This window comes from Oncorhynchus nerka, linkage group LG24, assembly GCF_034236695.1.
Source record: "Oncorhynchus nerka isolate Pitt River linkage group LG24, Oner_Uvic_2.0, whole genome shotgun sequence".
Lineage (NCBI taxonomy): Eukaryota > Metazoa > Chordata > Actinopteri > Salmoniformes > Salmonidae > Oncorhynchus > Oncorhynchus nerka.
The window spans coordinates 15,080,211-15,368,568 of NC_088419.1; the positions used below are offsets into that span (position 1 = coordinate 15,080,211).

The following is a 288,358-nucleotide window of genomic DNA, read 5'->3' on the forward strand; positions in this document are numbered from 1 at the left end:
TTTTTAATGATTATTTTAATGTTCTCTGCTTCAGTGCTATATTTTGTAACAAAATACACTCTCTGATGTGTCACGAGGCACTCCCATTCGCAACAAGTTCTCTCTGTCAAGTAATCCAGCCCTTATACCTGCATCTTTCAGGACCTGAACGCTGTAGCCTCGATTCAAGAAGCAGATTTGACACTGTAGTCTGTTTCCTGATCTCAAATTCTGCGGACTCTTTGGAATTGGCCATATGGAATGTTCTCTTTTAGCCTTTTGGGGTGAAAGCTGTCTGCCCTCAGAATGGTATTCCCATCTGTAGGCTTGCACACATCTAAGATTGATGTGTGCAAACAACCTTTGTCATTTTTACTAATGTCGAGGTCCAAAAAATGAATGTTATCCTTGCTGTACTCCATAGTTAGTTTGATGTTAGGGTTAATGTTGTTAAGGTATTGGTGGAAGGAAATAAGTTAATCTTCTGAGTTGGACCAGAACAGGGAAACATCATCAATATAGCATCCCCACCATATAATCCAGTCAAAGAAATGGTTATTAGAAGGATCCAAAATGAAGTCATTTACACAAGTACAAACCAGCGTAGGAAGGGCTGTAGCTCCCATGGCACATCCTTTAACCTGTTTAATACGGTCCTGAAAGATAAAGATGTTATGATTAACTTCTTGGTGACAGGAGGCAGTATTTTCACATCCAGATGAAATGCATGCCCAAATTCAACTGCCTGCTACTCATCTCCAGAAGATAAGATATGCATATTACTAGTATAATTTGATAGAAAACACTCTGAAGTTTCTAAACCTATTTGAATCATGTCTGTGAGTATAACATAACTTATTTAGCAGGCGAAACCATTCAGATTTCTTTTTAGGTCACTCTTTTCAATGGGTTTTCATTGGGAATCCAGATTTCTAAGGGACCTTCTTGCAGTTCCTATCGCTTCCACTGGATGTCAGTCTTTAGAGATTGGTTGAGGTTATTCCTTTGTGTGATGAAGAAGCACCACTTTTGTCTGCTTTTTCGTTCATTTTAGGACAATGATTCGGTTGTGTTTCGGAGGACACTTGGCTTTCGACCTTAGTCTCTCCCGAGCCCGTACGAGATGAGACAAGATAGTAACTACTAACAATTGGATATCACGAAAAATATATAAATTGTCGTGTTTGGTTGGAGTCAACAGATTCTTAAACAGATTCTCCACATTAAAATTCACTTTTTGGCAAATGTATTCAGTGTGGCATTCTGGATGATGGGACAAAAAGTGGATTTAGGCTTAAAAGGTGTTTTTGAGGGAACAAACTGCCTGACCTGAGACACTGGCGTCTGTAGTTGGAGAGATGTTTTGCTTGTACCAGGCCAATTCCTGTAGAAAGGAAATAGGTCAATTCATTAGTTGAATATGTGGCAAAGGACAGTCCTTTAGACAATACCCTTATACAATCATCAGAAAGGGGTTCTCCAGAAATGTTGATCACAGCCTTGTTCTGGTCCTGCTCCGTGTGGTTGGATAGTCTTGATTTCTTCCTCCCCCTCCGTGTTGGCCTCTTCCGCGTCCTCTCCTTCTCTTGTTGAGGAACCTCTTCCTGAACTAAAAAATATTGGGAGGAGCCTCTAAATGTCTGGGGTGATCCTCATCGTCACTGCTTGTAAAGTTGAAAGAAACAGATCTAGATCTTCTTCTCTGGGGATGTGATTCTGAATTCTTGCGTGTTGGTTTTCTCCAGGCAAAGACCTTGCCATCTCTAGAGTCTACTTCATCTCTTCTAAATGTTCTTAGCTTGTCTTGCTTCAATGTCAGAGTGAATGTGTCTACTTTTTCTTTCAAGATCTCATCACATTGTGCTTTGTTAGAATTGTCACTTTGTTCTGTGATTTTACTTTTTACTTCAATTTCTGTTTGGACTACTTGTCTGTCCTTTTTAGATTATTCTATTAGAAGTAGCATTAGGTCAAAAGAACACTTGTTGAGAATAGCCTCCCATTTATCTCTACATTTAGTTTTACCTTGTGCTCCATTAGCTGGAAACTTCATAATACTGAGTCCTCTGAGATTAGGCCTTTCCTCCAATAGTCAGACAAGGTGATAGAATTGAGGTCAAGTTTGGTATCTTCCTCCATAAGGTGTTACAAGCCTCTGTAAGCCTTGTTTAAGTCCATTCCAGTATTCTCTGTGGATGTCATCTCATCTAGCAATGTGGTAGGGGTAATAATCCTTTGGCTTTCTTCATGGGAATAGGAACATCTTCTAGCCTCTTGGGTAAAATCCATAGTTTGAGTTGTAAAATGTCCTAAAATAAAATGACTGTGGAGCTGCTTCCTCTAAGCACCACCCAAGTGCTGTGATTAATTAGTAGAAAGAGGAGGAAGGGAAGCGCTACTAAGGTACACAATAGTACATTTTGATAGACAGAAGGGGCTCTTTGGTAAAAGGGGTAAATTGGTCATCAAAAAGAATGGAGGACTAAGGCACTGTTCATATAATGAATTAAAATGTATTGATCATATTCCGGCCTCTATTAGAAAAGGGGACCGTCTTAAACAGTTAACCTCTCTGGGATATGTGCTAGCGTCCCACCAGGCCAAAAGCCAGGGAAAATGCAGAGTGCCAAATTCAATAAATTACTATAAAAATCAAACTTTCATTAAATCACACATGCAAGATAGCAAATTAAAGCTAAGCTTGTTGTGAATCCAACCAACATTCAAAAAGGCTTTTCGGCAAAAGCAAACGATGCTATTATCTGAGGATAGCACCTCCGTAAACAAAAGAGACAAGCATATTTCAACCCTGCAGGCGTGACACACAACGCAGAAATAAAAATGTAATTCATGTCTTACCTTTGACGAGCTTCTTCTGTTGGCACTCCAATATGTCCCATAAACATCACAAATTGTCCTTTTGTTCCATTAATTCCGTCGATATATATATCCACAATGTCCATTTATTTGGCGCGTTTGATCCAGAAAAACACCGGTTCCAACTTGCTCAACGTGACTACAAAATATCTCAAAAGTTACCTGTATACTTTGCCAAAACATTTCAAACTTTTTTAAAAATGTAAATAATCAATAATGTGGCTGGAGTGTCAGCAGTTCCTGCAAGAGGAAGGGATTGATGCTATGGACTGGCCCGTCCGTTCCCCAGACCTGAATCCAATTGAGCACATCTGGGACATCATGTCTCGCTCCATCCACCAACGCCACGTTGCACCACAGACTGTCCAGGAGTTGGCGGATGCTTTAGTCCAGGTCTGGGAGGAGATCCCTCAGGAGACCACCTCATCAGGAGCATGCCCAGGCGTTGTAGGGAGGTCATACAGGCACGTGGATGCCACACACACTACTGAGCCTCATTTTGACTTGTTTTAAGGACATTACATCAAAGTTGGATCAGCCTGTAGTGTGGTTTTCCACTTTAATTTTGAGTGTGACTCCAAATCCAGACCTCCATGGGTTGATAAATTTGATTTCCATTGATCATTTTTGTGTGATTTTGTTGTCAGCACATTCAACTATGTAAAGAAAAAAGTATTTAATAAGAATATTTAATTCATTCAGATCTAGGATGTGTTATTTTAGTGTTCCCTTTATTTTTTTGAGCAGTGTATATATATATATATATATATGTATAAATATAGAAACTGCTGGGTAGTGACAATAGTTTCTGGCATTTCAAAGGGATTTATGGCCTTTGTTATGCTGCCATCTAGTGGAGGAAAGAGCACATGTACAGAAATCAAGGAATCCTGAATAAGGCCCCAATAATCTCCACCTCAGCACCAGTGGTGGAAAAAGTACCCAATTGTCATACTTGCGTAAAAGTAAAGGTACGTTAATAGAAAATGACTCAAGTAAAAGTGAAAGTCACCCAGTAAAATACTACTTGAGTGAAAGTTTAAAAGTATTTGTTTTGAAATATATTGAAGTATCAAAAATAAAACTATAAATCATTTCAAATTCCTTATGAAGCAAACCAGACAACACCATTTTCTTGTTTTTAAAATGTATGGATAGCCAGGGGAGCACTCAGACATCATTTACAAACAAAGCATTTGTGTTTAGTGAGTCTACCAGATCAGAGGCAGTAGGGATGACCAGGGATGTTCTCTTGATAAGTGCATGAATTGGACCCAATTTCCTGTCCTGCTAAGCATTCAAAATGTATGGATTAAAAAGTACATTATTTCCTTTTAGGAATGTAGTGAAGTAAAAGTAGTCAAAAAGACAAGCAGTAAAATACAGACCCCAAAAATGAAGTAGTACTTTAAAGTACTAAAGTATTACTTAAAATATTGTTACTTAAGTACCGCTGCTCAGCCCATAGCACTGGGTTGATGTCAGGAAATTGCTTTTATTCTTTTGGTTAACACTTTACATAAAGCTGACTGGTAGACATTATTACATCTTATAAGAGTGTATGGGGCTTTATGATGTCTAATAATGTCTTGTTGGACTAGTAACCGAATGGTTGTTCTTAACTGACTTGCCTAGTTAAATAAAGGTCAAATAAATAGCTAAATAATAATTAGGCTTGTAATATGTCACGTCTCTCAATGTAACACATTTTCATCTGATGTTTAGTCAAGATGACTGACGATAATAACAGATGAAGCCTAATGACAAGACTTGCTGTGTATTATAGCTCCATCGTAACACATTATACCTGTTGACTCCTATTAAAGCAGTATCCAATTATGACTTAATTCTTATGAGTCATTGAATGTTGTTTACATACTAGTAGCAAATTGGGTGACACCGTTTTATGTCCTTTACCTGTTCCTCCTCCTCTCATCCTTTTCTCTCCATTCCACTCCCACTGTCCTCTGTCCAGCTGTTATAACTGTGGAGGTCTGGACCACCATGCCAAGGAGTGTGGCCTGCCCCCCCAGCCAAAGAAATGCCACTACTGCCAGAGCATCAGGCACATGGTGGCCCAGTGTCCCCACAAGGTGCTGGCGGCCCCCACAGGCTTTCAGGACCCCCTGCACCCCTCTACCTCGACCCACCTGTACCCCGCCGACGAGGAGAAGCGCTCGGGCTCGTCCCCCCTTGAGGGCCCCTCGCCCTCCCCAGAGGAGCTACCCCAGTCACACCGCGTTGGCCCCCAGAGGGGGAGGAAATAGGGGGAGAGCTGTACCTCCCGACCCCTGACTCTCCTCACCTAAGGAACCCCCCTTAACCCCCACCCCTAATCTACCTCGCACTTGTGGAAATAATAGGTCTATTTTTGGCAGGACCAGCGCAGCTATGGCAACGATCGTCAGGGGTACGGATGTATGTGACTGACTGGCTGTGGCAGCTATGACAACCATTGCTGGGGATATGGATGCATGTGAATGACTGTCTCTTTGTGTGTGACTGGTCTCAATCAGTGCAGCTCAAGAGACGATATGGTCTTAAAGAGAAACAAGGTTGGCGGTGAATCTAATGACTCTCTGGGTTAGATGATGTCATCCATAACTCTTTCTGTGGCAATTTCTGAATAGGACTCGCTTCTCTTTTAGATTTTGGTCCACCTGGTTCATATTTATATTATATAACCGTTCCAAAGGTCATGATGCGGCGATCCAGCAGAGTTAATTTTAAGCATTAAGGATTTTAAATAAGGCCTTGATGTAGGCCAGTGCTTCTTAATCCTGTGAATTTTAGTTGTATCCTTCGCATCTACACACTAGATTCAACTAATCAACTCACCACCAACTTGTTCTACTTTTTTTCTAAGAGTGTGGGATCAGGATTGATAGGCCCTGTATCAAAACAATGGAACCTCAACCAATCAGAAGCAAAATTATTCTTTAATGTGGCCTATCCAATCAGTGTAGAGGAGATTACCATGGATACTAGAGTGAATGTCATACCTACCAGTAGCCTAACTGTCACTCCTGAACCACAGAATATTTTCTAGTTCAGTGGTACTGACAATTGACTGCAGAGTGCATAGCATTGAATCCAGGCATGTGTGCATACTTGCTTGTGTGTGTGAGTGGGGTTGTGAGTGGAGTTGTGTGTGTGTGTGGGCTTTTGTATGTGGGTGCGAGAGACGTTGACCCTTTCACAAAACAACAGTGGCAGACGAGAAGTTTCATCTTTCAGATTAGGGGCCAACCTCTAGCTGGACTTGCTATTAACAATAATATTTCATATAATCCTACACATGCCTCATAAGAAACCATATAATCAATATCCACCGATAGGTTTGTTTCAAAACAGAAAAAAATACCATTATTTAATTGGACTAGATCTAGAGTTGGGTTGCTGGCTAATTAGTTGAACAGTTTATAAACTCACAATATATGTCAGTAATATATGTATGAAAGAATAGCATATTATTAAAATGTAAGTAATATTCTAACATAGTTTAAGAAAGCTCTGTATTGTGCGTAGGATTCTTTGTCAAGTTAACACAGCGTTATGTTAAAGCACCATCACACCCCTCTCTCCCTTGACCTGTGTGACATCACTATCTCCTTCACTCTACCCCTCTATCACAAGCTATCCCCTCTCCTCCTTTGACCTGTGTGACATCACTATCTCCTTCACTCTACCCCTCTATCACAAGCTATCCCCTCTCCTCCTTTGACCTGTGTGACATCACTATCTCCTTCACTCTACCCCTCTATCACAAGCTATCCCCTCTCCTCCTTTGACCTGTGTGACATCACTATCTCCTTCACTCTACCCCTCTATCACAAGCTATCCCCTCTCCTCCTTTGACCTGTGTGACATCACTATCTCCTTCACTCTACCCCTCTATCACAAGCTATCCCCTCTCCTTTGACCTGTGTGACATCACTATCTCCTTCACTCTACCCCTCTATCACAAGCTATCCCCTCTCCTCCTTTGACCTGTGTGACATCACTATCTCCTTCACTCTACCCCTCTATCACAAGCTATCCCCTCTCCTCCTTTGACCTGTGTGACATCACTATCTCCTTCACTCTACCCCTCTATCACAAGCTATCCCCTCTCCTCCTTTGACCTGTGTGACATCACTATCCTTCACTCTACCCCTCTATCACAAGCTATCCCCTCTCCTCCTTTGACCTGTGTGACATCACTATCTCCTTCACTCTACCCCTCTATCACAAGCTATCCCCTCTCCTCCTTTGACCTGTGTGACATCACTATCTCCTTCACTCTACCCCTCTATCAAAAGCTATCCCCTCTCCTCCTTTGACCTGTGTGACATCACTATCCTTCACTCTACCCCTCTATCACAAGCTATCCCCTCTCCTCCTTTGACCTGTGTGACATCACTATCTCCTTCACTCTACCCCTCTATCACAAGCTATCCCCTCTCCTCCTTTGACCTGTGTGACATCACTATCTCCTTCACTCTACCCCTCTATCAAAAGCTATCCCCTCTCCTCCTTTGACCTGTGTGACATCACTATCTCCTTCACTCTACCCCTCTATCACAAGCTATCCCCTCTCCTCCTTTGACCTGTGTGACATCACTATCTCCTTCACTCTACCCCTCTATCACAAGCTATCCCCTCTCCTCCTTTGACCTGTGTGACATCACTATCTCCTTCACTCTACCCCTCTATCACAAGCTATCCCCTCTCCTCCTTTGCCATCAAGTGCCTAGGGCCTGGAGGTTCTCCCTGACTTAATTAGGTAAACCTCAGAATCCTAGATAAAGGCCCAGTAACAGTCAAGTCTACATACCCTCTAGGTCTGTGTGATGTCACAATCCCCCTCAAAACAGGATTCCAAAACACCGCTGCCGTGTTCCAAATAGTCCAGAGATTTACTAAGACAGGAAGGAGGGAGGCAGAAAAAACTCAAATGCTGGTTTTCGTATGACGTGAATCCTCTGCGACTTTCCAGTAGCGCGTATCCTAATGAAACGTGACAACTCTTCTCTGACCATATTGAATGTGAAAATAACTTCTCTGAAGTGGCACTCCACCCAAAAGTTAATGTGGCTCACTTTGGAAATGTATCTTAATGTGCTGACAAATCAAATGACTTTGTATGATGATATCAAACTAGCTTGTGTTTTCTAAAGCTCTAAAACAAACTATGTAGGTAACCAACTGTTTTTGGTATACATTTCTGTACCAAAGAGTATGGCTTCATTTGAAGGCATTTTAAAAGTAGGAATTGTCGCTTTGATGTTCCTGCTCCTTTGGAATTTCTAGGGACGATTGCTGAAAGTTCAACACTGAGGTTGTTTATGTACAGCTTTTTGAATGTGTGACATGCATCGAAATAAATCCAACAAGTGCACAACAACAGAGAGGAAGAGAATGACCAAACCACACAACGAGCACAGACCAAGGAGCACTCACCTGGATAGTATTCCATTTTTGGTACAATGTTTATTTTTTATTTTTTTTACCCACAATTCCTCTCAGGATGATAAACTGTTCTCAGGGAATAAAAAAAATAATATTTTATTCTTTTGGGAATCATCCACCAAGTTTTAATGTTTCTGTACCTCATGTACTGATATTAGTTAACTACCTCTTGAGTTATGCATATTTGTGCATTTCTTTCATATGTTTTGTATTATTGATCTTGTATGAATAACTGTAGGACTATATTGTACTGAGGCTTTGTGAGTTTTTGAAGGGCCCTTTGTGTTGCCACAGATTTTTATCAGTCATTTCAACAAAAATATATATATTTTTTGTTTGTTTCCAGCAAAATCCTACCTCATTTCCTGTGTTTCCTCCTGGCCCCTCCTACCGCCTCTGTGCAGTTTTTTGTTACAATCCGGCGCTGTTGGCACAGGAGTCACAATGCCATTTCAATCAATCACATAACTGAAATAGTAGATCGGTTGTGACTATAACAATTGTTTTCACATCAAAGACAGTTTTTTAGGCCTTTTACTTGGGTTTGAAATGGGAGTGTTAATCACCACATCCAGGGTGAATTCTCTCTGCCAGCTAAGTCTGTGTGTGTGTGTCAGCTTTTCCGAGCATAAAATACTGTTTGCTTAGCTGCAGACAACAACCAGTGAGGAATCCTCCGTTTTAGGCCAGCTATATAGGCATGTCGTTGGTCAAGTGTTTATACACCATTTTTATACTAACCTCATTTTAAAAGGATTTGACTTTGTTGTAAAATAAAAAAACTTTTGTCATTGTTTGTAACCACTTGATAATGACCGGCATGAGGTGGACACGAATAAGATTGTACTGCGTATATGCACAAGGAGATTGTGCCTATCAATGTTTTGTCTGAGTAGTCCCACCGCATTACCAAATAGCTATTTTTCTCTTTGGGTTCGTCAGTAAGTGACCTAAATGTCAGCCATTTTGACAACCTCCAAAAATCACAAGTTGTGTTGGCTCAAGGTCATTTCTTTTTGTAAACAACACTATCTAGTTATGAGTGGCATTAATAATACTTAACACGAAATATGTAGATTTTTATAGTAATAGTGACCTTGCATATGTAGAGATCCTTTTTTTTTCATGAATATTCTTATTTTTGGACTGAAAAACCAACTACTCTGAGATGAAAAGGAGTTTTTGGGTGAAGGCTGCAGTATTACAGTATAAACTCACCTCCTAGTCTTACAGTTTGCAGTACATGGTCGACTAGTTTATGCCGAAATATGAACAAAAAGTACCAGTTTCTTCAAATCATTGGAACTACTGATTTGATTATTGTCTCATCTTGCTATCCTGTTCAGTATTTAACAGTCAGGTAGGGAATTATGTTGTGTGAATTGCGAAACTCTCATAGGCTCTGTTCAAATGCACGTACTAGCACTCCACTTTCAATACATGTCCAGTATGGTTGGAAATTGGAATAAGTCCCATTTATAAAACACAACTGGAGACACCGCATCATTTTTGGAGGAATCTGTGACACAAAGGTGTTACGGTAGCTAGTAAAAGAGCTTTTAGGAGCGGTCGGGGACTAACTGGAAATATTAACTTTAGCTAGCTAGGCAACTGTTGGCCGATTTGACTTATTTGTAGTTAGTTTGCTACAGCACTGCTTTTTGAGAGCAAACCTAACGCTGCCTCCAAAACTGACAGGGTGTAAACCACTACATCTCGATGTTTAACGTCCCCACTTTCTTAGCGTGTACATGCCCAATACATCGGTTCATACTAGGTGGGATCAAGGTGCTAGTGTGGTAAAAGAATGCTGTCTCTAAGGTGGTTGTGTTCAGATTAGCTTTCTGTTGTGGACTGAGGCACCATATGATTTACTTGTCTAATAGGCTGCATTCAGGCGCATTGAGTCGAATGTTTCACACACTTGTGTTTGATGTACTTGACTCCCATCTTCACTGTCAGCTGCCAAACCAGGTTGACACTTGATTGCCACATGCTTGAGAGTAGAGAGACCTAAATCAACAGTGACACGTTATTCCAGGTTCATAGGGTCTTTTCCTTCGATCCCGTTCAAGACCAAACCAGTTTGAAACATTATGATGCTGAATGCACCTGTTCTGTGTTATTTTAACCTTATGTGAACCAAAACCACTGCTTTCAGCTCTTGAGTTTCAGGCCTCGGGTCTATCTCTCGTGATTACTCTACTGGTGATGCCCCCCAAATTCAGACTTTTACTTGATCAGATTAAGCCTAGTGGAGGGAGATTAATTCCAAATCGACCCCTTGTCCTTCATCCTTAGCCACTCCTAGGAGAATTGTATAGATGGATATTTGGCAACATTGCCACCTAGCTATTCTGAAAGTAAAATGAAGAGATCACCAGGGGTTGGAACCAAAAACGTTTTACAATCGTTTCGTTGTGAACAGAACCATACATTTTTTTGTTCGGTTCCACTGTTCCGACTGCAAAATAAAGTTCTGAACATGTTCGAACCCCCCAAAAAGTACTGGTTTATATTGTTCCTTTCCATTCCTTTTTAAACCTCTGAAATCAACTTTTTATTTTTTTTACATTAAATAATTTCACCAATCAGTGTGGATAGAGCAGCTTGCTGTGGAGTGGGCAAGCGACACTTGTTTAAGCCTAGATAGTGCATGGGCGCTATCGGCTGCCTAGGCTATAGTTGTTTACATGCACAACCAAGTGTAGGGCAAGAGATGCTACTGAAATTTAGCAGAGAATTATACCTACGGAGCAGCGGCTTCTACAGAACAACTTTGAATCTTTGAACTTCTAGCTAACAAGCTTGTGTGTGCAGAGCGGAACCAGAATTAAAAACACGTCTTACCTTTTTGTAGTTAGTAAATTCAATGTTAAACGTGAACTACTGTATCTGTAACTAGCATTGAAACAATTAATCCATTCTTCTCGAATTAAAAAATCTCTCCCTAATTTCTGAATCATCACGCTTGTAACGTCAGTAGGCTACATTAGCCTCGTGGGCACTTTGCCTACACACTCAGTGATGCCAATTTAGCCATTTTGTTGCTAGAATGAGCAACTTTTCAGACTACCCTGGCAACTTTTTTTTTTCCAAACAGCACCTAGCAACAAATTTAGCTCCTTTTAAAAATGTATTTGGAACTTTAAGCAACTTATGAAAAGTGACTCAAACACTAAAATGCACGCATGTTCCCTCTAAATGACACAAAAACGTTTTTTTCTGTGTCACACTCAGTCACAACACACGTGCCTGGCTGCAAAAGTGCATTGTGAGTGACGTCAGCAGCAAGCGCTCAGCTCGTGCACAGGCAGCAGCAGGCCTGCAGCAATTTCAACAAATTGCAAATCATTGTTGGCTGACTGCAGCTGCAGTAGTACGGGTTTGACAAGCCAAACCCAATGAATATAGTTGGTCACGAATGTTTGATCTTGAACAGAACTATCAACATGTCTCAATAAGAATTGTACAGCCAGACACTTTCGTTCCCTTTTATGATTTTGACCCTCAAATAATGTCTGTATTTTCCATTTGTCTGTTCTGATTCCTGAACAGGTTCCAACCCTTGGTTTCCACATATCCAATCCTTTGAAATCTACCGGAGTACCTAGGGTGTAGGGACTAGGGTCGATTTGTAATTCAGCATTACTCTGGTTGTAATCCAGTATTGAGTCAGTTCTAGAGATCTGTAAAGGCTTCAGAAACAATACTTATCCATGTTGTGATGCTAAGAGGGGGACACTAAAGCACACAATGCCTGTTAGTGGGTGAATTAGGAAATGACTGACAATGACGGAAATTCACATACCTCAATAGCCATGGTGGCTGCTCTGTTCTTGGCCTGTTTTTGGGAACATTAATGTTTACTCATCCTTATATTATGTTTTGATTCACAGAATGTCTATACACAATAAAACCATACTGGAATAATGTGGATCAATGAGGAAATAGATAACACAATGCTTTAAACCTTAATGTTGTCAATATAAACCAATACCTTATTGTATTTCCAAGACAACAAAATGCTTTAGAGATCGGTTTTAAAGGGGTATATATATATATATATATATATATATACCAATATCTCCTTGTATTTCCAAGACAACCCAATGCTTTAAACCTTATGTTCCAGTAGCAGATACCTCTTTGCATTTAGGTACAAGTACAGGTTTAGCTCTTGATTGAATTAACTTGACTTTTCTCTTGTTGGAGTTGTTCATTTTTGTTGTTGTTTTGTTTTCTCTGCCCTTAGTGGCTGAAGGGGTTCTCACCCCTGTCCCCTCGCTTGTGTAAGTTGAGAACCCAAGCACTGATTGATTTTATTGATACAAAAGTTGCATTTTATGTGCATATCACTTAGTATTATAGCCTCAATATAAACATAATGCCTTTTTTTTTACCTCTGTGAATCTTGGATTTAAAAAAATATATATATGTCTTGAATGTTTTACTTGATTTGAAAATAAACCTATTATGATGGCATTAAACTCAATTGTGGGTTGGTTCTTTATAGTGAAGAACAGGTTTGTTACAGGTCTAGGTAAAGAGACTTAATGAAGCTGATCCTATTGGTTCATGTCTTATCAGGGGTATTAGTCAGATTCCATTGCAAAATGTTTTGCACGAGAGTTTCTATTGGACAAATTCAGGTAGGTCCCTCCCTGGACTGGGTGGATTTCTGCCATTTTGCGTACACCTATCCAATCCCTTTTCAGATCTAGGAGTAACTAGGGAGACGGTCTACCTTCCTATACAGTGTTAGCTAATGTTCGCTTAGCTACAGTGATGTAGTAGTGGAAAGAAAATGTTAGTCAACAGAGCGCTGTAAGTAAAATAGGCTAATGCTTCGTATACTGTCTGCATTTTTCTGCATAAGGTGGGTGTGAGACCCAGTGAGAGGATTTTACAGTGAGGAGGAAACTATACAGAACCAATTTTTTTTGCCAAGAGTGAGGCTTTTTATTATCAAACGTGAAGATATAGCCATCAACATGTAGAAGTATTTACAAAAAGAATAAACTGGGATCAAATAGAGCTCTTCAAAACCAAATCTAGCAGCGTGCCAACCTTACACCATCTCTGTTCCACAAAACAGTGAGAGAACAGGCTTATAGTAATACCCATGAAGCAACTGACCAATGGGAAACCCTTTCACATATCTTGTCAGTTAACATTCAACGGACATGAAATACCATGCATGTCCAAATAGTACTCTTAAGCCTATACTAGCACACATATCAATAACTGTGCTTAACCCATGCGTAAGAGAATACATACGACTATGCGCTCCAGCGCGCCACATTTGCCCGTCAATTCTCTGAACAGGAAATGAACAGAACCCTCTTCAATAAACAACGAAATACAAGGTAAACTAATAATACACATTTCTGACGATCTACTTTCACGTTTTAATTAGTAAACAGAATTAATTACCAGAAATAACCTATATTATTGGGAGACTCACAACGAAAGGTTCCGGCATCAAACCAATTGCCAGTGCTCCCAACTCAAACTCTTAACACACAATTCTCTTTTTCAGGTGATCAACAACAATCAAGAGGAAATCTCTAACCCACATTATTATCAAGAAATACATGTGCTTCTCATTAACAACTATAGTAATAATAATAAAAGGCCTTAGATGATGTGATGAAGGACAATCTTCATAGTGGGTAACATTTGTGAAAATAAGAAAGGTGATTTATCAACTCTAAACTATAATTTCCAAAACAATATCTTACCTTGGTCATATTGATGCAAATATGGCTGTAGTGTGATGTATTTCAAAACATTTCTTTCAAGCACACTGGCCAGTGGCAATCTTGACATTTTAAAGTTGTTTTGGTGTTGGTACCTTTTACGCTTCGAAAACGCACCGACAGCGTCATTGCATTTTGGTACACCAGAATTACATTCCTTTCCAATGACACGCTACGTTTGCCTTGCAGCATTGCGTTGTAGAGGCAGTTGTAGTGCGCTCTGTGTGGTGCATAAGTTGGATTTATTATGCATCAAACTGAATGTGTAGACGGCTGGACAGAAATGGTAGCAGAAGGTGAGTGTTGAACTTTTGTTGCACACACATCCAGATGATGATGCATATTATTTTTCGCAGATTTAAACACTGCTGGTGTGTTCTATGCGTTACAGTTTTGTCACTACAGCTGGCAGCAGAAGATGAACCATTTCTAAAGATGTGCTTGGCTTTCAGCAAGCACACCTAATAAAATGACATTGTCCATGTGAAAGCTTAATTGATGGTGAGAATCCTTTACCAAGTTCAGCTGGTTCAATAAGCTTGCCATGTTGTGGCTTTCAGGGAGGGCACAAGTATGAATATGTTAAACTTGTTACACAGGGTTTTTCTCTTTCTCCCTTCATATCAAATGGCAGGTGAAGATTAGCCTGGCTACCCAACCACATCGCTCTGGCCAAATGCCATGCCCACTAAAGTTTCTTATCCACGATAAGTCAGGATTTGTTCTTCACTCCAACTTTCTCAAATGCGAACACATTCAAACCGTTCTGATTGGTCCCAGAAACGGATACGCTGGGCCAGAGCCACTTCGGTAAAGCGGTGTTTCGGAAATAGTCATTAGCTTTGACACGCTGATTGTTTAGAGAATCGATCCAATCGATGACGACTTGTTTTGTCCAACATCTTTCAGTTTGGAGAAAGGACTTCTAGGTAGCGGCCTTCACAGGTCCAAAACGTTGGACCCGTTCCGAATTGGACAGTTCCCATCGGGATGCGATATGCATAAATAAATACAAATGTAATATAGAGACGCGCTCCGTGTGAGGGAAGCCGTAGGATATATATTTTATTAACTGGAGCTGATAAAGCTTTAGGGAGTGCAGGGAGGAAGTGGTGATGCTCTAGCAGGGGCCGTGCTGTGTGTGTAGGCTATTGTGAGTGACACTGGGTGCAGGGAGGAAGTAAGGGAAGGAGAGACATCAACCAACCAAGCCAACTTTTTTATTTTATTTATTTTATTTCACCTTTATTTAACCAGGTAGGCTAGTTGAGAACACGTTCTCATTTGCAACTGCGACCTGGCCAAGATAAAGCATAGCAGTGTGAACAGACAACACAGAGTTACACATGGAGTAAACAATTAACAAGTCAATAACACAGTAGAAAAAAAGGGGAGTCTATATACATTGTGTGCAAAAGGCATGAGGAGGTAGGCGAATAATTACAATTTTGCAGATTAACACTGGAGTGATAAATGATCAGATGGTCACGTACAGGTAGAGATATTGGTGTGCAAAAGAGCAGAAAAGTAAATAAATAAAAACAGTATGGGGATGAGGTAGGTGAAAATGGGTGGGCTATTTACCAATAGACTATGTACAGCTGCAGCGATCGGTTAGCTGCTCAGATAGCAGATGTTTGAAGTTGGTGAGGGAGATAAAAGTCTCCAACTTCAGCGATTTTTGCAATTCGTTCCAGTCACAGGCAGCAGAGTACTGGAACGAAAGGCGGCCAAATGAGGTGTTGGCTTTAGGGATGATCAGTGAGATACACCTGCTGGAGCGCGTGCTACGGATGTGTGTTGCCATCGTGACCAGTGAACTGAGATAAGGCGGAGCTTTACCTAGCATGGACTTGTAGATGACCTGGAGCCAGTGGGTCTGGCGACGAATATGTAGCGAGGGCCAGCCGACTAGAGCATACAAGTCGCAGTGGTGGGTGGTATAAGGTGCTTTAGTGACAAAACGGATGGCACTGTGATAAACTGCATCCAGTTTGCTGAGTAGAGTGTTGGAAGCAATCTTGTAGATGACATCGCCAAAGTCGAGGATCGGTAGGATAGTCAGTTTTACTAGGGTAAGTTGATATATACAGAGAAAAGAGTCGGCCCGAGAATTGAACCCTGTGGCACCCCCATAGAGACTGCCAGAGGACCGGACAGCATGCCCTCCGATTTGATACACTGAACTCTGTCTGCAAAGTAATTGGTGAACAGGCAAGGCAGTCATCCGAAAAACCGAGGCTACTGAGTCTGCCGATAAGAATATGGTGATTGACAGAGTCGAAAGCCTTGGTAAGGTCGATGAAGACGGCTGCACAGTACTGTCTTTTATCGATGGCGGTTATGATATTGTTTAGTACCTTGAGTGTGGCTGAGGTGCACCCGTGACCGGCTCGGAAACCAGATTGCACAGCGGAGAAGGTACGGTGGGATTCGAGATGGTCAGTGACCTGTTTGTTGACTTGGCTTTCGAAGACCTTAGATAGGCAGGGCAGGATGGATATAGGTCTGTAACAGTTTGGGTCCAGGGTGTCTCCCCCTTTGAAGAGGGGGATGACTGCGGCAGCTTTCCAATCCTTGGGGATCTCAGACGATATGAAAGAGAGGTTGAACAGGCTGGTAATAGGGGTTGCGACAATGGCGGCGGATAGTTTCAGAAATAGAGGGTCCAGATTGTCAAGCCCAGCTGATTTGTACGGGTCCAGGTTTTGCAGCTCTTTCAGAACATCTGCTATCTGGATTTGGGTAAAGGAGAACCTGGAGAGGCTTGGGCGAGTAGCTGCGGGGGGGTGCTGTTGGCCGAGGTTGGAGTAGCCAGGCGGAAGGCATGGCCAGCCGTTGAGAAATGCTTGTTGAAGTTTTCGATAATCATGGATTTATCGGTGGTGACCGTGTTACCTAGCCTCAGTGCAGTGGGCAGCTGGGAGGAGGTGCTCTTGTTCTCCATGGACTTCACAGTGTCCCAGAACTTTTTGGAGTTGGAGCTACAGGATGCAAACTTCTGCCTGAAGAAGCAGGCCTTAGCTTTCCTGACTGACTGCGTGTATTGGTTCCTGACTTCCCTGAACAGTTGCATATCGCGGGGACTATTCGATGCTATTGCGTCCGCCACAGGATGTTTTTGTGCTGGTCGAGGGCAGTCAGGTCTGGAGTGAACCAAGGGCTGTATCTGTTCTTAGTTCTGCATTTTTTGAACGAAGCATGCTTATCTAAAATGGTGAGGAAGTTACTTTTAAAGAAGGACCAGGCATCTTCAACTGACGGGATGAGGTCAATGTCCTTCCAGGATACCCGGGCCAGGTCGATTAGAAAGGCCTGCTCACAGAAGTGTTTTAGGGAGCGTTTGACAGTGATGAGGGGTGGTCGTTTGACTGCGGCTCCGTAGCGGACACAGGCAATGAGGCAGTGATCGCTGAGATCCTGGTTGAAGACAGCGGAGGTGTATTTGGAGGGCCAGTTGGTCAGGATGACGTCTATGAGGGTGCCCTTGTTTACAGAGTTAGGGTTGTACCTGGTGGGTTCCTTGATGATTTGTGTGAGATTGAGGGCATCTAGCTTAGATTGTAGGACTGCCGGGGTGTTAAGCATATCCCAGTTTAGGTCACCTAACAGAACAAACTCTGAGGCTAGATGGGGGGCGATCAATTCACAAATGGTGTTCAGGGCACAGCTGGGAGCTGAGGGGGGTCGGTAGCAGGCGGCAACAGTGAGAGACTTATTTCAGGAGAGAGTAATTTTCAAAATTAGTAGTTCGAACTGTTTGGGTATGGACCTGGAAAGTAAGACATTACTTTGCAGGCTATCTCTGCAGTAGACTGCAACTCCTCCCCCTTTGGTAGTTCTATCTTGACGGAAGATGTTATAGTTGGGTATGGAAATCTCAGAATTTTTGGTGGCCTTCCTGAGCCAGGATTCAGACACGGCAAGGACATCAGGGTTAGCAGAGTGTGCTAAAGCAGTGAGTAAAACAAATTTAGGGAGGAGGCTTCTGATGTTGACATGCATGAAACCAAGGCTTTTTCGATCACAGAAGTCAACAAATGAGGGTGCCTGGGGACATGCAGGGCCTGGGTTTACCTCCACATCACCCGCGGAACAGAGAAGGAGTAGTTTGAGGGTGCGGCTAAAGGCTATCAAAACTGGTCGCCTAGAGCGTTGGGGACAGAGAATAAGAGGAGCAGGTTTCTGGGCATGGTAGAATATATTCAGGGCATAATGTGCAGACAGGGGTATGGTGGGGTGCGGGTACAGCGGAGGTAAGCCCAGGCACTGGGTGATGATGAGAGAGGTTGTATCTCTGGACATGCTGGTTGTAATGGGTGAGGTCACCGCATGTGTGGGAGGTGGGACAAAGGAGGTATCAGGGGTATGAAGAGTGGAACTAGGGGCTCCATTGTGAACTAAAACAATGATAACTAACCTGAACAACAGTATACAAGGCATATTGACATTTGAGAGAGACATACAGCGAGGCATACAGTAATCACAGGTGTTGAATTGGGAGAGCTAGCTAAAACAGTAGGTGAGACAACAACAGCTAATCAGCTAGCACAACAACAGCCGGTAAAATGGCGTTGACTAGGTAACGGGGCCGACAGATAAAACACAAACAAGCAGAATGGGGTACCGTGATTAATGGATAGTCCAGCGTGCATCAGCTATGTAGCCAAGTGATCAGTGTCCAGGGGGCAGCGGTGGATGGGGCAGGGAAGCTGGACTGGCGAGTGTTATCCAGGTTAAAAAACACTAACAATGACTAAATAGCTTGTAGCTAGTTAGCTGGTTAGCTTCTGGAGGTTCTTGAGTGTCTTCTAAAAATAAAAAATAATAGCGATTCCGTATCACATTGGGTGAGGCAGGTTACCGGAAGGTATAAACAAATAAAAAATCGAAAAGAGATAGAAAGTAAATATGGGTCCAGTGAGTGTTTGGGACGCGGCGATTCAGCCGGTTAGCAGGCCTGTGCTAACAAGCTAACAGTTAGTAGGCCGGGGCTAAACAAGGTAGCAGTTAGCGGACCGGGGCTAAACAAGCTAGCAGTTAGCAGGCCGAGTTAGCAAGCAAAGGAGATAGCAAGGGCTGGAGAGTTAGCCTTTGGGGGACGTCGCGATGGGGTGAGTCTGTTTATTCCTCTTCATGCGGTGACATCGATAGACCGGTCGTGGGTCCGGGTATTGTAGCCCAGGAGTATGCTACGGTGGTAGCACAGGGGCTCTGGCCAGGCTAGCTTTAAGCTAAGTGGGTGGAAACGCTAGCCAGGAGTAATCATCCGGGGTTGCGGTTTAGCTAGATAGCTAGTTGTGAAGATCCAGCTGAAAAATGTTCCGTTTGCGGTGGGAATCCGGGGATAAAAAAATAAATAGGTCCGTTATGCTCTGGTTAGTCGCGTTGTTCGAACTGGCGAGAGCTTTCCGAGCTAAAGGTTAGCTGATGACCGGTTAGCTGAAGACCGCTAGCATAGCTGGTAGTTAGCTGGCTAGCTTCAGTAGAGGGGTTCCGAGATCCGAAGTAAATATAAATACTTTAGGAAAAATAGCTACATTGGGTGAGGCAGGTTGCAGGAGAGTATTTAGAAGCTGAGGTTTAGCAAAAATTTTTAAAAGATATGCAAAGAAAAATATGTAAAAACGAAAAAAAATATATATAAAAAAAATATAAAAAAATATTTAAAAAACAATATATACAAGGGACACGACACGACAGGACACGACAGGACGTCTTACTGCTACGCCATCTTGGTTCAACACTCACACAATAGTAGACTAATACCTGCCGTAGCTCGGTCATTTATGACCTGTTGGCTCTTGGTCGTTGTAGCCTATCCTTCTCCTTTAACTTTTAATTCCATCTTTAACATCTTTCATTGATTAGTTCTCCTAACTTTTGCCACTTTGATGACTTAAGTTTGGCCAACAACAAGCTACATGCTCCACCAGGGCCGGATTAAGAAATCATAGGCCCTGGGGCTTCGTTTTTTGTATTTAATAGACCCCCCCTCTCTCCCCCTTCCCGGCACACCATAATTTTCTGTAAACAAATCAGTGCACCAAGATGCAATTTGATGGTCAATTTACTGTTGAAGAAGAAGGCCATCTATAATAAAGCACTAATGACATTTTCGATGTGGTGCAGGTTACAGTCGAGCAGAGCTGACTGGTCTTGAATTCAAACCAACAGTAGCCCAGGCCAATGAAGCCACATTATTGTGGGTTACAGTCGAGCAGAGCTGACAAACTGAGATCAATCTGGACTTGAATTCAAACCAACAGTAGCCCAGGCCAATGAAGCCACATTATTATAGGTTACAGTCGAGCAGAGCTGACAAACTGAGATCAATCTGGACTTGAATTCAAACCAACAGTAGCCCAGGCCAATGAAGCCACATTATTATAGGTTACAGTCGAGCAGAGCTGACAAACTGAGATCAATCTGGTCTTGAATTCAAACCAACAGTAGCCCAGGCCAATGAAGCCACATTATTATAGGCTACAGTAGGCTACTAAATGCAATTTCCAGTGGGACACTGACTCACCTAATGATGAATATGAAGCCATAGGCTACTACTCCCGGTGATGGCTGATGCGCTCCTCTTGGCAATGCCCTAACTCAGCATGAGCTACTAAAAATTGTGTGTGGTTGAGAAATTATTTTCTTCTATTGGTTCTACAGACTGATTAGTCTTCTGTTTTTCAGCAGTAGGCATTTGCCTTCCAAACTGTATGTTTTTCCCGCGATTGCATTTTGAAATGCACAAGGCAAACAGAAAGCCTCAACCAACCATAGAAATATAATCCATAAATGGCAATTCCAATTCAAGTCAAGACTGGTAGCCATTGCTAGTTTATCCATTAGATTAAAACTCAAATTGTCAGGGTAAGAGGTTCCAAAACCTTTCTATGGATTATATGTCTATGGCCCACAATGCAACAAGCTGTATATTTGGCGTGCATGCTGCCCAAACTGCGACATTCCCGACTAGGTTACCGGTAACTGATCAAATAAAGGAAACACTTGGTAAAGGAGGGATATGAAGTTTATGTTTATGTGGTGTGCAGGGTTTTCACAAGGATAGAAGAAAACAAAAACACACACACGCTCATGAGCTCCCGAGTGGAGCAGCGGCCTAAGGCACTGCATCTTCAGTGTAAGAGGCGTCACTATAGTCCCTGGGTCGAATCCAGGTTGAATCACATCCGGCAGTGATTGGGAGTCCCATAGGGTGGCGCACAATTGGCCCAGTGTCGGTACAGGTTTGGCCGGGGTAGGCCGTCATAGTAAATAAGAATTTGTTCTTAACTGACTTGCCTAGTTAAATAAAGGTTCAATTAAAAACACACACACACTGTTCTGCTGTTCCTGCACTAGAGGGCAATAGAGTGCTGTTGTTACATTCTCTCTCTCACTCTGAAGGACACAGTAGCCAAGCCAAAGTGATCACCCAGACTCACCATAGACACTTCTGTTTCTTCGTAGAGCGTTTCTATGGTCAGCTTCCATTTAATAGGTGACCTGCTTTGTCTATTTCTGCAGTCCTCAACTATGTCCCTGCTTGGTCTGAGGGCTGCTTGGTCTGAGGAGGGGAAAGGAGAGGAGGGAAGCAGATTACTGCAACCTCTCTCTAACCCCCTCTCGCTCTATCTCTCTCTCTCGCTCTATCTCTCTAACCCTCTCTCTCTCGCTCTATCTCTCTCTAACCCCCTCTCTCTCTCGCTCTCTCTCGCTCTATCTCTCTAACCCTCTCTCTCTCGCTCTATCTCTCTCTAACCACCTCTCTCTCTATCACTCTCTCTCTCTCTAACCCCCTCTCTCTCTCTCGCTCTATCTCTCTAACCCCCCTCTCTCTCGCGCTCTCTCTCGCTCTCTCTATCTCTCTAACCCTCTCTCTCGCGCTCTCTCTCGCTCTATCTCTCTCTAACCCCCCCTCTCTCTCTCTTTCTCTCTCGCTCTATCTCTCTAACCCTCTCTCTCTCGCTCTATCTCTCTCTAACCACCTCTCTCTCTATCACTCTCTCTCTCTCTAACCCCTCTCTCTCTCTCGCTCTATCTCTCTAACCCCCTCTCTCTCGCGCTCTCTCTCGCTCTCTCTATCTCTCTAACCCTCTCTCTCGCGCTCTCTCTCGCTCTATCTCTCTCTAACCCCCCCTCTCTCTCTCTTTCTCTCTCCTCTATCTCTCTAACCTCGCTCTCTCTATCTCTCTCTCGCTCTATCTCTCTTACCCCCCTCTCTCGCTCTCTCTCTCTCTCGCTCTATCTCTCTCTCTCTCGCTCTATCTATCTCTCTCTCTCTCTCTCTCTCTCTCTCGCTCTCTCTCTCGCTCTCATAACGCTATCCCTCAGTCCTAAGCAGCATGTTGCCCTTTGTAGTTATGGCTACAGGCTGTATGTTTTAACCTTTCCAGTGAGGTACCGGGAGCCCGCTCACAGGGAATACAAGATAAATTGCATTTATCAGTGACTCTACCTCATGCGCGTAGCTACATCTGGCAGCACACTAGCCTCTTATTTTTAGAAGTCCACCTTGAATAATATATGCGTCATTAGTCTCCACTTTGAATAATCATAATAATCATATTCAGGAGTGTGTTCCCTGTCCATGTTTCCTCTTTCATCCGAACATAAAGGTTGTTAAGGAGTCATTTGATGGACAATTTCGACATAAAAACCCAGGCTCCGAAAGGAAAGAAAAACTAATTTGTGCTAGATTCCATGTTGAAAGAAGGATGAAAGAGGCAGACTAAAAGAGGAGAGAAAGGCAAGGTTCTACATCTTCTCTTCATTTGGATCCCTCTGAGTAGAGGGAAATTACTTTAAAGCAGAGGACAGGATGAAAGAGTGGAGCTTCGACTAGGCCTAATGCATTCCTCTAACGCTGGGATGGATAGAATAGTGTGTGAGTGAATCACAAAGGAGGGAGAATTCAAAAAAAAAAAATGGGGGGGGTGGGTATTGGCTAATAAAGAATCCAATGCAACCTCTTGCATCTTGTAACCCCCCCGGTTCGATTCCAGGCTGTAACAGAACCGGCTGTGATTGAGAGTCCCGTAGGGCGGTGCACAATTGGCCCAGTGTCGTCTGGGTTAGGCCGTCATTGTAAATAAGAATTTGTTATTAAAATATAATACTTTAGCAGACACTTTTAATGCATAGTAAACATTTTACATTTTAGTTGAAGTGCGGGAATCGAACCCAAACATGTGCATGTGCCTCTCTCTTCCCAACTGAGCCATCAGGCAGTAGCAGTGCACTGATAACTTTGCTATTTGAAAGTAAGTTTTTTAATTCAATTTAAATAAAATCAGTTAACTACTTGAGGATCAGGCTTCTGTGGTATAGATATTTAGGCAGAGTGTGGGGGGGTCAGGCTTCTGTGGTATAGATATTTAGGCAGAGTGTGGGGGGGAGATCAGGCTTCTGTGGTATAGATATTTAGGCAGAGTGAGTTGGGGGGGATCAGGCTTCTGTGGTATGGATATTTAGGCAGAGTGTGGGGGGTCAGGCTTCTGTGGTATAGATATTTAGGCAGAGTGTGGGGGGAGATCAGGCTTCTGTGGTATAGATATTTAGGCAGAGTGAGTTGGGGGGGGGGGGATCAGGCTTCTGTGGTATGGATATTTAGGCAGAGTGTGTGTGTGTGCAGGCTTCTGTGGAATAGATATTTAGGCAGAGTGGGGGGGGCAGGCTTCTGTGGGATAGATATGTAGGCAGAGTGTGGGGGGATCAGGCTTCTGTGGTATAGATATTTAGGCAGAGTGTGGGGGGGATCAGGCTTCTGTGGTATAGATATTTAGGCAGAGTGTGGGGGGTCAGGCTTCTGTGGTATAGATATTTAGGCAGAGTGTGGGGGGTCAGGCTTCTGTGGTATAGATATTTAGGCAGAGTGTGGGGGGTCAGGCTTCTGTGGTATAGATATTTAGGCAGAGTGTGGGGGGGTCAGGCTTCTGTGGTATAGATATTTAGGCAGAGTGTGTTGGGGGGGTCAGGCTTCTGTGGTATGGATATTTAGGCAGAGTGTGTGGGGGGCGGGATCAGGCTTCTGTGGTATAGATATTTAGGCAGAGTGTGTGTGGGGGGATCAGGCTTCTGTGGTATAGATATTTAGGCAGAGTGTGTGGGGGGAGGGATCAGGCTTCTGTGGTATAGATATTTAGGCAGAGTGTGGGGGGGGGATCAGGCTTCTGTGGAATAGATATTTAGGCAGAGTGTGTGTGTGGGGGGGATCAGGCTTCTGTGGAATAGATATTTAGGCAGAGTGTGGGGGGCTCAGGCTTCTGTGGTATAGATATTTAGGCAGAGTGTGGGGGGCTCAGGCTTCTATGGTATAGATATTTAGGCAGAGTGTGTGTGGGGGGTCAGGCTTCTGTGGAATAGATATGTAGGCAGAGTGTGGGGGAAGCAGGCTTCTGTGGGATAGATATTTAGGCAGAGTGTGGGGGGAAGCAAGCTTCTGTGGTATAGATATTTAGGCAGAGTGTGGTGGGGGGGGTCAGGCTTCTGTGGTATAGATATTTAGGCAGGGTGTGGGGGAGGGGTGGATCAGGCTTCTGTGGTATAGATATGTAGGCAGAGTGTGGGGGGATCAGGCTTCTGTGGTATAGATATTTAGGCAGAGTGTGGGGGGTCAGGCTTCTGTGGTATAGATATTTAGGCAGAGTGTGGGGGGTCAGGCTTCTGTGGTATAGATATTTAGGCAGAGTGTGGGGGGTCAGGCTTCTGTGGTATAGATATTTAGGCAGAGTGTGGGGGGGTCAGGCTTCTGTGGTATAGATATTTAGGCAGAGTGTGTAGGGGGGGATCAGGCTTCTGTGGTATGGATATTTAGGCAGAGTGTGTGGGGGAGGGATCAGGCTTCTGTGGTATAGATATTTAGGCAGAGTGTGTGTGTGTGGGGGGGGTCAGGCTTCTGTGGTTTAGATATTTAGGCAGAGTGTGTGGGGGGAGGGATCAGGCTTCTGTGGTATAGATATTTAGGCAGTGTGTGGGGGGTCAGGCTTCTGTGGTATAGATATTTAGGCAGAGTGTGGGGGGGGTCAGGCTTCTGTGGTATAGATATTTAGGCAGAGTGTGGGGGGTCAGGCTTCTGTGGTATAGATATTTAGGCAGAGTGTGTAGGGGGGATCAGGCTTCTGTGGTATGGATATTTAGGCAGAGTGTGGGGGGGGATCAGGCTTCTGTGGTATAGATATTTAGGCAGAGTGTGGGGGGTCAGGCTTCTGTGGTATAGATATTTAGGCAGAGTGTGGGGGGGTCAGGCTTCTGTGGTATAGATATTTAGGCAGAGTGTGGGGGGTCAGGCTTCTGTGGTATAGATATTTAGGCAGAGTGTGTAGGGGGGGGATCAGGCTTCTGTGGTATGGATATTTAGGCAGAGTGTGTGGGGGAGGGATCAGGCTTCTGTGGTATAGATATTTAGGCAGAGTGTGTGTGTGTGTGGGGGGTCAGGCTTCTGTGGTTTAGATATTTAGGCAGAGTGTGTGGGGGAGGGATCAGGCTTCTGTGGTATAGATATTTAGGCAGTGTGTGCGGGGGGGGTCAGACTTCTGTGGAATAGATATTTAGGCAGAGTGTGCGTGGGGGGGATCAGACTTCTGTGGAATAGATATTTAGGCAGAGTGTGCGTGGGGGGGGGGTCAGGCTTCTGTGGTATAGGACAGATGGCGGACAGATGGAGCCGACAGAGATGGTTGCCTCGCCTCGGGTTCTTAGGAAACTATGCAGTATTTTTTTTTTTTTTATATATTATTTATTCCACTGTTACTGCAGGAAATCATTGGATATAAGAGCAATGTCAACTTACCAGCATTACGACCAGGAATACGACTGGTCTGTTTGGACCACCACCCAGGACAATGGATTGGATGACAGTAGGCGACCCAAAACAACGGCGCTGCAGAAGGGGCAGACGGAGCGGTCTTCTGGTCAGGCACCGTAGTTCGGGCACATTGCTCACCGCTCTCCACATACTACTCGCCAATGTCCAGTCTCTTGACAATAAGGTAGACGAAATTCGAGCAAGGGTTGCCTTCCAGAGAGATATCAGAGATTGTAACATTCTCTGTTTCATAGAAACATGGCTCCCTCGGGATACATTATCAGAGTTGGTACAGCCACCTGGTTTCTTCACGCATCGCGCCAACAGAAACAAACATCTCTCTGGTAAGAAAAGGGGCGGGGGTGTATGCCTTATGATCAACGAGTTGTGGTGTAATCATAACAACATACAGGAACTCAAGTCCTTTTGTTCACCTGACCTAGAATTCCTTACAATCAAATGTCGACCGCATTATCTACCAAGAGAATTCTCTTTCGATTATAATCACAGCCATGTATATCCCCTCCAAGCAGACATCTCGACGGCGATGAAAGGACTTCATTGGACTCTATGTAAATTGGAAACCACATATCCTGAAGCTGCATTTATTGTAGCTGGGGATTTTAACAAAACTAATCTGAAAACAAAGGCTCCCTAAATTGTGTCAGTATATCGAATGCACGACCTGAGCTGGCAGCATTCTGGATCATTGTTACTCTAACTTCCGCGACACATACAAAGCCCTCCCTCACCCTCCTTTCAGCAAATCTGACCACGACTCCATTTTGTTGCTCAGCCTATAGACAGAAACTAAAACAGGAAATGCCCGTGCTCAGGTCTGTTCAACGCTAATCTGACCAATCTGATTCCACGCTTCAAGATTGCTTCGATCACATGGACTGGGATATGTTCCGGATAGCCTCAGACAACAACATTGATGTATACGCTGATCCTGTGAGTGAGTTTATTAGCAAGTGCATCGGTGATGTTGTACCCACGGTGACTTTTAAAACCTTCCCCAACCAGAAACCGTAGATTGAGGGCAGCCTTCGCGCAAAACTGAAAGCGTGAATCACTGCTTTTAATCATGGCAAGGCGACCGGAAACATGACCGAATACAAACAGTGTAGCTATTCCCTCCGCAAGGCAATCAAACAAGCTAAGCGTCAGTATAGAGACAAAGTAGATTTGCAATTCAACAGCTCAGACACCAGACGTATGTGGCAGGGTGTACAGACAATCACAGATTAAAAAAAGAAAACCAGCCCCATCGCGGGCACCGGCGTCTTGCTCGCAGACAAACTAAACTTCTTTGCTCACTTTGAGGACAATACAGTGCCACTGACACGGCCCGCTACCAAAACCTGCAGACTCTCCTTCGCCGCAGCCGACGTGAGTAAAACATTTAAACGTGTTAACCCTCGCAAGGCTGCAGACCCAGACGGCATCCCCAGCCGCGTCCTCAGAGCATGTGCAGACCAGCTGGCTGGTATGTTTACGGACATATTCAATCAATCCCTATCTCAGTCTGCTGTTCCCACATGCTTCAAGAGGGCCACCATTATTCCTGTTCCCAAGAAAGCTAAGGTAACTGAACTAAACGACTTTCGCCCCGTATCACTCACTTCCGTCATCATGAAGTGCTTTGAGAGACAATCAAGGATCATATCACCTCCAACTTATCTGTCACCCAAAACCCACTCCAATTTGCTTACCGCCCAAATAGGTCCACAGACGAAGCAATGACAATCACACTGCACACTGCCCTAACCCATCTGGAGAAGAGGAATACCGATGTAAGAATGCTGTTCATTGATTACAGCTCAGCATTTAACACCATAGTACCCTCCAAACTCGTCATTAATCTCGAGACCCTGGGTCTCGACCCCGCCCTGTGCAACTGGGTCCTGGACTTTCTGAAGGGCCACCCCCAGGTGGTGAGGGTAGGAAACAACATCTCCACCCCGCTGATCGTCAACACTGGGGGCCCACAAGGGTGCATTCTCAGCCCTCTCCTGTACTCCCTGTTCACCCATGACTGCGTGGCCATGCATGCCTCCAACTCAATCATCAAGTTTGCAGACGACACTACAGTGGTAGGCTTGATTACCAACAAACACGAGACGGCCTACAAGAAGGAGGTGAGGGCCCTCAGAGTGTGGTGCCAGGAAAATAATCTCACACTCAACGTCAACAAAAAAAAGGAGATAATCGTGGACTTCAGGAAACAGCAGAGAGAGCACCCACATTTACAGGACAGTAGTGGAGAAGGTGGAAAGTTTTAAGTTCCTAGGCGTACACATCACGGACAAACTGACACAGACAGCGTGGTGAAAAATCTGCAACAGCGCCTCTTCAACCTCAGGAGGCTGAAGAAATTTGGCTTGTCACTAAAAACACTCACAAACTTTTACAGATGCACAATCGAGAGCATCCTGTTGGGCTGTCCCACCGCCTGGTACAGCAACTGCTCCGCCCACAGCTGTAAGGCTCTCCAGAGGGTAGTGAGGTCTGCACAACACATCACCGTGGGCAAACTACCTGCCCTCCAGGACACCTACACCACCCGATGTCACAGGAAGGCCAAAAAGATAATCAAGGACAACAACCACCTGAGCCACTGCCTGTTCACCCCGCTATCATCCAGAAGGCGAGGTCAGTACAGGTGCATCAAAGCTGGGACCGAGAGACTGCAAAAACTGCTTCTATTTCAAGGCCATCAGACTGTTAAACAGCCATCACTAATATTGAGTGGCTGCTGCCAACATACAGACTCAAATCTCTAGCCACTTTGATAATTAAAAATTGGATATAATAAATGTCTCTAGTCACTTTAAACAATGCCACTTTAGATACTATTTACATACCCTACATTACTCATCTCATATGTATATACTGTACTCTATACCATCTACTGCATCTTGCCTATGCCGTTCGGCCAGCACTCATTCATATATTTATATGTACATATTCTTATTCATTCCTTTACACTTGTGTGTATGAGGTAGTTGTTGTGAAATTGTTAGATATTACTGCACGGTCGGAACTAGAAGCACTCGCATTAACATCTGCTAACCATGTGTATGTGACCAATAAAATTTGATTTGATTTGATATTTAGGCAGAGTGTGTGGGGGGGATCAGGCTTCTGTGGTATAGATATTTAGGCAGAGTGTGTGTGTGGGGGGAGCAGGCTTCTGTGGTATAGCAATTTAGGCTGAGTGTGGGAGGGTCAGGCTTCTGTGGTATAGATATTTAGGCAGAGTGTTGGAGGGTCAGGCTTCTGTGGTATAGATATTTAGGCAGAGTGTGGGAGGGTCAGGCTTCTGTGGTATAGATATTTAGGCAGAGTGTGGGGTCTCTATTGGGTGCACACGTATGCGAGTCTAATAATAAAGACATCATTTTACAATCTTTTAAAATGAAAAGTTAAAAGTAAAAATGTATTACCCTTAAATGTGGCATGAACACAACCAGTCATGATGCTTCATCTGATTGTCAAACAAATCACTTCAAAAAGTAGGCTACCTGTGCATGTTCGTCCACTCCAAAATAATCCAAACACCATTTGGTGAATGGAAATAAACTTCTGTTTATAAAACACCAACAGTGTGCCTAATGACATTCAGCGATCGCCATTGATTAGGCCTACATTGATTAGGCCTAGATCGATTAGGCCTACATTAATTGATGCGCCTTGCTGACAAATTCATATTTTTGTAGCCTGAAATGTCGGGACTCCTGAAATGTGTCTGAAACTGTCCCGGGAAAAACGGGATGGTCACCAACACACAGGTCAATTTACTTGACTAAGCTACGATGTTTAGGCCTGTTACCATCAACATCAAATAGGCCTCCCGGTAGCCAGTGATGTAGTGTTAACAACAAAATAGGTGAGTAAACTGATGGCCAGCTGCAGTGAAAGAAGTTACGCTCGCTATACTTTCAATGCATTTTTCTGAAAAAGGTGGGTTAACCGTATTTAAGTTAGCGTTTATCCTCCGCTAGGCCTACTCCAGCGCAGGTCATTTTACAAACATGAACACACACAGAACAGGTAGCCTACATTCAATACCATACACGAGTTGAATCAAAACATGTTTACACCCTAGTTCATGAGTTGAATGCTTTGTCTTCACAGATCGTGTGACATAAAACACTACCTTTCTTTCATTACATGAATTACATTTATGACAGTGTTAATTCTTAATAATTTTACAATTGAATTAGAAAAATGTAATTTACTGCAGTAGACTAAATCAGGGTCACTCAGTGTTTCGTGTTAGTATTAAACAAATCTACTTTGAAACAAAAGTATATACATCACACGCATGGTTGTGGGCTTAGAAAAAGAAGACACCTGTACCATGTCAGATATAGAGTTGACATGTATTACATTTTGAGTTTGCATCCCAATAATACACTTTATATACGTCACAGAAGACAAATAACAAAACCGGTTGACATAGAAACACAGGATATTAATAATGAAATAATGAAAAATTAACATTCCACAAATAAGCCCACTAGAGGGTGACTTGATAATCTGACTGCAGGAAAGGCCTACACCCTGAATGATTCCTAGATTTTGGAGATCTCAGATAATGCAATGTAACTACTGTAAGCCTACATAACAGGCCATTATGTTTCTCCGTGAAAACAGTTCTCATGGGCACACAAAGAGTGTAGGCCTATGCCAGTACAAAATCAAATGCTTTTAACTGAAAGAGTCAACTATAGTCTTAGCTCTACTCTCATTAATGTTGGATGGAATCGTCTAGCTTTAGACACCAATACGTACCTACTTGTCAGGATCCTACCCATATAATAATATATGTCATTTAGCTGGCGCTTTTATCCAAAGAGACTTATAGTCATAAACGCATCATTATTTTACATATGAGTGGTCCCGGGAATTGAACCCACGCTCCTGCTATTGCAAGTGCCGTGCTCTAGCAACTGATCTACACGGGCATCGTATGTCAGTCTGACTGTCTAAGGAGTGACTGTGGACTGTCCATTCACCCTAATCACTGTTCGTTCGGATGACTCGCTTCCTGTTCCCTCCATAGACATGAATGGTTCCAGATGGGTCCTAGTCTATTCTATGCGATCATCAGAGAGAATCGGCGAACTCAGCTGTGTGAGAGACACGAAGCATTGTGGATCATCGATCATTCGTGGTTGACTGTATAGGGAATAGAAGGCTGCTATTTCTGATGTATTTTTGCTTTCCCTAAATTGCAGTAGTAGTTGAGAAATGAGGCAAAATAAATCCCCAAGAAAAGTTGAACCAGGTAATCTGCGTAGTCTTATGCACATAGTGTTGAGTGTGCAGGGCTCTAAACTAACATTATTAAATGGTCACACTTTAGTTTGGTCAGAAGTAACCACCGATCCCCCCCCCAGCAGATGAAACCAATCACGTGATGACAAAGCGGGATCAATTGAACGTGTAACAACATTATGATATAAACCGTGTGAGACCTACCCACTGCACTCCCTGGTTGACTTCTTGACCTCTGGGTGTAGGTCAGACTCATCAGACTGACCAAGAGATTCATGAATGATACTTACGTTCCATTGACAGACACAGTGATGATGTAAAACAGTACTCCATCAGTTTCAATTGATCAACACAATAAGACACCACTCCTCGGTCAAATATATGTCAGATATGTATTGATTCAATTTGGAGTTAGCACTTTTGAGACAATTCCATTGGTTCAAGGAGCACAGCTGAAGTATACCGAACAAAAATATAAACACAACATGCAACAATGTCAAAGGTTTTGCTGAGTTACAGTTCATATGAGGAAATCAGTCAATTGAAATAAATAAATGAGGCCCTAAATCTATGGATTTCACATGACTGGGCACACATGACTCCAGGCCCCGCCGAACAGAATTTGTTTTTCCCCACAAAAGGGCTTTATTTCAGACAGAAATACTCCTCAGGATAAAAATGCTCACTAACAGGGATATAAAAAATATTTGTGCACAACATTTGAGAGAAATAATCTTTTTGTACATATGGACAATTTCTGGGATCTTTTATTTCAGCTCATGAAACAAAAAGAGTTGCTCATAAAGTTTGCCCATGCAGCGTTTCGCATTGACCACCTGTTTAACTTAGCCAGTCAAAATAAACAACTAAATCCAGATTCCTAGAAACAAAACGTTCACATTATCTACTAACCCCCTCCCTCCCCTGGCTGTCAAGGAAACAGACATATCTAACAAGCTGGTCTCAGATGCAAGATGGAGTTGTCAAGGTGGCTGGCGCACATTACATTTTTTTCACATAACACACACTCAATGAAAACATTGCCAATGAAAGACTCCATTGGGGCAATGTGGAGAAGCGCTAGTAGCTAGCGTGAATCATTTAGCAAGATGTGTTCTCCCACTCTGCAGCTGTCATATACCACATTTAAAACAACAATGCTTGCCTTGCTCAGCTAGCTGGTGCAGGGATTCCCCTTGTTATTGTATTTCCCCGGAATTTCATTTTGAAAATGCTGAATGCAGGAAAAGCATGTTTGCAGAGGTGTACAAAATAATAATATATAAAATGACTGAGAAAGGTGTTGTCATGCATGCATTAGTTTGAGACTGACTTGGAAATCTATCTCAATCTTTCCCAGTCTATCCCAATCTATCTCAATCTTTTCCAATCTATCTCAATCTATCCCAATCTATCTCAATCTTTCCCAGTCTATCCCAACCTATCTCAATCTTTCCCAGTATATCCCAATCTATCTTAATCTATCCTAATCTATCCCGAACTACCTCAATCTTTCCTAATCTTTCCCAATCTATCCCAATCTATCTCAATCTATCCCAGTGAGGTATTCAATGCTTATCAGGGGTTGGAACATATTGGAGCTGCGTCACTTGTGTCCTTCCAACCTACCAAGACACATCAAAAGACAGTTGAGGCCATTTGTCCTGGTTTTTAGAATTATATATATCCCTGGACTCTGAGTACTCAGAGTGCCATAGCTAAATGGAGAAATTGCAGTGTTTTTCTTTGACCTTTTCATTTTCTCCTGGGCCACGGATGGTTGGTAGCCTAAGCAATTGGAACAAACATTATGAAACAAAAGATGTTTACGGCACTTGAACTTCTCCAACACCAACATATCATTCTCCTTCCTGTTTGTGTGTAACATCCAAGACCTTGTACAAGGAGGATACTTTCCCAATAGAAGCCATACACCATGGAGAAGCCATAATGTGATGGAAATAAGTGTGACAGACTAACTCCCTCCCTACTGAATGCACTGGCACATTCCCTGCCCTTCCCTGTCACTGTGGAGGGCAGAGCGGGTGGTTTCGCTCCTGTTGTTGTGCCTTGGAAAACGCTATTAATCATTACTTTCAGAATGTACGCTGTCAGAAAAATCCTGAACCTCTCCCCATTTGCGCGAGAAGTAACAGCCTTCAAGAACGGCACTTGTCAGATTACACTTACCTCTGTGGCTACACGGACAGACAGACGGAAGGACAGACAAGCAGAAAGGCAGACAGACATATGTAAAGACGGGCAGAGATGTAAACACACAGACAGACAGACTATTTTCCCTAGAACTTCACCGGCCTCATGCTAAATATCCTCATATATTCTACCTGATTTCCCTTCACCCGATTCCAGACATTTTTTCTCAGTCCTCTCAGACAGTCATAATATGTGACATCCATAGTGATGATGATAGAACACTTAGATAAAACAGTAATCCCGTTGGTTGTAAAAAGAAAAGTTTAAAAAATGGTTGGATATCTGTAAATGGATGATCGTCCTTCTGGCTGATACATCAAAGAACTGAAAATATCAAAAAGTCAAATTCACTCTAATATTCTAGGATTTCCTTTTCTCTTTTGCTAATTGTCCTGGGCAACATCCTGGGTGGATTGTGAAACACCTGTGGGCTCAGTGACCGCTGAGTGGATAAGACACGATGACACGCATCCCACAGTGCATTCTGGCAGACGTATTTAAGGCTCCCGTAACCAAAGCCATCATAGTTGTTATCCTGTCCTGACTCCACCACCCATTGGGCTCTGTTTATTTTCATTCTATTTGGGCCATCTTTCAGGTAAGATGAGGACGATGAAGCCTATTGTAATGTGTAATGTAATATTAGATATGATAATACCATTTCTCCTTTTCTGTCAAAACTATTGCTGGTGAAAAAGAATGACACCCACATAATAAGTAGGAAAACTTAACTAATGAGCTGAACTAGACTAAACACAGAATGAGTTTACCTGTATGCTTAAAGGGACAGTTCAGTTCACTCACCTTTTTTGGGATCTCCAAACATTCTTTAGACGTTGATTTTGTCTTGTCTCATTAGCGACTCAGTGAGACCAGGAAACTTTTTGTCTCGTCTCATTAGCGACTCAGTGAGACCAGGAAACTTTTTGTCTCATCTCATTAGCGACTCAGTGAGACCAGGAAACTTCTTGTGGGTAGTGCTCCCGAGTGGCGCAGTGGTCTAAGGCACTGCATCTCAGTGCTAGAGGCGTCACTACAGACACTGGTTTGATCCCGGGCTGTATCACAACCGGCTGTGATTGGGAGTCCTATAGGGAGGAGTACAATTGGCCCAGCGTCATCCAGGTATTGGGAGGGTTTGGCCGGGGTAGGCCGTCATTGTAAAATAAGAATGTGTTCTTAACTAACTTTCCTAGTTAAATAAAGGTTCAATTAAAAAAAGCCTGGGGCCCCCAGATATCACAAGAACACGCCATAAACCATAGCAAAATGTTTAGAATTACAGGAAATTAGCTTTAAAACTGCAACATTTTCTCAGCCTCATGGCAATATGTGTAGAATAGCATGAGATTAGCTATGAAACTGCAAAACATTCTCTCTGCCCCATGGCAAAATGTCTAGAAATGCAGGAAATTAGTTTTAAAACAGCAACATTTTCGCTCAGCCTCATGGCAAAATGTGTTGAATTGCAAGAATTTAGGCTTTCTACCCCCACAACAACAACAAAAATCATCCAGCCAGAGGGGAGGTATGTATGTGCTTATTTGGCAGCACCTATGACAGAAAAATTACATATTTACCTCATTTGTTGGATATTTAACAATTATTTACTTAACCAACAGTAAGATATCTCTGTCCTACTAATGCTGTGTTTTATGGTCTCCACTCTAGCGCCCTGCAGCTAATCTGGGCATATGATTTTACTAGAGATAGCTTGAGCTGACAAATGATTGATGTCTTGGTGATAAAAACCAACAGCCACATTCCATTCTATGATTAGTGGTGCATGCGAGGGAGATGTCTCCGGTCGGACTGAGCATTCCATAGACAAGATGTGGTGTGTGTCACCGAGATAGAGAGAGCCTGGAGGAACAGAACAAAGGCCTCAGTATTCCTAATAATCCTGGCATCTGGGAAACTAAGACAAGGTGGGGTTAAAAACAACACCAGAGGCAGATGACCAGGAGATGAACCCAGAGTGGATTATGATGCCCCTTGGTCTGCATGGGAGGGGTGGAACCAGCCATGATTAAGCATTTTTAGGTATACTATATAAGGGCGGAAGGTCGTTAGAGCGTTGGGCGTTGAGCCAGTAACCGGAAGGTTGCGGGATCGAATCCCTGAACTGACAAGGTAAAAAATCTGAACAAGGCAGTTATGTGGATGTTGATGAAGGCAGCCCCCTGCACCTCCTCTGATTCAGAGGAGTTGGGTTAAATGTGGAAGACACATTTCAATTGGACAACTGATTATGTATCCCCTTTTCCTTATTAAAAACAACGCTGCATTTCTGTAAATGTTAAGCTCTCAGCAACACACACTTCAGAGTGTGGCGGTCGACGGCTTCATTATTGCAATGATTAATCTATGTTAAATAAAGATGATTGCTTGAATAATTGTCTAAGTCTCACTCAGTATTGACATTTCCACGACACACCTAACTTGAAGGTTACCTACCTAAGAGCTTCATAACATATTCAGAGCTCATACACGTTGCATCCAAAGCAGTGCATGAGCTATAAAACACATCAAACAACTGCAATATATGACCAACAGTATAAACCAGTGGTCACCAAACTACGGCCCGCGGGCCGGATACGGCCCGTCAGCACATTTGGCCCGGCCCTCTGAACAATACCAGAGACGCTATCGAATTTTTTTCCTATTTGGCCTCCAGAAAAAAAATCCTAGGCCCGGCCCTGTCAAAGAGAGAACGGAATAATGGCGAAAAGGTTAGGTAAGAGAAAAATTGATTCAGAATGCAGGGTATTTAACCTGCAGTGGACAAACAATTTTTTTTTTGTTCAATGCAAAGAAAAGGCTGTTTGTCTCATCTGTCAAGAGACGGTGGCGGTATTCAAAGAATACAATCTTCGCCGACACTATGAATCCCGTCACAAAGACAAGTACGATAGCTTGCAAGGCCAAATACGAGCAGACAAACTCTCAAAGCTAAAAAGTGGACTACTATCTCAGCAGAATACATTTGTACGCCAAGCTCAGCTGAACCAGGCATCCGTTCGGGCCAGCTTTCGGGTTGCTAAACTGATAGCAAGAAGCGGTAAGCCTTTCACTGACGGAGAGTTTGTTAAGAAATGTATGGATGCTGTCGCGGAGGAGGTGTGTCCCGAGAAGAAAGATGCATTTAATGCCGTAAGTCTGTCGGCGAGTACAATCACCAGACGCGTTGAAGAAATCGGGAGTAATGTATATGCCCAGCTGCAGCAGAAGACGAAAGAATTTGACTTTTTTCATTAGCACTGGATGAGAGCACGGACGTGCAAGACACAGCGCAACTGCTCATTTTTATTCGTGGAGTTAGCGCAAACTTTGAGATATGCGAGGAGCTGGCAGCCCTCCAAAGTCTCAAAGGGACTACAACGGGAGAGGATATTTTTGACAAAGTGTGCCAAACCATGGAGAAGTTGGACCTGGACTGGTCAAAGCTAGCTAGCATCACGACTGACGGGGCTCCTAGCATGGTGGGCGAAACTCGCGGTCTAATAGGACGCATGAACCGGGAGTTGGAAAAAAGGGGTCTCACCGCCCCGCTACGAGTCCACTGCCTAATTCACCAGCAAGCACTGTGCTGCAAAGTGTTGAAGTGGGATTCTGTAATGAAGGTTGTGGTGTCGTGCATAAACTTCATCAGAGCAAAGGGACTTAAACACAGGCAGTTCCAAGAATTCCTGTCTGAACTGGAGTCTACGCACGGAGATGTGCTGTACTACACAGAGGTCCGATGGCTGAGCCGGGGCAGAGTTTTGAGGCGTTTTTACGAGCTGCTACCCGAAATTAACGCATTTCTTTATTTAAAAGACAAAACGGTCCCAGAGCTGATCGACCCAGAATGGAAATGGCACCTCGCATTTTTAACAGACGTGACAGAAATACTTAACAGCCTTAACTTGCAGCTACAAGGCGAGGGGAACTCATTTGCGACATGTATTCACACATAAAAGCATTTGAGGTGAAATTAGCGCTGCTTTTGGAACAAGTGAAAAAGCGCAACTTCGTCCATCTTCCTGCTACCCAAAACCTGTCGACAGAGAACCCAGCGGTCCCGTTCCCAGCTGAAAAGTGCGTGGAAGCACTGGAAATGCTGAAGGCGGAGTTCGGTGTGCGATTCAGTGAACTACATGTTCATGCAAAAGAAATCCGTCTTTTTCAGAACCCCTTTGTTGCCGACATTGATGAAGCCCAGCCTTCATATCAGTTTGAGTTGGCTGAGTTACAGAACTGTGATGTTCTGAAAGACGCATTCAAGCCCAACAGTCTCATTGACTTCTATGCCGCCCTCCCAAACGACACATATCCAAACATCAAAAAACACGCAATGAAAATGTCCACAGTTTTTGGCAGCACGTATATCTGCGAGAAAACCTTTTCTCGCATGAAACTGCTGAAAACCCCGATGAGATCAAGATTGACAGATGAACATTTGCATCAGTGCTTGAGACTGGCTGTAACTAGAATGGAACCTGATATTCAACTTCTCACCAGCCAGATGCAGGCCCACAGTTCACACTGATGAACATACATAGGTAAGCTCACTTTTCTGACTTGAATGAGTCATTCTGAGCATAAACAAATATAATCATAATAAAATCTACTGGGATAAAATCCATCTTTACAACCATACTGGTAGTGAAATGTATTGTGCTGTGTAGGTGCTGTATCACTTAGTTCAGTTTCTCAACCTGCTTCTTTTGTGGTTTTCACAGGGAAGTTGATGAGAGAGAGCTGCAAACAGCGGTGTCTACAAGCCTACTGGAACCTACAAAAGGATTATAAGGAAGGAACACAAGAACTTTAAGAGACTGCTCATATGTGTCAGAGAGATTCTGCTCTGACAACTGAGCTGAACTTTTATCTGTTAAGATTGTGCATGGCACGACAGAAAGTTAATGTTCCATGGCTTTTTTTTCTATGAAGAACCCAGAGAGAGTTATTTAGTTATTATTTATTTCCTGTTTTTTCTGTGAAGAACTCAGAGAGGGTTATTTAGTTATTATGTATTTCATTAATAGTGTTATTATTTGTTTCCTGACTTTTTTTCTGTAAAGAACCTGGAAATGGTTATTTGGTTATGTGTGGCTTTCTGGAAAACAATAAATTTTTTAAGCTCCCCTACGATCGTCACACTTTTTCTGTTACAAACGGACACCGGCCCCCCATCAGAGAAGGGAAAAGTTATGGGGGAAAGTTATGGGGGTTATACAGGAAAAAGTTTGGGGACCCCTGGTATAAACAGTTGTGGACATATGACATTTTTATGTACTGTTTGTGAATGCAGTATGTTCGGGTTTTGAATATGTTATGTGTTATAGGTCCTTATATAAGTATCAGGTACCCTAATATAGGAGGTACCCGATAACTAACTGACCCATGATGTTTTTCCCAACCGGTGGCGATCCACTGTAAGGCTGGTGTGGGCAGAACAGGCACCTTCCTGGCCTGTTACCTGGACCTGAAGGGGCCTCAGTGGGGACAAAGCCATGGCCCTGCGCTGACACACCAAGGAGGGCTCCGTGGAGACCCATGGACAGGAACGCTTTATCAAGGAGTTCTATACGCATGCTCGCACTCACACACACACACACACACACACACACACACACACACACACACACACAAACACACACACACACACACAGTGGGGACCCATGGACAGGAACGCTTTATCAAGGAGTTCTATACGCACACACGCACACACACACACACACACACACACACACACACACACACACACACACACACACACACAGTGGGGACCCATGGACAGGAAAGCATTATCAAGGAGTTCTATACGCACACACGCAAAACAGACAGTGGGGACCTATGAGAGAATACACAGACATGTTCTTGTTATTCATGCATCAGAATGACTTCATTGTGTGGACTTAGTTGAACATCAGACAATGTGTAGATTTGATCTTGCACGGACGCCCACACACTCACACACACTCGCACACACACACACACACACACACACACACACACACACACACACACACACACACACACACACACACACACACACACACACACACACACACACATACGCACACACACACACACACACACACAGCAACAATAAAGGTTAAACAGTTTACAAAGATAAATATAGTATCAAAAACAAATGAATAGTTATGAGTTTTATTTATTATATATTTTTTTGTAAAACCTTGCATCAATGTCAAATAAAATCTATTACCTCATTTTTGGGGGGAAAATACAATTGGATATTTTCTGATAAATCTTCCAAATGATTATTCAACCATTACACGTTGTACCACTGAATCTAGCAGGTAGAAAATGACAAGCAATACTGGTAGAACAAAAACAACACATGGAACCCCCTCTATTGTTCCTAAATGGTTTCTTGAAATTACTCACAAATCCTACTTTCATTCATTCTTGTACAGCACAAATATTTTCAGAAACATCAACCTTTGTATTTTGCATTTTATTTTCTGGGGATGGAACCTTTTAGGAATGAGACGCTCCGGGGTGAAGTTTCTCCTCCCCAATCCTAACCTCAAAGGGCAACTGAACGCAAAAAAACAACTTCTCTGTGCGGCATCAATATTAGTCAGAAACATTTATTCCAGTGCCACTTGATTAAAAAGTGTAAGTAGAATAATTTGGGTCAGTATATTCCAAAACTGAATTTTGTGAGATTTGTGTAACTGAGGTTGTCACAAATTACAACAGTGTTTGGTTTGGATTACATGCCCACTTTCCCACTAACACAGGATGGTAACACCTAGAGAGAATGCACGGAGAAGCAGCTGCGCTGATTGCACTCTATCATAGCAGTGAACCTCCAGACAGTGAGACAACTCTGTCCATTATGCAGAGCCTTGGACTCGGACTGGTTCACATAAGACAAGACATCAGCAATGTTACGTTGAAAGAAGACTTGGCCCCAAAGCCCTTTAAAGAGTGGCTGTTTTCTGATGTGTTTCATAGTGTCTGCAAGTGTTTTATTGAAAAAAGAAATTGAGATGATGCGCACTTGCATCTCAACTGCCACTTGTCAATATTAAAACCCATTCTCGAGAGTCTTGTGTCCAGCTGCGACCTGTTTTGTAATGTGATTCCCTATGAAACACTGCCAGATAAACAGACTGCCAGACCCACACTGTGGTAATAGATAGTGAGAAAGTTGTAAAAAACTAAACGGCACCGAAGCACGTCACCACTCACCAGTGGCTTGATAAGCTGATTTAGCTATCGTGGCCTGCCGGCTCTATGCGCCTGCTTGCTACTACTAACGAGCTTCATTGACATACACAGAGATGGAACTTATCTAGCTAGTGATTTGGGGCACTGATAAACACTGTGTAGCAGCTTGTGCTTTACTTACGATAGCTCAACAGCTTGCTGATGAGTTGTAGACGTGTTCTCAGAAATCAGTCCTGAGCGCAGACAGCAGCAGCTGTCTCAATACTGTCTGCAGTCCACTGACTTTTTCATGCACATCTTTTAACTTTTGAAATACTGCACCAAAACCTTAGAAAGATACAAGAAAATAAATCCTTGGCAAAAACGTCAAAATTCATGACACATTTCGTGATTTATCTTAGATTAATTCGGACTATTTTGAGGAAGTGCTAGTGGCTATATTGTTGCTATCGTGACTCAAGAGGGACAAACAACAGTAACTGCAAGGGTACGATAAAGTGAACATAACACACCCACATCGAACAACAACCCCAACACTCAAATCTCGTTTTTCTTAATTAGCAGCAGAGAAACATATGAAATTGGTGAGTTCAGCCGCTCTTTAACCATTAGTGGGAAAATGCAAAAGTGACCCACAATCAGCATCTAGGGGCAACTTCATCCTACTCTGAACGAGCATACCCTTCATCTTTCATGACCATTGATAGATAAAAGACTGGATAGGTTTTTACCATATTGCTTCCACCTGTCAAGTCCTACCAGATCAGTGGTCATAGAGAAAAGGAGTTCAAATTATTGAGACAACCACTGTGTAGCTATGTAAGCCAGGTTTAGTAGGGAGATGGGGAGGCAGCTGTAGAACGGCCCCATGGAGCAGACAGTGTGGCCCTATGACAGAGGAGGAGAGAAGGGCCCTACACGGCACAGTGAGGAGGCCCTAGACCGGGGGAGGGCCCTACACGGCACAGTGAGGAGGCCCACCCAAGTTGGCACCTGCTACATACACTATGTGAAGTCCACAGAGAATGCTACTCTATGTGAAGTCCACAGAGAATGCTACTCTATGTGAAGTCCACAGAGAATGCTACTCTGATAGAAAGTACTACAAAACTTTGTCTGCATACAAAAAGAACCATTTTTTTGTTGTTGTAGAAATCCTGCCTTTAAACAGTGGATATTGACACCAAATGGCAGACTGTAATGTTATTTTTGACACTGTACAGCATGTTTGTGGAGGCATTGAATGTAATATGTCAGTTCTTTATGATGGCCGAACTTTGTCACAATGAAGGCATTACAGAAGATAAACAATGAGTATTAGGGAGATCAATCAACATTAATGATTTAAAATGAAATAAATAGATATTTTAGAAACTGGCTATCCTCTCTATTTTCTTTATACAGTTCTTATTCAACATTTGGCACTTTGTAACATTCCATATCATAATCACCTGTAGTGAGATCCATTTTGATCGACTGGACACACACACAAATTTGACAATAGTGTAAATGACATCAACAGAAAAACAACAACTCATTTCTTGGGATGTTATGGTCTCAAGGTGTAGTGTGATGCTCTGAACAGGTGTGTGTGTCGAGTCACTGACTGTGAAGACAGCCTCAACAGACCTGCATTTTGACTTCCCTTTTAATCCCCACTGAAATCCATCTCAAAGATCCATCCACCTCACAATCCTTTAACTTGTCCCCACAATCCTCCAAAAAGTATCTTTCACAAAGCGTCGGTCACAGTGAGGTGACAGTCTACATTTCCACAGGAAACATCTCTACCATACTACCAAAGCTGGGGGCAAATGCAATATAGTTTCGGGTTACGTTAATATTGCGTCAACATTCATTCAACCCCTCCAGATCATCTGGCTGTGTATTTGACCTTGACGGGTGTTTTTGACCTTCCCTTGACCTTTTACCCCCCATCACGCCATGGTCTCCTTGCCCGGCAGTCTTCTGTCATTCAACGTGTGCATGTTGATGACCTCCTCGGTCTTAACAATGACCGGTGGCTGAGGCTTCTGTTTGAGGCGCCGTTGGCACTTCAGGGAACCACGCAACTCATCCACCATGACACTACAGAAGGAGCGCTGGAGAGGGGGACAGGGGAGAGGAGGGGAGAGGGAGGAAGAGGGTTGAGGGTAAAATACGTACAGAACTGGCAACATTAACTGACACACAATCAGTCTATGTAGTCCATGCAGGAATCAAACCCACACTGGAGCTTGTCAGTACCATGGTCTAACCCACTGATACATTGAGACTACCCTGGTAGGGGGTGATAGTAAGAGAGGGAGGGAGAGGAGGAGGATGGGGGAAGAAGGGGAGGGGAGAGTTGTAGAGAGGTTGAGGCAGAGGAGAGAAGATGAGGTAGCGAGAGGACGGGGTAGAGGGAGATGAAGAGTGAGAGGACGGGGATGAGGGAGGTGAATAGTGAGAGGATAGGGAAGAGGGAGGTGAATAGTGAGAGGACGGGGAAGAGGGAGGTGAATAGTGAGAGGATAGGGAAGAGGGAGGTGAATAGTGAGAGGACGGGGAAGAGGGAGGTGAATAGTGAGAGGACGGGATGAGGGAGGTGAATAGTGAGAGGACGGGATGAGGGAGGTGAATAGTGAGAGGACGGGATGAGGGAGGTGAATAGTGAGAGGACGGGGTAGAGGGAGGTGAATAGTGAGAGGACGGGGAAGAGGGAGGTGAATAGTGAGAGGACGGGAAAGAGGGAGGTGAATAGTGAGAGGACGGGGAAGAGGGAGGTGAATAGTGAGAGGACAGGGTAGAGGAGGATGAATAGTGAGAGGATGGGAGAGGGAGGTGAATAGTGAGAGGACGGGGAAGAGGGAGGTGAATAGTGAGAGGACGGGGAAGAGAGAGATGAATAGTGAGAGGATGGGAGAGAGGGAGGTGAATAGTGAGAGGACGGGGTAGAGGAGGATGAATAGTGAGAGGATGGGAGAGGGAGGTGAATAGTGAGAGGACAGGGTAGAGGGAGGTGAATAGTGAGAGGACGGGGTAGAGGGAGATGAATAGTGAGAGGACAGGAAAGAGGGAGGTGAATAGTGAGAGGACGGGGTAGAGGGAGATGAATAGTGAGAGGACGGGAGAGAGGGAGGTGATTAGTGAGATGACGGGAAAGAGAGAGATGAATAGTGAGAAGACAGGCAATAGGGAGGTGAATAGTGAGAGGACGGGGTAGAGGGAGGTGATTAGTGAGATGACGGGAAAGAGAGAGATGAATAGTGAGAGGACGGGGAAGAGGGAGATGAATAGTGAGAGGACGGGGAAGAGGGAGGTGAATAGTGAGAGGACGGGGAAGAGGGAGATGAATAGTGAGAGGACGGGGAAGAGGGAGATGAATAGTGAGAGGACGGGGAAGAGGGAGATGAATAGTGAGAGGACGGGGAAGAGGGAGATGAATAGTGAGAGGACGGGAAAGAGGGAGGTGAATAGTGAGAGGACGGGGTAGAGAGAGATGAATAGTGAGAGGACATGAGAGAAAAGAGGGTGAAAGAACATGAGAAAAGAGGGTGAAACAACATGAGAAAAGAGGGTGAAACAACATGAGAAAAGAGGGTGAGAGAACATGAGAAAAGAGGGTGAGAGAACATGAGAAAAGAGGGTGAGAGAACATGAGAAAAGAGGGTGAGAGAACATGAGAAAAGAGGGTGAAAGAACATGAGAAAAGTGTGCTTTTTACCACCACCTTGGTGGTCTGGAGGACATAACATTTCTTATAACATTGTAACCTTATAACATCATAACCTCATAACATCATAACCTTATAACACCGTAACCTCATAACATCGTAACCTTATAACATAACACCGTAACCTCATAACACCGTAACCTCATAATATAACACCGTAACCTCATAATATAACACCGTAACCTCATAACACCGTAACCTCATAACACCGTAACCTCATAATATAACACCGTAACCTCATAACATCGTAACCTCATAACATAACACCGTAACCTCATAATATAACACCGTAACCTCATAATATAACACCGTAACCTCATAACACCGTAACCTCATAACACCGTAACCTCATAACACCGTAACCTCATAATATAACACCGTAACCTCATAACATAACACCGTAACCTCATAATATAACACCGTAACCTCATAACACCGTAACCTCATAACACCGTAACCTCATAATATAACACCGTAACCTCATAACACCGTAACCTCATAATATAACACCGTAACCTCATAACATAACACCGTAACCTCATAATATAACACCGTAACCTCATAACATTGTAACCTCATAACATAACACCGTAACCTCATAACACCGTAACCTCATAATATAACACCGTAACCTCATAATATAACACCGTAACCTCATAACACCGTAACCTCATAACATAACACCGTAACCTCATAATATAACACCGTAACCTCATAATATAACACCGTAACATAATATCGTAACCTATAACATAACACCGTAACCTCATAATATAACACCTAACCTCATAATATAACACCGTAACCTCATAACATAACACCGTAACCTCATAATATAACACTGTAACCTCATAATATAACACCGTAACCTCATAACATCGTAACCTCATAACATAACACCGTAACCTCATAACACCGTAACCTCATAACACCGTAACCTCATAATATAACACCGTAACCTCATAATATAACACCGTAACCTCATAATATAACACCGTAACCTCATAATATAACACCGTAACCTCATAATATAACACCGTAACCTCATAATATAACACCGTAACCTCTCATAACCTCATAACACATAACGTAACCTCATAATATAACACCGTAACCTCATAATATAACACCGTAACCTCATAATATAACACTCATAATATAACATAATATAACACCGTAACCTCATAATATAACACCGTAACCTCATAACCTCATAATATAACACCGTAACCTCATAACACCGTAACCTCATAACATAACCTCATAACATCGTAACCTCATAACATAACACCGTAACCTCATAACACCATAACCTCATAACACCGTAACCTCATAATATAACACCGTAACCTCATAATATAACACCGTAACCTCATAACATTGTAACCTCATAACTTAACACCGTAACCTCATAATATAACACCGTAATCTCATAACACCGTAACCTCATAACACCGTAACCTCATAATATAACACCGTAACCTCATAACATAACACCGTAACCTCATAACACCGTAACCTCATAACACCGTAACCTCATAACACCGTAACCTCATAATATAACACCGTAACCTCATAACATAACACCGTAACCTCATAATATAACACCGTAACCTCATAATATAACACCGTAACCTCATAACACCGTAACCTCATAATATAACACCGTAACCTCATAATATAACACCGTAACCTCATAACATTGTAACCTCATAATATAACACCGTAACCTCATAACATAACACCGTAACCTCATAATATAACACCGTAACCTCATAACATCGTAACCTCATAACATAACACCGTAACCTCATAATATAACACCGTAACCTCATAATATAACACCGTAACCTCATAACATTGTAACCTTATAACTTAACACCGTAACCTCATAACACCGTAACCTCATAACACCGTAACCTCATAATATAACACCGTAACCTCATAACATAACACCGTAACCTCATAATATAACACCGTAACCTCATAATATAACACCGTAACCTCATAACATTGTAACATCATAATATAACACTGTAACCTCATAACATTGTAACCTCATAACATAACACCGTAACCTCATAATATAACACCGTAACCTCATAACACCGTAACCTCATAACATCGTAACCTCATAATATAACACCGTAACCTCATAACATAACACCGTAACCTCATAATATAACACCGTAACCTCATAACATCGTAACCTCATAATATAACACCGTAACCTCATAATATAACACCGTAACCTCATAATATAACACCGTAACCTCATAACACCGTAACCTCATAACATCGTAACCTCATAATATAACATCGTAACCTCATAACACCGTAACCTCATAACATCGTAACCTCATAACACCGTAACCTCATAACATCGTAACCTCATAACATAACACCGTAACCTCATAATATAACACCGTAACCTCATAACACCGTAACCTCATAACACCGTAACCTCATAACATAACACCGTAACCTCATAATATAACACCGTAACCTCATAACACCGTAACCTCATAACACCGTAACCTCATAACATCGTAACCTCATAATATAACACCGTAACCTCATAACACCGTAACCTCATAACATAACACCGTAACCTCATAATATAACACCGTAACCTCATAACACCGTAACCTCATAATATAACACCGTAACCTCATAACACCGTAACCTCATAATATAACACCGTAACCTCATAACACCGTAACCTCATAACATAACACCGTACCCTCATAATATAACACCATAACCTCATAACACCGTAACCTCATAATATAACACTGTAACCTCATAACACCGTAACCTCATAATATAACACCGTAACCTCATAACACCGTAACCTCATAACATCGTAACCTAATAACATCGTAACCTTATAACATAACATCGTAACCTCATAACTTCGCAACCTTATAACATCGTAACCTTATAACATCATAACCTTATAACATCATAACCTCATAACCTTATAACATCATAACCTTATAACATCATAACCTTATAGCATCATAACCTTATAGCATCATAACCTTATAACATCATAACCTTATAACATCATAACCTCATAACCTTATAACATCATAACCTTATAACATTGTAACCTCATAACATCATAACCTTATAACATCATAACCTTATAACATCATAACCTTATAACATCGTAACCTCATAACATCATAACCTTATAACATCATAACGTCATAACATCATAACCTTATAACTGTTGTAACTTTAATGTGTTAGAGTTAATGTTTAAGTTTATTCTTTGAGCTATATCTGTAAAGATATTTCTTTAGATTTATTTGCATATGTAATTGTATTGGGTTGTGTTGAATTACGCTTTTTGACTGCAAGTCCCAGAGTGCCTTGCGAGATGAATGAGTGATAACGCGCCAATTATGTGCAGGTGCGAGTGATTGTGGCTGACTTTCCGACAGCATCTTACCTGCATTGCTCTGTACCAAAACACTTGTTGTTAAATGTAACGTAAACAAGTATTCTTACTAAAAGAAGCTTTCGTATCAAACCCGACGTCCCGAGTCATTAATTTGAAGTTAGTTAATCTAAAAATAACATCATAACCTTATAACGTTGTGTTAGCTAATCCAAGTTTATACTTTTTTGTTGTTCTGATTAAAGAAGCAATAAAACTGGCCTTCTTTAGACTAGTTGAGTATCTGGAGCATCTGCATTTGAGGGTTCGATTACAGGCTCAAAATGGCCAGAAACAAACAACTTTCTTCTGAAACTCATCAGTCTATTCTTGTTCTGAGGAAATGAAGGCTATTCCATGCGAGAAATTGCCAAGAAACTGAAGATCTCGTACAATGCTGTGTACTACTCCTTTCACAGAACAGTGCAAACTGACTCTAACCAGAATAGATAGAGGAATGGGAGGCCCCGGTGTACAACTGAACAAGAGGGCAAGTACATTAGAATCTCTAGTTTGAGAAACAGATGCATCACAAGTCCTCAACTGGCAGTTTCATGAAATAGTATCCGCAAAACACCAGTCTCAACATCAACAGTGAAGAGGTGACTCCGGGATGCTGGCCTTCTAGGCAGAGTTCCTCTGTCCAGTGTCTGTGTTCTTTTGCCCATCTGAATCTTTTATTTTTATTGGCCAGTCTGGCTTTTTCTTTGCAAATCTGCCCAGAACAACAGTTTTCAGCTGTGCTAACATAATTGCAAAAGGGTTTGCTGATGATCAATTAGCCTTTTAAAATGATAAACTTGGATTAGCTAACACAACGTGCCATTGGAACACAGGAGTGATGGTTGCTGATAATGGGCCCCTGTACGCCTATGTAGATATTCCATTAAAAATCAGCCTTTTCCAGCTGCAATAGTCATTTACAACATTAACAATGTCTACACTGTATTTCTGATCAATTTGATGTTATTTTAATGGACAAAAATGTGTCAAAAACAAGGACATTTGTAAGTGACCCCAAACGTTTGAATGGTAGTGTACACTACACTACACTACACTACACTACACTACACTATTCATGGGTTGCATGTTTCGTCAGAATAATGTTTTGAACGTTCGTTTTGGACTAATGCCCAACTGTGCATTCTACTCAATGCATCGAGCGCTGATGAAGTTTTTATCAAGAGGTCATTACAGTGGCTTGGAAATACAATGCATTCAAAAGGAGGCAAATAATTAGTAGGAAAAACTTTTGCCATCATTTTGATAATGCCAGATTGACTTTAAATGCAGTGTAACGTTAGATAGTTAGCTGAGATTGAGGGGAGGACACTCGTTAGCAATGCTATCTATTTAAAAAAAAACTTTGCTGGCTAATGACAACATTACCTTGTCTAAAGTAAATTTGATGACATGATAATGCTGGCAAAGTTGTTTCCTGCTAAACATTTGATTATTTTAGCAGTGTCATCGTATTTCCAGGCACTATAGTGTACTTTAGACTAAACAATCGTTAGCTGCCGTCCATAATGACTGGACTTATCAAGACCTTAGGGCACCACATGGCACCGCCGGGTAGAGGGCGGCTTGAGAACATTCATAACAATGGCATGGTGATGCGAACGAGTGACGGAGGTGCAACATGTGAATACTATGCTATATCACACTACACTATACTATACTACTTCACGGTATTATACTACTACACTACATTATACAGTTCACTATACTATAATACGCTATACTACACTATATTATACACTACACTATACTATACTATACTACTACTACTACACTACGCAATGCTACACTATACTATACACTACACTATACTACTGCGCTATACTATACTATGCTATACCACACTATATTATACACTACAATATACTATACTACACTATACTGTACTATACACCACAATATACTATACTACTACACTATACTATACACCACACTACAATACTTTGTTATACTATACTACCACACTATACTATACTACGCTATACTGTACACTATGCTATACACTACACAACTCATTCACAAGCAAATGCCATGCTATTTTATAAAGGGCTGTGAACCAGCTGGGAATACCTTTTATATCAGCCTTTACGTAGTCTGGTATGATTTAGCTTGTACATGGTTTTGGAGGCATCTACAGTGGTTTCAGAAAGTATTCACACCTCTTGACTTTTTCCACATTTTGTTGTGTTACAGCCTGAATTTAAAATGTATTAAATTGCACACAAAAAATTGGGACACTGGCCTACACACAATGTCCCATAATGTCAGAGTGGAATTATGTTATTTGAAATGTTTATGAATGAATTAAAACTAAAAAGCTGGAATGTCGTTATTGAATAAGTATTCAACCCCTTTGTTATGTAAACATCTTCAGGAGTAAAAATGTGCCTACCAAGTCACATAATAAGTTGCATGGACTCACTGTGTGTGCAACAACTGTGTTTAATTAACATCTCTGTACCCCACACATACAATTATATCTAAGGTCCCTCAGTTGAGCTGTGAATTTCAAACACAGATTCAACCATAAAGACCAGGAAGGTGCCTTGCAATGCCTCCCAAAGAAAGCCATCCGATTATCCCTTTGAGCATGGTGAAGTTATTCATTAGGCTTTGGATGGTGTATCAATACACCCAGTCACTACAAAGATACAGGCGTCCTTCCTAACTCAGTTGCCGGAGAGGAAGGAAACCGCTCAGGGATTTCACCTTGAGGCTAATTGTGACTTTAAAACAGTTACAGAGATTAATGGCTGCGATAGGAGAAAACTGAGGATGGCTCAACAACCTTGTAGTTACTTCATAATACTAACCTAATTGACAGAGTGAAAAGAAGGAATCCTGTACAGCAAAACAAAGCTATTAACATTTTGTACTGAATGTTTGGGGCAAATCCAATTCAACACATAGTACCACTATCCATATTGTCAAGCATAGCGGTGGTGGCATCATGTTATGGGTATGCTGGTAATCGTTAAAGACTGGGGAGTGTTTCAGGATAAAAAAAAAATGGAACAGAGCTAAACACAGGCAAAATCCTAAAGGAAAACCTGCTTCAGTCTGCTTTCCACCAGACACTGGGAGATGAATTCACCTTTCAGCTGGACAATAACACAAAACACAAGGCCAAATCTACACTGGAGTTGCTTCCAAGAAGACAGTGAATGTTCCTGAGTGGCCGATTTAGTTTTGACTTAAATCTTTTTTTTGGCTTAAATCTATGGCAAGACTTGAAAATGTTGTCTAGCAATGATCAACAACCAATTTGACAGAGTTTGAAGAATTTTGAAAATAATAATGTGCAAATATTGTACAATCCAGGTGTGCAAAGCTCTTAGAGACTTACCCAGAAAGACTCACAGCTGTAATCACTGCCAAATGTGATTGTAACATTTCTTGACTAAGGGGTGTGAATACTTATGTAAATGAGATATTTACGTATTTTATTTTCAATAAATTTGCTTACATTTCTGAAAATATGTTTTCCCTTTGTCATTATGGGGTGTGTAGATGGGTGAGAAATAAATATATTGAATCCATTTTGAATTCAGGCTGTAACAAAAACTAAAGGTGGAATAAGTAAAGGGGTATGAATACTTTCTGGCACAGTGCAGTTTTTAAGAAGATCTTATAAATGTTCTATGACACCTACACTGTAAAAGAAAATCATGTTTTTACGGTAACTTACTGGCAGCCTGTTACCTGTAAGTTACTGTTACCGTAAATTCCAAATAAACTTTGGTTTAACAGTACATTCGTTTAAAGTGATATAATGCTCTACGAAGCCTATAAATCTCACCTTCTCCAGTTCAGCGTTCTGTTTAGACTTGTACAGGACCTCTCCGACGGCCACAAACACAGACAGCACCAGCCCTGCAGCCAGCACGATGAAGATACCCCCGATGTTCTGCACCCCCAGAGCGCTAGCCTCCTTATTTTTCTCATCCTCCGGACAACCGTTCCCCCTCCACCACTTCTCCTTCATCATGTGCAACTTCCCTTCTTCCTGCAGCTGCAGGATCGCTATGGTGATCTTGTCCCGGTACGGAGAGCCTGGAGGGGACAAAAAAGACAGAAGATCTGAGAAACTATATAAATAAATAAAACCGCAAAGTGAATTAATTAGTTTTGAAATGAATTAATTTAAAGACTAGGTATTGTTCAGTGCCTATATATTACATAGTATGCTTTGCGATGGTGATTTTGTTCGAAAAATGTTAGATCAGATTTCATTTTTCAAGAAAAAGGGCATCAGATTGGCTTGTTAAATGAATGAATAATGGTTGTTGTGTCTGTTTCAGCTGTATTGGTATTGTATTTGTATGTTTTAATATTGCAGACACATTTCCTGCATGGCGATCAATAACATTTTAATCCTATTTGATCTTATTTAATCTCATTTTAATTCAAAGGCTAGTCAATGTTCAGTGGCTACACTGTAAAAGGGTTACCGTGAATTTACAGGCTCGGTGAGGAGCAAAATTCTGTATTTAATATTACAGTACATCTACTGTAAAATAAATATGATAGTGTAATGACACACAGTACAATACAGTAAAATTATTATACTGTAAAAAACAAAGTCAATGCTACCGTAATCGGAAGTAATGAATTAATGAATGGATGAATGAAATTAATTGAGGAGAGGGGTTTGTATTTCATAGTATTTTACTGTAATTACAATGGGTTGGTGCAAGCAGGCTGGCAGTGTTTAGACATGACAGAATATTAATGAACGTTTGGTGTTTTATTTCACTTGCACTTCTAGAGGCCTTGATAAAGGCTTCCAGACTGGCAGTGACTAAAGGAGAAACAGACCAAAGGACAAGGCAAAATGCTCAACCATTTAAGGTTTAAGACTTGCTGCCACTCCAATCTGTCCCCTAAACGTTTTAAATGAATAAGGCACTATAACCACTCCCTCACGGGTGCAACAACTGTAGTAGCCTCAAAATATGTTAATGAACCAGAAACAACAATACCATGCCTCCACTAATGGTCAAAAGGTGTGTTTGGGTTCCAAAGATGTGGTGCGGTATTCTGTATTCTACAGTACCATTAGAAATACAGCCATTTTAACACAATGCACCACCCTTTACAGTATGCTGCAGTAAAACATTTCAGAGTTTTTTAATGTTGATAATACCAAAAAATGTGCGTATAAATGACAGTTTTCCATTACAGTGTAGTTTTAACAAGCAATGGTGGGAACAGGGCTCAACTTGTGGGCCTGCTTATCTTATGAGCATAACCTGTCATGGTGTTTTCATGGAAACACCCCTCCTTCATCCTATTAATTGCTAATCCTCACAGTATCTGGAAGACAGGCTATAGAATTAGCATCTTGTTCTCTAGCATTACAACGCCGCAAGGCGTTGGCGACACAGGGCTTTGTGTTCCGGAGTGGCAGGGCCACAGGGCTTTGTGTTCTGGAGTAGCAGGGCCACAGGGCTTTGTGTTCCGGAGTAGCAGGGCCACAGGGCTTTGTGTTCCGGAGTGGCAGGGCCACAGGGCTTCGTGTTACGGAGTGGCAGGGCCACAGGGCTTTGTGTCCCGGAGTAGCAGGGCCACAGGGCTTTGTGTCCCGGAGTAGCAGGGCCACAGGACTTTGTGTCCCAGAGTAGCAGGGCCACAGGGATTTGTGTTCTGGAGTAGCAGGGCTCCCGTTGATCCTGATAAATTACCAGAGTGTGTGTGTGTGTGTGTGAGATAGAGTGAGTGTGTTAGTGTGTGTGTGTGTGTGTGTGTGTGTGTGTGTGTGTGTGTGTGTGTGTGTGTGTGTGTGTGTGTGTGTGTGTGTGATAGAGTGAGAGAGTGTGTTAGAGTGTGTGTGTGTGTGTGAGAGATAGAGTGAGAGAGAGTGTGTTAGAGTGTGTGTGTGTGTGTGTGAGAGAGATAGAGTGAGAGAGAGTGTGTGCGTGTGTGTGTGTGTGCGCACTTATGCACGTGTCCATATCCATGTGCCAAGATGAGCACAACTCCCCAAATCCGCAGACAGTGGGAGAATGCTGGAATTATCGCAGCGTATTAAGACACAGCGGGAGCCTCAGTGATCAAAGGAAGAGTAATCGCTCCAGATTTCCAGAGTAGAACTGCTGTGTCCCCGCCTCTCCCCTTCTATCCCACAGCACCACACTGCTGTGTCCCCCCCTCCTCCCTTCCTATCCCACAGCACGACACTGCTGTGTCCCCCCCTCTCCCCTTCTATCCCACAGCACGACACTGCTGTGTCCCCCCCTCCCTTCCTATCCCACAGCACGACACTGCTGTGTCCCCCCCTCCCTTCCTATTCCACAGCACGACACTGCTGTGTCCCCCCTCCCTTCCTATCCCACAGCACGACACTGCTGTGTCCCCCCCCTCCCTTCCTATCCCACAGCACGACACTGCTGTGTCCCCCCCTCCCTTCCTATCCCACAGCATGACACTGCTGTGTCCCCGCCTCTCCCTTCCTATCCCACAGCACGACACTGCTGTGTCCCCCCTCCCTTCCTATCCCACAGCACGAAACTGCTGTGTCCCCCCTCCCTTCATATCCCACAGCACGACACTGCTGTGTCCCCCTCTCTCCTTCCTATCCCACAGCACGAAACTGCTGTGTCCCCCCTCTCCCCTTCTATCCCACAGCACGACACTGCTGTGTCCCCCCACTCCTTCCTATCCCACAGCACGACACTGCTGTGTCCCCCTCTCCTTCCTATCCCACAGCACGACACTGCTGTGTCCCCGCCTCTCCCCTTCTATTCCACAGCACGACACTGCTGTGTCCCCCCTCCCTTCCTATCCCACAGCATGACACTGCTGTGTCCCCGCCTCTCCTTCCTATCCCACAGCACGACACTGCTGTGTCCCCGCCCTCCCTTCCTATCCCACAGCACGACACTGCTGTGTCCCCGCCTCTCCCCTTCTATCCCACAGCACGACACTGCTGTGTCCCCGCCTCTCCCCTTCTATCCCACAGCACGACACTGCTGTGTCCCCCCTCCCTTCTATCCCACAGCACGACACTGCTGTGTCCCCGCCTCTCCCCTTCTATCCCACAGCACGACACTGCTGTGTCCCCCCCCTCCCTTCCTATCCCACAGCACGACACTGCTGTGTCCCCAACTCTCCCCTCCTATCCCACAGCACCACACTGCTGTGTCCCCCTCTCCCTTCCACATCCCACAGCACCACTATCCCACAGCACTGCTGTGTCCCCAACTCTCCTCCTATCCCACAGCACCACACTGCTGTGTCCCAGCAACACTGCTGTGTCCCCCCTCTCCCCTCCTATCTCACAGCACGACACTGCTGTGTCCCCAACTCTCCCTCCTATCCCACAGCACCACACTGCTGTGTCCCCAACTCTCCTTCCTATCTCACAGCACGATACTGCTGTGTCCCCCCTCTCCTCCTATCCCACAGCACGATACTGCTGTGTCCCCCCCTCTCCCCTCCTATCCCACAGCACGACACTGCTGTGTCCCCAACTCTCCCTTCCTATCTCACAGCACCACACTGCTGTGTCCCCCTCCCCTTCCTATCCCACAGCACCACACTGCTGTGTCCCCAACTCTCCCTTCCTATCCCACAGCACCACACTGCTGTGTCCCCGCCTCTCCCTTCCTATCTCACAGCACGATACTACAAGGGCCTAGGCAGCTACCACACATACACACACACACACACACACACACACACACACACACACACACACACACACACACACACACACACACACACACACACACACACACACAAGATGAATGCTTACTGGGTGTTTTATTTCTATGTTTCGTTAATGAAAAACAACTTGAAACCATGTTAGTGTTTTCATAATCTGATTATTTAAAGGAGGTAGGGGAAAAAAAGGAGCTCTGCGCTGTCGTGCTAAGTTTGTGTGTGTGTGTGTGTGTGTGTGTGTGTGTGTGTGTGTGTGTGTGTGTGTGTGTGTGTGTGTGTGTGTGTGTGTGTGTGTGTGTGTACAATCGTGGCCAAAAGTTTTGAGAATGACACAAATATTAATTTTCACAAGTCTGCTGCCTCAGTTTGTATGATGGAAGTTTGTATATACTCCAGAATGGTATGAAGAGTGATCAGATGAATTGCAATTTATTGCCATGCAAATTATCTGAATCCCCCAAAAACATTTCCACTGCATTTCAGCCCTGCCACAAAAGGACCAGCTGACATCATGTCAGGGATTCTCTCGTTAACACAGGTGTGTGTTGACGAGGACAAGGCTGGAGATCACTCTGTCATGCTGATTGAGTTCGAATAACAGATTGGAAGCTTCAAAAGGATGGTGGTGCTTGGAATCATTGTTCTTCCTCTGTCAATCATGGTTACCTGCAAGGAAACACATGCCGTCATCATTGCTTTGCACAAAAAGGGCTTCACAGGCAAGGATATTGCTGCCAGTAAGATTGTACCTAAATCAACCATTTATCGGATCATCAAGAACTTCAAGGAGAGCGGTTCAATTGTTGTGAAGAAGGCTTCAGGGCGCCCAAGAAAGTCCAGCAAGCGCCAGGACCGTCTCCTAAAGTTGATTCAGCTGCGGGATCGGGGCACCACCAGTACAGAGCTTGCTCAGGAATGGCAGCAGGTAGGTGTGTGTGCATCTGCACGCAAAGACTTTTGGAGGATGGCCTGGTGTCAAGAAGGGCAGCAAAGAAGCCACTTCTCTCCAGGAAAACATCAGGGGCAAATGGCTATTCTGCAAAAGGTACAGGGATTGGACTGCTGAGGACTGGGGTAAAGTCATTGTCTCTGATGAATTCCCTTTCCGATTGTTTGGGGCATCCGGAAAAAAGCTTGTCCGGAGAAGACAAGGTGAGCGCTACCATCAGTCCTGTGTCATGTCAACAGTAAAGCATCCTGAGACCATTCATGTGGGGGGTTGCTTCTCAGCCAAAGGAGTGGGCTCACTCACAATTTTGCCTAAGAACACAGCCATGAATAAAGAATGGTACCAACACATCCTCTGAGAGCAACTTCTCCCAACCATCCAGGAACAGTTTGGTGACGAACAATGCCTTTTCCAGCATGATGGAGCACCTTGCCATATGGCAAAAGTGATAACTAAGTGGCTCGGGGAACAAAACATTGATATTTTGGGTCCATGACCAGGAAACTCCCCAGACCTTAATCCCTTGAGAACTTGTGGTCAATCCTCAAGAGGCGGGTGGACAAACAAAAACCCACCAGTTCTGACAAACACCAAGCATTGATTATGCAAGAATGGGCTGCCATCAGGCCCAGAAGTTAATTGAAAGTATGCCAGGGCAGATTGCAGAGGTCTTGAAAAAGAAGGGTCAACACTGCAAATATTGACTCTTTGCATCAACTTCCTGTATTGTCAATAAAAGCCTTTGACACTTATGAAATGCTTGTAATTATACTTCAGTATTCCATAGTAACATCTGACAAAAATATCTAAAGCTGCAAACTTTGTGGAAATTAATATTTGTGTGATTCTCAAAACTTTTGGCCACGACTGTATTCCCTTGCATGTGTGTGTGAATAACCCACACCCAAGTATTCATCAAGAGTCCTCTAATTCTCCCCCAGCTCACATTTCAAATGATTCAGAGCCACTTTAATAGGATGGATTCTTGGAGAGGCAGACTATGGAACCAAGGCTGAATGGCGGAGCGAGCTAATGCTACTGTTGACGCACTCTGCATACGCAACTAACTGACAGACGCTACCGTTGACGCGACACTCATACGCAACTAACTGACAGATGTTCAACATATGAGGACATCACTCACTCCGCTGCTGTCGGGCCTCAAATATGAATGTGATCACAGTTTAGGTCAGTAGGGGTGACGGAGGGGCGATGGAGGGATGGCGTAGGGGAGCGTGGGGAATAGGAGGCGTGGATTGAATGGCAAGCTTTTAAATGGCGGCCTGCTGTTACCGTACCAGAAGAGGGTAAAGTGGTGCTAAATTTGGCCTTGGAGGTTTTTGAAGGTTAAGTCGGCTACAGGAAAAATAAATGATTGAGAATGAAGATGAACTGTTGGTAATCTTCCCCTTGTTGGGAAGGTATATACTGTACATGTATTTACAGTGCATTCGTAAAGTATTCAGACCCCTTCCCTTTTTACACATTTTGTTACGTTACAGCCTTATTCTAAAATGGATTAAATTTTAAAAATCCTCATCAATCTACGCATAATAACCCATAATAACAAAGAGAAAAACAGAAATACCTTAGTTACATAAGTATTCAGACCCTTTGCTATGAGACTCGAAATTGAGCTCAGGTGCATCCTGTTTCCATTGGTCATCCTTGAGATGTTTCTGCAACTTGATTAGAGTTCACCTTCGGTAAATTCAATTGATTGAACATGATCTGAAAGCCATACACCTGTCTATCTAATGTCCCACAGTTGACAGTGCATGTCAGAGCAAAAACCAAGCCATAAGGTCAAATGAATAGTCCGTAGAAGTCCGAGACATGATTGTATCAAGGCACAGATCTGGGGAAGGGTACTAAAATATTTCTGCAGCATTGAAGGTCCCCAAGAACACAGTGGCCTCCATCATTCTTAAATGGAAGATGTTTGGAACCACCAAGACTCTTCTTAGAGCTGCCACCAAACTGAGCATGGCGGGGAGGTTACCAAGAACCCGATGGTCACTCTGACAGATGTTCCTGAGTTCCTCTGTGGAGATGGGAGAACCTTCCAGAAGGAAAACCATCTCTGCAGCACTCCACCAATCAGGCCTTTATGGTATAGTGGCCAGACTGAAGCCACTCCTCATTAAAAGGCACATGGAGTTTGTTAAAAGGCACCTAAAGACTCTCAGACCATAAGAACCCAGATTCTCTGGTCTGATGAAACCAAGATTGAACTTTTTGGCCTGAATGCCAAGCATCACATCTGGAGGAATCCTGGCACCATCCCCACGGTGAAGCATGGTGGTGGCAGCATCATGCTGTGGGGATGTTTTCAGCAGCAGAGACTGGGAAACTAGTCAGGATCGAGGGGAAGATGATCAGAGCAAAGTACAGAGAGATCCTTGATGAAAACCTGCTCCAGAGCTCTCAGGACCTCAGACTGGGGCGAAGGTTCACCTTCCCTAAGCACAGAGCCAAGATAACGCAGGAGTGGCTTCAGGACAAGTCTCTGAATGTCCTTGAGTGGCCCAGCCAGAGCCCGGACTTGAACCCGATCGAACATCACTAGAGAGACCTGAAAATAGCTGTGCAGTGATGCTCCCCATTCAACCTGACAGACCTTGAGAGGATCTGCAGAGAAGATTGGGAGAAACTCCCCAAATACAGGGTCTGAAGCTTGTAGCGTCATACCCAGGAAGAGTTGAGGTTGTAATCACTGCCAAAGGTGCTTCAACAAAGTACAGAGTAAAGGGTCTGAACTCTTATGTAAATGTCCTATTTAATTATTATGATTATTTTTAAATACATTTGCAACCATTTCTAAAAACCTGTTTTTGCTTCGTCATTATGGGGGGGAGGGGTTGTGTGTATATTGATGAGGGGGGAAAAACAATTTAATCAATTTTAGAACAAGGCTGTAAGATAACAAAATGAGAAAAAAGTAAAGGGGTCTGAATAGTTTCTGAATGCAATGTATATATACACTACCGGTCAAAAGTAGTAGAACACCTACTCAATCAAGGGTTTTTCTTTTTTCTTTATTTTAACAAAATAATATTTCTGAGGCTGGTAACTTATCCTCTGTAGCAGAGGTAACTCTGGGTCTTCCTTTCCTGTGGCGGTCCTCATGAGGGCCAGTTTCATCATAGCGCTTGATGGTTTTTGCGACTGCACTTGAAGATACTCTCAGAGTTCTTGAAATGTTCTGCATTGACTGATCTTCATGTCTTAAAGTAATGATGGACTGCTGTTTCTCTTTGCTTATTTCAGCTGTTCGTTCTTGCCATAATATGGACTTGATGTTTTACTAAATAAGGCTATCTTCTGTATACCCCTCAACACAACTGATTGCCTTAAACGCATTAAGAAGGAAGAAGATTCCACAAATTAACTTTTAAGAAGACACACCTGTTAATCGAATCAAATCAAATGTTATTGGTCACGTACACATGGTTAGCAGATGTTAATGCGAGTGTAGCGAAATGCTTGTGCTTCTAGTAAGTAATATCTAACAAGTAATCTAACTCTTTCCCAACAACTACCTTACACACACAAGTGTAAAGGAATGAATAAGAACATGCACATATAAATACAGTTGAAGTTGTAGGTTTACATACACCTTAGACAAATTGTCACAACCTGACCTTAGTTATCTTTGTTTTCTTTATTATTTTGGTTAGGTCAGGGTGTGACAAGGGTGGTTTGTTTAGTTTTTGGATTGTCTTGGGTTTTTGTTTGTCTATGTGTTTATATGTTTATGGTTGCCGAGATTGGTTCTCAATCAGAGGCAGCTGTTTATCGTTGTCTCTGATTGGGGACCATATTTAGGCAGCCATATTCCTTGGGTAGTTTGTGGGTTCTTATTCTATGTTTAGTTGCCTGTCTGCACTAGCCATATTAGCTTCACGGTTCGGTTTGTTGTTTTGAATAGTTTGTTCAGTGTTTATTCTTCATTAAAAGAAGTATGTATTCATATCACGCTGCGCCTTGGTCTTCTCGTTATGACGACCGTGACACAAATACATTAACTCAGTTTTTCACAATTCCTGACATGTAATCCTAGTAAATGTCTTAGGTCAGTTAGGATCACCACTTTATTTTAAGAATGTGAAATGTATAATAATAATAGTAGAGAATTATTTCTTTCAGCTTTTATTTCTTTCATCACATTCCCAGTGGGTCAGAAGTTTACATACACTCAATTAGTATTTGGTAGCCTTGCCTTTAAATTGTTTAACTTGGGTCTAATGTTTCCGGAATCCTTCCACAAGCTTCCCACAATAAGTTGGATGAATTTTTGCCCATTCCTCCTGACAGAGCTGGTGTCACTTTCGTTCCAGTTCTCTGCTGCCTGTGACTGGAACGAATTGCAAAAATCGCTGAAGTTGGAGACTTTTATCTCCCTCACCAACTTCAAACATCTGCTATCTGAGCAGCTAACCGATCGCTGCAGCTGTACATAGTCTATCGGTAAATAGCCCACCCATTTTTACCTACCTCATCCCCATACTGTTTTTATTTATTTACTTTTCTGCTCTTTTGCACACCAATATCTCTACCTGTACATGACCATCTGATCATTTATCACTCCAGTGTTAATCTGCAAAATTGTAATTATTCGCCTACCTCATGCCTTTTGCACACAATGTATATAGACTTTTTTTTCCTACTGTGTTATTGACTTGTTAATTGTTTACTCCATGTGTAACTCTGTGTTGTCTGTTCACACTGCTATGCTTTATCTTGGCCAGGTCGCAGTTGCAAATGAGAACTTGTTCTCAACTAGCCTACCTGGTTAAATAAAGGTGAAAAATAAAAAAAAAAAAAACTGTGTCAGGTTTGTAGGCCTCCTTGCTCGCACACACTTTTCAGTTCTGCCCACAAATGTTCTAATGGATTGAGGCCAGGGCTTGTCGTGGAATTATCAGAATTTGTTGGTAACATTTGTAAGCTGTTTAATATTCATCAAATGTGTGTTACTTCTCATCAGAATGGTATTTTTGTATAATACTGTGGTGAGGTTGCAGTTATCTGTTCTATGTCAAAACTAAGTTGCATGGGCCGCTGAGAGAGGGGAGAGGTCAAACTGTCATCATGTGTAAACATATCTTTTACTCCCTACTTTTCTCATGGGGGAGAAAGGAGGGTGGAATCATTCTATGCTCCCTCTTTGTTGACCTGTAGGGTCACTCTCCTCTCCGTGAGTTTGTCCAGGAGTTTGTGTTTAGAGTGGGTTGTATATAAATGACAATTTGATATATGCCTGTTGATATGGAGGATTTGGTTTATGAAAGGAGACAAAGCTGAACAATGAATTATGTCTATGCTGTCTGACTATGGGTGTCTTTGCTATTAAAGGAACTCAGTTGCATTGTAAGGGGACTCTCAGAGAATTCACTGGGAGACACTGAATTATCTGAGAGTCACAGGATTGTGATAAGAGCTCATATAATTAAAGATGGACTTTTATAACTAACTCTGACGTGTGTGTGTGGTTTGCTCCCATGATTAGGTAAATAGAGGAAATGTCCACGACAGGCTTTGTGATGGCCACTCCAATACCTTGACTTTGTTGTCCTTAAGCCATTTTGCCACAATGTTGGAAATATGATTGGGTTCATTGTCCATTTGGAAGACCCATTTACAACCAAGCTTTTTTCCCATTTTTTTTCACCTTTATTTAACCAGTTAGGCCAGTTGAGAACAAGTTCTCATTTACAACTGCGACCTGGCCAAGATAAAGCAAAGCAGTGTGACACAAACAACAACAAAGATATGGAATAAACAAACGTACAGTCAATAACGTTAACTTCCTGACTGATGTTGCTTCAAGATCTCCACATATTTTCCCCTCCTTTTCCCATTTGCCATCTATTTTGTAAAGTGCACCAGTGTGCTGTTGCGCCTTCTTCACTACGCTGTCTGTGTGGGTGGATCATTTCAGTTTGTCTGTGATGTGTACCCCGAGGAACTTAAAACTTTCTACCTTCTCCACTACTGTCCTGTCGATGTGGATTGGGGGGGGGGGTGCTCCCTCTGCTATTTCCTGAAGTCCACGATCATTTCCTTTGTTTTGTTGACGTTGCGTGTGAGGTTATTTTCCTGACACCACACTCCGAGGTCCCTCACCTCCTCCCTGTAGGCCGTCTTGTCATTGTTGGTAATCAAGCCTACCACTGTAGTGTCATCTGCAAACTTGATGATTGAGTTTGAGGCGTGCATGGCCACGCAGTCATGGTTGAACAGGGAGTACAGGAGAAGGCTGAGAATGCACCCTTGTGGGGCCCCAGTGTTGAGGATCAATGTTGTTTGTTTCCTACCCTCACCACCTGGGGGAGGCTCGTAAGACGGTCCAGGACCCAGTTGCACAGAGCGGTGTCGAGACCCAGGGTCTTGAGCTTAATGACGAGTTTGGAGGGTACTATGGTGTTAAATGCTGAGCTGTAATCGATGAACAGCATTCTTACATAGGTATTCCTCTTCTTCAGATGGGTTAGGGCAGTGTGCAGTGTGATTTCCATTGCGTCGTCTGTGGACGTATTGGGGCGGTAGGAGAATTGGAATGGGTCTAGGGTGTCAGGTAGGGTGGAAATGATATGATCCTTGACTTGTCTCTCAAAGCACTTCATGATGACGGAAGTGAGTGCTACGGGACGATAGTCATTTAGCTCAGTTACCTTAGCTTTCTTGGGTACAGGAACAATGGTGGCCCTCTTGAAGCATGTGGGCACAGCAGACTGGGTTAGGGATTGATTGAATATGTCCGTAAACACACCAGCCAGCTGGTCTGCGCATGCTCTGAGGACGCGGCTAGGGATGCTGTCTGGACCAGCAGCCTTGCGAGGGTTAACACGTTTAAATGTTTTACTCACGTTGGCCACTGTGAAGAAGAGCCCACAGATTTTGATTTCGGGCTGTGTCATTGGCACTGTATTGTCCTCAAAGCGAGCAGAGAAGTTGTTTAGTTTGTCTGGGAGCAAGACGTCGGTGTCTGCGACGGGGCTGGTTTTCTTTTTGTAATCTGTGAATGACTGTAGACCCTGCCACGTACGACTCATGTTTGAGCCATTGAATTGTGACTTTACTTTGTCTCTATACTGACGCTTAGCTTGGTTGATTGCCTTGCGGAGGAAATAGCTACACTTTTTGTATTCGATCATGTTTCCGGTCACCTTCATCAATCCACGTTTTCTAGTTAGGGAAGGTTTTAGTCACCATGGGTACAACATCACAGATGCACTTGCTAATAAACTCGCTCACCGAGTCAGCGTATACATCAATGTTGTTGTCTGAGGCTATTCCGGAACATATCCCAGTCCACGTGATCGAAGCAATCTTGAATCGTGGAATCCGATTTGTCGGATCAGCATTGGACAGACCTGAGCATGGGCGTTTCCTGTTTTAGTTTCTGTCTATAGGCTGGGAGCAACAAAATGGAGTCGTGGTCAGATTTGCAGAAAGGAGGGCGAGGAAGGGCTTTGTATGTGTCACGGAAGTTAGAGTAACAACGACCCAGAATGCTGCCAGCTCGAGCCGCGCATTTTATATGCTGTTCAAATTTAGGGAGCTTGTTTTCAGATTAGTTTTGTTAGAAAGCTACAATGAATGCAGCTTCAGGATATATAGTTTCCAGTTTAAATAGAGTCCAGTGAAGTTCTTTCATGGCCGTCGAGGTATCTGTTTTGGGGGGTATCCACGGCTGTGATTATAATCAAAGAGAATTCTCTTGGTAGATAATGTGGTCCGCATTTGATTGTAAGGAATTCTAGGTCAGTTGAACAGAAGGACCTGAGTTCCTGTATGTTGTTATGATCACACCACAAGTCATTAATCATAAGGCTGTACCGATTCTGATAACATATCCCGAGTGAGCCATGTTTCCGTGAAACAGAGAATGTTACAATATCTGATGTCTCTCTGGAAGGAAACCCTTGCTTGAATTTCATCTACCTTGTTGTCAAGAGACTGGACATTGGCGAGTGGTATACTCGGGAGCGGTGAGCGATGTGCCCAAACTATGGTGCCTGACCAGAAGATCGCTCCGTCTGCCCCTTCTGTGGCGCCGTTGTTTTGGGTCTCCTACTGGGATCAGACCCATTGTCCTGGGTGGTGGTCCAAATAGAGGATCCGCTTCGGGAAAGTTCTATTCCTGGTTGTAATGTTGTTAAGTTGACGTTGCTCTTATATCCAATATTTCTTCCCGGCTGTATGTAATAATACTTAATATTTCCTGGGGTAACAATGTAAGAAATAAAACATAAAAACAAAATACTGGATAGTTTCCTAAGAACGTGAAGCAAGGCCTCCATCTGTGTCGGTGCCAACTTGCTCATTTAAATGAATTCCAGATGACTTCCTCATGGAGCTGGTTGAGTGGCCAGTTTATTTGCTAGGTACACCCATTTAATACTGCGTCAGTGCCCCCTTATCCCCCAGAACAGCCTGAATTCTTCGGTGCATGGAAATGTTGCTCAATTGAAATCAAGGGACCTAACCTGTGCCAGGACACCTAACCTGTGCCAGGACAACATTCCCAACACCATGGGGCCATGGACTCATGCTGCTTACGCCAAGTCCTATCTCTGTCATCAACATGAAGCAACAGGAACCTGGATTCGTCAGACCGAGCTGTTTTCGCCCACAAGACTGCCGCTGACTGGATGTTTTTTGTTTGTCCCACCATTCTATGTAAACCCTTAGACACTGTCGTGCGTGAAATACCCAGGAGGGCGGACATTTCTGAGATACTGGAACCGGCGCTCCTGCCACCAAAAACAGCAGAGTCATATCAGCAACACACAGTATCCCTGCAGACCCATAACCACCAATACTAACCAACAGTGGACAGGTTCAGATGTTTTGATGGCGTTCATAATGTTGGTGATGGATGAGGCCATTATGGGATAGGGGCAGTTATCTGCAGCCTCATCACTAACCATAGAATTATAAACCACTAGCAGCAGCGTTCCTCCTGTTTCCTCTGGAGTCCATGAGATGTGACCTGCACACATACAGCATACAGTATGGGCCGTATCAAGCGTTTCAGAGTAGGCATGCTGATCTAGAATATAGGTACCGCCTTTACATGAGATGTGACCTGCACACATACAGCATACAGTATGGGCCGTATCAAGCGTTTCAGAGTAGGCATGCTGATCTAGAATATAGGTACCGCCTTTACATGAGATGTGACCTGCACACATACAGCATACAGTATGGGCCGTATCAAGCGTTTCAGAGTAGGCATGCTGATCTAGAATATAGGTACCGCCTTTACATGAGATGTGACCTGCACACATACAGCATACAGTATGGGCCGTATCAAGCGTTTCAGAGTAGGCATGCTGATCTAGAATATAGGTACGCCTTTACATGAGATGTGACCTGCACACATACAGCATACAGTATGGGCCGTATCAAGCGTTTCAGAGTAGGCATGCTGATCTAGAATATAGGTACTGCCTTTACATGAGATGTGACCTGCACACATACAGCATACAGTATGGGCCGTATCAAGCGTTTCAGAGTAGGCATGCTGATCTAGAATATATACCGCCTTTACATGAGATGTGACCTGCACACATACAGCATACAGTATGGGCCGTATCAAGCGTTTCAGAGTAGGCATGCTGATCTAGAATATATACCGCCTTTACATGAGATGTGACCTGCACACATACAGCATACAGTATGGGCCGTATCAAGCGTTTCAGAGTAGGCATGCTGATCTAGAATATAGGTACCGCCTTTACATGAGATGTGACCTGCACACATACAGCATACAGTATGGGCGTATCAAGCGTTTCAGAGTAGGCATGCTGATCTAGAATATAGGTACCGCCTTTACATGAGATGTGACCTGCACACATACAGCATACAGTATGGGCCGTATCAAGCGTTTCAGAGTAGGCATGCTGATCTAGAATATAGGTACCGCCTTTACATGAGATGTGACCTGCACACATACAGCATACAGTATGGGCCGTATCAAGCGTTTCAGAGTAGGCATGCTGATCTAGAATATAGGTACCGCCTTTACATGAGATGTGACCTGCACACATACAGCATACAGTATGGGCCGTATCAGCGTTTCAGAGTAGGCATGCTGATCTAGAATATAGGTACCGCCTTTACATGAGATGTGACCTGCACACATACAGCATACAGTATGGGCCGTATCAAGCGTTTCAGAGTAGGCATGCTGATCTAGAATATAGGTACCGCCTTTACATGAGATGTGACCTGCACACATACAGCATACAGTATGGGCCGTATCAAGCGTTTCAGAGTAGGCATGCTGATCTAGAATATAGGTACGCCTTTACATGAGATGTGACCTGCACACATACAGCATACAGTATGGGCCGTATCAAGCGTTTCAGAGTAGGCATGCTGATCTAGAATATAGGTACCGCCTTTACATGAGATGTGACCTGCACACATACAGCATACAGTATGGGCCGTATCAAGCGTTTCAGAGTAGGCATGCTGCTAGAATATGTACCGCCTTTACTGAGATGTGACCTGCACACATACAGCATACAGTATGGGGTATCAAGCGTTTCAGAGTAGGCATGCTGATCTAGAATATAGGTACCGCCTTTACATGAGATGTGACCTGCACACATACAGCATACAGTATGGGCCGTATCAAGCGTTTCAGAGTAGGCATGCTGATCTAGAATATAGGTACCGCCTTTACATGAGATGTGACCTGCACACATACAGCATACAGTATGGGCCGTATCAAGCGTTTCAGAGTAGGCATGCTGATCTAGAATATAGGTACTGCCTTTACATGAGATGTGACCTGCACACATACAGCATACAGTATGGGCCGTATCAAGCGTTTCAGAGTAGGCATGCTGATCTAGAATATAGGTACCGCCTTTACATGAGATGTGACCTGCACACATACAGCATACAGTATGGGCCGTATCAAGCGTTTCAGAGTAGGCATGCTGATCTAGAATATAGGTACCGCCTTTACATGAGATGTGACCTGCACACATACAGCATACAGTATGGGCCGTATCAAGCGTTTCAGAGTAGGCATGCTGATCTAGAATATAGGTACCGCCTTTACATGAGATGTGACCTGCACACATACAGCATACAGTATGGGCCGTATCAAGCGTTTCAGAGTAGGCATGCTGATCTAGAATATAGGTACTGCCTTTACATGAGATGTGACCTGCACACATACAGCATACAGTATGGGCCGTATCAAGCGTTTCAGAGTAGGCATGCTGATCTAGAATATAGGTACCGCCTTTACATGAGATGTGACCTGCACACATACAGCATACAGTATGGGCCGTATCAAGCGTTTCAGAGTAGGCATGCTGATCTAGAATATAGGTACCGCCTTTACATGAGATGTGACCTGCACACATACAGCATACAGTATGGGCCGTATCAAGCGTTTCAGAGTAGGCATGCTGATCTAGAATATAGGTACCGCCTTTACATGAGATGTGACCTGCACACATACAGCATACAGTATGGGCCGTATCAAGCGTTTCAGAGTAGGCATGCTGATCTAGAATATATACCGCCTTTACATGAGATGTGACCTGCACACATACAGCATACAGTATGGGCCGTATCAAGCGTTTCAGAGTAGGCATGCTGATCTAGAATATAGGTACCGCCTTTACATGACATTTTGTTCATTATTATCTGAAAGATGATATGTTTCAGGAAAACAGGCTCAGCACCTTCTCTGTTGTACAGAATCTTTACAGGCCAAGGAAAAAAGTTGTCCCAACAGAAAAAGCAGGTTATGTGAGGTGGATTATCATATACCGTATGTGTCAAGTGGAACAGTGTTAACACTGAAATGCCAGAGTTAAATCTGTTACTTCGTGATCCTGTCGGGCATGGTATTTTCACATTTCAAGCTGTACAAATCAAAAATAAGTTTATTATAAGTACATGTGTAGAGAAATCCTAGATACTGTGATACTAGATACTGTGTGAAATTCCTACATTTTTCTTATTGTCCATTTCCATTTCCCCTTCACTTTAACCCTTACCCCCTGACCTCATTCATAACGCTTCCTTGTTCAGCCCTTTCAGTTATGCATACAGTGCGTTATCACTCTCTGTCTCCAACAACCCAAACTCCAACCTTCATTTATCAGCTTACTCTGATATTTATTTTTATTTGACCTTTATTTAACTAGGCAAGTCAGTTAAGAACAAATTCTTATTTTCAATGACAGCCTAGGTACAGTGGGTTAACTGCCTTGTTCAGAGGCAGAACGACAGATTTTTACCTTGTCAGCTTGGGGATTTGATCTTGCAACCTTCCGGATACTAGTCCAACGCTCTATCCACTAGGCTACCTGCCGCCCCAGTAACATACATTGCCATTGACAGGTAGAAGGGAATATAGGAGATATAAGCAATTTAGCCAATATGGATGATAGACTATATAGACAACAAGGACAATAGACCTTACCCATGGGTGTCCCCACTCCGTAGGCCTTGGAGTCGATGAGGCCTCCTATCTGGGTGAGGTTGCAGTTGCGCTGGGTGACGAACTCGATGGTGGTGGACTCCATGAGGAAGGCGTAGTCTGAGGTGAGCACGCGCTGGATTCCTGCGTCTATGTCTTTCACCATCACTGACGATCGCCGGCTGTTCATGAACTCCCACATCTTATCGTAGGTGGAGATCTTAGTCTTCTGAGAAACGACCAGAGGAAGAAAATGTGACAGATGAATTCCAACTGTTCTAATGATAGTAATGAATCAATTATTGGATGTACAGTACATAGCGCTGGCCTTTTCCAGTACATAGAGCTGGCCTTTTCTAGTACATAGAGCTGGCCTTTTCCAGTACATAGAGCTGGCATTTTCCAGTACATAGCGCTGACCTTTTCCAGTACATAGAGCTGGCCTTTTCCAGTACATAGAGCTGGCCTTTTCCAGTACATAGAGCTGGCCTTTTCCAGTACATAGCGCTGGCCTTTTCCAGTACATAGCGCTGGCCTTTTCCAGTACATAGAGCTGGCCTTTTCCAGTTGCTCAAAGTGCTTGACATAGTATGTGGAAATTACCTTATCAAATCAAATCCAATGTTATTGGTCACATACACGTGTTTAGCAGATGTTATTGCGGGTGTAGCGAAATGCTTGTGATCATCGCCAATCAGAGTCTAGTTGCTCTAAAGCAGGGTTGAGTCCAACCCTTCTTCTATAGATCTGCTGTCCTGCAAGCTTTCGCTACAACACAAATATAGCATACCTGATTCTACTAAATGGCTCCTCATCAGAACCTTAACCAGCTGAATCAGGTGTGTTACATTTGAGTTGGAGCAGATGCCCTTTTCCACAGCAGACACCTATTAAAATGAATAGCACTTTCCATGTCAATGTGACCTTGTCAAATAAAGTGTTACCATGCTTGATTAAACGGCATTGCAAGAAGTACGATGTAAAGAACAACAAAATAACTTGTGTGAAAAATATCAATATTTTCAGCAGCATAAGAAAACACAGTTTGAACTGGTTTCTCCACAACCACAACGCCTCAGAAGGCCACTTGTCGCATACAGCCCAATGGTTCGCCCAACTAGCTACCTTAAAGAAGGTCATGGTTGATCCGTCCTCCACCACTCCGTACAGGATCTTGGTCTGTTTGGCCAGGTCGTCTGCTGAGTCGATGGGCGACTCCATGCGCTCCACGGTGAGGAAGGCAGCCAGGTTGGCCGTGTAGGAGGAGATGATGATCAGGGTGAAGAACCACCAGATGCCTCCCACAATCCTGGTGGACAGGGCCTTGGGCATGAGCTCTGAGCCTGGGTTAGAAGGTGAGGAAAGGGGGGTAGGAAGTAGAGACAGATAAAAAAGACTTCCAGAATATGCAGCTGGGAGAAGATAGTATCTCCATGGAGAAGATATCCACACACTGTAGTGGGTAGCATCTACAAAGATCTGTGGGAGTTGTTTGGGCTGTATATTGAGTTGTTTGGGCTGTATATTGAGTTGTTTGGGGTGTATATTGAGTTGTTTGGGCTGTATATTGAGTTGTTTGGGGTGTATATTGAGTTGTTTGGGGTGTATATTGAGTTGTTTGGGCTGTATATTGAGTTGTTTGGGGTGTATATTGAGTTGTTTGGGGTGTATATTGAGTTGTTTGGGCTGTATATTGAGTTGTTTGGGGTGTATATTGAGTTGTTTGGGGTGTATATTGAGTTGTTTGGGGTGTATATTGAGTTGTTTGGGCTGTATATTGAGTTGTTTGGGGTGTATATTGAGTTGTTTGGGGTGTATATTGAGTTGTTTGGGATGTATATTGAGTTGTTTGGGGTGTATATTGAGTTGTTTGGGGTGTATATTGAGTTGTTTGGGGTGTATATTGAGTTGTTTGGGCTGTATATTGAGTTGTTTGGGGTGTATATTGAGTTGTTTGGGCTGTATATTGAGTTGTTTGGGGTGTATATTGAGTTGTTTGGGCTGTATATTGAGTTGTTTGGGGTGTATATTGAGTTGTTTGGGGTGTATATTGAGTTGTTTGGGGTGTATATTGAGTTGTTTGGGGTGTATATTGAGTTGTTTGGGGTGTATATTGAGTTGTTTGGGGTGTATATTGAGTTGTTTGGGGTGTATATTGAGTTGTTTGGGGTGTATATTGAGTTGTTTGGGGTGTATATTGAGTTGTTTGGGGTGTATATTGAGTTGTTTGGGGTGTATATTGAGTTGTTTGGGGTGTATATTGAGTTGTTTGGGTGTATATTGAGTTGTTTGGGCTGTATATTGAGTTGTTTGGGGTGTATATTGAGTTGTTTGGGGTGTATATTGAGTTGTTTGGGCTGTATATTGAGTTGTTTGGGGTGTATATTGAGTTGTTTGGGGTGTATATTGAGTTGTTTGGGGTGTATATTGAGTTGTTTGGGGTGTATATTGAGTTGTTTGGGGTGTATATTGAGTTGTTTGGGGTGTATATTGTGCACTGTGGATCACCCGGAAGTAGGCCGAATCCAGGCACCTGAGACAGTCCGTCTGAGACCAAGAATGGTTGATAGGTGTTATACTAAAGCTAGGACTTGGGTAATAAGGGTCTGGTTTCCCAGACCAGATTAAGCTCACTCCTGGACTAAAAAGCATATTGAATGAAGAATATCCATTGACAGAGAATTTTTATTCTAATATAGGCTTCACCTGGTCCAAGGTGTACTTGGAAAGGTGTACTCATTCAACTTACCATCAGTGATCACACATGAGTCACATCTTTGAATTTACATGTTAACATTTTACAATAAGCAACTTTTGTGGAAACAGACAAACTGGATGGGTCTGACTGTCATGTACCCAAGATAACCTCACATCCTGACCCCATGTCCCACTACTCTCTGGGTGCTGATTGGCTGTGGGCAATGGGAGAGTACTCTGTGTAGTGGCACATGACACCAACCTGTCATTGTTTTTTTTGTTTTTTTTGATGGGGTGGATCAGCTTCAACATTGCAACATTGCAGGTAGCGGCTTCTATTAACGTCATTTTCTACATCATTTCCAATCCCCCATATATATTTTTTATAAATATATATATTTTTATATACACACTACCGGTCAAAAGTTTTAGAACACCTACTTATTCAAGGCTTAAAAAAAAAACGATTTTATACATTGTAGAATAATAGTGAAGACATCAAAACTATGAAATAACACATATGGAATCATGTAGTAACCAAACAAGTATTCTTCAAAGTAGCCACCCTTTGCCTTGATGACAGCTTTGCACACTCTTGGCAATCTCTCAACCAGCTTCATGAGGAATGCATTTCCCACAGTCTTGAAGGAGTTCCCACATATGCTGAGTACTTGTTGGTTTCTTTTCCTTCACTCTGCAGTTCAACTCATCCCAAACCATCTCAATTGGACTGAGGTCATCTGATGCAACACTCCATCACTCCCCTTCTTGGTTAAACAGCCCTTACACAGCCTGGAGGTGTGTTTTGGGTCATTGTCCTGTTGAAAAACAAATGATAGTCCCACTAAACGCAAGCCAGATGGGATGGCGTATCGCTGCAGAATGCTGCAGTAGCCATGCTGGTTAAGTGTGCCTTGAATTCTAAATAAATCACAGACTGTGTCACCAGCAAAGCACACCATCACACCTCCTCCTCCATGCTTCATGGTGGGAACCACACGCAGATCTTCCGTCTCACAAAGACATGGAGGTTGGAAACAAAAATCTCAAATTCCACTCAGACGTTTATATTTATTTATTTATTTTCCTTTATTATTTTACCCTACCCCTACCACCCCTCCCCTAATTGGAGTAAACTAATGGACAACAACACTTAGGCTTCTACTTCCAGCTTATACACATACTATGTACATTTTATGTACACAGTATATTTTACATTAGTTATCGTTTGTTTTTTGCCCCATCCTTCATATACTATCCTTCATATACATATACTTCATATACTTAATTGAGCTGCATCTTTTAAGGCTAAACTAAGCCTATTATAAGTCCTTTATAAAGCATGTATAGATGCCCCGTAACTCTTTTTTTCTTTCCACCTACACTATTAAGAAAAAACCGTTCCAAAATTGTTCTTCGGCTGTCCCCATATGAGAACCATTTTTGGTTCCATGTAGAACCCTCTGTGGAAAGGGGTCTACCTGGAACCAAAAAGGGTTCACCTATGTAAACAGTCAAAGAATCCTTTTCAGTTTCCGATAGCACTTCTTTTTCTAAGAGTGTAGCAGCACACACCCAGAGACCCCTGTGTGTACCCCGGAGCCTGGCCTAAAACCTTGGCCCTTGGCCCCCAGAGAGAGTAGGACACAGAGATAGCCACAGCACCAGCAGGCTGAGGCAACTACCTTGCTGCATGAGAGCCCCGACGCCGAACCAGAAACTATTGAGCAGTGTAAAATTGTTTTCCACCACGTCCGAGTCTGGGTTGCACGGATGGGGGTTGTACCACTCGTACGGGCTGAACCTGTGGTTGGAGAGAACACACAGACAGTTCAGTCAAACAGAATAACATTAGTGGCCTCTACAATCTTTTCTCTATCCAGTTAAACACACAACATTCCTTTACTTAAAAAAAAGAACATCGCTTGAGGTCGATTTCCTAAAAATAGATACATGTACTGTATATCTGGAGTCATATTCCTGTTAGGCTGAGAGAGGATCTCATGTCAGATGATTTGGATCTAATATGGCTACAGGATCATCTACCTCACCTAAAGCCTATTCTTGTAGGGTTAGGGTTCTATAGACCAACAAGTGCTAAAAGTCTGTATTTGGACTATAATGTATGTGTGAAATGTTGGATAATGTATGTGATATCAATAGAGTTGATGACTGGTTGTCATCAAGCTGCCTATTCAAAAAGAAGCTCCAAGCTGTAAACCAGTGCTTGCAATCTGGTTCAAGTTATCAGTCAACCTACCTGGGTATTTACAAACAAAACATGAACTAAATCATCCACATGTATTGATCACATCTTTACTAATATTGCAGAAATCTTCTCTAAAACAGTATCCACACATGCACCAATCAAGAAACGGACTGTTAGATGACGAATTGAACAACGATATGGCTGAGAGGGATGAGGCAAAGGGAATAGCAAAAAAGTCTGACAACACAGCAGACTGGCAAATGTACAGTCAACTGAGAAATCAAGTAAATAAACTAAACAAAAAGAAGAAGAAAAAAGAATGAAAGAATGATAATAAACAGCTCTGTAGTACTTTAAATGAAATTCTAGGCAAAAAAAGCAATCTAGGTTCCATCCTTCATTGAGGCAGATGGCTTGTTCATAACTAAACCCTTTGATATTGTCAACCACTTTAGTAACTTTTTTGTTGACAAGACAAGCGAACTTAGGTAAGTCATGCAAACAACAAATGCTGAGCCTTCATAGTCATGCATAATGGATTAAATAATGAAAGACAAGCACTGTAGTTTTGAATTCCACAAAGGGGGTGTGGAAGAGGTGATATTTTTTTTTGCAATCTATAAATAAGGCCAAACCCTCAGGAACCGACAACCTGGATGGTAAATTGCGGAGGTTGGTAGCGTAGTACATTGTGACTCCTGTTTGACACATCTTCCATTTAAGCCTAGAGTACAGTGTGGGCCCTCAGACATGGAGGGAGGCAAAGGTCATTCCGCTACCCAAGAATAGCAGAGTACCCGTTAATGCTTTTAACAGCCGACCAATCAGCCTGTAGAAAGTGCTTAGTAAACGTTAAGAAAAAAATGTGTCTGATCAAATACAAAGTTATTTTCCAGAAAACAAACTAACAACAGAGTTTCAGGGAAGGGCACTCAACATGCTCGGCACTGACACAAATAACAGATGATTGGCTGAAAGAAATGGATAGAAACTGTCTCTGCCTAGCCTCTGTCTCTGCCTCCCCTGTCTCCACTGGGATTCTCTGCCTCAGCCTCCAGTATCTATGCTGCAATAGTCTATGTGCCAGCGGGCAAGGGTCAGTCTGTTATATCTGGTATAATTCTCCTGTCTTACCTGGTGTCCTGTGTGAATTTAAGTATGCTCCCTCTAATTCTCTCTGTCTTCCGGAGGACCTGAGCACCTGGACCATACCTCAGGACTACCTGGCCTGATATCTCCTGGCTGTCCCCAGTCCACCTGGTCAACTGCTCTGCCCCCGGCTAAGGAACACTGACCTGTTCACCGGACGTGCTACCATGTCCCGGACCCGCTGTTTTTGACTCTCTTTCTCTACCGCACCTGCTGTCTTGACCTCTGAATGCTCGGCTATGAAAAGCCAACTTCCATTTACTCCTGAGGTGCTGACCTATTGCACCCTCTACAACCTCTGTGATTATTATTTGACCCTGCTGGTTGTCTATGAACGTTTGAACATCTTGAAGAACAAACTGGCCTTAATGGCCATGTACTCTTATAATCTCCACCTGGCACAGCCTGAAGAGGACTGGCCACCCCTCAAAGCCTGGTTCCTCTCTAGGTTTCTTCCTAGGTTCCTGCCTTTCTAGGGAGTTTTTCCTAGCCACCGTGCTTCTACATCTGTATTGCTTGTTGTTTGGGGTTTTAGGCTGGGTCTCTGTATAGCACTTGGTGACAATTCATTTGATTGTGGGAGCTTTTTTGTTAGACTTCAGTGCAGCTTTTGATGTCATTGATCATAACCTATTGCTGAAAAAACGTAGGTGTTATGGATTTGCATCCTCTGCCTTATTATGGATTGACAGTTAGCTATCTAATAGAACACAGAGGGTTTTCGTTAATGGAAGCCTCTCTCATGAAAATTCAGTTGAGTGTGGTGTACCTCAGGGCAGCCGGCTAGGGCCAATATTGTTTTCTAATTTTACAAATGCCCTTCCACTGACCTTGAATAAAGCCTCTGTACGCTGATGACAGTATACACTTCAGCTGCAACAGTAAAATAAATAACTGAGACACTTAACATAGAATAGGTAACTAGCAATAGGCTGGTGCAAAATATCTAAATAACTGAAAGCATATTTTTTTGTGACAAATCACTTGCTCAATGCTGAACCTCCTTTAGAGCTATTATTGATTAATGTGGCTATTGAGCAAGTTTAGGAGACTAAACTGCTGGGTGTCACCCTAGATAGCAAGCTGTCATGGTCAAAACATATAGACTCAATGGTTGCTAAAATGGGAAGAAGTCTGTCCACGATAAGGAGTTGCTCTGCCTTCTTGACATCTCAGTCGACCAGACAAGTCCTACAGGCCCTAGTTTTGTCACACCTGGGCTAATTCCCAGTTGTGTGGTCATGTGCGGCAAAGAAGGACATACTGTAGGTAAATTGCAGTTGGTCCAGAACAAAGCAGCATGTATCGCACTTAGATGTACACAGAGAGAAAGTGTCAGTAACATTCATGTCAGGCCTTCATTGGAGAACCTATAGGCCTTCAGTGGTGAACCTATAGGCCTTCAGTGGTGAACCTATAGGCCTTCAGTGGAGAACCTATAGGCCTTCAGTGTGTGACAGGTTAGTACAATGGTGAACCTACTGTATATGCCTTCAGTGGTGAACCTAGTGTGTAGGCCTTCAGTGGTGAACCTAGTGTATAGGCCTTCAGTTGTGAACCTAGTGTATAGGCCTTCAGTGGTGAACCTAGTGTATAGGCCTTCAGTGGTGAACCTAGTGTATAGGCCTTCAGTGGTGAACCTTGTGTATAGGCCTTCAGTGGTGAACCTAGTGTATAGGCCTTCAGTGGTGAACCTACTGTATAGACCTTCAGTGGTAAACCTAGTGTATAGGCCTTCAGTGGTGAACCTAGTGTATAGGCCTCCAGTGGTGAACCTAGTGTGTAGGCCTTCAGTGGTGAACCTAGTGTATAGGCCTTCAGTGGTGAACCTACTGTATAGGCCTTCAGTGGTGACCCTAGTGTATAGGCCTTCGGTGGTGAACCTAGTGTATAGGCCTTCAGTGGTGAACCTAGTGTATAGGCCTTCAGTGGTGAACCTACTGTATAGGCCTTCAGTGGTGAACCTAGTGTATAGGCCTTCAGTGGTGACCCTAGTGTATAGGCCTTCGGTGGTGAACCTAGTGTATAGGCCTTCAGTGGTGAACCTAGTGTATAGGCCTTCAGTGGTGACCCTAGTGTATAGGCCTTCAGTGGTGAACCTAGTGTATAGGCCTTCAGTGGTGACCCTAGTGTATAGGCCTTCGGTGGTGAACCTAGTGTATAGGCCTTCAGTGGTGAACCTACTGTATAGGCCTTCAGTGGTGAACCTAGTGTATAGGCCTTCAGTGGTGACCCTAGTGTATAGGCCTTCAGTGGTGAACCTAGTGTATAGGCCTTCAGTGGTGAACCTAGTGTATAGGCCTTCAGTGGTGAACCTAGTGTATAGGCCTTCAGTGGTGAACCTAGTGTATAGGCCTTCAGTGGTGAACCTAGTGTATAGGCCTTCAGTGGTGAACCTAGTGTATAGGCCTTCAGTGGTGAACCTAGTGTATAGGCCTTCAGTGGTGAACCTACTGTATAGGCCTTCAGTGGTGAACCTACTGTATAGGCCTTCAGTGGTGAACCTAGTGTATAGGCCTTCAGTGGTGAACCTACTGTATAGGCCTTCAGTGGTGAACCTGGTGTATAGGCCTTCAGTGGTGAACCTAGTGTATAGGCCTTCAGTGGTGACCCTAGTGTATAGGCCTCCAGTGGTGAACCTACTGTATAGGCCTTCAGTGGTGAACCTACTGTATAGGCCTTCAGTGGTGAACCTAGTGTATAGGCCTTCAGTGGTGAACCTAGTGTATAGGCCTTCAGTGGTGAACCTAGTGTATAGGCCTTCAGTGGTGAACCTAGTGTATAGGCCTTCAGTGGTGAACCTAGTGTATAGGCCTTCAGTGGTGAACCTAGTGTATAGGCCTTCAGTGGTGAACCTAGTGTATAGGCCTTCAGTGGTGAACCTACTGTATAGGCCTTCAGTGGTGAACCTACTGTATAGGCCTTCAGTGGTGAACCTAGTGTATAGGCCTTCAGTGGTGAACCTACTGTATAGGCCTTCAGTGGTGAACCTAGTGTATAGGCCTTCAGTGGTGAACCTAGTGTATAGGCCTTCAGTGGTGACCCTAGTGTATAGGCTTTCAGTGGTGAACCTACTGTATAGGCCTTCAGTGGTGAACCTAGTGTATAGGCCTTCAGTGGTGAACCTAGTGTATAGGCCTTCAGTGGTGAACCTAGTGTATAGGCCTTCAGTGGTGACCCTAGTGTATAGGCCTTCGGTGGTGAACCTAGTGTATAGGCCTTCAGTGGTGAACCTAGTGTATAGGCCTTCAGTGGTGAACCTAGTGTATAGGCCTTCAGTGGTGACCCTAGTGTATAGGCCTAGTGTATATAGGCCTTCGGTGGTGAACCTAGTGTATAGGCCTTCAGTGGTGAACCTAGTGTATAGGCCTTCAGTGGTGAACCTAGTGTATAGGCCTTCAGTGGTGAACCTAGTGTATAGGCCTTCAGTGGTGAACCTAGTGTATAGGCCTTCAGTGGTGAACCTAGTGTATAGGCCTTCAGTGGTGAACCTAGTGTATAGGCCTTCAGTGGTGAACCTAGTGTATAGGCCTTCAGTGGTGAACCTAGTGTATAGGCCTTCAGTGGTGAACCTAGTGTATAGGCCTTCAGTGGTGAACCTACTGTATAGGCCTTCAGTGGTGACCCTAGTGTATAGGCCTTCAGTGGTGAACCTAGTGTATAGGCCTTCAGTGGTGAACCTAGTGTATAGGCCTTCAGTGGTGAACCTAGTGTATAGGCCTTCAGTGTTGAACCTACTGTATAGGCCTTCAGTGGTGAACCTACTGTATAGGCCTTCAGTGGTGAACCTAGTGTACAGGCCTTCAGTGGTGAACCTAGTGTATAGGCCTTTAGTGGTGAACCTACTGTATAGGCCTTCAGTGGTGAACCTAGTGTATAGGCCTTCAGTGGTGAACCTAGTGTATAGGCCTTCAGTGGTGAACCCAGTGTGTGACAGGTTGGTGATTCTGAAAGGACAGAAACGGTAATACCAGCACACTCATGTAAAACACAAAGGGTCAGTGGTGCAGTCGAGGGTTTACACAGGTATGAGCTGTATACCCTCAGTGGGCATTGCTTATACTCACTGTTTAATCCCTATTTATGCATATCAAAGTAGTGTAGTGGAGGTATACGACTTATCCATCATGTAGTACAATACAGAAATCATGCACAAAGTAGCCTACACAATTGCAAAGCAGGTGAAATATATTCACATATGCGCCCGCACACACAGCCTAGTTTCAGCATAATTTCGTCTGCAGGCAGTAAGTGTGCAGCTCTCAACTTGTTTTGTCATGGAGCAGCTCACAGAAGAATGACATCGGTATCCAGTAGGGTAGGAAAGATGTTTCAATTTATCTGCCAGTAAATGCTAACTAAGGCAACAATGGGTATGCAAACCAGGTATTGAAATAGTCAGAAGTGTTGGTTCGTAGGCTATTTGTGATGTACAATTGTCATCATGTGATGTTTGCATCAGGGGCATAGACATGGATGGGCCTGGGTGGACAGAGGCCCACCCACTGGGGAGCCAGGCCTTCACAGGCCCACCCACTGGGGAGCCAGGCCCTCACAGGCCCACCCACTGGGGAGCCAGGCCCACCCACTGGGGAGCCAGGCCCACCCACTGGGGAGTCAGGCCCTCACAGGCCCACTCAATCACATTGATTTGGTTTAAGCATTGTTGTGGACTTAGACCTTCACATTTGTGAGTGGTGAACCTTTAAAAGAAAAAAGGTGTGATTTTGAGAGTGAAAATCTGAATAATCTATAGGAGAAAAAAACAGGGGCCTTTCCTTTGCTGGGGGGCCGTTTGGGAACATTGTGGCAAAATTAGACTATACCCACTTCTCCAGGCAAGACAGCAGTCACACACAGCATGATGTTGAAGCACCACTACACCCCTGCATAGAGCAGATGGAAAGACAGCAGTCACACACAGCGTGATGTTAAAGCACCACTACACCCCTGCATAGAGCAGATGGAAAGACAGCAGTCACACACAGCGTGATGTTAAAGCACCACTACACCCCTGCATAGAGCAGATGGGAAGACAGCAGTCACACACAGCGTGATGTTAAAGCACCACTACACCCCTGCATAGAGCAGATGGAAAGACAGCAGTCACACACAGCGTGATGTTAAAGCACCACTACACCCCTGCATAGAGCAGATGGGAAGACAGCAGTCACACACAGCGTGATGTTAAAGCACCACTACACCCCTGCATAGAGCAGATGGGAAGACAGCAGTCACACACAGCGTGATGTTAAGCAGCACCATAGAGCAGATACACCCCGTGATGTTGCATAGAGCAGATGGAAAGACAGCAGTCACACACAGCGTGATGTTAAAGCACCGCTAATCCCCTGCATAGAGCAGATGGGAAGACAGCAGTCACACACAGCGTGATGTTAAAGCACCACTACACCCCTGCATAGAGCAGATGGAAAGACAGCAGTCACACACAGCGTGATGTTAAAGCACCACTACACCCCCTGCATAGAGCAGATGGGGAGACAGCAGTCACACACAGCGCACCACTGCACCCCTGTAGAGCCGATGGGAAGACAGCAGTCACACACAGCGTGATGTTAAAGCACCACTACACCCCTGCATAGAGCAGATGGGAAGACAGCAGTCACACACAGCGTGATGTTAAAGCACCACTACACCCCTGCAGATAGAGCAGATGGAAAGACATAGAGCAGATGGGAAGACAGCAGTCACACACAGCGTGATGTTAAAGCACCACTACACCCCCCCTGCATAGAGCAGATAGGGATGGGAAGACAGCAGTCACACACAGCGTGATGTAGAGCAGATAAAGCACCACAGCGTGATGTTGCACCACTACACCCCTGCATAGAGCAGATGGGAAGACAGCAGTCACACACAGCGTGATGTTAAAGCACCACTACACACCCCTGCGTGATAGAGCAGATGGGAAGACAGCAGTCACACACAGCGTGATGTTAAAGCACCACTACACCCCTGCATAGAGCAGATGGAAAGACAGCAGTCACACACAGCGTGATGTTAAAGCAGATGAGCAGAAGACAGCAGTCACACACAGCGTGATGTTAAAGCACCACTACACCCCTGCATAGAGCAGAGAAGCAGATGGGAAGACTGCATAGAGCAGATGGGAAGACAGTCACACACAGCGTGATGTTAAAGCACCACTACACCCCTGCATAGAGCAGATGGGAAGACAGCAGTCACACACAGCGTGATGTTAAAGCACCACTACACCCTGCATAGAGCAGATGGGAAGACAGCAGTCACACACAGCGTGATGTTAAAGCACCACTACACCCCTGCATAGAGCAGATGGGAAGACAGCAGTCACACACAGCGTGATGTTAAAGCACCACTACACCCCTGCATAGAGCAGATGGGAAGACAGCAGTCACACACAGCGTGATGTTAAAGCACCACTACACCCCTGCATAGAGCAGATGGGAAGACAAGTCACACACAGCGTGATGTTAAAGCACCACTACACCCCTGCATAGAGCAGATGGGAAGACAGCAGTCACACACAGCGTGATGTTGCACCACTACACCCCTGCATAGAGCAGATGGGAAGACAGCAGTCACACACAGCGTGATGTTAAAGCACCACACCCCTGCATAGAGCAGATGGAAAGACACACCCCAGTCACACCCCTGCATAGAGCAGATGGGAAGACAGCAGCGTGATGTTAAAGCACCACTACACCCCTGCATAGAGCAGATGGGAAGACAGCAGTCACACACAGCGTGATGTTAAAGCACCACTACACCCCTGCATAGAGCCGATGGGAAGACAGCAGTCACACACAGCATGATGTTAAAGCACCACTACACCCCTGCATAGAGCAGATGGGAAGACAGCAGTCACACACAGCGTGATGTTAAAGCACCACTACACCCCTGCATAGAGCAGATGGAAAGACAGCAGTCACACACAGCGTGATGTTAAAGCACCACTACACCCCTGCATAGAGCAGATGGGAAGACAGCAGTCACACACAGCATGATGTTAAAGGATAAGCAGTCCATAAACTCTGACATAATAAGCCAGTAGGTCCCAACCATAAGAATACAAAAACACAACCAATCTAAACGTACATCTAAGCATTTCCCAATCTAAATTTACACCTTTTGCAAAAAATATTTCACATTTAGCACACAAAGTAACCTGTGACCTAAAGTTTAAAGTGGAACTGACAGCGTTTTAACTACTTTGCAGATATGAAACAAACAGACAATCATAATATCAGTCAAAAATGTTAAATTCCCAGTTTATGCTACAAAAGCAACTTTATAAGAGGTTTTAAAAATAGGTTCTACTTGACTCAACGTTCCATGACGTACACTAAGTTATTTTGGGCAGAATAGATGGATGCAGTTCAATGCATGATTCATATAATTCACCAATACATTTCTTGTTAGTCCAAAACATATTGCTATCAGGTTGTAAATCCCAGCTGGCCTGATACATTGTTTGCTTCCTCCATTGGGGATGCACTGTTTCAGATTCAGTGACTCAAAATTCTGGACAAAAACAAAAACAATGTAACTAAGGCTGGGAATGTCAATACAATCAAACTATCTAGGGCAATGATCACAAGTCAGTCATAATGTGGCTAATAGGCTAGTGTAACTGTAGCAAGCTAAAAACATGGAGCCTAACAGCTAGCTTCTTGGAGGATGTCAGGTCATCCCATTGGAGGAGTGGGTGAGTGACTGAGTTTTTCCCCTCATATCGTTTTTTTGGTGGCTATACACAGCTAGAGATGCAGGCGTCATTGGGTTAGCTAGAAAGAACTTAAACGACTGTTATGCAGTTAGCATATCTCCTGCATTCACAAATTCACTCTGGCTATTTACCCCGATTTCAGAGCACTCTCGTCTGAGTGTGCCAAAGTGCAGAACAACTGATGAATTTACAAACGCGCAACACCTGCTGAATATGACCAGTGTCAGTAAACGCAGGCAAAGAAAGTCATAGTTAGTCACAAAGCTCTAGATAACATGTAAACAGCCTAACCAGCTCTGCTAGAGCAAGTAGGGCATTTTCCGGTCACAACTTGCAGACTTGTTTACGTGCTGCTGTGCATTTTGTTGCTCACCTTACTTTTCTACCTGACAACTTTACGGTTTTTACTTTTTAATTACCATTTATATTTTTAGTTTTTTCCTCGCTCTATTTTTTTTCATTCAACTTTGGGTTTCCAAAGCCAAAAGGCTTCGGAGCCATCATCGACTCAGTGGGTTTTGTCCAACATGTCTCCGGACCTACTCACTGCCACAGTCATACTCTGGACCTAGTTTTGTCCCATGGAATAAATGTTGTGGATCTTAATGTTTTTCCTCATAATCCTGGACTATAGTACCACAATTTTATTACGTTTACAATCGCAACAAATAATCTGCTCAGACCCTAACCAAGGATCATCAAGTCGTTCTATAAATTCTCAGACAACACAAAGATTCCTTGATGCCCTTCCAGACTCCCTCCGCCTACCCAAGGATGTCAGAGTACAAATTAACCACCTAATTTCATGAGAAACTAGCTCTCTGGTATACAGAAAATACCCGAGCTCTGAAGCAAGCTTCCAGAAAATTGGAACGGAAATGACACCACACCAAACTGGAAGTCTTCTGACTAGCTTGGTAAGACAGTACTGCAGTTTCAAAGAGTTTCAAAGAGCAGTTTCAAAGAGCCCTCACTGCTGCTCAATCATCCTATTTTTCCAACTTAATTGAGGAAAATAAGAACAATCCAAAATGTATTTTTGATACTGTCGCAAAGCTAACTAAAAAGCAGCATTCCCCAAGAGAGGATTGCTTTCACTCCTCTTTAAATCTGCGTATTCCTCCAAAGCTCAGTTTTCCTGAGTCTACACAACTCTGCCAGGACCTAGGATCAAGGGAGACACTCAAGTGTTTTAGTACTATATCTCTTGACACAATGATGAAAATAATCATGGCCTCTAAACCTTCCAGCTGCATACTGGACCCTATTCCAACTAAACTACTGAAAGTGCTGCTTCCTGTGCATGGCCCTTCTATGTTGAACATAATAAACGGCTCTCTATCCACCGGATGTGTACCAAACTCACTAAAAGTGGCAGTAATAAAGCCTCTCTTGAAAAAGCCAAACATTGGCCCAGAAAATATAAAAAACTATTGGCCAATATCGAGTCTCCCATTCCTCGCATTTTTTTGTTGAAAAAACTGTTGCTCAGCAACTCACTGCTTTCCTGAAGACAAATAATGTATACGAAACGCTTCAATCTGGCTTTAGACCCCATCATAGAACTGAGACTGCACTTGTGAAGGTGGTAAATTATCTTTTAATGGCGTCAGACCAAGGCTCTGCATATGTCCTCGTGCTCCTAGACCTTAGTGCTGCTTTTGATACCATCGATCACCACATTCTTTTAGAGACTGGAAACCTAAATTGGTCTACACGGACAAGTTCTGGCCTGGATTAGATCTTATCTGTCAGAAAGATAGCAGTTTGTCTCTGTGGATGGTTTGTCCTCTGACAAATCAACTGTACATTTCGGGTGTTCCTCAAGGTTCCGTTTTAGGACCACTATTGTTTTCACTATATATTTTACCTCTTGGTGATGTCATTCGGAATCATAATGTTAAACTTTCACTGCTATGCAGTACACTTCAATGAAACATGGTGAAGCCCATTATATTAGTAGTGCTTGTCACTTATATCTAAGTGGTCGCTTGTCAAAATGTAAAAAAAAAAAAATCTTTCTGGGGGTATATGTGAACAGATTTTAATAACATTTAATTTAGCTAAAATGCTGTCAGTTCCACTTTAAATGCAACAATGTTTCACACGCATAATCAATTTTCAAAGACATTGCTAACAACAGCAAGCATGCTGCAATAAAAACCAGATGATGATCATTTGAAACTTAACTTCTTGTTGAAAGTTATCTTTGAAAAGGGAGAAGCTAAAACATTTGCAAAAACATCCTCTTTGATAACACCTGTTGCAGCCGCTGCAAACTAGCCGACAACAAAAGCTAGCTAGCTAGACCTTGGGAAAACTACTGCTCGCTATTAGCCTTCAAGAAGGCACTTTCCATACGTTTTTGTAAAAACGGTCCCACTCATTAAGTCAAAATGTGATTGGTTGATTCCACTGCCACTCCAAAATGTTGACCTATGTTGAGTGACAGATGCCTTTATCTAGCTTCTGATGGCCTAGCCAATGGCTGACTTAGCAAGCAACTGTAGCTTTACCTCCCCAGAGACCCCCCCAAAAAAAACAGATTGGATATTTTTTTCTCTTCAGTGTTAACCCTTTCCAATAAAAAATTAAGAGATTAAATCAGAAAATCATTAAAAATAATAAAATAATAATATTTTTACCATTATTATTCTATTATTCTAATAATTATTTTATAAATCCTTAGAACTTTTCTGAAGGCATAGAAGGCCAATTGTTCCCCACTGTGTTTGGGTTAGTAATAACTCAATTTGACCTCAGCATGCGTTTTTTCACAATAATGAATGTCTAAGGAATCCATATGTTGTTCTGAAATATAAACACAGAAATACCGGACATTTTGAACTCTTATTATTTGGTGATTTGACAAAACTACAATAATGGTCTTAAATTGGACTAGCTTTTTTCTGGTCCTGGTCTTGACTTGGTCTCGGTCTTGACTCGGTCTCCCCCCCAGTCTTGGTCTTGTCTCGGACTCGAATTGACGCTCTTACAAGCTTTTACTATGGCCTTAGATTCCTATTCTCCACTGGAGACCAAACACAAATAATTTACCCTTTCCCCTAGATCAACATATTGACGTATTCAAATGCCTTCAGTTTATTGTGAGGCCCGATCGATGGAGTGGAATAACACTGTCACTGGAGATAACGTCCCCATCCCTGATCATCTATGGAGCTCATTGAGATTCATCGACTCCCCCTCTCCCTCGACTCCCCCTTCCTCTCTACCTTCTTCCTTCCTGATGCCTCCATGCCCTCCCTCGGGATATTCCTCCTTTATTATGGGAGCCCTTAACTGCAGTCAAATGACATAGTGGCTTCATGGGTGTAATGTTATTAATACTTTTAATAATTTCATAATTAATACACTTTTTTTATACGCAGAAAGTCAGGTCAATGTCAAACGGTTTTGTTACATTTCAGTCTTCTGTTCTTTATATGAAGTGTAATATTGGGATGCAAACTCAAAACATAATACATTTCAACTCTATATCTGCCATGGTATATGTATATTCTTTGTTTAAGCCCATAACCATGTGTGTGAGGTGTATACTTTTGGTTCAAATTAGATTTGTTTAAGTCTACCAAGAAACACTTTGTGACCCTGATTTAGCCCACTGCAGTAAAAGCTTATTAAGTGAGAGTGGCATCAAATTAGCAGTGTGATTGGATTAGCATTGGGCATCAGAACCTGAGAGTGTGATTTGGTTAGTATTAGGCATCAGAACCTGAGAGTGTGATTTGGTTAGTATTAGGCATCAGGACCTGAGAGTGTGATTGGATTAGCATTAGGCATCAGAACCTGAGAGTGGGATTGGGTTAGCATTAGGCATCAGGACCTGTGTGTGTGATTGGGTTAGCATTAGGCATCAGGACCTGAGAGTGTGATTTGGTTAGCATTAGGCATCAGAACCTGTGTGTGTGATTGGGTTAGCATTAGGCATCAGGACCTGAGAGTGGGATTGGGTTAGCATTAGGCATCAGGACCTTAGAGTGGGATTGGGTTAGCATTAGGCATCAGGACCTGAGAGTGGGATTGGGTTAGCTTTAGGCATCAGGACCTGCGAGTGGGATTGGGTTAGCATTAGGCATCAGGACCTGAGAGTGGGATTGGGTTAGTATTAGGCATCAGGATCTGAGAGTGGGATTGGGTTAGCATTAGGCATCAGGACCTTAGAGTGGGATTGGGTTAGCATTAGGCATCAGGACCTTAGAGTGGGATTGGGTTAGCATTAGGCATGAGGACCTGAGAGTGGGATTGGGTTAGCATGAGGCATCAGGACCTGAGAGTGGGATTGGGTTAGCATTAGGAATTGCCTAATATGGGCATGTCTGATCACCTATATAACATCCAATATGAAGTGATGTGAAGTACTTAAGTAAAAATACTTTAAAGTACTACTTAAGTAGTTTTTGTGGGTATTTGTACTTCACAATTTCTATTTTTGATAACTGTTAACTTTTACTTCACTACATTCCTAAAGAAAATTCTGTACTTTTTACTCCATACATTTTCCCTGACACCCAAAAATACTCTACACATTTTGAATCTTCAGTTTCTTAGCAATTTCTTGCATGGATTAGCCTTAATTTCCTAGAACAAGAATAGACTGACAAGTTTCAGAAGAAAGGTCTTTGTTTCTGGCCATTTTGATCCTGTAATCGAACCCACAAATGCTGATGCTCCAGATACTCAACGAGTCTAAAAAAGGCCAGTTTTATTGCTTCTTTAATCAGAACAACAGTTTTCAGCGGTGCTAACATAATTGCAAAAGGGTTTTCTAATGATAAATGAGCCTTTTAAAATGATAAACTTGGATTAGCTAACAACAGTTTTCAGCGGTGCTAACATAATTGCAAAAGGGTTTTCTAATGATAAATGAGCCTTTTAAAATGATAAACTTGGATTAGCTAACAACAGTGCCATTGGAACACAGGAATCCTCTGTACGCCTATGTAGATATTCCATAAAAAATCATCTGTTTCCAGCTACAATAGTCATTTACAACATTAACAATGTTTACACTGTATTCCTGATTCATTTGATGTTATTTTAATGGACGAAAAATGTGCTTTTTTTTTTCCAAAATCAGGTCATTACTAAGTAACTCCAAACTTCTGAACGGGAGTGTAAGTGCTTATGAATGGGATATGGTATTAGGTGCCAGGCGCACCGGTTTGAGTGTCAAGAATGGCAAAACTGCTGGGTTTTTCACGCTCAACAGTTTTCTGTGTGTATCAAGAATGGTCCACCACTCAAAGGACATCCAGCCAACTTGACACAACTGTGGGAGATATTAGTGGGAGATATTAGAGTCAACACGGGCCAGCATCCCTGTGGAACGCTTTCAACACCTTGTAGAGTCCATGCCCTGACGAATTGAAGCTGTTCTGAGGACCAAAGCAGGAGCAAATCAATATTAGGAAGGTATTCTTAATGTTTTGTACACTCAGTGTATACTTCTCACATGAATAGCACCAGCAGAGGGTAAACGCTGTTTTACACACATTGTCATTTATGAAATAAAGTTAGCGTTGTTGTTCATTTACCAACCTTTGTGTTTACCACTACATCCCACTGTAAACTGTAACCACATTTCATCAGTATGACTTTGCTTAGTGTTTATGGTTCTCTGTAATAAAGGGACGTTTATTCCACAAACATGATGAATTGTGGGCCATTAAACTTCCTGCCAGCCCCATCCGACCGCCTGACAGGCCAGAATGTCAATGAGCTCCGTCTCCTTGTAACCGCTGGCGACCGTGCACCACCGCTCAATGTCCCCTGTGGCATCATGTGGTTTGTGACATTGTGTGACAGTGTGAAACGCATTGTGTGTGTGTGTGTGAGAGAGGTTTTGCTGTGCGTTCCACTCCTGTATTCCTCTGGGTTGTGTTCTGCACACTGATTCCCGCAATAGAGAAGTGTCACCCTGCGCACACATGCACATGCACACTCACACACACACACATACACACTCACGTACACGTACATGCACACACACAGATGGCATACACACAAACACAGATGGCACACACACAGACACACAGACAGAGCGCAGACAGGGGACATGCAGAGTCCCACACAGAATAACAAAAGGACTCCTCCTCTCATCCTTCTCTCCTCTCATCTTTCTCTCCTCCTCACCTCTCATCCTCCTCTCCTCCTCTCCTCTCAACCTTCTCCTCTCCTCTCATCCTTCTCTCCTATCCTCTCATCCTCCTCTCCTCCTTCTCCTCTCCTCATCCTTCTCTCCTCCTTCTCCTCTCCTCTCATCCTTCTCTCCTATCCTCTCATCCTCCTCTCCTCCTTCTCCTCTCCTCATCCTTCTCTCCTCTTATCCTCCTCTCCTCTCATCCTTCTCTCCTCCTCTCCTCTCCACTCTTCCTCCTCTCCTCTCATCTCACACTCCTCCTCTCATCCTCTCCTCTCATCCTCCTCTCCTCCCATCCTCCTCTCCTCTTCTCTCCTCCTATCCACAGCCATAAAAACTCATCAGGCACCCTCCTATTAGCTGTCTGCTGGACTCAATCACTCTAGCCGGTTTTATAGATCTGTTTCCCTTCTTGTCTCAGGGCATCTGAGGAGAGGTGTGTGTAGGTGTGTGTGTGTGTCTGTGCATGTGTGTATATGTATGTGTGAGAGAATGTGTTTGAGTGTGTGTGTGTGTGTGTGTGTGTGTGTGTGTGTGTGTGTGTGTGTGTGTGTGTGTGTGTGTGTGTGTGTGTGTGTGTGTGTGTGTGTGTGTGTGTGTGTGAAGGAAAGAGCCTAACACTGTGATTTGTGCTTATATAGTGTGTTAGCCAGAATGAGGAACAACTCTATATGTACATGCAATGACAGGGACCTTATTGTGTATGGTGGCCCATGCATTGTCCGAGGTCTCTGAGATATTTTTCGCGACTCCAATACGTAGGTGTTCTATGGTTGTGAACACCGTCTGAGGGAATTTCAACAAATTTCTTTCTCAATAAAGGAAGAGCATTTAAAGAACTACATTTCGTTAGGAACTGAATAAAACTAAAATGTTGTAGAACGTAGGAAAATCCTTCCTTTTAGTCCTTTGGATGTGGGTCAATTAGCTTTCAATTCGTTAGAGTTCTATTTGTAGGGGATTAAAGAAAACAATATCCTTGACATAAAGGGACTCAACCAATCAATATGTTTTAATCAATACTTCAATTATGAGAGAGCTCAGCTCAGCAAGTTGACGCCTGGGGGAAAATAGCATATAGCAGGCTTTGAGCTATTACACATCAACACCCCTATGGAAGACATAGAACGAGTTATCTGATAATGAACACAATGATGTAGAGGCAATCGCCATTGCACTGTTTTAGCCTGCTGAGCTAAAGCCTCCTAAGACCATGTCTTCACGTTTCGGGCAAGGTTATTCACCAGGAGAGCAGCGTGGTTCACAGAACCATTTCCATTTCCATTATGTTGGCACACAGTTCAAGGAAGTGGATGTGTTATAATAAGCACAATGTCAAACACACATCATGCAGAAACACACAAACATGCTTGCAGCTATATCTGGGTTCATTTCACTGTGTAAACGTAGGACCATGGAAAGGCTACATTGAAAATATAGAGAAACTTACCCAACATACATTCGAAAAAGATTGCAATAAAATAAGTGCATATTCTGAACCAACTTAGGTGACAGTTGTTGCCTTCCTCTCAGCTGATCATAATGCCAGTAACATTTGGAATAAGTGCATTAACCACAAAACTCTTGGGGTTAAACCAAAGAACACGTAACAGCTGGCACCCCAGAGTTCTGGGGTTAGTTAACACTTTTCTACATAGGATTACGTAGCAATGCTTTGGTCAGGGGAATTCTACTACCCAGCGGTGATAATTTGTAATGGGACTTCCCAATAACATCATATTCTGTGTGTGAACTGGTTTTCTGGATCCAGATAACCAGATTACAACCATCTAAAGACGTATTTTTCTGGTTGTGAAAAGGGTGTCTTAAAAACATCATTTTACAACCAGCATACAATACTACTTCATAATTATGTCATTGCAACCAGTTTTGCCTACTAAGATACTACTACACTTATAATAGCTAAATAAACATACTGTTTTCAATGCCTAACACTGAGCACACCAATATATAACCAAAGGTCAGACAAGGCCTCACACTGATTGTTTCATATTTTCCTCAGTCTGGAGCCAGGGCATGTCCGCAATACTTTACATAAGATATCTTTATCATTTTAATCATTTTAGTCAATTAGATTCTTGCTACGTAAGCTTAACTTTCTGAACATTCGAGACGTGTAGTCCACTTGTCATTCCAATCTCCTCTGCATTAGCGTAGCCTCTTCTCTAGCCTGTCAACTATGTGTCTGTCTATCCCTGTTCTCTCCTCTCTGCACAGACCATACAAACGCTCCACACTGCATGGCCGCAGCCACCCTAATCTGGTGGTCCCAGCGCGCACGACCCAGTGGAGTTCCAGGTCTCCGGTAGCCTCTGGAACTGCCGATCTGCGGCCAACAAGGCAGAGTTCATCTCAGCCTATGTCTCCCTCCAGTCCCTCGACTTCTTGGCTCTGACGGAAACATGGATCACCACAGACAACACCGCTACTCCTACTGCTCTCTCTTCGTCCGCCCACGTGCTCTCGCACACCCCGAGAGCTTCTGGTCAGCGGGGTGGTGGCACCGGGATCCTCATCTCTCCCAAGTGGTCATTCTCTCTTTCTCCCCTTACCCATCTGTCTATCGCCTCCTTTGAATTCCATGCTGTCACAGTTACCAGCCCTTTCAAGCTTAACATCCTTATCATTTATCGCCCTCCAGGTTCCCTCGGAGAGTTCATCAATGAGCTTGATGCCTTGATAAGCTCCTTTCCTGAGGACGGCTCACCTCTCACAGTTCTGGGCGACTTTAACCTCCCCACGTCTACCTTTGACTCATTCCTCTCTGCCTCCTTCTTTCCACTCCTCTCCTCTTTTGACCTCACCCTCTCACCTTCCCCCTACTCACAAGGCAGGCAATACGCTCGACCTCATCTTTACTAGATGCTGTTCCTCCACTAACCTCACTGCAACTCCCTCCAAGTCTCCGACCACTACCTTGTATCCTTTTCCCTCTCGCTCTCATCCAACACTTCCCACACTGCCCCTACTCGGATGGTATCGCGCCGTCCCAACCTTCGCTCTCTCTCCCCGCTACTCTCTCCTCTTCCATCCTATCATCTCTTCCCTCTGCTCAAACCTTCTCCAACCTATCTCCTGATTCTGCCTCCTCAACCCTCCTCTCCTCCCTTTCTGCATCCTTTGACTCTCTATGTCCCCTATCCTCCAGGCCGGCTCGGTCCTCCCCTCCCGCTCCGTGGCTCGACGACTCATTGCGAGCTCACAGAACAGGGCTCCGGGCAGCCGAGCGGAAATGGAGGAAAACTCGCCTCCCTGCAGACCTGGCATCCTTTCACTCCCTCCTCTCTACATTTTCCTCCTCTGTCTCTGCTGCTAAAGCCACTTTCTACCACTCTAAATTCCAAGCATCTGCCTCTAACCCTAGGAAGCTCTTTGCCACCTTCTCCTCCCTCTTGAATCCTCCTCCCCCTCCCCCTCCTCCCTCTCTGCAGATGACTTCGTCAACCATTTTGAAAAGAAGGTCGACGACATCCGATCCTCGTTTGCTAAGTCAAACGACACCGCTGGTTCTGCTCACACTGCCCTACCCTGTGCTCTGACCTCTTTCTCCCCTCTCTCTCCAGATGACATCTCACGTCTTGTGACGGCCGGCCGCCCAACAACCTGCCCGCTTGACCCTATCCCCTCCTCTCTTCTCCAGACCATCTCCGGTGACCTTCTCCCTTACCTCACCTCGCTCATCAACTCATCCCTGACCGCTGGCTACGTCCCTCCCGTCTTCAAGAGAGCGAGAGTTGCACCCCTTCTGAAAAAACCTACACTCGATCCCTCCGATGTCAACAACTACAGACCAGTATCCCTTCTTTCTTTTCTCTCCAAAACTCTTGAACGTGCCGTCCTTGGCCAGCTCTCCCGCTATCTCTCTCAGAATGACCTTCTTGATCCAAATCAGTCAGGTTTCAAGACTAGTCATTCAACTGAGACTGCTCTTCTCTGTATCACGGAGGCGCTCCGCACTGCTAAAGCTAACTCTCTCTCCTCTGCTCTCATCCTTCTAGACCTATCGGCTGCCTTCGATACTGTGAACCATCAGATCCTCCTCTCCACCCTCTCCGAGTTGGGCATCTCCCGGCGCGGCCCACGCTTGGATTGCGTCCTACCTGACAGGTCGCTCCTACCAGGTGGCGTGGCGAGAATCCGTCTCCTCACCACGCGCTCTCACCACTGGTGTCCCCCAGGGCTCTGTTCTAGGCCCTCTCCTATTCTCGCTATACACCAAGTCACTTGGCTCTGTCATAACCTCACATGGTCTCTCCTATCATTGCTATGCAGACGACACACAATTAATCTTCTCCTTTCCCCCTTCTGACGACCAGGTGGCGAATCGCATCTCTGCATGTCTGGCAGACATATCAGTGTGGATGACGGATCATCACCTCAAGCTGAACCTCGGCAAGACGGAGCTGCTCTTCCTCCCGGGAAGGACTGCCCGTTCCATGATCTCGCCATCACGGTTGACAACTCCATTGTGTCCTCGTCCCAGAGCGCTAAGAACCTTGGCGTGATCCTGGACAACACCCTGTCGTTCTCAAATAACATCAAGGCGGTGGCCCGTTCCTGTAGGTTCATGCTCTACAACATCCGCAGAGTACGACCCTGCCTCACACAGGAAGCGGCGCAGGTCCTAATCCAGGCACTTGTCATCTCCCGTCTGGATTACTGCAACTCGCTGTTGGCTGGGCTCCCTGCCTGTGCCATTAAACCCCTACAACTCATCCAGAACGCCGCAGCCCGTCTGGTGTTCAACCTTCCCAAGTTCTCTCACGTCACCCCGCTCCTCCGCTCTCTCCACTGGCTTCCAGTTGAAGCTCGCATCCGCTACAAGACCATGGTGCTTGCCTACGGAGCTGTGAGGGGAACGGCACCTCACTACCTCCAGGCTCTGATCAGGCCCTACACCCAAACAAGGGCACTGCGTTCATCCACCTCTGGCCTGCTCGCCTCCCTACCACTGAGGAAGTACAGTTCCCGCTCAGCCCAGTCAAAACTGTTCGCTGCTCTGGCCCCCAATGGTGGAACAAACTCCCTCACGACGCCAGGACAGCGGAGTCAATCACCACCTTCCGGAGACACCTGAAACCCCACCTCTTTAAGGAATACCTAGGATAGGATAAAGTAATCCTTCTCCCCCCCCCTTAAAAGACCTAGATGCACTATTGTAAAGTGGCTGTTCCACTGGATGTCATAAGGTGAAAGCACCAATTTGTAAGTCGCTCTGGATAAGAGCGTCTGCTAAATGACTTAAATGTAAATGTAAATGTTTACATGAGCTTAAGGGCATATACACAGTCTGTCAGACTGTCCCACTTCACTGTAAAAGCTTTCCTTTAAGGCATAGAGTTGACATTTTAGAGGTAGAATAACACCACATTCTGGTTTTAGTATCATGAGTTGCAGAGAAAAGCCACTGTCTGGTTTGTGAAAGCGAGGGGCTGGCATGTTACCTGGCTATGACAAACAGCACACAACTGACACCCAAGTAAGCCAGCAGAATATACATCCAGATATCGGGTGAGAGGGGGTTGAGGAAGGAGAAGACGCCCGGGTTGGTTCCGTTGGGCTTGCGGTAGAGGATACTTATCCCCAGGGTCATGAAGGGCTTGGAGAAGTCGATGACCTTCTCCCTCACGTAGGTGATGGCCAACGGAGCCACTGCTAGGTCTGCTTTCTGCGAAGAGAGATGGGGAAGATAGCCTGGTCCCAGATCTGTTTGTGCCATCTTGATAACATGTTTGACGTGACCCTGGCTATAGGACAAGACATCAAACAGATCTGGGGCCAGGCTGGTTCACCCCAGCCTGGCCCCAGATCTGTTTGATGTCTTGTTGGAGTTCACCAATCAGGGGATTTGGTATCACATTAAAAAAGCTGAGATAGACAAGGGACTAGGTTGTTTTATTTGAAATATAACTTACCTTGCTAAATGAAGGTGTAATGTAGTTAGTGGGAACTGGGAAGTCAAAGAACTGAAAAGCGTCCCTATTATAATTTGTGCACCACCCAAAACAGACCCCATTATACTGTAGATATAACCTCTGAACCCATCTGAAGACCATTTATTTATTTTTATTTAACTTTTATTTAAACAGGAAGTCACACTGTTTTGGGTGGAAAGCCCTGTATACATTACAATAAAAACAGAATAATGAAACTAGAGGTCGACCGATTAATCGGCATGGCCGATTTCAAGGTTTCATAACAATCGGTAATCTGCATTTTTGGATGCCGATTATGGCCAATAACATTGCACTCCACGAGGAGACTGTGTGGCAGACCACCTGTTACACAGGTGCAGCAAGGAGCCAAGGTAAGTTGCTAGCTAGCATTAAACTAAAAACAATCAATCTTAATGAACATAATCACTAGGTAACTACACATGGTTGATGATATTACTAGTTTAACTAGCTTGTCCTGCGTTGCAAATAATCAATGCAGTGCCTGTTAATTTATCATCGAATCAAAGCCTACTTCGCCAAATGGGTGATGATTTAACAAGCGCATTCGTGAAATGTCGTTGCACCAATGTACCTAAACATAAACATCAAAGCCTTTCTTAAAATCAATACACAAGTATATATTTTTAAACCTGCATATTTAGTTAAAAGAAATTCATGCTAGCAGGCAATATTAACTAAGAAAATTGTGTCACTTTTCTTGCGTTCTGTGCAAGCAGAGTCAGGGTATATGGAGCAGTTTGGGACGCCTGGCTCGTTGCGAACTGTGTGAAGACCATTTCTTCCTAACAAAGACCGTAATTAATTTGCCAGAATTTTACATAATTATGACATAACATTGACGGTTGTGCAATGTAACAGCAATATTTAGACTTAGGGATGCCACCCGTTAGATAAAATACGGAACGGTTCCGTATTTCACTGAAAGGATAAACGTTTGTTTTTCGAAATGATAGTTTCCGGATTTGACCATATTAATGACCTAAGGCTCGTATTTCTGTGTGTTTATTATATTATAATTAAGTCTATGATTTGATATTTGATAGAGCAGTCTGACTGAGTGGTGGTAGGCCGCAGCAGGTTCGTAAGCAGTGATTCAAGCAGCACCTTCCTGCATTTGCCAACAGCTCGTCGCAATGCTTGAAGCACAGCGCTGTTTATGACTTCAAGCCTATCAACTCCCGAGATTAGGCTGGCAATACTATAGTGCCTATAAGAACATCCAATAGTCAAAGGTACATGAAATCCAAATATTATAGAGAGAAATAGTACTATAATTCCTATAATAACGACAACCTAAAACTTCTTAACTGGGAATATTGAAGACTCATGTTAAAAGGAACCACCAGCTTTCATATGTTCTCATGTTCTGAGCAAGGAACTTAAAAGTTAGCTTTTTTACATGGTACATACTGCACTTTTACTTTCTTCTCCAGCACTGTGTTTTTGCATTATTTAAACCAAATTGAACATGTTTCATTATTTATTTGAGACTAAATTGATTTTTATTTCTGTATTACAGTGCCTTGCGAAAGTATTCGGCCCCCTCGAACTTTGCGACCTTTTGCCACATTTCAGGCTTCAAACATAAAGATATAAAACTGTATTTTTTTGTGAAGAATCAACAACAAGTGGGACACAATCATGAAGTGGAACAACATTTATTGGATATTTCAAACATTTTTAACAAATCAAATACTGAAAAATTGGGCGTGCAAAATTATTCAGCCCCCTTAAGTTAATACTTTGTAGCGCCACCTTTTGCTGCGATTACAGCTGTAAGTCGCTTGGGGTATGTCTCTATCAGTTTTGCACATCGAGAGACTGACATTTTTTCCCATTCCTCCTTGCAAAACAGCTCGAGCTCAGTGAGGTTGGATGGAGAGCATTTGTGAACAGCAGTTTTCAGTTCTTTCCACAGATTCTCGATTGGATTCAGGTCTGGACTTTGACTTGGCCATTCTAACACCTGGATATGTTTATTTTTGAACCATTCCATTGTAGATTTTGCTTTATGTTTTGGATCATTGTCTTGTTGGAAGACAAATCTCCGTCCCAGTCTCAGGTCTTTTGCAGACTCCATCAGGTTTTCTTCCAGAATGGTCCTGTATTTGGTTCCATCCATCTTCCCATCCATTTTAACCATCTTCCCTGTCCCTGCTGAAGAAAAGCAGGCCCAAACCATGATGCTGCCACCACCATGTTTGACAGTGGAGATGGTGTGTTCAGGGTGATGAGCTGTGTTGCTTTTACGCCAAACATAACGTTTTGCATTGTTGCCAAAAAATTCAATTTTGGTTTCATCTGACCAGAGCACCTTCTTCCACATGTTTGGTGTGTCTCCCAGGTGGCTTGTGGCAAACTTTAAACTACACTTTTTATGGATATCTTTAAGAAATGGCTTTCTTCTTGCCACTCTTCCATAAAGGCCAGATTTGTGTAATATACGACTGATTGTTGTCCTATGGACAGAGTCTCCCACCTCAGCTGTAGATCTCTGCAGTTCATCCAGAGTGATCATGGGCCTCTTGGCTGCATCTCTGATCAGTCTTCTCCTTGTATGAGCTGAAAGTTTAGAGGGATGGCCAGGTCTTGGTAGATTTGCAGTGGTCTGATACTCCTTCCATTTCAATATTATCGTTTGCACAGTGCTCCTTGGGATGTTTAAAGCTTGGGAAATCTTTTTGTATACAAATCCGGCTTTAAACTTCTTCACAACAGTATCTCGGACCTGCCTGGTGTGTTCCTTGTTCTTCATGATGCTCTCTGCGCTTTTAACGGACCTCTGAGACTATCACAGTGCAGGTGCATTTATACGGAGACTTGATTACACACAGGTGGATTGTATTTATCATCATTAGTCATTAGGTCAACATTGGATCATTCAGAGATCCTCACTGAACATCTGGAGAGAGTTTGCTGCACTGAAAGTAAAGGGGCTGAATAATTTTGCACGCCTTATTTTTCAGTTTTTGATTTGTTAAAAAAGTTTGAAATATCCAATTAATGTCGTTCCACTTCATGATTGTGTCCCACTTGTTGTTGATTCTTCACAAAAAATATAGTTTTATATCTTTATGTTTGAAGCCTGAAATGTGGCAAAAGTTCGCAAAGTTCAAGGGGGCCGAATACTTTCGCAAGGCACTGTATGTTAAGTTAAAATAAAAGTGTCCATTCATTATTGTTGTAATTATTACAAGTATGTATATAAAAACCGTCCGATTAAGACCACGAAACTCAGCTTTTTTTGGTCCTCCAAGAATCGTCATCGGTATCAGCGTTGAAAGATCATAATCGGTCGACCTCTAAATAAAACATACACATGTATGTGTTTTAAAACAATATAATTCAGAACACAATCAACCAAAATAAACATATTTAATAAATTCAATCACATTCAACTACATAAAAGTCGTCAATCAGTAATTAAACTGCCTGAGTGACACCGTGACACCAGCACATCTAACTGCAGTGAACTCGGCAGATTGTTCAACAAATTAGGGGCAAAAAAACTCAATGCAGATTTTCCCAAATCTGTGGAGATTGCAGGGATCTCTAGTGTTATCCATTCCTGAGAACGGATTTAGATAACTTATGACTCTTAACTTAATTCATGACGTTACATATGGAGGGAGATTCTGTCAGATTGCTATGGAAATAAATGAAAGAGAATGCAGCTCTCTTCTTACAGACAGAGAGGTCCATCCCACATTTTATACAGACTACAATGATGAGTCCTAACATGCTGTGATAAAACGTACCGTGGAATGGTAGACTGTGTCCTAGGGTTTCAAAACAGCAGGTAAACAATATCACCAAAATCCAATACAGGGAGAAACGTTATTTGACAATCTTTCTCCTATTTTCAATACTGAAGCATGATTTATTTCAATATATAAAAACAATCTTGGATCTTAGCATCTTAGTCAGATTTTAATTGTGTTATGAAGGACAACTTGTCATCAATCCAACCCAGGTACTTATATTGAGAAACAAGCTCAATTTCGGCTCCATTTGTAGGACAAATATGCAGGTCCTCAGGGTCAACCATGAAGCTACATTATAGACATAACCTTTGAACCTATCTGAAGACCATTAAACTCCATTATAGACATAACTTCTGAACCTATCTGAAGACCATGAAACTCCATTATAGACATAACCTCTGAACCTATCTGAAGACCATGAAACTCCATTATAGACATAACCTCTGAACCTATCTGAAGCCCATGAAGCTCCATTGTATCCATGATCCAACCAACCGTAACCTCGTTAACACGGCAACCCACCAATAACCACTCTGGTAACCATGACAACAGTCCACTTCTCCTCCCCCTACTCACATGGTCCATGAGCTCCCTGACCATGCCGCTCCACTGGCCCGTGCTCTCCTCCAGCGCCCCGTACTTCCCGTCCTCCACCAGGCGCACCTATTAATGAGAATAAGAATGACTACAGCAACAACTATTAATATTAATATTAACTATATATGTAATTTAGTAGAAACTTGTAGTAGTACACACATTCATTTTCATACCATTGTGATTGATCCCAGAACCCTGGTGTTACAAGCACCATGCTACGCCAACTGAGACACATGGGAAGCCACTCACCTCATAGCGGAAGCCCAGGATCGCTGAGAGCTCGCGGAGAAGGTCGATGCAGTAGCCTTCAAAGCGGTCGTTGCCATACAGCGGCTTGTCTGACTTCTTGAACATCACGTAGGGCTCCACCTGTTAAGGAAAAATGGGGGAGGGGGGAGGAAATGGAAGGAGAAGAAGAAAGGAGAAAGAGGCAGAGAAGGGGCAAAAGACAAAGGTAGTTTGGTATTTGTTGGCGTTTTATTAGGATCTCCAGTAGCTGTTGAGGAAGCAGCAGCTTCTCTTCCTGGGATCCACACAAAACATGAAACATGACATACAGTGGGAAGAAAACGTATGTGAACCCTTTAGAATTACCTGAATTTCTACCAAAATTTGTCGTAAAATGTTATCAGATCTTCATCTAAGTCACAACAATAGACAAACTTAAACTAATAACACACAAACAATTATACGTTTTCATGTCTTCACTGAACACACCATGTAATCATTCATAGTGCAGGTTGGAAAAAGTATGTGAACCCTTGGATTTAATAACAGGTTGACCCTCCTTTGGCAGCAATAACCTCAACCAAACGTTTTCTGTAATTGCGGATCAGACCTGCACAACAGTCAGGAGGAATTTTGGATCGTTTCTCTTTACAAAATTGTTTCAGTTCCACAATGTTCTTGGGATGTCTGGTGTGAACTGCTCTTTAGAGGTCATGACACAGCATCTCAATCGGCTTGAGGTCAGGACTGACTGGGCCACTCCAGAAGGCGTATTTTCAAGCCATTCTGTTATTGATTTACTTCTGTGTTTTGGAATGTTGTTCTGTTGCATCACCTAACTTCTGTTGAGCTTCAATTGGCAGCCTTACATTCTCCTGCAAAATGTCTTGATAAACTTGGGAATTCATTTTTCTATCAATGATAGCAAGCTGTCCAGGCCCTGAGACATCAAAGCAGCCCCAAACCATGATGCTCCCTCGACCGTAGTTTATAGTTGAGATGAGTTTTTGATGTTGGTGTGCGGTGCCTTTTTTTCTCCACACATAGTGTTGTGTGTTCCTTCTAAACAACACAACTTCAGTTTAATCTGTCCACAGAATATTTTGCCATTAGCACTGTGGAACATCCAGGTGCTCTTTTGCGAACTTCAGACAGCTTCAGTGCAGCAAGGTTTTTTTTTTGGACAGCAGTGGCTTCTTCCATGATATCCTCCCATGAACACCATTCTTGTTTAGTGTTTTACGTATTGTAGACTTGTCAACAGAGATTTTAGAATCTTCCAGAGATTCTGACACTCTAGGATTCTTCTTAACCTCATTGAGCATTCTGTGCATTCAGCGCATCTATGGAAGACGGCCACTCTTAGGAAGAGTAGCAACAGTGCTGAAATTTCTCCATTTATAGACAATTTGTCTTACCATGGACTGACTTTTAGAGATAGTTTTCTAATCTTTTCCAGAATTTATGCAAGGCAACAATTCTTAATCTTAGGTCTTCTGAGATCTCTTTTGTTCCGAGGCATGGACACATCAGGCAATGCTTCTTGTGAATAGCAAACTCACATTTTGTGAAGAGTTTTTTATGGGGCAGGGCAGCTCTAACCAACATCTCCAATCTTGTCTCATTGATTGGACTCCAGGTTAGCTGACTCCTGACTCCAATTAGCTTTTGGAGAAGTCATTAGCCTAATGGTTCACATACTTTTCCCAAGCTACACTGTGAATGTTTAAATGATGTATTCAATATAGACAAGAAACATACAATAATGTGTGTGATATTAGTTAAAGCACACTGTGTTTGTCCATTTTTGTGACTCTTATGAAGGTCGGATCAAATTTTATGTCAAATTTATGCAGAAATCCAGGTAATTCCAAAGGGTTCACATACTTTTTCTTGCCACTGTAATACTGAACATTAATAGACAAGAACAGCTCAAGGACAGAACTACATCAATTTAAAAAAGGCACACAAGCCTACATATCAATACACACAAACATACACACAAACTATCTAGGTCAAATAGGGGAGAGGCATTGTGCCGTAAGGTGTTGCTTTATCTGCTTTTTGAAACCAGGTTTGTTGTTCATTTGAGCAATGTGAGATGGAACTGTACGCTTTCTTGCATTTGTTCTGGATTTGGGGACTGTGAAAAGACCCCTGGTGGCATGTCTGGTGGGGTAAGTGTGTGTCTCAGAGCTGTGTGTAAGTTCACTATGCAAACAATTTGGGATTTTCAACACATTAATGATTCTTAGAAAAATAAGAAGTGATGCAGTCAATCTCTCCTCAACTCTTAGACATGCATAGTATTTATATTAGTCCTCTGATTACAATAAATAGCAAGACGTGCCGCTTTGTTCTAGTTCAAATGCAACTTAACTAGGTCTGTCCTTGAGCACTCGACCACACGACTGGGCAATCATCAAGATAAGACTAAACTAGAGCCTGCAGGACTTGCTTTTTGGAGTGTAGTGTCAGAAAAGCAGAGCATCTCTTTGTTACTGACAGACCTCTCCCCATGACAGTTTTTTACCTAGAGAGCTGCCCTGCGGTACACCTCACTTTACATGTTTGACATTAGAGAAGCTTCTATTAAAGAAAACCCTCTGAGTTCTATTAGATAGATATATATGAATCCACAATATGGCAGAAGTTGAAAAGGCATAACACATACGCTTTCTCAACGACAGGTTATGGTCAATAATATCAAAGGCTGCACTGAAATCTAACAGTACAGCTCCCACAATCGTGTTATTAGCAATTTCTTTCAACCAATCATCAGTCATTTGTGTCAGTGCAGTACATGTTGAGTGCCCTTCTCTATAAGCATGCTGAAAGTCTGTTGTTAATTTGTTTACAGAGAAATAGCATTATATTTGGTCAAACACCATTTTCCTCAACAGTTTGTTAAGAGCTGGCAGCAAGCTGATTGGTCTGCTGTTAGAACCAGTATAGGCTGCTTTACCACTCTTGGGTAGCGGAATGACTTTGGCTTCCCTCCAGGCCTGAGGACAAAGACTTTCCTCAAGGATCAGATTAAAGATATGACAGATAGGAGTGGCTATAGAGTCAGCTACCATCCTCAGTAGCTTTCCATCTAAGTTGTCAATGCCAGGATGTTTGTCATTATTGATCGATAACAATTTTTCCGCCTCTCCCACACTAACTTGACAAAATTCTAACTTGCAATGCTTTTCTTTCATTATTTGTTCTTTAATGTATGAGTACGATGGCTCACTGTTAATTGTTGGAATTTCCTGTCTACGTTTTCCCACTTTGCCTATGAAGTAACCATTAAAATATTTGGCAACATCAAATAAGGGAGGGGGAGACAGGGGAGAGCGAGGTGGAGAAAGGTAAGAGTGGAAATATGGAGAAGAGAGAGCAGAGAAAGACGGCAACAAAGAGTGTCAAAAAAGGAACGAGTAAGAGAATGATGAGAAAAGAGAGAAAAAACCATCATACTCCATCCATGTCTGGTCTAGTAGTGTATGTTAGACTATGAAGTCTTATCCTTGATAGTACCGAAGGGTTAAATCTGTGCTGTCAGTCGTTGTGACTTCAGTGATGGAGACAGAGACCTAGCCCTTCAGTGATGATGCTGTGAGGCTACAGACAGACAGAAACCTAGCCCTTCAGTGATGCTGCTGTGTGCCTGTATGGGGCTACAGACATACAGAGACCTAGCCAGATGTGTGTTTACCAGTATGGTGGAGACACGGAGGGATTTGTTAGCCAGAGAGTCTGTGATGTTGGTTGTCTTGCTCTTGTGGTTGTCCGTCATGTTCAGGCCACTGGGAGGGTCCCACGTTCCTATCTGTGGGTGACACATTTCTCATGTGATAAAATGGTAATTAGTGAAGCACGATATGACATTTTTGGCCGATACCGATATCCGATATTTTTCTTGCCAAAAAAATCCCGATACCGATAACCGTTACCGATAACCGATATTTAAAAGGACTTTAAGCATTCTACTACAGTTAAAGAGTTAACACACACACATGGACACAGCGGTCTAAGGCACAGCATCTCAGTGCAAGAGGCGTCACTACAGTTCCTGGTTCGAATCCAGGCTGTATCACATCTGGTCATGATTGGGAGTCCCATAGGGTGGCACACAATTGGCCCAGCATCGTCTGGGTTTAGCTGGGGTAGGCCGTCATTGTAAATAAGAATTTGTTCTTAACTGACTTGTTTAGTTAAATAAAGGTTACACACACACACACACACACACACACACACACACACACACACACACACACTTACCAACTTATTTTGTTGGCATTTACGCATGTCCCCATTACCAGTAAAACATAATCAAAACCTATTTCTTTCATTTACTTGCTGTGCTGTTTCTTTGTTCATTTGTTCAGTTGTTTCATTCTCAACCAGGGTTTATATGGAACCCCGTTTGGGTCTTTGCTATGGAACGCCGTTTTGGTCTTTGCTATGGAACCACGTTTGGGTCTTTGCTATGGAACGCCGTTTTGGTCTTTGCTATGGAACCACGTTTGGGTCTTTGCTATGGAACGCCGTTTTGGTCTTTGCTATGGAACCACGTTTGGGTCTTTGCTATAGAACCCCGTTTGGGTCTTTGCTATGGAACCCCGTTTGGGTCTTTGCTATGGAATGCCGTTTGGGTCTTTGCTATGGAATGCCGTTTGGGTCTTTGCTATGGAACCCCGTTTGGGTCTTTGCTATGGAATGCCGTTTGGGTCTTTGCTATAGAACGCCGTTTTGGTCTTTGCGTGTCAAAAAATAAAACAATGACCAGTAGATAACACTATTTGACGTGTCAAATAACCTTGTTGACCAATCAGAACCTGAATATGACTGCACATCACAATAATTTAACACGTGCATACATTTTTGACCTAGTTATTGCACATTGATTACACTATCACTTGCATTTCATGTCACAACGATTCACCGTTACGTATGCTATGATAAAGTTGTGTTGCGCACCTACAGTGCTGGTCATAAAAAAATGGATGCAAACAATTTTCTTCCCCAAAAACAGCAAAATGACATGATCTGTTTCAGTAGCTATAGCTAGCTAGCTAACTATATAGCTAGGTGTCATCATCTAAAATAACCCTAATTTATAAGACAGTTTTTATTTGATTAATGGTGGTCGGACCCATCTATGTGAAGCTAGCCACAAGAAGGATTAGCCGCAATAGTGGACTTTGAGGTTAGCCTTCAAAATAAAAGTATGGCATAACTCAACTATTTGAATGAATTTGCATCACTGCCAATGACATACTTTTATTTTGTGCTTATTCCTTATTGTGGCTAGCTTCACAACACATAACCCGGTCCGGTCAAGCCTCACTAACCAGATGAAGCCAGTTGGCTGCTTCTGATGATAGCTTTGGGCAACAGGGTTAAGTAGCTGGCTAACTATTTATTTTCATGAACTGAAGGACAATTTCAAGAGGCGAACAACCACTGGCAACCTAGCTAATACTTACTCACAAGGATTCCTAAATCATTGCCAAGAATAATGAAAATGACTGCAGTTTCTACTGGTCATTGCTTTTAGGCTGGTTGTATTGGTGCTAGCTAGGTACCAAGCTAAAGCTAGCTACCCCAGAAATTGTGGTCGAACAAATGATGCTTTATTACCAACGTGGTATTGCAAACTCATCGTTCGTGTCCGGTGTTTGCTTGTTTGCAGACTTTTTTGTACAGCTTTTGACAGTATCTTTTTTGACACGCAAAGACCCAAACAGCATTCCATAGTATGTATGTCGAGAAGCTAATAGCAGTGACACTATTACTGTGTAGGGCAACATCTGAAAAATAGCGCACTTGATTGTGTGTACCGGTGCTCGACCAGTCGGTGAAGGCCAACATCACCCACGACAGAGAACGGTTGATTGTCAAGGGCAATAAATTCCATTATCTTGGCTTTAATGGATTTCGCCCTTCGAGTTGTCTCGTTGAAATGTTTTTATTCTTTCAAATGACTGCTCGACTTGTGGACTGTTGATCCACATAGCAGACATTGTGGGGTAGTTTAGGGATGCTGTGTTGCACGTGTAGCACAACATTTTGCATGGTGTCATTACGTCATGTACCTACGTTATGTAGATATGCATGTCAGCTTTGACATCGGTTTTGCCCATCGGTGTTAAACTAAACATCGGCGGAATCAGCTGTTGGCATTTTTAGCTAATATCCTCCGATTCCGATATGTTCACCGATATATCATTCATTCCTAATGGTAATTTATGTACACAGCACAGTGCCATCCTAAGACAGAACACCCCTTTCCTTAAGAACAATATGGTCATTAGAAGAAAAATATTCTCAATTATGTCATTATACTTGAACAATATGAACCAATCAGAAATAATCATGACGAGAAACCAGGAAATAGAGTAATGTAATTACTCAAGAAACCAGGGCAAAAAGGTACATTGGTAAGCAAACAGTCAAAGTATTGTATACAGTGGTGAAAATACTCCTACCAAAATAGAGGACAGTAGAACAATATATACCATATACATTTAGTTTATTTTAGTATTTTTGGGCTGAAAAGTCAAAAACAAAGGAAACATTTATTTAATGATATGTGCTGTGTATGTATTTTGTTGTGATAATTATGTTTTTAAATCAAATACATTGCAAAAACTTCAGTCTGTGTGATTGACAGGAGTGATGATCAGAGGGGCAGAGTTTTTACCATCATTAAGACAGGGGCAGAAGTATGGATAGATTTTCTCAGTGAAGGTGCAGCCAGTGAAAGAGTAGATATGACACCTGGCCTCCACATCGTAAAAGGAGACCTGACCCTCCTCATAATCCCCAAACACCCCCACCTTCTGGGGCTTCTCTCTAAGGAGGAAGTTGACAGCTGGGTCATCATTAGCTGCATAAACATTTGTGTTCCTCAGCCATATGGTCCTGTAGCCATTCTCAGAACCCAGGAAAATGTAATTCTTCCTGTTGATGGACTCTTTGGCCACTCCTAAATCCCATTTAGTCTTTCTCATTGACTTGCACCTCATAGTATAATCTCCCAGAGAAGCCATCTTTTCACAGGACACTGGCACCCTTTGAAAACCTCTTTGGCTTGTCAGCGAGATTCTGTTCTCTAATTCCATATCTGACTTGTTTTCTGTCCTTAGAGAGGATGAGAGAGGGGTGGGCTGTATCAGGGTCCAGAGTGACATCCACTGACCACTGCTGCATCCACTTCAGTTCAGCATCACACAACTTCTTCATTTCACTCCTTATTGTCTCATGCAGCTGAGACACAGCTCTCCTCATTGTCTCCACACTCAGACTGCGGTGAACACTGATCTCAGACCAGTCCTTATTAGGTGGAAGGCTGCAGAGGGATGGGGAGCTCTGAAGGAGGTGGAGGTGGTCCTCAGCGTGTGACAGCTGCTTCAGCTCACTGTGTCTCCTACGTAGATCAGTGTTTTCCTGCTCCAGATCTATAATGAGCCCTTCAGCCCGCCTCTCGGTTGCTTTCTGCTTCTCCTCAACTACCTCAATGTGCTCAACCTGGCTTCTCTCAATGGAGCTCACCAGAGCAGTGAAGACCTGCACGCTGTCTGCTATCTCTCTCTCTGCTTCTCTCTTGCTGATCTCTACTGAGTGTTTCATTTCCTGAACCTTCTGCAGTCACTCCTGGATCATCTGCTGCATTTCTGCCTCTGTCTGCCCCAGCTGAGCAGTCTTTTTCCATACTCTTCTTCTAGAGCGACAGTGTAGTTAGTCTTGTGGTCTGTTTTCTTGCACTGGACACAAACACAACACAAACACACAGTCCTACAGAACAGGTCCAGATGTTTGTCATGTTCCTTACACATCCTGTCTTCCAGGTTCTTTACTGGGTCAATCAGCTCATGTCTCTTCAGGGCTGGGGCTATCTGATGAGGCTGCAGGTGAGTCTCACAGTAAGACTAGGCATGACTTCAGAGCCTTCAGCTTTGTCCCAGTGCACACGTCACAGGCCACTCTCCCAAGCTCGGCAAAGTTTTGGTCTGGGCTGCGGCTAGCTCTCAGTTGAACTGACTTCCGGAACTGAGCAGCCATCTCAGAAATGAAAGCAGTGATGCAAATCTCAGGTCTCCTGTCGAATTTCTTCCTACAGATTGGACACTGGCACAGGTCATCACTGTCCCAGTACTTTCTGATGCAGGCCATGCAGAAGTTGTGGTTACTGGCTCAGTGAACACATCCAGACAGATAGAGCACAGGAAGTTCTCTTCAGACAGGGACTGTTGCATAACGCCATATCTAGACAGAGACCAAAAGTGAAACCATTGAGCAATTCCTTGAATCTCTCAGCTGTCGTAGTTGATAATTCATTAAGTGTATTTGAGTGTAAATTAAAAACTAGTTGTAAAAATGTCATTATGATACAAGTTAATCTTGATAAATGGTTTCACCATAGAGATTGGAAATCGTCCTAAATGAGTCGTAAAACAGGTAAAGACATGAACACGGTAGTTAGTCAGTCATCTCCTCTCACCTGCGTGTGTCTGTTCTTTCTTTTTGTGAAAGAGGTCTGGAGAAAGTTAGTTCAGAGAGATTAGTAGGTCTAAAGAGTCTGTGAAACGTTCTCTGAGAAACGTTCTCTGAGAAACGTTCTCTGTGAAACCTTCTCTGAGAAACCTTCTTTAGTTTCACTTCAGCAGAATGACTTTAAAATGTTCCTCCCCATCCGATACTGCTATTGGCTACAGCCCTGAATCATAGAGCCTTTCCCAAATGTACCACAAGTTTGGTTAGAGTTTTGGTTTCTTTTGTTTTCAAAGATATCTTGGTATGTTTAAAACACAACGTAACCTTATGGAAAAGTAAGTTACAGGTATTTGGAAAGAGTAAAGGAAAATCCAAAGAAATGTTGAAAACACACACACACACCTTTTCCAGTCCGTCCTCCTTAAGACTGATCACGTCCAGGTCGAAGTCTGTCCTCAGTCCGTTGGTTCTGTTGAAGAGGATTCGTCCAGTCAAGCCATCCCAATGGGCCTATAGAGAGAGAGACACAGACACAGACACGCACACGCACACGCACACGCGCACACACACACACACACACACACACACACACACACACACACACACACACACACACACACACACACACACCACCCAATTCAACTAAAAAACGAATCCAAAGTGTCCAAATTGTATCCCTCAATTACCCATAATCCTACATGCTCTTTCATTGTATTTCAATCCAAAACCATAGCCCCACAATGTTTCCATTTCAATTAGCTAGCCGTTCCGTCTGGCTCTCTCCACACTGTCTGCATTTCACAACAACAGACAACAGAGAGGAGGCTTGTTTGACAGGTATAAGAGGTCATTACGCTGTGAAGTTGGTTAGTGGTGCTTGAAGTTTCACTTCAAAGTGATTGGAGGATCAGAGAGACAGCGTGGGGAGAGATGAGAGATGGAGCGGAGAGGAGGGAGGGAGGAGGGGAGGAGGGAGAGAGGAAGTGAAGAAAGTACAATGGTTCATTCTGTAAATGACCTACAATAACACCACACACACAATGAAAGCGCTGTCGTCTGCAAAGCGAATGGCTGACCTTAGTGACCTTAGTGACTGGCGTTCGAGAGATGTAACAGGGCTTTGATATAGACACACGCCGAGATATGGTTTTGCAGACAGGTAGAGATGTCTTCCTTATCTCTGTCTCTATTATGCGTGATAGGACCCCCCCCACACACACACACACACACACACACACACACACACACACACACACACACACACACAGTGTCCTCTGTAATTATTGGGACAGTAAAAATGTTTTCTTCTTTTGGCTCTGTACTTTGGATTTGAAATCAAACAATGACTATGAGGTTTAAGTGCAGATTCCAAAATGACACAATACATTATTTAAACACTATTTCTTTTTACTACTTTAACACACACAAGTGAATTTGTCCCAATACCTTTGATTCTCTAAAATGTGGGGACATATATTTTTGATTTGTTTTGTTATACAAAGTTGTATTTATTACAAACAAACCAAACTATAATACAGACCTAAATGGGTTCACAAGCAATAGTCATCACCTCCCAGTCATAGAAACAACACGACAAATCAAATGTGTCCAGATTCTACAATTGTTGTTTCTACCAGTGATCCTAGAAAGCATTTGTCATGCGATGCTACCTCCAACATTGAATCTATCCACGGTTTCAAAGTAGGAGTGGCATAACCCTTCCTAATTCTGAGGATTACTCTAGCTGCTGTAACCATACCAACAGTGATCAGTGGTGGAAAAAGTAGACAATTCTCATAATTGAGTAAATGTAAAGATACCTTAATAGAAAATGACTCAAGTAAAATTGAATGTCACCCAGTAAAATACTACTTGAGTAAAAGTCAAAAAAAAAAAGTGGGATATATTCTTAAGTATCAAAGTAAAAGTATAAATCATTTCAAATTCCTTATATTAATCAAACCAGACGGCACAATTTTTTAAATGTTATTTTACAGATAGCCAGGGGCACACTCCAACACTCATACATAATTTACAAATGGAGCATTTGTGTTTAGTATGTCCGCCAGATCAGAGGCAGTAGGGAGGACCAGGGATGTTCTCTTGATAAGTGTGTGAATTGGACCATTTTCCTGTCCTCTTAATGAACCTTTACAGGATGGGTGTCCCTAAACCGGGACGGTTGTTGCTAGCGTGCACTAATGTGACAAAAATGACGTTGTATACAACAGCCAACTTTCTGGGACATCGACATGTCTTATATGGGCAGAAAGCTTAAATTGTTGTTAATCTAACTGTAGTGTCTAATTAACAGTAGCTATCACAGTGAAAAATACCATGCTATTGTTTGAGGAGAGTGCACAACAACAAAAAACGTTTATCATGGCAACTGGTTTGATACATTCTCCTCTGAAGGGAAATAATGTACTTACATTCAGTAATCTTGCTCTGATTTGCATAGCATAGTTTTGTTTGATAAACCCCCTGGCCATCTGGATGTGTGAAAGTTAGTGTATCTGCTAGTGATCCATCATGTATGACATTCCTGGGAGTGTGTAAATTGACATTTTCTTATTACCATAGCATTTTTGTATGTTCTCTGTAGGTATGTACTTGAAAATGTATCAATTGACCAATTCGACACATTTGGGCAAATTCCTGGCAGACTTGATACAAAATATTGTGCAGTAATGTAATTCTTCACTGGATCAGTCTGAAACTTTGCACACACACTGCTGCCATCTGGTGGTCAAAATCTAAATTTCACCTAGATTCCTATCTGAAAGTATTTGCATTTTAGAGATGATGGAACAAAAATAAAAAATAAAAACGCATGTTCATTTGTTTGTATCTTTTTTCAGATCTAATGTGTTGTATTCTCCTACATTAATTTCACATTTTCACAAACTTCAAAGTGTTTTCTTTCAAATGGTATCAATAATATGCCTATTCTTGCTTCAGGTCCTGAGCTACAGGCAGTTAGATTTGGGTATGTCATTTTAGGCGATCCTAAAATCCTTTTTAAATGTAATGAGTACTTTTGGGTGTCGGGGAAAATGTATGGAGTAAAAAGTACATTATTTTCTTTAGGAATGTAGTGAAGTAAAAGTTGTCAAAAATATAAATAGTAAAGTACAGTACAGATACCCCAAAAACTACTTAGGTAGTACTTTTTTACTTAAGTACTTTACACAAAATCCAACTTTGTTACATTAGTTAACTCTGTTCTAATGCCCAGGAGGCATATTCTTGGGGAAACTAGAATTGTTAACCACAACCATTCCTTCAGATATTTCAAAACATCCTTCCAGAAAGGTAGCAATAATGTACATTCCCATACTGTGTGTTAAAATGTCCCAGTGTCTTTTTGGCATTTCCAACACAGAGAATTGTTGGCCAGACCCATTTTATGAAGCCTTGTTGGGGTCCAATAAAACCTATGTAGAATCTTATATTGAGTAAGTCTCCTCCTGGCTTCCCTTATGTTCCTCCCTGAGCTGGACAAGATATTCTACCAGGTATCATCCTCAATTTCACACTTAAGGTCAGTTTGCCATATTGTTCAAAAGGTTTTACAGTCTTTACTCTGCAGATGGCTAAATATTGAGTAAAAGAATTCTGCTTTAAGTTTGGGTCATTCCAAATACTCCGCTATTGGGTTATTTCCTGGATTTTGTTGATAGCCGGTTAACAAACATTCAAACTCATATTTCCAGAAATGTCCCTTGTCTCCCACATCATATTGTTGTACCAAATCTGAGTACGACATTGAAACCTCTTCGTTGTACAGATCACCTATAGTACGAATTCCTTTCATTAGCCATCGTTTTCAGTACACAGACTTCCCTCCTATCTGTAGCCTAGGATTGTGCCACAGTGATGAGTATCCTTTAAGATGTGAAATTCCACATATCTTGTGTAATGTTTTCCACGCCTCTTTTGAGTGTAACAAAATTGGGTTAGGAGTTTCAACAGACTTCTCCCCTGTAAAGTGCTGATATTTCTAAACGGTTCATCCGATATGGATGAAAATCCCCTCAAGTTAAGCTGACAGTCAGCATTTTAACCTCATAGTCATTGTTTGATTTCAAATCTAAACTGTTGAAGTATAGAGCCAAAAGAAGAAAAATAGCTTCACTGTCCCAATAATTAGGGAGGGCACTGGATAGTAACACACACACCTGCATCTACACTCACAGATATGTCGTCACATACACAAAAAGGATAACACAGCCTCAGATTCACACGGTGCATATATTACCCACTGAAGGTGAAAAGGGGGTGTGTTCAGCAGAAGATGTGGGGGGGGGTCTGCTCCATTAACCCAGGGGGTGATTAGAAAAGGCCCAGTGTGTCACCTGAATTGACTGATTTTAAATGGAACTGTCCCCTGGTTTCCTGTCTGAGAGTTCAGGGTTTGTTGGGTCAAACAGGGATGCTGCTGGTAGCTGGGTGGTCCAGTCGGTTTGTGCTTTAGCTAACTCCTCTCAGTGTTCATTCATTGTCATGCCAAACATGTACAATACAATGTGTTGACAATGCTACAGCGCAGCAGAATGAATAATATGTGTACACAGTGCTTTACAGGTAAAGCTGTCTCAAAGGGCATGGGATTCAAATGAATAGAAGAGACTCGGAGGAATATATGAAAGATACTCCGTATATTTGACGTTGTATATGCTACTACAGCACACAGTATGGCTTGATTGCATGAAGTCATAGTCACTAAATTCATCATATACTGTATGTCAATGAAGCTTGAACATTTGGCACTACGGTACCTCTTTGATGAGGCTGATGAAACGCCCCCCGAAGCGCCAGGGTTTGTGGCGGTTGCACTGCAGCGAGCTGACGGTGATCTGCTGCGACTGCTGCACCGCCACAGCCACAACGTGCACCGCGTCGAACATCAGCGCTGCGTCCGTCTGCACAGAGGTAGTTGTCAGAGCGTTATTACATCATGAGACAAAAGGTCTCTCTTGCAAAAGAGATTTGATTAAATCTCCATGAGACAACCTGTGTAAAAGGTTACATCAAAATAAAGAGCATTGTTATGTCAGAGCATGATTACATCATATGAGGCATTATGACATCTGATCATTATTAAGAGCTGTGCAGATACAGAGCTATGGGCTATGGATGTTCGCTGAGTACCCACTTGTCCCTCTAGTCAAAGTGGCTAGTGCCTTCACACACAAGGGCGACAGTCGACGATGACCATAGCAACTAAATAAACAAACATTATCGATGTGCGTAAAGTGAATCGCTATAACATCATAAACATGCATAAAAAATTATTTATATCCAACACAAATCATAAACCCAAAAAATAGATTAGAAAACAAGGATTTGCTAGAGTGGCAAGTTAGCTGGTCCTGCTCAACAAAGATGGCACCGCTTCAAAAAATAGAGCAGAATCCTATTTCCTTGCCTCGGCTGAGCAGCTTCCAAGGGCCCGAGCACCTCCAACCTCTCTTTCTGGATAGAATTGGCTTCATGGAAAATGAATGGGCCACCACGCCTGTCACTTCTGTCTGCAAGTGCCTGTAGGCCTACTTCATCGAGGCCATTATGATGTCCGAATATTTATACTTCATAAAAGCCAATAATTGATGGGCTCCCTTGGTATTGTGATGTAGCTGGAACATTATGACATCTTGAAGCATCCCTCAAGAAACATAATGACATACTTATTCCGTCAGCAAATGATTCCATTACATTCACTGAATCATGCATCTATTTAAGTGAGAGGGACATGAGCAAATGGCATCGTCAAATAAACTGCATCGTAATGAATGTACTGTATTCTTGTGCTTCCAGCCACATGTCTATGTGGGCAATCTGGATTATTTAAATAAGTTGTAGGACTGCACAGGCTATGTACTGTATACAGTTAACTGCAATTCAGTTCTTAGCTGCAAATGTGTAACATGAGTAAACAAGAAGAAAACAAAGAGCGGCTGAATCATCCACTTCCCTCTGCATGTCTTTAGGAGGACTATCTCTCAGTGTAAGAGAGAGTAGAGACTAGAGAAGATTATCCAGCCAACGACAGCCTTTAGAATAGCCCAGTCGGTGTCGCATCCAATGAGAGAAGCTCTCTTTGGCCGGTCAGCCTGTAACTGTAGAGACTAATGGCTCCTGATAGCTGTGCCCACTCCCTGGAGAGCGAGGGCAGAGCGGGCGCTGCTGCAGATGGCACACGGGCTACAGTGTCAGTCAGCTCCACTCCAAAACGACACACTAAATAGATGCAATGTGGGCACGCTATCATGTTCCCTCTCTGAGTAATACTTTGTCCATGTATCCTCCTAGATGGGGAGATACACTACAGAGGTAAATTATGTGCTATTGCAAATATGATCTTGTCTGATTGTGGGACCAAATCAGGATGATTGTTTCTGATTTCATCTTGATATTTAAAGTGACAACATGACACTTCAAAATTATAGTTTCTCAATCCAGCTGTACGCCTCAATCTAAAATGAATGGAAGAGAGAAGCACCATGTGATTTCCAGATTTGTGGCACGTATCTTTTTAGGGCTGAAGTAGACGTTGTAACCAACAACCCACTGGGCAAAAACAGATTGGATTTCCATGTAATAAGGCTTCCCGGGTGGCGCAGTGGTTAAGGGTGCTGTACTGTAGTGCCAGCTGTGCCATCAGAGACTCTGGGTTCACGCCCAGCACAATTGGACACCATGAAATTGGGGAGAATTTTTTTTTTTTTGTCATTCTAAAATGTAATTTCAACAACAAAAATGATGTGGAAAACTGATTGGATTTTCAAAAAGTCATCAACGTAAGGGAATATCTTATTTTTTTCCACCCAACTTTTAACTTAAATCCAAAGACATGGTTCAAATGTTTGTTGATTTTACGTTGAATTGACTGCAACTCAACTAGATGTTGAAATTACGTCTGTGCCCAGTCGGAAGCTGTTATGGTTACTTGTTATGAGTACACGTTGTGAGTTCCAACACAGGCACTCCATAGCCACATCCATATTCACTTCCTGGTTTGAGTGGAAGGAAGCCATCTTGTCTACAGGTTGTAGTCAGACAGTTTCGTAACTAGGAAACTGTTTATACAGTGTAAACCCCAATGTGCTGTCATTACTCAAAACTTCTGAGGAAACCCATTGCACTTACTATATCTGAGTACAGTTACTTCTTAAAGTGATTTTGTATTCAGTAATCAAACCGATAGAGTCACTGTGATCTTGCAGGGCAGGGTTGTCAAACTCATTCCATGGAGGGCCTATGTCTGCAGGTTTTTGTTATTTCCTTTCAATTAAGACCTAGAAAACCAGGTGAACGGAGTTCCTTACTAATTAATTAGTCAATCTTAATTCATCAATCCAGTATGGAGGGCGGAGCGAAAACCAACAGACACTCTGCCCTCTGTGAAATTAGTTTGACACCTGTGCTTGTAGGGGGTCCAGATTTGAGTTGTGTCAGCATAAACATTTTGAGTCCCCCCCCCCCCCCCCCCCACTAAGCCACGCCTCCAATATAATTTCCAAGTGTGCCTTGCCTTTCTGAGTGACTTGTAGAGTTACCACCCATGACTGTATTTGTTTTCAGTCCTGTGGCCTTCACCAAGAGTTCCTAGGCGAATGTTATCATTACAGTTACACCCTTTATGACAGTACATTAAAGATCTCATAAGGCCTTATTTTGAGGCCTAGCTTTAACCTAATACAGTGGCCATGAAACTCATGGTTTACAGGCATCAGGCTTGCAAGTTGGGTTGCAAACTTCTTTCCAATTGGGATTTCTAGAAAATCAGGGACATTTTCCAGAATTGTGCAACCCTACCTGCAAGTTACATTATAATGGCTTCCAAAATGATGTGTAATTCCTGTTGGAATCCAGCCAGAGTTAAGATATTCAACCGTTTCTATTCACCCGCAACCTGCTTTCATACTGACTGCCAGGTTTACGAACAGTGTGAGGAGACTACCTACGTCATTTAAACTGGAACAACCATTTCAGTAACGGGTGAATAAAATCAAATGAAATTACTGGATTAGTTATGTTTAAAATTTATTTTATTTCATCTTTGTGTAGCATAAGATAAATCAATCAATCACTGAATGTACATGCAAAAATACAGATATTCAAAGCAATTCCAAAAATCTACCTGCGGTAGAGCACACTGCATTTGAGTTAAAATTGACTTGGGGTTCACAGTGTATTAAAAAAAAAGCTTGGGGTTTACTGTATAGTTAAAAAAGACTTGGGGTTTACTGTATAGTTAAAAATGACTTGGAGTTTACTGTATAGTTAAAAAAGACTTGTGGTTTACTGTATAGTTAAAAAAGACTTGTGGTTTACTGTATAGTTAAAAAAGACTTGTGGTTTACTGTATAGTTAAAAAAGACTTGTGGTTTACTGTATAGTTAAACAAGCCTTGGGGTTTACTGTATAGTTAAAAATGACTTGTGGTTTACTGTATAGTTAAAAAAGACTTGTGGTTTACTGTATAGTTAAAAAAGACTTGTGGTTTACTGTATAGTTAAAAATACTTGTGGTTTACTGTATAGTTAAAAAAGACTTGTGGTTTACTGTATAGTTAAAAATACTTGTGGTTTACTGTATAGTTAAAAAAGACTTGTGGTTTACTGTATAGTTAAAAAGACTTGTGGTTTACTGTATAGTTAAAAAAGACTTGTGGTTTACTGTATAGTTAAAAAAGACTTGGAGTTTACTGTATAGTTAAAAATGACTTGTGGTTTACTGTATAGTTAAAAAATACTTGGGGTTTACTGTATAGTTAAAAAAGCTTGGGGTTTACAGTGTATTTTTTTTAAAGCCTTGGGGTCAACGGTGTATTTTAAGAAAGTCTTGAGATTTACTGTATAGTTAAAAAAGACTTGTGGTTTACTGTATAGTTAAAAAAGACTTGGGGTTTACTGTATAGTTAAAAAAGACTTGGGGTTTACTGTATAGTTAAAAAAGACTTGGGGTTTACTGTATAGTTAAAAATGACTTGGAGTTTACTGTATAGTTAAAAAAGACTTGTGGTTTACTGTATAGTTCAAAAAGACTTGTGGTTTACTGTATAGTTAAAAAAGACTTGTGGTTTACTGTATAGTTAAAGACTTGTGGTTTACTGTATAGTTAAAAAGACTTGTGGTTTACTGTATAGTTAAAAAAGACTTGGAGTTTACTGTATAGTTAAAAATGACTTGGAGTTTACTGTATAGTTAAAAAAGACTTGTGGTTTACTGTATAGTTAAAAAATACTTGGGGTTTACTGTATAGTTAAAAAAGCTTGGGGTTTACAGTGTATATTTTTTTTAAAGCCTTGGGGTCAACGGTGTAGTTTAAGAAAGCCTTGAGATTTACTGTATAGTTAAAAAAGACTTGTGGTTTACTGTATAGTTAAAAAAGACCTGTGGTTTACTGTATAGTTAAAAAAGACTTGTGGTTTACTGTATAGTTAAAAAAGACTTGGAGTTTACTGTATAGTTAAAAATGACTTGGAGTTTACTGTATAGTTAAAAATGACTTGGAGTTTACTGTATAGTTAAAAAAGACTTGTGGTTTACTGTATAGTTAAAAAAGAATTGTGGTTTACTGTATAGTTAAAAAAGACTTGTGGTTTACTGTATAGTTAAAAAAGACCTGTGGTTTACTGTATAGTTAAAAAAGACTTGTGGTTTACTGTATAGTTAAAAAAGACTTGGAGTTTACTGTATAGTTAAAAAGACTTGGAGTTTACTGTATAGTTAAAAATGACTTGGAGTTTACTGTATAGTTAAAAAAGACTTGTGGTTTACTGTATAGTTAAAAAAGACTTGTGGTTTACTGTATAGTTAAAAAAGACTTGTGGTTTACTGTATAGTTAAAAAAGACTTGTGGTTTACTGTATAGTTAAACAAGCCTTGGGGTTTACTGTATAGTTAAAAATGACTTGTGGTTTACTGTATAGTTAAAAAAGACTTGTGGTTTACTGTATAGTTAAAAAAGACTTGTGGTTTACTGTATAGTTAAAAATACTTGTGGTTTACTGTATAGTTAAAAAAGACTTGTGGTTTACTGTATAGTTAAAAAGACTTGTGGTTTACTGTATAGTTAAAAAGACTTGTGGTTTACTGTATAGTTAAAAAAGACTTGGAGTTTACTGTATAGTTAAAAATGACTTGTGGTTTACTGTATAGTTAAAAAATACTTGGGGTTTACTGTATAGTTAAAAAAGCTTGGGGTTTACAGTGTTTTTTTTTTAAAGCCTTGGGGTCAACGGTGTATTTTAAGAAAGTCTTGAGATTTACTGTATAGTTAAAAAAGACTTGTGGTTTACTGTATAGTTAAAAAAGACTTGTGGTTTACTGTATAGTTAAAAAAGACTTGGGGTTTACTGTATAGTTAAAAATGACTTGGAGTTTACTGTATAGTTAAAAAGACTTGTGGTTTACTGTATAGTTAAAAAAGACTTGTGGTTTACTGTATAGTTAAAAATACTTGGGGTTTACTGTATAGTTAAAAAAGCTTGGGGTTTACAGTGTATATTTTTTTAAAGCCTTGGGGTCAACGGTGTATTTTAAGAAAGTCTTGAGATTTACTGTATAGTTAAAAAAGACTTGTGGTTTACTGTATAGTTAAAAAAGACTTGGAGTTTACTGTATAGTTAAAAATGACTTGGAGTTTACTGTATAGTTAAAAATGACTTGGAGTTTACTGTATAGTTAAAAAAGACTTGTGGTTTACTGTATAGTTAAAAAAGACTTGTGGTTTACTGTATAGTTAAAAAAGACTTGTGGTTTACTGTATAGTTAAAAAAGACTTGTGGTTTACTGTATAGTTAAAAAGACTTGGGGTTTACTGTATAGTTAAAAATGACTTGTGGTTTACTGTATAGTTAAAAAGACTTGTGGTTTACTGTATAGTTAAAAAAGACTTGTGGTTTACTGTATAGTTAAAAATACTTGTGGTTTACTGTATAGTTAAAAAAGACTTGTGGTTTACTGTATAGTTAAAAAGACTTGTGGTTTACTGTATAGTTAAAAAAGACTTGTGGTTTACTGTATAGTTAAAAAAGACTTGGAGTTTACTGTATAGTTAAAAATGACTTGTGGTTTACTGTATAGTTAAAAAATACTTGGGGTTTACTGTATAGTTAAAAAAGCTTGGGGTTTACAGTGTTTTTTTTTAAAGCCTTGGGGTCAACGGTGTATTTTAAGAAAGTCTTGAGATTTACTGTATAGTTAAAAAAGACTTGTGGTTTACTGTATAGTTAAAAAAGACTTGGGGTTTACTGTATAGTTAAAAAAGACTTGGGGTTTACTGTATAGTTAAAAAAGACTTGTGGTTTACTGTATAGTTCAAAAAGACTTGTGGTTTACTGTATAGTTAAAAAAGACTTGTGGTTTACTGTATAGTTAAAGACTTGTGGTTTACTGTATAGTTAAAAAGACTTGTGGTTTACTGTATAGTTAAAAAAGACTTGTGGTTTACTGTATAGTTAAAGACTTGTGGTTTACTGTATAGTTAAAAAGACTTGTGGTTTACTGTATAGTTAAAAAAGACTTGGAGTTTACTGTATAGTTAAAAATGACTTGGAGTTTACTGTATAGTTAAAAAAGACTTGTGGTTTACTGTATAGTTAAAAAATACTTGGGGTTTACTGTATAGTTAAAAAAGCTTGGGGTTTACAGTGTATATTTTTTTTAAAGCCTTGGGGTCAACGGTGTAGTTTAAGAAAGCCTTGAGATTTACTGTATAGTTAAAAAAGACTTGTGGTTTACTGTATAGTTAAAAAAGACCTGTGGTTTACTGTATAGTTAAAAAGACTTGTGGTTTACTGTATAGTTAAAAAAGACTTGGAGTTTACTGTATAGTTAAAAATGACTTGGAGTTTACTGTATAGTTAAAAATGACTTGGAGTTTACTGTATAGTTAAAAAAGACTTGTGGTTTACTGTATAGTTAAAAAAGAATTGTGGTTTACTGTATAGTTAAAAAAGACCTGTGGTTTACTGTATAGTTAAAAAAGACTTGTGGTTTACTGTATAGTTAAAAAAGACTTGGAGTTTACTGTATAGTTAAAAATGACTTGGAGTTTACTGTATAGTTAAAAATGACTTGGAGTTTACTGTATAGTTAAAAAAGACTTGTGGTTTACTGTATAGTTAAAAAAGAATTGTGGTTTACTGTATAGTTAAAAAAGACTTGTGGTTTACTGTATAGTTAAAAAAGACTTGTGGTTTACTGTATAGTTAAAAAAGACTTGTGGTTTACTGTATAGTTAAAAATGACTTGGAGTTTACTGTATAGTTAAAAAAGACTTGTGGTTTACTGTATAGTTAAAAAAGACTTGTGGTTTACTGTATAGTTAAAAAAGACTTGTGGTTTACTGTATAGTTAAAAAAGACTTGTGGTTTACTGTATAGTTAAACAAGCCTTGGGGTTTACTGTATAGTTAAAAATGACTTGTGGTTTACTGTATAGTTAAAAAAGACTTGTGGTTTACTGTATAGTTAAAAAAGACTTGTGGTTTACTGTATAGTTAAAAATACTTGTGGTTTACTGTATAGTTAAAAAAGACTTGTGGTTTACTGTATAGTTAAAAAGACTTGTGGTTTACTGTATAGTTAAAAAGACTTGTGGTTTACTGTATAGTTAAAAAAGACTTGGAGTTTACTGTATAGTTAAAAATGACTTATAGTTGTGGTTTACTGTATAGTTAAAAAATACTTGGGGTTTACTGTATAGTTAAAAAAGCTTGGGGTTTACAGTGTATTTTTTTAAAGCCTTGGGGTCAACGGTGTATTTTAAGAAAGTCTTGAGATTTACTGTATAGTTAAAAAGACTTGTGGTTTACTGTATAGTTAAAAAGACTTGGGGTTTACTGTATAGTTAAAAAGACTGGGGTTTACTGTATAGTTAAAAATGACTTGGAGTTTACTGTATAGTTAAAAAAGACTTGTGGTTTACTGTATAGTTCAAAAAGACTTGTGGTTTACTGTATAGTTAAAAAATACTTGGGGTTTACTGTATAGTTAAAAAAGCTTGGGGTTTACAGTGTATATTTTTTTTAAAGCCTTGGGGTCAACGGTGTATTTTAAGAAAGTCTTGAGATTTACTGTATAGTTAAAAAATACTTGTGGTTTACTGTATAGTTAAAAAAGACTTGGAGTTTACTGTATAGTTAAAAATGACTTGGAGTTTACTGTATAGTTAAAAATGACTTGGAGTTTACTGTATAGTTAAAAAAGACTTGTGGTTTACTGTATAGTTAAAAAAGACTTGGGGTTTACTGTATAGTTAAAAAAGACTTGGGGTTTACTGTATAGTTAAAAAAGACTTGTGGTTTACTGTATAGTTCAAAAAGACTTGTGGTTTACTGTATAGTTAAAAAAGACTTGTGGTTTACTGTATAGTTAAAGACTTGTGGTTTACTGTATAGTTAAAAAAGACTTGTGGTTTACTGTATAGTTAAAAAAGATCTGTGGTTTACTGTATAGTTAAAAAAGACTTGTGGTTTACTGTATAGTTAAAAAAGACTTGGAGTTTACTGTATAGTTAAAAATGACTTGGAGTTTACTGTATAGTTAAAAATGACTTGGAGTTTACTGTATAGTTAAAAAGACTTGTGGTTTACTGTATAGTTAAAAAAGAATTGTGGTTTACTGTATAGTTAAAAAGACTTGTGGTTTACTGTATAGTTAAAAAAGACTGTATAGTTAAAAGACTGTGGTTTACTGTATAGTTAAAAAGACTTGTGGTTTACTGTATAGTTAAAAAAGACTTGGAGTTTACTGTATAGTTAAAAATGACTTGGAGTTTACTGTATAGTTAAAAATGACTTGGAGTTTACTGTATAGTTAAAAAAGACTTGTGGTTTACTGTATAGTTAAAAAAGACTTGTGGTTTACTGTATAGTTAAAAAAGACTTGTGGTTTACTGTATAGTTAAAAAAGACTTGTGGTTTACTGTATAGTTAAACAAGCCTTGGGGTTTACTGTATAGTTAAAAATGACTTGTGGTTTACTGTATAGTTAAAAAAGACTTGTGGTTTACTGTATAGTTAAAAAAGACTTGTGGTTTACTGTATAGTTAAAAATACTTGTGGTTTACTGTATAGTTAAAAAAGACTTGTGGTTTACTGTATAGTTAAAAAGACTTGTGGTTTACTGTATAGTTAAAAAAGACTTGTGGTTTACTGTATAGTTAAAAAAGACTTGGAGTTTACTGTATAGTTAAAAATGACTTGTGGTTTACTGTATAGTTAAAAAATACTTGGGGTTTACTGTATAGTTAAAAAAGCTTGGGGTTTACAGTGTATTTTTTTTTAAAGCCTTGGGGTCAACGGTGTATTTTAAGAAAGTCTTGAGATTTACTGTATAGTTAAAAAAGACTTGTGGTTTACTGTATAGTTAAAAAAGACTTGGGGTTTACTGTATAGTTAAAAATGACTTGGAGTTTACTGTATAGTTAAAAAAGACTTGTGGTTTACTGTATAGTTCAAAAAGACTTGTGGTTTACTGTATAGTTAAAAAATACTTGGGGTTTACTGTATAGTTAAAAAAGCTTGGGGTTTACAGTGTATATTTTTTTTAAAGCCTTGGGGTCAACGGTGTAGTTTAAGAAAGCCTTGAGATTTACTGTATAGTTAAAAAAGACTTGTGGTTTACTGTATAGTTAAAAAAGACTTGGAGTTTACTGTATAGTTAAAAATTACTTGGAGTTTACTGTATAGTTAAAAATGACTTGGAGTTTACTGTATAGTTAAAAAAGACTTGTGGTTTACTGTATAGTTAAAAAAGACTTGTGGTTTACTGTATAGTTAAAAAAGACTTGTGGTTTACTGTATAGTTAAACAAGCCTTGGGGTTTACTGTATAGTTAAAAATGACTTGTGGTTTACTGTATAGTTAAAAAAGACTTGTGGTTTACTGTATAGTTAAAAAAGACTTGTGGTTTACTGTATAGTTAAAAATACTTGTGGTTTACTGTATAGTTAAAAAAGACTTGTGGTTTACTGTATAGTTAAAAAGACTTGTGGTTTACTGTATAGTTAAAAAAGACTTGTGGTTTACTGTATAGTTAAAAAATACTTGGGGTTTACTGTATAGTTAAAAAAGCTTGGGGTTTACAGTGTATATTTTTTTAAAGCCTTGGGGTCAACGGTGTATTTTAAGAAAGTCTTGAGATTTACTGTATAGTTAAAAAAGACTTGTGGTTTACTGTATAGTTAAAAAAGACTTGGGGTTTACTGTATAGTTAAAAATGACTTGGAGTTTACTGTATAGTTAAAAAAGACTTGTGGTTTACTGTATAGTTCAAAAAGACTTGGGGTTTACTGTATAGTTAAAAAAGCTTGGGGGTTACAGTGTATATTTTTTTTAAAGCCTTGGGGTCAACGGTGTAGTTTAAGAAAGCCTTGAGATTTACTGTATAGTTAAAAAAGACTTGTGGTTTACTGTATAGTTAAAAAAGACCTGTGGTTTACTGTATAGTTAAAAAGACTTGTGGTTTACTGTATAGTTCAAAAAAAGACTTGGAGTTTACTGTATAGTTAAAAAATGACTTGGAGTTTACTGTATAGTTAAAAAGACTTGTGGTTTACTGTATAGTTAAAAAGACTTGTGGTTTACTGTATAGTTAAAAAAGACTTGGGGTTTACTGTATAGTTAAAAAGCTTGGGGTTTACAGTGTATATTTTTTTAAAGCCTTGGGGTCAACGGTGTAGTTTAAGAAAGCCTTGAGATTTACTGTATAGTTAAAAAGACTTGTGGTTTACTGTATAGTTAAAAAAGACCTGTGGTTTACTGTATAGTTAAAAAGACTTGTGGTTTACTGTATAGTTAAAAAACTTGGGGTTTACTGTATGGAGTTTACTGTATAGTTAAAAATGACTTGGAGTTTACTGTATAGTTAAAAAGACTTGGAGTTTACTGTATAGTTAAAAAGACTTGTGGTTTACTGTATAGTTAAAAAGACTTGTGGTTTACTGTATAGTTAAAAAGACTTGTGGTTTACTGTATAGTTAAAAAGACTTGTGGTTTACTGTATAGTTAAAAAGACTTGAGTTTACTGTATAGTTAAAAATGACTTGGAGTTTACTGTATAGTTAAAAAGACTTAGTTTACTGTATAGTTAAAAAAAGTTTACTGTTAGTTAAAAAGACTTGTGGTTTACTGTATAGTTAAAAAGACTTGTGGTTTACTGTATAGTTAAAAAGACTTGTGGTTTACTGTATAGTTAAAAAAGCCTTGGGGTTTACTGTATAGTTAAAAATGACTTGTGGTTTACTGTATAGTTACTTGTGGTTTACTGTATAGTTAAAAAGACTTGTGGTTTACTGTATAGTTAAAAAGACTTGTGGTTTACTGTATAGTTAAAAAGACTTGTGGTTTACTGTATAGTTAAAAAGACTTGTGGTTTACTGTATAGTTAAAAAAGACTTGTGGTTTACTGTATAGTTAAAAAGACTTGAGTTTACTGTATAGTTAAAAATGACTTGTGGTTTACTGTATAGTTAAAAATACTTGGGGTTTACTGTATAGTTAAAAAAGCTTGGTGTATTTTTTTAAACTGTACGGTGTATTTTAAAAAGACTTGAGATTTACTGTATAGTTAAAAAAGACTTGTGGTTTACTGTATAGTTAAAAAAGACTTGGGGTTTACTGTATAGTTAAAAAAGACTTGTGGTTTACTGTATAGTTAAAAAAGACTTGTGGTTTACTGTATAGTTCAAAAAGACTTGTGGTTTACTGTATAGTTAAAAAAGACTTGTGGTTTACTGTATAGTTAAAGACTTGTGGTTTACTGTATAGTTAAAAAGACTTGTGGTTTACTGTATAGTTAAAAAAGACTTGGAGTTTACTGTATAGTTAAAAATGACTTGGAGTTTACTGTATAGTTAAAAAAGACTTGTGGTTTACTGTATAGTTAAAAAATACTTGGGGTTTACTGTATAGTTAAAAAAGCTTGGGGTTTACAGTGTATATTTTTTTTAAAGCCTTGGGGTCAACGGTGTAGTTTAAGAAAGCCTTGAGATTTACTGTATAGTTAAAAAAGACTTGTGGTTTACTGTATAGTTAAAAAAGACTTGTGGTTTACTGTATAGTTAAAAAGACTTGTGAGTTTACTGTATAGTTAAAAAAGACTTGGAGTTTACTGTATAGTTAAAAATGACTTGGAGTTTACTGTATAGTTAAAAAGACTTGGGTTTACTGTATAGTTAAAAAAGACTTGTGGTTTACTGTAGTTTATAGTTAAAAAAGAACTGTATAGTTAAAAAGACTTGGGTTTACTGTATAGTTAAAAAGACTTGTGGTTTACTGTATAGTTAAAAAAGACTTGTGGTTTACTGTATAGTTAAAAAGACTTGTGGTTTACTGTATAGTTAAAAAGACTTGTGGTTTACTGTATAGTTAAAAAGACTTGGGTTTACTGTATAGTTAAAAATGACTTGGAGTTTACTGTATAGTTAAAAATGACTTGGAGTTTACTGTATAGTTAAAAAGACTGTATAGTTTGTGGTTTACTGTATAGTTAAAAAAGACTTGTGGTTTACTGTATAGTTAAAAAGAGTTTACTGTATAGTTAAACAAGCCTTGGGGTTTACTGTATAGTTAAAAATGACTTGTGGTTTACTGTATAGTTAAAAAGACTTGTGGTTTACTGTATAGTTAAAAAAGACTTGGAGTTTACTGTATAGTTAAAAATGACTTGGAGTTTACTGTATAGTTAAAAAAGACTTGTGGTTTACTGTATAGTTAAAAAATACTTGGGGTTTACTGTATAGTTAAAAAAGCTTGGGGTTTACAGTGTATATTTTTTTTAAAGCCTTGGGGTCAACGGTGTAGTTTAAGAAAGCCTTGAGATTTACTGTATAGTTAAAAAAGACTTGTGGTTTACTGTATAGTTAAAAAAGACCTGTGGTTTACTGTATAGTTAAAAAAGACTTGTGGTTTACTGTATAGTTAAAAAAGACTTGGAGTTTACTGTATAGTTAAAAATGACTTGTGGTTTACTGTATAGTTAAAAATGACTTGGAGTTTACTGTATAGTTAAAAAAGACTTGTGGTTTACTGTATAGTTAAAAAAGACTTGTGGTTTACTGTATAGTTAAAAAAGACCTGTGGTTTACTGTATAGTTAAAAAAGACTTGTGGTTTACTGTATAGTTAAAAAAGACTTGTGGTTTACTGTATAGTTAAAAAGACTTGTGGTTTACTGTATAGTTAAAAAAGACTTGTGGTTTACTGTATAGTTAAAAAAGACTTGGAGTTTACTGTATAGTTAAAAATGACTTGGAGTTTACTGTATAGTTAAAAATGACCTGTGGTTTACTGTATAGTTAAAAAAGACTTGTGGTTTACTGTATAGTTAAAAAAGACTTGTGGTTTACTGTATAGTTAAAGACTTGTGGTTTACTGTATAGTTAAAAAGACTTGTGGGTATTTACTGTATAGTTAAAAAACTTGTGGTTTAATTTAAAAGTTAAAAACTTGTGGTTTACTGTATAGTTAAAAAGACTTGTGGTTTACTGTATAGTTAAAAAGACTTGTGGTTTACTGTATAGTTAAGACTTGTATAGTTAAAAAGACTTGTGGTTTACTGTATAGTTAAAAAGACTTGTGGTTTACTGTATAGTTAAAAAGACTTGTGGTTTACTGTATAGTTAAAAAGACTTGTGGTTTACTGTATAGTTAAAAAGACTTGTGGTTTACTGTATAGTTAAAAAAGACTTGGAGTTTACTGTATAGTTAAAAATGACTTGTGGTTTACTGTATAGTTAAAAAATACTTGGGGTTTACTGTATAGTTAAAAAAGCTTGGGGTTTACAGTGTATTTTTTTTTAAAGCCTTGGGGTCAACGGTGTATTTTAAGAAAGTCTTGAGATTTACTGTATAGTTAAAAAAGACTTGTGGTTTACTGTATAGTTAAAAAAGACTTGGGGTTTACTGTATAGTTAAAAAAGACTTGGGGTTTACTGTATAGTTAAAAAAGACTTGTGGTTTACTGTATAGTTCAAAAAGACTTGTGGTTTACTGTATAGTTAAAAAAGACTTGTGGTTTACTGTATAGTTAAAAAGACTTGTGGTTTACTGTATAGTTAAAAAGACTTGTGGTTTACTGTATAGTTAAAAAGACTTGTGGTTTACTGTATAGTTAAAAAAGACTTGGAGTTTACTGTATAGTTAAAAAGACTTGGAGTTTACTGTATAGTTAAAAAAAGTTTACTGTATAGTTAAAAATGAGTTTACTGTATAGTTAAAAAGACTTGTGGTTTACTGTATAGTTAAAAAAGATTGTGTTTACTGTATTTACTGTATAGTTAAAAAGACTTGTGGTTTACTGTATAGTTAAAAAGACTTGTGGTTTACTGTATAGTTAAAAAGACTTGTGGTTTACTGTATAGTTAAAAAGACTTGTGAGTTTACTGTATAGTTAAAAAGACTTGTGGTTTACTGTATAGTTAAAAATGACTTGGAGTTTACTGTATAGTTAAAAAAGACTTGTGGTTTACTGTATAGTTAAAAAAGACTTGTGGTTTACTGTATAGTTAAAAAAGACTTGTGGTTTACTGTATAGTTAAAAATGACTTGTGGTTTACTGTATAGTTAAAAAAGACTTGTGGTTTACTGTATAGTTAAAAAGACTTGTGGTTTACTGTATAGTTAAAAAAGACTTGTGGTTTACTGTATTTAAAAAGACTTGTGGTTTACTGTATAGTTAAAAAGACTTGTGGTTTACTGTATAGTTAAAAAAGACTTGTGGTTTACTGTATAGTTAAAAAAGACTTGGAGTTTACTGTATAGTTAAAAATGACTTGTGGTTTACTGTATAGTTAAAAAATACTTGGGGTTTACTGTATAGTTAAAAAGCTTGGGGTTTACAGTGTATTTTTTTTAAAAACGGTGTATTTTAAGAAAGTCTTGAGATTTACTGTATAGTTAAAAAGACTTGTGGTTTACTGTATAGTTAAAAAGACTTGTGGTTTACTGTATAGTTAAAAAGACTTGGGGTTTACTGTATAGTTAAAAAAGACTTGTGGTTTACTGTATAGTTAAAAAGACTTGGGGTTTAAAGTTAAAAAGACTTGTGGTTTACTGTATAGTTAAAAAAAACTTGGGGTTTACAGTGTATAGTTAAAAAAGCCTTGGGGTTTACTGTATAGTTAAAAAGACTTGTGGTTTTGAGTTTACTGTATAGTTAAAAAGACTTGTGGTTTACTGTATAGTTAAAAAAGACTTGTGGTTTACTGTATAGTTAAAAACTTATAGTTTGGAGTTTACTGTATAGTTAAAAATGACTTGGAGTTTACTGTATAGTTAAAAAAGACTTGTGGTTTACTGTATAGTTAAAAAAGACTTGTGGTTTACTGTATAGTTAAAAAAGACTTGTGGTTTACTGTATAGTTAAAAAAGACTTGGGGTTTACTGTATAGTTAAAAAGACTTGTGGTTTACTGTATAGTTAAAAAAGACTTGTGGTTTACTGTATAGTTAAAAAGACTTGTGGTTTACTGTATAGTTAAAAAGACTTGTGGTTTACTGTATAGTTAAAAAAGACTTGTGGTTTACTGTATAGTTAAAAAAGACTTGTGGTTTACTGTATAGTTAAAAAAGACTTGTGGTTTACTGTATAGTTAAAAAAGACTTGTGGTTTACTGTATAGTTAAAAAAGACTTGGGGTTTACAGTGTATATTTTTTAAAGCCTTGGGGTCAACGGTGTATTTTAAGAAAGTCTTGAGATTTACTGTATAGTTAAAAAAGACTTGTGGTTTACTGTATAGTTAAAAAGACTTGGGGTTTACTGTATAGTTAAAAATGACTTGGAGTTTACTGTATAGTTAAAAAGACTTGTGGTTTACTGTATAGTTAAAAAGACTTGGGGTTTACTGTATAGTTAAAAAGACTTGGGGTTTACAGTGTATATTTTTTTAAAGCCTTGGGGTCAACGGTGTAGTTTAAGAAAGCCTTGAGATTTACTGTTTACTTGTGGTTTACTGTATAGTTAAAAAGACTTGTGAGTTTACTGTATAGTTAAAAAGACTTGTGGTTTACTGTATAGTTAAAAAGACTTGTGGTTTACTGTATAGTTAAAAAAGACTTGGGTTTACTGTATAGTTAAAAATGACTTGTGGTTTACTGTATAGTTAAAAAAGACTTGTGGTTTACTGTATAGTTAAAAAGACTTGTGGTTTACTGTATAGTTAAAAAGACTTGTGGTTTACTGTATAGTTAAAAAGACTTGTGGTTTACTGTATAGTTAAAAAAGACTTGGAGTTTACTGTATAGTTAAAAATGACTTGGAGTTTACTGTATAGTTAAAAAAGACTTGTGGTTTACTGTATAGTTAAAAAATACTTGGGGTTTACTGTATAGTTAAAAAAGCTTGGGGTTTACAGTGTATATTTTTTTAAAGCCTTGGGGTTTACTGTATAGTTAAAAAGACTTGAGATTTACTGTATAGTTAAAAAGACTTGTGGTTTACTGTATAGTTAAAAAGACCTGTGGTTTACTGTATAGTTAAAAAGACTTGTGGTTTACTGTATAGTTAAAAAGACTTGGAGTTTACTGTATAGTTAAAAATGACTTGGAGTTTACTGTATAGTTAAAAATGACTTGTGGTTTACTGTATAGTTAAAAAGACTTGTGGTTTACTGTATAGTTAAAAAGAATTGTGGTTTACTGTATAGTTAAAAAAGACTTGTGGTTTACTGTATAGTTAAAAAAGACTTGTGGTTTACTGTATAGTTAAAAAAGACTTGGACTGTTTACTGTATAGTTAAAAATGACTTGTGGTTTACTGTATAGTTAAAAAAGACTTGTGAGTTTACTGTATAGTTAAAAAGACTTGTGGTTTACTGTTTAAAAAAGACTTGTGGTTTAGTTAAAAAGACTTGTGGTTTACTGTATAGTTAAAAAGCCTTGGGGTTTACTGTATAGTTAAAAATGACTTGTGGTTTACTGTATAGTTAAAAAAGACTTGTGGTTTACTGTATAGTTAAAAAAGACTTGTGGTTTACTGTATAGTTAAAAATACTTGTGGTTTACTGTATAGTTAAAAAAGACTTGTGGTTTACTGTATAGTTAAAAAGACTTGTGGTTTACTGTATAGTTAAAAAAGACTTGTGGTTTACTGTATAGTTAAAAAAGACTTGGAGTTTACTGTATAGTTAAAAATGACTTGTGGTTTACTGTATAGTTAAAAAATACTTGGGGTTTACTGTATAGTTAAAAAAGCTTGGGGTTTACAGTGTATTTTTTTTAAAGCCTTGGGGTCAACGGTGTATTTTAAGAAAGTCTTGAGATTTACTGTATAGTTAAAAAAGACTTGTGGTTTACTGTATAGTTAAAAAAGACTTGGGGTTTACTGTATAGTTAAAAAGACTTGTGGTTTACTGTATAGTTAAAAAGACTTGTGGTTTACTGTAGTTACCTGGGGTTTTAAAAAGACTTGTGGTTTACTGTATAGTTAAAAAGACTTGTGGTTTACTGTAGTTAAAAAGAGTTTACTGTATAGTTAAAAAGACTTGTGGTTTACTGTATAGTTAAAAAGACTTGTGGTTTACTGTATAGTTAAAAATGACTTGGGTTTACTGTATAGTTAAAAAGACTTGTGGTTTACTGTATAGTTAAAAAAACTTGGGTTTACTGTATAGTTAAAAAAAGCTTGGGGTTTACAGTGTATATTTTTTTAAAGCCTTTAAAGTTTAAGAAAGCCTTGAGATTTACTGTATAGTTAAAAAGACTTGTGGTTTACTGTATAGTTAAAAAGACTTGTGGTTTACTGTATAGTTAAAAATGACTTGGAGTTTACTGTATAGTTAAAAAGACTTGTGGTTTACTGTATAGTTAAAAAGACTTGTGGTTTACTGTATAGTTAAAAAAGACTTGTGGTTTACTGTATAGTTAAAAAGACTTGTGGTTTACTGTATAGTTAAACAAGACTTGTGGTTTACTGTATAGTTAAAAATGACTTGTGGTTTACTGTATAGTTAAAAAGACTTGTGGTTTACTGTATAGTTAAAAAGACTTGTGGTTTACTGTATAGTTAAAAATGACTTGGGGTTTACTGTATAGTTAAAAAGACTTGTGGTTTACTGTATAGTTAAAAAACTTGGGGTTTACTGTATAGTTAAAAAAGCTTGGGGTTTACTGTATATTTTAAAAAAGACTTGGGGTCAACGGTGTAGTTTAAGAAAGCCTTGAGATTTACTGTATAGTTAAAAAGACTTGTGGTTTACTGTATAGTTAAAAAAAGACTTGTGGTTTACTGTATAGTTAAAAAGACTTGTGGTTTACTGTATAGTTAAAAAGACTTAGTTAAAAATGACTTGTGGTTTACTGTATAGTTAAAAATGACTTGGAGTTTACTGTATAGTTAAAAAGACTTGGAGTTTACTGTATAGTTAAAAAAGAATTGTGGTTTACTGTATAGTTAAAAAAGACCTGTGGTTTACTGTATAGTTAAAAAAGACTTGTGGTTTACTGTATAGTTAAAAAAGACTTGTGGTTTACTGTATAGTTAAAAAGACTTGTGGTTTACTGTATAGTTAAAAAAGACTTGTGGTTTACTGTATAGTTAAAAAAGACTTGGAGTTTACTGTATAGTTAAAAATGACTTGTGGTTTACTGTATAGTTAAAAAATACTTGGGGTTTACTGTATAGTTAAAAAAGACTTGGGTTTACTGTATAGTTAAAAAGCCTTGGGGTTTACTGTATTTTAAAAAAGTCTTGAGATTTACTGTATAGTTAAAAAGACTTGTGGTTTACTGTATAGTTAAAAAAGACTTGGGGTTTACTGTATAGTTAAAAAAGACTTGGGGTTTACTGTATAGTTAAAAATGACTTGGAGTTTACTGTATAGTTAAAAAAGACTTGTGGTTTACTGTATAGTTCAAAAAGACTTGTGGTTTACTGTATAGTTAAAAAATACTTGGGGTTTACTGTATAGTTAAAAAAGCTTGGGGTTTACAGTGTATATTTTTTTAAAGCCTTGGGGTCAACTGTGTAGTTTAAGAAAGACTTGAGATTTACTGTATAGTTAAAAAGACTTGTGGTTTACTGTATAGTTAAAAAAGACTTGTGGTTTACTGTATAGTTAAAAAGACTTGTGGTTTACTGTATAGTTAAAAAAGACTTGACTTGAGTTTACTGTATAGTTAAAAATGACTTGGAGTTTACTGTATAGTTAAAAATGACTTGGAGTTTACTGTATAGTTAAAAAGACTTGTGGTTTACTGTATAGTTAAAAAGACTTGTGGTTTACTGTATAGTTAAAAAGACTTGTGGTTTACTGTATAGTTAAAAAGACTTGGGGTTTACTGTATAGTTAAAAAATGACTTGTGGTTTACTGTATAGTTAAAAAGACTTGTGGTTTACTGTATAGTTAAAAAGACTTGTGGTTTACTGTATAGTTAAAAAGACTTGGGTTTACTGTATAGTTAAAAAGACTTGTTTATAGTATAGTTAAAAATGACTTGTGGTTTACTGTATAGTTAAAAAATACTTGGGGTTTACTGTATAGTTAAAAAAAAGCTTGGGGTTTACAGTGTATTTTTTTAAAGCCTTGGGGTCAACGGTGTATTTTAAGAAAGTCTTGAGATTTACTGTATAGTTAAAAAGACTTGTGGTTTACTGTATAGTTAAAAAAGACTTGTGGTTTACTGTATAGTTAAAAAGACTTGGGGTTTACTGTATAGTTAAAAAGACTTGTGGTTTACTGTATAGTTAAAAAGACTTGTGGTTTACTGTATAGTTAAAAAGACTTGTGGTTTACTGTATAGTTAAAAAAAGACTTGTGGTTTACTGTATAGTTAAAAAACTTGTGGTTTACTGTATAGTTAAAAAGACTTGTGGTTTACTGTATAGTTAAAAAGACTTGGTTTACTGTATAGTTTACTGTATAGTTAAAAAGACTTGTGGTTTACTGTATAGTTAAAAAAGACTTGAGTTTACTGTATAGTTATAGTTTAAAAATGACTTGTGGTTTACTGTATAGTTAAAAAGACTTGTGGTTTACTGTATAGTTAAAAAGACTTGGGGTTTAAGTGTATTTTTTTAAAGACTTGTGGTTTACTGTATAGTTAAAAAGACTTGGGGTTTACTGTATAGTTAAAAAGACTTGTGGTTTACTGTATAGTTAAAAAGACTTGTGGTTTACTGTATAGTTAAAAAGACTTGTGGTTTACTGTATAGTTAAAAAAAGACTTGGGTTTACTGTATAGTTAAAAAGACTTGTTAAAAAAGGTTTACTGTATAGTTAAAAAAGACTTGTGGTTTACTGTATAGTTAAAAAGACTTGTGGTTTACTGTATAGTTAAAAATGAAAAAGACTTGGGGTTTACTGTATTTTTAGTTAAAAAGAAAGTTTACTGTATAGTTAAAAAACTTGTGGTTTACTTAGTTAAAAAGAGTTTACTGTATAGTTAAAAAGACTTGTGGTTTACTGTATAGTTAAAAAGACTTGTGGTTTACTGTATAGTTAAAAAAGACTTGTGGTTTACTGTATAGTTAAAAAGACTTGTGGTTTACTGTATAGTTAAAAAGACTTGTGGTTTACTGTATAGTTAAAAAAGACTTGTGGTTTACTGTATAGTTAAAAAAGACTTGTGGTTTACTGTATAGTTAAAAAGACTTGTGGTTTACTGTATAGTTAAAAAGACTTGTGGTTTACTGTATAGTTAAAAAAGACTTGGGTTTACTGTATAGTTAAAAAGACTTGGAGTTTACTGTATAGTTAAAAATGACTTGTGAGTTTACTGTATAGTTAAAAAAGACTTGGGGTTTACTGTATAGTTAAAAAGACTTGTGGTTTACTGTATAGTTAAAAAGACTTGTGGTTTTGTGGTTTACTGTATAGTTAAAAAGACTTGTGGTTTACTGTATAGTTAAAAAGTTTACCTGTGGTTTACTGTATAGTTAAAAAAGACTTGTGGTTTACTGTATAGTTAAAAAGACTTGTGGTTTACTGTATAGTTAAAAAAGACTTGTGAGTTTACTGTATAGTTAAAAATGACTTGGAGTTTACTGTATAGTTAAAAAGACTTGTGGTTTACTGTATAGTTAAAAAAGACTTGTGGTTTACTGTATAGTTAAAAAAGACTTGTGGTTTACTGTATAGTTTTTAAAAAGACTTGTGGTTTACTGTATAGTTAAAAAAGACTTGGGGTTTACTGTATAGTTAAAAAGACTTGTGGTTTACTGTATAGTTAAAAAAAGACTTGTGGTTTACTGTATAGTTAAAAATACTTGTGGTTTACTGTATAGTTAAAAAAGACTTGTGGTTTACTGTATAGTTAAAAAGACTTGTGGTTTACTGTATAGTTAAAAAAGACTTGTGGTTTACTGTATAGTTAAAAAAGACTTGTGGTTTACTGTATAGTTAAAAAGACTTGTTTACTGAGTTTACTGTATAGTTAAAAATGACTTGTGGTTTACTGTATAGTTAAAAATACTTGGGGTTTACTGTATAGTTAAAAAGCTTGGGGTTTACAGTGTTTATGGTTTTTTTAAAGCCTTGGGGTCAACTGTATTTTAAGAAAGTCTTGAGATTTACTGTATAGTTAAAAAAGACTTGTGGTTTACTGTATAGTTAAAAAGACTTGGGGTTTACTGTATAGTTAAAAAAGACTTGTGGTTTAAAAATAAAAGACTTGGTTAAAAATGTTTACTGTATAGTTAAAAAGACTTGTGGTTTACTGTATAGTTAAAAAACTTGGGTTTAGTACTTAAAAAGTGGTTTACTGTATAGTTAAAAAAGACTTGTGGTTTAAAAAGCCTTGGGGTTTACTGTATAGTTAAAAAGACTTGTGGTTTACTGTATAGTTAAAAAAGACTTGTGGTTTACTGTATAGTTAAAAAAGACTTGTGGTTTACTGTATAGTTAAAAAGACTTGAGTTTACTGTATAGTTAAAAAGACTTGTGGTTTACTGTATAGTTAAAAAAGACTTGTGGTTTACTGTATAGTTAAAAAGACTTGTGGTTTACTGTATAGTTAAAAAGACTTGTGGTTTACTGTATAGTTAAAAAGACTTGTGGTTTACTGTATAGTTAGTTAAAAAAGACTTGGGGTTTACTGTATAGTTAAAAATGACTTGTGGTTTACTGTATAGTTAAAAAAAGACTTGGGGTTTACTGTTAAAATAGTTAAAAAACTTGGGGTTTACTGTATTTTTTTAAAGCCTTGGGGTCAACTTGTATTTTAAGAAAGTCTTGAGATTTACTGTATAGTTAAAAAGACTTGTGGTTTACTGTATAGTTAAAAAGACTTGTGGTTTACTGTATAGTTAAAAAGACTTGGGTTTACTGTATAGTTAAAAATGACTTGTGAGTTTACTGTATAGTTAAAAAGACTTGTGGTTTACTGTATAGTTAAAAAGACTTGGGGTTTACTGTATAGTTAAAAAGACTTGTGGTTTACTGTATAGTTAAAAAGACTTGGGTTTACTGTATAGTTAAAAAGACTTGTGGTTTACTGTATAGTTAAAAAGACTTGTGGTTTACTGTATAGTTAAAAAAAGACTTGTGGTTTACTGTATAGTTAAAAAGACTTGTGGTTTACTGTATAGTTAAAAATGACTTGTGGTTTACTGTATAGTTAAAAAAGACTTGTGGTTTACTGTATAGTTAAAAAGACTTGTGGTTTACTGTATAGTTAAAAAGACTTGTGGTTTACTGTATAGTTAAAAAGACTTGTGGTTTACTGTATAGTTAAAAAAGACTTGTGGTTTACTGTATAGTTAAAAAGACTTGTGGTTTACTGTATAGTTAAAAAGACTTGGAGTTTACTGTATAGTTAAAAATGACTTGTGGTTTACTGTATAGTTAAAAAATACTTGGGGTTTACTGTATAGTTAAAAAAGCTTGGGGTTTACAGTGTATTTTTTTAAAGCCTTGGGGTTTCAACGGTGGGGTTTTAAGTTAAAAAGTCTTGAGATTTACTGTATAGTTAAAAAGACTTGTGGTTTACTGTATAGTTAAAAAAGACTTGGGTTTACTGTATAGTTAAAAAGACTTGGGGTTTACTGTATAGTTAAAAAGACTTGGAGTTTACTGTATAGTTAAAAGACTTGTGGTTTACTGTATAGTTAAAAAGACTTGTGGTTTACTGTATAGTTAAAAAAGACTTGTGGTTTACTGTATAGTTAAAAAGACTTGTGGTTTACTGTATAGTTAAAAAGACTTGTGGTTTACTGTATAGTTAAAAAGACTTGTGGTTTACTGTATAGTTAAAAAGACTTGTGGTTTACTGTATAGTTAAAAAGACTTGTGGTTTACTGTATAGTTAAAAAGACTTGTGGTTTACTGTATAGTTAAAAAGACTTGGGGTTTACTGTATAGTTAAAAAGACTTGTGGTTTACTGTATAGTTAAAAAAAGACTTGTGGTTTACTGTATAGTTAAAAAGACTTGTGGTTTACTGTATAGTTAAAAAGACTTGTGGTTTACTGTATAGTTAAAAAGACTTGTGGTTTACTGTATAGTTAAAAAAGACTTGTGGTTTACTGTATAGTTAAAAAGACTTGTGGTTTACTGTATAGTTAAAAAAGACTTGTGGTTTACTGTATAGTTAAAAATGACTTGTGGTTTACTGTATAGTTAAAAAGACTTGGGGTTTACTGTATAGTTAAAAAGCTTGGGTTTGTGTTAAAATGACTTTTTAGTTAAAAAGCCTGGGGTTTACAGGGGTACGGTGTATTTTAAGAAAGACTTGAGATTTACTGTATAGTTAAAAAGACTTGTGGTTTACTGTATAGTTAAAAAGACTTGGGGTTTACTGTATAGTTAAAAAAGACTTGTGGTTTACTGTATAGTTAAAAATGACTTAGTTTACTGTATAGTTAAAAAGACTTGTGGTTTACTGTATAGTTAAAAAGACTTGTAGTTTACTGTATAGTTAAAAATGACTTGGGGTTTACTGTATAGTTAAAAATGACTTGAGTTTTGTATAGTTAAAAAGACTTGTGGTTTACTGTTAAAAAAGACTTGTGGTTTACTGTATAGTTAAAAAGACTTGTGGTTTACTGTATAGTTAAAAAGACTTGTGGTTTACTGTATAGTTAAAAAAAGACTTGGGTTTACTGTATAGTTAAAAATGACTTGTGGTTTACTGTATAGTTAAAAAGACTTGTGGTTTACTGTATAGTTAAAAAGACTTGTGGTTTACTGTATAGTTAAAAATACTTGTGGTTTACTGTATAGTTAAAAAAGACTTGTGGTTTACTGTATAGTTAAAAAGACTTGTGGTTTACTGTATAGTTAAAAAGACTTGTGGTTTACTGTATAGTTAAAAAAGACTTGGAGTTTACTGTATAGTTAAAAATGACTTGTGGTTTACTGTATAGTTAAAAAATACTTGGGGTTTACTGTATAGTTAAAAAAGCTTGGGGTTTACAGTGTATTTTTTTTAAAGCCTTGGGGTCAACGGTGTATTTTAAGAAAGTCTTGAGATTTACTGTATAGTTAAAAAAGACTTGTGGTTTACTGTATAGTTAAAAAAGACTTGGGGTTTACTGTATAGTTAAAAAAGACTTGGGGTTTACTGTATAGTTAAAAATGACTTGGAGTTTACTGTATAGTTAAAAAAGACTTGTGGTTTACTGTAAAAAAGACTTGTGGTTTACTGTATAGTTAAAAAAGACTTGTGGTTTACTGTATAGTTAAAAAGACTTGTGGTTTACTGTATAGTTAAAAAGACTTGTGGTTTACTGTATAGTTAAAAAAGACTTGGAGTTTACTGTAGTTAAAAAGTTAGGAGTTTACTGTATAAAGACTTGTGGTTTACTGTTTACTGTATAAAAATACTTGGGGTTTACTGTATAGTTAAAAAGCTTGGGGTTTACAGTGTATATTTTTTAAAGCCTTGGGGTCAACGGTGTAGTTTAAGTTAAAAAGCCTTGAGATTTACTAGTTAAAAAAGATAGTTAAAAAGACTTGTGGTTTACTGTATAGTTAAAAAAAGACTTGTGGTTTACTGTATAGTTAAAAAAAGACTTGTTAAAAAGGTTTACTGTATAGTTAAAAAGAAAAGTTAAAAAGACTTGTGGTTTACTGTATAGTTAAAAAGACTTGTGGTTTACTGTATAGTTAAAAAAGACTTGTGGTTTACTGTATAGTTAAAAAAGACTTGTGGTTTACTGTATAGTTAAAAAGACTTGTGGTTTACTGTATAGTTAAAAAGACTTGTGGTTTACTGTATAGTTAAAAAGACTTGTGGTTTACTGTATAGTTAAAAAGACTTGGGGTTTACTGTATAGTTAAAAAGACTTGTGGTTTACTGTATAGTTAAAAAGACTTGAGTTTACTGTATAGTTAAAAAGACTTGTGGTTTACTGTATAGTTAAAAAAGACTTGGGGTTTACTGTATAGTTAAAAATGACTTGTGGTTTACTGTATAGTTAAAAAACTTGTGGTTTACTGTATAGTTAAAAAGACTTGGGGACTTGTGGTTTACTGTATAGTTAAAAAGACTTGTGGTTTACTGTATAGTTAAAAAAGACTTGTGGTTTACTGTATAGTTAAAAAGACTTGGGTTTACTGTATAGTTAAAAATGACTTGTGGTTTACTGTATAGTTAAAAAAGACTTGGGGTTTACTGTATAGTTAAAAAGCTTGGGGTTTACAGTGTATATTTTTTAAAGCCTTGGGGTTTACTGTATTTTAAAAAGCCTTGAGTTTACTGTATAGTTAAAAAAGACTTGTGGTTTACTGTATAGTTAAAAAAGACTTGTGGTTTACTGTATAGTTAAAAAGACTTGTGGTTTACTGTATAGTTAAAAAAGACTTGGAGTTTACTGTATAGTTAAAAAATGTTTACTTGGAGTTTACTGTATAGTTAAAAATGTTTACTTGGGGTTTACTGTATAGTTAAAAAAGACTTGTGGTTTACTGTATAGTTAAAAAAGACTTGTGGTTTACTGTATAGTTAAAAAAGACTTGGGGTTTACTGTATAGTTAAAAATGACTTGTGGTTTACTGTATAGTTAAAAAAGACTTGTGGTTTACTGTATAGTTAAAAAAGACTTGTGGTTTACTGTATAGTTAAAAAAGACTTGGGGTTTACTAGTGATAGTTATAAAAAGACTTGTGGTTTACTGTATAGTTAAAAAGACTTGTGGTTTACTGTATAGTTAAAAAGACTTGTGGTTTACTGTATAGTTAAAAAGACTTGACTTGGGTTTACTGTATAGTTAAAAAGACTTGTGGTTTACTGTATAGTTAAAAAGACTTGTTAAAAGAGTTTACTGTATAGTTAAAAAGACTTTGAGTTTAATAGTTAAAAATGACTTGGAGTTTACTGTATAGTTAAAAAAGACTTGTGGTTTACTGTATAGTTAAAAAAGACTTGTGGTTTACTGTATAGTTAAAAAAGACTTGTGGTTTACTGTATAGTTAAAAAGACTTGGGGTTTACTGTATAGTTAAAAATGACTTGTGGTTTACTGTATAGTTAAAAAAGACTTGTGGTTTACTGTATAGTTAAAAAGACTTGTGGTTTACTGTATAGTTAAAAAAAGACTTAAAAAGGGGTTTACTGTATAGTTAAAAAGACTTGTGGTTTACTGTATAGTTAAAAAAGACTTGTGTATAGTTTACTGTTTAGTTAAAAAAGCTTGGGGTTTACAGTGTATATTTTTTTAAAGCCTTGGGGTCAACGGTGTAGTTTAAGAAAGCCTTAGAGATTTACTGTATAGTTAGTTAGTTAAAAAGACTTGTGGTTTACTGTATAGTTAAAAAAAGACTTGTGGTTTACTGTATAGTTAAAAAGACTTGGAGTTTACTGTATAGTTAAAAATGACTTGTGGTTTACTGTATAGTTAAAAAAGACTTGTGGTTTACTGTATAGTTAAAAAGACTTGTGGTTTACTGTATAGTTAAAAAGACTTGTGGTTTACTGTATAGTTAAAAAGACTTGGGACTGTTTAGTTAGTTAAAAATGACTTGTGGTTTACTGTATAGTTAAAAAGACTTGTGGTTTACTGTATAGTTAAAAAGACTTGTGGTTTACTGTATAGTTAAAAAGAGTTTACTGTATAGTTAAAAAGACTTGGGTTTACTGTATAGTTAAAAAGACTTGTGGTTTACTGTATAGTTAAAAAGACTTGTGGTTTACTGTATAGTTAAAAAGACTTGTGGTTTACTGTATAGTTAAAAAAGACTTGGGGTTTACTGTATAGTTAAAAAAGACTTGTGGTTTACTGTATAGTTAAAAAAGACTTGGAGTTTACTGTATAGTTAAAAATGACTTTGAGTTTACTGTATAGTTAAAAATGACTTGGAGTTTACTGTATAGTTAAAAAAGACTTGTGGTTTACTGTATAGTTAAAAAAGACTTGTGGTTTACTGTATAGTTAAAAAAGACTTGTGGTTTACTGTATAGTTAAAAAAGACTTGGGGTTTACTGTATAGTTAAAAATGACTTGTGGTTTACTGTATAGTTAAAAAAGACTTGTGGTTTACTGTATAGTTAAAAAAAGACTTGTTGTTGTGGTTTACTGTTTACTGTATAGTTAAAAAAGACTTGGGGTTTACTGTATAGTTAAAAAAGACTTGGAGTTTACTGTATAGTTAAAAAAGACTTGGAGTTTACTGTATAGTTAAAAATGACTTGGAGTTTACTGTATAGTTAAAAAAGCTTGGGGTTTACAGTGTATATTTTTAAAAAGCCTTGGGGTTTACTGTATAGTTAAAAAGACTTGAGATTTACTGTATAGTTAAAAAAGACTTGTGGTTTACTGTATAGTTAAAAAGACTTGGAGTTTACTGTTAAAAAGACTTGTGGTTTACTGTATAGTTAAAAAGACTTGGAGTTTACTGTATAGTTAAAAAGACTTGTGGTTTACTGTATAGTTAAAAAGACTTGGGTTTACTGTATAGTTAAAAAAGACTTGTGGTTTACTGTATAGTTAAAAAGACTTGGGGTTTACTGTATAGTTAAAAAAGTTTACTTGTGGTTTACTGTATAGTTAAAAAGACTTGTGGTTTACTGTATAGTTAAAAGAAAAGACTTGTGGTTTACTGTATAGTTAAAAAGACTTGTGGTTTACTGTATAGTTAAAAAGACTTGTGGTTTACTGTATAGTTAAAAAGACTTGTGGTTTACTGTATAGTTAAAAAGACTTGGGGTTTACTGTATAGTTAAAAAAGACTTGTGGTTTACTGTATTTACTTGGAGTTTAGTGTATAGTTTTAAAAAAGACTTGGGTTTACTGTATAGTTAAAAAGACTTGTGAGTTTACTGTATAGTTAAAAAAGACTTGTGGTTTACTGTATAGTTAAAAAAGACTTGTGGTTTACTGTATAGTTAAAAAAGACTTGGAGTTTACTGTATAGTTAAAAATGTGAGTTTACTGTATAGTTAAAAATGACTTGGAGTTTACTGTATAGTTAAAAAGACTTGGGGTTTACTGTATAGTTAAAAAAGACTTGTGGTTTACTGTATAGTTAAAAAAGACTTGTGGTTTACTGTATAGTTAAAAAGACTTGGGGTTTACTGTATAGTTAAAAATGACTTGTGGTTTACTGTATAGTTAAAAAGACTTGTGGTTTACTGTATAGTTAAAAAAGACTTGTGGTTTACTGTATAGTTAAAAAAGTTTACTGTATAGTTAAAAAGACTTGTGGTTTACTGTATAGTTAAAAAAGACTTGTGGTTTACTGTATAGTTAAAAAGACTTGGGTTTACTGTATAGTTAAAAAAGACTTGTGAGTTTACTGTATAGTTAAAAAGACTTTGAGTTTACTGTATAGTTAAAAGACTTGAGTTTACTGTATAGTTAAAAAGACTTGGAGTTTACTGTATAGTTAAAAAGACTTGTGGTTTACTGTATAGTTAAAAAGACTTGTGGTTTACTGTATAGTTAAAAAGACTTGTGGTTTACTGTATAGTTAAAAAGACTTGGGGTTTACTGTATAGTTAAAAATGACTTGTGGTTTACTGTATAGTTAAAAAGACTTGTGGTTTACTGTATAGTTAAAAAGACTTGTGGTTTACTGTATAGTTAAAAAGACTTGGGTTTACTGTATAGTTAAAAAGACTTGTTAAAAAGACTTGGGGTTTACTGTATAGTTAAAAGACTTGGAGTTTACTGTATAGTTAAAAATGACTTGTTAAAAGAGTTTACTGTATAGTTAAAAAGCTTGGGGTTTACAGTTGTACTTAGTTTTTTAGTTAAAAAGCCTAAAAAGGGGTCAACGGTTTAGTTTAAGAAAGCTCTGTATGAGTTTACTGTTAGTTAAAAAGATTTACTGTATAGTTAAAAAATACTTGGGGTTTACTGTATAGTTAAAAAATACTTGGGGTTTACTGTATAGTTAAAAAATACTTGGGGTTTACTGTATAGTTTAAAAAGCGTGTACAGTATAGTTTTAAAAAGAGTGTACTGTATAGTTTAAAAAGCATTTACAGTATAGTTTTAAAAAGCGTGTACAGTATAGTTTTAAAAAGCGTGTACAGTATAGTTTTAAAAAGCGTGTACTGTATAGTTTAAAAAGCATGTACAGTATAGTTTTAAAAAGCGTGTACAGTATAGTTTTAAAAAGCGTGTACAGTATAGTTTTAAAAAGCGTGTACAGTATAGTTTTAAAAAGCGTGTACAGTATAGTTTTAAAAAGCATGTACAGTATAGTTTTAAAAAGCGTGTACAGTATAGTTTTAAAAAGCGTGTACAGTATAGTTTTAAAAAGCGTGTACAGTATAGTTTTAAAAAGCATGTACAGTATAGTTTTAAAAAGCGTGTACAGTATAGTTTTAAAAAGCGTGTACAGTATAGTTTTAAAAAGCATGTACAGTATAGTTTTAAAAAGCGTGTACAGTATAGTTTTAAAAAGCGTGTACAGTATAGTTTTAAAAAAGCGTGTACAGTATAGTTTTAAAAGCGTGTACAGTATAGTTTTAAAAAGCATGTACAGTATAGTTTTAAAAAGCGTGTACAGTATAGTTTTAAAAAACGTTTACAGTATAGTTTTAAAAAGCGTTTACAGTATAGTTTTAAAAAGCGTGTACAGTATAGTTTTAAAAAGCGTGTACAGTATAGTTTTAAAAAGCGTGTACTGTATAGTTTAAAAAAACGTTTACAGTATAGTTTTAAAAAGCGTTTACAGTATAGTTTTAAAAAGCGTGTACAGTATAGTTTTAAAAAGCGTTTACAGTATAGTTTTAAAAAGCGTGTACAGTATAGTTTTAAAAAGCGTGTACAGTATAGTTTTACAAAACATTTACAGTATAGTTTTAAAAAGCGTGTACAGTATAGTTTAAAAAAAGTGTGTACAGTATAGTTTAAAAAGCGTGTACAGTATAGTTTAAAAAAACGTTTACAGTATAGTTTTAAAAAGCGTGTACAGTATAGTTTTAAAAAGCGTGTACAGTATAGTTTTAAAAAGCGTGTACAGTATAGTTTAAAAAAGTGTGTACAGTATAGTTTTAAAAAGCGTGTACAGTATAGTTTTAGTATAGTTTTAAAAAGCGTGTACAGTATAGTTTTAGAAAGCGTGTACAGTATAGTTTTAAAAAGCGTGTACAGTATAGTTTTAAAAAGCGTGTACAGTATAGTTTTAAAAAGCGTGTACAGTATAGTTTTAAAAAGCGTGTACAGTATAGTTCAAAAAAGGCCTACTTATATGTTTGGGGGGGTTTCTATGTGGACTTTTCATTCCTTTGGATTATTATGAAGACTATCAAGTGAAGAGGTCACATCAATACTTGTTTCATTTCTCACAGCTGGATTATTTGGATGTTTTGCTTATTTGTGATTTCTTCTGGTTTTGGAATGATCGTAATTGAACAGTTACTTTCATTGGAAGACAGACATTGTTTCTGAACTAAAACAAAAATGTGACTTATCGTTTTCATTTGTGATTCAGAGACTGAGAGTATTGATTTCAGGGAATTATGGTTTGATTCTGAATGCAAGCTGAATAATTTCTGAATACAGATCATTCTTTACATGACATCTATGCTCTCCCTTGTTTTTTGAAAAGTGCTGTTTGGTTTACTGCTAACTAACCTTTATCGTGTCTAATTTCATTTTATACATGATAAACCATAACCCTACCCTTACCCTAACCTTAACTATATCCCTTACCTAACCCTAACCCTAACCCTTACCTTAGCCATTTTACAGTTCAACTTCAATGGGGTGGCGTCAGAGTTGGGACGTCCCAAGGATCCCGTGTAGATATTTCCCTCCCGCCTCTGCCATATCATTTGAACTATTGAAATCATCCACTTCCAAACGCCAATTTAACTGAAGCTATTGAGGGCGTAGCTCATTTCGAGCTGTCAGTGTAAATGGATCTGTCAGAGGAGGGTCAGGCAGAAGGCCGGGGTGAACAGCAGGGAGTCGTCTCAGCCTCGGCACAACTCTGCTACTCTCCTTTTCTAGTTTATCTCTCTGGGCACAAAGAATCCCATGTGTTATCTGACAGACAGCTCGAGAAGAGAGGAGAGAGGGGGAGGGAGAGAGATAGGGGGAAGGAGGGAGCAATAGCAATAGAGAGGGAGGGAGGGAGGGAAGGAGGGAGAGACAGAGAGCAAGAAAGACAGAAGGACAGAGATATAAGAAGCGAGGAAGGGAGGAAAAGAGACAGAAAGGATGGGGTAAAAAGAGAGTCAGCATTCAGCCCCCTGCCAGTCTTCCACTGTCGGCGTTGCTTTGGAGTTTGAGCCCTCTGGTGTCAAAGCCCAGATCAGATGATCTGATATTCATCCATCCCTGTTGATTCTTTTATCCCCAGAGCTTTGAGAGAGGTCAGTGTTATCTACACAGCCTGTCAATATGTATGTCTCTTTGTTGCCCCTGTGTGTTTGTTTGCTGGTGTGAGTGGGGAGAGGGGGAGTGGGTGGGGAGGGGGGGACTGTGTGTGGGGAGGGGGGGACTGTGTGTGTGTGGGGAGAGGGGGACTGTGTGTGTGTGGGGAGAGGGGGGCTGTGTGTGTGGTCATAATCACATAGCTGGAAAACTCTACCGCAGTGGCTATGTATTTGCTTTAAAAATTGGCAGCGATTTTGCAGCATGCCATTTTTTAAATTTTACCTTTATTTAACTAGGCAAGTCAGTAAAGAACAAATTCTTATTTACAATGACAGCCTAGGAACAGTGGGTTAACTGCCTGCCTTGTTCAGGGGCAGAACAGCTGATTTTTACCTTGTCAGCTCTTGCAACCTTTCGGTAACAAGTCCAGCGCTCTAACCACTAGGCTACCTGCCGCCCCGACCCGTACAGCGTGTAAACGTGCATTTTTATGGGCTAGTGCTGTTGCAACTGCAACAATGTTTTTGTGTATACCATGTCAAAGGCTTTACCATGTCAAAGGCTTTACCATGTCAAAGGCTTTACCATGTCAAAGGCTTTTTAACTCCATCCATATGACTCAGCTCACTGATAACAGACAGTGTATTCTAGAAATGACCGTAATGCTTTTGAATCAGCACTTTAAGCACTATAAGAGAGCAATGAACTAAAGTGATACCAGCTGATAGATAACCCGAAAGTGACAATCTGAGCATCCACTGCCTTTTAAATGACCTTTTGTGACAGAACCGTCTGTACGTATCGTTTCATCCATATCAAAGCTCTTTTGTAAATTGTAGATGTGGAGTGGTGTCTCTTGCTATGGAAACTGGTCGATACACAAACACTCCCCTTGATAAACGTGACTGTACTTTTTGTAACAGTGGTTCCATTGAAACTGAAACCCATGCCTTCCTTTAGTGTAGGTTAAACAACGAAATTAAAGGATGATGTTTTTTTTGTCAGCTGTCCAGTCAAAATACACATTTTTACGGTCTTGAAAATGAAAATAAGAAATGATGTGTAATTGGTTTAGGTAACAATAATGTAAATGCCTGCGCCAAAGCCAGTTTTTAGTGTCTCAAAATACCATTTGAATAGTTCAAAATGTGGTTTAAATAAAAATGCGTATTTTGTATTATTGTATCATTGTGGAGTGTCACTTAAATACATTTTCCTTACTCTAACTCTAGCTGTCCTCAAGCTCCCCATCACTCGCTTTGTCACAGTCTTATTCCCTATGATCAGAACCAACATACATATACACTGAGAGTCCAAGACATTAAGAATACCTTCCTAATATTGAGCTGCAGGATGACATGGAGTCCCAGAATGAAATGGGAGCAACTGGGAGCTAAAGATACAGCTAAGCGGCTAGCTAACGTTTAGTTAGCTGGCTAGCTAGAGCTGGGGGCTAGTTCAACCTGTTGACTTTACTTTGGATGCTTTATTTGATTTTATTATTATTATTAAGTACCAGATTTTAAAAAAATATGGTAATGTCTTCACTTTTTCAACCCCTGGATTTGCAGCAAACATTGGACTACCTAACGTTTTATTGATATTTAAATGTAGGTATGTTGAAGTTGGAACGTGATTAGTAGGGGTTGGGTGATTAACATTAACCATGTCTTTGTGTCCCTATTTCCCTAAACCACTGTAGGTTTTATTTTCAAGTTTGGCTGCACAGCTTCACAAGTGTCATTTCTCTTGGTTATATCGCCTTAATTTTTTTCTGCTTTCTAGTTATTTTGTTTGGATAACCTGATTGGAATATATTTTATTTAGGAAGGATAGGCCCAAGTTCTGGAGACCTACTACATAGCTACGTTGTGTGGATGTCACGCTTCTCAGAAACAAAGAGGGGGGGTCTGCCCCCCCTACATTGGAGTTTTCCAAGATGGCGTAGCTGTCAGACGTCTTTGTCCTCATCCTGTCGTGTCCCATTTATACATATTTTTATATATTTTTCTTCGCATATCATTTTTTATATTTTTCTAAACCTCAACTTCAAAATACTCTCCTGCAACCCGCCTCACCCAATGTGGTGCGGATCTGCTTTTTTCTAAAGTATTTTTATTTTCTTCGGAACAGGAATCGCCCAACAGAAGCTAGCCAGCTAACTTGCTACTAGCTAGTAGTCATCAGCTAACCACTGCTAGCGGTCATCAGCTAACCTTCAGCTCAGAAAACTCTCTGCAATTTGCACAACGCGATTCAAACCAGAGCATACGGACCTATTTTCTCTTCATATCCCCAGATTCTTATTGCAAGCTCTGAACCTTTTCACCTGGATCATCGCAGCTGGCTAGCTGCAATCTGAGTGGCTACCCCCGGCTAACTGTTTCTGTCCCAAAGCAAGCACCAATTAGCCTGGAGCTAGCCCATGCTAGGCCTATCTCCCGGCTATCTGAAGAGGTCCATCAGCCACTCCGGGTCTACCACACCTATTTTGCCAATTGGTCCGGACCCCTTTTATTGCCGGTACGGAGCTTCTTCACGACTGGACTACCGACATAATCTGCCCGAGGGGGTTATTCAACTGGCTCCTACGTCATGACGTCCCCTGAATGCCCATCTGCTAGCCTGATAGCCGCGGCCTGCTAGCTGTCTAGAGCATATCGGACTGTTAGCGGAATAGGTCCATCGGCCAATTTCTTGGGCCACTATACCTATTTTGCCAATTGGCTTGGACCCCTTTTACTACACAAAGACCTGCTTATCCATCACGTCTGGACTACCGACGTAATCTGCCCGAGGTTTTTTCCTCCTCCAACAGGCCCCTCCGTCGCGACGTCCTCTGAATGCCCATCTGCTAGCCTGCTATCGGGGGCCCGCTAGCTGTCTAGAGCATATTGGACTGTTAGCTGAAGAGATCCATCTGCCAATTTCTTGGGCCACTATACCTATTTTGCCAATTGGACTGAACCCCTTTGCTACACGGAACCCTACTACTCCATCACGACTGGTCTATTCGACGTAACCGCACGAGGAGGCTATAACAAACTTCCTCCATCGCGACGTCCCTCTAAGTCCCTTCTGCTAGCTTTCTAGCCCTGGCCTGCTAGCTGTCTGAATCCCCGTGTCTCCAGCCATCCTAACTACTCACTGGACTCCTATGATCACTCGGCTACGCATGCCTCTCCCTAATGTCAATATGCCTTGTTCATTGCTGTTCTGGTTAGTGATAATGTCTTATTTCACTGTAGAGCCTCTAGCCCTGCTCAATACGGCTCAGCCAACCCGTTAGTTCCACCTCCCACACATGCGGCGAGATCAGCTGGTTTAAATGTTTCTAGAGACAATATCTCTCTCAACATCACACAATGCCTAGGTTTACCTCCAATGTATTCACATCCTACCATACCTTTGTCTGTACATTATGCCTTGAATCTATTCCATCGCGTACAGAAACCTGCTTCCTTTACTCTCTGTTCCGAACGTACTAAACAACCAGTTATTATAGCCTTTAGCCGTACCCTTATCCTACTCCTCCTCTGTTCATCTGGTGATGTAGAGGTTAATTCAGGCCCTGCAGTGCCGAGTTCCACTCCTAATCCCCAGGTGCTCTCATTTGTTGATTTCTGTAACCGTAAAAGCCTTGGTTTCATGCATGTATGTTAACATTAGAAGCCTTCTCTCTAAGTTTGTTTTATTCACTGTTTTAGCACACTCTGTCAACATGGATGTCATAGCCATGTCTGAATCCTGGCATAGGAAGACCACCAAAAACCCTGAAATTTTCAACCCTAACTATAACCTTTTCCGACAAGATAGAACTTACAAAGGGGGCGGAGTTGCAATCTACTGCAGAAATAGCCTGCAGAGTTCTGTCTTACTATCCAGGTCTGTACCCAAAAAATTCAAGCTTCTACGTTTAAAAATCCAACTTTCCAGGAACAAGTCTCTCACCGTTGCTGATTGCTATAGACCATTCTCTGCCCCCAGCTGTGCCCTGGACACCATATGTGAATTGATTGCCCCCCCATCTATTTTCAGAGCTCGTGCTGCTAGGTGACCTAAACTGGGACATGCTTATTAACACCCCATCATTCCTACAATCTAAGCTTGATGCCCTCAATCTCACACAAATTATCAATGAACCTACCAGGTACAACCCCAAATCCGTAAACACAGGCACCCTCATAGATATCATCCTAACCAACTTGCCCTCCAAATACACCTCTGCTGTTTTCAACCAAGATCTCAGCGATCACTGCCTCATTGCCTGCATCCGTAATGGGTCTGCGGTCAAACAACCACCCCTCACCACTGTCAAACGCTCCCTGAAACACTTCAGTGCGCAGGCCTTTCTAATCGACCTGGCCCGGGTATTCTGGAAGGATATTGACCTCATCCCGTCAGTAGAAGATGCCTGGTTATTCTTTAAAAGTGACGTAATAACCATTTTAAATAAACATGCCCCATTCAAATTTTTTGTAACCAGGAACAGATATAGCCCTTGATTTTCTCCAGACCTGACTGCCCTTGACCAGCACAAAAACATCCTGTGGTGTACTGCATTAGAATCGAATAGTCCCCGTGATATGCAACTTTTCAGGGAAGTTAGGAACCAATATACACAGTCAGTTAGGAAAGCTTAGGCTAGCTTTTTCAAACAGACAATTGCATCCTGTAGCACAAACTCAAAAAAGGTCTGGGACACTGTAAAGTCCATGGAGAATTTGAACACCTAGAAAACATTGTCACCACCTATAAATCCACTATAATTGAGAATTTCGATAAGCATTTTTCTACGGCTGGCCATGCTTTCGCCCTGGCTACACCTACCCCGGTCAACTGCCCTGCATGCCCCACTTCAACTCGCCCAAGCCTCCCCAATTTCTCCTTCACCCAAATCCAGATAGCTGATGTTGTGAAAGAGCTGCAAAACTGGACCCCTACATATCAGCCAGGCTAGACAATCTGGACCCTCTCGTTCTAAAATGATCTGCCGAAATTCTTGCAACCCCTACTACTAGCCTGTTCAACCTCTCTTTCGAATTGTCTGAGATTCCCAAAGACTGGAAAGCTGCCGCGATCATCCCCCTCTTCAAAGGGGGAGACACTCTAGGCCCAAACTGCTACAGACGAATATCTATCCTACCCTGCCTTTCTAAGGTCTTTGAAAGCCAAGTTAACAAACAGATTACCGACCATTTCGAATCCCACCGTACCTTCTCCACTATGCAATCTGGTTTCAGAGCTGGTCATGGGTGCACCTCAGCCACACTCAAGGTCCTAAACAATATCATAACCGCCATCGATAAAAGACAATACTGTGCAGCCGTATTTATCGACCTGGTCAAGGCTTTCGACTCACCATATTCACAGGCTTGGTTTCTTGGTTTCTCAAATGACTGCCTTGCCTGGTTTCTCAAATGACTTCCTCGGCTGGTTCACCAACTACTTTTCTGATTGAGTTCAGTGTGTCAAATCGGAGGGCCTGTTGTCCAGACCTCAGGCAGTCTCTATGGTGGTGCCACAGGGTTCAATTCTTGGGCCGACACTCTTCTCTGTATACATCAATGATGTCGCTCTAGCTGCTGGTGATTATTCGATCCACCTCTATGCAGACGACACCATTCTGTGTGCTTCTGGCCCTTCTTTGGACACTGTGTTAACTAACCTCCAGATGAGCTTCAATGTCATACAACTCTCCTTCCGTGGCCTCTAACTGCTCTAAAATGCAAGTAAACTAAATGCATGCTCTTCAACCGATCGCTGCCCGCACCTGCCCCACTGTCCAGCATCACTACTCTGGACGGTTCTGACTTAGAATATGTGGACAGCTACAAATACCTATGTGTCTGGTTAGACTGTAAACTCTCCATCCAGACTTACATTAAGCATCTCCAATAGAAAATTAAATCTAGAATCAGCTTCCCATTCCGCAACAAAGCCTCCTTCACTGATGCTGCCAAACATACCCTCGTAAAACTGACCATCCTACCGATCCTCGACTTCGGCGATGTCATTTACAATATAGCCTCCAATACTCTACTCAACAAATTGGATGCAGTCTATCACAGTGCCATCCGTTTTGTCACCAAAGCCCCATACACTACCCACCATTGCGAACTGTACGCTCTCGTTGGCTGGCCCTTGCTTCATACTCATCGCCAAACCACTGGCTCCAGGTCATCTATAAGTCTTTGCTAGGTAAAGTTCCGCCTTATCTCAGCTCACTGATCACCATAACAGCACCCACCCGTAGCACGTGCTCCAGCAGGTATATCTCACTGGTCACCCCCAAAGCCATTTCCTCTTTGGCTGCCTTTCCTTTCCAGTTCTCTGCTGCCAGTGATTGGAACGAACTGCAAAAATCACTGAAGCTGGAGACTCATATCTCCTTCTCTAGCTTTAAGCACCAGCTGTCAGACGAGCTCACAGATCACCTCACCTGTACATAGCCCATCCGACTACCTCATCCCCATACTGTAATTATTTATTATTTTGCTCCTTTGCAAGTATCTCTACTTGCACATTCATCTTCTGCACATCTATCACTCCAGTGTTTAATTGGTATATTGTAATAACTTCGCCACCATGGCCTATTTATTGACTTAACTCCCTTATCTTACCTCATTTGCACACACTGTATATATACTTTTTTTCTACTGTATTATTGACTGTATGTTTGTTTATTCCATGTGTAACTCTGTGTTATTGTATGTGTCGAACTGCTTTGCTTTATCTTGGCCAGATCGCAGTTGTAAATGAGAACTTGTTCTCAACTAGCCTACCTGGTTAAATAAAGGTGAAATAAAAAAAGTAATAATTGCATTTATGTCCACCCCAGTTTTATGATTGGAATGTGACATAAAACGAGGCAACTGCGTGCATTAGGACCATGCGGAAGCCCCAAAGCGGTCGTGTAGGCTCTTTGGAGTGTTTATCCGACTGAAGAAAATAAGACACATTTTTAAAAATGATGTCTCCCTCACTTCTGAAACCAAAGTTGCGCCCTGACTCAAAGTATGTGCATCGCGCCAATACAAATATTGCCTGTGACTCTTTCAGAGCATAATCCCCTGGTTACCCAAGTGGATGTGAGCTTTAAGGTGAATAAAACAAAACTTTGGCGTTTTAATACGACCCTTCTTCAAAACAAATTGTTTGTGGTTGAATTTCAAGCTAAAGTAGTGGAATTCTTAGCAGAAAACAAGGACTCTGTAGAGGACCCAAAGTTTACATGGATGGCTACTAAAGGGTTAATCAGAGACATATATTTTGCATCTCAGCTCAATAAAGTCAGGAATCACAGAATCAAGTTATCGGAGAAACATTTTTAATGACTTGAACAGAATCTGAAAAGGAATTACTCTAATAATGTCAGCAATGATTTGAGGGTGGATAAACTGAAACTGAATGATTTATTAAGGAGGAGAGTTGAGTTCATCATGAATAGAGTGAGGCAGAACTATTATTTTAATGAGAGCAAACCAAGCAGGCTTCTAGTCTTAAAATTGAACAAGTGAATCTTGTACTTCTATAGAATCTATTCAATCCCCATCTAAAGGCTTACTTTCTGATCCACAGGAAATGAATGCAACATGTCAGTCTTTTTACCAGGAGTTATATAAATCTTCTATCCAGTTTGAACCAGACAAACGCAAGCAGTTTTTCAATCAACTTGATTTGCTCGTACTGGATGAGAAGCGATCTGCGGATCTGGGCCGACCCATCTCATTAGAGGAACTGGAGTCAGCACTGAAAGATGCTAAAAAGGGCAAATCACCTGGACCGGATGGCATTCCACCTCAACTGTTACTACAAATCACCTGGACCGGATAGCATTCCACCTCAACATTTACTACAAATCACCTGGACCGGATGGCATTCCACCTCAACTGTTACTACAAATCACCTGGACCGGATAGCATTCCACCTCAACTGTTACTACAAATCAACTGGACCGGATGGCATTCCACCTCAACTGTTACTACAAATCACCTGGACCGGATAGCATTCCACCTCAACTGTTACTACAAATCACCTGGACCGGATGGCATTCCACCTCAACATTTACTACAAATCACCTGGACCGGATGGCATTCCACCTCAACATTTACTACAAATCACCTGGACCGGATGGCATTCCACCTCACCTGTTACTACAAATCACCTGGACCGGATGGCATTCCACCTCAACTGTTACTACAGATCACCTGGACCGGATGGCATTCCACCTCACCTGTTACTACAAATCACCTGGACCGGATGGCATTCCACCTCAACATTTACTACAAATCACCTGGACCGGATGGCATTCCACCTCACCTGTTACTACAGATCACCTGGACCGGATAGCATTCCACCTCAACATTTACTACAAATCACCTGGACCGGATGGCATTCCACCTCAACATTTACTACAAATCACCTGGACCGGATGGCATTCCACCTCAACTGTTACTACAAATCACCTGGACCGGATGGCATTCCACCTCAACATTTACTACAAATCACCTGGACCGGATGGCATTCCACCTCAACATTTACTACAAATCACCTGGACCGGATGGCATTCCACCTCAACTGTTACTACAAATCACCTGGACCGGATGGCATTCCACCTCAACATTTACTACAAATCACCTGGACCGGATGGCATTCCACCTCAACATTTACTACAAATCACCTGGACCGGATGGCATTCCACCTCAACATTTACTACAAATCACCTGGACCGGATGGCATTCCACCTCACCTGTTACTACAAATCACCTGGACCGGATGGCATTCCACCTCAACATTTACTACAAATCACCTGGACCGGATGGCATTCCACCTCAACTGTTACTACAAATCACCTGGACCGGATAGCATTCCACCTCAACTGTTACTACAGATCACCTGGACCGGATGGCATTCCACCTCAACTGTTACTACAAATCATCTGGACCGGATGGCATTCCACCTCAACATTTACTACAAATCACCTGGACCGGATGGCATTCCACCTCAACATTTACTACAAATCATCTGGACCGGATGGCATTCCACCTCAACATTTACTACAAATCATCTGGACCGGATGGCATTCCACCTCACCTGTTACTACAAATCACCTGGACCGGATGGCATTCCACCTCAACATTTACTACAAATCACCTGGACCGGATGGCATTCCACCTCAACATTTACTACAAATCACCTGGACCGGATGGCATTCCACCTCAACTGTTACTACAAATCACCTGGACCGGATGGCATTCCACCTCAACATTTACTACAAATCACCTGGACCGGATGGCATTCCACCTCAACATTTACTACAAATCACCTGGACCGGATGGCATTCCACCTCAACATTTACTACAAATCACCTGGACCGGATGGCATTCCACCTCACCTGTTACTACAAATCACCTGGACCGGATGGCATTCCACCTCAACATTTACTACAAATCACCTGGACCGGATGGCATTCCACCTCAACTGTTACTACAAATCACCTGGACCGGATAGCATTCCACCTCAACTGTTACTACAGATCACCTGGACCGGATGGCATTCCACCTCAACTGTTACTACAAATCATCTGGACCGGATGGCATTCCACCTCAACATTTACTACAAATCACCTGGACCGGATGGCATTCCACCTCAACATTTACTACAAATCATCTGGACCGGATGGCATTCCACCTCAACATTTACTACAAATCATCTGGACCGGATGGCATTCCACCTCACCTGTTACTACAAATCACCTGGACCGGATGGCATTCCACCTCAACATTTACTACAAATCACCTGGACCGGATGGCATTCCACCTCACCTGTTACTACAGATCACCTGGACCGGATAGCATTCCACCTCAACATTTACTACAAATCACCTGGACCGGATGGCATTCCACCTCAACATTTACTACAAATCACCTGGACCGGATGGCATTCCACCTCAACTGTTACTACAAATCACCTGGACCGGATGGCATTCCACCTCAACATTTACTACAAATCACCTGGACCGGATGGCATTCCACCTCAACATTTACTACAAATCACCTGGACCGGATGGCATTCCACCTCAACTGTTACTACAAATCACCTGGACCGGATGGCATTCCACCTCAACATTTACTACAAATCACCTGGACCGGATGGCATTCCACCTCAACATTTACTACAAATCACCTGGACCGGATGGCATTCCACCTCACCTGTTACTACAGATCACCTGGACCGGATAGCATTCCACCTCAACTGTTACTACAAATCATCTGGACCGGATGGCATTCCACCTCAACATTTACTACAAATCACCTGGACCGGATGGCATTCCATCTCAACATTTACTACAAATCACCTGGACCGGATGGCATTCCACCTCAACATTTACTACAAATCACCTGGACCGGATGGCATTCCACCTCAACATTTACTACAAATCACCTGGACCGGATGGCATTCCACCTCAACATTTACTACAAATCATCTGGACCGGATGGCATTCCACCTCAACATTTACTACAAATCACCTGGACCGGATAGCATTCCACCTCAACATTTACTACAAATCACCTGGACCGGATGGCATTCCACCTCAACATTTACTACAAATCACCTGGACCGGATGGCATTCCACCTCAACATTTACTACAAATCACCTGGACCGGATGGCATTCCACCTCACCTGTTACTACAAATCACCTGGACCGGATGGCATTCCACCTCAACATTTACTACAAATCACCTGGACCGGATAGCATTCCACCTCAACTGTTACTACAAATCACCTGGACCGGATAGCATTCCACCTCAACTGTTACTACAGATCACCTGGACCGGATGGCATTCCACCTCAACTGTTACTACAAATCATCTGGACCGGATGGCATTCCACCTCAACATTTACTACAAATCACCTGGACCGGATGGCATTCCACCTCAACATTTACTACAAATCACCTGGACCGGATGGCATTCCACCTCAACTGTTACTACATTTTGGGGTCATTTTAGGACCAGTATTATTGGAGTCAATTCATCCAGCCATCGACAAGGTATTTTTTTCATAAGCATACTAACTCTGCATTAATCTCTCTGCTGCCAAAGAAAGGTAAAGATCACACAGATTGTGCAAATTATCTTCCGATATCTTTAATTCACTCTGAACAAAAATGGTATTAAAAAAATGTTGGCGTTACAGATGGAAAAGTATTTGCATAAGTTGATTCAGATGTACCAGATGTACCAGATGTACCAGTCAGGTTTTATGAGAGGTCGCCTTGCAGCTGACAATGTCAGATGATTAATGCAGGTAGTACATGAAACCCAACAATTGGACACACCGTGTGCTGTGCTGTCTCTACAATAGATGCCGAGAAATACATTTTAACAGGCTTGAATGGCAGTACTTGTGGGCTGCCATTTTGGGAAAATAATGTTACCGATATGGTTAGTGTGTTATATGCTAACCCTGTTGCTATGGTGTCTAGTGCTGTCATACCCTCAGGTCCATTCCCTATTTTTCGGGGATGTCGACAAGGGGACGGCCTATCCTCAACGTTATACATTCTGTTAATAGAGCCGTTAGCACTACCTCTAAGGCAGAATGTAATTGCTTCTCTTATACTGATAAAATCTTCCTCCTATATTCAGAATTCAATCTCATCTTTATTATCCATATTTGAAGAATTCAAGTTGCTGTCCGGGTATAAGATAAATTGGACAAAATCAGCATTAATATTGCTTAATGAAGCGGCCAAGAAAGTTTCACTTCCCCCAACAATTCCTATGAAAACATAGTTCACTTATTTGGGTATTGGTATACAAACATCCCTGCATGGTCTGGTGAAGTTTAGTTATGAGAAAATGTACAAGGAGGTTGAATGAGATTTAACCGTTTGGGAGAAGTTACCTGCTTCTTTACAAACTAGGGTCGTTTCCATAAAGGTGAATGTGTTGCCACGTATCAGTTTCCTGAGCATGATGATTCCACTCCTTCCACCAGTAGGCTATTGGGGAATGATTAATAAACACATCGGTAAATACCTTTGGAATGGCAAACATCCAAAGATTAGGTTTGTGTTACAATGACAGAAGTGTAATGGTAAACTTGCATTACCACATTTGTGTATTTACCACCAGTCTTTCCAGTTATGTGTCTGCTACCGTATTTATTCTCATCTTCAACTATTAAAGCAGAAAGATCTTTCAGTGGATAAAGCGGGTAGATCATTTGGCTGTTGATGATGATGCTATTGTCTGGGAGAATATATTTCACTCATTAAAGAACCCAAACCACCATTTCATTCATTTTAAACATTGTCATAGTTCGTAGTGGACACCACTTGTAAGATTTCATGCAACCTATGTAACCTCCATACACTTGGCACATACGAACATAGGATATGGGATTGTCCTGAGGTTTATGACTTTTGGAGGAAAGTGTTGTAGAGTATTTTCTCTCTGACATGATTGATGAAACTACACCCCAGAACCAATTCCGCTGTTGAGTATGCAGCTGAATGAGAAACAGTGAAAAGTTTGGCTAACTGGGTTGACTGCTGCCCAAAAACCCGTTGTTCAACGCTGGTTGCCACCACCTTCATATAAGGAAATGGGTAGCATACTTTCAGGACATGAATATGTTGGAGTTATCCTCTGCCCGTATGAATAAAGCCAGTACTATCACTTTGAAAACATGGATAGTAGCTGCCTCAGAAATCTCTAAACTTTTGAATATGATGTACAGTTGAAGTCGGAAGTTTACATACACCTTAATCAAATATATTTGAACTCAGTTTTTCACAATTCCTGACATTTAATCAAAGTAAAAATGCCCGGTCTTAGGTCAGTTAGGATCACCACTTTATTTTAAGAATGTGAAATGTCAGAATAATAGTAGAGAGATTAATTTATTTCAGCTTTTATTTCTTTCATCACATTCCCAGTGGGTCAGAAGTTTACATACACTCAATTAGTATTTGGTAGCATTGCCTTTAAATTGTTTGACTTGGGTCAAATGTTTCAGGTAGCCTTCCACAAGTTTCCCACAATAAGTTGGGTGAATTTTGGCCCAGTCCTCCTGACAGAGCTGGTGTAACTGAGTCAGGTTTTAAGGTCTCCTTGCTCGCACACGCTTTTTCAGTTCTGCCTACACATTTTCTATAGGATTGAGGTCAGGGCTTTGCGCTGGCCACTCCAATACCTTGACTTTGTTGTCCTTAAGCCATTTTGCCACAGCTTTACAAGTATGCTTGGGGTCATTGTCCATTTGGAAGACCTATTTGCTACCAAGCTTTAACTTCCTGACTGATGTCTTGAGATGTTGCTTCAATATTTCCACATCATTTTTCTTTCCTCATGACGCCATCTATTTTGTGAAGTGCACCGTCACTCCAGTAGCAAAGCACCCCCACAACATGATGCTGCCACCCCCATGCTTCACGATTGGGATGGTGTTTTTCAGCTTGCAAGCCTCCCCTTTTCCTCCAAACATAACGATGGTCATTATGGACACACAGTTCTATTTTTGTTTCATCAGACCAGAGGACATTTCTCCAAAAAGTACAATCTTTGTCCCCATGTGCAGTTACAAACCGTAGTCTGGCTTTTTTATGGCAGCTTTGGAGCAGTGGCTTCTTTGTTTGCTGAGTGGCTTTTCAGGGGATGTCGATATAGGACTCATTTTACTGTGGATACAAATACTTTTGTACCTGTTTCCTCCAGCATCTTCACAAGATCCTTTGCTGTTGTTCTGGGATTGATCTGCACTTTTCGCACCAAAGTACATTCATCTCTAGGAGACAGAACGTGTCTCCTTCCTGAGCGGTATGACAGCTGCGTTGGTCTCATGGTGTTTATACTTGCATACTATTGTTTTTACAGATGAATGTGGTACCTTCAGGCATTTGGAAATTGCTCCCAAAGAGGAACCAGACTTGTGGAGGTCTACAACTTTTTGTTTCTGAGGTCTTGGCTGATTTCTTTTGATTTTCCCATGATGTCAAGCAAAGAGGCACTGAGTTTGAAGGTAGGCCTTGAAATACATCCACAGGTACACCTCCAATTGACTCAAATTATGTCAATTAGCCTATCAGAAGTTTCTAAAGCCATGACATCATTTTCTGGAATTTTCCAAGCTGTTTAAAGGCACAGTCAACTTAGTGTATGTAAACTTCTGACCCACTGGAATTGTGATACAGTGAATTATAATTTAAATAATCGGTCTGTAAACAATTGTTGGAAAAATGACTTGTGTCATGCACAAAGTAGATGTCCTAACCGACTTGCCAAAACTATAGTTTGTTAACAAGAAATTTGTGGAGTGGTTGATAAACAAGTTTTAATGATTCCAACCTAAGTGTATGTAAACTTCCGACTTCAACTGTAGGTGTGTGATGTAAAATGCTTACTTGATGGTGTTGTATTAGCAAATTACTTTGCTGTGTATATTCTAGTGTAGTGCATGTTGTTTATTTTAATTTGATAAAACCTTTTTCCTCGCGTTTTGTTCACTCAGTGTATAATTTATAGATATGTGGTTATTGATAGATTCATAACTACAGTTGATGTAAACTGTCCTCCATGACGTCTTGTATTTGACAGATTCCTGTGATCATTTAGACCAGGCTACAACCATTCACATGATGCTGGGTTTCTGTACAGCACTTTGAGATATCAGCTGATGTACGAAGGGCTATATAAATAAATCTGATTTGATGCTGTCATATCTTTTTTTTTTTTACCCCTTTTTCTCCCCAATTTCATGGAATCCAATTAGTAGTTAGTCTTGTCTCATTGCTGCAACTACCGTACGGACTCAGGGGAGGCGAAGGTTGAGAGCCGTGTGTCTTCTAAAACACAACCCAACCAAGTCGCACTGCTTCTTGACATAATGCCCACTTAGCCCGGAAGCCAGCAGCACCAATGTGTCAGAGGAAACACTGTACACCTGGTGACCGTGTCAGTATGCACTGCACCCGGCCCGCCACCGGAGTCGCTAGGAGCTCTCCCCTAACCCGAACGACGCCGGGCCAATTGTGCGCCGCCCCACGGGTCTCCCGGTCACAGTGCCTTAGACCACTGCACCACTCGGGAGGCCAAGATGCTGTCATATCTTTATATCCATCTCTGTGGTGGTAACAAAACAAAAAAACACAACATCAAGCAAGATGAAAAATACATCTTTTGCATCACAAAGGACACCTTATATCCTACATTGTCCACTGAGCCATATGGGCCTTGGCCAAAAGTAGTGCACTATGTAGGCGATAGGGTGTCATTTGGGATCTATTCAGGATCATGAGGAGAAAATTAGAGATGATGGCAGATGATCATATCTCTGGCAGATGATTGCATTCAGATTTTAAAACAATCCAGGAGCAATATTGATACATATTACAGAGAGCCTTGCTATGAGGTTCTGTGGGGCCCTTTAAATGCTGATGTGGCCCACTGGGGACACAGAGGCACAGCGAGGAGAGAGAGGGGTTTAGAATAACGCTAGCTAGATACGACCCAACCCCATCCTTTGTTCTGCTGGTTTCACTATTCTTTCTCTCTTTTTATGTGCCTATGTACAGTAGCTTCCTCCCTCTCTTTCTCTCTGTACCTTTGTGACAGCAATTCTTTCATTCTCTCTGTCTCTCTCTCTCTCCTCCACTCTCTTTTTCCCAACAAGCTCTCACAGTCTCACATCAGAATTAAAAGTTCATCCATGTTTCTCAAATGTCAAATTTCGAAGTTGTTCCAAATGTTTCATGATACAACACAGACACACATCAGTGCATGGCTCAAAGTCCTGGGAAACCGTGTCCCTCCTTTTGCATAATGCTTCCATCCGTGGACATATCAATAAAATAGCTGAGCAGTTGCAATGCTCTCATATATGCTCACATCACTCACCGATGGGGCCAATGGGAATTCAATTAATTAATGAATTCAAACCTGATTAGCCAGTTTCCTGTTATAGTGCAGTGTTTCCTCAGTGCAGTGTAACCAGTCTTGGCTTGGGTCTACCGTTTCAATGGGACTATGGTTTCTTGGCTGTTCCACTGAGGATAAACAACTAGACAGCCATTTTGGGGACTTCCTGGGGCTTTGGCATAATTTCCTGTGTTTGGGTGAGGCTAGCGTGTCTGGGGATTTGTGTCTCTAAAATGCCTCTCTCTCTCTCTCTCTCTCTCTCTCTCTCTCTCTCTCCCTCTTTCCTTTTCTCTCTTTCTCCCTATTTAATTTTCTCTCTATCTTCCTCTTTCACTCTCTTATAGGATTCAGCTCATTACACCTTGTTCAGCTCTCCCAAGAGGAAGGGATGAGGAAGGGATGAGGAAGGGAAGAGGAAGGGATGAGGAAGGGAAGAGGAAGGGATAAGGAAGGGATGAGGAAGGGAAGAGGAAGGGATGAGGAAGGGATGAGTGAAGGATGATGATTGGACGAGGAAGGGATGAGGAATGGAAGAGGAAGATCAAGGGAAGAGGAAGGGATGAGGAAGGGAAGAGGAAGGGATGAGTGAAGGATGATGATTGGAAGAGGAAGGGATGAGGAATGGAAGAGGAAGAGCAAGGGAAGAGGAAGGGAAGAGGAACGGATGAGGAAGGGAAGAGGAAGTGATGAAGAAGGGATGAGGAAGGGATGGGGAAGGGAAGAGGAACGGATGAGGAAGGGAAGAGGAAGTGATGAAGAAGGGATGAGGAAGGGAGGAGGAAGGGAAGAGGAAGGGATGAGTGAGTGAGTGGGGGATGAGTAAGGCATGAGTAAGGGAAGAGGAAGGGAAGAGGAAGGGTAGAGGAAGGGATGAGGAACGGATGAGGAATTGATGAAGAAGAGATGAGGACAGGATGAGTAAGGGATGAGTAAGGGAAGAGTACGGGATGAGGAAGGGAAGAGGAAGGGAAGAAGAAGGGAAGAGGAACGGATGAGGAAGGGAAGAGGAAGTGATGAAGAAGGGATGAGGAAGGGATGGGGAAGGGAAGAGGAACAGATGAGGAAGGGAAGAGGAAGTGATGAAGAATGGATGAGGAAGGGAAGAGGAAGGGATGAGTGAGTGGGGGATGAGTAAGGGATGAGTAAGGGAAGAGGAAGGGAAGAGGAAGGGTAGAGGAATGGATGAGGAATTGATGAAGAAGAGATGAGGACAGGATGAGTAAGGGATGAGTAAGGGAAGAGTACGGGATGAGGAAGGGAAGAGGAAGGGAAGAAGAAGGGATGAGGAACGGATGAGGAAGGGAAGAAGAAGTGATGAAGAAGGGATGAGGACGGAATGAGGAAGGGATGAGTGTGAACATCTACTCTGATCTAGAGTCCTGCACAGCACGGGTCAGTTTTATTGAGCCACATCCACCTGCGCCGACCACATAAATCCTGAGCCCTACCCGATATCCGACATCGGGACAGATTTTACTCTGCAACCCTGAAGAGTTCCAAGAGCCGATCCGTGACCTGCCAAATAACCATTTATTCAACAATTGTTTTTAGGATTCCAAAGTAGAAGGCTATTTCCCTTCCCTGCATTAATACATATGTCTGCATGTCTATCAACATTTGGATTAAAGGAAACCATGCCATGAATTAAGAACAATAGGCCTATCTTCTCTCTCTCTCTCTCTCTTTCATTCTCTTTCTTTCTTTCTTTCTTTCTTTCTTTCTTTCTTTCTTTCTTTCTTTCTTTCTTTCTTTCTTTCTTTCTTTCTTTCTTTCTTTCTTTCTTTCTCTTTCTTTCTTTCTTTCTTTCTTTCTTTCTTTCTTTCTCTCTCTCTCTCATGGTTTGTGTTATCCCTGCTCCAAATGAGGAAACTCCATGAGACTAAGACAGATGAGTCATGTGGGGTTAGCTTGCGAGACGAGCCCTCAGTGTGTGTGTGTGTGTGTGTGTGTGTGTGTGTGTGTGTGTGTGTGTGTGTGTGTGTGTGTGTGTGCATCCACCATCCTCCTCCACCACATCAGTATTCTCACCCAGTCCGCACCTGGGTGCATAATTCCATCATTTCTGACATGACCCCCTCCTGCCCCGTGTGTGTGTTTGTGTGTATGTGAGAATTACTGTATAATGGTGTGTGTGTCTATGTTTATACATATCATATACATCTGATTAACACTAATGAGATCATTGCTGAACTTATTCACATTGATACAGAGCCATCAGAAAGTATTCACACAACTTGATTTTTCCCACATGTTGTTGTGTTACAGCCTGAAATTGAAAATGGATGACATTTTGTCACTGGCCTCCACACAGTACCCCATAATGTCAAAGTGGAATTATGTTTCAAAAAATGTTTGAAAAATCCTAAAATATGAAAAGCTGAACGGTCTTGAATTAATACGTTTTCAACCCCTTTTTTTTATGGAAAGCCTAAATAAGTTCAGGAGTAAAAATGTGCTTTAACAAGTCACATAACAAGTTGCCTGGACTCTGTGCAATAAATGTGTTAACATGCATTTTTATTGACTACCTTATCTCTGTACCCCACACATACAATTATCTGTAAGGTCCCTCAGTTGAGCTGTGAATTTCAAACACAGATTCAACCACAAAGCCCAGAGAGGTTTTCCAATGCCTCCCAAAGAAGGGCACCTATTGGTAGATGGGTAAAAACATAAAAATCTAACATTGAATATCCCTTTGAGCATGGTGATGTTATTAATTACACGTTAAATGTATATGTATCAATTCACCCAGTCACTACAAAGAAACAGGTGTCGTTCCTAACTCAGTTGCCGGAGAGGAAGGAAAGCGCTTAGGGATTACACCATGAAACCAATGGTGACTTTAAAACATTTTCAGAGTTCAATGGCTGTGATAGTTGAAAACTGAGGACAAACCACTTTGTAGTTACTCCACAAAACGAACCTAATTGATAGAATGAAAATAAGGAAACATGTACAGAATAAAACTATTCCAAAACATGCAACACTGCGCAAATATAATACTGCAAAATGTAACTTTTTGTCCTGAATAAAGTGTTATGTTTTGGGCAAATCCAATACAACACATTACTGAGTACCACTCTCCATATTTTCAATCACGGTGGTGGCTGAATCATGTTATGTGTATGCTTGTAATCATTAAGGACTGGGGAGTTTTTCAGTTAAAAAATGAAACCGAATGGAGCTAAACACAGGATAAATGTGGTTCAGTCTGCTTTCCACCAGACACTGGGAGGTGAATTCACCTTTCAGTAGGACAATAACCTAAAACACAAGGCCAAATATAAACTGGAGTCGCTTACCAAGAAGACAGTGAATGTTCTGAGTGGCTGAGTTACAGTTTTGACATAAATCTACTTGAAAATCAATGGAAAGACCTGGAAATGGTTGTCTAGCAATGATCAACAACCAATTTGACAGAACTTGTAGATTTTAGAAAATAATAATGGGTAAATGTTGAACAATCCAGGTGTGAAAGTTCCTAGAGACTTACCCAGGAAGACTCACAGCTGTAATCACTGCCAAAGATGCTTCTACAATGTATTGACTCAGGGGTGTGAATACTTATGTAAATGAGATATTTCTTTATTTATTTTTCAATATATATTTTTTTAAAATCTAAAAACATGTTTTCATTTAGTCATTATGGGGGTATTGTGACTACATCGGTGAGAGAGAAAAAACATTTAGTCATTATGGGGTTTTGTGACTACATGGGTGAGAGAGAAAAAACATTTAGTCATTATGGGGTATTGTGACTACATGGGTGAGAGAGAAAAAACATTTAGTCATTATGGGGTATTGTGACTACATGAGTGAGAGAGAAAAAACATTTAGTCATTATGGGGTATTGTGACTACATGGGTGAGAGAGAAAAAAACATTTAGTCATTATGGGGTATTGTGACTACATGGGTGAGAGAGAAAAAACATTTAGTCATTATGGGGTATTGTGACTACATGGGTGAGAGAGAAAAAACATTTGAATCAATTTTGAATTCAGGTTGTAACACAACAAAGTATCAAGGACTTCTGCCAAAGTCGATGTCTCTCCTAGTCCGGGCAGCGCTCGGCGGTCGACATCGCCGGTCTTCTAGCCATCGCAGATCCATTTTTCATTTTGCATTTGTCTTGTCTAGTTTTCCCACACACCTGCTTCTCATTTCCCTCATTATGTATTGTGTATTTACCCTCTGTTTCCCTTATGACTCTCTGAGGTCATTAAAGATCCCATGGCACTTATCGTAAGAGTAGGGGTGTTAACCCCGGTGTCCTGGCTAAATTCCCAATCTGGCCCTCAAACCATCACGGTCAGCTAATAATCCCCAGTTTACAATTGGCTCATTCATCCCCCTCCTCTCCCCTGTAACTATTCCCCAGGTCGTTGCTGCAAATGAGAATGTGTTCTCAGTCAACTCACCTGGTAAAATAACGGATAAATAAATGTCTTTGTGTGGTATTGTTTATTCTGTTTCATGTATTGCACACGTTAGTCTGTTGCGCTGGGTTACGTGACCTTGTATTGTTATTTCCTGTTCACTTTGTCGTGTGTTTTTGGTTCGCCAAAATAAAAGGCACCGTTGGCTACACCTTATCTGCTCTCCTGCACCTGACTCCTTAACAACCATTTACGCATACCTGACAACTACCTTGGTGGGGAGTGAGTGTATGCTCAACACCGTATACTACTGTGTACAGAGGAAACGCAAACCGGAAAAAGCATAGAGGACTCAGGAAGTGGGGTATTATTATAAGGTTTATGGTAAAACTGTCTCATTATTATAATAAAATAATAATAATAAGGGGATTATTATTTGAAGGTTTATTAAAAAAGTGCTGTGTTTTTAGCATGTAGCTCAATGAAAACCAAGCGAACAGTCTTCCTAATGAGAAGAATCTTGTCTAGGTGATATATTTCTTTTTTTATTCTATTTTTATTTCTAGACAGTGACACAGTGGCATTTCCTGATACACTTTCTAATGATAAGAATCTTGTCTATGTGATCTATTACTATGTATATTAAATGATTACTTCTAGACATTGACAGTGGCATTTCCTCATACTCCTCCTAATGAGAAGAATCCTGTCTAGCTTATCTTTTTCTATGTCTATTCTATTTTTAAATATGTCTCAGTGAAATTAGGAACGATCTTTCAAAATGTCTAGGCTATTTATTCCTATGGCTATTCTAGAGTAGCTGTTTCTATTTCTAACATGTCACAGTGAACATGTCCTTGTTGAGACTTGATGGTTCTCTAGTAAGTACAGTGTAATTACATAGTTTGAGTAGAATCTTCTCTGGGACTTATCTCTTTCTATTCCTGTTCTACTTCTAAACATGTCACGGTGACATTTCCTCATTGAGACTACATAGCATGCTGTTGTTCTGAATGTCAAAAGACTGTTGATATGACATGACTCATGTGATGAATGTGATTTATGGTGAATGTCAGATCTGTTTCAGAGTTGTTAGCAGATAACAGAGGAGGCGAGAGCTCTCTCCCGATAGGCTCTAGTGGAAACAGCCTTGGGGTGACAGGAAGGAGTTGTTTTTTTACTGCCAACAATCTCCCTTTCTCTCCTCTAAATGTTGCTCCCGCTCTCTCCTTCATTCTCTCTCTGTCCTCTCCCTCGCTCTCCCTCTCTCTTTCTCTCCCGCCCGCCCTCCATCTCTTTCTTCCTCTCTCTCCCCCTCCTCTCCCTCTCTTTTTCTCTCCCGCCCGCCCTCCCTCTCTTTCTTCCTCTCTCTCCCCCTCCTCTCCCTCTCTCTTTCTCTCCCGCCCGCCCTCCCTCTCTTTCTTTGTCTCTCCCCTCCTCTCCCTCTCTCTTTCTCTCCCGCCCTCCCTCTCTTTCTTTGTCTCTCCTCCTCCTCCCTCTCTTTCTCTCCTGTCCTCCCTCTCTTTCTTCCTTTCTCCCCCTCCTCTCTCTCTCTCCAGGCAGAATGTGAGCATAGTTCTTATTCCTTTGAGTTTTAGAGGCATAATCCCTTCATCACATTGCATTTCCACACGCCGAAGCAACAGTGCAGCCCCTCGCTTTTGCTTACTCAAATGAGTTTTTCCCTGCTTGCTTACTCAAATGAGTTTTTCCCTGCTTGCTTACTGAAATGAGGTCTCCACATAGGGAAATCAAGGTTTAAAAGCCCTCTCATGGAAAAAAGAAGGGAAAAGATTTGGTCGGCCACGATGGATTAACATACATGTACTGTTCTGACATGACAGGGGCCTCTGCTCTACTGTAGGTAGGCTTCTACAAAGGTAGCTAACTCTGGCTGCTCCAGGTATCTAACTCTGGCTGCTCCAGGTAGCTAACTCTGGCTGCTCCAGGTAGCTAACTCTGGCTGTTCCAGGTAGCTAACTCTGGCTGCTCCAGGTAGCTAACTCTGGCTGCTCCAGGTAGCTAACTCTGGCTGCTCCAGGTCGTTAACTGGCTGCCCAGGTAGCTAACTCTGGCTGCTCCAGGTAGCTAACTCTGGCTGTCCAGGTAGCTAACTCTGGCTGCTCCAGGTCGTTAACTCTGGCTGCTCCAGGTAGCTAACTCTGGCTGCTCCAGGTCGTTAACTCTGGCTGCTCCAGGTAGCTAACTCTGGCTGCTCCAGATAGCTAACTCTGGCTGCTACAGGTAGCTAAGAAAATGAAGGATTTAAATCTGATAAATGGAGAGTAAGAGGGAGAGTAAGAGGGAGGGAGGGAGAAAGGGGGAGAGTTAAATTGGCCAAGAGCACTTTGTGAGAGAGAGTGAATCGAGGAGTGCCATCGAGGAACAGAGCTCATGTGTTCGTTTGCTCGTTCATTCATTCGACAGAGTTAGACAAAGGGGGTTGCCAGATTCCAGAGCTCGCTTCCAGCTCCTTCCGGGGACAGTGTGTTATTGGCAGTGAGGCCCACTTCCGCGGCCTCTGCCCATTTAGCACCACGCTGCCCAGCCGGTCTCTGATTAAGAAGGGTATTTAACCATGAACCCTCCCTTCCATATTAATTAACCCCGCGTGCCAGGCTTAGCTAGCCTAGCGAAGTTAGCAGGTGCCCTATCTATTCCCAGTCTCCTCCTCTCCCTCTCCTCTTCTCCATCTCCCCTTCTCCATCTCCTCCTCTCCCTCTCCTTTCCACTCCTCCTGTTTCCTCTCCCTCCCCATCTCAGTCTTTCCATCTCCATCTCCTTCTCCCCCTATCCTCCTCTCCCTCTCCTCTTCTCCATCTCCTCTTCTCCATCTCCTCCTCTCCCTCTCCTTTCCATCTCCTCCTGTTTCCTCTCCCTCCCCATCTCAGTCTCTCCATCTCCCCATCTCCTTCTCCCCCTATCCTCCTCCACTCTCCTCCTCTCCCTCTCCTTCTTCCCATCTGTCTCTGTCTCTACCTCTCCTCCTTTCCCTCTCCTCCCCCTCCTCCTCTCCCTCTGCTGCCCTCCCTCTCCTCCCTCTCCTCCTTTCCCTCTCCTGTCCATCTCCTCCTCCTGCCCCTCTCCTCCTCCTCTCCCTCTCCTCCTTTCCCTCTCCTCCCTCTCCTCCTTTCCCTCTCCTGTCCATCTCCTCCTCCTGCCCCTCTACTCCTCCTCTCCCTCTCCTCCTTTTCCTCTCCATCTCCTCCTCCTGCCCCTCTACTCCTCCTCTCCCTCTCCTCCTTTCCCTCTCCTCCCCTTCTCCTCTCCCTCTCCTGCCCTCCCTCTCCTCCTTTCCCTCTCCTGTCCATCTCCTCCTCCTGCCCCTCTACTCCTCCTCTCCCTCTCCTCCTTTCCCTCTCCTGTCCATCTCCTCCTCCTGCCCCTCTACTCCTCCTCTCCCTCTCCTCCTTTCCTCTCCTGTCCATCTCCTCCTCCTCTCCTCCCCTTCTCCTCCTCCCTCTCCTGCCCTCCCTCCCTCCTCCTTTCCCTCTCCTGTCCATCCACTCCTCCTGCCCCTCTACTCCTCCTCTCCCTCTGCACAATAGTTTAGCGGACTTCCTAAAAACCCACATCTGCTAAAGTCAGGCGGGGGGGGGGGGGGGGGGGGGACCTAGCAGGCAGGAGGTGGGCCTGACTAAATTCTTAGTGTAAACAAACTAGACAGAGATAATTAGATCTGTGGTCCCACGACGCAGTGGGCAGCTTGTGTGTGTGTGTGTGTCTCTGTTTGGAAGTCTGCTTGCATGAGTATGTCTTCTTATTGGGTGCCTGCTTTTGTGTGTATGTATACATATGACTGTGTATTTGTGTAAGCCTGCTTGTGTGTGAGTTGTGTGTGTGTATCAAATAGTCCCCCCAGAGCTCAAAGGACAACAGCTGATCACAAGAGACCCTGGAGCCAGACTGTCCATGACCGTGACAATGATAACACTGGCTGCACCTACGGGTGGTGAGAGGAGTAAGGGATGGAGGGATGGAGGAAGAGGAGGGGGGGCAGGATTGTCAGTGGGTGACTGTGCTACTGAGCTGATGATGGCTCTAGGCCAGTCATTGTAGACCTAGCATCACACACACTCCTTTAGACGAAGGACGACTCTCCGTATATACTCTCTTTGAGGTTTGTGTGTGAGTGTGTGTGTGTGAAGGGAGGAGGGATGCTTTGGTATCCTCTTTGATACTGTATTTTGTAACACCTGCTTGCCTGGTGTTGCATACTAAGATGACTATGGTTTATATTTTTATTCTCTCTCGCTCTCTCTCTCTCTCTCTCTCTCTCTCTCTCTCTCTCTCTCTCTCTCTCTCTCTGTCTCTCTCCCTTTCTCTCTCTCTCTCTCTGCACTCCGTCTCACAAAGGTTCTCTGGAGCACGGTGCGTGTGCCGCTAATAACGTTGATGCTCTGCCAAGCCCAGCTGGTGGTGCCCGGCACAGGGCAGTGCGTGTCTTCTCTCCACAGTCGCTCACTTCAAAAGGCTCTCCTCTGCCAAATGGGATCAGAGGACCCGCATCACAGGGACCTTAATGGCCGAAAAGAACCCTGTGTGAAGCTTATCTTGGTTTGGAGATCCAACACATCCACACCGCCCAACAGTCAGGGGGGGGGGGGGGATTTGGTCGGACTCAGAGCCACCGCGGCGTGCGTTGCCATGGCAACCAGAGCGCAGCGTTCCATTTCCCTCAAAACTGTTGCTGCATGAGGGCCACAAAAGTGCCAGGGAAGGGTAGGGACTGCATTGAGTAGTGGTTAAACCCAGATTCTCCCAACCCCTCCTCTTCCTCCTCCATCACCAAACTATGAAGGCAGTTTATTGCCAAAATTGATGTGCAATATTTGGCAGCAATCTACCTCCATACCAAATCCCCAGCTTGTTCCAGTCTAACGCGGCTAACAGGAGCGTGACCGTGTGGCTGTGGCTGTGACTTCCTCCATCTTTTCTCTGTGGGTGATACAACTTTCCTCCTGTTCCTCCCCACCTCTCTCTCTCTCTCTCTCTCTCTCTCTCTCTCTCTCTCTCTCTCTTCCTCTCTCCTGCAATCTGTAAGTAGTGGGTGAGGCGCTAGCTGTTGCTCAGACTGACGTTAGGAGGCTACACACACACACACACACACACACACACACACACACACACACACACACACACACACACACACACACACACACACACACAGTAACGACTTAGGGAGGGAAAAGGAGTGATGTGAACTATATCATGTTATGTGTAAATATACCATTTTGAGTAAGTAGCCAATGCAATGTGCTTGATTTAACGGTGCAGTTGCTAGGTTTTTATGTGGTTTTATTGTGGTCGTTTAAGCCCGCTAAGTATTTCACCTCGTTAGCGTGGTGGACTTGTCTGCGTTGTTTTTTAGGGACATTAACAGTAGCTGGAGGATGAATAATAATGTATCATAATTCACTATACACCCATATACAAGCACACACACACACACACACACACACACACACACACACACACACACACACACACACACACACACACACACACACACACACACACAAAAGTTGGTCTAATTAGTATCTCTGCTCTTATTATGCATTCATACGTGTCAGAAATATAAATATGTGTGTGCTTCTAGTCCAGGCGGAGTAGACACACAGTACACATAGCTCATTATACTGTATTCATTCAGACACCGTTGGACCAACCCAGGGAACTCAGAGTAATTATACAGTATACTGCATTCATTCAGACAATGTAGGACCAACCCAGGGAACTCAGTGTAATTATACAGTATACTGCATTCATTCAGACACCATTGGACCAACCCAGGGAACTCAGTGTAATTATACAGTATACTGCATTCATCCAGACAATGTTGGACCAGCCCAGGGAACTCAGTGTAATTATACAGTATACTGCATTCATTCAGACAATGTTGGACCAACCCAGGGAACTCAGTGTAATTATACAGTATACTGCATTCATTCAGACAATGTTGGACCAACCCAGGGAACTCAGTGTAATTATACAGTATACTGCATTCATTCAGACAATGTTGGACCAACCCAGGGAACTCAGTGTAATTATACAGTATACTGCATTCAATCAGACAATGTTGGACCAACCCAGGGAACTCAGTGTAATTATACAGTATACTGCGTTCATTCAGACAAAGTTGGACCAACCCAGGGAACTCAGTGTAATTATACAGTATACTGCATTCATTCAGACAATGTTGGACCAACCCAGGGAACTCGGTGTAATTATACAGTATACTGCATTCATTCAGTGGCCAGTATAGTGATGCAAACACTGCATGTTTTACCGACACTGACCGTAGACATCCTCCTCCTTCTATTCCAGTCTATCAATTGTCCATGACACTACAAGGTGACCCTGGGAGGGTGTTGTCCTGGCAACCGTCTGCTACACAACTGTTGCCTGGTCACTGGATAGAGAGAAGCGCTAGGGATGCTTGATGGACCATAGAAACAGAATGTAACAGACACTCTGTATTGTGGAGAATGGAACAAAGATGTGTTCTGGATACTTTGGAAGATCATATAAGCTTGTTATGTACATTTCCTTTGGTTCGTTCCTAACTGACAGATTCCCTTCAAATGGCCGAATGATACTTGCTCACATAATAGGAAGTGCCGCTGATTAGGAAGACCTCAACGATTCCAGTTCTATTCCATTTCTATTTCTCTTTCGGAATGCAAAACTTATACCACTGAAAGGATGTTATATGTAAGGATCCAACCAAGAAAATGGGTACCATGTGCCTTTTATGTTTTTGAAATATTTGGATTAAACAGAGATGAATAATGAATAAAACAGAAGAAGAACTGCTATCGAATGTGACATCCTTATTTCTTATAAAGACGGTCCAACTAATAAACTACAGAAAAACAGCTAATAAACTACAGAAAAACAGCTAATAAACTACAGAAAAACAACTAATAAACTACAGAAAAACAGCTAATAAACTACAGAAAAACAACTAATAAACTACAGAAAAACAACTAATAAACTACAGAAAAACAACTAATAAACTACAGAAAAACAGCTAATAAACTACAGAAAAACAACTAATAAACTACAGAAAAACAGCTAATAAACTACAGAAAAACAGCTAATAAACTATAGAAAAACAGCTAATAAACTACAGAAAAACAGCTAATAAACTACAGAAAAACAGCAAATTTTACTACAGAAAAACAGCTAATTTTACTACAGAAAAACAGCAAATTTTACTACAGAAAAACAACTAATAAACTACAGAAAAACAACTAATAAACTACAGAAAAACAACTAATAAACTACAGAAAAACAACTAATTTTACTACAGAAAAACAGCGAATAAACTACAGAAAAACAGCGAATAAACTACAGAAAAACAGCGAATAAACTACAGAAAAACAGAGAATAAACTACAGAAAAACAGCTAATAAACTACAGAAAAACAGCTAATAAACTACAGAAAAACAATAAGAGCACCTCCTCCCAGCTGCCCACTGCACCGAGGCTAGGAAACACTGTCACCACTGATAAATCCACTATAATTGAGAATTTCAATAAGCATTTTTCTACGGCCGGCCATGCGTTCCACCTGGCTACCGATACCCCGGTCAACAGCCCTGCACCACCAAAGCAACTCGCCCAAGCCTCCCCATTTCTCCTTCACCCAAATCCAGATAACTGATGTTCTGGACCCCTACAAATCAGCCGGGCTAGACAATCTGGACCATCTCTTTCTAAAATTATCTGCCGAAATTGTTGCACCTCTATTACTAGCCTGCTCAACCTCTCTTTCGTATCATCTGAGATTCCCAAAGATTTCAAAGCAGCCACGGTCATCCCCCGCATCAAAGGGGGAGACACTCTAGACCCAAATTGCTATAAACTATATCTATCCTGCCCTTTCTAAGGTCTTCAAAAGCCTTGTTAACAAACAGATTACCGACCATTTCGAATCCCACCGCACCTTCTCCGCTATGTAATCTGGTTTCAGAGCTGGTCATGGGTGCACCTCAGCCACGCTCAAGGTCCTAAATGATATCATAACCGCCATCGATAAGAGACAATACTGTGCAGCTGTATTCATCGACCTGGCCAAGGCTTTCGACTCTGTCAATCACCACATTCTTATGTTCAGACTCAACAGCCTTGGTTTCTCAAATGATTGCCTCGCCTGGTTCACCAACTACTTCTCTGATAGAGTTCAGTGTCAAATCGGAGGGCCTGTTGTCCGGACCTCTGGCAGTCTCTGTGGGGTGTCACAGGGTTCAATTCTTGGGCCGACTCTCTTCTCTGTATACATCAATGATGTCGCTCTTGCTGATGGTGATTCTCTGATCCACTTTTACGCACACGACACCATTCTGTGTGCTTCTGGCCCTTCTTTGGACACTGTGTTAACTAACCTCCAGACGAGCTTCAATGCCATACAACTCTCCTTCCGTGGCCTCCAACTGCTCTTAAACGCAAATAAAACTAAATGCATGCTATTCAACCGATCATTGCCCGCACCTGCTCGCCCATCCAGCATCACTACTCTGGACGATTCTGACTTAGAATATGTGGACAACTACAAATACCTAGGTGTCTGGTTAGACTGTGAACTCTCCTTCCAGACTCACATTAAGCATTTCCAATTCCATATTAAATCTGGAATCGGCTTCCTATTTCGCCACAAAGCATCCTTCACTCATGCTGCCAAACATACCCTCGTAAAACTGACCATCCTACTGATCCTCGACTTTGGCGATGTCATTTACAAAATAGCCTCCAACTCTCTACTCAATAAATTGGATGCATTCCATCACAGTGCCATCCGTTTTGTCACCAAAGCCCCATATACTACCCACCACTGCGACCTGTACGCTCTCGTTGGCTGGCCCTCGCTTCATACTCGTCGCCAAACCCACTTTCTCCAGGTCATCTGGAAGTCTTTGCTAGGTAAAGCCCCGCCTTATCTTAGCTCACTGGTCACCATAGCAGCACTCACTCATAGCACACGCTCCAGCAGGTATATCTCACTGGTCACCCACAAAGCCAGTTCCTCCTTTGGCCACCTTTTCTTCCAGTTCTCTGCTGCCAATGACTGGAACGAACTGCAAAAATCACTGAAGCTGGAGACACATATCTCCCTCACTAGCTTTAAGCACCAGCTGTCAGTGCAGCTCACAGATCACTGCAACTGTACATAGCCCATCTAACTACCTCATCCCCATACTGTATTTATTCATTTATCTTGCTCCTTTGCACCCCAGTATCTCTACTTGCACGTTCATCTTCTGCACATCTATCACTCCAGTGTTTAATTGCTATATTGTAATTACATTTACATTTACATTTAAGTCATTTAGCAGACGCTCTTATCCAGAGCGACTTACAAATTACTTCGCCACCATGGCCTATTTATTGCCTTACCTCCCTTTTCTTACCTCATTTACACACAATGTACATAGACTTTTTTTCTACTGTATTATTGACTGTATGTTTGTTTTACTCCATGTGTAACTCTGTGTTGTTGTATGTTTCGAACTGCTTTGCTTTATCTTGGCCAGGTCGTAGTTGTAAATGACAACTTCTTCTCAACTAGCCTACCTGGTTAAATAAAGGTGAAAAAAATATATAAAAACGTTTCTATCAATACCATACTATTTAAATCATTTCTATAATTTTTCATCCACATATTTTCTCATTTATTTTATTAAATGAGATTTTACACTTATTATTTTACACTTTATTTAGTGTCTACTTTTGGCCTCTACTTAGGGAATACGGAATAGGATGCTATTTGGTCCGCGGACATGGTGGAATACAGTATATCACTGTTGAATATATCACTGGCTTATAAATAGAACACCCTAATGAAGTAATTTATCAAGCCTGGTACAGAGCCCATTGGACATTATTATTTATTATTTAGCAGAAGTTCTAGTCTGGTGCGATATGTCAATATGCGCTATGCCTAATTAATCAATCCATGAACATACAGAATCAAAACAATGGAAAAACATCCAGCATTTAACCTCTTTGTGCATTTCATTCATCTTTGCATACATGAATAACAGCGTCGTTGTTTTGTCTCGTGCCTAAGCCAAGGGGAATTGAAAGAAAACATGTGCCATTGCATTAAGGGGAGGTATGTGACAATAGGGCTTTCTCTGGCAAGACATCAGAGCAGATTGCTACACCAAATGAATGCAGTTAACTGTGCATTGGATTATCAGATTTAAAAAGACTTCTAGGGCCTACAGTGTCTTTGCTTTTTAGACAGTATTTGGCATGCATGCACTCTAATTAAGTTTCCATGTAGAACAGAAGTACAGTAGGGCATGCCATCATATGACGCCTTGTGCATTTCAATTCATTAGCATATATGACATTGTGTCTCTGTGAAGATTCACCATGGAGCTACTGCCATTTTATAACCAGACAGAGGAAGCAGACAGGAAAGAGACACAAAAAAGAAAAACACAGACATACGTCTCCCCGGAGACTTCGTATCGTCCCTGTGAAATTAAATAATTGGCGGTTTCAGACAAATGGATACAGAGAGAGACCTTGAATGACCATGCCTGAGCTCCACTTATGTTTTTTCACTTTCAAATCACCTCATCGTCGCTGGCTTTTTTGGACGGCTCCCCAGAAAAAAGCAGAGGCCATCATTTCCGTCCAATTTGCTCTCTCGCTCTCTCTCCGCACACTGACAGATTGTCATATTTTGGCAGGGTTCCCGGCGGACAGAGGGAGAGAGGAGGCGAGTGAAGGAGTGCAGAGAAAGGACCATTACCATCCACACAGTCTCATTAGAGAGCATTTAGACCCAGGAACTCCAGGCTCAAAGCTCCAGACATTGGGCTACTGCCCAGCCTCGATGCCCTCCCAGAGAGCATCTCACCTGGGCTAAAGCCCCTGCCATCCGGCCCTGTTACCCACTAACTATTTCATTACATTCCTATAATGTACATTTCATTGCTTCATGAATCATGTCATGGATATAAAATTGACCACTTCATACACTTCATGGCTTAAAATCTGCCTGTACTAGAAAGATCACAACACATGATAAATGTAGCAATATCATTTACAATGTCCTATCGATTTGGTCATTGAGACACCAGGGCGATAAAGCATGTTTGTTTGTGCACGCAGAGCATAAGGAAGATTTAACCATACCGTCATGAATCCTTCCAGTAGGCCCGAGTCCGGTTTGGGCGGGGCTTGTAGGCGTTCCATGGACCATTTCTCGATGATGGACGACACCTGAGAGTTTTCCGTGTTTAGGATCCGGAAACCCGTCATGTTGACTCCGCTGTACCGATACGGCTCCATATCCAGGGCGAAAAGGTCCTAAAATAACAAAAATGGCTATGTTCATGCTTTTATAAAAATATAATAAACATGTCATAAACATGTAACAAGCACTTAATTAGTGTAGTATGGTATTACTCATTCTATATAGGGATTGTGTCTGTAGATTGAGATGCAAGGAGATCATTTATTGCCCATCATTGATTCTAAAGTGCTGACCGCACACTTGTTCTCACGCTAAATTAAAACTGCGTTCGGGAGCCAGATTTAAGGGCGAGAGAGATTACCGGGGTACGTTCTGAAGTATTTTCAGGAAGCATTTCATCTCGTTCGCCAAGACAGTGGACTTGATTAAGCTAACGTTTTCAAGGGTAACAGGCAGGGCCTTCGTGCGAGGCCACACGTCTGGCTTATGAAGGCAGATGCCTATGGGTTGTATAAGTGTACAAGGGCAAATAAGTCTAAGGGCAAAACAAGCCCCTGGATACCAGTTATATTGCAGCATTGGCCAGCACTACCGCCACTTCCTTGCCAAACTGACCTATGTTGTTGGAACAGGCAGGAGCCCAGACGAACAAGTAACAGCATGCCTCTGACACAGCCCTGCCTTCGTTGCTCTATTTCCTGTTTGCCCATAACAACAGATTTAGGGTCAGTCTTTCTCCACCCTTGTCCTAACCTTATCTATAATTTTCCAAACAGCACAACAGATTTAGGGTCAGTCTTTCTCGACCCTTGTCCAAACCTTATCCATAATGTTCCAAACAGCACAACAGGCAGAGTTGTTGTCAGGGTCATGATGTACTGAGACGGTAATAGGCTCGTCTGAGCTGTTATGTACGCTCTGAATCTCTCATTCTCTCTCTCTCCATCCAGGAAAGACAGGCTTTTCATCCAGTGAGAACAGCGGGACTCTTTGTAGTGGATGGATCAAAATAACTTTGGAGAACTTAAATCGCCGCCTTGAGTCAGAATAGACGAGCATATCGAACAGCTTTATTTTTTTCATGATCAAAACTCTTAGAGGCTTTTGGACAACAGATTGGGGAAGGGTAGAGAATCGCTAAGCATCGTTTAGAGAGGAAACAAAAGGGTATCAAAGAAAAAGTCTAGACTGATACTTAGACAGATACAATCTTTTTCAACCCTGGAATAGAATAGTCTTTAAAGGGTTTTGTCTATAAATGTTTTGACATTTATTTACAGTATCTTCAATAACACAATATAAATGTATTAATTGCCACCAGGACCAAGTATTTAAGTGGCAATATAAAGAATATGATTATGTGATATCTACTGTAAGGTGTCCATATTAGGACGGCATCAGGCCTCTGCAACTCACATGGAGACCTTCCTAATATGGACAACGTATTGATCAGGAAGAAAACTCAGTATAGACGGGTTAGCTGACCACGTCACAAAAACGATGAGCAGGCTTCAATGGGGCAGAATGTGTTGTTGTGATCTTGAATGGCCAGATATATAGTATTATTCTGCCATGTGGGGAATCGTAGGTGGCTCATTTCAGCTCGTTTCATCTTGATACCATGTCTTATTTTGAGGTGTTTTGATTGACATCACGTCTAGGCTAATATGGCAAAAATAATTGCTAGCTAGCTAACCAACAACTGTAACAATGTATTTATGCGATAACAAGTGCTCATTGTGCAAATGTATTTATGTTTTCAAGAACATTGGATATGAAATACAGTTTAAATGTTGTCATCAATTTAAAGCCAATCCAGTCTGTTTTGCCCCATAGTTTTTGTTGCTGAACAACCAACCCGTCTATAACTGTAAGGTGCTGGTAAACGTACCAGGGTGGTGAAGATGTAGTGGTAGTACTCGGTCATCATTCCCATGGCTAGAGCCTGTATGAAAACAACAATACTGACTATGGTCAAAGTGCCAACACAAATATACAGCATGTGTGAGTGCAGAGTAGACAAACATTTTTTGGGACCAAATTACTTTTGATAAGTCAATATGCTAAACACATTTGGGGAATATCCTATTAACGTCTTAAGTATTATTTTGGCAACACACAGAGCAGATAATCAGAGCATTTTTTTTAGAGTCATGATTCAGCAAGCCTTTGTGGTGGGTGTTTCACATTAAGAGGCCATGTTGGTGGCCATGCTGTATATAATTAGTAAACTGAACAGATGTCATCTACTCTGCCCGGAAACGGGTATTTTGGTGACGGATATACACACTTCTCATTAAGAATGTGGCTTAATCATAATGTCTCAAACATGCCTGCGAGCTGAGGCAGAGTTGCTAATTAAAACTATATTGTGGCATAGAGCATCCATTATGGAAGCACAGTAATAGAACTCTAATATTCTAAAAGAAGATGAACGAGGAAAATGAAATATCCAAATGAGTCGGTTGCAGATATAAAGGAATTGAATTACCTAAGGAATTGAATTACCTAAGGAATTGAATGACGGTGCTGGAACTTAAAACATAGTATAAGTAATAACTATTCAATGGGTGACTCATTATTCTGGAGATAATTCATATAAAGAAATCTAACAAGGTCTAAGAATAACAAAGTACAACATGTATCTTGCCTAACTGACCTGTTTCAGGATCCAGGCAGCCATTTCATGGCCACAGTCAAAGATCACGTGGAACTCCTTTGCTTTCTTCATCTCTTTCAGAAGTGGCTTGGCATCCTTGGTCTCCGCCGGCAACTGTCGGATCTTCAAACGAATGTTGTATCGGGAGGGCGCCTTGATCAGCTCCTGCAACCGAATAAGACCTGCAGACCAAAAATGTACACCTTATACAAGAGTGACAGGTATTAGAAAAATGTGTATGCAATGGAAATGAATAGAAGAGTGGCATTGGTAAGGCATACAGTTCAGATACAACCCAGCAGAATTGGTAATGTGAACATTCCCAGAACATATGGTTAGGGCGTGAGTTGGGGTGGCAGTCTATGTTCTATTTTCTATCATTTGGGATTTCTGTGTTTGGTCTGGTATGGTTCTCAATCAGAGGCAGCTGTCAATCGTTGTCCCTGATTGATAACCATACTTAGGTAGCCTGGTTTCACCTTTGAGTTGTGGGTGATTATTTTCCGTTTCAGTGTTTGCACCATTCGGGACTGTTTCGGTTTTCATTTTGATTCTCTTGTTCTTTTGTATTTTGTATTCAGTCTCATTAAATTATATTATGGATACGTACAACGCTGCACATTGGTCCTCACCTTCTTCCACCACCAACAGCCGTTACACAAACTTTGTGGAAATGAATATGTGTCATTCTCAAAACTTTTGGCCACAAACTGTACATACTGCAGTTGTATGAGTGAGGAAGGTAGCACCGGGATCTTCACCTGAACTCATCCCAGAAGATCCCTACTCCAGTGTAATCTCAGATGATCCCTACTCTGGGGTAATCCCAGAAGATCCCTACTCCAGCCATCTGTCCCTTCTCTGTTTTGGTTCGTACAAACACTTCGGAGGCATTAAGCGGAAAATCTTTCTGGGAGAGAGCAACGTTTGGGAAACACTGTCAGGGCCGATGTTTGAGGGGCTGTGGATAATGTCGATCCTCAGACAGCTGTGTGTGAATATTTTATCCTCTCCGATAGTTCTTCCCGCCAGATGTCAGATAGACTCCAATCACATAATGTCCTGGAGCATGAAGATGTGTGATTACAGTCCAAAGGTGTGTGTGTGTGTGTGTGTGTGTGTGTGTGTGTGTGTGTGTGTGTGTGTGTCTGTATCTGTGTGTGGTCCACATCATCCAGGTTTTCTAACCCCGACTCTGTCACTGTGAGAGTTGGAGGTGGTGTGTTACACTAAAAACCACTCCCCTTAAGGAGGAGGAACCTCTAACACCTCCCTCAGAATCCTTTGTGAGGGAATCAATACATGCCAGTGGGAGTTGTTGTGGTGGGAGTGATGATAAATGGATGCATCCAAAATGGAACCCTATTCTCTTAAGAGCCCTATGGGCCCTGGTCTAAAGTAGTGTACTATATAAAGAATAGGGAGCCATTTGGGACACACAAATGAGGAGGAGTGGTACAGTGGCCAATTAGATGACTCTTTGTAGTGGACGTTGAGTTGGACCATTTACTGTGCACTTAGCCAAGGTTAATATACTCTCACCATGCTACAGTGGCGGCTCTCGACAAAGAGAAATGTGTGTGACAGAGACATGGTCAGAAAAGGTATTAGCATTTACTGAGGCAGTCACCAGGAGAATCCTGAATGTCAATTTATTATGGTAAATAGGTCTTATTGAATCTACGCACTCATGGTACACTCAGATAAAAGGGTTTTCGGCTGTCCCCATAGGAGAACCCTTTTTGGTTCCTGGTGGAAAGGGTTCTACATGGAACTCAAAGGGTTCTAACTGGAACTAAAAGGGTTCTTCAAAAGGTTATATTATCCTATGGGGACAGCCAAATAACCATTTTAGGTTCCAGATAGTACTTTTTTTTCTAAGAGTGTAAAAGGTAAAAATCCCTAATCAACCCCTAACCCCAATGCTCTTGTGTAGAACGAATCGGATTGAATAGTTGTAAGCAAAATGGTACTGGTTCCATATTTCCCTCTGAAAGGCCAGTAGGGCCTATGGATCAATTGTGATTCAGGGTAAGACACCTCATGTCCCCAGTGTAGTAAAAAGAGGTGGGCAAGTAACGTAATATTTCTTTCACTTTAAAATGTATACCAAACAAAAAACATTGATTTAAAGGTTTAACAAGCCATACAAATCCATGCACAATAAATGCTTTTAACAATTTCCACTGATAAATTTGCTAAAACTAATTTAGTTGAAGAACGGTGCAGATACAAACTTTGGTAACGGAATTAGGCTAAAATCTCTCAGGTTTTAATGTGACCAGTTTTTCCATTTTTTTCCCCAAAAAATCTGCTCCAAAATAAGTATCAAAGATGTCTGCAGAAAGAATGGGGTGGCAGCTATGACTTGAGCTTGAACAAATCTATTTTGGTTATTGGGCTACAGTGAAGTGGATTTACACTCGGTAACAGAACCACGGTAATGGAATTACATCATGGGTCCCTGATCTGTACTACAGAAATTCACAATTATGGATATGAATGTCATTCTCCTCATGTTTCCACAGCACAGCAGAGCGCAGTAGAGTACAATATGCTGTACTCTACTTTTCTTTACTGTACGATCCAAACTTGCGAAACATACGTCTATGACAGGTTCAGATTTGGCCCAGTCCGGTCCATCTGTGGAATAATCAAATTTCAACGCTCATGGGATGTCCGGCGGTGCTCAGTGGGTGAGTAAGATGGTTACACTAAATGGAAAGAGAGGGGGCTCATCCAGACAGACTTTTTTAACACTGGTTTGACCACCAGATGTACATTTTAGCAGACGCTCTTATCCAGAGCAATTGACAGTAGTTAATGCATACATTTACCTACTGGCCCCCCATGGGAATCAAACCCACAATTCTGGCATTACAAGGCCCATGCTCTGCCAACTGAGCCACACGGGACAGAAGACAGAAATACAAAAAATGATTGTAAGAGCTGAACATAACAGCATGCCAGTGGACGGGAGGACTAAGGTTTGTGACTTCTATGATTTCCCATTGTAGCCTATTCAGTTCTAGTAATTCTGCTACTGATGTTTTTGGTCATTTTGTTACCTGATTTGGTAATGGAATTATGAGTTTTAATCACTTAATAATTCATAACCAAAATTATAAAATGACTAACTAATTGGTATGTCTGCCATTACTTGTTACTACTGTGAACTTTCGTCATCCTCTTTCCTCATGAGGGTATTGGGTATTTGGTAATGGAATTAAAAGGCACTAGGATTAATATTCACATGGAAAAGTCCACCGACCCACTCTAAAAGGATTTCAGAACCATCATCGACTCAGTGTGTTTTGGCCAACATGTCTCCGGACCTACTCATTGTCACAGTCCTACCCTGGATCTAGTTTTGTCCCATGGAATAAATACTGTGGATCTAAATGTTTTTTCTCATAATCCTGGACTATTGGACGACCATTTTATTATGTTTGCAATCACAACAAATAGCACTGAGACTGCAGCCGTGAAGGTAGTAAATGACCTTTTATTAATAGCGTCGGACGAAGGCTCTGCATCTTTCCTAGTTCTTCTAGACCTTAGTGCTGCTTGTGACAACATCAATCACCACGTTCTTTCAAAGGAATTGGAAACCCTAATTGGTCTACGTGGACAAGTTCTTGCCTGGTTTGGATCTTATCTGTCGGAAAGATATCAGTTTGTCACTGTGCATGGTTTGTCCTCTGACAAATCAATTGTACGTTTTGACGTTCCTTAAGGTTCCATTTTAGGACCACTATTGTTTTCAATATATATTCTGCCTCTTGGTGATGTCATTCAGAAACACATTGTCAACTTTCACTGCTATGCGGACGACACACAGCTGTACATTTCGATGAAACATGGTGAAGCCCCAAAATCGTTTCAGACATAAGGAAGTGGATGGTGGCATTTTTAAAAAACTTTTAAACTCTGACAAAACAGAGATGCCAGTTCTGGGTTCCAAGAAATAAAGAGATGTGCTGTTGGATATGACAATTCATCTTGATGGTTGTGACCTGTGAAGGACCTCTGTGTTACTCTGGACTCTGATCTCTCTTTAGACGAACATATGAAGAACATTTCAAGGACTGCTTTTTTCCATCTTCGCGACATTGCAAAAGTCTGAAATGTTTTGTTAAAAAAATGTGTCAGAAAAACTAATCCATAATCCATGCTTTTGTCACTTCTAGATTAGACTACTGTAATGCTCTACTCTCCAGCTACCCGGATAAAGCACTAAATATACTTCTGTTTCTGCTAAACATGGCTGCTATAATCTTGAATACATCCCAAAAATGTGCTCATATTACTCAAGTGATCATGTTACTCCAGTGATAGCCTGGCCTCCGGTTAAGGGTAAGGGTGATTCAAAGTTTTACTGTTAACCTACAAAGCATTACACGGGCTTGCTCCAACCTATCTCTCCGTTTTGGTCAAGCCATACACACCTACACGTACGCTATGGTCACAAGACGCAGGCCTCCTTATTGTCCCTAGAAATTCTAAGGAAACAGCTGGAGGCAGATTTTTAGAGCTCCATTTTTATGGAATGGTCTGCCTACCCATGTGAGAGACGCAGACTCGGTCTCGACCTTTAAGCCTTTACTGAAGACTCATCTCTTCAGTGGGTCATATGACTGAGTGTAGTCTGTCCCAGGGGTGCGAAGGTGAACGGCAAGGCACTGGAGCAACGAACTGCCCTTACTGTCTCTCCACTGGGATTCACTGCCTGTGACCCTATTAAGGTGGCTGAGTCACTGTCTTACTAATTCTCTTCCATGCTGTCCCTAGGAGGGGTGCGTCACTTGAGTGGGTTGAGTTACAGACGTGATCTGGGTCCGGTTTTGCCCCCTCAGTCTTGTGCGGTGGAGGAGATCTTTGTGGGCTATACTCACCCTCTAGTGGTGTGGGGGCTGTGCTTTGGCAAAGTGGGTGGGGAAATATCCTGCCTCTAGTATCTATACTGCAATAGTCTATGTGCGGGGGGGCTAGGGTCACTCTGCTATATCTAATGTAATTATCCTGTCTATTTGGTGTCCTGTGTGAATTTAAGTATGCTCCCTCTAATTCTCTCTGTCTCCCTCTCTCCCTCCCCTCTCGGAGGACCTGAGCCCTAGGATAAAACCTCAGGACTACCTGGCCTGATGACTCCTGGCTGTCCCCAGTACACCAGGTCATGCTGCTGCTCCAGTTTCAACTGTTCTGCCTGCGGCTATGGAACCCTGACCTGTTCACCGGACGTGCTACCTTGTCCCGGTCCTGCTGTTTTCGACTCTCTCTCTACCGCACCTGCTGTCTCGACCTCTGAATGCTTAGCTATGAAAAGACAAATTACATTTACTCCTGAGGTACTGACCTGTTGCACCCTCTACAACCACTGTGATTATTATTTGATCCTGCTGGTCATCTATGAACGTTTGAACATCTTAAAGAAGAATTTGGCCTTAATGGTCATGTACTCTTATAATCTCCACCCAGCACTGCCAGAAGAGGACTGGCCACCCCTCAGAGTCTGGTTGCTCTCTATGTTTCTTCCTAGGTTCGTGCATTTCTATGGAGTTTTTCCTAGCCCTCATACGTCTACATTTGCATTGCTAGCTGTTTGGGGTTTTAGACTGGGTTTCTACATAGCACATTGTGACATCTGCTGATGTAAAAATGGCTTTATAAATACATTTGATTGATTGATTAAAGGCAATATTTCTTAAACTCACAGAAAGTAAACAATATCTCCAAAACATAATATGCTGTAAGTGTTGATAGTATACTGAACAAAAATATAAAAGCAACATGTAAAGTGTTGGTCCCATGTTTTATGAGCTGAAATAAAAGATCTCAGAAATTTTAAATACGCACAAAATGCGTATTTCTCTCAAATTTTGTGCATTTCTTTGTTGTCATGACTCTTCTGTGAGGATCCGAAGGATCAGGTTACAGTGTGTCCGCTCTACAGCGCCCTCCCTCTCCCACAGAGGGAAGGATGGAGTTGGCCAGTTTTATGATGGTCATAAAATACCTTGCAGAAACTCTGTCTTTGGGCTCTGCAGGATTGAGGGGAAGTAACCCTTTTGTTACAAGGCGATTCCTCCTGCCAAACCTACAACATTCAAAAGTTGATAATGACACAATATTCCTAACACAAATCATGTGGGAAACGGTCGGTGGGGCTTGAAACAATATTGTCAAATAAGTCGTTGTTTGTGATATCTTTAAGGACAGTATAACAAATAACGGTAACTCTACAAATGTATACGCCCCAGTTATCAGATTTACGTCTAAATGTTGTGGAACTTATTTGATTAAATATTAAACTATTTGTAAGAAGATGAAATGTGATTTTAGCCTGCTAAATGAGATCATTGTTTTTCATGTAAAGTTTTACCAATTCAGTAACCACGCCCACGTGAGCACAGACCTTGTGACAATGTGATGGAACCGCTCTCCAAGGTGAGGGCATAAAAATACCGCTAACAAAATTGACATTAGACCAGAAAACGTGGAGCTGTGGCTACACGTTGAAATGGTTGCCATTTAAATAGAGACCCGCGTGATTGACAGCGTGAGCTGAAAAGTATGAAATGGTTAGAAACTCTGAAACTTTCAACAGAGAAGAAGAAAATCTCTACCAGACCAGACAGCGTGAAGCGGTAGCTACACGGCTGAGAAACAATATAAAACTAAAGACCAGCCGAAGTACAGCGTGAGCTGGATATGGCAAAATGGTTTGAAACTACAATACCAGAAAATGGTAAGACTCTCTGAAACTCTCTCTCGAAGAAGAAGAAGAAGAAGAAGACTACACAGGAACATTTAGTCTGCAGCTGTTTATGCACTGTTTGCATAGGAAACTCGACCGAAGACAAGAGACAAAGAACAATTTCCTCTCACCATTATAGGTATTTCTAGGGTATCTATTCTAAACAAACAGACAAGTCCAGCTGGACACTGCGTGGTACACCTCTGGAAGATCCGTTCTAACAGATACTCCAAGACCAAGAAGCTACGACTACTAAGTACATTGTGACCTTTGATGGACAACCAGAGACTTACACAACCAGAGACTTCTGATGAACTACTCTCCATAGATGGACCAGATGATTTCAACAGAGAGATGGCAAGGACATACAGTACAAGCTTAAATATGTGTTGCAATTCTAAATTCGAATGAGAGGTTGTTAGGGTGCTAAATATCCATATGTACGATGAGCGTATTATTCAACTGTATGTACGATAGTTGAATTCCTTTGTCTCTTCTCCTCCCACTCTTTCTTTCCCCACCCCTTTTCATTGTGTACCAAGTCATCATATCGGGTTAGTCCACTAGGGACTTTTCATTGCATCATGTTAGTAACCAATGTATAATCTATCCTGTCTGTGTGTTTATTTAATTCTGTATGATTATTTAGTTAGTTAGTAAATAAATAATTATGCCAATTTGTGTATCATTGATTCATCATGGAGACTAGAGTTCATGCAGTCTCAGAATGAGACTGATGAGGTAATAATTATAATTAATGGATGGAAGTCAACAACGTTCAGAATGAGACTGGTGAGGTAATAATGATAATGAACTGATGACTGGTATAACGATATATCTATATCTTTAATTTAATCATTGTAATAATTAAACATAGTTCATTGATTTGCTAAAATAATTGTCATTGCATTAATGGCAGCAACATCATGACATTGTTTACATTCCTGTTAGTGAGCATTTCTCCTTTGCCAAGATAATCCATTCAACCTACACATGTGGCATATCAAGAAGATGATTAAACAGCACAAGCATTACACAGGTGCACCTTGTGCTGGGGACAATAAAATGCTACTCTAAATGTGCTGTTTTGTCACACAACGCAATGCCACAGATGTCTCAAGTTTTGAGGGAGCATGCAATTGGTTATGCTGACTGCAGGAATGTCCACCAGAGCTGTTGCCAGAGAATTGAATGCTCATTTCTCTACCATAAGCCACCTCCAACGTCATTTTAGAGAATTTGGCAGAATTTGGCAACCAGCCTCACAACCGCAGACCAGGTATAACCATGCCCGCCCAGAACTTCTACATCCAGGTTCTTCACCTGCGGGATTGTCTGAAACCAGCCTCCCAGACAGCTGATTAAACTGTCTATTTCTATGTTTGGCCTGATATGGTTCTCAATCAGAGGCAGGTGTTAGTCATTGTCTCTGATTGGGAACCATATTTAGGTAGCCTGTTTTGTGTTGGGTTTTGTGGGTGATTGTTCCTGTCTTTGTGTTTGTGGCACCAGACTGTTTTGGTTTTTCCACGTTTCTTGTTTTGTAGATTGTTGTACTTTCATCTTTATTAAAGATGTACAAAACTAACCACGCTGCATTTTGGTCCACCTCTCTTTCCCCAGAAGAAAACCGTTACAATTACAAGTGAAATAATCTGACTGTAAACAATTGTTGGAAAAATGACTTGTGTCCCGCACAAAGTAGATGTCCTAACCGACTTGCCAAAACTATAGCTTGTTAACAAGAATTTTGTGGAGTGCTTGGAAAACAAGTTTTAATGACTCCAACCTAAGTGAATTTAAACTTCCGACTTCAACTGTATTTGGCCTTGTGTCCCGCTGAAAGGTGAATTTGTCTTCCAGTGTCTGTTGGAAAGCAGACTAATCCAGGTTTTCCTCTAGGATTTTGCCTGTGCTTAGTTTCATTCTGTTTCTTTCTATATAACAAAATGTTCTAGTCCTCGCCGATGACAAGCATACCCACAACATGATGCAGCCACCACCATGCTTGAAAATATGAAGTGGTACTCAGTGATGTCTTGTGTTGGATTTGACCCAACCATAATGCTTCATATTCAGGAAATAAAGTTAATTTCTTTGCCACATTTTTAGCAGTTTTACTTTAGTGCCTTATTGTGAACAGGATGCATATTTTGGAGTATTTGTATTCTCTCCAGGCTTCCTTCTTTTCACTCTGTCATTCAGGTTAATATTGTAAAGCAACTACAATGTTGTTGATCCATCCTCAGTTTTCTCCTATCACAGCCATTTAACTCTATAACTGTTTTAAAGTCTGCATTGGCCTCATGGTGAAATCCCAGAGCAGTTTCCTACCTCTCTGGCAACTGAGTTAGGATGGACGTCTGTATATTTGTACTGACTGGGTGTATTGATAAACCATCCAAAGTGTAATTAATAACTTCACCATACTCAAAAGGTTAGTTTTTACCCATCTACCAATAGGTGCCCTTCTTTGTGAGGCATTGGGAAATCTCCCTGGTCTTTGTGTGAATCTGTGTTTGAAACGCACTGCTCGACTGAGGGACCTTACAGATAATTATATGTGTGGGGTACAGAGATGAGGTAGTCATTCAAAAATCATGTCACACTATTATTGCACACAGAGTTAGTCCAACTTATAATGTGACTTGTTAAGCACACATTTAATGCTGAACCTATTTAAGTCTGGGTTTGAATACTTATGGACTCAAAATATTTCAGCTTTCCTTTTTTATGAATTGGTTAACAGTTTTTAAAACATAATTCCACTTTGACATTATGGGATATTGCATGTAGGCCAGTGATACTGTCACGCCCTGACCTTAGTTATCTTTGTTTTCTTTATTATTTTGGTTAGGTCAGTGTGTGACGAGGGTGGTATGTGTGTTTTTGTCTTGTCTAGGGTTTTTTGTATATCTATGGGGTTTTGGGATTGTCTAGGTAAATGTAGGTCTATGGTGGCCTGAATTGGTTCCCAATCAGAGACAGCTGTTTATCGTTGTCTCTGATTGGGGATCCTATTTAGGTTGCCATTTTCCATTTTGGTTTTGTGGGTTATTGTCTATGTGTATTTGCATGGCAGCACTCGGTTTTGCATAGCTTTAAGTTCGTTTTGTTAGTTTGTTTAAGTGTTCTTCATTTATGAAAGAAGAATGTATTCTTGGTCTCATCATTACGACGAACGTGACAGATACAACATCTCGTTAATTCATTTTAAATTCAGGCCATAACACAACAAAATGTGGAAAAAGCCACTGTATGCCTTCATTTTCCATAAATATAGACTTTGAGCTTTTCATTTGACACCCAGTTTGATATGCTCCTATGAACTTCCCATGTTGGTGCTCATGGAAGGTCAACAGAAGAAACCAATTGGATATATTGAGCAATTCATGTACTTTAACAAACTAATATGTTCAACATATTGTATCCAATTATGTTCCATGAAACTGACACCTTTCTCCTTCCAAAGGATCGAAAATATGAGATGGACATTACGAAATGTTGCCCTCTCTCTAAAGCTGATGATGCCGTAGGCCTGAAAATGATCACGGTACTCAACGGTATGAAATATCGATGTGCTTGTAGAACGCACATCATGAGCCACTCCACACAGTCACAGCAGGCGATCCGGCAGACAGATACAGCTGGACGAGGACCCTCAGAGGACGTGTCTTTTATTCATGAGCTGTCAGCTCTCACATTCATTCTGCATGGCATTAATCTGAGGAGATGGTGGGTGAGGGTCATTCTGGGTAATGTGGTTTTTCAGAGATGCTCACTCATATGAAAGGCTGAGGTTTTGACGTGGAGTACATCTGGAGGGCTTTGAGGGGGCTACATATTTCATGGCCAATCCCTCAATGCTAAAGTCTTGGGGGAAAGAACAGAACAGTTTTTCTCCTCTGCACCCCTGGATCTATGTAAGGGTTAAGTGCCTTGCTCAAGGGCATGACAATTCACCTCCCATGTTTATTGCCCAGCATAAGACTCAAACCGGCAACCAAGAAGCTACTGGTCCACTTCTCTAAACTCTTAGCTACCTACCACCCCTATAAAAAGCTGTGTTCGTGTTTGAGTAGCAGTTTTTAGTTTACAATTGTATGTATTTTAACTCCTTTTGATCATCATTCACTAACATCTTCATCGTCACCAATTGGCTCATCATCATCACCATCCTCATCATCACCATCATCATAAACATCATCACCATGACCACCATCATCAGAGAAATCTGTACCTGTGCTGTCATCATAGACCACAGTGACCGTCCTCCATTTGAAGAAGTGCACCAGGTCCAGGATTGCCCGGCTGAGGGACTGGAAGTCTGGGTAGAGGCTGATGTAGTAAGAGTCCCTGTTGTCTGATACCTGAAGGGAAGCAAAAGTTATTCCCCTACCTAAGAATGGTAAAGCCCCCTTAACTGGCTCAAATAGCCTACCAATCAGCCAGTTACCAACCCTTTGTAAACTTCTGGAAAAAAATTGTGTTTGACCAGATACAATGCTATTTTACAGTAAACAAATTGACAACAGACTCTCAGCACACTTATAGGGAAGGACATTCAACAAGCACTTTCACAAATGGCTGATGATTGGCTGAGATAAATTGATGATAAAAGGTTTGTGGGGGGCTGTTTTGTTAGATATTGTTGCGGCTTATGACATTGTCAATCATAGTCTGTTGCTGGAAAAATGTATGCGTTATGGCTTTACACCCCCTATAATATTGTGGATAAAGAGTTACCTGTCTAACAGAACACAGAGGGTGTTCTTAATGGAAACCTTTCCAACACAAAATCAGGAATTCCCCAGGGCAGCTGTCTAGGCCCCTTACTTTTTTCAAACTTTACTAACGACATGCCACTGGCTTTGAGTAAAGCGTGTCTATATATAAGGAAGACTCAACACTATACACGTCAGCTACCACAGCAACTGAAATGACTTCAACACTTAATTAAGAAAGAACTGCAATAAGTTTCAGAATGGGTGGCAAGGAATAGGTTAATGCTAAATATTTCAAAAACTAAAAGCATTTTATTTGGGACAAATCATTCAATAAACTCTAAACCTCAACTAAATATTGTAATGAATAATGTGGAAATTTAGCAAGTTGCGGTGTCTAAACTGCTTGGAGTAACCCTGGATTGTAAACTGTCATGGTCAAAACATGTTGATACAACATTCGCTAGGATGGGGAGAAGTCTGTCTATAATAAAGTGCTGCTCTGCATTCTTAACAGCACTATCAACAAGGCAGGTCCTACAGGCCCTAGTTTTGTCGCACCTGGACTACTCTTCAGTCATGCTATCAGGTGCCACAAAGAGGGACTTAGGAACATTGCAATTGGCTCAGAACAGGGCAGCACGGCTGGCCCTTGGATGTACACAGAGAGCTAACATTAATAATATGTGTGCCAGTAGTACAAACAGACAGCTCGGTGCATTCAACATGACACACCTCTCATAAATAGAAGTAGTGGTGAAGTCAATCTTTCCTCCACTTTGAGCCAGGAGAGATTGACTTCACCACTACTTGTATTTACCTCATAAGTACAAGTAGTGGTGAAGTCAATCTCTCTTCCACTTTGAGCCAGGAGAGATTGACTTCACCACTACTTGTATTTATGTTGACATGTTGAATATACCAAGCTGTCTGTTTGAACTACAGGCCGGACACCCATGCATATCCCATAAAACATGCCACCAGAGGTATCTTCACAGTCCCCAAGTACAGAACAGACTATGGGAGGCACACAGTACTACATAAATCCATGACTACATGGAACTCTATTCTACATCAAGTAGATCATACAAGCAGTAAAATTAGATTTAAAAAACCTGAGAAAAATACACCTTATGGAACAGTGGGGACTGTGAAGCAACACAAACATAGACACATACATACAAACACATGAAAACATACGCACTATACGCACATGTACACATGGATTTTGTGTTATAGATACAGTACTGTATGTGGGAACAGAGTAGAGGTCCGAGGGCACACTTAATATGTTGTGAAACCTGTTATGAATGTATTGTAATGTTTTTAAAATGTATAACTGCCTTCATTTTGCTGGACCCCATGAAGAGTATCTGCAGCCATGGCAGCAGCTAATGGGGATCAATAATAAATACAAAAAACAAATACAAATACACCTGGTGCTTCCACTTGGTCTGGATGTGGGGCACCCCCAGGGCATTACAAATGGACTGGACTGCGTTGGCCGACGAGCTGTGGGAGGGGCCAAAGATGGCTGCCACTCCCAGGGAGAGCTGGTCACAGGCTGGGGGGGGGGGGGGGGGGGAGAGACAGAAAGAGAGGTGTTTGTTAGACAGGTGTTCAGGTTCGTTAGATACGTGTTTAGGTTCGTTAGTATAGTGTTTAGGTTTGTTAGAGTAGTGTTTAGGTGGAAGCCTTCAGCTCCTTGCTGCTCTACTGTCCATACAATGCACCATGGGAATGCTGATCAAGAAAGTCCCTTTAGTCTCTCCCACATTGGATCAAGGAAGAACACAAGAAGGATGTCGGTCACACTTTGCATTGAGTCACACAGATACCAGTAGGAGTACTGCATTTTGGTTGACCTAAATCGGCCATAACACTTACTATAACACACTTATCCTTAATTTAGAATGACTTAGCCTTCATTTAGAGTTACTTAGCCTTAATTTAGTTATTTAGCTTTAATTTAGAGTTGCGTAGCCTTCATTTAGAGTTACATAGCCTTCATTTAGAGTTACGTAGCCTCATTTAGAGCTACATAGCCTTCATTTAGAGTTACGTAGACTTCATTTAGAGCTACATAGCCTTCATTTAGAGCTGCGTAGCCTTCTTTTAGAGTTACGTAGCCTTCATTTAGAGCTGCGTAGCCTTCTTTTAGAGTTATGTAGCCTTCATTTAGAGTTACAAAGTCTTTCTTTAGGGTTACATAGCCTTAATTTAGAGTTACGTAGCCTTCATTTAGGGTTACGTAGCCTTAATTTAGAGTTACATAGCCTTCATTTAGAGTTACGTAGACTTAATTTAGAGTTACGTAGCCTTCATTTAGACTTACGTAGCCTTCATTTAGAGTTACGTGGCCTTAATTTAGAGTTACGTAGCCTTAATTTAGAGTTACGTAGCCTTAATTTAGAGTTACGTAGCCTTCATTTAGAGTTACGTAGCCTTCATTTAGAGTTACGTAGCCTTCATTTAGAGTTACGTAGCCTTCATTTAGCGTTACGTAGTCTTTATTTAGAGTTACGTAGCCTTAATTTAGAGTTACGTAGCCTTAATTTAGAGTTACGTAGCCTTCATTTAGGGTTACGTAGCCTTCATTTAGAGTTACGTAGCCTTCATTTAGAGTTACGTAGCCTTCATTTAGAGTTACGTAGCCTTCATTTAGAGACATAGTCTTTATTTAGAGTTACGTAGTCTTTATTTAGAGTTACGTAGCCTTCATTTAGAGTTACATAGCCTTAATTTAGAGTTACGTAGCCTTCATTTAGGGTTACGTAGACTTAATTTAGAGTTACGTAGCCTTCATTTAGAGTTACGTAGCCTTCATTTAGAGTTACGGAGTCTTTATTTAGAGTTACGTAGTCTTTATTTAGAGTTACGTAGCCTTCATTTAGAGTTACGTAGCCTTCATTTAGAGTTACATAGCCTTCATTTAGAGTTACGCAGCCTTCATTTAGAGTTACATAGTCTTTATTTAGAGTTACGTAGTCTTTATTTAGAGTTACGTAGCCTTCATTCAGAGTTACGGAGTCTCTATTCAGGGTTACGTAGTCTTCATTTAGAGTTACGTAGCCTTCATTTAGAGTTACGTAGTCTTTATTTAGAGTTATGTAGCCTTGATTTAGAGTTACGTAGCCTTCATTTAGAGTTTTATTTAGGGTTACGTAGTCTTTATTTAGAGTTACCATTAGTCACATATATTTAAAAAATGAAACAGGTCTACTTCGTATCCTCCTCAGCCTCTCACCTTTTCTGGAGGCCTCAAAGCTGTCAAAGATGTTTATTCTCTGGATGTCATATGTGAGTGTGGTGTTGGGCAGCAGGGTGCGGTTCCTGTTGATTGTGTTCAAGGCAAATTTAAAGGCGAGTTCCTCTGCTCCTGATGGGCCGCTTTCGATGGATTCAAATATTCCTCCTGAGGGACAGAAGAGCAACAGGTGGAAGACCAATAAGGTTCCATCTCAATTTCCCCGTCCAATAATTACAGTGGATTCTCCTCCAACATAAAACAGGTGACATTGAAGTGTCGGTGGTACGATCCATATAGCAAAGTTAATTATAGCTGTGCTTATTTTCTCTAAAAAATTGTAACAATTATATTCTCAGCTGCCTTCATGTCCTTTCCTATTAAGCAACAGTGTCATAATCAACATGCATTAATAGACATGAGGAGTGGAGAGAGAGCTTTATTGTGATGTTTTGGACAGTCGACTAAAGAGAGTTGCATTTGCATTCGCTTACTCGTCTGTGTAATTAACAACGATTAGAGTGGACAGGAGGTGAGTTCAGGGGTCACGACCCCCTCGTTCTCCCTCTCTTGCTCACTCCCTCTCTCTTTCTCTCTCCTGCAGCTTTGACAGAAAAGTTCACTCCTCCACTTTGATCCCGTCATTTCCACGTGAAAAGACCCATAAGCACCAACAAGGGAAGTTCATAGGACCATGTCAAATTGGGTGTCAAATGAAAGCTAAGATTCTATATTATTGAGAAATTAAGACATATATACATTGTTCCACCATTTTCCATCCTACAAATGAGGAATAAGCAAAGGCTTTGATTTCTGGTCAAACAGATGGAAAAGGGGTCTTAGAAAACATCTAGCGGGTATTCGAAATACATTAAAACACAATGTTGAAGTGAAGACCCCCTGCCAGCTATTATCAACGTTAACATTAATGTTACCTAAACTTACTTCTGTAAGTTTAGGTAACATTGCCTTGTGCCTTCAAATTCTCTTAGCAAAAACCAACATATCTTGAAAAGATTTTCTAATTTCTCTCCCTCACAAGGAGGGAGGAAAATGAAAGTTCACAGAAGTAACAAGTAAAGGTAGACCTATCAATCCGTTATAGTGTTTTTTAAACCGTTACCAAATCGAAAAATCAGCAACGGATTTTCTGCAATTGAATTGACTACAATAGTATGTCATGGTAGTCCCAAACTACAGTTGGGATCAAAAGTTTGGACAGCCAAATACAGTAGAGTACAGCACAGCACAGCACAATAAAGCACAGTAGAGTAGAGTAAAGAAAAGTATAGTTGAGTACAGTACAAATCAATACATTATAGTGTACTGTACCGAACTCTACTGTACTGTACTGTGCTGAACTATACTATACTGTACTGTTCGGTGCTTGGCTGTGCTGTACTGTACCTTGATGTTCAAATAATGCTGAAATGAAGGGGTAGAAAGAGAGAGAGTGTGTGTGTGTGTGTGTGTGTGTGTGTGTGTGTGTGTGTGTGTGTGTGTGTGTGTGTGTGTGTGTGTGTGTGTGTGTGTGACATAGGGAGACAGAGAGAGAGAGAGAGAGAGAGAGAGGGGAAAGCCAGGTTAATTCAGCAGAGCTAGCAAGCAGCTGTTTATACAGACCGGCTAATTGAGGGACCCAATGAGAACTTGAGATCCTCCAGAGCAGTAGTGCTGAGTCAGACCCTTTACTTTAGAGTGGTTCATCCACTTTAAAACTTAAAACTTCCCAGAGGCAGTTTCTGGTCACCGGGAGTTCTTGTTACATACTCAATGTACTCAGTTCTGAATTTCTTCTTTATATTATTAGGGTTTTTCCACTCCTTTTGTATTTTATTTTATTGGCGAGAGACAGAGAAGAGACAGGAAAGTCAGTTGGAGAGAGGGTGTTCGAATGGCGTGTGTCAGATTTAAACCCATTCTAATGCCGCCATACATTTGCTCAGGAGACAATGGAGCAAACCACAAGGCTACCCAGGCCACAGAAACAATGGAGCGAACCATTAGACCACCCCAGGCCACAGAAACAATGGAGCGAACCATTAGACCACCCCAGGCCACAGAATCAATGGAGCGAACCATTAGACCACCCCAGGCCACAGAAACAATGGAGCGAACCATTAGACCACCCCAGGCCACAGAAACAATGGAGCGAACCATTAGACCACCCCAGGCCACAGAAACAATGGAGTGAACCATTAGACCACCCCAGGCCACAGAAACAATGGAGCGAACCATTAGACCACTCCAGGCCACAGAAACAATGGAGCGAACCATTAGACCACCCCAGACCACAGAAACAATGGAGCGAACCATTAGACCACCACCGGGCCAGACAAATTCTAGGTTTAATTGAAATCGTCCTTCAAGGTTCCTGTATCAAAAAGATTAATCGACACTAGTCCTAGTAGCCAGACAACACGGAACATCTTAGCATTGTCATAGCTTACAGTACAAACTCCTAATCAAGAAGGTTCAGTGTAGTCAGTGGACTGTTAACAGTCTTAGTACCACTTCAAATAACCCAAGGAACGATGCTTCCACCCACACCGTCCAGACCTCTCAGTGAAGTGCAGTTACCATGGCGATCCCAGGTCTCTCTCAGCAGTGATCGAAACCCCTTAACATTTTTGAATGATTTACAATTTGATTGGAAAGTGCTCTCCAGGTGCTCCACTCTCATGCTGTTCAGAATTATGACATGACTTGACAACAACATAACATCTGCTATATTGTAGTGAAACGAATTTAACGATGACAGATCAGGTTATTATGTAGTAGTTAAACATCCAAATACCCCAACGAATGCTCATAGACCTCCTAATACTCCAAATGCCATGTAGGTATTAAACAACACTACCATCAAGCAAAGACTTGTTTCAAAGTTCACCATTCCAAAAAACGAGCATAGCACTGAGCATGAACTTTGACTCAACCTGGCTAGATCTGATGTCCACCACCCAAAAGATCAGAGACTTACCACTCAATGACTAGAGAGGGAGAATGAAAGAAACTCAAATCAATATTTCCAGAGGAGTTAACCCAGAGTTCAGGAGTCCAGAGTTGCTTCCCTATAGCTTCATTCCATGGGCGAGCTAAGAGTGTGATGTGATCCAAGCTCAAAGAGTTTCACTGAGCATTAAAGCCTGTTTATTGATTCAATTGTAGCAGGAAGGGAGGGAGCGAGGTAGTGAAAAGGAGACACAAAAGGATAGAGGACGAGAGCCCCCTCTTCCAGACCCTATGCACATAGGAAGATATTTATTTTTAAGTAAGAGTGAAGAAAAGAAACAGCGAGAGAGCGAGAGAAGACAAAAATTGATACAAATTACAGACCTCTACATGCTTTGTAAGTAGGAAAACCTGCAAAATCGGCAGTGTATCAAATACTTGTTCTCCCACACTGTATATGGCTAAACTGAATGAATACTCAGGGAGAAAAAGGTGTAGATTCACGCGCTCTCGGCAGATGTTTATTAAGTCTTCGCAGAAGGCAGGAATCGTGGTCACAGGCAGTGGTCAAACACACATAGGCCGTCAAAAACAAACAAAACAAAACGACAACAGAAAACAACTCAAAACAAACAGAAAGAACTGAACTAAATAAGGAGCTGATGAGACCAGGTGAGTAAATAACACAGGTGAAATCAATGAACAAAAATGAAAGACAGGGCTACGTTCAAGAACACAAAAAAACAGGGCTGTGTTCAAGAACACAAAGAAACAGGGCTACGTTCAAGAACACAAAGAAACAGGGCTATGTTCAAGAAGACAAAGAAACAGGGCTACGTTCAAGAACACAAAGAACAGGGCTACGTTCAAGAACACAAAGAACCGGGCTACGTTCAAGAACACAAAGAAATAGGGTTACGTTCAAGAACACAAAGAAATAGGGCTACGTTCAAGAACACAAAGAAACAGGGCTACGTTCAAGAACACAAAAAAACAGGGCTGTGTTCAAGAACACAAAGAAACAGGGCTACGTTCAAGAACACAAAGAAACAGGGCTATGTTCAAGAAGACAAAGAAACAGGGCTACGTTCAAGAACACAAAGAACAGGGCTACGTTCAAGAACACAAAGAACCGGGCTACGTTCAAGAACACAAAGAAATAGGGTTACGTTCAAGAACACAAAGAAATAGGGCTACGTTCAAGAACACAAAGAAACAGGGCTACGTTCAAGAACACAAAGAAAAAGAACACAAGGTTGACTAAGAAAAGAAAAGCAGAACCTTACAACTATAGTTCCACTGGTTATATATAGAGGGGTAAACTATAGTTACACTAGTTATATATGGAGGGGTAAACTATAGTTCCACTAGTTATAACTATAAAGGGGTAAACTATAGTTCCACTAGTTATATATAGAGGGGTAAGCTATAGTTACACTGGTTATATAAAGAGGGGTAAACTATAGTTCCACTAGTTATATATAGAGGGGTAAACTATAGTTCCACTGGTTATATATAGAGGGGTAAACTATAGTTCCATTAGTTATAACTATAGAGGGGTAAACTATAGTTCCACAGGTTATATATAGAGGGGTAAACTATAGTTCCACTAGTTATATATAGAGGGGTAAACTATAGTTCCATTAGTTATAACTATAGAGGGGTAAACTATAGTTCCACAGGTTATATATAGAGGGGTAAACTATAGTTACACTGGTTATATATAGAGGGGTAAACTATAGTTCCATTAGTTATAACTATAGAGGGGTAAACTATAGTTCCACAGGTTATATATAGAGGGGTAAACTATAGTTCCATTAGTTATAACTATAGAGGGGTAAACTATAGTTCCACTAGTTATAACTATAGAGGGGTAAACTATAGTTCCATTGGTTATATATAGAGGGGTAAACTATAGTTCAATTAGTTATAACTATAGAGGGGTAAACTATAGTTACACTTGTTATATATAGAGGGGTAAACTATAATTCCACTAGTTATATATAGAGGGGTAAACTATAGTTCCACAGGTTATATATAGAGGGGTAAACTATAGTTCCACGTGTTATATATAGAGGGGTAAACTATAGTTCCACTGGTTATATATAGAGGGGTAAACTATAGTTCCACTAGTTATAACTATAGAGGGGTAAACTATAGTTCCACGTGTTATATATAGAGGGGTAAACTATAGTTCCACTGGTTATATATAGAGGGGTAAACTATAGTTCCACTGGTTATATATAGAGGGGTAAACTATAGTTCCACTGGTTATATATAGAGGGGTAAACTATAGTTCCACAGGTTATATATAGAGGGGTAAACTATAGTTCCACTGTTTATATATAGAGGGGTAAACTATAGTTCCACAGGTTATATATAGAGGGGTAAACTATAGTTCCACATGTTATATATATATAGAGGGGTAAACTATAGTTCCACGGGTTATATATAAATTGGCAAACTATAGTTCCACTAGTTATATATAGAGGGGTAAACTATAGTTCCACTAGTTATAAACTATAGTTCCATTAGTTATAACTATAGAGGGGTAAACTATAGTTCCATTAGTTATAACTATAGAGGGGTAAACTATAGTTCCACTAGTTATAACTATAGAGGGGTAAACTATAGTTCTACTAGTTATATATAGAGGGGTAAACTATAGTTCCACTAGTTATATATAGAGGGGTAAACTATAGTTCCATTAGTTATAACTATAGAGGGGTAAACTATAGTTCCACTGGTTATATATAGAGGGGTAAACTATAGTTCCACTAGTTATATATAGAAGGGTAAACTATAGTTCCAATATTTATATACAGAAGGGTAAACTACATTTCCACAAGTTACAGTTGAAGTCTGAAGTTTACAAACACTTAGGTTGGAGTCATTAAAACTAGTTTTTCAACCACTCCACAAATTTCTTGTTAACAAACTATAGTTTTGGCAAGTCGGTTAGGACCTCTACTTCGTGCATGACACAAGTAATTTTACCAACAATTTTTTACAGACTGTATCACCATTCCAGTTGGTCAGAAGTTTACATACACAAAGTTGACTGTGCCTTTAAACAGCTTGGCAAATTCCAGAAAATGATGTAATGTCTTTTGAAGCTTCTGATAGGCTAATTGACATCATTTGAGTCAATTGGAGGAGAACCTGTGGATGTATTTCAATGTTTACCTTCAAACCCAGTGCCTCTTTGCTTGACATCATGGGAAAATCAAGAGAAATCAGCCAAGACCTCAGAAAAAAATTGTAGATCTCCACAAGTCTCGTTCATCCTTGGGAGCAATTTCCAAATGCCTGAAAGTACTACGTTCATCTGTACAAACAATAGTACGCAAGTATAAACATGGGATCACACAGCCATTATAGTGCTCAGGAAGGAGACGCGTTCTGTCTCCTAGAGATGAACGTACTTTGGGTGCGAAAAGTACAAATCAATCCCAGAACAAAAGCAAAGGACCTTGTGAAGATGCTGGAGGAAACGGGTACAAAAGTATCTATATCCACAGTAAAACGAGTCCTATATCGACATAACCTGAAAGGCCGCTCAGCAAGGAAGAAGCCACTGCTCCAAAACCGCCATTAAAAAAAGGCAGACTACGGTTTGCAACTGCACATGGGGACAAAGACCGTATTTTTCAGAGAAATGTGCTTTGGTCTGATGAAACAAAAATAGAACTGTTTGGCCATAATGACCATTGTTATGTTCGGAGGAAAAAGGGGGAGGCTTGCAAGCTGAAGAACACCATCCCATATGTGACGCACGGGGGTGGCAGCATAATGTTGTGGGGGTGCTTTGCTGCAGGAGAGACTGGTGCACTTCACAAAATAGATGGCGTAATGAGCGAGGAAAATGATGTGGATATGTTGAAGCAACATCTCAAGACATACTCTCCTTTCCTTAACCCGACTGAGGAATCTTTCTCCACATGGAGGTGGAAGGTATATGATAGGCGCCCTCACGTACAACCCACCCTTCTCCAGGCCATGGATGACGCCTGGATTCGCCCGAAGATTCCTCCCAAGATGTTTGGCTAATGAAAACATCCATTGTGATGAGGATGAGAACCTGTGGTCAAATCCACAAGACAGGGTTGTTGGAAATATAGAAGTACAGTAATAAATCCTTTGTTTTGCTTTTTACAGTAATCCAGGTGAGGAACACTGCAGTGATGTTTTACAGTAAGCCAGGTGAGGAACACTGCAGTGATGTTTTACAGTAAGCCAGGTGAGGAACACTGCAGTGATGTTTTACAGTAAGCCAGGTGAGGAACACTGCAGTGATGTTTTACAGTAAGCCAGGTGAGGAACACTGCAGTGATGTTTTACAGTAAACAAGGTGAGGAACACTGCAGTGATGTTTTACAGTAAGCCAGGTGAGGAACACTGCAGTGATGTTTTACAGTAAGCCAGGTGAGGAACACTGCAGTGATGTTTTACAGTAAACAAGGTGAGGAACACTGCAGTGATGTTTTACAGTAAGCCAGGTGAGGAACACTGCAGTGATGTTTTACAGTAAACAAGGTGAGGAACACTGCAGTGATGTTTTACAGTAAGCCAGGTGAGGAACACTGCAGTGATGTTTTACAGTAAACAAGGTGAGGAACACTGCAGTGATATTTTACAGTAAGTCAGGTGAGGAACACTGCATTGATATTTTACAGTAAGTCGGGTGAGGAACACTGCAGTTGACCGTTAACTGTTATTTCTTTTGTTGTAGGCAATTATTTTTGCTTTGATTCAAAGAAACCTATGTTGTGATTTTATTGTATTTCATCAATAAATGTCATATTTTGTTCAATGATTCCACTGTGTCTGTAGTATTCTCTCTACAAGTCCTTTTACAGTGATGTATGTACATGTAGTAGCGTAATGAAACATATTTTGTACTAGAATATTTAATGACTGTACTTTTATTATTTTATATAACCTTTATTTAACCAGGTAGGCTAGTTGAGAACAAGTTCTCATTTACAACTGCGACCTGGCCAAGATAAAGCAAAGCAGTGTGAACAGACAACAACACAGAGTTACACATGGACATAAACAAACAAGCCAATAACACAATAAACAAGTCAATGACACAGAAAAAAAGAGTTTATATACAATGTTGCATGAGGAGGTAGGCAATAAATAGGCCATAGGAGCGAAGAATTACAATTCAGCAGATTAACACTGGAGTGATAAATGAGCAGTGACAGCTACACAGTGAAACTATCGGTATCTGGTGTGTGGGTGATCTAAATTAATGTTCCCATGGTATTTCATGATACATGAGTTATTTGAACCAATGATTCTGCAAGTGCAAGGTTTCTTTAAAGATATGAATGCACAATGTAATGTTTTGAACATTGGACAGCCTGTGTTACAAGTGATGACCGTTTTGCGTTTTGGAGTGAAACCCTCCATCGTCGAGGGGTGAACAAGTGGAACCCTCCATCGTCGAGGGGTGAACAAGTGGAACCCTCCATCGTTGAGGGGTGAACAAGTGGAACCCTCCATCGTCGAGGGGTGAAGAAGTGGAACCCTCCATCGTCGAGGGGTGAACAAGTGAAACCCTCCATCGTCGAGGGGTGAACAAGTGGAACCCTCCATCGTCAAGGGGTGAACAAGTGAAACCCTCCATCGTCGAGGGGTGAACAAGTGGAACCCTCCATCGTCGAGGGGTGAAGAAGTGGAACCCTCCATCTTCGAGGGGTGAACAAGTGAAACCCTCCATCGTCGAGGGGTGAACAAGTGGAACCCTCCATCGGGTTGGTCTGTTCCATGGCAGATTTACACCTGAGATAATCTGGGTCTTTGTGTAAGAGTTAACTTGTGTGTGTGTGTCTGGGTGTGTGTGAGTGTGTGAGCGTATGTATCCGTTTGTCTGTGTGTGTGTGAGCGTGTGTGTGTGAGTGTATCTATTCGTATGTCTGTTTGTGTGTGAGCCCGTGTGTGTGAGCGTATGCATCCGTATGTCTGTTTGTGTGTGAGCCCGTGTGTGTGAGCGTATGCATCCGTATGTCTGTTTGTGTGTGTTGGTGAAAATGAACGCACAGCACAGAAGTCTTCAGACACTCTCCTCTCTCTCATGCTACTAAGGGTGCACCATCGACTTAGCATTATCATTCTTTTGGTTATGGATTTCATTTCTTTAAAGGAGTAATCTGCAATAGAGTTGAAGAATATAACTTATAAATGCATCATGAATTTCGTTTAACTGTTATAATCAGAATCAGAACCCAAAATATAAGCTTGTTTTACTCCATGTTTGCAAACAAACTAAATGTAAACAAACACTGTACAGCCTTTAATTATGTTTAAACTATCATTTGTATGTCTTTGCATCCATACCTCTGTCTATTAATCTGAGAGTGGTTACATCCCTCAGCTTTTACACTCTGTTATTGTTTCCAAAGCTGTTTGCCGCTTTAAGGAATCTACCCTCCATGAAAGGAATTTGATAGATGACCATTTCTAAACCAGGAAGTTCCTAGAACAGCAGCCATATCTATCCAAGTGTACAAAAATGTTTCATGCAATGGTGTATGATTCAAACGACAAAGAAAAACCTGGTGTGAAATACTATTGAAATACTAATTGAAATACTAATTGAAGTGGAAAAAGAGTAATAGAAACATGTTCTTCTGTTTCAGACCCACAAGTTGTCTTTAATGAGCATGAATACGGAACAACGCATTGATCTTGGTGGAAGAATCATAGATTCTATCCTCTTAACTTCAGGATCGGTGGGTCCCCTGCGGGGTGGTTGAGCTAACGTAGGCTAATGCGATTAGCATGAGGTTGTAAGTAACAAGAACATTTCCCAGGACATAGACATGTCTGATATTGGAAAAAATCAAAAATTCTTGTTAATCTAACTCTACTGTCCAATATACAGTAGCTATTACAGTGAAAGAATAACATGCTATTGTTTGAGGAGAGTGCACAGTTTTGAACATAAAAAGTTATTAATATATGTTAGGATTATAGACTAATATAGACTGAGTAGCTGCAATGTAAGTGAATGGTTAATTATTCTGGTATGAAAGATAACACAATTAGTTGAATCCACTCAAGGATGAGCTTGTGTTGCGGGGAGGAGGATGGGAGAGATGGCGGTCAGAGAGGTTGCCATGGTGATTACCTCTATTTCTACGACCATGGCGAGGTGATATCAGCCGTTTGGGAGTCTCCGAAGCTCATTGGCTGAAGGAAGGTCATTCCAAGCGGCATGGATGGATGGTCTGTCTCAGAGACTAATGGGGAATTGGTGCAGCTGCGAGACCGTGGTATGATGGGCGCCATGGCAACAGAGGAGCAACCCCTTCACCAGGCGTCGGTAGGCAGGTGGCACAGGTCCACCCAGTCATTCAGCTGTAGCTCCAAACATTCACAAGCTCCTACCTTTTCCCTTCTCCCTTGAACTGACGAGCCGTTACGAGTGAGGAATGGCTGTTGTTGATGGAAACAATCCGTAAATATCCCATAAATTCCCGATGGAAGCACTCCCTGACACTTTTGACGGCCAACGGAACATGATGCATGATGCACCGCCTCGCGACTGTGCCTGCGGTAATTATTCCACGCCCCCTAGTGGTGACTTGACCTTCTTGTGATGAGAGAGCCAAGGGCCAGGCCTAACCCTCTAAGGGTGTTCATGATGCACTGAGACAAGGGCCAGGCTTAACCCTGTAAGGGTGTTCATGATGCACTGAGACAAGGGCCAGTCCTAACCCTCTAGGGGTGTTCATGATGCATTGAGCCAAGGGCCAGGCCTAACCCTCTAAGGGTGTTCATGATGCACTGAGCCAAGGGCCAGGCTTAACCCTCTAAGGGTGTTCATGATGCACTGAGACAAGGGCCAGTCCTAACGCTCTAGGGGTGTTCATGATGCACTGAGCCAAGGGCCAGGCTTAACCCTCTAAGGGTGTTCATGATGCACTGAGACAAGGGCCAGGCTTAACCCTCTAAGGGTGTTCATGATGCACTGAGACAAGGGCCAGTCCTAACCCTCTAGGGGTGTTCATGATGCACTGAGACAAGGGCCAGGCCTAACCCTCTAAGGGTGTTCATGATGCACTGAGCCAAGGGCCAGGCTTTACCCTCTAAGGGTGTTCATGATGCACTGAGACAAGGGCCAGTCCTAACCCTCTAGGGGTGTTCATTATGCACTGAGCCAAGGGCCAGGCCTAACTCTCTAAGGGTGTTCATGAAGCACTGAGCCAAGGGCCAGGCTTAACCCTCTCAGGGTGTTGTTGATGCACAGAGTCAAGGGCCCGTCCTAACCCTCTAGGGGTGTTATTGATTCACTGAGCCAAGGGTCCATCCTCTCTCTAAGGGTGTTATTGATGCACTGAGCCAAGGGCCTGTCCTAACTCTCTAAGGGTGTTATTGATGCACTGAGACAAGGGCCAGGCCTAACCTTCTAAGGGTGTTATTGATGCACTGAGCCAAGGGTCCATTATCTCACTAAGGGTGTTATTGATGCACTGAGCCAAGGGCCAGGCGTAACCCTCTAAGGGTGTTATTGATGCACTGAGACAAGGGCCAGGCCTAACCCTCTAAGGGTGTTCATGATGCACTGAGCCAAGGGCCAGGCTTAACCCTCTAAGGGTGTTCATGATGCACTGAGACAAGGGCCAGGCCTAACCCTCTAAGGGTGTTCATGATGCACTGAGCCAAGGGCCAGGCTTAACCCTCTAAGGGTGTTCATGATGCACTGAGACAAGGGCCAGTCCTAACCCTCTAGGGGTGTTCATGATGCACTGAGCCAAGGGCCAGGCTTAACCCTCTAAGGGTGTTCATGCTGCACTGAGACAAGGGCCAGGCTTAACCCTCTAAGGGTGTTCATGATGCACTGAGAAAAGGGCCAGTCCTAACCCTCTAGGGGTGTTCATGATGCACTGAGACAAGGGCCAGGCCTAACCCTCTAGGGGTGTTCATGATGCACTGAGCCAAGGGCCAGGCTTAACCCTCTAAGGGTGTTCATGCTGCACTGAGACAAGGGCCAGGCTTAACCCTCTAAGGGTGTTCATGATGCACTGAGACAAGGGCCAGTCCTAACCCTCTAGGGGTGTTCATTATGCACTGAGCCAAGGGCCAGGCCTAACCTTCTAAGGGTGTTATTGATGCACTGAGCCAAGGGTCCATCCTCTCTCTAAGGGTGTTATTGATGCACTGAGCCAAGGGCCAGGCTTAACCCTCTAAGGGTGTTATTGATGCACTGAGTCAAGAGTCCGTCCTAACTCTCTAAGATTGTTATTGATGCACTGAGTCAAGAGTCCGTCCTAACCCTCTAAGGGTGTTATTGATGCACTGAGTCAAGGGTCCGTCCTAACTCTCTAAGATTGTTATTGATGCACTGAGTCAAGAGTCCGTCCTAACTCTCTAAGATTGTTATTGATGCACTGAGTCAAGGGTCCGTCCTAACTCTCTAAGATTGTTAATGATGCACTGAGTCAAGAGTCCGTCCTAACTCTCTAAGGGTGTTATTGATGCACTGAGTCAAGAGTCCGTCCTAACTCTCTAAGGGTGTTATTGATGCACTGAGTCAAGGGTCCGTCCTAACTCTCTAAGGGTGTTATTGATGCACTGAGTCAAGAGTCCGTCCTAACTCTCTAAGATTGTTATTGATGCACTGAGTCAAGGGTCAGTCCTAACTCTCTAAGGGTGTTATTGATGCACTGAGTCAAGGGTCCGTCCTAACTCTCTAAGGGTGTTATTGATGCACTGAGTCAAGGGTCCGTCCTAACTCTCTAAGATTGTTATTGATGCACTGAGTCAAGGGTCCGTCCTCTCTCTAAGATTGTTATTGATGCACTGAGTCAAGGGTCCGTCCTCTCTCTAAGATTGTTATTGATGCACTGAGTCAAGGGTCCGTCCTAACTCTCTAAGATTGTTATTGATGCACTGAGTCAAGGGTCCGTCCTAACTCTCTAAATTGTTATTGATGCACTCAAGGGTAAGATAAGGGTGTTATTGATGCACTGAGTCAAGGTCCAGGCCTAACTCTCTAAGGGTGTTATTGATGCACTGAGTCAAGAGTCCGTCCTAACCTCTAAGGTGTTTTTGATGCACTGAGTCAAGAGTCCGCTTAACCTCTAAGATTGTTATTGATGCACTGAGTCAAGAGTCCAGGCCTAACCTCTAAGATTGTTATTGATGCACTGAGTCAAGAGTCCAGGCTTAACCCTCTAAGATTGTTCATGATGCACTGAGACAAGAGTCCGTCCTAACCCTCTAATGATGCACTGTCAAGAGTCCGTCTTAACCCTCTAAGGGTGTTCATGATGCACTGAGTCAAGAGTCCAGGCCTAACCCTCTAAGGGTGTTCATTGATGCACTGAGAAAAGAGTCCAGTCCTAACCCTCTAGGGGTGTTATTGATGCACTGAGTCAAGAGTCCGTCCTAACCCTCTAAGGTGTTATTGATGCACTGAGTCAAGAGTCCGTCTTAACCTCTAAGGGTGTTATTGATGCACTGAGTCAAGAGTCCAGTCCTAACCTCTAAGGGTGTTATTGATGCACTGAGTCAAGAGCCAAGGGCCAGGCCTAACTCTAAGGGTGTTATTGATGCACTGAGCCAAGGGTCCATCCCTCTCTAAGGGTGTTATTGATGCACTGAGCCAAGGGTCCGTCCTAACCCTCTAAGGGTGTTATTGATGCACTGAGTCAAGAGTCCGTCCTAACTCTCTAAGATTGTTATTGATGCACTGAGTCAAGAGTCCGTCCTAACCCTCTAAGGGTGTTATTGATGCACTGAGTCAAGAGTCCGTCCTAACTCTCTAAGATTGTTATTGATGCACTGAGTCAAGAGTCCGTCCTAACTCTCTAAGATTGTTATTGATGCACTGAGTCAAGAGTCCGTCCTAACTCTAAGATTGTTATTGATGCACTGAGTCAAGAGTCCGTCCTAACTCTCTAAGGGTGTTATTGATGCACTGAGTCAAGAGTCCGTCCTAACTCTCTAAGGGTGTTATTGATGCACTGAGTCAAGGGTCCGTCCTAACTCTCTAAGGGTGTTATTGATGCACTGAGTCAAGAGTCCGTCCTAACTCTCTAAGATTGTTATTGATGCACTGAGTCAAGGGTCAGTCCTAACTCTCTAAGGGTGTTATTGATGCACTGAGTCAAGGGTCCGTCCTAACTCTCTAAGGGTGTTATTGATGCACTGAGTCAAGGGTCCGTCCTAACTCTCTAAGATTGTTATTGATGCACTGAGTCAAGGGTCCGTCCTCTCTCTAAGATTGTTATTGATGCACTGAGTCAAGGGTCCGTCCTAACTCTCTAAGATTGTTATTGATGCACTGAGTCAAGGGTCCGTCCTAACTCTCTAAGATTGTTATTGATGCACTGAGTCAAGGGTCCGTCCTAACTCTCTAAGATTGTTATTGATGCACTGAGTCAAGAGTCCGTCCTAACTCTCTAAGGGTGTTATTGATGCACTGAGTCAAGGGTCCGTCCTAACTCTCTAAGGGTGTTTTTGATGCACTGAGTCAAGAGTCCGTCCTCTCTCTAAGATTGTTATTGATGCACTGAGTCAAGAGTCCGTCCTCTCTCTAAGATTGTTATTGATGCACTGAGTCAAGAGTCCGTCCTAACTCTCTAAGATTGTTTTTGATGCACTGAGTCAAGAGTCCGTCCTCTCTCTAAGATTGTTATTGATGCACTGAGTCAAGAGTCCGTCCTAACCCTCTAAGGGTGTTATTGATGCACTGAGTCAAGAGTCCGTCCTAACTCTCTAAGATTGTTATTGATGCACTGAGTCAAGAGTCCGTCCTAACTCTCTAAGGGTGTTATTGATGCACTGAGTCAAGAGTCCGTCCTAACCCTCTAAGGGTGTTATTGATGCACTGAGTCAAGAGTCCGTCCTAACTCTCTAAGATTGTTATTGATGCACTGAGTCAAGAGTCCGTCCTAACCCTCTAAGGGTGTTATTGATGCACTGAGTCAAGGGTCCGTCCTAACTCTCTAAGATTGTTATTGATGCACTGAGTCAAGAGTCCGTCCTAACTCTCTAAGATTGTTATTGATGCACTGAGTCAAGGGTCCGTCCTAACACTCTAAGATTGTTAATGATGCACTGAGTCAAGAGTCCGTCCTAACTCTCTAAGGGTGTTATTGATGCACTGAGTCAAGAGTCCGTCCTAACTCTCTAAGGGTGTTATTGATGCACTAAGTCAAGAGTCCGTCCTAACTCTCTAAGGGTGTTATTAATGCACTGAGTCAAGAGTCCGCCCTAACTCTCTAAGGGTGTTATTGATGCACTGAGTCAAGAGTCCGTCCTAACTCTCTAAGGGTGTTATTGATGCACTGAGTCAAGGGTCCGTCCTAACTCTCTAAGGGTGTTATTGATGCACTGAGTCAAGAGTCCGTCCTAACTCTCTAAGATTGTTATTGATGCACTGAGTCAAGAGTCCGTCCTAACTCTCTAAGATTGTTATTGATGCACTGAGTCAAGGGTCCGTCCTAACTCTCTAAGGGTGTTATTGATGCACTGAGTCAAGAGTCCGTCCTAACTCTCTAAGATTGATGCACTGAGTCAAGGGTCCGTCCTCTCTCTAAGATTGTTATTGATGCACTGAGTCAAGAGTCCGTCCTAACTCTCTAAGATTGTTATTGATGCACTGAGTCAAGGGTCCGTCCTAACTCTCTAAGGGTGTTATTGATGCACTGAGTCAAGGTCCGTCCTAACTCTCTAAGGGTGTTATTGATGCACTGAGTCAAGAGTCCGTCCTAACTCTCTAAGATTGTTATTGATGCACTGAGTCAAGGGTCCGTCCTAACTCTCTAAGGGTGTTATTGATTCACTGAGTCAAGGGTCCGTCCTAACTCTCTAAGGGTGTTATTGATGTACTGAGTCAAGAGTCCGTCCTAACTCTCTAAGATTGTTATTGATGCACTGAGTCAAGGGTCCGTCCTAACTCTCTAAGATTGTTATTGATGCACTGAGTCAAGAGTCCGTCCTAACTCTCTAAGGGTGTTATTGATGCACTGAGTCAAGAGTCCGTCCTAACTCTCTAAGATTGTTTTTGATGCACTGAGTCAAGAGTCCGTCCTCTCTCTAAGATTGTTATTGATGCACTGAGTCAAGAGTCCGTCCTAACTCTCTAAGATTGTTATTGATGCACTGAGTCAAGAGTCCGTCCTAACTCTCTAAGGGTGTTATTGATGCACTGAGTCAAGTCCTAACCCTCTAAGGGTGTTATTGATGCACTGAGTCAAGAGTCCGTCCTAACCCTCTAAGGGTGTTATTGATGCACTGAGTCAAGGGTCCGTCCTAACTCTCTAAGATTGTTATTGATGCACTGAGTCAAGAGTCCGTCCTAACTCTCTAAGATTGTTATTGATGCACTGAGTCAAGGGTCCGTCCTAACTCTCTAAGATTGTTAATGATGCACTGAGTCAAGAGTCCGTCCTAACTCTCTAAGGGTGTTATTGATGCACTGAGTCAAGAGTCCGTCCTAACTCTCTAAGGTGTTATTGATGCACTGAGTCAAGAGTCCGTCCTAACTCTCTAAGGGTGTTATTAATGCACTGAGTCAAGAGTCCGTCCTAACTCTCTAAGGGTGTTATTGATGCACTGAGTCAAGAGTCCGTCCTAACTCTCTAAGGGTGTTATTGATGCACTGAGTCAAGGGTCCGTCCTAACTCTCTAAGGGTGTTATTGATGCACTGAGTCAAGAGTCCGTCCTAACTCTCTAAGATTGTTATTGATGCACTGAGTCAAGAGTCCGTCCTAACTCTCTAAGATTGTTATTGATGCACTGAGTCAAGGGTCCGTCCTAACTCTCTAAGGGTGTTATTGATGCACTGAGTCAAGGGTCCGTCCTAACTCTCTAAGATTGTTATTGATGCACTGAGTCAAGGGTCCGTCCTAACTCTCTAAGGGTGTTATTGATCACTGAGTCAAGGGTCCGTCCTAACTCTCTAAGATTGTTATTGATGCACTGAGTCAAGGGTCCGTCCTAACTCTCTAAGATTGTTATTGATGCACTGAGTCAAGGGTCCGTCCTAACTCTCTAAGATTGTTATTGATGCACTGAGTCAAGAGTCCGTCCTAACTCTCTAAGGGTGTTATTGATGCACTGAGTCAAGAGTCCGTCCTAACTCTCTAAGGGTGTTATTGATGCACTGAGTCAAGAGTCCGTCCTAACTCTCTAAGATTGTTTTTGATGCACTGAGTCAAGAGTCCGTCCTCTCTCTAAGATTGTTATTGATGCACTGAGTCAAGAGTCCGTCCTAACTCTCTAAGATTGTTATTGATGCACTGAGTCAAGAGTCCGTCCTAACTCTCTAAGATTGTTATTGATGCACTGAGTCAAGAGTCCGTCCTAACCCTCTAAGGGTGTTATTGATGCACTGAGTCAAGAGTCCGTCCTAACCCTCTAAGGGTGTTATTGATGCACTGAGTCAAGAGTCCGTCCTAACTCTCTAAGGGTGTTATTGATGCACTGATTCAAGAGTCCGTCCTAACTCTCTAAGATTGTTATTGATGCACTGAGTCAAGGGTCCGTCCTAACTCTCTAAGGGTGTTATTGATGCACTGAGTCAAGGGTCCGTCCTAACCTCTAAGATTGTTATTGATGCACTGAGCCAAGAGTCCGTCCTAACTCTCTAAGGGTGTTATTGATGCACTGAGTCAAGAGTCCGTCCTAACTCTCTAAGATTGTTATTGATGCACTGAGTCAAGAGTCCGTCCTAACTCTCTAAGGGTGTTATTGATGCACTGAGTCAAGAGTCCGTCCTAACTCTCTAAGGGTGTTATTGATGCACTGAGTCAAGAGTCCGTCCTAACTCTCTAAGGGTGTTATTGATGCACTGAGTCAAGAGTCCGTCCTAACTCTCTAAGGGTGTTATTGATGCACTGAGTCAAGAGTCCGTCCTAACTCTCTAAGGGTGTTATTGATGCACTGAGTCAAGAGTCCGTCCTAACTCTCTAAGGGTGTTATTGATGCACTCAGTCAAGGGTCCGTCCTAACTCTCTAAGGGTGTTATTGATGCACTGAGTCAAGAGTCCGTCCTAACTCTCTAAGATTGTTATTGATGCACTGAGTCAAGAGTCCGTCCTAACTCTCTAAGGGTGTTATTGATGCACTGAGTCAAGAGTCCGTCCTAACCCTCTAAGGGTGTTATTGATGCACTGAGTCAAGAGTCCGTCCTAACTCTCTAAGGGTGTTATTGATGCACTGAGTCAAGAGTCCGTCCTAACTCTCTAAGGGTGTTATTAATGCACTGAGTCAAGAGTCCGTCCTAACTCTCTAAGGGTGTTATTGATGCACTGAGTCAAGAGTCCGTCCTAACCTCTAAGGGTGTTATTGATGCACTGAGTCAAGAGTCCGTCCTAACTCTCTAAGGGTGTTATTGATGCACTGAGTCAAGAGTCCGTCCTAACTCTCTAAGGGTGTTATTGATGCACTGAGTCAAGAGTCCGTCCTAACTCTCTAAGGGTGTTATTGATGCACTGAGTCAAGAGTCCGTCCTAACTCTCTAAGGTGTTATTGATGCACTCAGTCAAGGGTCCGTCCTAACTCTCTAAGGGTGTTATTGATGCACTGAGTCAAGAGTCCGTCCTAACTCTCTAAGATTGTTATTGATGCACTGAGTCAAGAGTCCGTCCTAACTCTCTAAGATTGTTATTGATGCACTGAGTCAAGGGTCCGTCCTAACTCTCTAAGGGTGTTATTGATGCACTGAGTCAAGAGTCCGTCCTAACTCTCTAAGATTGTTATTGATGCACTGAGTCAAGGGTCCGTCCTAACTCTCTAAGGGTGTTATTGATTCACTGAGTCAAGGGTCCGTCCTAACTCTCTAAGGGTGTTATTGATGCACTGAGTCAAGAGTCCGTCCTAACTCTCTAAGATTGTTATTGATGCACTGAGTCAAGGGTCCGTCCTAACTCTCTAAGATTGTTATTGATGCACTGAGTCAAGAGTCCGTCCTAACTCTCTAAGGGTGTTATTGATGCACTGAGTCAAGAGTCCGTCCTAACTCTCTAAGGGTGTTATTGATGCACTGAGTCAAGAGTCCGTCCTAACTCTCTAAGATTGTTTTTGATGCACTGAGTCAAGAGTCCGTCCTCTCTCTAAGATTGTTATTGATGCACTGAGTCAAGAGTCCGTCCTAACTATCTAAGATTGTTATTGATGCACTGAGTCAAGAGTCCGTCCTAACTCTCTAAGGGTGTTATTGATGCACTGAGTCAAGAGTCCGTCCTAACCCTCTAAGGGTGTTATTGATGCACTGAGTCAAGAGTCCGTCCTAACCCTCTAAGGGTGTTATTGATGCACTGAGTCAAGAGTCCGTCCTAACTCTCTAAGGGTGTTATTGATGCACTGATTCAAGAGTCCGTCCTAACTCTCTAAGATTGTTATTGATGCACTGAGTCAAGGGTCCGTCCTAACTCTCTAAGGGTGTTATTGATGCACTGAGTCAAGGGTCCGTCCTAACCCTCTAAGATTGTTATTGATGCACTGAGCCAAGAGTCCGTCCTAACTCTCTAAGGGTGTTATTGATGCACTGAGTCAAGAGTCCGTCCTAACTCTCTAAGATTGTTATTGATGCACTGAGTCAAGAGTCCGTCCTAACTCTCTAAGGGTGTTATTGATGCACTGAGTCAAGAGTCCGTCCTAACCCTCTAAGGGTGTTATTGATGCACTGAGTCAAGAGTCCGTCCTAACCCTCTAAGGGTGTTATTGATGCACTGAGTCAAGGGTCCGTCCTAACTCTCTAAGATTGTTATTGATGCACTGAGTCAAGAGTCCGTCCTAACTCTCTAAGGGTGTTATTGATGCACTGAGTCAAGAGTCCGTCCTAACCCTCTAAGGGTGTTATTGATGCACTGAGTCAAGAGTCCGTCCTAACCCTCTAAGGGTGTTATTGATGCACTGAGTCAAGGGTCCGTCCTAACTCTCTAAGATTGTTATTGATGCACTGAGTCAAGAGTCCGTCCTAACTCTCTAAGATTGTTATTGATGCACTGAGTCAAGGGTCCGTCCTAACTCTCTAAGATTGTTAATGATGCACTGAGTCAAGAGTCCGTCCTAACTCTCTAAGGGTGTTATTGATGCACTGAGTCAAGAGTCCGTCCTAACTCTCTAAGGGTGTTATTGATGCACTGAGTCAAGAGTCCGTCCTAACTCTCTAAGGGTGTTATTAATGCACTGAGTCAAGAGTCCGTCCTAACTCTCTAAGGGTGTTATTGATGCACTGAGTCAAGAGTCCGTCCTAACTCTCTAAGGGTGTTATTGATGCACTCAGTCAAGGGTCCGTCCTAACTCTCTAAGGGTGTTATTGATGCACTGAGTCAAGAGTCCGTCCTAACTCTCTAAGATTGTTATTGATGCACTGAGTCAAGAGTCCGTCCTAACTCTCTAAGATTGTTATTGATGCACTGAGTCAAGGGTCCGTCCTAACTCTCTAAGGGTGTTATTGATGCACTGAGTCAAGAGTCCGTCCTAACTCTCTAAGATTGTTATTGATGCACTGAGTCAAGGGTCCGTCCTAACTCTCTAAGGGTGTTATTGATTCACTGAGTCAAGGGTCCGTCCTAACTCTCTAAGGGTGTTATTGATGCACTGAGTCAAGAGTCCGTCCTAACTCTCTAAGATTGTTATTGATGCACTGAGTCAAGGGTCCGTCCTAACTCTCTAAGATTGTTATTGATGCACTGAGTCAAGAGTCCGTCCTAACTCTCTAAGGGTGTTATTGATGCACTGAGTCAAGAGTCCGTCCTAACTCTCTAAGGGTGTTATTGATGCACTGAGTCAAGAGTCCGTCCTAACTCTCTAAGATTGTTTTTGATGCACTGAGTCAAGAGTCCGTCCTCTCTCTAAGATTGTTATTGATGCACTGAGTCAAGAGTCCGTCCTAACTATCTAAGATTGTTATTGATGCACTGAGTCAAGAGTCCGTCCTAACTCTCTAAGGGTGTTATTGATGCACTGAGTCAAGAGTCCGTCCTAACTCTCTAAGGGTGTTATTGATGCACTGATTCAAGAGTCCGTCCTAACTCTCTAAGATTGTTATTGATGCACTGAGTCAAGGGTCCGTCCTAACTCTCTAAGGGTGTTATTGATGCACTGAGTCAAGGGTCCGTCCTAACCCTCTAAGATTGTTATTGATGCACTGAGCCAAGAGTCCGTCCTAACTCTCTAAGGGTGTTATTGATGCACTGAGTCAAGAGTCCGTCCTAACTCTCTAAGATTGTTATTGATGCACTGAGTCAAGAGTCCGTCCTAACTCTCTAAGGGTGTTATTGATGCACTGAGTCAAGAGTCCGTCCTAACTCTCTAAGGGTGTTATTAATGCACTGAGTCAAGAGTCCGTCCTAACTCTCTAAGGGTGTTATTGATGCACTGAGTCAAGAGTCCGTCCTAACTCTCTAAGGGTGTTATTGATGCACTCAGTCAAGGGTCCGTCCTAACTCTCTAAGGGTGTTATTGATGCACTGAGTCAAGAGTCCGTCCTAACTCTCTAAGATTGTTATTGATGCACTGAGTCAAGAGTCCGTCCTAACTCTCTAAGATTGTTATTGATGCACTGAGTCAAGGGTCCGTCCTAACTCTCTAAGGGTGTTATTGATGCACTGAGTCAAGAGTCCGTCCTAACTCTCTAAGATTGTTATTGATGCACTGAGTCAAGGGTCCGTCCTAACTCTCTAAGGGTGTTATTGATTCACTGAGTCAAGGAGTCCGTCCTAACTCTCTAAGGGTGTTATTGATGCACTGAGTCAAGAGTCCGTCCTAACTCTCTAAGATTGTTATTGATGCACTGAGTCAAGGGTCCGTCCTAACTCTCTAAGATTGTTATTGATGCACTGAGTCAAGAGTCCGTCCTAACTCTCTAAGGGTGTTATTGATGCACTGAGTCAAGAGTCCGTCCTAACTCTCTAAGGGTGTTATTGATGCACTGAGTCAAGAGTCCGTCCTAACTCTCTAAGATTGTTTTTGATGCACTGAGTCAAGAGTCCGTCCTCTCTCTAAGATTGTTATTGATGCACTGAGTCAAGAGTCCGTCCTAACTATCTAAGATTGTTATTGATGCACTGAGTCAAGAGTCCGTCCTAACTCTCTAAGGGTGTTATTGATGCACTGAGTCAAGAGTCCGTCCTAACTCTCTAAGGGTGTTATTGATGCACTGATTCAAGAGTCCGTCCTAACTCTCTAAGATTGTTATTGATGCACTGAGTCAAGGGTCCGTCCTAACTCTCTAAGGGTGTTATTGATGCACTGAGTCAAGGGTCCGTAATAACTCTCTAAGATTGTTATTGATGCACTGAGTCAAGAGTCCGTCCTAACTCTCTAAGATTGTTATTGATGCACTGAGTCAAGGGTCCGTCCTAACTCTCTAAGATTGTTAATGATGCACTGAGTCAAGAGTCCGTCCTAACTCTCTAAGGGTGTTATTGATGCACTGAGTCAAGAGTCCGTCCTAACTCTCTAAGGGTGTTATTGATGCACTGAGTCAAGAGTCCGTCCTAACTCTCTAAGGGTGTTATTAATGCACTGAGTCAAGAGTCCGTCCTAACTCTCTAAGGGTGTTATTGATGCACTGAGTCAAGAGTCCGTCCTAACTCTCTAAGGGTGTTATTGATGCACTGAGTCAAGGGTCCGTCCTAACTCTCTAAGGGTGTTATTGATGCACTGAGTCAAGAGTCCGTCCTAACTCTCTAAGATTGTTATTGATGCACTGAGTCAAGAGTCCGTCCTAACTCTCTAAGATTGTTATTGATGCACTGAGTCAAGGGTCCGTCCTAACTCTCTAAGGGTGTTATTGATGCACTGAGTCAAGGGTCCGTCCTAACTCTCTAAGATTGTTATTGATGCACTGAGTCAAGGGTCCATCCTCTCTCTAAGATTGTTATTGATGCACTGAGTCAAGGGTCTGTCCTAACTCTCTAAGATTGTTATTGATGCACTGAGTCAAGGGTCCGTCCTAACTCTCTAAGGGTGTTATTGATGCACTGAGTCAAGGGTCCGTCCTAACTCTCTAAGGGTGTTATTGATGCACTGAGTCAAGAGTCCGTCCTAACTCTCTAAGATTGTTATTGATGCACTGAGTCAAGGGTCCGTCCTAACTCTCTAAGGGTGTTATTGATTCACTGAGTCAAGGGTCCGTCCTAACTCTCTAAGGGTGTTATTGATGCACTGAGTCAGAGTCCGTCCTAACTCTCTAAGATTGTTATTGATGCACTGAGTCAAGGTCCGTCCTAACTCTCTAAGATTGTTATTGATGCACTGAGTCAAGAGTCCGTCCTAACTCTCTAAGGGTGTTATTGATGCACTGAGTCAAGAGTCCGTCCTAACTCTCTAAGATTGTTTTTGATGCACTGAGTCAAGAGTCCGTCCTCTCTCTAAGATTGTTATTGATGCACTGAGTCAAGAGTCCGTCCTAACTCTCTAAGATTGTTATTGATGCACTGAGTCAAGAGTCCGTCCTAACTCTCTAAGGGTGTTATTGATGCACTGAGTCAAGAGTCCGTCCTAACCCTCTAAGGGTGTTATTGATGCACTGAGTCAAGAGTCCGTCCTAACTCTCTAAGATTGTTATTGATGCACTGAGTCAAGAGTCCGTCCTAACTCTCTAAGGGTGTTATTGATGCACTGAGTCAAGAGTCCGTCCTAACTCTCTAAGGGTGTTATTAATGCACTGAGTCAAGAGTCCGTCCTAACTCTCTAAGGGTGTTATTGATGCACTGAGTCAAGAGTCCGTCCTAACTCTCTAAGGGTGTTATTGATGCACTCAGTCAAGGGTCCGTCCTAACTCTCTAAGGGTGTTATTGATGCACTGAGTCAAGAGTCCGTCCTAACTCTCTAAGATTGTTATTGATGCACTGAGTCAAGAGTCCGTCCTAACTCTCTAAGATTGTTATTGATGCACTGAGTCAAGGGTCCGTCCTAACTCTCTAAGGGTGTTATTGATGCACTGAGTCAAGAGTCCGTCCTAACTCTCTAAGATTGTTATTGATGCACTGAGTCAAGGGTCCGTCCTAACTCTCTAAGGGTGTTATTGATTCACTGAGTCAAGGGTCCGTCCTAACTCTCTAAGGGTGTTATTGATGCACTGAGTCAAGAGTCCGTCCTAACTCTCTAAGATTGTTATTGATGCACTGAGTCAAGGGTCCGTCCTAACTCTCTAAGATTGTTATTGATGCACTGAGTCAAGAGTCCGTCCTAACTCTCTAAGATTGTTATTGATGCACTGAGTCAAGGGTCCGTCCTAACTCTCTAAGGGTGTTATTGATTCACTGAGTCAAGAGTCCGTCCTAACTCTCTAAGGGTGTTATTGATGCACTGAGTCAAGAGTCCGTCCTAACTCTCTAAGGGTGTTATTGATGCACTCAGTCAAGGGTCCGTCCTAACTCTCTAAGGGTGTTATTGATGCACTGAGTCAAGAGTCCGTCCTAACTCTCTAAGATTGTTATTGATGCACTGAGTCAAGAGTCCGTCCTAACTCTCTAAGATTGTTATTGATGCACTGAGTCAAGGGTCCGTCCTAACTCTCTAAGGGTGTTATTGATGCACTGAGTCAAGAGTCCGTCCTAACTCTCTAAGATTGTTATTGATGCACTGAGTCAAGGGTCCGTCCTAACTCTCTAAGGGTGTTATTGATTCACTGAGTCAAGGGTCCGTCCTAACTCTCTAAGGGTGTTATTGATGCACTGAGTCAAGAGTCCGTCCTAACTCTCTAAGATTGTTATTGATGCACTGAGTCAAGGGTCCGTCCTAACTCTCTAAGATTGTTATTGATGCACTGAGTCAAGAGTCCGTCCTAACTCTCTAAGGGTGTTATTGATGCACTGAGTCAAGAGTCCGTCCTAACTCTCTAAGGGTGTTATTGATGCACTGAGTCAAGAGTCCGTCCTAACTCTCTAAGATTGTTTTTGATGCACTGAGTCAAGAGTCCGTCCTCTCTCTAAGATTGTTATTGATGCACTGAGTCAAGAGTCCGTCCTAACTATCTAAGATTGTTATTGATGCACTGAGTCAAGAGTCCGTCCTAACTCTCTAAGGGTGTTATTGATGCACTGAGTCAAGAGTCCGTCCTAACTCTCTAAGGGTGTTATTGATGCACTGATTCAAGAGTCCGTCCTAACTCTCTAAGATTGTTATTGATGCACTGAGTCAAGGGTCCGTCCTAACTCTCTAAGGGTGTTATTGATGCACTGAGTCAAGAGTCCGTCCTAACTCTCTAAGATTGTTATTGATGCACTGAGTCAAGGGTCCGTCCTAACTCTCTAAGGGTGTTATTGATTCACTGAGTCAAGGGTCCGTCCTAACTCTCTAAGGGTGTTATTGATGCACTGAGTCAAGAGTCCGTCCTAACTCTCTAAGATTGTTATTGATGCACTGAGTCAAGGGTCCGTCCTAACTCTCTAAGATTGTTATTGATGCACTGAGTCAAGAGTCCGTCCTAACTCTCTAAGGGTGTTATTGATGCACTGAGTCAAGAGTCCGTCCTAACTCTCTAAGGGTGTTATTGATGCACTGAGTCAAGAGTCCGTCCTAACTCTCTAAGATTGTTTTTGATGCACTGAGTCAAGAGTCCGTCCTAACTCTCTAAGATTGTTATTGATGCACTGAGTCAAGAGTCCGTCCTAACTATCTAAGATTGTTATTGATGCACTGAGTCAAGAGAGTCCTAACTCTCTAAGGGTGTTATTGATGCACTGAGTCAAGAGTCCGTCCTAACTCTCTAAGGGTGTTATTGATGCACTGATTCAAGAGTCCGTCCTAACTCTCTAAGATTGTTATTGATGCACTGAGTCAAGGGTCCGTCCTAACTCTCTAAGGGTGTTATTGATGCACTGAGTCAAGGGTCCGTAATAACTCTCTAAGATTGTTATTGATGCACTGAGTCAAGAGTCCGTCCTAACTCTCTAAGATTGTTATTGATGCACTGAGTCAAGGGTCCGTCCTAACTCTCTAAGATTGTTAATGATGCACTGAGTCAAGAGTCCGTCCTAACTCTCTAAGGGTGTTATTGATGCACTGAGTCAAGAGTCCGTCCTAACTCTCTAAGGGTGTTATTGATGCACTGAGTCAAGAGTCCGTCCTAACTCTCTAAGGGTGTTATTAATGCACTGAGTCAAGAGTCCGTCCTAACTCTCTAAGGGTGTTATTGATGCACTGAGTCAAGAGTCCGTCCTAACTCTCTAAGGGTGTTATTGATGCACTGAGTCAAGGGTCCGTCCTAACTCTCTAAGGGTGTTATTGATGCACTGAGTCAAGAGTCCGTCCTAACTCTCTAAGATTGTTATTGATGCACTGAGTCAAGAGTCCGTCCTAACTCTCTAAGATTGTTATTGATGCACTGAGTCAAGGGTCCGTCCTAACTCTCTAAGGGTGTTATTGATGCACTGAGTCAAGGGTCCGTCCTAACTCTCTAAGATTGTTATTGATGCACTGAGTCAAGGGTCCATCCTCTCTAAGATTGTTATTGATGCACTGAGTCAAGGGTCTGTCCTAACTCTCTAAGATTGTTATTGATGCACTGAGTCAAGGGTCCGTCCTAACTCTCTAAGGGTGTTATTGATGCACTGAGTCAAGGGTCCGTCCTAACTCTCTAAGGGTGTTATTGATGCACTGAGTCAAGAGTCCGTCCTAACTCTCTAAGATTGTTATTGATGCACTGAGTCAAGGGTCCGTCCTAACTCTCTAAGGGTGTTATTGATTCACTGAGTCAAGGGTCCGTCCTAACTCTCTAAGGGTGTTATTGATGCACTGAGTCAAGAGTCCGTCCTAACTCTCTAAGATTGTTATTGATGCACTGAGTCAAGGGTCCGTCCTAACTCTCTAAGATTGTTATTGATGCACTGAGTCAAGAGTCCGTCCTAACTCTCTAAGGGTGTTATTGATGCACTGAGTCAAGAGTACGTCCTAACTCTCTAAGATTGTTTTTGATGCACTGAGTCAAGAGTCCGTCCTCTCTCTAAGATTGTTATTGATGCACTGAGTCAAGAGTCCGTCCTAACTCTCTAAGATTGTTATTGATGCACTGAGTCAAGAGTCCGTCCTAACTCTCTAAGGGTGTTATTGATGCACTGAGTCAAGAGTCCGTCCTAACCCTCTAAGGGTGTTATTGATGCACTGAGTCAAGAGTCCGTCCTAACTCTCTAAGATTGTTATTGATGCACTGAGTCAAGAGTCCGTCCTAACTCTCTAAGGGTGTTATTGATGCACTGAGTCAAGAGTCCGTCCTAACTCTCTAAGGGTGTTATTAATGCACTGAGTCAAGAGTCCGTCCTAACTCTCTAAGGGTGTTATTGATGCACTGAGTCAAGAGTCCGTCCTAACTCTCTAAGGGTGTTATTGATGCACTCAGTCAAGGGTCCGTCCTAACTCTCTAAGGGTGTTATTGATGCACTGAGTCAAGAGTCCGTCCTAACTCTCTAAGATTGTTATTGATGCACTGAGTCAAGAGTCCGTCCTAACTCTCTAAGATTGTTATTGATGCACTGAGTCAAGGGTCCGTCCTAACTCTCTAAGGGTGTTATTGATGCACTGAGTCAAGAGTCCGTCCTAACTCTCTAAGATTGTTATTGATGCACTGAGTCAAGGGTCCGTCCTAACTCTCTAAGGGTGTTATTGATTCACTGAGTCAAGGGTCCGTCCTAACTCTCTAAGGGTGTTATTGATGCACTGAGTCAAGAGTCCGTCCTAACTCTCTAAGATTGTTATTGATGCACTGAGTCAAGGGTCCGTCCTAACTCTCTAAGATTGTTATTGATGCACTGAGTCAAGAGTCCGTCCTAACTCTCTAAGGGTGTTATTGATGCACTGAGTCAAGAGTCCGTCCTAACTCTCTAAGGGTGTTATTGATGCACTGAGTCAAGAGTCCGTCCTAACTCTCTAAGATTGTTTTTGATGCACTGAGTCAAGAGTCCGTCCTCTCTCTAAGATTGTTATTGATGCACTGAGTCAAGAGTCCGTCCTAACTATCTAAGATTGTTATTGATGCACTGAGTCAAGAGTCCGTCCTAACTCTCTAAGGGTGTTATTGATGCACTGAGTCAAGAGTCCGTCCTAACTCTCTAAGGGTGTTATTGATGCACTGATTCAAGAGTCCGTCCTAACTCTCTAAGATTGTTATTGATGCACTGAGTCAAGGGTCCGTCCTAACTCTCTAAGGGTGTTATTGATGCACTGAGTCAAGGGTCCGTCCTAACCCTCTAAGATTGTTATTGATGCACTGAGCCAAGAGTCCGTCCTAACTCTCTAAGGGTGTTATTGATGCACTGAGTCAAGAGTCCGTCCTAACTCTCTAAGATTGTTATTGATGCACTGAGTCAAGAGTCCGTCCTAACTCTCTAAGGGTGTTATTGATGCACTGAGTCAAGAGTCCGTCCTAACCCTCTAAGGGTGTTATTGATGCACTGAGTCAAGAGTCCATCCTAACTCTCTAAGATTGTTATTGATGCACTGAGTCAAGAGTCCGTCCTAACCCTCTAAGGGTGTTATTGATGCACTGAGTCAAGGGTCCGTCCTAACTCTCTAAGATTGTTATTGATGCACTGAGTCAAGAGTCCGTCCTAACTCTCTAAGATTGTTATTGATGCACTGAGTCAAGGGTCCGTCCTAACTCTCTAAGATTGTTAATGATGCACTGAGTCAAGAGTCCGTCCTAACTCTCTAAGGGTGTTATTGATGCACTGAGTCAAGAGTCCGTCCTAACTCTCTAAGGGTGTTATTGATGCACTGAGTCAAGAGTCCGTCCTAACTCTCTAAGGGTGTTATTAATGCACTGAGTCAAGAGTCCGTCCTAACTCTCTAAGGGTGTTATTGATGCACTGAGTCAAGAGTCCGTCCTAACTCTCTAAGGGTGTTATTGATGCACTGAGTCAAGGGTCCGTCCTAACTCTCTAAGGGTGTTATTGATGCACTGAGTCAAGAGTCCGTCCTAACTCTCTAAGATTGTTATTGATGCACTGAGTCAAGAGTCCGTCCTAACTCTCTAAGATTGTTATTGATGCACTGAGTCAAGGGTCCGTCCTAACTCTCTAAGGGTGTTATTGATGCACTGAGTCAAGGGTCCGTCCTAACTCTCTAAGATTGTTATTGATGCACTGAGTCAAGGGTCCATCCTCTCTCTAAGATTGTTATTGATGCACTGAGTCAAGGGTCTGTCCTAACTCTCTAAGATTGTTATTGATGCACTGAGTCAAGGGTCCGTCCTAACTCTCTAAGGGTGTTATTGATGCACTGAGTCAAGGGTCCGTCCTAACTCTCTAAGGGTGTTATTGATGCACTGAGTCAAGAGTCCGTCCTAACTCTCTAAGATTGTTATTGATGCACTGAGTCAAGGGTCCGTCCTAACTCTCTAAGGGTGTTATTGATTCACTGAGTCAAGGGTCCGTCCTAACTCTCTAAGGGTGTTATTGATGCACTGAGTCAAGAGTCCGTCCTAACTCTCTAAGATTGTTATTGATGCACTGAGTCAAGGTCCGTCCTAACTCTCTAAGATTGTTATTGATGCACTGAGTCAAGAGTCCGTCCTAACTCTCTAAGGGTGTTATTGATGCACTGAGTCAAGAGTACGTCCTAACTCTCTAAGATTGTTTTTGATGCACTGAGTCAAGAGTCCGTCTCTCTCTAAGATTGTTATTGATGCACTGAGTCAGAGTCCGTCCTAACTCTCTAAGATTGTTATTGATGCACTGAGTCAAGAGTCCGTCCTAACTCTCTAAGGGTGTTATTGATGCACTGAGTCAAGAGTCCGTCCTAACCCTCTAAGGGTGTTATTGATGCACTGAGTCAAGAGTCCGTCCTAACTCTCTAAGATTGTTATTGATGCACTGAGTCAAGGGTCCGTCCTAACTCTCTAAGGGTGTTATTGATGCACTGAGTCAAGGGTCCGTCCTAACCCTCTAAGATTGTTATTGATGCACTGAGCCAAGAGTCCGTCCTAACTCTCTAAGGGTGTTATTGATGCACTGAGTCAAGGGTCCGTCCTAACCCTCTAAGATTGTTATTGATGCACTGAGTCAAGGGTCCGTCCTAACTCTCTAAGGGTGTTATTGATGCACTGAGTCAAGAGTCCGTCCTAACTCTCTAAGATTGTTATTGATGCACTGAGTCAAGAGTCCGTCCTAACTCTCTAAGGGTGTTATTGATGCACTGAGTCAAGAGTCCGTCCTAACTCTCTAAGATTGTTATTGATGCACTGAGTCAAGGGTCCGTCCTAACTCTCTAAGGGTGTTATTGATGCACTGAGTCAAGGGTCCGTCCTAACTCTCTAAGGGTGTTATTGATGCACTGAGTCAAGAGTCCGTCCTAACTCTCTAAGGGTGTTATTGATGCACTGAGTCAAGAGTCCGTCCTAACTCTCTAAGGGTGTTATTAATGCACTGAGTCAAGAGTCCGTCCTAACTCTCTAAGGGTGTTATTGATGCACTGAGTCAAGAGTCCGTCCTAACTCTCTAAGATTGTTATTGATGCACTGAGTCAAGAGTCCGTCCTAACTCTCTAAGATTGTTATTGATGCACTGAGTCAAGGGTCCGTCCTAACTCTCTAAGGGTGTTATTGATGCACTGAGTCAAGGGTCCGTCCTAACTCTCTAAGATTGTTATTGATGCACTGAGTCAAGGGTCCATCCTCTCTCTAAGATTGTTATTGATGCACTGAGTCAAGGGTCTGTCCTAACTCTCTAAGATTGTTATTGATGCACTGAGTCAAGGGTCCGTCCTAACTCTCTAAGGGTGTTATTGATGCACTGAGTCAAGGGTCCGTCCTAACTCTCTAAGGGTGTTATTGATGCACTGAGTCAAGAGTCCGTCCTAACTCTCTAAGATTGTTATTGATGCACTGAGTCAAGGGTCCGTCCTAACTCTCTAAGGGTGTTATTGATTCACTGAGTCAAGGGTCCGTCCTAACTCTCTAAGGGTGTTATTGATGCACTGAGTCAAGAGTCCGTCCTAACTCTCTAAGATTGTTATTGATGCACTGAGTCAAGGGTCCGTCCTAACTCTCTAAGATTGTTATTGATGCACTGAGTCAAGAGTCCGTCCTAACTCTCTAAGGGTGTTATTGATGCACTGAGTCAAGAGTACGTCCTAACTCTCTAAGATTGTTTTTGATGCACTGAGTCAAGAGTCCGTCCTCTCTCTAAGATTGTTATTGATGCACTGAGTCAAGAGTCCGTCCTAACTCTCTAAGATTGTTATTGATGCACTGAGTCAAGAGTCCGTCCTAACTCTCTAAGGGTGTTATTGATGCACTGAGTCAAGAGTCCGTCCTAACCCTCTAAGGGTGTTATTGATGCACTGAGTCAAGAGTCCGTCCTAACTCTCTAAGATTGTTATTGATGCACTGAGTCAAGGGTCCGTCCTAACTCTCTAAGGGTGTTATTGATGCACTGAGTCAAGGGTCCGTCCTAACCCTCTAAGATTGTTATTGATGCACTGAGCCAAGAGTCCGTCCTAACTCTCTAAGGGTGTTATTGATGCACTGAGTCAAGGGTCCGTCCTAACCCTCTAAGATTGTTATTGATGCACTGAGTCAAGGGTCCGTCCTAACTCTCTAAGGGTGTTATTGATGCACTGAGTCAAGAGTCCGTCCTAACTCTCTAAGATTGTTATTGATGCACTGAGTCAAGAGTCCGTCCTAACTCTCTAAGGGTGTTATTGATGCACTGAGTCAAGAGTCCGTCCTAACTCTCTAAGATTGTTATTGATGCACTGAGTCAAGGGTCCGTCCTAACTCTCTAAGGGTGTTATTGATGCACTGAGTCAAGGGTCCGTCCTAACTCTCTAAGGGTGTTATTGATGCACTGAGTCAAGAGTCCGTCCTAACTCTCTAAGATTGTTATTGATGCACTGAGTCAAGGGTCCGTTCTAACTCTCTAAGATTGTTATTGATGCACTGAGCCAAGGGCACATTCTAACCTGCTAAGTCAGTGGCTCTCAAACCTCTCCTCAGATGTTCATAATTTTGTGGTAACCCTGAACTAACTCGCCTGACTCACCTAGTAAAGAGTTTGATGATTATTTGACAAGTTGAATCAGATGTGCTAGCTGTGGAATATTTAAAATACACTGGGGTCCCCGAAGAAGGGTTTGAGAACCCCTGCTCTAAGTATGTCCTCAGAGAACCGCTGGTAACATGACCATAACCTAACTGCTCATGAGAAATGCTGTGTTCATGACCAAGTGGGAAGGTGGAAATTGCCATTTGTGAAGTAGTAAATATGAGTTGCATTCACATGCTTTGTCAGCCAGGATCTGCCAGAACTGCCAGTCAGCCAGGATCTGTCGGAACCACCAGTCAGCCAGGATCTGCCAGACTAATCAACCTGCCTGAGCTCCCTCTCAGTCCTGAGCTCCCCCTCAGTCCTGAGCTCCCCCTCAGTCCTGAGCTCCCCCTCAGTCTCGAGCTTCCCTTCAGTCCCGAGCTACCCCTCGGTCCTGAACTTCCTCAGTCGTGAGGCACCCCTCAGTCCAGGTGGGCCCTTTGTTGGGGTTAGTAGGCATGGGTCGGCGGCGAGGGTCGCCAATCAAGGGACGCGAAGAAGGTGGACAGAGACTATGTTGGAATGGGGTCCACGTCCAGCGCTAGAGCCGCCACCGTGGACAGACGCCCACCCAGACCCTCCCCTATGGATTTAGGTGGCGGCCGGGAGTCCGCTCCTTTGGGGGGGGTTACTGTCACGCCCTGGCCTTAGTATTCTGTGTTTTCGTTATTATTTTGGTTAGGCCAGGGTGTGACATGGGGATTTATGTGGTTTGTTTTGTCTGGGGTTGTTTGTGGTTATGGGATTGTGGTTAGAGTAGTACTCTAGGTAAGTCTATGGTTGCCTAGAGTGGTTCTCAATCAGAGGCAGGTGTTTATCGTTGTCTCTGATTGGGAACCATATTTAGGCAGCCATATTCTTTAGGTCTCTTGTGGGTGATTGTTCCTGTCTTTGTGTTTGTGGCACCAGATAGGACTGTTTTGGTTTTTTCACGTTTCTTGTTTTGTAGATTGTTGTATTTTCATCTTTATTAAAGATGTACAAAACTAACCACGCTGCATTTTGGTCCGCCTCTCTTTCACCAGAAGAAAACCTTTACAGTCAGACTATTATAAGTATATAAGTCAGACTATAATAAGTATATAAGTCAGACTATAATAAGTATATAAGTCAGACTATTATAAGTATATAAGTCAGACTATTATAAGTATACAAGCCAGACTATTATAAGTATACAAGCCAGACTATTATAAGTATACAAGCCAGACTATTATAAGTATACAAGCCAGACTATTATAAGTATACAAGCCAGACTATTATAAGCTGTCATGGGCGTCGTCGTGGAAATGACCGGACCAAGGTGCAGCGTGGTGAGAAACAAGAAACAACAAAACGAACATGAAGCTGACTAGGGCGATACAGGCCACTAACAAAGACAACTACCCACAACTAAGGTGGCAAAACAGGCTGCCTAAGTATGATTCCCAATCAGAGACAAAGGTGCGAACTCCGGCCGCAAAACCCGACTTTAAAGGGGAGAGTCCGGGTGGGCATCCCTTACGACGGCAGCTCTGGACATAGACCCCCTTCCGCCTCTGGCTCCCCCCACTTTGGTGGCACCTCTGGTGAGGCGACCCTCATTGCGGGCCCCGGACTGGGGACCCTCGTTGCGGGCCCCGGACTGGGGACCCTCGTTGCGGGCCCCGGACTGGGGACCCTCGCTGCTGGCCCCGGACTGGGGACCCTCGCTGCTGGCCCCGGACTGGGGACCCTCGCTGCTGGCCCCGGACTGGGGACCCTCGCTGCGGGCTCCGGACTGGGGACCCTCGCTGCTGGCTCCGGACTGGGGACCCTCGCTGCGGGCTCCGGACTGGGGACCCTCGCTGCTGGCTCCGGACTGGGGACCCTCGCTGCTGGCCCCGGACTGGGGACCATCGCTGCTGGCCCCGGACTGGGGACCATCGCTGCTGGCCCCGGACTGGGGACCCTCGCTGCTGGCCCCGGACTGGGGACCCTCGCTGCTGGCCCCAGACTGGGGACCCTCGCTGCTGGCCCCGGACTGGGGACCCTCTCTGCGGGCCCCGGACTGGGGACCCTCTCTGCGGGCTCCGGACTGGGGACCCTCGCTGCTGGCCCCGGACTGGGGACCCTCGCTGCTGGCCCCGGACTGGGGACCCTCGCTGCTGGCCCCGGACTGGGGACCCTCTCTGCGGGCTCCGGACTGGGGACCCTCGCTGCTGGCCCCGGACTGGGGACCCTCTCTGCGGGCTCCGGACTGGGGACCCTCACTGCAGGCCCCGGACTGGGGACCGTCGCTGGAGGCCCCGGACTGGCCCATGGAGGAGGCACAGGACTCACCAGGCTGGGGAGACCTACTGGAGATCTGGTGCTTAGACCTTGCACCGCTCCTCTTGGCTGAATGCCCACTTTAGCCCGGCACGTGCAGAGTGCAGGCATAGGATGAACCGGGCTGTCACAGCGCACCGGAGACACAGTGCGCAGAGCCAGCGCAGGACTCACCGGGCTGTGCAGGCGCACTGGAGGTCTGAAGCGTAGAGCTGGCACAAGACGTGCAGGGCTGGGGAGGCGCACAGGAGGCCTGGTGCATGGGGCTGGCACAGTCTTCATCAGACGGTTAGCACGCATCTCAGGACGAGTATGGAGAGCTGACTCAGGTGACATTAAACTGAGGACACGCTCCGTAGTGCCTCATGCACCAACACAACAGCTCTCTCCTAACTCTCTCCTCCAATCTCCCCATCAACTCCTTAACTGTCTCTGCTTCACTCCCCTCCAAGTTCACCTTCTTCTCCCCGACTGGCTCTGGTTCCAACCTCGGCTCCGCCGACTGTCCCAGGTGCCCGCCCCCCAAAAAAAAATAATTTGGGGCTGCCTCTCCTGGCCACGCTGCTTGGTCCCTTGGTGGTGGGTAGTTCTGTCACGGGCGTCATCGTGGAAATGACCGGACTAAGGTGCAGCGTGTCGCCAACAAAACAAGAAAATGTCGCCAACAAAACAAGAAACAAATAAACGACAGTAAAGCTCACTAGGGCTATAGTGCCACTAACAAAGACAACTATCCACAAAATGCAAAGGAAAACAGGCTGCCTAAGTATGATACCCAATCAGAGACAACGATAGACAGCTGTCCCTGATTGAGAACCATACCCGGCCAAAACATAGAAACAGAAAACATAGAAATAAAGAAACTAGAATGCCCACCCTAGTCACACCCTGGCCTACCCAAAATAGGGAATAAAAGCTTCTCTATGGCCAGGGCGTGACATAAGTATAGAAGTTAGACAACTATGAGTATATAAGTCAGGCAATTAATATTAAGTCCATTAAGTCAAAAGTCAGACTATTATAAGCACATAACTCAGACTATTATAAGTATATAAGTCAGACAATTATAAGTATATAAGTTAGACTATTATAAGTATATAAGTTAGACTTTTATAAGTATATAAGTCAGACTGTTATAAGTACTGTATAAAAGTCAAACTATTATATATACTATATAAGTCAGACTATTATAAGTACTGCATATAAGTCAGACTTGTCAAGACTTCCGCCGAAGTCGGTCCCTCTCCTTGTTCGGGTGGCGTTCGGCGGTCGACGTCACCGGTCTTCTAACCATCGCCGCTCCACCTTTCATTTTCCATTTGTTTTGACTTGTTTTCCTGCACACCTGGTTTACGTCTCCTCATAATTACTATGTGTATTTAGCCCTCTGTTCCCTCCATGTCTGTGTGGGGTATTGTTTATTTGTCGAGTTTGGCACGCTTCAGGCTGGTTAGCGCCAGGTTTTATGTATACCTGTGTTTTGTGGCAGCCTGTACTTTGTACTTTGTTTGTGGTACTTTGTGCTGCCTTACTTGTTTTGGGCATTTGGTTTTGGTGACACTGTTGCGTTCTGTGTGAGATGTTCACTCATCTCTGCTCTCCTGCGTCTGACTTCCATGCACCAGCTACACCCACCGTTGACAAGACTATTATACTGATACAAGTCAGACTATTATAAGTACTGTATACAAGTCAGACTATTATAAGTATTTATTTATCCTTTATTTAACAAGTCATGTCAGTTAAAAACAAATTCTTATTTACCATGACGGCCTACCCCGGCCAAACCCTCCCCAAACCCGGACGTCGCTGGGCCAATTGTGCGTCGCCCTATGGAACTCCCAATCACGGCAGGTAGTGATACAGCCTGGGATCAAACCAGGGTTGGTAGTGACACCTTTAGCACCGCGATGCAGTGACTTAGACCCATGCGCCACTCAGGAGACAAAAGTATTAGACTATTGGAATTTTAAAAAGTACATTGCAAGAGAATTGTGTTAATATAGTCAGGCTTAGATGGTTTGCTGTATTCCAGTGAAACAGTCCTGGCAATCCCTGTCGAAAGTGGAGTGGCACCTGTAGAAAAATACCTGGGGCTGAGTCACCACTATGCAAGGAAGAGTACACCAACAATACACACACGTACACCACACACACACACACACACACACACACACACACACACACACACACACACACACACACACACACACACACACACACACACACACAGTGTAACATTAGAATCCAATGAAGCTGTGGCTAATTGAAGAATCTAAAACCTGGACCCAGTACCTAGACCCAGTACTTCTCAGTGACATGGAAGTCACACTGGACCCAGTACCTCTCAGTGACATGGTAGTCACACTGGACCCATTACCTCTCAGTGACATGGTAGTCACACTGGACCCAGTACCTCTCAGTGACATGTTAGTCACACTGGACCCAGTACCTCCCAGTGACATGGTAGTCACACTGGACCCAGTACCTCTCAGTGACATGGAAGTCATACTGGACCCAGTACCTCTCAGTGACATGGAAGTCACACTGGACCCATTACCTCTCAGTGACATGGTAGTCACACTGGACCCAGTACCTCTCAGTGACATGGTAGTCACACTGGACCCAGTACCTCTCAGTGGCATGGTAGCCACACTGAACCCAGTACCTCTCAGTGACATGGTAGTCACACTGGACCCAGTACCTCTCAGTGACATGGTAGTCACACTGGACCCAGTACCTCTCAGTGACATGGTAGTCACACTGGACCCAGTACCTCTCAGTGGCATGGTAGCCACACTGAACCCAGTATCTCTCAGTGACATGGAAGTCACACTGGACCCAGTACCTCTCCGTGACATGGAAGTCACACTGGACCCAGTACCTCTCAGTGACATGGAAGTCACACTGGACCCAGTACCTCTCCGTGACATGGAAGTCACACTGGACCCAGTACCTCTCAGTGACATGGTAGTCACACTGGACCCAGTACCTCCCAGTGACATGGTAGTCACACTGGACCCAGTACCTCTCAGTGACATGGAAGTCATACTGGACCCAGTACCTCTCAGTGGCATGGTAGCCACACTGGACCCAGTACCTCTCAGTGACATCGTAGCCACACTGGACCAAGGCCTGTGACACACAAACGTCCTTCAAGGCAAGACAGCAGTGCAACAGAGGTCAACAATCAGCTTGACAGCTAAGTCAACAATCAAAACATTTAATTCACTAAAATGGTCCCAAGACACTTTCCTGAGGAGCACCTCGTCCTCACCCAGAACCCAGCTTTAAAGCCAAGCCAGTGATCATGTTACATTTGCTATTAGCACACTGATATTAAATGTGCTAATTTGCCAGGTTGGGTTTACCCCATGTTAATTTGCCAGGCTCTCTCTACAGTATGTGTGCTAATTTGCATGGACTTTGTAAATGTGCTAAATTAACGACTGACATTTTGTGTGCTAATTTGTCGAGCGGGGAACACTTTGGTGCTAAATGTGCCAAAATCGTAAGGTTCCACAAGCTTGTTAGAGCCTTGAACGTTTCTGAAGTCTCTGAGGATTCACGACTCAAATTGATTGGCTTACTGTTTCTCACCTCCCCTCTGTTCTCAGACTCTCCCTTCTCTTTCTGTCTCATATCCTCTCTCATACACAGCTCCTACCACCCAGTAGACACACACACACAAGCATGTATACACACACACACCCTCACACACACACACACACACACACACACACACACACACACACACACACACACACACACACACACACACACACACACACACACACACACACACACACACACACTCACTATTGATCCACATGTGCAAGCATTGTAAACAATTACCATCTCACCAGCTGTGGTACATCACTTCAATGTGCCACAAATGAATAGCTGAATTCAGCCTCTTTTTTTGGTGTTCAAGGTATTGTAGGACCCAGAATACATTGGGACATATTTACATATTCCACAACATTATCATGCTGCAACTATAGCTGGTGCAGTTTCACGAGCACACGCACACCCACACACACGCCCACATGCACACCCACACACACACCCAAACCCACACCCACACCCATACCCACACACACATCGCAGATGCAGTAATTCATCATGACTGTGACAGTTGCATGTGATCAATAACAATGGATATGTCTTAAACGACCATGGCTTCTCTCATGAGCATAAATCGCCATAATGTATTTCTTCATAAAATAATGCTGTATTTTTCTTTGGGTCACATTTGCAGGGCACTCCGAATAAGCAGACCCAGTTGTTGAAGAGAATTCTCTCTCCCTCTCATCTTGTTCTCTTCCCTACTCTGCCCCTCCCTCCCCCTCCCCTCCCTCCCTCCCTCCCTCTTTTTTTCCCCTCCCTCCCTCCCTCCCTCCCTCCCTCCCTCCTCTCCGCTTCCTCTCTCTTTTTCTCCTCCACTCTCTCATCTAGCTCTTTTTTGTCTTTCTCTCTTTATGCATTCTCCCTCTTCTCCTTCCCTCTCTTCCACCACTCTCCTTTTCTCTCCTGCTCTCTCTCGTGTCTCTCTCTATGTCTCTCTCTTGTTACCCCCTCCCTCCCCCTGCTCTCCCTCTGTCTCTCTCTCGTTCTCCTTACGGCTGCGTCTCGTTTGATGGTGGCATCAGCAGGTGACAGATGGTGACCTAGCCACCACTGTTCACTGTAAAGTGAGTTTTAATCAAGCCTAAGTGCGTGTGAGAGATGCTAATTACTTGCCATAGGCTAGGATAGCCACAGAGTCCAGCGTTCAGAAGAAAAGGTGTGCGCGCGCGTGTGCGCGTGTGTGTGTGTGTGTGTGTGTGTGGGGGGGTAACAGGCCAGTCACCCAAATGAGTATGAGTCTACATGGGAATATTTTGTCCACTTGATCTCCCTCCTTAGTATCCACTGTAGTCCACTATGAAGCAGTGATCTTCTCTGGAAACTGCCAAATATCATCCAAGATCAGCACTCTTATTCGAAGACACTTTTTGAATTATGGACTCGATGGAAGACTAATGGAGATAATAGCCAACCCTGCCCAGTGCCCCACTCCAATTCAATTGTGCTGTGTCACAAAGCTTGTCCCTCGCAATTGCGCGGTGTTGGAAGATTTCACATTTTCAGAAAAAAATATGTATATCTGTGACAAAGGAGATCAGTGTGAATGGCAGGGGTATCTATCTCCCTCCCTCGGACTCATTCTGTTCTCTCTCTCTCTCTCTCTCTCTCTCTCACTCTCTCTCTCTCTCTCTCACTCTCTCTCTCTCTCTCTCTCTCTCTCTCTCTCTCTCTCTCTCTCTCTCTACATCGCTCTCTCCTTCTCATTCTCCCATCAAAATGGACCATTATCATACTCGGATCCATTGTAACATTACACAAAGCGACTGTAAAATTAGACTTCCCCTCTTGTCGCAGAGTCAGAGCCAAAGGTCAAGCATTGATTCGGGAGGAAGCTTTTTTAATGTTCACATCTGGGCTCCTGTCAAATCGACGTCCAGCAGCTCCGGAAGAGAGGAACAGGGGAAGAGAGGAGAGGACTGTAGTGTAGAATCCAGCTTCACTGGATTGATAATGATCAGATAAGGAGAATGCTAATGGATGTGGAGAGGACTACAGTCTGGTCTGGAGATGGAGAAGACTACAGTCTGGTCTGGAGATGGAGAGGACTACAGTCTGGACTGGAGATGGGGAGGACTACAGTCTGGTCTGGAGATGGAGAGGACTACAGTCTGGTCTGGAGATGGAGAGGACTACAGTCTGGCCTGGAGATGGGGAGGACTACAGTCTGGTCTGGAGATGGAGAGGACTACAGTCTGGTCTGGAGATGGAGAGGACTACAGTCTGGTCTGGAGATGGAGAGAACTACAGTCTGGTCTGGAGATGGGGAGGACTACAGTCTGGTCTGGAGATGGAGAGGACTACAGTCTGGTCTGGAGATGGAGAGGACTACAGTCTGGTCTGGAGATGGAGAGGACTACAGTCTGGTCTGGAGATGGAGAGGACTGCAGTCTGGTCTGGAGATGGGGAGGACTACAGTCTGGTCTGGAGATGGAGAGGACTGCAGTCTGGTCTGGAGATGGGGAGGACTACAGTCTGGTCTGGAGATGGAGAGGACTACAGTCTGGTCTGGAGATGGGGAGGACTACAGTCTGGTTTTACAGTTCCAATGGCGGTTTTTAATGGAGATTAGTGATGCAGTCTAAAATAGTTATTTTCACTGTAAGTTGCTCTGGATAAGAGCATTTTCTAAATGACTAAAATGTCAAATGTAAATGTGTCTTTACAGTAGGGCAATGGGAGATTTGTGCGTTGATCATTTGAGTAACATACAGTATGTTCCTCTCAAATTAAGGTTCAGTCCAACGTCTGCAAGGACAAAAAAAATTTCTAATTTGTGAACGAGAGGACAAAGAGAAAGAAGGACAGACAGACAGACAGACAGACAGACAGACAGACAGACAGACAGACAGACAGACAGACAGACAGACAGACAGACATAGAAAGAGACAAACTGAGAGACAGAGAAGGAGGTTGAGAGACAGAGACCATTACAACACTGTATGTAGACATAATATGACATTATTTTGGAACTTCTGTGAGTGTAATATTTACTGTTCATTTTTGTTGTTTATTTCACTTTTATTTATTATCTACTTCACTTGCCTTGGCAATGTTAACATATGTCTCCCATGCCAAAAAAGCCGTTATATTGAACTGAACGGAGAGAGAGAGAGAATGAGAGAAAGAAAGAAAGAAAAAGAGAGAATGAAACAACCTTTCTCTAAATCCCCAGGGTTATTGATTAACTGATGGTCCCTCTCTCTGGCTGTCACAGTCCGTTTCCACAAAGAGTATTAGACGTGTTTACAAAACAACAAGACGATGATGGCACAGTCTGCTAGCCCGAGGGATGGAGCTGGGTAGATGGCATGAATGTCACGCCTGTACAGAAGCAACTAGACACCACTGACCAGAGGGAGAGAGGGAGACATAGTGAGAGATAGGGGAGGTGGGGTGGAGAGTATGGAGAGTGAGGGGGAGAGAGAGAATGATAGTGAAAATGAGAGATGGGGGATGGAGAGTGGGAGAGAGTGAAATAAAGAGGGAGAGAAAGAACAAGACAGAACGAAAGAAAGAAAGACAGAACAAAAGAAAGAAAGAAAGAAAGAAAGAGAGGTGTCGACAGAAAGAAAACGAAGAAGAGAGAGAATACATGGGAAGAGGGGTCAGTGGAAGCAGACAAAAGGCAGTCAATTAAAGAAGAGAATGGATGGCCTATTAGACCTGAGATAACACCTGCATCACCCTCTATCGCTCTCTCCTTCTCTCTCTCTCCCTCGTTCTCCCTCTCTCTCCCTCCCTCTCCCTCCCTTCATTTTGGCCCTGGTTCATCCGTCTCACATCAGAACACTGTTGTACACAACAACTAACTAACTGTACAAATCAATAGTCACTGTGTGTGTGTGTGTGTGTGTGTGTGTGTGTGTGTGTGTGTGTGTGTGTGTGTGTGTGTGTGTGTGTGTGGCCCACACTTTGACTTGATGGTCTACCATCCAGAGGAGCAGTATCAGAGGCTCACATGGGACAGAGTGGGCCATTTAACCAGTCAGTCAGCCAGGAGACGTTCTGTTACATTAACCAAATATCATAGAGTTAATACTTGAGTGGCTATGTCGTCTCTGTTGAGTGTTTTAAATTGTCACACACCAGATAGGTGCAGTGAAATGTGTTGTTTTACAGATAGGTGCAGTGAAATGTGTTGTTTTACAGATAGGTGCAGTGAAATGTGTTGTTTTACAGATAGGTGCAGTGAAATGTGTTGTTTTACAGATTGGTGCAGTGAAATGTGTTGTTTTACAGATTGGTGCAGTGAAATGTGTTGTTTTACAGATATGTGCAGTGAAATGTGTTGTTTTACAGACAGGTGCATTGAAATGTGTTGTTTTACAGATAGGTGCAGTGAAATGTGTTGTTTTACAGACAGGTGCATTGAAATGTGTTGTTTTACAGATAGGTGCATTGAAATGTGTTGTTTTACAGGGTCAGCAATAGTACTATGGCACTTCTGGAGCAAATTAGGGTTAAGTCACCTTTGGTATTCGAACCATCCACCTTTCAGTTTGTGGCCCAATGCTCTTGTCCGCTAGGATACCTGCCACCCTAAACGACACAGCATAGAGATATATAATACTAGAGTGGAAGGATGATTTGTTACATTAACCAAACAATAGAAATATGCAATACTAGACTGGTTATGTCATAACCTTACATAACTCTGAAAGGTACTGATGGTGTTTGTTTTTTGGTGGTTACCCAGTTCCATCCCTAGTGTCCTCCTTCTCCCTTCCTCTCTCAGAATTAGGCCTAGTGACACAAAGACTCATGAATTTAGCATAGCTTCTTAGGACACTGAACAAAAGCATTCCTAGCTGATTGATATCAGTAAAAGGACCCATTTTGAAGGGAGACTCCCCAATACAGCATATCTTCCTAGTGAATCCTAGTGTATGTGCACGTTTGTGTGTGTGAGTGTGTGTGTGAGAGAGAGAGAGAGCGTGTGTGTGTGTGTGTGTGTGTGTGTGTGTGTGTGTGTGTGTGTGTGTGTGTGTGTGTGTGTGTGTGTGTGTGTGTGTGTGTGTGTGTGTATGCACTTCCTATACTATCTTTGAAGTAGGTATACAGTAGGTCTAAGTACAGAAACATATCCATTGTTCATGTCATGACTAAATACCAAGAGAGGAATTCTGACCCGAGTTAAGAGTGTGTAAATGGAACGTAAATCCCTTTTTTCTCTCTATGCTTATTCTGACCTTGAACTTAAGTAGGAGAATAGCATGCTATTCACCCTCTATTTCCTTGTGGTTTCATTTTGAAATCAGTCTGGGTAAGTAGGAGAATAGCATGCTATTCACCCTCTATTCCCTTGTGGTTTCATTTTGAAATCAGTCCGGGTAAGTAGGAGAATAGCATGCTATTCACCCTCTATTCCCTTGTGGTTTCATTTTGAAATCAGTCTGGGTGAGCAGGAGAATAGCATGCTATTCACCCTCTATTCCCTTGTGGTTTCATTTTGAAATCAGTCCGGGTAAGCAGGAGAATAGCATGCTATTCACCCTCTATTCCCTTGTGGTTTCATTTTGAAATCAGTCTGGGTAAGCAGGAGAATAGCATGCTATTCACCCTCTATTCCCTTGTGGTTTCATTTTGAAATCAGTCTGGGTAAGCAGGAGAATAGCATGCTATTCACCCTCTATTCCCTTGTGGTTTCATTTTGAAATCAGTCCGGGTAAGCAGGAGAAAAGCATGCTATTCACCCTCTATTCCCTTGTGGTTTCATTTTGAAATCAGTCTGGGTAAGTAGGAGAATAGCATGCTATTCACCCTCTATTCCCTTGTGGTTTCATTTTGAAATCAAGGAGGAGCAGGAAGGTCGGGTGATGACTTCAAAACTGGTCACTAGGGGCAACGGTGAGAGCTGTAACCATCAAGTAGGCTTGGGTTTTGTGGATGTCGATGTGGATGGCGTAGGCTGCAAGCTCTGCCTCTGAGGGTTGTGTGTTCAATCCCAGTGCTGGGCAGTCATCTTAGATTTGTTTTGGTCTTAACCCATATTCTTATCGGCAGACTCAGTAGCCTCAGTTTTTCGGATGACTGCCTTGCATGGTTCACCAATTACTTTGCAGACAGAGTTCAGTGTGTCAAATCGGAGGGCATGTTGTCCGGTCCTCTGGCAGTCTCTATGGGGGTGCCACAGGGTTCAATTCTCGGGCCGACTCTTTTCTCTGTGTATATCAATGATGTTGCTCTTGCTGCGGGCGATTCCCTGATCCACCTCTACGCAGACGACACCATTCTATACACTTTCGGCCCGTCATTGGACACTGTGCTATCTAACCTCCAATCGAGCTTCAATGCCATACAACACTCCTTCCGTGGCCTCCAACTGCTCTTAAACGCTAGTAAAACCAAATGCATGCTTTTCAACCGATCGCTGCCTGCACCCGCTTGCCCGACTAGCATCACCACACTGGATGGTTCCGACCTTGAATATGTGGACACCTATAAGTACCTAGGTGTCTGGCTAGACTGCAAACTCTCCTTCCAGACCCATATCAAACATCTCCAATCGAAAATCAAATCAAGAGTCGGCTTTCTATTCCGCAACAAAGCCTCCTTCACTCACGCTGCCAAGCTTACCCTAGTAAAACTGACTATCCTACCGATCCTCGACTTCGGCGATGTCATCTACAAAATGGCTTCCAACACTCTTCTCAGCAAACTGGATGCAGTTTATCACAGTGCCATCCGTTTTGTCACTAAAGCACCTTATACTACCCACCACTGCGACTTGTATGCTCTAGTCGGCTGGCCCTCGCTACATATTCGTCGCCAGACCCACTGGCTCCAGGTCATCTACAAGGCCATGCTAGGCAAAACTCCGCCTTATCTCAGCTCACTGGTCACGATGGCAACACCCATCTGTAGCACGCGCTCCAGCAGGTGTATCTCATTGAGCATCCCCAAAGTAAACACCTCATTCGGCCGCCTTTCGTTCCAGTACTCTGCTGCCTGTGACTGGAACGAATTGCAAAAATCGCTGAAGTTGGAGACTTTTATCTCCCTCACCAACTTCAAACATCAGCTATCTGAGCAGCTAACCGATCGCTGCAGCTGTACATAATCTATTGGTAAATAGCCCACCCATTTTCACCTACCTCATCCCCACAGTTTTTATTTATTTACTTTTCTGCTCTTTTGCACACAAATATCTCTACCTGTACATGATCATCTGATCATTTATCACTCCAGTGTTAATCTGCAATATTGTAATTATTCGCCTACCTCCTCATGCCTTTTGCACACATTGTATATAGACTCCCCTTTTTTTCTCTACTGTGTTATTGACTTGTTAATTGTTTACTCCATGTGTAACTCTGTGTTGTCTGTTCACTCTGCTATGCTTTATCTTGGCCAGGTCGCAGTTGCAAATGAGAACCTGTTCTCAACTAGCCTACCTGGTTAAATAAAGGTGAAATAAAAAAATAAAAAAAATGCTGCAATATGTCACTTTTTTGGGCGACAATCATGGTACCACCATTCTGTACACTATACTTGCTTGTTTTTGTCACATAAACTGAAATTAGGTGAACTATTTTAATTTTAGCAACCAGGAAATGTTGGAGCGATTTCTGCATAGTGCCACTTCAACCATTCAGAAAGAATGCCTAAACTACATTGTGGAGTTGTTTTTAATTTAACCCTATCCTAACCTTAACCTTTCAGAAAGAATTCCTAAACTACATTGTGGAGTTGTTTTTAATTTAACCCTATCCTAACCTTAACCATTCAGAAAGAATGCCTAAACTACATTGTGGAGTTGTTTTTAATTTAACCCCATCCTAACCTTAACCATTCAGAATGAATGCCTAAACTACATTGTGGAGTTGTTTTTAATTTAACCCTATCCTAACCTTAACCATTCAGAATGAATGCCTAAACTACATTGTGGAGTTGTTTTTAATTTAACCCTATCCTAACCTTAACCATTCAGAAAGAATGCCTAAACTACATTGTGGAGTTGTTTTTAATTTAACCCTATCCTAACCTTAACCATTCAGAATGAATGCCTTCACCTTCTAAATTGGAAGTTTATGGACAAACGAAGACTGTGAGAACTTGTTACACATCACACACACACACACACACACACACACACACACACACACACACACACACACACACACACACACACACACAATCAAATCAAATCAAATCCAATTTTATTTGTCACATACACATGGTTAGCAGATGTTAATGCGAGTGTAGCGAAATGCTTGTGCTTCTAGTTCCGACAATGCAGTGATAACCAACAAGTAATCTAACTAACAATTCCAAAACTACTGTCTTATACACAGTGTAAGGGGATAAGGAATATGTACATAAGGATATATGAATGAGTGATGGTACAGAGCAGCATACAGTAGATGGTATCGAGTACAGTATATACATATGAGATGAGTATGTAGACAAAGTAAACAAAGTGGCATAGTTAAAGTGGCTGGTGACATAAGGATGCAGTCGATGATCTAGAGTACAGTATATACGTATGCATATGAGATGAATAATGTAGGGTAAGTAACATTATATAAGGTAGCATTGTTTAAAGTGGCTAGTGATATATTTACATCATTTCCCATCAATTCCCATTATTAAAGTGGCTGGAGTTGGGTCAGTGTCAATGACAGTGTGTTGGCAGCAGCCACTCAATGTTAGTGGTGGCTGTTTAACAGTCTGATGGCCTTGAGATAGAAGCTGTTTTTCAGTCTCTCGGTCCCAGCTTTGATGCACCTGTACTGACGTCGCCTTCTGGATGATAGCGGGGTGAACAGGCAGTGGCTCGGGTGGTTGTTGTCCTTGATGATCTTTATGGCCTTCCTGTGACATCGGGTGGTGTAGGTGTCCTGGAGGGCAGGTAGTTTGCCCCCGGTGATGCGTTGTGCAGACCTCACTACCCTCTGGAGAGCCTTACGGTTGAGGGCGGAGCAGTTGCCGTACCAGGCGGTGATACAGCCCGCCAGGATGCTCTCGATTGTGCATCTGTAGAAGTTTGTGAGTGCTTTTGGTGACAAGCCGAATTTCTTCAGCCTCCTGAGGTTGAAGAGGCGCTGCTGCGCCTTCTTCACGACGCTGTCAGTGTGAGTGGACCAATTCAGTTTGTCTGTGATGTGTATGCCGAGGAACTTAAAACTTGCTACCCTCTCCACTACTGTTCCATCGATGTGGATAGGGGGGTGTTCCCTCTGCTGTTTCCTGAAGTCCACAATCATCTCCTTAGTTTTGTTGACGTTGAGTGTGAGGTTATTTTCCTGACACCACACTCCGAGGGCCCTCACCTCCTCCCTGTAGGCCGTCTCGTCGTTGTTGGTAATCAAGCCTACCACTGTTGTGTCGTCCGCAAACTTGATGATTGAGTTGGAGGCGTGCGTGGCCACGCAGTCGTGGGTGAACAGGGAGTACAGGAGAGGGCTCAGAACGCACCCTTGTGGGGCCCCCGTGTTGAGGATCAGCGGGGAGGAGATGTTGTTGCCTACCCTCACCACCTGGGGGCGGCCCGTCAGGAAGTCCAGTACCCAGTTGCACAGGGCGGGGTCGAGACCCAGGGTCTCGAGCTTGATGACGAGCTTGGAGGGTACTATGGTGTTGAATGCCGAGCTGTAGTCGATGAACAGCATTCTCACATAGGTATTCCTCTTGTCCAGGTGGGTTAGGGCAGTGTGCAGTGTGGTGTGAGCTCTGACAAGTACTACAACCACAGTGTATATGATGTGATTCTGTCAAACAAACACTTGCAGGAGAGTACATCGATCTGTGTACTTAGATTACACTATCAAGAAGTCAATGTGTTAACCTGATCTATAATGTATGAGCAGATCTAGCAGGGTTGAATATACTCTGATTTGCTATCTCTATGGCGATGGTGTTAAAACAGGTCTGCTTAAAAACAGGGCAGAGCAGAAGTAAACAGTGAGAGGTCCCTAACTCACACAACCGTTTTCATGTTATTATGAATTCCCATAATTATCCATAGTCTGTCTGACACACACGTACTCTTACACACACACACACACACACACACACACACACACACACACACACACACACACACACACACACACACACACACACACACACACACACACACACACATACACACACTAAATAATGCACCACACACACACAGACACACTCCTCTCTGTCTGTCTGTGTCTCTCTTCTGTCGCGCTACATAGGTTTCATGATGGTTGTGTGTAAATACTGTTTTGGTTTGTGAGGACATCTCAATGAAAGAGCATCAAAAATCAAAAAGCTTCTCTCTCGTGCCCTAGAGGAGGAGGAGGATGGAGAGAGATATTGAGCTAAATGTTCCCTTCACCATTCCTGACCTTCAGTGCACTCTGAGCCACACAGAGCCACACCGGCAGCTTTACGGGTCCTCTCCAGGGACACGTGACTTCTCACCCAGCAAACCACAGGAAGCCCCTTGAGTGACACTGACAAAGAGAGATGGGACATCATGTCTGCGGATGATATAACCACAATGGATCAGCCATACTACACCGTGAGTTGAAAAAGTATATTTTTCTGTTGGATCATTTTCAAGGGTATAGATCTGGATAGAGGCTAGATGACTGTCACTATCGTTATTTTCTAGTTATTCTGGACGGGAAAAAACGGACTAAAACAGTGATGGACTTAGATTCCAATAATAGGAACCCACATTTAAGTGCATCAGAGTGCCCATCTCCAGACCAGACTGTAGTCCTCCCCATCTCCAGACCAGACTGTAGTCCTCTCCATCTCCAGACCAGACTGTAGTCCTCCCCATCTCCAGACCAGACTGTAGTCCTCTCCATCTCCAGGCCAGACTGTAGTCCTCCCCATCTCCAGACCAGACTGTAGTCCTCTCCATCTCCAGACCAGACTGTAGTCCTCCCCATCTCCAGACCAGACTGTAGTCCTCTCCATCTCCAGACCAGACTGTAGTCCTCTCCATCTCCAGACCAGACTGTAGTCCTCTCCATCTCCATACCAGACTGTAGTCCTCTCCATCTCCAGACCAGACTGTAGTCCTCCCCATCTTCAGACCAGACTGTAGTCCTCTCCATCTCCAGACCAGACTGTAGTCCTCTCCATCTCCAGACCAGACTGTAGTCCTCTCCATCTCCAGACCAGACTGTAGTCCTCTCCATCTCCAGACCAGACTGTAGTCCTCTCCATCTCCAGACCAGACTTTAGTCCTCTCCATCTCCAGACCAGACTGTAGTCCTCCCTTTAGTTGTTTAGTGAAACGGGTTTGCAACTTTGTCCCCTTCCTGTACATTTCTGTGACCTAACAACTAACCAGAAGTTACTTCATCTTAATCCTTCAGCAATGCAACTCTACCTAATTGACATTCAAACCAACAAAACCCTGAGCACTAAAAGATGCCCTTGTATGTTTCTAATTTCACAGCTCACAGATATTTCCCATTTCAAATGGCAGTACAGGGAGAGTGCCGACTTGAATTACTTTTCATAGAAAAGGCCCCACTTTTTTTATTTGATGCATGACCACACACACACACACACACACACACACACACATACACACACACACACACACACACACACACACACACACACACACACACACACACACACACACACACACACACACACACACACACACACACACACACACACACACACACACACACAATCCAAGGGCTCCTTCAAAGAAAGACACAGGCCCATAAAATACGTTGCGAGAAATCTCGTTCTCTTAGCTTCAAAACCCTGACGTGTGGAGCCGCATTTTAATGCAATGTAGATCCCCCCTCTTTGTTCTTGAAAGCCTCGTCCAGGGTATTTTTAAACCGTGGAAATGATTTGCGAGAGGAGTGAGGAGATAGTTTCACATTTCTATAAGCGAGTGAGCTGCGAGTGCGGGTGCGCACAGAGTGCGGAGTGACATGAATATTTTAAGCAGCTTTGTGCTTATTTAAATGTATTTTGCTGTGAAGGTGCTGGCAGTGTGCCGTGACACGGGGTAATATCCATAATTCCTGCAATCCCAAACTAAACTCCAACGAGCAGCTGATAATGCAGACTGGCGGCGCAAAAGCAAATAAAGTCAATTAACTATCAAATCCCTAAAATCCCCCCCTGTAATTTCCCAAAGTGAAAATGGACAGAGGGAAAAGAAAATGTATTCAATATTCTCAAAACAATCAAATGGATAACTCAACTCTCTACAGAAAATTACTTTTCCCTTCTAAAATACCAGAAAAGGGCTCAAATCAAATGAAACTGAAATGAAAACTAAAGTAAACTAAAATGAAACTCTGTGCTGTATGAGCCAAAAAGACTCCAAAATACAATATCATATGTTAGACCTATCTTAAATTAAAATAAAGCAAAGAAAATGTAAGGAAATGTAAGAGTCAAAATGAGTTTGGGGGCTTCTTATCAACAAAGCAAAGCCTTGAAAACGAGGTTTCACAGAGTAAACTTTGCTTCCAGCCATTGTCAAGCTCCTGGGGATGTGCTTTGGGTACGGAAGTGAGATGACGGTACAGATAATAATAAAATAGCATCACTCTCCAGCTCGACAGAAGCCTATCCACTTTCCCTGATAATAGAGATTACTGCACTCACTCAATGTCATTGCGATCACGTTTTTCCATAGACGCTCTATGTTGAGAGATGAGATGGATATAAAACGTGACCGCCTGTAAAACTCTGATCAAGACTTTAGAGAAGGTGTCAAATGGTTAACGGAATGTATTTGTGAGTCATGCGTCGATCGCATGACCAAACTCTTATTATGGTAATGACTAACATAGATGTGTGTGTGTGTGTGTGTGTGTGTGTGTTGTGTGTGTGTTCTATACCAATTGTACCAATGTGACTAACAGCATGGAAAAGCAATTCCCATAACATCTCATGCCATGAAAAATGATTTCCCCATCCTGATTTTCTCTACTTTTGCATATTTTTGGGACTGAATGTGTCAGATCTTCAACCAAAACCTAATATTAGATACCGGAATCTGAGTTTACAAATAACACAAAAAAAGGATACTTGTTTTATTTATTTATTTAATTAACAAAGTGATGCAACACCCAATTCCCCCTGTGTGAAAAAGTAATTGTTCCCTTACACTCAATAACTGGTTGTTCCACCTTTAGCTACAATGACTGCAACCAAACACTTCCTGTAGTTGTTGATCAGTCTCTCACATCGCTGTGGAGACATTTTGTCCCACTCTTGCATGCAGAACTGCTTTAACTCAGCGATATGTGTGGGCTTTCAAGCATGAACTGCTCATTTCAAGTCCTGACACAACATTTCAATTGGGATTAGGCCTGGACTTTAACTAGGCCATTCCAAAATTCCATAATTGACAGACAAAATGCGACCCATCTCGTCCAAAACATTGACACAAGTTTGCCAAAAGGTACCTGGAAGCACCTGGATGATCATCAAAGCCTCTTGGAGGAATGTTCTGTGGACAGATGAGTAACTGCCTAGGTGACATGGGTCCCATTATACCTGGCAAAAACCTGCATTCCACAGTAAGAACCTTATACCAACGGTCAAGCATGGTGGTGGTAGTGTGATGGTTTGGGGATGCTTTGCTGCCTCAGGACTGGGATGACTTGTCGTATTAGAAGAAACCTTGAATTCTGCTCTGTATCCGAGATTTCTACGGGAGAATGTCAGGTCATCCGTCTGTGCGCTGAAGCTGAATCGCAGCTGGGTCATGCAGCAAGACAATGGTCCAAAACACACATGAAAATGGCATACATGAAAATGGCTAAAAAGCAACACATTTTAAGTTTTGGACAGACCTAATCCCAGTTGAGATGTTGTGGCAGGACTTGCTGAGTTAAAACCCACAGATGTTGCTGAGTTAAAACCCACAGATGTTGCTGAGTTAAAACCCACAGATGTTGCTGAGTTAAAACCCACAGATGTTGCTGAGTTAAAACCCACAGATGTTGCTGAGTTAAAACCCACAGATGTTGCTGAGTTAAAACCCACAGATGTTGCTGAGTTAAAACCCACAGATGTTGCTGAGTTAAAACCCACAGATGTTGCTGAGTTAAAACCCACAGATGTTGCTAAGTTAAAACCCACAGATGTTGCTGAGTTAAAACCCACAGATGTTGCTGAGTTAAAACAGTTGTGTATGGAAGAGTGGGCCAAAATTCCTCCACAGCGACGTGAGACGGAGCAACGATTACGTTGGTTGTAAGCGTTTGGTTGTAGTCATTGCAATTATAGGTGGCACAACCAGTTATTGAGCGTAAGGGGGCAATTACTTTTTCACACAGGGGCATTGGGTGTTGCATATTTTTGTTTAAGAAACAAATTAAACAAGTATGTAATTGTTGTGTTATTTGTTCACTCAAGTTCGCTTTATCTAATATTAAGTTTCGGTTGAAGTTCTGATAACATTCAGTAACAAAAATATGCAAAAGTAGAGAAAATGAGAAAGGGGGCAAATACTTGTTCTACTGTGGGTAGTGAAGTAGCTGTCAACGTAGAGCTGGTTGATGCTCACTTCAGAACCAACATCATCTCTGAACAACAGAATCTTGTCATTTCAAGAAAACAACTTGTCATTCAAGAAAACAACCTTACTATATAATGAAGGAGCTAAATTGCCGCCATTTAAATATGACCATTTAGCTACTGGATTTAGCATACATCAGTATCCACAGCAACAAACAAAACTGTCAAACGTTGATATATATCTACAGTGGGGCAAAAAAGTATTTAGTCAGCCACCAATTGTGCAAGTTCTCCCACTTAAAAAGATGAGAGAGGCCTGTACATTTTCATCATAGGTACACTTCAACTATGACAGACAAAATTAGAAAAAAAAATCCAGAAAATCACATTGTAGGATTTTTAATGAATTTATTTACAAATTATGGTGGAAAATAAGTATTTGGTCACCTACAAACAAGCAAGATTTCTGGCTCTCACAGACCTGTAACTTCTTCTCTTCACTCGTTACCTGTATTAATGGCACCTGTTTGAACTTGTTATCAGTATAAAAGACACCTGTCCACAACCTCAAACAGTCACACTCCAAACTCCACTATGGGCAAGACCAAAGAGCTGTCAAAGGATACCAGAAACAAAATTGTAGACCTGCACCAGGCTGGGAAGACTGAATCTGCAATAGGTAAGCAGCTTGGTTTGAAGAAATCAACTGTGAGAGCAATAATTAGGAAATGGAAGACATGCAAGACCACTGATAATCTCCCTCGATCTGGGGCTCCACGCAAGATCTCACCCCGTGGGGTCAAAATGATCACAAGAATGGTGAGCAAAAATCCCAGAACCACACGGGGGGACCTAGTGAATGACCTGCAGAGAGCTGGGACCAAAGTAACAAAGCCTACCATCAGTAACACACTACGACGCCAGGGACTCAAATCCTGCAGTGCCAGACGTGTCCCCCTGCTTAAGCCAGTACATGTCCAGGCCCGTCTGAAGTTTGCTAGAGAGCATTTGGATGATCCAGAAGAAGATTGGGAGAATGTCATATGGTCAGATGAAACCAAAATATTACTTTTTGGTAAAAACTCAACTCGTCGTGTTTGGAGGACAAAGAATGCTGAGTTGCATCCAAAGAACACCATACCTACTGTGAAGCATGGGGGTGGAAACATCATGCTTTGGGGCTGTTTCTCTGCAAAGGGACCAAGAAGACTGATCCGTGTAAAGGAAAGAATGAATGGGGCCATGTATCGTGAGATTTTGAGTGAAAACCTCCTTCCATCAGCAAGGGCATTGAAGATGAAACGTGGCTGGGTCTTTCAGCATGACAATGATCCCAACACACCGCCCGGGCAACGAAGGAGTGGCTTCGTAAGAAGCATTTCAAGGTCCTGGAGTGGCCTAGCCAGTCTCCAGATCTCAACCCCATAGAAAATCTTTGGAGGGAGTTGAAAGTCCGTGTTGCCCAGCAACAGCCCCAAAACATCACTGCTCTAGAGGAGCTCTGCATGGAGGAATGGGCCAAAATACCAGCAAAGTGTGTGAAAACCGTGTGAAGACTTACAGAAAACGTTTGACCTCTGTCATTGCCAACGAAGGGTATATAACAAAGTATTGAGATAAACTTTTGTTATTGACCAAATACTTATTTTCCACCATAATTTGCAAATAAATTCATAAAAAATCATACAATTTGATTTTCTGGATTTTTTTCCCTCATTTTATCTGTCATAGTTGAAGTGTACCTATGATGAAAATTACAGGCCTCTCTCATATTTTTAAGTGGGAGAACTTGCACAATTGGTGGCTGACTGGGGGGGCAAAAAAAGTATGATATATATTCTGTTTAAGTGGCACACGTGGGATTCATGAAGCATGCTTTAATCCACAGCAACATGCAGAACTATCAGCATAACAGTGACATATACAGTACCAGTCAAAAGTTTGGATACATCTACACATTCAATGGTTTTTCATAATTTTTTAATAGTTAAGACATCAAAGCTGTGAAATAACACATATGGAATCATGTAATAAACAAAAAAGTGTTAAACCCATCAAAATATATTTTATATTTGAGCTTTACACACTCTTGACATTCTCTCAACCAGCTTCATGAGGAAGTCACCTGGAATGCATTTAAATTAACAGGTGTGCCTTGTTAAAAGTTAATTTGTGGAAATGCTTTCCTTCTTAATGCATTTGAGCCAATCAGTTGTGTTGTGACAAGGTAGGGGTGGAATGCAGAAGATAGCCCTATTTGGTAAAAGACCAAGTCCATATTATGGCAAGAACAGCTCAAATAAGCAAAGAGAAATGACAGTACATCATTACTTTAAGACAGGAAGATCAGTCCATACAGATTATTTCAAGAACTTTGAAAGTTTCTTCAAGTGCAGTCGCAAAAACCATCAAGTGCTATGATGAAACTAGCTCTCATGAGGACTGCCACAGGAAAGGAAGACCCAGAGTTACCTCTGCTGCAGAGGACAAATTCATTAGAGTTAACTGCACCTCAGATTACAGTGCAAATAAGTGTTTCATAGAGTTCAAGTAACAGACACATCTCAGCATAAACTGTTCAGAGCAGACTGCGTGAATCAGGACTTCATGGTCAAATTGCTGCAAAAAAACATGACTAAAGGACACCAATCATAAGAAGATACATGTTTGGGCCAAGAAACACGAGCAATGGATATTAGGCTGGTGGAAATCTGTCCTTTGATCTGATAAATACAAATTATAGATTTTTGGTTCCAACCGCCGTGTTTTTGTGAGACGCAGAGTAGGTGAATGGATGATCTCTGCATGTGTTGTTCCCACTGTGAAGCATGGAGGAGGAGGTGTGATGTGTGGGGCTGCTTTGCTGGTGACGCTGTCAGTGATTTATTTAGAATTCAAGGCACACTTAACCAGAATGGCTACCACAGCATTCTGCAATGATATGCCATCCCATCTGGTTTGCGCTTAGAGGGACTATCATTTCTTTGTTTTTCAACAGGACAATGACCCCAAACACACCTCCAGGCTGTGTAGGTGTTATTTGACCAAGAAGGAGAGTGATGGAGTGCTGTATCAGTTAACCTGGCCTCCACAATCCCCCAACCTCAACCCAATTGAGATGGTTTGTGATGAGTTGGACTGCAGAAAGAAGGAAAAGCAGCCAACAAGTGCTCAGCATATGTAGGAACTCTTTTAAGACGGTTGGAAAAGCATTCCAGGTGAAGCTGGTTGAGAGAATGCCAAGCATGTGCAAAGCTATAATGAAGGTAAAGGGGTGGCAACTTTGAAGAATCAAATATATTTTGATTTGTTTAACACTTTTTTGGATACTACATGATTCCATATGTGTTATTTCCTTGTTTTGATGTAGAAAATAGTAAAAATAAAGATAAACCCTTGAATGAGTAGGTGTGTCCAAACTTTTGACTGTTACTGTATATGCACATGTGATGTGACCCATGCAGGAATCAAACCCACACCATTGTGTTTCCAGACCCATTCGCTAACCCACTAAGCCATTGCAACCACAACTTGATGACAGTGACACTACATGGCAACTTCTCAGTCCTCTCAGCCCTTATCCACCCGATAGTGCAGTTCTAAATGCAGATGTCCTCGGAGCTGTGTGGGCATCTATGGAACAACTGCTGAGGGCCAGATCAGCTAGCTAGGACTTACTGCACTTGTCACTCCACTTGGCAAAGGCAGTGGTAATACACAGAGTTGAATTTGTCTCTGTGTTCTTCAGTGAAAAGGCCTTGACCTCGACAGTCAGAGCGCTGGTGTTACAAGGGTCTGGTCAGTGCCTGTGAGGATGGACGGCGGGGGGGGGGGGCTGTGTGTGTGTGTGTGTGTGTGTGTGTTGTGTGTGTGTTGTGTGTGTGTGTGTGTGTGTGTGTGTGTGTGTGTGTGTGTGTGTGTGTGTGTGTGTGTGTGTGGGGGTGGGTGTGTGCGTACGTACGTGTGTGATGTGTGCATGTGTGCGTGTGTGCGTGCACTAGTTTGAATAGGGGGCAGTAGCAGGACACAGCACCCCAGGGGAAATGACCTCTCTGTACCCAGAGTGCACCAGGATGATAGCCAGACAGGAAGTGCTGCATAAACACATGGAATAGAGTAGGAGCCAAATAGTGGGAGTACAAAAGCTGTAGAACATCCAGGTACTTTCCACAGGTGCTGGAGTTGTAGACAGACTCTTGGACAACAGAAAGGAAAACGCTGCACACTGCTGTTCACGCTCCCAAGTGATATTTATTTACAACAATGTTTCCACCCTTAGGTCTTCATCAGGCATCCATATCCCAGGTGGGGGTGGAAGGTCCTCTATATAGGGGCAGTGCTCAGTGACGCTGAGTGAATTTCGCGCCGCCTCAAGGGTCTTCCGGTCTAACCCGGGTCTGTATGCAGATGTATGACGCCTCTACAACTGTGATGCAGTGCATTAGATGACTGAGCCACTCGTAAGGCCCCATATTGCACTCTAACACAGCAGAGCCATTCATATTGAACTCTAACACAGCAGAGCCATTCATATTGAACTCTAACACAGCAGAGCCATTCATATTGAACTCTAACACAGCAGAGCCATTCATATTGAACTCTAACACAGCAGAGCCATTCATATTGAACTCTAACACAGCAGAGCCATTCATATTGAACTCTAACACAGCAGAGCCATTCATATTGAACTCTAACACAGCAGAGCCAATCATATTGCACTGTAACACAGCAGAGCCATTTATATTGAACTCTAACACAGCAGAGTCATTCATATTGAACTCTAACACAGCAGAGCCAACAAAAGAGGGGATAAGTAGGCTAAATCAACAGTTATAAATATGTAAATTAAAATGTCATAAATATAAAACTACAGTTGAAGTCGGAAGTTTACATACACTTAGGTAGGAGTCATTAAAACTCGTTTTTCAACCACTCCACAAATTTCTTGTTAACAAACTATAATTTTGGCAAGTCGGATAGGACATCTACTTTGTGCATGACACAAGTAATTTTTCCAACAATTGTTTACAGACAGATTATTTCACTTGTAATTTTACACTAAGTTGACTGTGCCTTTAAACAGCTTGGAAAATTCCAGAAAATAATGTCATGGCTTCAGAAGCTTATGATAGGCTAATTTACATAATTTGAGTCAATTGGAGGTGTACCTAAGGATATATTTCAAGGCCTACCTTCAAACTCAGTGCCTCTTTGCTTGACATCATGGGAAAATCAAAATAAATCAGCCAAGACCTCAGCAAGAAATTGTAGACCTCCACAAGTCTGGTTCATCCTTGGGAGCAATTTCCAAACACCTGAAGGTACCACGTTCATCTGTACAAACAATCATACGCAAGTATAGACACCATGGGGCCATGCAGCCGTCATACCGCTAAGGAAGGAGATGCGTTCTGTCTCCTAGAGATGAACGCACTTTGGTGCGAAAAGTGCAAATCGTTCCCAGAACAACAGCAAAGGACCTTGTGAAGATGCTGGAGGAAACAGGTAAATATCTATATCCACAGACAAAGATCGTAGTTTTTGGAGAAATGTCCTCTGGTCTGATGAATCAAAAATAGATATGTTTGGCCATAATGACCATTGTTATGTTTGGAGGAGAAAGGGGAGGCTTGCAAGCAGAAGAACACCATCCCAACCGTGAAACACAGGGGTGGCAGCATCATGTTGTGGGGGTGCTTTGCTGCAAGAGGGACCGGTGCACTTCACAAAATAGATGGCATCATGAGGAGGAAACATTATGTAGATATATTGAAGCTACATCTCAATACACCAGTTAAAGCTTGGTAGCAAATGGGTCTTCCAAATGGACAATGACCCCAAGCATACTTCTAAAGTTGTGGCAAAATTGCTTAAGGACAACAAAGTAAAGTTATTGGAGTGGCCATCACAAAGCCCTGATGATAATTTGTGGGCAGAACTGAAATAGCATGTGTGAGTAAGGAGGCCTAAAACCCTGACTCAGTTACATCAGCTCTGTCAGGAGGAATGGGCCAAAATTAATTTAACTTATTGTGGGAAGCTTGTGGAAGGCTAGCCGAAACGTTTGACCTAAGTTAAACAATTTAAAGGCAATGCTACCGAATACTAATTAAGTGTATGTAAACTTCTGACCCACTGGGAATGTGATGAAAGAAATCAAAGCTGAAATAAATAATTATCTACTATAATTCTGACATTTCACATTCTTAAAATAAAGTGGTGAACTAACTGACAGGGAATTCTTACTAGGTTTAAATGTCAGGAATTGTTCAAAACTGAGTTTAAATGTATTTTGCTAAGGTGTATGTAAACTTCCAACTTCAACTGTAATTATTCAGACCCTTTGCTATGAGACCCGAAATTGAGCTCAGGTCCATGCTGTTTCCATTGATCATCCTTGAGATGTTTCTACAACTTGATTGGAGTCCACCTGTGGTAAATTCAATTGATTGGACATGATTAGGAAAGGCACACACCTGTCTTTATAAGGGCCCATAGCTGACCATTTTAACGATTTTGACTTGAGGTTATTGTTTGTAGAGGTGCCAGGTAGGTTGTTCCTACCAGAGAAAATATTGCTTTCTCCTTTTGGTTTGTGAGGGAATGAGTCCCTTCTGGTCCGTCAAGTCTACACCAATACAAAGGACTCAGCCATGAAGTGGTAGGTTACACAAGCTCACAGACCGGGACCGCCAAGTCTTGAAGTGCGTAGTGTGTACAATTCGTCTGTCCTCGGCTGTAACACTCACTACCAGGTTCCAAACTGCCTCTGGAAGCAACATCAGCACAAGAACTGTTTGTTGGGAGCTTCATGAAATGGGTTTCCATGGCCGAGCAGCCGAACACAAGTTTAAGATCACCAAGCGCAATGCCAAGTGTCGGCTGGAGTGGTGTAAAGCTCGCCGCCATTGGACTCTGGAGCAGTGGAAACGTGTTCTCTGGAGTGATGAATCACGCTGAACCATCTGGAAGTCCGACAGACAAACCTGGGTTTGGCAGATTCCAGGAAAATGCATTGTATCGACTGTAAAGTTTGGTGGAGGAGGAAAAATGATCTGGAGCTGTTTTCATGGTTCGGGATAGGCCCCTTGGTTACAGTAAAGGGAAATCTTAATGCTACAGCATTACATTCTTGATGATTCTGTGCTTACAACTTTGTGTCAATAGTTTGGGGAAGGCCCTTTCCTCTTTCAGCATGACAATTCCCCCATGCACAAAGTGAGGTCCATACAGAAATGGTTTGTCAAGATCTGTGCGGAAGAACTGACCTGCACAGACCTCAACCCCATCGAACACCTTTGGGATGAATTGGAATGCAGACTGCGAGCCAGGCCTAATCACCCAACATCAGTGCCGGACCTCACCAATGCTCTTGTGGCTGAATGGAAGCAAGTCCCCACAGCAATGTTCCAGCATCTAGTGGAAAGCCTTCCCAGAAGAGTGGAGGCTGTTATAGCAGCAATGTTCCAACATCTAGTGGAAAGCCTTCCCAGAAGAGTGGACGCTTTTATAGCAGCAAAGGGGGTACCAACTCCATATTAATGCCCATGATTTTTGAATGAGATGTTCGACGAGCAGATGTCCACATACTTTTGACCATGTAGTGTATTTTATGGAAATAGTCTAAAGGGAAATGAGAAACGGTTTGACATGATTAACTAATTGGTTGTTGCCTTAAAATGATGAACAAAGGGTTGAAATAGCAACAGGGCCCGCGCGCGGTTGAAGCGAGTCGCTGTCCATGGTGCTGAACTGAGCGTTCCTACTTGTAGCTCGCTGTATCTAGCAATTCAAGCCGCACAATATGCATCTTGGCATAGCGACAATGACGCGTCGGTCTGACGCTGCAGGGACGAAATCCCAGCGAGCACGCTGCTTAGCCCTGAGCAAGAGATCTCAGGAGATGGGCATGAATCCCATGCGCTGCCCGCAGCCACAGCATCCCTGTCAGACAGCGTGCAAGAAGGGAAATCGGTAAGCGCGCGAGGACATGCAGGAGAAGGCTGTAGCAGGCAGGTGCGAGTAGCAGTAACACAACCACATCACTTTGCCATAGTGGCGGCTCGTGCGGACGCGGGCTGACTTTTAAACAGAAGCCTCCGGGGACATTATGTTTGTCTGAGTGTGTTGTCAACATTAGATGACATCCGCATTGAGGAACGGCCCGTCGTCATCACTCGAAGACGGTCTCGCGACTATTCAAACAATGACTGACAAGACATTGGCTGTTTAGGCTTATGCTATACCTTACTAAAATATACTAGGCAACCTTCTCAATCAATAACTGGTCATTTGGAATGGGTCAAAACCTACCGCCCCCTGCAGCCCTATTGATTGGCCTTGTAAGTGATTGATTGAACCCCGACTCTCTTACATTTACCGAGGAAGACATGTTGGGGTGTCAGCCGTTTAAAAGGTCATAGGGGTACCGAAATCCCCTGTGTGTTCTAGGCCTATACCGCTAGTTGGGAGATAGTGTATGTGTAGGAGTACATATTACTAGACTCCCTTAAAACCACGAATGCTAATTATTGCTTTGATGGGAATTTTAAAACGAGCTCATGTCATAGGCCTACACATCCTACAAAATAGCCGTTACTGAAAGTAAAGCAATTATTATGTTTAAGAGGAACAATGAATCGGGAGTTTTTTGTAGCCTAGTTACTGTGTTCATTTATCCTATAGTTTAATTGATGTGACCAATAGAAAGAGTAGGCTACCTCTCTCTAAATGAAACCGTTCGCTGTCGAGAGACTGGCACCATATCCAACAAGAGTTCTGGTCATATATATCGGCTAACGTGTGTTTTGTTTCTAGCACTACGCCTCAAGCTGTTGCATATAGATGTGGACTATTTGGATTAAATAGGTTCACATATGACACAGCAAACTAAGGGAACCCAACCATTCACCTTATATTATTCCACCAACACTCACGCTCGCCGGTTCTCAGTGTAATTGGCCTTAATACACGCCATCCAGTGAATATGTTGTTTGTTTGACCACGAGGGTCGTGCAATAGGCCAATATTCTGGGTAAAAGTCTGTGATTTAAATGTCAATTCGAATCTGTCATGTATTTCATTTTGCTTAGAATGAATATTTGGGGTCCTAATTACCATGTTTGTGAAGAAAGGGGCAACAGTGTGCCAATGCCAAAGGTCAACACAACGTAGCCATGAAGCACAAACAGGGCCAGTTTCTGAACCATTAAAGGCTACAACAATGAGAGGTGAACGGATCATTTCTCCTTTCTTCTCCACTACAAACAACAAGTATCTTACCATATCTTAAAACGTGCGGCATCCCGCGAGAGTATCCCAGAAACAGCATCAGAAGCGGGAGCAGCAGTCTGAGGTTGAACCTGAAAACGAGACTAGTTATCAGCGGGGAGGTAATCTTCATGTTGTTTGTAAAATGCACAGTGGTGATCCCCCGTACGCTTTTGATTCGCCCGGAATTCGGTCTACGGTCTTTCGGCAGGGTGATGGCAGCCCACGCGCAGGATCACGGCATGGTCACTCGCGCTTCCCCTAAATCCATTAGCAGTCCCGGCATGATTCCCTACTTCACTGCGCCAAGAAACGATCCTCCGGTTCAAGAGACGGCGGGACATCCATGACGGGCGTTAAAAACCGGTGGGGGCCCATACATGGGCCGGTGCCTAGCGGAGGTGAGACACGGGCAGCCGGATACCCACACGCGAAGAGCGTTGGTAGGGGAGCAGCGGAGAGCGCCAAGCAGAGCTGAATCGCAATAGCAGCCTATGAGGCACTTTATGTTGCCTACTCTCCCATTATACTGCACTGCTGCACAGCCTCTGACGTCGAGCCAAGGTTAGTGTGAGCGCGCGCGCCAGAGAAATATCCTACAGACGATGGGGAATGGAAGGGTGAGAGGCAGAGAGAGAGAGAGAGAGAGAGAGAGAGAGAGAGAGAGAGAGAGAATGTGTCACAGGTTCCGCCGACAACAGTGTGCCACATATCCTTATCTGCATCCCAAATGAACTGCTCTTTTACAGCGTTATGAGTTCCTCGGCTAATACCATCCACCCATCCGTTTTGATTATGTAACGCTTGTGCGCGTTTTTACATCGCTCTGCGATAGTAGCCTATCCACACAGAGCAAGACTATTCTCTCTAGGTCATAACCAGTGTCGCTATGTAATGGAACGCCAAACTATAGCGTCTCATCGTCTGTGAACTATGATTTAGGCGTAATGGTGTGACTGTGGAAGACGTTCCTGGTGGATTATACTGCTCCCCACAACAGCTTACCCATTCATCCAAAGGATGATGTAAAACATACATTGGGCTACCATTCATTCTATAGGCCGATGTATTTTTCTTCTATATATTGTCTTCTGTTATTGAAAGTGATGCTATTCAATAATGAACACGATGGTCTGAAAACGGTCTGAAAACACAAGCATCGATGTTTGCAGAAAAGTGCAGTTGAATAGCTTAGAAACACGCTGGTCATTTATTTCAGCACCAATCACGACCCCTCTGCGAATTTCAGCACCATGGACAGCGACGCAATGACCCAGGCTGCATTCTCTGTAACAAGTTTAAGGCAGTAAATTGGTGCTCTACGGAAAACAAGCTCCTCATTAGGCTAAATCAACCAGAATGTTGTAATGTGTGTTCCCTTCACGTTTTCAGACATTTGGTTGTAGGCCTATGTTGGACAAGCCATGCGGGTACACCATGAATTGAGTAAGAGATGCTCGTCTTTGAATTGGCTTTAAATTGTCCGTTTAGAACACATTCAGAGACGTGGCAATATGATGATTGTTCGCTGTTAGTGTAACTACATCCTTTCAAGGAATGAGTGGCAATTTTCTGAACATTGGGCTTTATGTCATATGAACAATGCACTCTAAGATCAAAACATAATTTCCATCTAGGCTTCTGAATCCAATCAATAAAACTGCTTCCAATTTTGTATAACCTTATGAGACAGGCCACGAAGACTTACAGCATATTAAACTATTGTTGGCTTACTTTTGCCATTGCTGACATTTGATGAAAGTACAAAAAAACGAATAGGCCTTTTAACCAAATGCAGCTTTACTTATTTCTTTCCTTGAACACATGTGAGGGAAAGACTTGAGTCAATGGTGAGAATTGAAATTGGCAGAGAGGAGCGAACCCATAACACCAGCTATCGACAGTATCCGCCCTCGAGGCACGAATATTTAACCTATGCAAATTACTTCACTTTAGACTTAAAAGCCTTCCAAGATCTGATCGCACCGCGTGTATGCCTATCAACCGCCTCACAACCGCCACTGGAAAGCCAAAGACTCACGAACTAACTGCATAAAGAGATATGTGTCACCATGACAACCGATTAAAATCTGTGTAGATTTAGGAAAGCAATAATTGCTTAGAGTTAGTTAAAATATCACGTTTATATGTGAGTACCCCAACTGCATCGGCATGGAATGTAGGCGCAAAGGTTATAGATGTTTACAGTGCGTGCAAACGTTATCAGAGCCCGAGCCCCAAGTGTGCAATTCAGCCAGGGCTGATGATGAACCGCGGTAGGTAACCTACAGCAAAAAGGCCCCGCTATGAGTGGGTAGAGTGGCGATGAGAATGGATTTAATCTTCTGCACCGAATGCACGGAGATATGAAAGAACTCTTTGATCTTTGCCCAACTCCTCCACCATAGCCCCAACCCACTAGATGAACAGTGTCATTGTATGTGGTCTCAAGTTTGAAGAAGTGAATGACTGGTGTGCGTGCGTGCGTGTGCGTGTGCGCGTGTGCGCGTGTGTGTGTGTGAGAGAGAGAGAGAGAGAGAGAGAGAGAGAGAGAGAGAGAGAGAAACTGCACTGTGCGTGTGTGTTTCCTAGAAACAACAGCCACAGTACAAAGAGTGTTTGGGTTAATTAGATGCAAATCTACTTACATCAACCAAGGCACTTTTCCCTAACCCTTGATCATTGGGAGAGTCAATAGGTCTCTATTCAAACGTGTTCTGAATAGCCTATGTAAACACCAATATTGCCTGCAAAAAAATACAAAGACACATGATCGATTGTTATCTAAGCACTTACAAACAACCAAAATAAAACCAAAACTTGGATAAAATGGGTAGTAGTGTGAACGTTCATACGACACTGGGTTGGGAATTTGGTTGCGTGCCTACACAGACGCACACTCTCTGACTGCGAGGTGAGAATATCAAACACACCGAAGCACTCGCCATCCCACCATCTGTGCTATTACCATAATTATGGAGAAAAGCAGGGTTTCACTAAGCCTCACACCCAGCATGAAATGAATGCTTATTGAGCTTAGGGGAGAAGACATCGACTGATGGAGAGAAAATGCTGCTGAAACCGCTACTGGTAATTCACCACTGGTGAAACATCGCCCTCTGTCTTGTAATATAAGTACTTCAGGTAGGTGGTCATAAAGCCAGATTGGGATCTGTAGATGAATGTCTGCAACAGTGCATCTATCCAGCTAGTGTAGGATTGATGGTGTTGTTGATGTTGGGGGATAGGATGGTGGCGATGGAGCAGAGTTATATGGAGGGAAGCAGCAGAGGGTACTTGGGTTTTCTATTTCTAATTGTTATGGGTCCAACATGAATCCATGGTACGTTCTCAAGTTGCCAGAGCTATCGGAAATACGAGATTCCGACTTTGAAGTTTCACTTGAACATCAATTCAAGTCGTAATTACAAGCGGGAAACCCAGAGAAAAAAAATGACATACCTTTCACCGCTGGCCGTTCACCTTTTCAACAACAAATCAGTTTCTGACAAATGTGTCAACGTGGATAATGTAGCTAGTTGGATTATATGGTCAATGTTAAGTATATACAGTTGAAGTCGGAAGTTTACATACACTTAGGTTGGAGTTGTTAAAACTGGTTTTTCAACCACTCCACAAATTTCTTGTTAAATGACTATAGTTTTGGCAAGTCGGTAAGGACATCTACTTTGTGCGGGACACAAGTCATTTTTCCAACAATTGGTTTACAGACAGATTATTTCACTTATAATTCACTGTATCACAATTCCGGGGGGTCAGAAGTTTACATACACTAAGTTGACTGTGCCTTTAAACAGCTTGGAAAATTCCAGAAAATTATGTCATGGCTTTAGAAGCTTCTGATAGGCTAATTGACATAATTTGAGTCAATTGGAGGTGAACCTGTGGATGTATTTCAAGGTCTACCTTCAAACTCAGTGCCTCTTTTCTTGACATCATGGGAAAATCTAAAGAAATCAGCCAAGACCTCAGAAAAAAAGACCTCCACAAGTCTGGGTCATCCTTGGGAGCAATTTCCAAACGCCAGAAGGTACCACGTTCATCTGTACAAACAATCGTACGCAAGTATAAACACCATGGGACAACGCAGCCGTCATACCGCTCAGGAAGAAGATGCGTTCTGTCTCCTAAAGATGAACGTACAGGACCATGTGAAGATGCTGGAGGAAACAGGTACAAACGTATCTATATCCACAGTAAAACTAGTCCTATATCGACATAACCTGAAAGGCCGCTCAGCAAGGAAGAAGCCACTGCTTCAAAACCTCCATAAAAAAAAGACAGACTACGGTTTGCAACTGCACATGGGGATCGTACTTTTTGGAGAAATGTCCTCTGGTCTGATGAAACACAAATAGAACTGATTGGCCATAATGACCATCATTATGTTTGGAGGAAAAAGGGGGAGGCTTGTAAGCAGAAGAACACCATCCCAACCGTGAAGCTCGGGGTGGCAGCATCATGTTGTGGGGGTGCTTTGCTGCAGGAGGGGCTGGTGCACTTCACAAAATAGATGGCATCATGAGAGAGGAAAATTATGTGGATATATTGAAGCAACATCTCAAGACATCAGTCAGGAAGTTAACGCTTGGTCGCAAATGGGTCTTCCAAATGGACAATGACCCCAAGCATACTTCTAAAGTTGTGGCAAAATTGCTTAAGGACAACAAAGTCAAGGTATTGGAGTGACCATCACAAAGCCCTGACCTCAATCACATAGAACATTTGTGGGCAGAACTGAAAAGTGTGTGTGAGCAAGGAGGACTACAAACCTGACTCAGTTACACCAGATCTTTCAGGAGGAATGGGCCAAAATTCACCCAATTTATTGTGGGAAGCTTGTGGAAGGTTTTCTGAAATGTTTGACCTAAGTTAAGCAATTTAAAGGCAACTCTAACAAATACTAATTGAGTGTATGTAAACTTCTGACCCACTGGGAATGTGATGAAATAAATTAAAGCTGAAATGAATCATTCTCTCTACTATTATTCTGACATTTCACATTCTTCATTTTTTAATTTTTAAAAATTTTTATTTCACCTTTATTTAACAAGGTAGGCAAGTTGAGAACAAGTTCTCATTTACAATTGCGACCTGGCCAAGATAAAGCAAAGCAGTTCGACACATACAACGACACAGAGTTACACATGGAGTAAAACAAACATACAGTCAATAATACAGTATAAACAAGTCTATATACGATGTGAGCAAATGAGGTGAGATAAGGGAGGTAAACGCAAAAAAAGGCCATGGTGGCAAAGTAAATACAATATAGCAAGTAAAACACTGGAATGGTAGATTTGCAGTGGAAGAATGTGCAAAGTTGAAATAAAAATAATGGGGTGCAAAGGAGCAAAATAAATAAAATAATATAGTAGGGAAAGAGGTGGTTGTTTGGGATAAATTATAGGTGGGCTATGTACAGGTGCAGTAATCTGTGAGCTGCTATGACAGTTGGTGCTTAAAGCTAGTGAGGGAGATAAGTGTTTCCAGTTTCAGAGATTTTTGTAGTTCGTTCCAGTCATTGGCAGCAGAGAACTGGAAGGAGAGGCGGCCAAAGAAAGAATTGGTTTTGGGGGTGACTAGAGAGATATACCTGCTGGAGCGTGTGCTACAGGTGGGAGATGCTATGGTGACCAGCGAGCTGAGATAAGGGGGGACTTTACCTAGCAGGGTCTTGTAGATGACATGGAGCCAGTGGGTTTGGCGACGAGTATGAAGCGAGGGCCAGCCAACGAGAGCGTACAGGTCGCAATGGTGGGTAGTATATGGGGCTTTTGTGACAAAACGGATTGCACTGTGATAGACTGCATCCAATTTGTTGAGTAGGGTATTGGAGGCTATTTTGTAAATGACATCGCCAAAGTCGAGGATTGGTAGGATGGTCAGTTTTACAAGGGTATGTTTGGCAGCATGAGTGAAGGATGCTTTGTTGCGAAATAGGAAGCCAATTCTAGATTTAACTTTGGATTGGAGATGTTTGATGTGGGTCTGGAAGGAGAGTTTACAGTCTAACCAGACACCTAGGTATTTGTAGTTGTCCACGTATTTTAAGTCAGAGCCGTCCAGAGTAGTGATGTTGGACAGGCGGGCAGGTGCAGGCAGCGATCGGTTGAAAAGCATGCATTTAGTTTTACTTGTATTTAAGAGCAATTGGAGGCCACGGAAGGAGTGTTGTATGGCATTAAAGCTTGCCTGGAGGGTTGTTAACACAGTGTCCAAAGAAGGGCCAGAAGTATACAGAATGGTGTCGTCTGCGTAGAGGTGGATCAGAGACTCACCAGCAGTAAGAGCGACATCATTGATCTATACAGAGAAGAGAGTCGGTCCAATAATTGAACCCTGTGGCACCCCCATAGAGACTGCCAGAGGTCCGGACAGCAGACCCTCCGGATTTGACACACTGAACTCTATCAGAGAAGTAGTTGGTGAACCAGGCGAGGCAATCATTTGAGAAACCAAGGCTGTCGAGTCTGCCGATGAGGATGTGGTGATTGACAGAGTCGAAAGCCTTGGCCAGATCAATGAATACGGCTGCACAGTAATGTTTCTTATCGATGGCGGTTAAGATATCATTTAGGACCTTGAGCATGGCTGAGGTGCACCCATGACCAGCTCTGAAACCAGATTGCATAGCAGAGAAGGTATGGTGAGATTCAAAATGGTCGGTAATCTGTTTGTTGACTTGTCTTTCGAAGACCTTAGAAAGGCAGGGTAGGAGAGATATAGTTCTGTAGCAGTTTGGGTCAAGAGTGTCCCCCCCCTTTGAAGAGGGTGATGACCGCAGCTGCTTTCCAATCTTTGGGAATATCAGACGACACAATACGGGTGGCAACAATTTCGGCAGATAATTTTAGAAAGAAAGGGTCCAGATTGTCTAGCCCAGCTGATTTGTAGGTGTCCCGATTTTGCAGCTCTTTCAGAACATCAGCTGACTGGATTTGGGAGAAGGAGAAATGGGGAAGGCTTGGGCAAGTTGCTGTGGGGGGTGCAGAGCTGTTGACCGGGGTAGGAGTAGCCAGGTGGAAAGCATGGCCAGCCGTAGAAAAATGCTTATTGAAATTATCAATTATAGTGGATTTATCAGTGGGGACAGTGTTTCCTATCTTCAGTGCAGTGGGCAGCTGGGAGGAGGTGTTCTTATTCTCCATGGACTTTACAGTGTCCCAGAACTTTTTTGAGTTAGTGTTGCAGGAAGCAAATTTCTGCTTGAAAAAGCTAGCCTTGGCTTTGTATAATGGTTTCTAGCTTCCCTGAACAGCTGCATATCACGGGAGCTGTTCGATGCTAATGCAGAACGCCATAGGATGTTTTTGTGTTGGTTAAGGGCAGTCAGGTCTGGGGAGAACCAAGGGCTATATCTGTTCCTGGTTCTAAATTTCTTGATTAGAAAGGCCTGCTCGCTGAAGTGTTTCAGGGAGCGTTTGACAGTGATGAGTGGAGGTCGTTTGACCGCTGACCCATTACGGATGCAGGCAATGAGGCAGTGATCGCTGAGATCTTGGTTGAAGACAGCAGAGGTGTATTTAGAGGGCAAGTTGGTTAGGATGATATCTATGAGGGTGCCCGTGTTTAAGGCTTTGGGGAGGTACCTGGTAGGTTCATTGATAATTTGTGTGAGATTGAGGGCATCAAGCTTAGATTGTAGGATGGCTGGGATGTTAAGCATGTTCCAGTTTAGGTCACCTTGCAGCACGAGCTCTGAAGATAGATGGGGGGCAATCAGTTCACATATGGTGTCCAGGGCACAGCTGGGGGCAGAGGGTGGTCTATAGCAGGCAGCAACGGTGAGAGACTTGTTTTTAGAGAGGTGGATTATTAAAAGTAGAAGTTCAAATTGTTTGGGTACAGACCTGGATAGTAGGACAGAACTCTGCAGGCTATCTTTGCAGTAGATTGTAACATCGCCCCCTTTGGCAGTTCTATCTTGTCTGAAAATGTTGTAGTTTGGGATGAAAATTGCAGAATTTTTGGTGGTCTTCCTAAGCCAGGATTTAGACACAGCTAGAACATCCGGGTTGGCAGTGTGCTAAAGCAGTGAATAAAACAAACTTAGGGAGGAGGCTTCTAATGTTAACATGCATGAAACCAAGGCTATTACGGTTACAGAAGTCATCAAAAGAGAGTGCCTGGGGAATAGGAGTGGAGCTAGGCACTGCAGGGCCTGGATTCACCTCTACATCGCCAGAGGAACAGAGGAGGAGTAGGATAAGGGTACGGCTAAAAGCAATATGAATTGGTCGTCTAGAACGTCTGGAACAGAGAGTAAAAGGAGGTTTATGGGGCGATAAAATAGCTTCAAGGTATAATGTACAGACAAAGGTATGGTAGGATGTTAATACAGTGGAGGTAAACCTAGGTATTGAGTGATGATGAGAGAGATATTGTCTCGAGAAACATCATTGAAACCAGGAGATGTCATCGCATGTGTGGGTGGTGGAACTAATAGGTTGGATAAGGTATAGTGAGCAGGACTAGAGGCTCTACAGTGAAATAAGCCAATCAACACTAACCAGAACAGCAATGGACAAGGCATATTGACATTAAGGAGAGGCATGCCGAGTGATCAAAAGGGTCCAGTGAGGTTGGTTGGGGTCACGGCGAATAAAGCGGTGATCCTAACTGATCTAAGACTGGGAATTTTTACTAGGGTTAAATTCAGGAATTGTGAAAAACTGAGTTGAACTGTATTTTGCTAAGGTGTATGTCAATTCTGACTTCAACTGTATGTATACTGCACAATCAAGATGGAATGATGTATTGCTGTGGTAGCCATGCTGGTGAAGTGTGCCTTGAATTCTAAATAAATTACTGACAGTGTCACCAGCAAAGCACCCCCACACCGTCACACCTCCTCCTCCATGCTTCACGGTGGGAACCACACATGCAGAGATCATCTGTTCACCTACTCTGCGTCTCACAAAGACACGGCGGTTGGAACCAAAAATCTCAAATTTGGACTCATCAGACCAAAGGACAGATTTTCACCGGTCTAATGTCCATTGCTCGTGTTTCTTGGCCCAAGCAAGTCTTCTTGTTATTGGTGTTCTTTAGTAGTGGTTTCTTTGCAGCAATTCGACCCTGAACGGCTGATTCACACAGTCTCCTTTGAACAGTTGATGTTGAGATGTGTCTGTTACTTGAACTCTGAAGAATGTATTTGGGGTGCAGTCTGAGGTGCAGTTAACTCTAATGAACTTTTCCTCTGCAGCAGAGGTGTCTCTGGGTCTTCCTTACCTGTGGCGGTCCTCATAAGTGCCAGTGTCATCATAGCGCTTAATGGTTTTTGCAACTGCACTTGAAGAAACTTTCAAAACTCTTGAAATGTTCCGCATTGACTGACCTTCATGTCTTAAAGCAATGATGAACTGTCATTTCTCTTTGCTTATTTGAGCTGTTCTTGCCATAATATGGACTTGGTCTTTTACCAAATAGGGCTATCTTCTGTGTACCACCCCTACCTTGTCACAACACAACTGATTGTCTCAAATGCATTAAGAAGGAAAGAAATGATACAAAATCGCTTTTATCAAGGCACACCTGTTAATTGAAAGGCATTCCAGGTAACTCATGAAGCTGGATGAGAGAACGCCAAGAGTGTGCAAAGCTTTCATCAAGGCAAAGGGTGGCTAGTTTGAAGAATCTCAAATATAAAATATATTTTGATTTGTTTAACACTTTTCGGTTACTACATTATTCCATATGTGTTATTTCATAGTTTGATGTCTTCACTATTATTCTACAACGTAGGTGTGTTCAATCTTTTGACCAGTACTTTATGTGTACACACAGCCAAGCCTGGATTTAGTCATATGTACTACAAAGAACCTAAAACACACACTGGTTTCATGTAGGCCCTAAAACAGAAACTACAAACCCCGAAAAGACACACTGGTGCTGCATTCATGTGGTCGTTGGAAGGGGGAAACTTCCCAATCAGGAAGTCGTACGGCTGATATGATTTGGTGTTCAAGTGCTTTTGATGTCGGAAAAATTCTTTAACCAATAACATTTCTGCTAGCTAGAAGAGCTAGCTCACATTGCTAGTAATAAACTTAGCAAGCTTGCTTAACAAAAATATGAAGGCAACATGCAACCATTTTAACGATTTTACTGAATTTACAGGTCATATAAGGAAAGCAGTCAATTGAAATAAATTCCTTTGACCCTAATCAATGTATTTCACATGACTGGTCAGGGGGGCAGCCATGGGTGGGCCTGGGAAGGCATATTCCCATCCACTTGGGAGCCAGGTCCAGCCAATTACAGTGAGTTCTTCCCCACAAAGGGCTTTATTACAGACAGAAATACTCCTCAGTTTCATCAGCTGTCTGGGTGGCTGGTCTTAGACGGTACCTTATTTGAAGAAGCCAGATGTGGAGTTCCTGGGCTGGTGTGGTTATACGTGGTCTGCTGTTGTGAGGACGGTTGGACATACTGACAAATTCTCTAAAACAACATTGGAGGCTGCTTATAGAAGATAAATTAACATTAAATTATCTGGCAAAAGCTCTGGTGGACATTCCTGCAGTCAGCATATTTTGTTGTGTATGTGTGTGCATGTGTGTGTGCATGTGTGTGTCCGTGTGTGTGTGTGTGTGCACACGTATGTAAGTGAAACCGTCTCTCTCTCTCTCCCTCCCCTATTTCTCTCTCTCTCCCCCTTCTCTCTCTCAATCCCCCCTCTCTCTCAATCCCCCACTCTCTCACCCCCTTTTCTCTCTCTCTCTCCCCCTTCTCACTCTCTCTCTCTCCCTCAACCCAACTCTCTCTCTCTCTCTCACACGCTCCCTCAAAACATGAGATATTTGTGACATTGTGTTGTGTGACAAAACTGCACATTTTAGAGTGGCCTTTTATTGTCCCCCAGCACAAGGTGCACCTGTGTAATGATACTGCTGTATAATCTGCTTCTGTCAGGTGGATTAATTATCTTGGCAAAGGAGAAATGCTAATTAACAGGGATGTAAACAAATTTGAGAGAAATAAGCTTTTTGTGCATATGGAACATTTCTGGGATCTTTTATTTCAGCTCATGAAACATGGGACCAACACTTTACATGTTGTGTTAATATTGTTTCAGTATGTTTTAGGAGAGGAGTTCAATGAGGTCTGTTTGTACCAATCCACTTGTCAATACTGCTATATTGAAGAGTGGCTCTATTGTGAGTGGGCCAATTATGAATGTGGGTTTAAAACAGTTTCCATAATGCATTTTGGAGGGCTTTTAGCCTACCGTAGCCAAAGGGAAGATCACATACATGAAAATCTCTCTCTCTCTAACTCTCTCTCACTCGCTCTCTCTCGCTCTCTGCGATGACAGAGGCAAGGAAACCATGGAAACGGGTGCCTGATGCACTGTGAATGGTGAAAAGACACTGAAAGAGAACATGCTCATACACGTTAGCCACACAATATGTTAGAAGAGCCCTTGTAGAGGTACTGCTACAGTGTTGTTTTTAATACACATGGCAGCAATTGTAATGCTAAAGTGGGACATTCAACAGGTTTTTCAAATGCTCAGGGTTATATTTTCCCATAATTTAGCAGATACATGGCCTACCATATCATATTTTCTGTCCTTCACATCAATGATTATTTTTTACTTAAATTAGGCAAGTCAGTTAAGAAGCCCTCCTGTTCTCCACTCATTACCTGTATTAACTGCACCTGTTTGAACTCGTTACCTGTATAAAAGACACCTGTCCACACACTCAATCAAACAAACTCCAACCTCTCCACAATGGCCAAGACCAGAGAGCTGTGTAAGGACATTAGGGATAAAATTGTAGACCTGCACAAGGCTGGGATGAGCCACAGGACAATAGGCAAGCAGCTTGGTGAGAAGGCAACAACTATTGGCACAATTATTAGAAAATGGAAGAGGTTCAAGATGACGGTCAATCAACCTCGGTCTGGGGCTCCATGCAAGATCTCACCTCGTGGGGCATCAATGATCATGAGGAGGGTGAGGAATCAACCCAGAACTACACGGCAGGACCTGCTCAATGACCTGAAGAGAGCTGGGACCACAGTCTCAAAGAAAACCATTAGTAACACATTACGCCGTCATGGATTAAAATCCTGCAGCGCACGCAAGGTCCCCCTGCTCAAGCCAGCGCATGTCCAGACCCGTCTGAAGTTTGCCAATGACCATCTGGATGATTCAGAGGAGGAATGGGAGAAGGTCATGTGGTCTGATGAGACAAAAATAGAGCTTTTTGGTCTAAACTCCACTCGCCGTGTTTGGAGGAAGAAGAAGGATGAGTACAACCCCAAGACCACCACCCCAACCGTGAAGCATGGAGGTGGAAACATCATTCTTTGGGGATGCTTTTCTGCAAAGGGGACAGGACGACTGCACCGTATTGAGGGGAGGATGGATGGGGCCATGTATCGCGAGATCTTGGCCAACAACCTCCTTCCCTCAGTAAGAGCATTGAAGATGGGTCGTGGCTGGGTCTTCCAGCATGAAAATGACCCGAAACACACAGCCAGAGCAACTAAGGAGTGGCTCCGTAAGAAGCATCTCAAGGTCCTGGAGTGGCCTAGCCAGTCTCCAGACCTGAACCCAATAGAAAATCTTTGGAGAGAGCTGAAAGTCTGTATTGCCCAGTGACAGCCCAGAAACCTGAAGGATCTGTATGGAGGAGTGGGCCAAAATCCCTGCTGGAGTGTGTGCAAACCTGGTCAAGAACTACAGGAAACGTATGATCTCTGTAATTGCAAACAAAGGTTTCTGTACCAAATATTAAGTTCTGCTTTTCTGATGTATCAAATACTTATGTCATGCAATAAAATGCAAATGAATTACTTAAATATCATACAATGTGATTTTCTGAATTTTTGTTTTAGATTCCGTCTCTCACAGTTGAAGTGTACCTATGATAAAAATGACAGACCTCTACATGCTTTGTAAGTAGGAAAACCTGCAAATCGGCAGTGTATCAAATACTTGTTCTCCCCACTGTATATTGATTGTCAATTCTAGAAACTCCCATCTCAAATACACCCCACCCCCAGACAAGCTCCCTGGGAGGAGTGAGCCTCTAGCTCATATACTATGAAAGACAAATTTCAACATCAGAGGGGACAAACAATGGTTCCAGACACTGCCATACTCCTCCCCCCAATGGGAAAAGTAGGGAGTGACTGGTGTACAGACCTTGTGGATCCCTTCACATGGTTTAACAGATACCCTCACATATGAAGACAATCCTGACCTCTCCCCTCTCTGGGCCCCAAGTGACTTTTCCCACATAAGCATATTTATGAAAGTAGATAACATTTACATTTACATTTAAGTCATTTAGCAGACGCTCTTATCCAGAGCGACTTACAAATTGGTGCTTTCACCTTATGACATCCAGTGGAACAGCCACTTTACAATAGTGCATCTAGGTCTTTTAAGGGGGGGAGAAGGATTACTTTATCCTATCCTAGGTATTCCTTAAAGAGGTGGGGTTTCAGGTGTCTCCGGAAGGTGGTGATTGACTCCGCTGTCCTGGCGTCGTGAGGGAGTTTGTTCCACCATTGGGGGGCCAGAGCAGCGAACAGTTTTGACTGGGCTGAGCGGGAACTGTACTTCCTCAGTGGTAGGGAGGCGAGCAGGCCAGAGGTGGATGAACGCAGTGCCCTTGTTTGGGTGTAGGGCCTGATCAGAGCCTGGAGGTAGTGAGGTGCCGTTCCCCTCACAGCTCCGTAGGCAAGCACCATGGTCTTGTAGCGGATGCGAGCTTCAACTGGAAGCCAGTGGAGAGAGCGGAGGAGCGGGGTGACGTGAGAGAACTTGGGAAGGTTGAACACCAGACGGGCTGCGGCGTTCTGGATGAGTTGTAGGGGTTTAATGGCACAGGCAGGGTGCCCAGCCAACAGCGAGTTGCAGTAATCCAGACGGGAGATGACAAGTGCCTGGATTAGGACCTGCGCCGCTTCCTGTGTGAGGCAGGGTCGTACTCTGCGGATGTTGTAGAGCATGAACCTACAGGAACGGGCCACCGCCTTGATGTTATTTGAGAACGACAGGGTGTTGTCCAGGATCACGCCAAGGTTCTTAGCGCTCTGGGACGAGGACACAATGGAGTTGTCAACCGTGATGGCGAGATCATGGAACGGGCAGTCCTTCCCGGGAGGAAGAGCAGCTCCGTCTTGCCGAGGTTCAGCTTGAGGTGATGATCCGTCATCCACACTGATATGTCTGCCAGACATGCAGAGATGCGATTCGCCACCTGGTCGTCAGAAGGGGAAAGGAGAAGATTAATTGTGTGTCGTCTGCATAGCAATGATAGGAGAGACCATGTGAGGTTATGACAGAGCCAAGTGACTTGGTGTATAGCGAGAATAGGAGAGGGCCTAGAACAGAGCCCTGGGGGACACCAGTGGTGAGAGCACGTGGTGAGGAGACGGATTCTCGCCACGCCACCTGGTAGGAGCGACCTGTCAGGTAGGACGCAATCCAAGCGTGGGCCGCGCCGGAGATGCCCAACTCGGAGAGGGTGGAGAGGAGGATCTGATGGTTCACAGTATCGAAGGCAGCCGATAGGTCTAGAAGGATGAGAGCAGAGGAGAGAGAGTTAGCTTTAGCAGTGCGGAGCGCCTCCGTGATACAGAGAAGAGCAGTCTCAGTTGAATGACTAGTCTTGAAACCTGACTGATTTGGATCAAGAAGGTCATTCTGAGAGAGATAGCGGGAGAGCTGGCCAAGGACGGCACGTTCAAGAGTTTTGGAGAGAAAAGAAAGAAGGGATACTGGTCTGTAGTTGTTGACATCGGAGGGATCGAGTGTAGGTTTTCAGAAGGGGTGCAACTCTCGCTCTCTTGAAGACGGGAGGGACGTAGCCAGCGGTCAGGGATGAGTTGATGAGCGAGGTGAGGTAAGGGAGAAGGTCACCGGAGATGGTCTGGAGAAGAGAGGAGGGGATAGGGTCAAGCGGGCAGGTTGTTGGGCGGCCGGCCGTCACAAGACGCGAGATGTCATCTGGAGAGAGAGGGGAGAAAGAGGTCAGAGCACAGGGTAGGGCAGTGTGAGCAGAACCAGCGGTGTCGTTTGACTTAGCAAACGAGGATCGGATGTCGTCGACCTTCTTTTCAAAATGGTTGACGAAGTCATCTGCAGAGAGGGAGGAGGGGGAGGGGAGGAGGATTCAAGAGGGAGGAGAAGGTGGCAAAGAGCTTCCTAGGGTTAGAGGCAGATGCTTGGAATTTAGAGTGGTAGAAAGTGGCTTTAGCAGCAGAGACAGAGGAGGAAAATGTAGAGAGGAGGGAGTGAAAGGATGCCAGGTCTGCAGGAGGCGAGTTTTCCTCCATTTCCGCTCGGCTGCCCGGAGCCCTGTTCTGTGAGCTCGCAATGAGTCGTCGAGCCACGGAGCGGGAGGGGAGGACCGAGCCGGCCTGGAGGATAGGGGACATAGAGAGTCAAAGGATGCAGAAAGGGAGGAGAGGAGGTTGAGGAGGCAGAATCAGGAGATAGGTTGGAGAAGGTTTGAGCAGAGGGAAGAGATGATAGGATAGAAGAGGAGAGAGTAGCGGGGAGAGAGAGCGAAGGTTGGGACGGCGCGATACCATCCGAGTAGGGGCAGTGTGGGAAGTGTTGGATGAGAGCGAGAGGGAAAAGGATACAAGGTAGTGGTCGGAGACTTGGAGGGGAGTTGCAATGAGGTTAGTGGAGGAACAGCATCTAGTAAAGATGAGGTCGAGCGTATTGCCTGCCTTGTGAGTAGGGGGAAGGTGAGAGGGTGAGGTCAAAAGAGGAGAGGAGTGGAAAGAAGGAGGCAGAGAGGAATGAGTCAAAGGTAGACGTGGGGAGGTTAAAGTCGCCCAGAACTGTGAGAGGTGAGCCGTCCTCAGGAAAGGAGCTTATCAAGGCATCAAGCTCATTGATGAACTCTCCGAGGGAACCTGGAGGGCGATAAATGATAAGGATGTTAAGCTTGAAAGGGCTGGTAACTGTGACAGCATGGAATTCAAAGGAGGCGATAGACAGATGGGTAAGGGAGAAAGAGAGAATGACCACTTGGGAGAGATGAGGATCCCGGTGCCACCACCCCGCTGACCAGAAGCTCTCGGGGGTGTGCGAGAGCACGTGGGCGGACGAAGAGAGAGCAGTAGGAGTAGCGGTGTTGTCTGTGGTGATCCATGTTTCCGTCAGAGCCAAGAAGTCGAGGGACTGGAGGGAGACATAGGCTGAGATGAACTCTGCCTTGTTGGCCGCAGATCGGCAGTTCCAGAGGCTACCGGAGACCTGGAACTCCACGTGGGTCGTGCGCTGGGACCACCAGATTAGGGTGGCTGCGGCCATGCGGTGTGGAGCGTTTGTATGGTCTGTGCAGAGAGGAGAGAACAGGGATAGACAGACACATAGTTGACAGGCTAGAGAAGAGGCTACGCTAATGCAGAGGAGATTGGAATGACAAGTGGACTACACGTCTCGAATGTTCAGAAAGTTAAGCTTACGTAGCAAGAATCTAATTGACTAAAATGATTAAAATGATAGAGTACTGCTGGGGTAGGCTAGCTGCGTTGTTGACACTACCCTAATCAAGTCGTATCGTTGAGTGTGAAGTTTCTACAATGCTGCTTATCGGGAGCTAGCTGGCTAGCTAGCAGTGTTGGTTACGTTACGTTGCGTAGGAGAACGACAATAGCTGGCTAGCTAACCTAGAAAATCGCTCTAGACTACACAATTATCTTTGAAACAAAGACGGCTATGTAGCTAGCTATGTAGCTAGCTACGATCAAACAAATCACACCGTTGGGACTGTAATGAAATGAAGTGAAAAAGTGATACTACCTGTGGAGCGACGCGGAATGCGACCGGAATGCGAAAGTTCTATTCAGTAGACGTTGGCTGGCTATTGGCTAGCTAGGAGTGTCTCCTACGTTAAGGACGACAAAATAGCTGGCTAGCTAACCTCGGTGAATTAAGATAATCACTCTAAGACTACACACTCTAAACTACACAATTATCTTGGATACGAAGACAGCAAAGACAACTATGTAGCTATCTAATACTACACTAATCAAGTCGTTCGGTTGAGTGTGATAGTTACTACAGTGCTACGGTAGCCGGTGAACGTATGCTAGCTGCTAGGCAGATAGGAGGGCGACGAAATACGATAATAACGCAATTATCACTCTAAGACTCCACACTCTAAGCTACACAATTATCTTGGATACGAAGACAGCAAAGACAACTATGTAGCTAGCTATGTAGCTAGCTAACACTACACTAATCAATCAGTTGAGTGTGATAGTACTACAGTGCTACGGTAGACGGTGAACGTGTTGGACAGATAGGAGACGACGAAATACGATAATTACGCAATTATCTTTGATACAACGACGACTATGTAGCTAGCTAAGAGGAAATTGCTAAGATTAGACAAATCAGACCGTTGTACTATAATGAAATGTAATGAAATGTAATGAAAAAGTTATACAACCTGCAGACCGAAGCGCGGATGCGACCAGATCGCTCCAACCCGGAAGCACGTATAAAACATCTTATTTATCAATGTTACCGAACTAATTCTGATTCTGCTACGACATATGTCTACCTGTCTCTAGTGTTGCTGTTGTTTAAAAACGACTACAGATATTTCTACCTGTCTCTAGTGTTGCTGTTGTTTAAAAAGACTATAGATATGTCTACCTGTCTCTAGTGTTGCTGTTGTTTAAAAACGACTACAGATATTTCTACCTGTCTCTAGTGTTGCTGTTGTTTAAAAACGACTATAGATATTTCTACCTGTCTCTAGTGTTGCTGTTGTTTAAAAAGACTATAGATATGTCTACCTGTCTCTAGTGTTGCTGTTGTTTAAAAAGACTATAGATATGTCTACCTGTCTCTAGTGTTGCTGTTGTTTAAAAAGACTACAGATATGTCTACCTGTCTCTAGTGTTGCTGTTGTTTAAAAAACGACTACAGATATTTCTACCTGTCTCTAGTGTTGCTGTTGTTTAAAAACGAATATAGATATTTCTACCTGTCTCTAGTGTTGCTGTTGTTTAAAATGACTATAGATATGTCTACCTGTCTCTAGTGTTGCTGTTGTTTAAAAACGACTACAGATATTTCTACCTGTCTCTAGTGTTGCTGTTGTTTAAAAAGACTATAGATATGTCTACCTGTCTCTAGTGTTGCTGTTGTTTAAAAACGACTATAGATATTTCTACCTGTCTCTAGTGTTGCTGTTGTTTAAAAAGACTATAGATATGTCTACCTGTCTCTAGTGTTGCTGTTGTTTAAAAATGACTATAGATATGTCTACCTGTCTCTAGTGTTGCTGTTGTTTAAAAAGACTACAGATATGTCTACCTGTCTCTAGTGTTGCTGTTGTTTAAAAACGACTACAGATATTTCTACCTGTCTCTAGTGTTGCTGTTGTTTAAAAACGAATATAGATATTTCTACCTGTCTCTAGTGTTGCTGTTGTTTAAAATGACTATAGATATGTCTACCTGTCTCTAGTGTTGCTGTTGTTTAAAAACGACTATAGATATTTCTACCTGTCTCTAGTGTTGCTGTTGTTTAAAAAGACTATAGATATGTCTACCTGTCTCTAGTGTTGCTGTTGTTTAAAAATGACTATAGATATGTCTACCTGTCTCTAGTGTTGCTGTTGTTTAAAATGACTATAGATATGTCTACCTGTCTCTAGTGTTGCTGTTGTTTAAAAACAACTATAGATATGTCTACCTGTCTCTAGTGTTGCTGTTGTTTAAAAACAACTATAGATATTTCTACCTGCCTCTAGTGTTGCTGTTGTTTAAAAACGACTATAGATATTTCTACCTGTCTCTAGTGTTGCTGTTGTTTAAAAATGACTATAGATATGTCTACCTGTCTCTAGTGTTGCTGTTGTTTAAAATGACTATAGATATGTTTACCTGTCTCTAGTGTTGCTGTTGTTTAAAAACAACTATAGATATTTCTACCTGTCTCTAGTGTTGCTGTTGTTTAAAAATGACTATAGATATGTCTACCTGTCTCTAGTGTTGCTGTTGTTTAAAAATGACTACAGATATGTCTACCTGTCTCTAGTGTTGCTGTTGTTTAAAAAGACTATAGATATGTCTACCTGTCTCTAGTGTTGCTGTTGTTTAAAACGACTATAGATATGTCTACCTGTCCTTTCACTAACTGAAGCAGATTCATTTCTTCTCCCGATGATATAATTCAAAAACTTTAAAATTACTTTCCCATTCCAGATCCTACTGATATCACGTTAGGGTTGTTCCACCTCATAAAGCACAAGAAGGAGGATTTCCCTTCCTCCCTCTCTCCCATTTTGCCTCTCACCCTCTCCCTCTCACCCTCTCTCCCTCTCCCTATCTCCCTCTCTCCCCTTTTCCCTCTTACCCTCTCTCCCTCTCCCTTTCTCCCTCTCTCCCCTTTCCCTCTAACCCTCTCCCTCTCACCCTCTCCCTTTCTCCTCTCTCCCCTTTTCCCTCTCACCCTCTCTCCCTCTCCCTTTCTCCCTCTCTCCCCTTTTCCCTCTCACCCTCCCCCTGTCACCCTCTCTCCCTCTCCCTTTCTCCCTCTCTCCCCTTTTCCCTCTCACCCTCTCTCCCTCTCCCTTTCTCCCTCTCTCCCCTTTTCCCTCTCACCCTCTCCCTCTCACCCTCTCCATTTCTCCCCTTTTCCCTCTCACCCTCTCCCTCTCACCCTCTCCCTCTCACCCTCACTCTCTCTCCATTTCTCCCCTTTTCCCTCTCACCCTCTCCCTTTCTCCCTCTCTCCAATTTTCCCTCTCACCCTCTCTCCCTCTCCCTTTCTCCCTCTCTCTGCTTTTCCCTCTCACCCTCTCCCTTTCTTCCTCTCACCCTCTCACACTTTCTCCCTCCCACCCTCTCACCCAGTCTCCCTCTCACCCTCTCCCTCTCACCCTCTCCCTCTCCCTCTCACCCTCTCTCCCTCTCCTCTCTCCCTCTCACCCTTTCACCCAGTCTCCCTCTCACCCAGTCTCCCTCTCACCCTCTCTCCCTCTCACCTTTTCTCCCTCTCCCTCTTACCCTCTCTCCCTCTCCCTCTCTCCCTCTCACGCTTTCACCCTCTCTCCCTCTCACCTTTTCTCCCTCTCCCTCTCACCCAGTCTCCCTCTCACCCTCTCTCCCTCTCACCTTTTCTCCCTCTCCTCTTACCCTCTCTCCCTCTCTCCCTCTCTCCCTCTCACGCTTTCACCCTCTCTCCCTCTCACCTTTTCTCCCTCTCCCTCTCACCCAGTCTCCCTCTCACCCTCTCTCCCTCTCACCTTTTCTCCCTCTCCCTCTCCCTCTCTCCCTCTCACGCTTTCACCCTCTCTCCCTCTCCCTTTCTCCCTCTCTCCCTTTTTCCCTCTTACCCTCTCTCCCTCTCCCTTTCTCCCTCTCTCCCCTTTTCCCTCTCACCCTCTCCCTCTCCCCCCTCTCCCTTTCTCCCTCTCTCCCCTTTTCCCTCTCACCCTCTCTCCCTCTCCCTTTCTCCCCTCTCTCCCCTTTTCCCTCTCACCCTCCCCCTCTCACCCTCTCTCCCTGTCCCTTTCTCCCTCTCTCCCCTTTTCCCTCTCACCCTCTCTCCCTCTCCCTTTCTCCCTCTCTCCCCTTTTCCCTCTCACCCTCTCCCTCTCACCCTCTCCGTTTCTCCCCTTTTCCCTCTCACCCTCTCCCTCTCACCCTCACTCCCTCTCCGTTTCTCCCCTTTTCCCTCTCACCCTCTCCCTTTCTCCCTCTCTCCCATTTTCCCTCTCACCCTCTCTCCCTCTCCCTTTCTCCCTCTCTCTGCTTTTCCCTCTCACCCTCTCCCTTTCTTCCTCTCACCCTCTCACCCTTTCTCCCTCCCACCCTCTCACCCAGTCTCCCTCTCACCCAGTCTCTGTCACCCTCTCCCTCTCACCCTCTCCCTCTCACCCTCTCCCTCTCACCCTCTCCCTCTCACCCTCTCTCCCTCTCCTCTCTCCCTCTCACCCTTTCACCCAGTCTCCCTCTCACCCAGTCTCCCTCTCACCTTTTCTCCCTCTCCCTCTCACCCAGTCTCCCTCTCACCCTCTCTCCCTCTCACCTTTTCTCCCTCTCCCTCTTACCCTCTCTCCCTCTCCCTCTCTCCCTCTCACGCTTTCACCCTCTCTCCCTCTCACCTTTTCTCCCTCTCCCTCTTACCCTCTCTCCCTCTCCCTCTCTCCCTCTCATGCTTTCACCCTCTCTCCCTCTCACCTTTTCTCCCTCTCCCTCTCACCCAGTCTCCCTCTCACGCTTTCACCCTCTCTCCCTCTCCCTTTCTCCCTCTCTCCCCCTTTTCCCTCTCACCCTCTCCTTCTCACCCTCTCCGTTTCTCCCCTTTTCCCTCTCACCCTCTCCCTCTCACCCTCTCCCTCCCTCTCCATTTCTCCCCTTTTCCCTCTCACCCTCTCCCTTTCTCCCTCTCTCCCATTTTCCCTCTCACCCTCTCTCCCTCTCCCTCTCTCTGCTTTTCCCTCTCACCCTCTCCCTTTATTCCTCTCACCCTCTCACCCTTTCTCCCTCCCACCCTCTCACCCAGTCTCCCTCTCACCCAGTCTCCGTCACCCTCTCCCTCTCACCCTCTCACCATCTCCCCCTCTCACCTTTTCTCCCTCTCCCTCTCACCCTCTCTCCCTCTCCCTCTCTCCCTCTCACCCTTTCACCCAGTCTCCCTCTCACCCAGTCTCCCTCTCACCTTTTCTCCCTCTCCCTCTCACCTAGTCTCCCTCTCACCCTCTCTCCCTCTCACCTTTTCTCCCTCTCCCTCTTACCCTCTCTCCCTCTCCCTCTCTCCCTCTCACGCTTTCACCCTCTCTCCCTCTCACCCAGTCTCCCTCTCACCCTCTCTCCCTCTCACCTTTTCTCCCTCTCCCTCTTACCCTCTCTCCCTCTCTCCCTCTCCCTCTCTCCCTCTCACCCTTTCACCCTCTCTCCCTCTTACCCTCTCTCCCTCTCCCTCTCTCCCTCTCACCCTTTCACCCTCTCTCCCTCTCACCCAGTCTCCCTCTCACAATTTATTCCTTGTATGGTGTATGTGTCGAGCAGTAACGTGTGTCCAAGACCATTTCCTCCTCAGGAACAATGTAGAATTTACACACCATCTTAGCCTACACCAAATTTGACTATGATTGACATAATGTGGTAACCCTTTATTTTACAGCTCAGTAAGTACTAGTTTGTTGTTTACAGGTGGGTCTTATCCTTAATGCTGATTGGTTAAAACCTCATTCCAGCCGGGGGTCTATTCCACGAGTTACCACCGGCTAAATCTATGACGTTAAAATGCCTATTTACTCTGTTCCATCTGACTGCGCAATCCACTGTCTCATCAGCCCAGTCAAGCAATTTATAAACTTGATCTGCACTATAAAAATAAACAGATTAAGTCATGTTTTTAACCACATGGCTCTAACAGCAATGGCCCATACTGTATGTCTGAGGTGCCTCTGTAAATTAGCTAGTCCACCGAGAGAAAGTCCGGCATTCTGCAGAGGCGATATTTAGTCAGCTGAGACAGTAATTAGGACCTCTGCACCCTGTCACTTTGAGTTAGCGCTGTCGGATGCTAGCTGATACCCTGAGCCCTCCCTCCCTGTCTCTCTCTCCCTGTCTCTCCCGCCCTGTCTCTCTCTCCCTGTTTCTCCCTCCCTGTCTCTCCCTCCCTGTCTCTCCCTCCCTGTCTCTCCCTCCCTGCCTCTCCCTCCCTGTCTCTCCCTCCCTGTCTCTCCCTCCCTGCCTATCTCTCCCTGTCTCTCCCTCCCTGTCTCTCCCGCACTGTCTCTCCCTCCCTGTCTATTCCTCCCTGTCTCTCTCTCCCTGAGCGCTCCCTCCCTGCCTCTCCCTCCCTGTCTCTCCCTCCCTGTCTCTCCCTCCCTGTCTCTCCCTCCCTGTCTCTCCCTCCCTGAGCCCTCCCTCCCTGTCTCTCCCTCCCTGTCTCTCCCTCCTGAGCCCTCCCTGTCTCTCCCTCCCTGCCTCTCCCTCCCTGTCTCTCCCTCCCTGTCTCTCCCTCCCTGCCTCTCCCTCCCTGTCTCTCCCTCCCTGTCTCTGCCTCCCTGAGCCCTCCCTCCCTGTCTCTCCCTCCCTGTCTCTCCCTCCCTGAGCCCTCCCTGTCTCTCCCTCCCTGCCTCTCCCTCCCTGTCTCTCCCTCCCTGAGCCCTCCCTCCTGCCTCTCCCTCCCTGCCTCTCCCTCCCTGTCTCTCCCTCCCTGCCTCTCCCTCCCTGTCTCTCCCTCCCTGTCTCTCCCTCCCTGTCTCTCCCTCCCTGCCTCTCCCTCCCTGTCTGCCTCCCTCCCTGCCTATCTCTCCCTGTCTCTCCCTCCCTGTCTCTCCCGCACTGTCTCTCCCTCCCTGTCTATTCCTCCCTGTCTCTCTCTCCCTGAGCGCTCCCCCTCCCTGCCTCTCCCTCCCTGTCTCTCCCTCCCTGTCTCTCCTCCCTGTCTCTCCCTCCCTGTCTCTCCCTCCCTGAGCCCTCCCTCCCTGTCTCTCCTCCCTGTCTCTCCCTCCCTGAGCCCTCCCTGTCTCTCCCTCCCTGCCTCTCCCTCCCTGTCTCTCCCTCCCTGTCTCTCCCTCCCTGCCTCTCCCTCCCTGTCTCTCCCTCCCTGTCTCTCCCTCCTGCCTCTCCCTCCCTGTCTCTCCCTCCCTGTCTCTCCCCCTCCCTGAGCCCTCCCTCCCTGTCTCTCCCTCCCTGTCTCTCCCTCCCTGAGCCCTCCCTGTCTCTCCCTCCCTGCCTCTCCCTCCCTGTCTCTCCCTCCCTGAGCCCTCCCTCCCTGCCTCTCCCTCCCTGCCTCTCCCTCCCTGTCTCTCCCTCCCTGCCTCTCCCTCCCTGTCTCTCCCTCCCTGTCTCTCCCTCCCTGTCTCTCCCTCCCTGTCTCTCCCTCCCTGTCCCCTCCTTCCCTGTCTCTCCCTCCCTGAGCCCTCCCTCCCTGTCTCTCCCTCCCTGTCTCTCCCTCCCTGAGCCCTCGCTCCCTGTCTCTCCCTCCCTGTCTCTCCCTCCCTGCATCTCTCCCTCCCTGCCTCTCCCTCCCTGTCTCTCCCTCCCTGTCTCTCCCTCCCTGAGCCCTCCCTCCCTGTCTCTCCCTCCCTCTCCTTCCCTGTCTCTCCTTCCCTGCCTCTCCTTCCTGACTCTCCCTCCCTGTCTATACCTCCCTGTCTCTCCCTCCCTGTCTCTCCCTCCCTGAGCCCTCCCTGTCTCTCCCTCCCTGTCTCTCCCTCCCTGAGCCCTCCCTGTCTCTCCCTCCCTGTCTCTCCCTCCCTGCCTCTGCCTCCCTGCCTCTCCCTCCCTGTCTCTCCCTCCCTGCCTCTCCCTCCCTGAGCCTTCCCTCCCTATCTCTCCCTCCCTGCCTCTCCCTCCCTGCCTCTCCCTCCCTGTCTCTCCCTCACTGTCTCTCCCTCCCTGAGCCCTCCCTGTCTCTCCCTCCCTGACTCTCCCGCCCTGACTCTCTTTTTGTGTTTGGTAGGCTCCACTGTACACCTGCACTGACAGAATATATTCAAATATGGACAGCATATGAAACTTCACATACCGACAGGCTTTCACATCAGTGTTAGTTTTTCACTGAATGGAGAGCTGAAGAGAGTCTGCAGATTAACTGATGGTGGGGAGAGAGTCTGTAGATTAATTGATGGTGGGGAGAGAGTCTGCAGATTAACTGATGGTGGGGAGAGAGTCTGCAGATTAACTGATGGTGGGGAGAGAGTCTGCAGATTAACTGATGGTGGGGAGAGAGTCTGCAGATTAACTGATGGTGGGGAGAGAGTCTGCAGATTATCTGATGGTGGGGAGAGAGTCTGCAGATTAACTGATGGTGGGGAGAGAGTCTGCAGATTAACTGATGGTTGGGAGAGAGTCTGCAGATTAATTGATGGTGGGGAGAGAGTCTGTAGATTAACTGATGGTGGGGAGAGAGTCTGCAGATTAATTGATGGTGGGGAGAGAGTCTCCAGATTAACTGATGGTGGGGAGAGAGTCTGCAGATTAACTGATGGTGGGGAGAGAGTCTGCAGATTAATTGATGGTGGGGAGAGAGTCTGCAGATTAATTGATGGTGGGGAGAGAGTCTGCAGATTAACTGATGGTGGGGAGAGAGTCTGCAGGTTAACTGATGGTGGAGAGAGAGTCTGCAGATTAACTGATGGTGGGGAGAGAGTCTGCAGATTAACTGATGGTGGAGAGAGAGTCTCCAGATTAACTGATGGTGGGGAGAGAGTCTGCAGATTAACTGATGGTGCGGAGAGAGTCTGCAGATTAACTGATGGTGGGGAGAGAGTCTGCAGGTTAATTGATGGTGGGAAGAGAGTCTGCAGGTTAATTGATGGTCGGGAGAGAGTCTGCAGATTAACTGATGGTGGAGAGAGAGTCTGCAGATTAACTGATGGTGGGGAGAGAGTCTGCAGATTAGCTGATGGTGGGGAGAGAGTCTGCAGATTAACTGATGGTGGGGAGAGAGTCTGCAGATTATCTGATGGTGGGGAGAGAGTCTGCAGATTAACTGATGGTGGGGAGAGAGTCTGCAGATTAACTGATGGTTGGGAGAGAGTCTGCAGATTAATTGATGGTGGGGAGAGAGTCTGTAGATTAACTGATGGTGGGGAGAGAGTCTGCAGATTAATTGATGGTGGGGAGAGTCTCCAGATTAACTGATGGTGGGGAGAGAGTCTGCAGATTAACTGATGGTGGGGAGAGAGTCTGCAGATTAATTGATGGTGGGGAGAGAGTCTGCAGATTAATTGATGGTGGGGAGAGAGTCTGCAGATTAACTGATGGTGGGGAGAGAGTCTGCAGGTTAACTGATGGTGGAGAGAGAGTCTGCAGATTAACTGATGGTGGGGAGAGAGTCTGCAGATTAACTGATGGTTGGGAGAGAGTCTGCAGATTAACTGATGGTGGAGAGAGAGTCTCCAGATTAACTGATGGTGGGGAGAGAGTCTGCAGATTAACTGATGGTGCGGAGAGAGTCTGCAGATTAACTGATGGTGGGGAGAGAGTCTGCAGGTTAATTGATGGTGGGAAGAGAGTCTGCAGGTTAATTGATGGTCGGGAGAGAGTCTGCAGATTAACTGATGGTGGAGAGAGAGTCTGCAGATTAACTGATGGTGGGGAGAGAGTCTGCAGATTAACTGATGGTGGGGAGAGAGTCTGCAGATTAACTGATGGTGGGGAGAGAGTCTGCAGATTAATTGATGGTGGTGATTTCAGCATTAGGTATTGGTGTATTGCTGTGTTTGAGTTTGTACTGTAAAATGTATAGGGGTGAACTGTAAACTGTGTGGGTGTGTGGGGCGGAACTGTAAACTGTGTTTGGGGGGAAACTGTAAACTGTATGAGTGTGTGGGGGGAACTGTAAACTGTGTTTGGGGGACTGTAAACTGTGTGGGGGACTGTAAACTGTGTTTGGGGGACTGTAAACTGTGTGGGGGGAATGTAAACTGTGTGGGGGGACTGTAAACTGTGTGGGGACTGTAAACTGTGTGGGGGGACTGTAAACTGTGGGTGTGGGGGGGACTGCAAACTGTATGGGTGTGTGGGGGTGAACTGTAAACTGTGTGGGGGAACTGTAAACTGTGTGGGTGTGTCTGGGGAACTGTAAACTGTGTGGGGGAACTGTAATCTGTGTGGGTGTGTGTGGGGGAACTGTAAACTGTGTGGGGAACTGTAAACTGTGTGGGTGTGTGGGGGGAACTGTAAACTGTGTGGGGGAACTGTAAACTGTGTGGGTGTGTGGGAACTGTAAAATGTGTGGGGTGTGTGGGAACTGTAAACTGTGTGGGTGTGTTGGGGGAACTGTAAACTGTTTGGGTGTGTGGGGGGAACTGTAAACTGTGTGGGTGTGTGGGGGGAACTGTAAACTGTTTGGGTGTGTGGGGGGAACTGTAAACTGTGTGGCTGTCTGTGTGGGGGAGACTGTAAACTGTGTGTGGGGGGGACAGTAAATTGTGTGGGTGTGTGTGGGGGAGGACTGTACACTGTGTGTGAGGGGACTGTAAATTGTGTGGGTGTGTGTGGGGGGGGGACTGTACACTGTGTGTGGGGGACTGTAAACTGTGTGGGTGTGTGTGGGGGGACTGTACACTGTGTGTGGGGGGACTGTAAACTGTGTGTGGGGGGACTGTACACTGTGTGTGGGGGGACTGTAAACTGTGTGTGGGGGGGACTGTACACTGTGTGTGGGGGACTGTAAACTGTGTGGGTGTGTGTGGGGGGGACTGTACACTGTGTGGGTGTGTGTGGGGGGACTGTACACTGTGTGTGGGAGGACTGTACACTGTGTGTGGGGGGACTGTAAACTGTGTGGGTGTGTGTGGGGGGACTGTACACTGTGTGGGTGTGGGTGGGGGGGACTGTACACTGTGTGTGGGGGGACTGTACACTGTGTGTGGGGGGACTGTAAACTGTGTGTGGGGGGACTGTAAACTGTGTGTGGGGGGACTGTAAACTGTGTGGGTGTGTGTGGGGGGACTGTATACTGTGTGTGGGGGACTGTACACTGTGTGTGGGGGGACTGTAAACTGTGTGGGTGTGTGTGGGGGACTGTACACTGTGTGGGTGTGTGTGGGGGGACTGTATACTGTGTGTGGGGGGACAGGAAACTGTGTGGGTGTGTGTGGGGGGGACTGTACACTGTGTGTGGGGGGACTGTACACTGTGTGTGGGGGACTGTAAACTGTGTGGGTGTGTGTGGGGGACTGTACACTGTGTGGGTGTGTGTGGGGGGACTGTACACTGTGTGTGGGGGGACTGTAAACTGTGTGGGGGACTGTAAACTGTGGGGGACTGTAAACTGTGTGGGGGACTGTAAACTGTGTGGGGGGACTGTAAACTGTGTGGGGGACTGTAAACTGTGGGTGTGGGGGGGACTGCAAACTGTATGGGTGTGTGGGGGTGAACTGTAAACTGTGTGGGGGAACTGTAAACTGTGTGGGGAACTGTAAACTGTGTGGGTGTGTGTGGGGGAACTGTAAACTGTGTGTGGGAACTGTAAACTGTGTGGGTGTGTGTGGGGGAACTGTAAACTGTGTGGGGGAACTGTAAACTGTGTGGGGAACTGTAATCTGTGTGGGTGTGTGTGGGGGAACTGTAAACTGTGTGGGGGAACTGTAAACTGTGTGGGTGTGAACTGTAAACTGTGTGGGGGAACTGTAAACTGTGTGGGTGTGTGTGGGAACTGTAAACTGTGTGGGGGAACTGTAAACTGTGTGGGTGTGTGTGGGAACTGTAAACTGTGTGGGGAACTGTAAACTGTGTGGGTGTGTGGGGGGAACTGTAAACTGTGTGGGGAACTGTAAACTGTGTGGGTGTGTGTGGGAACTGTAAACTGTGTGGGTGTGTGTGGGAACTGTAAACTGTGTGGGTGTGTGGGGGGAACTGTAAACTGTTTGGGTGTGTGGGGGGAACTGTAAACTGTGTGGGTGTGTGGGGGAACTGTAAACTGTTTGGGTGTGTGGGGGAACTGTAAACTGTGTGGCTGTCTGTGTGGGGGAGACTGTAAACTGTGTGTGGGGGGACAGTAAATTGTGTGGGTGTGTGGGGGGAGGACTGTACACTGTGTGTGGGGGGGACTGTAAACTGTGTGTGGGGGTACTGTACACTGTGTGTGGGGGGACTGTAAACTGTGTGTGGGGGGGACTGTACACTGTGTGTGGGGGGGACTGTAAACTGTGTGGGTGTGTGTGGGGGGGGATTGTACACTGTGTGGGTGTGTGTAGGGGGGACTGTACACTGTGTGTGGGGGGACTGTACACTGTGTGTGGGGGGACTGTACACTGTGTGTGGGGGGACTGTAAACTGTGTGGGTGTGTGTGGGGGGGACTGTACACTGTGTGGGTGTGTGTGGGGGGACTGTACACTGTGTGTGGGGGGACTGTACACTGTGTGTGGGGGACTGTAAACTGTGTGTGGGGGACTGTAAACTGTGTGTGGGGGACTGTAAACTGTGTGGGTGTGTGTGGGGGACTGTATACTGTGTGTGGGGGGACTGTACACTGTGTGTGGGGGGACTGTAAACTGTGTGGGTGTGTGGGGGGACTGTATACTGTGTGGGTGTGTGTGGGGGGACTGTATACTGTGTGTGGGGGGACAGGAAACTGTGTGGGTGTGTGTGGGGGGACTGTACACTGTGTGTGGGGGACTGTACACTGTGTGTGGGGGGACTGTAAACTGTGTGGGTGTGTGTGGGGGGACTGTACACTGTGTGGGTGTGTGTGGGGGGACTGTACACTGTGTGTGGGGGGACTGTAAACTGTGTGGGTGTGTGTGGGGGGACTGTACACTGTGTGTGGGGGGACTGTAAACTGCGTGTGTGCATGTACATTCACTTCCTCTATTTCTCTCACACACACACACACACACACACACACACACACACACACACACACACACACACACACACACACACACACACACACACATACACATACACACACACACTGGAGAGCCAGGGCGATTGAATGGTGGGATGCTGAAGTTGAGTTATTACCAAGCACCCAGCAGTGTCTGGTTTGCAGGATAAGGACTTCTGCACAGCACAGATCTCAATGTGAATTATGAGAAAACACATCTCCTGTGTGTGTGTGTGTGTGTGTGTGTGTGTGTGTGTGTGTGTGTGTGTGTGTGTGTGTGTGTGTGTGTGTGTAGTCTGGAGCAGAAAAAATGCCAATGCCTGCAGAGAAAAAGCAACTCAGTTTGGCCAAGTAGACTGCCTGCATTGGATGTCTGTTTAATGGTCTATTGTCCTATTCACTACAGACCAGTCTATTGTCCTCTTCACTACAGACCAGTCTATTGTCCTCTTCACTACAGACCAGTCTATTGTCCTCTTCACTACAGACCAGTCTATTGTCCTCTTCACTACAGACCAGTCTATTGTCCTCTTCACTACAGACCAGTCTATTGTCCTCTTCACTACAGACCAGTCTATTGTCCTCTTCACTACAGACCAGTCTATTGTCCTCTTCACTACAGGCCAGTCTATTGTCCTCTTCACTACAGACCAGTCTATTGTCCTCTTCACTACAGACCAGTCTATTGTCCTCTTCACTACAGACCAGTCTATTGTCCTCTTCACTACAGACCAGTCTATTGTCCTCTTCACTACAGACCAGTCTATTGTCCTCTTCACTACAGACCAGTCTATTGTCCTCTTCACTACAGACCAGTCTATTGTCCTCTTCACTACAGACCAGTCTATTGTCCTCTTCACTACAGACCGGTCTATTGTCCTCTTCACTACAGACCAGTCTATTGTCCTCTTCACTACAGACCAGTCTATTGTCCTCTTCACTACAGACCAGTCTATTGTCCTCTTCACTACAGACCAGTCTATTGTCCTCTTCACTACAGACCAGTCTATTGTCCTCTTCACTACAGACCAGTCTATTGTCCTCTTCACTACAGACCAGTCTATTGTCCTCTTCACTACAGACCAGTCTATTGTCCTCTTCACTACAGACCAGTCTATTGTCCTCTTCACTACAGACCAGTCTATTGTCCTCTTCACTACAGACCAGTCTATTGTCCTCTTCACTACAGACCAGTCTATTGTCCTCTTCACTACAGACCAGTCTATTGTCCTCTTCACTACAGACCGGTCTATTGTCCTCTTCACTACAGACCAGTCTATTGTCCTCTTCACTACAGACCAGTCTATTGTCCTCTTCACTACAGACCAGTCTATTGTCCTCTTCACTACAGACCAGTCTATTGTCCTCTTCACTACAGACCAGTCTATTGTCCTCTTCTCTACAGACCGGTCTATTGTCCTCTTCACTACAGACCAGTCTATTGTCCTCTTCACTACAGACCGGTCTATTGTCCTCTTCACTACAGACCAGTCTATTGTCCTCTTCACTACAGACCAGTCTATTGTCCTCTTCACTACAGACCAGTCTATTGTCCTCTTCACTACAGACCAGTCTATTGTCCTCTTCACTACAGACCAGTCTATTGTCCTCTTCGCTACAGACCAGTCTATTGTCCTCTTCACTACAGGCCAGTCTATTTTCCATCCATGAACACTGCTCTCTAAGCCTGGTCCCAGATCAGTTTGTGCTGTCTGACAATGACCATAGGAATTGGCCATAAAAGACAAACAGATCTGAGACCAGCCAACCTCTCTGACATGGATTAGGAGGATAGGGCCTGCCGGAGCTATACTGTAGGCTGCATCCCAAAAGCACCATATTGCCTAGTGCACTACTTTTGACCAGAGCTCTATAGGCAGGGACCTATTCCCTACAGCCCCATAGGCCCTGGTCTAAAGTAGTGTACTATATAGAGAATAGGGAGCCCCATAGGCCCTGGTCTAAAGTAGTGTACTATATAGAGAATATGGAGCCCCATAGGCCCTGGTCTAAAGTAGTGTACTATATAGAGAATAGGAAGCCCCATAGGCCCTGGTCTAAAGTAGTGTACTATATAGAGAATAGGGAGCCATTTGGGACACACTCCTCATAGTACTGAGGGACTTTAGCAGTTTTGTGATCCATAGAGGGTCTTTTAGTTCGGACCTGATATGTGTGTAGAAGATATTCGCTCTGTCTCCAGGGAGAGGTCAGAGAGGTCAGAGAGATCAGAGAGAGAGGTCAGAGAGGTCAGAGAGAGAGAGAGGTCAGAGAGGTCAGAGAGGTCAGAGAGAGAGAGAGGTCAGAGAGGTCAGAGAGGTCAGAGAGATCAGAGAGGTCAGAGAGAGAGAGATTTACACATGTTATATTGTGTATTGTATTTTTGTATTTTGTTCGCCGGGTATGAAAATGTGATGCAAGGGATTTTGCCATCGACAGCCATCAATAACGTTAAGCCCTGAACAACTAACATGCTGTTTCCCATTTAACAACAGCAACCCAAATAAATGATGCTCAACTGGGACCACTGGCTGATGTGATTTATTTGGACAAAACACAACGCAAGGAGAGTACGATATACATCTATTACACTGGTTGTTAGAATTTGGACCAAAATATTTGACAGTAATCCTACCAATAGCTCTTTACGGAAGTGAGGTTTGGGGGCCCCTCAATGAACTGGACTTTAAAATGTGGGACAAACATCCAATTGAAGCCCAACATGCAGAATTATGTTGGAAAATTCTACAAGTCCAGAGAAATACACCAATTAATGCATGTAGGGCAGAATTGGGCCGCTTTCCAGTAGTAATGAAAATACAGAAAATATCATTAACATTTTGGCTACATCTAAATTCAAGTCCAAATTCAAGTCTGCAATTTAAAGCACTTCAAACCCAAGAGCTGAGCCCAGAAATGAGCCCTCTCAGTCAGCTGGTGTTGGACCTCACCAACCAAGCTGACACCAGCACTGCTTCAAAAGAAAGAATTACAATAAACAAAATCATGAACCAATCAAAGGACTAATATTTACAACATTGGAAAAATGAAACAAAATTCAGAAGCCGACTAAATTGCTATCTTACCCTAAACAGAGAATATGAATTGGCTGATTATCTCTACTCTGTCAGAGATACGAAGCAGAGACAGATCCTTACCAAGTACAAGCTGAGTGACCACCAATTGGCAAAAACAGGCAGACATAAAAAGACATGGCTACCCAAAGAGGATGTGGTCACTGCACGACAGAGGAGGTAGAAACATTTACATTTACATTTAAGTCATTTAGCATTTAAGTCATTTTGAAGTGCTTTAAATTGCAGACTTGAATTTTCCAACATAATTCTGCATGTTGGGCTTCAATTGGATGTTTGTCCCACATTTTAAAGTCCAGTTCATTGAGGGGCCCCCAAACCTCACTTCCGTAAAGAGCTATTGGTAGGATTACTGTCAAATATTTTGGTCCAAATTCTAACAACCAGCGACTTACAAATTGGTGCATTCACCTTATGACATCCAGTGGAACAGCCACTTTACAATAGTGCATCTAAATCTTTTAAGGGGGGGGGGTGAGAAGGATTACTTTATCCTATCCTAGGTATTCCTTAAAGAGGTGGGGTTTCAGGTGTCTCCGGAAGGTGGTGATTGACTCCGCTGTCCTGGCGTCGTGAGGGAGTTTGTTCCACCATTGGGGGGCCAGTGGAGATGAAACAGAGATGCACTTTCTCCTTTACTGTGAGAAATATTCCTCACCAAGAGATACATTATTCACAGAAATGACTACATTTATTCCAAATTTCAACATAATAAACCCAGAGGAAAAACTAAGAATACTCATAAGAATATTCATGGGCGAAGGAGCAATGGCTCCTCTTGCAGCCAAATATGTATTTTCCTGCCATAGCCTGAGGGACACGGAATAATAACATCTGCATTGTAAGCAGTAACTTACTTATTATTACTATTATTGTTATTACTAGTATTATTG

General features: G+C 42.5%; 2 protein-coding genes and 1 pseudogene across 3 annotated transcripts in view; 1 reads left to right on the plus strand and 2 right to left on the minus strand.

The window, feature by feature from the left end:
- Nucleotides 1–8,242, plus strand: part of lin28b (lin-28 homolog B (C. elegans)) — a 49,022-nt gene extending 40,780 nt beyond the window's left edge. For both annotated transcript variants that reach the window (XM_029645324.2, XM_029645325.2), the window contains exon 4: nt 4,832–8,242. In XM_029645324.2, the coding sequence (XP_029501184.1) occupies nt 4,832–5,123 (292 nt within the window). In that variant the 3' untranslated portion in view covers nt 5,124–8,242. The remainder of the gene's footprint in view (nt 1–4,831) is intronic.
- A 31,281-nt stretch (nt 8,243–39,523) lies between these two features.
- Nucleotides 39,524–228,306, minus strand: LOC115116850 (glutamate receptor ionotropic, kainate 2-like). The gene is made up of 20 exons (XM_065008472.1): nt 228,159–228,306; nt 227,714–227,913; nt 226,976–227,063; nt 193,460–193,627; nt 191,649–191,776; nt 189,729–189,858; nt 178,732–178,913; nt 177,964–178,017; nt 176,012–176,185; nt 112,610–112,753; nt 108,231–108,338; nt 103,045–103,158; nt 99,363–99,482; nt 99,093–99,179; nt 94,240–94,463; nt 73,213–73,331; nt 69,956–70,173; nt 68,834–69,059; nt 51,553–51,806; nt 39,524–42,671 (listed from the first exon to the last, which is right to left on the minus strand). Exons 1-20 carry the CDS (start codon nt 228,304–228,306, stop codon nt 42,507–42,509), a joined length of 3,051 nt encoding a protein of 1,016 aa, XP_064864544.1. The 3' UTR covers nt 39,524–42,506.
- LOC115116854 (E3 ubiquitin-protein ligase TRIM39-like) lies at nt 105,859–107,775 on the minus strand (annotated as a pseudogene).
- Nucleotides 228,307–288,358: the final 60,052 nt, after the last annotated feature.

Coding starts and splice junctions, on each gene's coding strand:
- LOC115116850 (XM_065008472.1), bottom strand. CDS start 228,306: ATGACGCCCGTGACAGAACTACCCACCACCAAGGGACCAAGCAGCGTG. Junction 227,064..227,713: donor CAGTAGGTCTCCCCAGCCTG/GTGAGTCCTGTG, acceptor GAGGGTCCCCAG/TCCGGGGCCCGCAACGAGGG. Junction 193,628..226,975: donor TGAGGGTCGCCTCACCAGAG/GTGCCACCAAAG, acceptor TCTGTCCCTCAG/GAGGAATATTTGAATCCATC.